The sequence below is a fragment of the Pongo abelii genome, chromosome 4, assembly GCF_028885655.2.
Source record: "Pongo abelii isolate AG06213 chromosome 4, NHGRI_mPonAbe1-v2.0_pri, whole genome shotgun sequence".
In the NCBI taxonomy this organism is placed as follows: domain Eukaryota; kingdom Metazoa; phylum Chordata; class Mammalia; order Primates; family Hominidae; genus Pongo; species Pongo abelii.
The window spans coordinates 31884647-32173004 of NC_071989.2; the positions used below are offsets into that span (position 1 = coordinate 31884647).

The 288358-nt window shown below is 40.8% G+C and overlaps 2 protein-coding genes and 1 non-coding gene across 15 annotated transcripts; 1 reads left to right on the forward strand and 2 right to left on the reverse strand.

Annotated features, from left to right (window-relative positions):
• Positions 1-69380: 69380 nt before the first annotated feature.
• DROSHA (drosha ribonuclease III) lies at positions 69381-200612 on the reverse strand. 13 transcript variants are annotated; one of them, XM_024247298.3, is made up of 35 exons: positions 200022-200207; positions 198828-198954; positions 197081-197146; positions 194124-194957; positions 189208-189300; positions 183225-183335; positions 182759-182990; positions 178851-178992; positions 176439-176593; positions 172345-172425; positions 163088-163174; positions 161038-161124; positions 154314-154385; positions 152691-152772; positions 151686-151760; positions 140114-140283; positions 135998-136122; positions 134222-134321; positions 132274-132381; positions 119585-119692; positions 117335-117473; positions 116588-116648; positions 105382-105441; positions 103923-104022; positions 99707-99809; positions 97629-97699; positions 92584-92628; positions 90951-91108; positions 89386-89491; positions 78848-78989; positions 77343-77425; positions 77149-77252; positions 74954-75046; positions 73794-73840; positions 69381-69642 (listed from the first exon to the last, which is right to left on the reverse strand). In XM_024247298.3, the coding sequence occupies exons 3-35, from the start codon at positions 197098-197100 to the stop codon at positions 69512-69514; spliced, it is 4125 nt and encodes a 1374-aa protein (XP_024103066.1). In that variant the 5' UTR covers positions 197101-197146; positions 198828-198954; positions 200022-200207; the 3' UTR covers positions 69381-69511. The 13 variants fall into 13 exon arrangements, with proteins under 13 accessions (XP_024103066.1, XP_024103068.1, XP_024103070.1 ...); XM_024247300.3 differs by having other exon boundaries at positions 136022-136122; positions 200022-200170; XM_024247302.3 differs by lacking the exon at positions 183225-183335.
• Positions 200336-225502, forward strand: C4H5orf22 (chromosome 4 C5orf22 homolog; the record flags this gene model as incomplete). The annotated part of the gene is given in 9 exon segments (NM_001133191.1): positions 200336-200505; positions 202292-202437; positions 203777-203926; positions 206234-206663; positions 208931-208993; positions 209243-209364; positions 213595-213661; positions 219239-219378; positions 223477-225502. Coding segments are annotated over 9 exon segments (1329 nt in total). The 3' UTR covers positions 223607-225502.
• Positions 225503-266956: 41454 nt separating this feature from the next.
• On the reverse strand, positions 266957-267061 carry LOC112133552 (U6 spliceosomal RNA). Its single transcript, XR_002915196.1, has one exon. It is a non-coding gene; the product is annotated as a U6 spliceosomal RNA (small nuclear RNA).
• Between the last annotated feature and the right edge of the window lie 21297 nt (positions 267062-288358).

Below are 288358 nucleotides of genomic sequence, written 5' to 3' on the forward strand. Positions count from 1 at the left end.
AGGATCAAAAGCTTAAGAAAGACACCTGATTCTTTCCTGACTTACGGTTTTGGCAGAGATTCAGACAGAGCTGATAGTTATCTCAGAATGCCACTATTTCCAATTTAATGCTAATTTATGACAATGTTTTCTTATGTTTTACTACCTCAAGCATTATTAAATGTATTTGGTTATAGTATTAAAATACATTAAATAGTATATTAAGGATTGAGCTCATTTTCACCAATTTTTGAACATCTCTTATGTGATAAGTACTTTACTATCTACTTTATGTGAAAAATATATTCCATCTTTATCATAAATCAAGAAGAAAATGACAAACTATTTTTTATTTATGAATACATTTATGTAAAAATCCTGCAAAGTTACAAAAGTTAAATCACGATTAAATATGAATTTAGTAAGTAATTTATACTGAAAACAATAAATGTGTTAAATCCAGGTTGTTCAGCTCCCTTTTGGTCTGATACGGTTTGACTGTGTCCACGCCCCAATCTCATCTTGAATTGTAGTTTCCATCTTCCCCACATGTGGTGGGAGGGACCTGGTGGGAGGTAATTGAATCGTGTGAGCAGTTACCACCATGCTGTTCTCATGATAGTGAGTTCTCATGAGATCTGATGGTTTTATAAGGAGTTTTCCCCCTCACCTTCACTCTGCACTTGCTCCTTGCTGCCACCGTGTAAAGAAGGATATGTTTGCTTCCCCTTCCACCATAATTATAAGTTTCCTGAGGCCTCCCCAGCCATGCTGAACTGCGAGTCAATTAAACCTCTTTCCTTTATAAATTACCCAGTATCTGGTATGTCTTTATTGGCAGCATGAGAACAAGGTCCAAAGCATTTACCGTAAAAGAATTTGGCAAAGTAAAATTATACAAATGATAGCTATCAAGTGAGAAAAGGTTGAGGGACAGATTGGTTTGGGCATTAGACCTGAGCTGGGCCTCCAAAGAGCACAAGAACCTATAGCAAAATCACCAGAATGCTTCTCTAAAGTGCAAATTCCCCAGTCCAACTCCAGAAATAATCGGGGCTGTTTTATGCACTCCACAGGCCTTAGGCATTCCTAAGGGATGAGGAGGGAAGTTCTAATATTTTTAATATGTTAATATTTTATATTGTATTTAAATTGTATTTATTTATTCATTTAAATATTTAATATTTTAATATCTGCATATACTTTACAACTTACCTGTACCTGTTGGATGCAAAGCATGGGCTTGTCTTGTAAATAATAAAGAGATTAAAACAGGTGCCCTTTCTGGAAAAGGTTGCAGGTTTCTAATTAAAATACCAGGAGTAGTTCACACGCATTTATTTAAAACCTGAGATGAAGCTTCCCACAACCCCACATTTTTTTTTTCAGAACTTTTCTGGCTACTTTCCCTGCATATGTCAGTCAATAAGTAGACAGAAATCCCTCTACAGTTGATTCACCAGTCTTCCTAAGCATTTGCTTCTATTTTTCTCTTTTTAGAGTCAGCTGTTATTCTATGAGCCTTGGCTGGGGAACTCCTCTCTCACAGGACCCAATCAGAATTCCACTTCAATTAGCTTAATTGGAGGAAGACACAACCACATTTTCAATTAAAGTTCTAAACAGGCTATTAGAACAGACTATTTTTGTCTTCCAGATTAAGCTCTCCTAATAGTCATTTTTTAAAAGGTAAAAATCTTAAAGGAGAAAAAGTGGTCACAATTAAATCAATTACTGCTATTAATCATTTCTCCTAGTAACGTTGGGTCTTTTCACTTAGGTGATTTGGAAGTAAGACACTCATTTTTTATTAACTTTAATTTTATTAAATTAATATATTGTTTAAAATGCCAAATAGTTCTTCAAAGCTTATGGCAAAAACTTTCCACTCCACTTCCAACTTGTTACCCACAGATACCCACTTTGACTCTTCAAGATAGCGCTTCTATTATTGACATCCTTGTTTCTAAATAACAGGAATCATTAGAAGCTACCATTTTTGTAGGCGAAAGGGGGTTAATATCAACAATTTTAGGTGGTTCGACTTAACACTACTAGTTCTGGGGTTTATAGTTTTGACTATTGTCTACTGACTTCTCACTATGGAGAGTAAGGATTTAGACTACCTACAATATTCCCAACACCCCTCCCCGCCACTGCCCACCTCTCTCTCTCTCAAATACACACACACACAAACACACAAACACACACACTCACTCTTCCCTCATCATTCCAATATAGATAGCACAATTGGTAGTTCAGCATTCAAAGTTTCTATAATGACTCCTATGTAAATATTGTTCACAGCTGAGCCTTACACTGCACTATAATTTCACTTTCTTCCTTGTTCCACTTTATTTTTTCCTGAAATTAACTGCCTCTTTTTTTAATTGCTTACTTTTCTATAAACCTGTCATAATTCAGACATAAACTTCCTGACATGATCCTTAAATCCCTCTCAACCATGTAAGGGAATCTCAGATTGGTTTTTATAATTGTTTTTGTTTGCAATATCACTCTCCATCTCTTTGAAGTCATAAAAATGTTTAATGTTTTCGTCTGCTCCCTGCTGCTTATCTGTTTTGTTTTATTGGGTTGGTTTTTTGTTGTTGTTGTTTCCTGAGTTTCTTTTCTCTGTTTGCTTTGGTCTTTGTATTCTAGATAAGAAGTCTTCCTCCACTGTCTGGTGATCTTTAGCTGTCTTTTCGTAGTTGATAGTGAGGTACCAAAAAGCTAATTAAAAGCTCTATATGTCAGCTGGCAGGCCTCACCACAGAGTGATTGAAGGAAACTGATGGTTTCATTGGGACACCTAATTGCCAGCATTTGTAAATCTTTCGTTTTGGATCCATTGGTTTCCCCTGAGAAGATTCCTTCAATCTCCTTTCTAAGGGTGTAATTCTGGCTACCATAACTCAGAGAGCTTTGCAGGGGATCCCAATGTTCAAAACATAGATTTTCACTTAATCTACCTTTGGAGAGCAGCTCTTTCCCCAACTCACAACTGCCTGATGTTCCTGCATGTGGGTCCTCTTTTGATTCTGCTTTTCTGGAGAGTAAATCGCCTGCCTTCTGCTGGGATGGGGAAAGAGTAGTGAATAAAGTCATCCAGCTGTGCAGGGTAGGGAAGAGGATCTGAGATCTAACTGTTCCTTATACAGATTTGTAGTCAATCTGTTCAAGCCACACTCCACATCCTGGCAATCAGAGGCACTTGGCATCTCTGATTCCTGACCTTGTCTGAGTTTTGCATTATGAATCGACTTGCTTCTTATTGGATTCCCATTCCTGTGCTAGCAATTAGGCCTCAGTTTCTCCATTCTGCTAGGTAAGTTGCCATTCATTTATCCTTCTTTCATCGTTTAAACTTTTAGAGACATAAGAAGAGGCCAGTGCAGTAATTGAGACAAGAGGTGAGAATGGCCAGCAGTAGCACAGTGGTAACAGCAATTTGAGTTTTACATTCATGGATTAACAAGAGACTTTAAATGAGCTTGTGGTTTGACTACATTGTGGACCATCCCTGCATGTTTCTGAAGTGAGCATTTATGTAGCTTGTGATGCTATTATACAGAGGGTCTAGGAAAAAGAAAATATTTGAGGGAAAGATAATGTGTTCAATTTGAGCATACTAAGTTTGAGACATTTATGCGACACTCAAGAGAAGTCAAGCAGCAGTTGAATACATAGATTTGAAGTTTATGGTAACCAATTTGGAATGTAGATGAAGCTTTGAGAATCAGCAACATAGGGATGATAATTTCAGGCAGAAGAGTGGATGAGATTGTACAGGGAGGGTCCTTAGGGCATGAAGGGAAGAGGGACAAGACAAAACCTACCAGAACATCCATATTTAAGGAATAGACAAAACCAAAAGAACTTGCTATGTAGACTGAGAAATATTTACTCAAGAATTAGAAGAAATGCAGGGAGACTTGGTGTTTCCAACTTTAGAAAGAGTTATAATAAAGATGGAGAGTTAGCCCAGAGGTCAACTAAGCTAAGGACTGAAAAGTTTCCAGTGGATGTAAAGAAAGGAGGTAACTGAAGAGCTTGGCTACAGCAATTGCAGTGGGAGATGATAGGACCTCAGCCAAGTTGCCATGGGTAAGGGTGAGAAGTCGGTGAGCTTTTCCAACTGTCTCTGGCAGTTAAGAAGCGGTGAAAGGAAGTGTGCTGGAGAAGATGTAAGCTACACATCCTCTAAGATGATAGATTTGGAGTCAGGAAGTTTTGGTATTCTGTGGAAAAGCAGGCATAGTTACCCCTATGGAGAAGAAAAGAGATGACTGAGAAAGAGAAGGCTTTCCAGATAGTATTAAGGACCAAGTTGGTGTTCAAGACCATGAATTTGTAGTAACCCTTATCTCTATCCTAATGTGATTAAGACTTGAATCATCTCCTTTTCTCCAAAAATGTGAAAGATGTAATGTGATATAAAACCATTCACCTTTCCATTAAACTTGTAAGCTACATAAAAAATGTAGGGAAATAGTAATAACGTATTTTTATAGAAAAATTCAGTGACATATTCGACAATGTTAAAAATTCAGTCTCTTGACAATCTAGTTCACAGTTTGGAAGATCATGTTTCTTCTCAGAAAAAGCCTATAAATGCTTCTCTTAGACAACCTATCTGATTATTCCTGCTTCCTTAGTTTCAAGGGTTCTTAGAGAATAAGTAGGTTGCAATATGTGCAAAATCCACTCTTCTAATCATGAGATCCCAATGTTGCTTTGCATCGACATCTTTTGATTTAAATCTGTATTATTATCTTAGGAAACAGAGGACCTCTTTAAGTAAGTCAGACTTATCTTGTTTCACTTGGAAACTTTTTAAAGCATCAGTTCTTGGGGTCCTCTATTCACAATCAAATTTGCCTAGGTCTACATTCTCCATACAAGAGTGTCCTTAAAATTCTCCCTGGTCGGGCCGGGCATGGTGGCTCACGCCTGTAATCCCAGCACTTTGGGAGGCCGAGGCAGGCGATCACGAGGTCAGGAGATCGAGACCATCCTGGCTAACATGGTGAAACCCCGTCTCTACTAAAAAAAAAAAAAAAAAAAAAAAAAAAAATTAAAAAAAAATTCTCCCTGGTTATCAGTGAGTAATATATAATATGTCCTTTGGGGAACTAAGTTATTAAAGGGATGCCTAGTGTCATGTTATTACTGTATATAAGGAACAGCTTTCATCACCATTTACAATAATCAGGCTCCTTTATTTCTGCTTTGTTGGTAAAGCCTTCTAGGAAATGATACATATATGGTCAATATGATACCGCATACATCTTTGTTATCCATCAATGTATCTGCTATGTTACATGCACAGTACGCTTCCAATGAATATTTATTGAATACCTGAATAAGCGAATTTTTCTCTTTGAAGAATACTCTTTAATAACTATTCTTCAGGAATGTCATGCTGTGTCTAAAACTAATCAAGTGTGACAATTGTAATATTTCCCTAAGCTTTTATACCTTAAATTTTGCATGCTTTCACATTCACTTTCAGGTAGCAAGTGTGTTGAGCATCTTTTTCATGTTTGCAATGATTCCACATATTACAGATTCTCAATGTCGAGTGATAGCATGCATTGACCTTGAAATCCCCAGATACATTATTGGATAGTGACTCAGGAAAAGACATTAAATTTTGCTGTGTGTTGAATATTGCAGCTGGGCTTCTTAATCAGGAGAAAAAAGGTTGAGTACCTGGGGGACAAATGTTATAAACACACTGAAAGACAGTGTTCATCTCTTCTGAATACATGACAACGGAGAGGACAGTGGTGCTGAGCAAACGTAACGTCAAGGGATTAGTGTGGACCATGAAAAGGCACTGCACAATCAGTGCTGAAGGGGAAAGTCTCATCCAGAAGCTTTGAAAATATTGTTTAAATTTGTCAAAAGTTAGGTTAATTTTTTAAAGGATTTGGAATTAAATGCTTTCTGAATTTGTAGCTCTTTGTAAAAAGAAAACATTGTGGGCCGGGCACAGTGGCTCACACTTGTAATCCCAGCACTTTGGGAGGTGGAGATGGCCAGGTCACCTGAGGTCAGGAATTCGAGACCAGCCTAGCCAACATGGTGATACCCTGTCTCTACTAAAATACAAAAATTAGCCAGGTGTGGTGGCAGGTGCCTGTAATCCTAGCTACTCCGGAGGCCGAGGCACAAGAATCACCTGAACCTGGGAGGTGAAGGTTGAAGTGAACGGAGATTGTGCCACTGCACTCCAGCCTGGGCGACAGAGCAAGACTGTCTCAAAAAAAAAAAAAAAGAAAAAAAAGAAAAAGAAAACATTGTTCCGAGCACAGCGGTGGCTCAAGCCTGTAATCCCAGCACTTTGGGAGGCAGAGGAGGGAGGAGCGCTTGAGGCCAGGAGTCTGAGACCAGCCCAGGCAACACAGCTAGACCTCAGGACGATCTATTGTTGGGGTGAGGGTGTGACAAAGAGTGACAGTTGAGAATCAGCAGCTAAAAGTTCCCACCTAGAAAAAAAATTCTTTAATCACTGGTTTAGGTGAAAATAATGATTTTCCAAATGACAGCTAATGGAATGTAACACATTTTACACATACAAACTGTTTTGTTTTCAACTTACTCTCAACCTCCCAAACACCCCAGACATTTAATGTAGGGTTTGCCTTCAGTGTATTTTGGCACTAACTTCTCTTTGTTTCTGGATCCATTTATTCAATTGTTTCTGAAAGCATTTGTTGTGCACCTGCTCCATGTATCCTTCTTTGCAAAGCTCTGTCAGAGATAAAAAGAAAGCAGCGTTCTTGCTTATCCTAGAAGAGTTGTTAAATATTTTCATGCTGGGAATGGCTCAGCATTGCTCATTAAAAATGGCTGTATATACTCTCACCAGTGAGAAGAAGAAATTACTTGATTCCTATACCTATTTTACCCATAATGAATGCTTTGCTAACTAGCCTGTTAGGTGGCTTGAGTTAATAAACCCCCAAGGAGAAATTAGTAGGCTACCTTTCCATTTATGGAATTGGATACATTGAATGATGCTTCTAAGTATTTCAAGGTATTTAACTTTACATAATTTTGCACGGAGTGAGGAAAGAAAAACAGCTAAACAAAAAGTATTGCTTCCCATTTGTAGTAAAATTTTTAAAATTAGAATAATAGTCCAAATTGCTAGTGTTCTTCCTTTATCATATGAATTACCAGTTCTTTCATATTATTAGAGGAAAATTGTTTAAAAATTAAATTTTTAAGTATTTTATTGATACAAAAATAGTACTTGATGAAGCTAAAAGTATAATCTTTTGACATATCTTTTGATTATTAACTTCTTGTTTCTATATTTTCTATAGGAGAAACCTTTGTATTTTTAGATAATTTTCAAATTCGGAGGAAAACAATATACCCTAAGTGTATTGTTAGAGCAGTGGGTTTTGTTTGTTTCTGAGACAGGGTCTCGCTCTGCCACCCAGGCAAGAGTGCAGTGGCATGATCACAGCTCACTGCAGTCTCGACTTCCCAGGCTCAGGTGATTCTCCAGCTCTAGCCTCCCAAGTAACTGGGACTACAGGCGCACGCCACCACACATGGCTAATCTTTTATTTTTTTGTAGAGACAGGGTCTCACTATGTTGCCCAGGCTGATCTCAAACTACTGAACTCAAGTGATCCTCCCACCGAGGCCTCCCAAAGTGCTGGGATTACAGGCATGAGCCACCATGTCCAGCCTTAGAGCAGGGTTTTTATTATAACTTTCACAGTGTTCATTTGATTAGAACACTAAATGATATTACTAACAAATCTGCATCAAATATTTTTCTCGAGTATCAAAATAACTGGTAATTAAGCAGCATACTTAATGAACAGAGTTCATCATCCTTTGAAAATGTAAAACCAAATATAATTAAATACACAATTAAAAGGACATAAAACCCTACATTTTTAAATTTTGTTTAATGTTTGTTTGATTGCTTATTGCAAGCAAAGTACTCACTAGAAATAGAAAAAAATTAATAAGACTTAAAAATGTTTATAAGCTGGTTGGAGAACCAAACAGGTAAACCAGTGAATACAATTCAGTGTTATTGTAGTCACCTGGTGAGGTATCTGTCAAGTCGTGGTTCCCCAATAAATGACAATCCCACCCCAGCATGATTCAGTTCATTTATCCACACCTGGTTAGACAAATGCTTTAGGTAGGCCAAGTTTGTTTCCCTTAATTACACCCAAACAAAAGTTGACTAAGAAAATGATGATGAGTAGTGGTTTGGGGTGCAAACAACAAGCAACAGGCAGATCCCAGAGCACCATGCTCCAACACCAATATGCTGGTAGCTGAGGGAAGTGCATCCTATCCTCCCATCTCCAACATGCAGAAGCTGCTCTAGCTGAGTAGAAGTTGGTGACAGCAGATCAAGTCCAAAGCACCACAGGTGGGACAAAGTCCCGCCTCACTAGCTACTAAAGAAGTGAAGGCTCCATAGGGAGGCCACCCACTCCCCAGTGTTCCCTCTGTCTGGACTCAAACTAGCATTATGTGAACTGCATTGCTGTCTTTCCTGCCATTAGACTGCTGTTGGGTCAAACCTATAAACCTCAGCATCTCCACAAACTCAAATTTCAAAGAAAGGAGATAGAGGGGTAATTGGACCACCTTTCCCAGACAGCTCTGTGTTTCCTATGCAAATTGCCCTATCTTTGCTTCAAAGCTGGTTATCCCCTAAGACAACGACAAAGACTGAGTTATACTTTGGGTCCTGGGCTGGACCCTGTCTGATACAAATCTGCATGACCCTGGTCTAAATCAGGGGTCTCTCTGCCTGTTGGGAAAGTGGTTGCCAGGGTCTCTGAGTAACGAAGGGGAAAGAAGCCCTAGGGTACTCAACTTTCTAAAAATGAAGGGGATTGTGAGGGAGAAGTGTCAGTGTCTCACCCATAAAACCCTTTTGAGAAGAGACGACATTCAAATTGAGTCTTCAGGTTGAATAGCAACGTTTCAGATGGAGTTGGCAGAGTAGTCTTCCAAGCACAGAGTAGTGAAGAAAGAGTTTCATTGTAGTAAAGGCAAGTCATTTAGTGTAACTAGAGCCAATGATAAGTGTGGAAACGTTGAGCTGGAAGCACAATGCCAGGGTGTTTGAATTTTCTTCCGCAGGCTGTAGGACGTCCTTGAAGGAGGTAGAGCAGAAGAGTGACATAATCAAATTAGGGATCTACAAAGTTTAAAACAAGAGCAATTTAGAGAATTAAAGTAAAGCTCTGAGTTAGAAGGCTGTTATAGTAATTTAATCAAAATGTAATGAGGGTTTCTAAATAAGACCACTCAGTGAGAATAAAAAATAGGGGAGGCATTTTGGAAGGATATATGCCAGAACTTATTGACTAACTGAGGGTGAGGAAGAGGGAGAAGAGAAGGCTAGGATGACCACTGGCTCTAGTGACTGTGAGAACAATGAGCAGGTGTGAAGAAAAAATATGTTCTATATCGGTTTTACCACTTGTTTGCCAAGGTGTTGTAATGTTCCCTGATTTCTTTCCATCCAAAATTCATCATCAGCTTTTTCTGTGGAGTATATTAAGCTACTGAGTGATGTGTATGCATTAGTTTTCCATTGCTGTGTAAAAACTGCCATGGACTTAGTGACTTAAAACAATATCCGCTTATTAGCTCACACTTCTCTAGGTCAGAAGTCTGGCACGTCATGCCTAGGTTCCCTGCTCAGGGTCCCACAGTCATGGGATCAGCTGGGCAGGGCTCTTCTCTGGAGGTTCGGGGAAAGAATCTGCTTCAAAGTTCATTCAGATCTTTGTCAAAATCTTGCAGCTGTGGGACTGAAGTGCCCATTTACATGCTGGCTGTCAGCCAAGGAGGAGTGTCAGCTTTCAGAGGCTACCTGCATTCCTGGGCATGTGGCCCCCTCCATCTTCAAAGCTAGCAGTGGTGTGCTGAATCCTCATGATGCAAATCTCTCTGACTTTCTATTCTCCCACCAATCAGAGAAAACTCTGCTTTTAAAGGGCTTGCGTGATAAGATGAGGCGCACCCAGGTTCTCTCTCTTTTGGTCTTATGTACCATGACATCACGGGCGTAACACAATGAAACAAAGGCCACAGGGGCCATCTTAAAACTCAGCCTGTCACACCTTCTAAACACAAAGCTAAAAGAAGTGATTCTCCTCCAAGGCCTGGTGGTATGAAGAGGTACATTAAGATCAGAGTAGAGAGTTCAATTAAAAAATAGAATCAGAGAGCCAGATGGAGAAGTCAATGTGTCTCTGAAGAGAAGATCCAAAAGCAGAGGCTGCAAGAGCGATGAACAAGAGCCAAGAATCTGAGTCCAATAAGTCAGGATAAAAGAGAAAGAGGTAAGCTTGAGGTAAGATGGCAACTTGAACAAAGTATCTCACCTCCTGCCCGGCCCCTTGTGATAGTGACACAATGATTTTGAAAATGGTGAAAAAGTTCTGTCAAGACTTGAACAAGGGAAAATTCCCCCACATGTCATAACTTCAAAGAGTTACAGTTGAGGTGGAACAAGATGATAATAAGTACAGGAGGTCTTGGGGAAACCTCAGCAACATCCTCCAAGTTTGAAGGCCACATATCAAAGAAAAGGATGGACGGTGGAGCAAGCAGGAAGCATGTCCCAGGGAAGCACGATTACTTGGAAGCAACTATGCCATGACCCCAAGAGTGCAGGCTGACCTTCCTAGTGGAGAGTTGGTGGCTGCTAGGCTGGATGATGTGACGGGCGGAAGAAACTAGAAAGAATGGCCACTGCTTGTGCCCAGAGTAGAAGGTTGAGCCACATCAAAATCTTGGACATAGATATTTGGCCCCTGGAAAACAGTCAGCAGAGATTCAACATGTAGATAAATGCTTAGCACTGCACTCATATCATTGCTACCTATACTCCTTTCATTAGTCCCGGGGACAATCACAACCTTGACAGGGACTCATCCAACACTCTGTCTCCTCAGCTCATAGCCAGTTCACTTCTCAGAGCTCCAGGCCATATTCCAACTGTTTCCTCAGCATCTGTACTTTTGCTGCGCCTAACCCTCTCAAACACAGCATGTCCAAACTTGCCATATCCCCCAGGACACTCCTGGTCTCCCTCAGGGTTTTATATATCAGGAAAACCATCCTCCAGCCTTTCTGTTTGTGAACACTCAAAACCTAGGTGTCATCTGTAGTATATCCTTTGCTCTCATTTTCATAGCCTAGGTGTCACCGAAGTCCAGATATATTGATCTCTTAAATATCTTCCTGATCCATGCTCTCCGCTACACGCTGATCCAGATAACACCATTTCTAGCTTGGAGTAACTTCCCAACTGGTCTTCCTATATCTGCTTTCATCCTGCCAGTCCATTCTCTATAATACATCCAAAGAGATCTTTTCAAATCATAAAGCTGAGTGCTTCACTCCTGCCTAAAAGTATTCGGCGTTTTCCCATTGCCCTTAGGATGGAGTAGCAGTTTCCCAACATGGGCTACAAAACTCTGCCTGGTGAGGCATGTGCCGTGCACTCTGCCCTCTCTCACTGCACTGGCCTCTCTTTTCCTCCAACACACTTCGCCCCAAAAGTTCTCTGTACATGCTGTTCCCATTCTTGGGATGTTCTTTTCCATCCCAACTTAATTTAATTCTTACTCATCCTTCAGATCTCAGCTGTGTTCACCCAGTTCCCTTCATTTTATTCACACACTATACCACATAACTTTCCTTCATCTATCATTTGTCACATTGCAATTACACATTTCCTCTGTGCTGATTTAACATCTGACCACAGTAGACTGGAAGTTCCATGGAGGCAGGAAGTTTTTCCCGTTGTGTTCCCCTTTTACTGCCATCACCTAGCACAGCACCTGGTAGGGATTAGATGCTCAGTTAAGTATGTATTGGTCCAATGAATGAACGATTTACTGAATGAATGTGTTTCATCTAATTCTAGAAGAGGGCCAGACAGGCTCTACCATACTTGGGTTTTTGTGTATTTGTCTTCCATTTCATACAGCTTTATGTTAGGATTTTGATCTAATTGTTTTTAGCATTTATGTCAATGACAGACCATTATGGATTGTAAACGTTGTAGGCTTTTTCATTACAAGTGCCTTTTTCTCATTTATTAGTTTCTGCCCTCATTTCAGTCTTGGATCTTGGATAATATTAACATTACAACCCCTGATTCCTTTTTGTTTCCATTTGCCTTGGTTTGTTGTGGGACTTTTTTTGCAGGGGTACAAGAGTTCACCTACCTTTGATTTTCAACCTTGCTGAGTCGTTTTTCTTCCTTTCTCTCAAAATCTCAACAGATTGTTTCCTCCACTTGCATCTATTAATCTGATCATATCTTTGGTCTTAGTGCTAAACTTCACTGTTGTTTTATGTTTTTAATACCTACATTGTCTTGTATTTTCCTGTGTGATCTGATTTCTCTATTTTGTTTTTGTATGGCTTTCTGTTTATAATCAATTTTTAGTTTTTAAATGTTGTACTTTTGAATAATACATTTAAACAACCTGAAACAGTATCCATACAAAATTCCTCAAAAGGAGATGAAGAAATTCGCATGCACACCTCTCCTCCCAAATTTATACACCCCTCCGTATACTGATTTGGCCAGTTATATTGTTGTTTTCAATTATTCTGGTGTTATCTTTATGCATTAAAATAATGCACTTAAACCTTCATCATCTGAATTATCAGTATTAGAATTTCTCAAGCTCCATAATGAAATATTGAATAAGAGGAAATGAAGAAATGGACACTTCCTCCCATCTCTACTTCCTTCTTACCTCTTGACTATTGTACTGACATCATTATTTCTAGCCTCTTGACTACTGAACTAAGATTATTATTTCTATTCGGTTACAATTTTTAACATTCATTCTTTTCTAATGCCCTAATTCCCAATTGTTTAGACTTGGTGCTATATCTAAATAGTTTCAGTACTCACATCAGTATTCTTATTTCCTATTCCTGAGCTCATCATTTTCATTAATCTCTTATCTCTTGGTTAGCTGGATTTCAGAGTTAAGTAGATTATTTTTTTGCCAAAAAAGAAAGCTAGTGTGTACCATATTTCCTGAGTGCTTTTGTGTGTCAAATTAATCTGTTTTCTATATACTTGAATGACATTTAACCGAGTATAGAAGTCTCAGAGCACATTTGCTTTCCCCCAAAGACTTTGTGATGATTGCTTCACCATTTTCTAGTATTGTTGCTATGAAATTTAATACCAACTTGGTTTTCCCTCAATATGGGTGAATTACCTTATTGTCTGGTTTGGTTGTATTCATTTATTCAACAAATATTAGTTGAGTGTCTATTATGTAATAGGTACTATCCCAACTGCTAGGTTTATATCAGGTTCTGTATTCTTGACGCCCAACAACTTTCCCATTATCAATTGTCCCAAGACAGGAGGCCATGGTATGCACCTTCAATCCACAGAATCAAGTCTTCTTTTATAGCAGCAATTTTTATAGCATTAAAATCTTTTCGAGGGGGTCTATTAATTCTGTTCTCTTCTTCATGCAAAAGTATTTAAACTTGTATTCACTTCATGATTAAATTCACCTTTTGATGTGTATTATCTATTTGCCTTTATTTTGTTTTTTCCTCCACTCACCCTACTTGCTTTTGTGGTCTTTCTTTTTTGCTTTATAGCTGTCAAATATCTGTACATGAGTCTATGCTAGATTCTTTCTCATTATGACTTTTTTTTTTTTTTTTTGAGACAGGGTCTCACTCTGTTGCCCAGGCTGGAGTGCAGTGGGGCAATCTCAGTTCACTGCAACCTCTACCTCCCAGGTTCAAACGATTCTTGTGCCTCAAGCCTTCCAAGTAGCTGGTACTACAGGTGCATGCCACCACCCCCAGCTAATTTTTTTACTTTTTGGTAGATACAGGATTTCACCATGTTGGCCAGGCTGGTCTCAAACTCCTGACCTCAAGTGATCCACCCTGGGATTACAGGCATGAGCCACCATGCCCAGTCACATTATGACTCATTTTTAAACAAGGGAAGCTCCATCTTGTTCAGTTTTTTGCTCAAGAGTTGTATGAGGAAGGAAAAGGGAAGACAGAGCCAGGTCTACGGGAGTAATATTGTCTTGGATGACTTTCTCATCAACTCTGCTGTGCCTCTGCTGCAAGGACATTTCTCCTCCCAGTGACCCACATTCCTTCTAAGAATAAGCAGAAGGTTTCTGTGGCTCACAGTGAAGCCCCATAAGGTTCTAGTTCTCTGTACAGTGACTTGGCATTTATTTTCATTCTCCTCAGCTGACATGGATTTACTGATCAAAGGTGACTCCATATCCAGAGCAGAAATGCCCCAGGGCATGGAGGTTAAGAGGACAGGCTTGGCATTTGAATCCGGGCTCTGTAACTGACTTGTAAAATTGGGATAATAATAGTATCATCCTCATAGAAATTATCTTTGAAGATTAACTAAGTTGATACATGTAAACTACTTAAATCAGTGCCTAGCGCACAGTAAGCGCTCACTAAATACCAGAAATTGTTATGTGATACTGTTAACAGTGGTATTATTATTCCATCATGTGCCACCAGCACATTTCCTGCAAGGTTCATGAATTTTTCTCCTTCCAGTCCCATCTGGTCTGCAGTTCCTCAGGGTAGGATGTAGAATTAGTGATTCCCAGTAATGGATAACTGGAAAAGCCCTTTGAAGCTGTGCCACCTACTGTTGGAGAACTCTGCAGTGTGAATGGACTATCCAACGTGAATCTAAGTTTGGCATCTTCTGGAATTGGGGCCGAATGCCCCTATATTTATAAGCAATTCTTCATAGCTTGGGGTTGTGTCTACTAGTTTTGTTAAAGATGGACTCTTTGGTTAGAATTTGTGTTGCTTTCAGTTGATATTAAAGAGTAGAGCTTAGTGCAATTATCTTTATGCTGTCGTCTTCAAGCAGAAGCTCTTAATATTCTTAAATCCAGAAATATTTTTAAATAAGCGAGAGAATGGCAAACTCCTTTTTCTCCACTGAAGCTTAAATATGAAGACATTATAAGAAGGATTTAAGAGTTCTTAATGTGGTGTTCATAAAAGCACACTTTAAACCTCAAAATCAGTTCCTAAAGAAGATTATTAAATCTTATTCCTATTTTGCACTTGTGACTAAATATTTTTTTATTTAGAAAATGGATTTGCATAAGAAATGGAAGTATAGTTTAAATATAAAATCTTGGTAAATTTCAAATTATTTAAAATTTTCATGAAATTTTAACTGAGTATAGATATCTTATTACCTTTTTATATATAAGTATATATTTTATATTATACATAGTGTGTATATATGTAAATATAGATATTCAAAAGAAATCTATCTATATAAAAGATACATTATTCTTCAAATAATATAAACCTGGTTTCAACCTGTCTTGCACAGATCAGTTTGAATTTTACGGATTTCACTTTTTTTGAGTCCATGTCTGTCTTAGTCGATTAAGAAAAGCTGAATAATTAAACCAGTTAATGGTTATTTGTGATTTTCATGGTAATGGTGGTGGTGACAATCATGATGGTAATGATCTCACATTTATAGTGGGTGGGTACTATGTTTATAAGTTATTCCATTCTCTTGTCAAAACAACCACGTGAGGTAAGATCAATTATGCCTACTTCACAGATAAGAAAACCAAGACCTAGGGAGTTCAGTCATGTTCCCAGCATCATGCAACCAGCAAGTGACAGATTTGCCAAGCCAGACTGGCTCAAAATCCATGCTCTTAAATAATGAGTGAAGCCATTCCCCCATCCTCTAATACTACCTCTCCAGTAATATGGGCACCACAATCCTCATTTTATAGGAGGAAAGAAAGTAAATTTTCATCTCAAAATGTGGCTCAAGTTCACCTAACTCAAAAGAGAGAATCTTAACATACACTAATGCTCTTTTCACTACAGCTCTTGAACATTAGAAAACTGAAGTTATATGTCCCAGAATAAGTGAGAAACTTTTAAGCAATGTTTTTTAAATTCACTTATAATTCTTTTAAGACCTATTTTCCCTGTCCTAAGAAAGAAGCAGGGGGAAATGCTCTCAAAAATGTTCTTTTCCATGGGTGGCCAGATCTTCTAAAGCATGAATGAATCTCCAAAACAAATGATCACTTGGCCATTCAATGTAGGGAGAAAGAAATTGCTCTGAACAATGATGCATATAAACTGAATTTTTGGGTGTAATAAATATGATTCTCCTTGAAGGAGATTTTTTTAAATCAGGTTGCTGAAGTAAGTCAAAAGAGACAAATATAACTCTTTGCTTGTGGAGGTTAATCATAAAATGCATCTTTGTTTTAAAATCCCATGAATGTTGGAACGGAAGACCATCCAATGTCAGTTCATAAATGAACCATTCCCTTTGAAACTTTGACAAATGACTCCCTGATGTTGCTTCTGTTTGCTGAGGAGGGAAGCAGTGGCCTTCTGGGGCAGCACGTTAAAGATATTTCTATGAGATTTATGTGGCACAAAGCACTCTCAAAGACAAATCAATGTATCCAAGTAGAGCATTCTAATATAATCACACTGATCAAGAAAAGTGTTTCATCAACACAGATCTGTCATTTCTTCCTTTCATTGTGTGGAGCTGCCTAAATGTTTTATGTCCCTGAAACAAGGCTCTGAATGGCAGTCTTCAGTCACATTTGATATTAACAGAATTCCATAAAATCAGTCATCACTCTGGATGCATACTTTCCCTTAGGAAAACCATTTAAGTTCAAACTTGGTGGGAGAAGTATCAGAACAAAACTACTAAAGAAACCTGGGGGCCGGGCACAGTGGCTCATGCCTGTAATCCCAGCACTTTGGGAGGCTGAGACAGGCAGACTACTTGAGGTCAGGAGTTTGAGACCAGCCTGACCAACATATTGAAATCCTGTCTCTACTAAAAATACAAAAATTGGCCAGGTGTGGTGACACACACCTGTAGTCCCAGCTACTCAGGAAGCTGAGGCAAGAGAATCACTTGAACCTGGGAGGCAGAGGTTGTGGTGAGCCCAGATTGTGCCACTGCACTCCAGCCTGGGCCACAGAGCAAGACTCTGTCTCAAAAAGAAGAAAAAGAAAAAAACATGGGAACTGGGCATGGTGGCTCACATCTGTAATCCCAGCATTTTGGGAGGCCAAGGTAGGAGGATCCTTTGAACTCAGGAGTTTGAGACCAGCCGGGGCAACATAGTGAGACCTCATCTACAAAAAAAAAGAAAATTAGCTGGGCATGGTGGCATGTACCCATGGTCCCAGCTGCTGAAGTGGCTGAGGTGGGAGGATTGCTTGAGCACAGGAGGTTCAGGCTGCACTGAGCCAAGGTCGCACCACTGCACTTCAGCCTGAGGGACAGAGCAAGACCATCTCTGGGGAAAAAAAAAAAAGGAAAGAAAAAAACATGGGCCTGGATTACGGCCTCAGAATTTGTTGTGAACCCATATTTACACACAATGTTAACCTCAAATACTTTGGCAAATCATAAAGTCTGTAGGGGTGCAGGAATGATGATGTCATTCATTGATCCACACCACTTCTGAGAGAAGATTTACAGGTATCTTGATTATGGTGGGATTCTCACCAGGCCTCATCTTCAGCACTCTCCAGTTCCAGCTGATGCACAGCCTAGCAACCCTCCCCCTGCTGAGATCCAGCCTTTGAGCATCACTGCCCTGGTTTTTCTTTAATGAAGCTAAACAGTGCCCCGATTAAAATTTTCCAAGCTCTTGACATTGAAACAAATGGAGTGAGGGAGAAAAAAAAAAAAAAACTGCCTCAAAATTGTGTATGAGAATGTATTTAAGAAGGAAAATAGGCTGTTGATGGAATTTTGGAGGGTCAGTAAATATCCTTCTCCCTGTTGTGAACTGAACTGTGAACCCTACCTCCACCCAAAATTTATAAGTTGATGTTGTAACCCCCAGTGCCTCAGAATGTGACTGTATTTGGAGACAGGGGTCTTTAAAGAGGTAATTAAGTTAAAATGAGGTCAGTCGGGTGGACCCTCATAAGAAAAAGTTAAGAAAGAGGCCAGGCGCAGTGGCTCACACCTGTAATCCCAACACTTTGGGAGGCCGAGGCGAGTGGATCACCTGAGGTTGGGAGTTCGAGACCAGCCTGACCAACATGGAGAAAACCTGTCTCTACTAAAAATACACATACGCACACACACAAAAAAAAATTAGCCGGGCCTGGTGGTGCATGCCTGTAGTCCCAGCTACTCGGGAGGCTGAGGCAGGAGAATCGCTTGAACCCAGGAGGCGGAGGTTGCGGTGAGCCAAGATCGCGCCATTGCACTCCAGCCTGGGCAACAGGAGCGAAACTCCATCCCAAAAATAAAAAGAAAAAGAAATTAAGACAAAGAATCACACAGCAGGAAGACCCCATGAAGATACCAGGAGAAGGTGGCCCTCTACAAAGGAGAAAAGTCTCAGTAGAAACCAACTCTATCAACACTTTGATCTCAGATTTCTGGCCTCCAGAACTGTGAGAAAATAAATTTCTGTTATTTAAGCCACCCAGTCTGTGTCATACTTTGTTATGACAGCCCCAGTAAACAAACAGGCTCTATTCCAGAGTTCAGGACCACTGGTAAATAAGGCTGGACACAGAGCCATGGCGCCAAAGAGTCAGCCATATTATTGATAAAATCCATTTGAGAACATGGCTTTAAATCAGCAGTCATAGGATTTGCATGGAATGTATCACCTCCAAACAGGCAGCCTGCCCTGGAAACATGTCATATGGAAGAGCTGAGGAAGTGCTCCATGGATGAGCAGACAGATATGAAAGAAAGAGGACTCTCTGGGGGGAGTAAGCGGATGGGGAGGAGCTGGGAGTGTTCCTCCTGTCCTTTTTCCTCTGGGTGGGCAGCAGAAATCCCTCCTCTCTCTGGAAGTATGAGAAATAGGAAATGAGTGTCTCCATGCTCCCACCCCCAGTGGATCTCAAGCTTTATTCTGCCATGTGCTTCCTAGAGAGGTGAGGTCAACTCTGGTCATCTTCACTTGGAAAGGCCATATTCAGCTAAAATGTCACAAAAGGAAATCTCACCTTCCCCCTTCAATGTGCTGATCTTTCTATAGTTCTTTCCCAGGAGGAACAACATCATCTTCCAACCCTGGGCTAGTTTTCTCTTTCTTCCTGTTCTATGGATTCTTCCTCTTAAATAGCTTACAAACCTGTCTGCCCCACTTCAGCCCATGGCCAGCGCTTTAGACAATCCCCTCATTACCCTCCCTGCTGAATTCCAGCCCCATCTTCCCTACTGGCTTCTCTGCCATGTGCGTTCTTCACATTGTCACCAAAGTGAAATGCCTAAAAGCCCAGTCGGACCACAACATCCCATAAATTAAAATCCTCTAGTTCCTGAGAAGTCTGCATGAACTGGCTTCCTGTACCACTGGGTCTAGCCAGAGCCAGGGGGAGCCAGAGTCCAAGGGTCCTCAGACATCAGAGATACCAGGCTTTGATGATGAACAATGGGAAGACAAGTTCTGAACAAGGTCTTGGAGGAATCTCCACTGACAGTGAGGAAGATTTATCTCTCACACCATGTGGAGGGACATCCTGGAGGCGAAACCTCAGCCTCCCTCCTTCCCTCTACTCCTTCCTCCCAACCAGAGCAAGAAATGAAAGAATTGAACCAATATATCCCTCTCTTTTCTGGCATCTGCCTGCCCATAGAGAAGGTGTCATACTCTTAGGACTAAGGGTAAATTTTCATGTAGAGGCTTTGTGCCTGCAGGAGAAAGTGTGCATCCCAAACACCAGCTTAAAGAAGTGAGTTGTTTTAATTCTCGGGGGCAACCTACGGAAGTCCATTTGACTCTAAGACTAAGCCTCGGCCTCTTTAAAGTTTTGTCAGCACTAAAGATAATTTGTTGATCTCCATCTACCTGACTCTGGAGTTTCCATTCTGAACCTGCTTAAGGAAAAATGATGTCTTTCAAACTCACTCAACCCTAGCAGTTTTTGAAGGCTTGTGATTCTGCCCCTGGGTTATGGGTCTGTGATGTTAAGAGATTATAAATGGACATGGTAGGAAATGTCACAGTTAACGACATTTGCTTATAAAAGGGGTGAATTATAGCAGAGAGGCCCCTTTGATTGTCATGTAGTTAAGGATAGTCTAGGAGAGGGGCTTTCAGTCTTTATCACTCACTGTTTGTAGAGCCTGTTGCTCTCAAAAACCTCTTCCTTTTGAGTTCTCCATTTTCATCAATAATACCACTTTCTTGATAATCATCTGACATCAAAGCTCTGTCACTATATTCCTCCTTTAATTCTTTCCAACAAATTTATTAGCAAGCTATGAAGATTCTACATCATTGCGTCAGCTCCTTCCACTTAACCGTCATCTGTCATTGTTGCTTCTCATTGGAATATTACAATAGCTTCCTAACCCGTCTCTCTGAATTTTGTCTCCCTCTTCTGCAATTCGGCCAATTCATTGCTAGCAGATTAATATTTCTGAAGGGCATATTTGGTTATGTCTTTCTCCTATTCAAAAACAGTCAAGGAGTCCCCACTGGCTTCTACGTTAAATCTGATTTCTTCTGCTGGAATTCAAGGAAAGCCCTTCACAGTAAGGTTCCAACTTCCCCTTTCAGCTCTGTTTCCCAACATTTTTGTATCATAGACTGGCATCACCATCACACAGCTCTACACTTGTCTGCCCTTTTGCTTTTGCTGATATGTTCCTATGTTTGAGGATATCTTTTTTTCCCCCTGAGATGGAGCTTCAAAAATAAGTAAAAATAATAGGCAAACCACAACTATTTTGTAAAATCTCTTATCCTCCCAACCCTGACAAAAGGTTGAGCTTTTCTCCCTTTTGACAACATAGCATCAGAGTACTTTGTGCTTTTCTTACCCCATTTATTTTACTCTACTACTGTAGACATATATTGATTCGCCTCTTCTGTCCAACAGCTCCAAAATTTTCTTTGGACAATTGTTCCTTTCCTATTCTCAGGCATGTGGTTTGGGTGGAATTTGCTTTCCCATAGTTTTCAAGCAAAACATACTGCTTCCTATCTCCTCCTCTCTTCTGTTTCAGAGTCTTGATAATTTGTTTAGGGAAGAAGATAAGACTTGATTAAGAACCACAAGGCCTAAGAGATATTGGCTGGGACTTTGAGAATAACAGCCTCCATTATCTTCCAAAAGAACTCCAAGAAGACACATCCTCACTATCTCAGATGTTGTAGTGAGGGCGTGAGGTCTAGAATTGCACAAGTCATTTTGGTAGCATGAAGGGGGGCCAGCCCAGAGATAAATCGGGCACATAGAGGAGGGGACATGAGCTAAAACAATTATGGAGAAATTGTGATATTTTGAACCTCTGGGTAAAACAGCACTTGCAGTCAGGCCTAATTTTGTACTTTTCAATTAAGTTGATAAATTTCTAATTTTGTGTAAGCCCATCTGATTTTGGTGTTCTGACTCCAGCAACAAATCTTCTGTCTTCATACTAGACATATAGTATCTTTTTGTTGGGATAGTTTAAATCTACTGTAATGGATCTCACAGTGCCTTACGTAGCAGCTTTTTAATAGACCTCTTTTAATGGGATTGATTTGTGCAGTGGGAAAAAAAAATGTTTTCATGAACTTACTCAGGCAACATTTTTGAAAAGAAAATAGAATATTCACTGTTTGCTGAATTGAATTGGATACACTGATACTTACTAAAAACACATTTTATCAAACAGATGGATTGTGGAAAATAGCTTGCAAACCCCATCTTTAAAATTTCTGGTTGTTTAGGAAAGTAGTCAGAAGGTTCTTTTCCTTATAGTAGAGATTTTGTAAAATGAAAGGTAATTCTCATACATCATCTACAATAATAAACAACTCCTGAAATTTGATTATCTAGGCCATTTCTATATTTAAAATGGCCTAGCCCATGAATAGAAATGGAGCCACATATATTTTTAATAACAAAAAATAAAGGTTCTGAGTTTATATGCTTAACTGCATAGAAAACAATCTATTATAAATTTTAAAGGCCCCAAGGCCCATTTCCAAGGCTTCCAAAATTTATTCTAGGTGTGTTTTATCTTAGAAGCTGGACAGAGATGGACTCTCTGATAAATGTGTGGCTCCAAGTAAAAGTCTCACTGTTTAACTGAGTCTCATTCCTAGAAAGCTGGAGTTGATGCACAGAGGTGGAGAAACCAGAAAAGTGCAGACTGCTATATGGGTTTTCTATTGCTGAGTAGCAAATTACTATACATTTAGCAGCTTAAAAAACAATGCCTGTTTATTAGCTCACAGTTCTGTAGGTTTGGAGTTTGGCACAGCATGGCTGTGTTCTCTGCATAGGGTCTCACAAGGCTGACATCAAAGTGCTGACTGGGCTGAGTCCTTCTCCGGAGGCTCTAAGCCATTCATTCTGCCTCCGAACTATTCACGCTGTTCACAGAATTCAGTTCCTTGCAGTTGTAGAATTAAGGTTCCTGTTTCCTTGCTGGCTGTCAGCCAGGACTGCTTTCAGCAGCTCAAGGCCACCCACATTCCTTAGCATGTGGCCTCCTCCATCTTCAAGCCAGCAATGGTGTGTCAAGTTGGGTTTTTTCTCTTTCTTTCTTTCTTTCTTTCTTTCTTTCTTTTTAAAGACAGGATCTCACTCTGTTGTACAAGCTGGACTGCAGTGACAGGACCACAGCTCACTGTAGCTTCACCCTCCCAGATTCAAGCAGTCCTCCCCACCTCAGCCTCCTGAGTAGCTGAGACCACAGGTATGAGCCACCACACCTAGCTAATTTTTTTTTAGTTTTTTTAATACAGGTCTTGCTATGTTGCTGGGGCTGGTCTTGAACTCCTGGCTCAAGCCATTCTCCCACCTCAGCCTCCCAAAGGGCTAGGATTACCGGTGTGAGCCAGTGCTCCTGGCCTCAAGTCCTTCTTGTGCTTTGAATTATTGACTTCCTGTCTCTGACCTCTAGATCCAAATTTGAAGGGCTCATGTGATTAGGTCAGGCCCACCCACATACTCGCCCTATCTAATGTCAACTGATTTGGGAGCTCAATCACATCTGCAAAGCTTCCTAGATCTGCAAAACTTCCACAGCAGCACCTAGATTAGTGTTTGATTAAATAATTGGAAGAAAGTATGTGTACATCAGGACCAGGAGTCTTGAGGGGCATCTTAAAACTGCCTATTATAGCTGCAGTAATCAAACATCAGCCCCCTCCACAAGGGGCCACCAGATCTCTTCAGGAAATAACAACTCTCCTGTACCTTGGGTTTTCTTCTCAATCTGGACTAGCCTGGGCCTTTCTATTTCCCCTCCCATCCAAGTGTTATGGAAATCAAGCCTTACACCCTTCTCTTCATTTCCTCTCAGATCTGTCTTTGTTAGCTCAGGCTGCCATAAGAAAATGCCACAGGTACATTTATTTTCTCACAGTTTTGGAGGCTGGAAGTCTGTGATGAGGGGCCAGCATGGCTGAGTTCAGGAGAGTGCCCTCTTCCTAGTTTGCAGATGGCCCATCTTCTTGCTAGGTTCCTCATGTGGCAGAGAGACTGAGCAAGTTCTCTGCCATCTCTTCTTATAAGGACACTAATTGTATCATGAGGGCCCCACCCTCATGACCTCATTTTAACCTGATTACCTTTCAAAGGTCCCATCTCCAAACACCACCACATTGGAGGTTAGAGCTGCAACATATGAATTTTGGGGGGACAAAATTCAATACATAGCAGTACCAAAATAAAAATTTCACTCATCGCACCAGAGATAATGAACACTTTGAGTACAAGGCCATCCCAAACCATACAGAACAAATAAAACATTTTTTTCCTACCACTTCTTCCAGCCTGTTCTCACAGTCTACGCTATTCCCCACAAACAGCAACAGCAAAATGTGTCTGGAGACATATTTCTGTCTAAGCTGGATTCAGAAATCTGTACTCCTAAAATAGGCTTTTAATGCTTCAGTCTCAAACATCTACATCCAGGTAGAGTTGACTTCAGCCTAGTCCTCGAGAACAGTGCTCCCCAGATGTTTTGGCACCAGGAACCAGTTTCATGGAAGACAATTTTGCCGTGGACTGAAGGTGGAGGATGGTTTCCAGATGAAACTGTTCCACCTCCGATCATCAGGCATTAGTTAGCTTCTCATAAGGAGTGCACAACCTAGATCCCTCGCATGTGCAGTTCGCACTAGGGTTCGCACTCCTATGAGAATCTAACTCCCCCGGCTGATCCAACAGGAGGCAAAGCTCAGTCAGTAATGCTCACTCACCTGCTGTTCACCTCCTGCTGTGTGGCCCAGTTCCTAACAGGCCATGGACCAGTACCACTCTGCAGGTGGAGAGCTGGGGACCCCTGCTATAGAATGAAGGGTGGGCAAAGATTTACATCTCATACAGACTGTCAAAGTAATAAGTTTACCATAATGGCTCTTGAAAATTACACTACTTTGCAAACAATGATTCTTTGCATTAGTTTCCTATTTCTGCTGTCACACATATCCACAAATTTAGTGCCTTAAAAACAACATATTATCTTCCAATTTCCAGGATGAAAAGTCTAAAATAGAATAGCAAAGACTACATTCCTTCTGGAATCTCCAGGGGGAATCCATTTCCTTGCCTCTTCCAGCTTCTAGAGATCCCCTGTCTGTATCCTCATCTAGTGGTTCCTTGCTTGCAACTGCTTCCGTCGTCACTTTGCTTTCTCTGACCCCCTGCCCTTCCTCTACTCATAAGGACACTAGCAATGACAATGGCCCACCTGGATAATCCACAATAATCCCTCCATCCCAAGATCTTTAACATAATCACATCTGCAAAGTCTCCTTTGCCACATAAGGTAACATATTCATGAGTTACGAGAATTTTGACGTGGACATCATTAGGCGGAGGCCATTATTCTGCCTATCATGTGCCTTGTTTCAGTATAATGACTTTTGTATCCCAAAACATACTAAATAAATGAGATATACGAAATCATATTCTGAAATTATATGTTCAGGCAAAGCCACATTCAACAATTTACTCAGTCCAATGGTTTCTAGTTAGAGAATATCAACTGGAAAAAATCTGAATTGTGCACATTTAAATGTTTAGCTTTCTGTATATATACACAGAGAAAAAGAAATGAAAAAGTGGCCTCTTCCACTATCTTCAGTCTATTGCACTCTTGCACTATTTCCACATCTTCCAAAGTGCTGTCATGTTTAGCTCTATTTTGCCCTGAAGATATTTGTGCTTAAACTTAATTTCAAATGCAGTTTGAGTGCAACATAAACAGAAGTCCAAAATGGTTGAAAAACTGGTGAAGAAAGTGGTGCAGGGAAAAAATATATATACTAAACCTCCATTACATTACATTTTATGTGCAAATTCTATGTGCTTTACAATTGGTGTTTATTAACTATTTAATCTTGTTTTCATTATCCAAATGATGTATTTATCTCTCTGAGAAAATTGTTTGTGAGAATTTCAGGTGAGGACAGAATTAATTACAATTAATGGAAATATTTTTCATGTAATAGCTTTTCACTTAATGCCAGGAAAGAATTTAAGCTGACAGAAGGGTGTTAAGGGTATTTGCTCTGAAGCGGTTCACCCAGAACAAAAGAACCAAGTTCTTTCTCTTTCTTCCTTCTTTCTTTTCTCCTTGCTTTCTTTCCTTCCTTCCTCCCTCCCTCCCTTCCTTCCTTCCTTCCTCTCTTGACAGAGTCTTGCTCTGTCACCCAGGCTGGAGGGTAATAGCACGATCTTGGCACACTGCAACCTCTGCCTCCTGGATTCAAGTGATTCTCCTGCCTCAGCCACCCAAGTAGCTAGAATTACAGGCATGCGCCACCATGGCCGGCTAATTTTTATATTTTTAGTAGAGAGGGGGGTTTCACCATGTTGGCCAGGCTGGTCTCGAACTCCTGACCTCAGGCGATCCACCACCTCGACCTTCCAAAGTGTTGGGATTACAGGCGTGAGCCACCCCACCCAGTTGAACTATCTTCTTTAGAAAGGAACTCTGAGGCCTCCACTGAAGTAGACAACTGCTGGCAGTTTTTAAATGGCAGGTTTTCCAACTCCTTCCCAGACTTCAAAAACCCTAGGGCTGAATTTCAACCACAGCACCTGTTAGAGGTATAAATATGTGAATGGAATTTGATTTTGATTAATCCTCATTCCATAATGTTGGCTCTGAAGAAGCTTGCTCCTGGGTGGCCAGATGAATGGCCAGAAAGCAGAGGTGGTTTTCAGGTATTGCATTCTAGCAAACAATCTACCCCCAATGCTTCCAGGGTGCTGTTATTGAGAAAGCAAAATTGCACTGTAGAGGTCAGAAGCTCCTATTCACCTCTTCCTCTTCCTAGCCACATGAAGAGAATTCTTCTTTGGTAGAACCATGATATCATTGTGGAACAGCATGATTATAACTGTATAACTTCAACCATGGGTTGAAGACATTTTTAGAAAATAAATCTCAGCTCATTCTGTAACTTTTTTGAGTTCCGTAAATACTTTCAAGGGATGTCAGGCTGAAATATTTAATCACACTAATTGTTCCTACCAGTCCTAAACCACTGTGGGATATATACATAGCCCTTACTCACCTCTCTAACCTCTAAGAATGAGCTCGGCAGCATGTTGAAAGTGGTACTGCATGTACTGCCTGAAGCACTGATTGGGGGATATCATGCATATCACTCATTCATCTGTCCCAGAATGTGTCTCTACTCTTTGGTTCCATTCGCCCAAGACAATAATGAAGGATGTTGGCCAGAGTTGTAGGTACAAAGAACGCCCAGACAAAGAAGTGATCTCAGTGCACAAAGGGGCATTTGCTTGACAACACTACAAGGGTTTGCTGAGCTGTCTCCTAGACCTGCATAATTCACAGTTCTTCATTCCAGCGCCATCATTTGTTTAAGCACAGGTCACATGATTTCAGGTTTCACTCATAACTTTCTATACTCTGTCAGTCTCCTGCCTCTGAGAGGACATGGGTTTGTCACAGACCATGATTTTCGAGTCCTCTAACTCTGCTTCCAAAAGCCAAGGGTTGAGTGAGAAAAAGATAGTGATTGATGGGCTACAGCTCAAGCTAAACCTAGGGTGGTGTGTGTGTGTGTGTGTGTGTGTGTGTGTGTAAGCCCTGAGAACCACTCCCACTATATTTCACAGAAGACAATCCAAATTCCAAATATATCATCCCAAGGCTCCAATTGCCATGGCACAACCTTTGATACAATCCCAATAACTATTTTTGAAAAGCCTGCCTATCTAAGCGTTGCATGTTGTTTGTCCTTCTCCTATCTCTTGTCCATCATGTCTATTTCCTATTGTCTGGTGGTTGCCGTCTTTGCCCATAGAGTCTGGGAATTCTCGCAGAGCTCTGCAAAGCCTCTTTGTGATGCACAGTATTTCATATTCTTAGAACATTTATCAGAGGTATTTTTATCTTTAGTATGCATATTCTATTAGCATAGACCACTGCAGCATATAGCACAAACAAATCACACACAGGCTCATGATTATTTCTTTCTAGTTTAATTAATATAAAAGTAACATGGATATATTGTAAGAAAAAAATCAAATAGGAAAAAACAATTTATGATGGAAAGAAATAGTATCCTACCTTCCCCCCAGTTCCTCTCCCAAGAAACAACATCTTAACTGTTTCAGTTCTTTAATTCTTATACTTGTTACTTTCAAAATACTAAATAACATGCATATGAGATTTCTGAATGTATCAAATTTATATTTAGCCTATTGTCTCCCAGAAATGAAAGATGAGGATTTAATTAACTTATACAACCATCCTCTCTTCTCCCACCTTTTCCTCCTTCTAATATTTGATGTATTATCATTTTTACTTCTTTGCTTGTTTATCTTTAATTACTTTAAATAATATACTTATGCCTCAATTTCTTTTGTAGCAGGTTCAATTTTCTCCAGCCATGTTCTTGGGCATTAAAAAAAAAAAAAAGATTAACTTTGTTTTCTGTAACTAAAAGACCACATTTTACCAGCTGACATAAACCTTAATCATTGTCGATTCCAAGCAAGTGCAGTCATTTTACATTTAAACTCTATACAGTCCAACTGAATTCCTCCCTTACCTCCCACTTTTCTGGGAGGGCAGGTCTTTTCTGGGGGATTTATGTGGTGCCAAAGCACTTTGGGGAGGTATCCTAGGTAGGTACTCCCTAAATAGATATGGTTGACCTCTGTCCTACTTGGCATCTCCTGATGTTTGGTCATTAACATCTCTGTTGACATCTGCTGAGCTGTTCCAGGCACCGCCATGAACTCTGGTTATTAGTTCACATGGTTTGAATCATCCATGTTCTCATAAAAGATTTCCTTCAGATCCACTCACCATCTTAACCCTTCTGTGACCCTTTAAGGGACGTGAACAGTTCTCCAACTGTCTTCTGTGACTATGGGGACACAGGAATCTCAGCAGGGCTGTCTCAGGCCCTCCCCTGAGCCTTGGCCCTCCCCACTACAATTCCCATCGTACGGCTACGGCACACTCTGTTAGGAGGTGGAGGCACTTTCGTGAGTCTTGTGTTTAGCTTGCTGCCTCTCAGAAAGGGGTGTACTGCTCCTTTCTTCTCTTACTCTTTTCCAAACTACCCCCTCCCATTACTGGAAAGCAGTCCCTGTTCAGATGCCAAGAGAGGGTTCTTAGACCTCTCACAAGAAAGAATTCAGGGCAAGTCCATAGAGTAAAGCAAAAGCAAGTTTATTAAGAAAGTGAAGGAATAAATAATGGCTACTCCATAGGCAGAGCGGTGGTATATACGGCTGCTCAACTGAGTATACTTAGAGTTATTTCTTGATTATATGCAAAACAAGGGGTAGATTATTCATGAGTTTTCTGGGAAAGGGGCAAGCAATTACCAGAACTGAGGAATCCTCCCCTTTTTAGACCATATAGGGTAACTTCCTGACATCGCCATGGCATTTGTAAACTGTCATGGCACTGGTGGGAGTGTCTTTTAGCAAGCTAATACATTATAATTAGCATATAATGAGCAGTGAGGACAACCAGAGATCACTTTCATCCTCATCTTGGTTGTGGTGGGTTTTGGCCGGCTTCTTTACCACATCCCGTTTTATTAGCAGGGTCTTTGTGACCTGTATCTTGTGCTGACCTCCAATCTCATCCTGTCACTAAGAATGCCTAACCTCCTGGGAATGCAGCCCAGTAGGTCTCAGCCTTATGTTACTTAGGCACTATTCAAGATGGAGTCACTCTGGTTCAAACACCTCTGACACTCCCACTCCAGGATTGGGGTTGGGGGCCGAGCGTGGCCAGGACACAAGCACGCCCCAAGCACTTGCTTTCCCCCTGACTCTCTAAACCTCTGTCCTCCTTCCTCACTTCAGGCAAACTAATCTTTAGGCCCTAATTCCTTCGGAGATTTTTCCTTGGCTACCTAAAACCAAGCTTTTGGAATTCAATGACATATTTCTTTCTCTTGCAAAGCCAAAGCCTTTGGATTTCAAGAAAATACATTTCAAAAGCACACTTAGAATTTCAAAAGCCAAGAACTTGATCAATGCATGTAGCCTCGTCGGCCCTCCTCTGGAATGCCTAGAATGCCTCAGCCTAAAATATTTTATCAAATAGGGAGAAGATCTCAGGATTAAAAAACAAAAAAAAGTGTGGAGGTAGATAAGCAATGATTAAATATTAAAACAGGCAAGATTCCAATGACAGAAGTCAGTTTCTCAATCCCACCCTATGTAAGACAAGGCTATTAGCATCACTGTCCTTCATTCCTTCCTTCCTCCTCACTCCACTTCCTTCTTTTATGTTATTAGCCAGTTGCTGTTCAGTCTCAAGTAACGGAATATTTAATTTATAATGTCCTAAATAGACATGGTTTAATTTACTCGAATATCAGTAAGTTCAGGCAATCCAGAACTGATACAGTGGCTAATGATGTCATGAGAAACCTAGACTCTCTTTCTCACTATACCCTCTTCGCACATTGGCTTGTTGTCCCATGGTTGCAAGATGACTGCAGTTCTAGGAATTACATCTGTAATCCGGCAGCAAGAAGTGGAAAAGGGAAGAGAGGGCCAGGGGCAGCTGCATCAGTTACCTTTATCAACCAAGCAAATCTTTTTCCTAGAGCAGTTTCCTCCATAAATTTGTGTCTTACTGGCCAGAATTGTGTTGTATTGCTACCACTAGCTGTGTAGGTGACTGGGTGAGTATTTATAGTTACTCCCTCTACTACAAAAGCAAATAACAGCAAAGGAGGTTGCAAGCAGGTGTTGAGTAATCCAATTTATAGTGTCTGCCAAAGTCCTCCATTTGGCTCCTCAATATTCATGTATACTCATAGAACATTCCTTACCCCACCACCAAGGGAGACAATCACAGTCTCATTCAGTTGCTGCATCAAGCTTGAAGTCCACAAATTACAGAAAAGGGGTCCCAATCCAGACCCCAAGAGAGGGCGTTTGGATCTCACACAAGAAAGAATTCAGGGTGAGTCCATAGAGTAAAGTGAAAGCAAGTTTATTAGAAAAGTAAAGGAATAAAAGAATGGCTACTCCATAGACCGAGCAGCCCCAAGGCATCTTGGTTGATAGAGATTACCTTGGACTTTCTTTTCCATGTGGCTGGTTTTTGCCTACGACTGAAGGTTCTTCCTATTTTTTCCCATGACTGATGATGTTCATTCATATTTAACAACAAAAACCTGGGTGATTGGTGTAGCTTTCTTCTGCCATTGTGTAAGTAGATCTATATTCCAAAAGGCTCTCTCTTTGAGGGAATTCTGACTGGGAAGTCTATTCAAATGACTGAAGCATATCAGTGACAGTTTTGCTTTAGCCTGCTTTAGAATAAATGAAGGGCCAGCCTCTGTTAGGCGGTAGGTCTACCACAGGCAATAGCACACAGCTAGGACCTTAAATTTTTCTTTGAGTTCATTTTTGTTTTACAAAATACCCCCTCTGTTTTTGCTGATTGTTTGGATGGTAGGTTGGTGGATTGGTGGGTTGGTTGGTTGGTTGGTTGGTTGGTTGGTTGGTTGGTTGGTGGGTTGGTTGGTGGGTTGGTGGGTTTGTTGGTTGGTGAGTTGGTTGGTTGGTTGGTGGGTTGGTTGGTTTGTTGGTTGGTGAGTTGGTTGGTTGGTTGGTGGGTTGGTTGGTGGGTTGATGGATTGGTTGGTTGGTGGGTTGGTTGGTTGTTTGGTGAGTTGGTTGGTTGCTTGGTTGGTTGGTTGGTTGGTTGGTTGGTTGGTTGGTGAGTTGGTTGTTTGCTTGGTTGGTTGGTGGGTTGGTTGGTTGCCTGGTTAGTTGGTTTACAGATAAGTCTCAGGCATTTTTCCATTCTGCATACAGAGCTGTGAGAGATAGCTGTACTTTGTACCCTGCATGAAATATGCCCAATGGGAAAACCAGTTCATGTTCACTTTCTTGATTCCATAAACACCCACATGTATTCATAGTAAGTAGAGTTTTAACATAATTCCTATGAGAATTGTACCCACCTATGTAGTTGTTCCATAAGTTGTTCTTTAATTAGTGCCCCTTACTCCTGTCCTATCCTATGGTTTGATGTAGAACCTAAAGTCTCTTGAAGGTTCTTGGCTCTTACTTGCTCTGCTATCTCCCATAGCATGTTCTGGGCTTCCGTCATTCAACACATTTCTGTTCTTTTTCTATCTTCCAGAAATTTATTAAACTGATTAAACTTTCTTATCTATTGGCTGCCCAACTCTCCTTGTCCTTATCCTGGCCTTCTCACTATGGGTTAGCAACTTGCATCCTTTTTTGTCCCCAATGGGCTTTGATGACTCAAAAGGCAAACATGTGCTCAACCTGCCATCTTCTAACCAAAGCACGTATTTTAGAGTATATCGTGTTACACTCCTGCAGAACCTTTCTGAAAAAATGCATCACACACTAATAATGATATCAATATCAAAGTCAAATATCTGTGGAGTCAAAGTCAATATCTGAGATTGGAATCCAGTTTTCCACAGCTCCAAAAGTTTGAGTGTATCATTTTTTTCTGGTTTGCAGGAAGTTTGATGGCATGTCTTTATATCATGGCCATGGGCAGGACTTGGAAAAAGTTTTACCACTAAAGCGTCTGTGAACTCAAGAAAGAAAACACTGGCTATGTACAATGATGACTGTGATCTTTTAAATTTATCCCAGATAGCGAACCTACCAGTCATAGTAAGTATTTCATTACTTTTTAATCCAGTTACATAGTTTTAATGCCTAACTGTAAAATAATACATGACTCTGTAGAGGAAAAATGAAGTTGAAGTAGTCTATGGAATTTATAAATCCAGCCCTTGTGATTGGAATAGAGTTTGACAAATGGGTCTCCTGGAAACTCTTTCTTTTTTTTTTTTTCTGGTTGAATGATTTTCTTTTTTTTTTTATTATAATTATTATTATACTTTAAGTTTTAGGGTACATGTGCACAATGTGCAGGTTAGTTACATATGTATACATGTGCCATGCTGGTGTGCTGCACCAATTAACTCGCCATTTAGCATTAGGTATATCTCCTAATGCTATCCCTCCCCCCTCCCCCCACCCAACAACAGTCCCCAGAGTGTGATGTTCCCCTTCCTGTGTCCATGTGTTCTCATTGTTCAGTTCCCATCTGTAAGTGAGAACATGCGGTGAAACTCTTTCTTTCATTAGCAATGTTACTACAGCAACATGAACAGCAGTCCTGATTTTAGGAGAAACTAATCTCTAAATTTGAATTCCCATGATACTCAGATGGAGAGAGGAGATAGAAGAGATTTTCTGAATAATTATTTTTAAGATTACAGAACTATCATCTGTGTATTGTCCCAGCTTCCAACCTCCATTTCACAAATTGAAGTAGGACAGAGTCTAAGGGTTTGACACAAATCCTGGTGCATCAGAGAATACCAAAAACTATGTGGCAAAACTCCATAGGACACTTCAGCAGAGAAACAAAGGGTGGGGTCTTGTTTTGTAGGTGAATTGTTTAACATCCTGCTCTAATGAAGTACCTAGCAACAGGAGAGGATAGTGAAGGCCCAGAGGGCAAGTAGCCTGCTTCCTCATACTAAACACTGCACGGTGAGCCTCAGAGTCATTCCTCTTGCCCTGGGGAGCCAGGCCATCAGGTGCGGACTTACGGTCCCTCTTTGCTTGCAATGAAAGTCCAGAATTAACTGTTGCCATTTCTGGCAGCAGCTGCCAGCTATTCTGGTCATACTACCTCTACCATCCACCACCTTTCCCCAAGGCTCTGACCTTAGTGGCTGCCTTTTCCACAGAAATCAAGCATTTCTGATCACTGCTATACTTTCTACCCTGCATGAAACATGCCCAATGGGAAAACCAGTTCATGTCCACTTTCTTGATTCCATAAACACCCACATGTACTCATGATAAGGAGAGTTTTAACAAAACTCCTGTAAGAACTGCATAGATGCAATACTAGGTAAAAATTTTTTTTAACCTGTTCCTTAAAATGTTTCCAGTGTGGACATATTTTAAAGCTCTCCAGGTGAGAGAGCAACTACTTATTTGCAAGGTGGTGCTGGGCACTTATTCCCCTACAGTCACTCGATGGCACATATTTATCTCATTACACTTAAATGGATAATGAGATGTATTCAAAAGAGAAAAGACCACACGGGAGGAAATTCTGCATGAGACTGTCACAAAGCAACCTAGGCGGAAAATAACACATTATTATGAAATGCTAAACTGGAAAATAAGTACCTGAACACCACATTTGCAGTGTAACAGAGATAGAGAGTGGCACTGAACGTTTAAGCTCTAATCAATCTAAAAAAAACGCCCAAACTATTCAAAGCAAGGCTGGAGACCCGTTTGAGTCGGCAGAGAGTTTGCTCTCAGTGAGTTGGAGTATTTTCTGCTCAGGCTTAGATTTCTTGTCTTTTTGCAGATGTTCATTGTAAGTCCATTTTCACAGAGACTGATACTTATTCTTAAACAAATAGTGAGTTTGTGTGTGTGTTTTCTGCAAAGGGATGAAAGAGCCAATTGTAGTTCATGACCCCGCTTACACATGGTCAAGATGGCAATAGCACATTCCTGGAAGGGCTTTGCCAACTATTGCTTTGGTTGCCTTTTCACACCCGTGATTTAAACTGTTCAGTCAGCTAAAATGGATAACAAGTGACCTGGTGCAAATTCCAGGAATTGGCAGGACAAGCTCCAGAAAGCACTCAGCCAAATGCCCCCCGCAGTTCTATCAGACAACCCACAAATTCTTCTGGGAATGGGCCAAAGACCCCTTTGACAATGAGCATTTCTGATTCAGGGCGTCTTAAAGCCCATCTTCAAGTGAAGTAAGAGCATTACTTGAGAAGTGAGTCATTTCCAGGGCTGAGGAGTAGCTGTGCTTTTAATTTATCTATTGAGCTTCAGTCATGATGAGTAATAATCATATAGAAAATATCAGTTCTTCACTAGGATGTCCATACCCTGAAGCAGAGTGAGTGGTTTGCGGGCTTCCTCACAGGACTCAGGAACGCCTGATTTTAAAGTGCTAACTAAGAATGCCCACAGACTTTTTATAGTCATTCTAATACAAAAGAACAGTGAGACTTGGTACCTAGTTTTTGAGTTTGTTGATCTTGTTTTCTCTGGTAAGCACACTAAACTATAACTCATAAATGTGTTATTGATTTATAAGAGTGAGGAAAATTGAGTGTTTTTTGAATGCCTTTCATCTCCCATAATTAAATTTCTGAGTGTGTTGATGCTCACAGGAAAGGAAGGAAGGGAATGGAAGTTTTCTGAACAATTAGCAACATCTGATCATGTGTCCTGGGCTTCACACACTTTATCACATTTAATTCATACACTGCTCTAGGAGATATTTGGCATTATTACTTCAATTTTATGGACAAGTTTAGCTCTCTAAGGTCACAACATTAGTAAGTTTTGTATAAACTTTCTGAGAAGACCATACTTCTCCCGTGATCTTTTTCCTTCAACCAATTCAAAACTATTATCTAAAAATAAAGTGGTAATTTTTCTTCTTGAACCACCTTAAACATGAAAACACCATTCGTTGTACTCTCGTAGATTGCATTATGTTACATTAAGCCATGAAAGATCAGAGAAACTCATTGTCGTATTCTTTGTTTTATTTTTTATGGGTGCAGCTTGCTTCTTTGTTTTATAGATTGAATTCAGGATTAATACTCAGTCTACTTCCAAGGTAACCCAAAATAATTGACAAACTAATGCACCATATTACATTTACATCATAAATAGAACTGAGCTGGTCAAAAGGAACTAATTCATTCAGTCAGTCAGTCATTCAACAAATAAATATTAACTAAGCACTTCTCTGGGAGTCATCTTACCAGGACCAAGATTAACCTATTACTATACCTAAGTATGCAGTAATATCCTGGTAATAAAGGGGAAAGGGAAATATGATATATTACAAAATTTGCATATTCTAATAAGTTAAAACTATATGGAGGCCTGGTGTGGTGGCTCACATCTGTATTCCCAGCACTTTGGTAGACCAAGGCAGACAGATTGCTTGAGCTCAAGAGTTCAAGACCAGCCTGGGCAACGTGGCAAAACCCAGTCTCTACCAAAAATACAAAAAAAAAAAAAAATAGCCGGGCATGGTCACATGTACCTATAGTTCCAGCTACTCAGGGGGCTGAGGTGGGAGGATCACTTGAGCCCGGGAAGTCAAGGTTACAGTGAACTGTGATCATGCCACTGCACTCCAGCCTGCATGACACACTGTCTCAAAAAAAAAAATCAATAAATTTCACATAAGAAATAAATGATTCCCAGAATAAAAATCAAGTAAATTAGTCATATGGATCTTTATAGAAGGGACATTGAGTAACCCAGTGGATAAAACCAAAACTGTCGTTTTGAAAAGGACAAGATATGCTGTCCAAATAGATAGTTCTTAAATCGATCCTCCATACACTTACGGTTTATAGGAATTAAACTCTTGGTCATCAAACAACATGGATCAATAACTGGCACAGAGAAGCATTTCTGTACCATCAGACAACAGTACAAGCTTTCAATCCCCACATTACAAGGGAAAAGGATCTTCCCCCCACAAATTTGTTTTTTCAAAAGTGAATTCAGTAAATGATAATACCAATCATCTATTTTTTAAATGCTATGGTATGCTATCAAAAGCCAGATATGCCTTACTTCTGAAATATTTGACATAAAGCACATGCATTAGGGATTGTTTAGATTTTGCATCGTGGGGTTTGAGTGACAATCCAAGATACAGAAAAGGGGGAAAAAATGCCTTAGATATTTATAAAGAGCACCATTCATTTCTTTGCAATAGAAATGATTCTTCCAACCTCCAACAAGACCCTACCTACTTTTTCCTAATTTGGAATTGAGAAGGGATAGAATGTAGTGAACAATTCTTCCAAAAATGCAAGAAAATACTATAATACAAATGTAATAACACGGTAAGATGAGGTCTGTGGGCATACCTGGAAAAGTCTGTTTCCTGGTTCTTTTCTTCTTAAAACATGACTACTTTTCTCAGACCTCTCCCTACTTGACATTCTGCAAGCATTGGGCCTTTTTGAAAACCCCGCTCTTTTTTAGCCTCTGTCCTCCTTGCTTTTAAGATGCGAGTGCTCTAGTGATTATCTGCTGCTCTTTTGGACCACGCCTCTCACTCTTATCCTGGTTTCTCTCGACAACATACCTGGACTGTTATGCCCCAGCGCCCCCATCTAAAACAACGTCATCTAACCCTCTGCTCTGCTCAATCTAAACTCTTTTGAGGAAAACTTATTCATTCCTATTGTTTCCATTGTCACCTCAATTTCTCTGTGAAAACACTCTTTCACAGAGCTGCAGCTCAAACTGTGTCATCTGAGCTTCTGGCATCTCAAACACAACATGGCAGAAACAAAACACACTCCCTGGCACAGTGCCTCGTGCTACATGTCATAGAACAGGTAACATCATCACCATTCTCCTAGATACGCAGATAAGTTATTTACACGTTGTTAGTTTTGCCTCAACAGTTTCTAGAAAGGTTTTAACCCCTTTTGGCCATGGACTTCTTTGAGAATCCAATAAAAGCCATGTGTCCTTGTAGTGATCATGAACAGGAGCCTCTCTGCTCTCCCGACTGCTGTGCTGAGACATAGAGCGGCTGCATTGAACCTAGCCTCTGCGTCTGACAGCCCGTTCCCAATTACTAAACACAGCAGGAATACTAAGCACAGCCATTCCTGGAAAAGTAGAGGCTCCTCCGATGGGTAATTTGGCTGGAGGATTCCCCCTTAACCCTCCTTCCTTCCTTCCCTCTCTGAGAGCTCTCTCAGCCCCTCCCAGAATCCTCTCTGTTTTCTCCCACAGGCATTTCTCCTGTGAAATGTCTTGAATGTTTAATCCCATCTTGGCATCTTCGCTGGGGCATGCTAGCTAGCAGAATCCTCTCCCCAGTTACATTCATATGTGACTCTCACAAAATTTGACACGTAACCTTTGAGATCTCTGCAGCCCCTCAGTCCACCCATGGGCCTTGTCGGGATCGCTGAGCCAACGTGTTAAGAGCCTTGTGCTGGGACTGAGCATGGTAGCTCCCACCTGTAATCCCAGCACTTTGGGAAGCCGAGGTGGGCAGATCACCTGAGGACAGGAGTTCGAGACCAGCCTGGCCAACAAGGTAAAATCCCATCTCCACTAAATATAAAATTAGCCAGCCATGTTGGTGCGTGCCTGTAATCCCAGCTACTTGGGAGGCTGAGGTACGGGAATCACTTGAACCTGGGAGGGGGCGGTTGCAGTGAGCTGAGATCGTGCCATTGCACTCTAGCCTGGGCAAAAAGAGTGAAACTCTGTCTCAAGAAAAAAAAAAAGAGAGAGAGAGAGAGAGAAACTTGTGCTGGAATCTGCCCTTTTCTTTCCACCTGTACCACCTCTCCATTACATTTCTGGTTCAGGCTTTTACTTGGTACTTAGCACAGTCTTAGAATTTATCTTTCACCTCCAACATATCTCCTTTCTAATCCATTCATCATGATCCTTCCAGAACTTTTTTTCTAAAGAGAAACAAAATCATTTTAATTACACTCCTGTTCACCAACCACCAACTGCTTGTCATTACTTACAAGACGGCCCTAACAAGGTTGTCTCTGCTTTACCCAACCTTCTCCTTTCCTTACCAACACCCCTCTACAGCCACAAGGAGATTCTTCTCATCCATTAGGTTGCTCCCATGCCCTAAAATGGACTTTCCCATGGTTTTACCAATGAAAAATTCTTCTCTTTCTTTTAGACCCAATTTGACTGCTACCTCTTCCCTGAAGCCTATTTTCTACCTTTCTCTCAACACTCATCACAAATGGTTCCATGAGAAGCTGCCTTCCTCAGTACCCTGTAGATTCCACAGACGATTTAGTCATCATTTCCTCCCACACAGAGCAGTGCCTTTCCCAGAGCAAGTGTTCAGTAAGTATTCATTGACCTGACCTCCACACAAATGCATGGAGAATAAACTCAAGGCCCATCACACGGATGTATAAGACTTTCCACAATCCTGTTCCACATAGCACCCTCCCAACCCATGGCAAGGCTGTCCTCAAGAAGCCTCACACAATGATTTTTGTGCTGGCAAATTGACCACCATCCAGTGTCTGATATTCAATCTCAGAAACCAAAAATGGATCTTTCCCATTAGCCAAACTCATTGGTATGATGTAGAATACCAGAAAGACAGTTTACCGTGTCATACTAAGCAATTCCTGTTGAGGAGACTAGAATTCTTGAAATGTCTCTGATCAGCACTTTTCTCTCCATAAGCAAATCTAGAAGGAAGGCTAAGTTACAATCAAAAGAATGCATGATGAGTATAAAAAGAGAAGAAGAATTGGATTAATGGAGTATTTAATAACATCATTTATTTGCTCCTTTGTTCATCTAATTGAGCATCTACTCAGGCTCTCTGATGCTGCCTGTCCTGATGCCATGCTCTTCTTGCCAATGAAACCAAAAAATTAGAAATCATTTGGTTAAAACTCCCTCTTGGAGAGCATTAGGACAAATGCCTAATGCATGTCAGACATAAAACCCAGATGACAGGTTTATAGGTGCAGCAAACCACCATAGCACATGTATACCTATGTAACAAACCTGCACGTTCAGCACATGTATCCCAGAACTTAAAGTAAAATAAAAATTAAATAAAATTTTAAAAAACTCCCTCTTCCCTGACGGAGTTGGATGGGGACAGCCAAATTTCATTTGCTAGGCTCCTTAGACTGACTAACCCTTCTTCTTCTAATTGTTTTTTTGCTATGTGTTAATTTTATAGATTGTATCTTGTTACAGTGCAATCCCCTGGGCCAGGGAACAGCAAGGATTTTAGGGTGGCCTTGTGTATCTATGCTCTGACAGATTATGCACTGGCAGGCTTCTTTCCTCCAGTTCTTGGGGGAGTGCATCACTGTGGCCTCCTTGCTATCCTCCTTGCTATCCTCCACTTGTCCGCTTCATGGAGTTTGCATCCCAGCCAGCCTGCTAGGTTTGTCCTGAAAACACACCTCACTCGACTCTGCCATAGTACATTCTTCTTACCTGGACCCCACTTCCCTCCCCCTCTAGCTCTTCAAAGCCTGCTCCATACTTCAAGAATCAAGTCAGACTGCAGTTCCTTCATCTGCTCCCTCCAGTTATTCCATCCCATTTGCAAATCCTCCCTTCGTAGAAGGTCCATACGTACTGAATGCCGTGTATTGGTCATTTTACCCTGTGCTGCCAGAGCTTTTAACCCTCTATTGAGTGACTATAATGCACCGTCAGCTAAATCATAAACTGTTTAAAAACATGGATATTGCCTTATAAAGTCACCATTCAGAGAGCCATCATGCACTTGCAGAGACAGAGAATGCCTTTCCCAGTATCCCCTTCCTGGAGCCCTCTGCCATCATGATACTCTTCCTCCTAGAAGATTCCTCATGGCTAAGCCCCACTCCAACCCTGTCATTCTTCCCACTCACTATGTGCCCTTCTGCCCAAGTCTAGGCTTAAACTTTACTGGCCCCAGAGATCGAGACCATCCTGGCTAACACAGTGAAACCCCGTCTCTACTAAAAATACAAAAACATTAGCCGGGCGTGGTGGCGGGTGCCTGTAGTCTCAGCTACTGGGGAGGCCGAGGCAGAAGAATGGAGTGAACTCGGGAGGTGGAGCTTGCAGTGAGCCAAGACTGCACTCTAGCCTGGGGGACAGAGCAAGACTTCATTTGAAAAACAAATAAAAACAAAAAAACAAAAAACTTTACTGGCCCCATCCCCTGCATCCTGTCCCCAGCTTCTGTCTTGCCCCCACCCTTTATTCTTTCTTATTACCTTGGAAGCAATCTATTTCCTGCCCCCAACCAGCTCCGTGGAGCACTCTGGCCTCCAGCCTGGGAACTGTAACCCCAGGGTCCTCATCTTCCACCCCACCTGTGCCTCTACCCCCCCCAAAAAACTGTGTTCTTGCTGAATGTGCTGCCCATGAAGTAACTATTCCCCACCCTCCCTCCACAACCCTAGCTGAGAGGAAATCACTACTGGAGAACCCAGAAGCATAACAACAATTGCCCCCTCCAAGTAGCAAGAAGTTACTCAGTCTTCTCATCAGGGCAAGGTTTCCAACTCTGTTGCCTCTGCAGGGGTGGATTTGTGGATCCTGGATTCTGGCAGCCATGTGATCAGCACCTTGGCTAGCACCAGAGGTCTCTGGCTAAGTGCTATGACAGCAGGGATTCTCCGAGGCCAAGCCCATGGGGTTCAGGCCAGGGATGATCAAGCATCAGGCGAAGGTTCCAGGACATGAAATGCATCACAGGTGCTCTCCAGGAACAGGTACCCGGCCATGCAGGACTAGGAGAGGCCCAGGGCAGCCCTGATTCTCACATGTCCACCCACTGGCAGGAGCTGACAGCTGTGCATGACTAGCTCTCAAAGGCCCAGCTGCATCCTGCCTCCTCCTGCTTCTGTTGAGTCTGGCAGCTACAAGCAAGAGTACGGGAAAGCCGAAGACAGGAAGACAGGTGAACTCATGGAAGACGGAGGCAGAGGGGAAAGTAGAGGCTCTGCAGACCCCATCATGGAGAACAAGAAACCGAGTGGGAGCTTGTCGACTTCAGCCTTACCCCAGGATGCACTCTCAACCAAGTTTACTCTCTGAACAGCTCTGAAACTTTTGGTTCAGTCGTGGCTGAACCAACAGGAAATCAAGGGAAATGGCACTTATTTATTATGCAGCTGTGGGCCAGTTCCCCAGATGTTATTATTGCACTTCCAGGCCTTTTGCTTAGAGAAAGAAACAGAGACCGAAAGAGACTTCTGAGAAAACAGCCAGCAAAGAAGCTCACTGCCTTTTGAAGGAGTTCTCCCCTCCATGGGAGAATAGCTGCTCTGGTCACTTCTATAAGTTCTAGCCGGCCAGGCAGGGCCCTGGCTGAGATCTTATTTGGGGACTGATCCTCTACCCTCTTCTCTCCACAAATCAGTGAGCTTTGAGGGGAACTTGACTCCCACCAAACATGAGGCTTTAGGACTGGAGAAGCTGGCAGACAATGGGGTCCCCAGTGATGCCCCTCAGATGGGGCACAGATATTCTCAACTACACCTCTGTCAATGGTATTAATGGTTTTTAAATGGTCTGTCCATTTTCTCATTAAAAAAAGACACAGTATTAAAAACTTGCCTGGAGTCAAACAGCTAGTAAGAGGCAAAGCCAGGTCTTGAGCTTGGTTTGTCAGGCACATAACCGCTCTACATTATCTTGTAAAGGTCAAAGAAATTTTTTTCTTTTTATTGCCTTAAATCTATTTTAATGGGAATCTTTCAGAAATGGAGCATTATTTCCATAGATCTGAAAATAGAAAACACTGAAGATGTTGACACCCCCTCGTTTCTATTCCCTAGCCACTGAACAAAAACAGTGGTTTCCTTCCAGCAGCCGCTGTTTTGGTGTAATCCCAATTTGAGTCACTAAGCTTCAAAAATGCATCCCTCTGTCCTGCAGGCCTTGATGAGAGGTGAAGATGAGGAGATGAAGGACTCAGTCAGCCTGCACTGCTTTCTTTTTTTCTTTTTCTTTTTTTTTTTTTTTTGGAGACAGAGTCTCACTCTGACACCCAGATTGGAGTGCAGTAGTACAATCTCGGCTCACTGCCACCTCCATTACCCCAGTTCAAGTGATTCTCATGCCTCAGCCTCCTGAGTAGCTGGAACTATAGGTGTGTGTCACCACGCCTGGCTAATTTTTGTATTTTTAGTAGAGTCGGGGTTTTGCCATGTTGGCCAGGCTGGTCTTGAACTCCTGACCTCAGGTGATCCACCCGCCTCGGCCTCCCAAAGTGCTGGGATTACAGGCGGGAGCCACTGCATCCAGCTTAAAACATTATTTAATCTTGAGCTTACAAATAAATTTATGATCAATTTTAATGTGTATCATGCATACCCTAGAAAACAGCATTTAGCCAGGCCTTGATTCAGAGTTCTTATCATGAATACACAGTATTTTTTTTTCAATCAAAATATGGTTCTAGGTCTAGAATTTTTTTTATTGTTATAACTCTGGACCTAACATGTCACTGGCTCCAGCTATGTCTCTAGCTATTCTGAGACATTCCTTTTCTTTTTCTGTCTTAGTACATACACTGCTTCCCATCTGAAGAGCAAGAGAACTCAGACTCGCACACTTGTTGAAAAGACTGGACAAGAAGAGTTAGTGAGTCTGAGAGAGAAACTAAGGAATTACATACCTGGCTTTATTTGAGGCAGGGTTTTTTTTGTTTTGTTTTTTTTTTTTTTTGAAATGGAGTCTCGCTCTGTCACTCAGGCAGGCTGGAGTGCAGTGGCGCGATCTCGACTCACTGCAAACTCCACCTCCCGGGTTCATGCCATTCTCCTGCCTCAGCCTCCAGAGTAGCTGGGACTACAGGTGCCCGCCACCACGCCCGGCTAATTTTTTGTATTTTTAGTAGAGACGGGGTTTCACTGTGTTAGCTAGGATGGCTTCGATCTCCTGACCTCGTGATCTGCCCGCCTCGGCCTCTCAAAGTGCTGGAATTACAGGCATGAGCCACCACGCCCGGCCTGAGGCAGGGTTTCTTAAGTGAGGCGCTTTAAAACTCACTTCTTTGGCAGGGCTGTATTTTGGAGAGTTGAAGATGTAAAGCCGGTAAGTGAGAGTCTCCCCTCTTTAGGTAATCCCAGAGCATCCCAAAGGAACAGAGGTGAACTTTTGTTTATTGACAACCGACTTGGACTCCTAAAAGCCACCATCTACTTGAGGCCTTTCCTTGAAAAGACCTCACCTTTCTAGTTATGCTAGTGGTATTTTAGCTGAGCAAAAAATATGTGAACAAAAAGGACAGAGATAAAATATACAGCCATTACAACTTTACTCCCGAAACTACATTTCAGTCAGCAGAGTGTAAATGACTTATCTGTGAAACCCAGACACATCTGCTAATGTAGCATTCCAATTCATTTGGATAATGTTGGACCTAGGAGATGTTCCTTCGTATTTCTTTTGTGTCAATCATCTCTCATATCTTGACTTTCTTTTGCTAGTCCTGTCCACAGATGCCTTGTATCCAAACTAGAGGCAAAGATGCCATTCAGAGTCCTCTTCCAAACACTGTAGCTTCCACTCTAAAATACCATGACTAGAGTTGAATAATCCTCACAGCCAGCGATTCATGGCCCAAATCCTTCCAAATTACATTCGATAACAAGTAAACCCTTCTGATTCAGAGGCCCTCTGGTTAATTAATTATAGGACCCAACTAAAATAATTTTTGGCAGATGTTGTACAAAACGTAACTGGTACATATCCAATTACATAAAACAGGTACATTTATTTAGAAACTAAAATAAGGACATCTTTCAATTAATGCATCCTGGCAGTATCAAACTGCTTTGATCAAAACTATGTTATCTTTGGGAACATTATCCAGGTTTTATATGGTCACTGAGGAGAACTAGTACCAACTGCTCTAACAGTTTACGGGCCCAAAGCTTCTTCTCATGCTCTATAGAGTAAAATTTTCAGGGCTTCATTAATCATTTCTTCAATCACCAGAAAAGCCCCAGAGCTATTTCCCAACAACAATTCTAGCTTTCTGCATCTTGTCTCCATGAAGTGGTCAAATAGCTATCCATCCAAGTACATGCCATACTTTGCCTACTCACATTTCATTAAAAAGTATCAAATTTCCATGTTTTCTTTTTATTTCCAAAGGATATGGTTCCATCCTCAACGGACACACTGTCTCTCTAAAATATAAAACCGTGTCTGAAAATAGAGCCAAACTATCAACTGGCCAATTCTTATCAAAACCACAGGTTAGGAAAAATGATGTCAATGAACAATTATTTAAAATATATGATAGGTTGAGTGTGGTGGCTTATGCCTGTAATCCCAGCACTTTGGGGGCCTAGGAGTTTAAGACCAGCCTAGGAAACATAGTGAAATCCTGCCTCTATTTAAAAAAAAAAAAATGACCCGATGCCAATGCCATATAGTCTATCCCTTGATCCAATTTGACATCAACACAGTTCAGCACAGAACTGAACCAAGCCCTCTGCAGAATTCCCTTCTCTGAGCTGTCTTGTAGGTGCTAAGGCCCTGGCATTAATCAAGAGACACTAGAAGAAAAGCCTTATGATGCTAAATGCTATGTTTATTATAGGAATATTGCTTGAAGACATTGCCTTCTTGGTCACTCAGTGCCTCCTTTATGAACCTACTGTGAAATGAACTTTGGAATCCATGCTAACATAATCTATAGCCACCCAGAGAGATATAAGCCTTGTTAAAATCATAGGTGTCACTTACTCCGGTTTGCAATAATGGGGAGATTCTTCCAGTCTAGATATCAATACGATGGTGCCTGGAGGAGCTCCTTAACGCAGGACTTTATGGATCTATTAAAAAGACCAGTGGGGACTGTATACTTTATACGATATAGTAAATTGGAACCTTGGTTATGATGACTTGTAATTCTGCACAACAGAGTTGTGGTATCAGTTACCAGACCTGAATGAAAGGCTGGTTGGGGATGTATTTTCTTCTTCCTCTTGCTTTGTTTCATTCTCACTCAAGTGTGTGTTCTTTCCACACCATTCCGGCTCCACCATGTCTGAATTGGAATTTTCTTTCTGGTTTCAGAGCACCTTTCCCTGATATTCTATTTGCTTTTGGTCCAGTTTACTTCACCTGCAGCCTTTGGCAATTGTTGGCCAGGAGGGACCTCTGCACGTGCCTTCTGCTAAGTTCCTTTACAAGCCCAGGAACAGCAAACCATCCCTTTCTTTCTTTGGTGTCCCCAGTCCGTGCCCTCCATTAAGGATTGTTCTTCTTGGGCAACACTGAGATAATAGGAAGGTTTTATTCTGCTTCTTTTACCTTGAAAAGTAATGTTCTGCTGATTCACACTCTGGGCAGAATTTGGGGGCACTAAGACAGTCTTTGGCTAACTCTCTGGTGAAGCCTCCCTGGCTGGCACAGTTCAGGAAGGCCCCGGCTGAGCAATTTTACTCAGTGTGGTGGGAAAGAAGTGAGGGCTTTGGTGCCTTCAGACTTGGCTCTGAATCCTGGCTTTGCCTCATACTGCTGTGTGATCTCAAGCAGGCTAAGTAACCTCTCTGAGCCTTGGTTTCTTCATCTACAAATAGTACTCACCTTGGCAAGGTTGTAGTAATGATTGCAAATTACTGCCTCTCTGGAACAAAGGAAAGGGGAGAAGATAAAGATAGGGGTGGAGGGGAGAAAGGGAGGGGAGAAAGGGAGGGGAGAAAGGGAGGTGAGGTGGGGAAGATAGAGATGTATGCATTTATTTTCAATAAGAATGAAAAACCACATCTCCCCATTTTCCTTTTGACTCTCAGGAAACTTACAGATAAATCTGATATCCAATTTGAACAGTAAAGTAGACAAAGTCTTCTGACTTGTAATTTTAAATTGTTTATTTCTCCTGGATCTTTTGTTCCTACTTTCACCTATTCCTGGATGCTCATTTTTAAATCATTTTTTTATGGTTCGTTATTTTGTGTGGCTTTTTTATGTGAGTTTTGAGCTTTGCCTGGGGCTTGACAAATGTCTGGAATCTTTTCCAGGATGAGATGTAGCATATATAAATATGTACATTTAGAGGTGTTGCTGTGAACATTTTTGTGGCACTATATAATAATCTAATCTATAAAGCAAGCTCACACCCGGTCTTTCTTAATCCTCCCAATGAACTCCAGGGCTGAGATGAGGCAACTCAGCCTCTGTGAGTCGCTTTCCTCAGATCACTGAACTCTCCCAAGGGTCAGAATTTGACGTGCAATCCAGGTCTTTTGAATCCCAACCCAAAGCCTTTTCTTCTGCTACTGAACTGACTCTCTGCGGTCATAACCCATTCAGGTTTGCTACTGGGCCTAATAAATAACACTGATAACAATAGCACACATGTATCATGCACCTGCTATGCAGTGGACATTTTACATGCATTATCGTATTTAGTGCTCCCCACAAGCCAGTGGCGTAGCTACTGTATTTTCCTCTTTTATAAACCATCAGCCATCCAAAAGCAGGTTCCCCAAGGTCACACATCCAGAAGGGGAGGACGGGGGACTTGAACCCAGGTTAGCTCAATTCCAGAGGCCTTGCTGTTACCCACTACCCTCCAAGGGCATCAGTTCTGTCACTGAGTGACACTTCCTGGGGGTAGTGTTCAAAGAACGCTGGGCCTGTGTGATGTCACCGCATGGCTGTGATAGAAGCAGACAGCAGCAGCAGGCTGTCCCTGCTTCCCTGACCTCTACCCAGTGGGCAGCGGGATCACCTTTGCCACTAACCTGCCGTGGCTCATTAAAGCCTTAGGCCTCTGTGATCTCCTTCGGATCTGTGCAAAAGGGTCACAATCTCAAGCTTTGTTGAAGCTTTCCTTTGCCGCCTCTTTTAAGACTTTGACATATATGATAATAATAAAACACGCATACGAGGTACTGGCCCTTAGAAGCATCCTGGGACTGGTTTTGGAAGTCTAATTGTTACCTTGAAGTCTATTCTTTTTATCTTTTGGATTTATTCAGCTTTTAGAGTCTTTTACCTTAAGATATGCTTTTAGGTTACGATAAACAAGGCTAAATATTTCTGGAAATATTCAAAGAAGGACACGTTTCTTTTTCATCTTGATATGTGTGCCACTTCTTTTAATGTTAATAGGATTATTTTGTTTTCTTGGTTGGCTGTCTACCCTCTCGACCGAAGCCCCAGATCTGTCTTCTTTCTGGCTGTATCCACAGTTCCTGGCAGCACCCGTGGTCCCGTCTCTACCCATTCCCAGATGTCTCATCTTAGGCTGTTCCACAACTTCTTGAAGACTTGATTTTGTTTAGTTCTTTTTGTTTGTTTGTTTGTTTGTTTCTTCAATCATGAAATGAGGATAACAATGACTCTTTCTACCTCTCAGGTTGTTATGAGGCTAAAGTGAGATATTATATGTTAAAGTGCTTTGGAACCACACATTACCATAAAAAGGTAAGATCGCCACATGGTCCCTGGTGCAAACTTCTGATAAAGAGCATGTGCTTAAGGAACATGCCAACATTAGTTACAAAGGCACCTGGGCCTGCAGCCTAACTACCTGGAAGAAAAGCAGAAAATTCTATAACTCTATCGTGTTGACTACCCATCATGAATCACAGGCATTGATTGTGGAACTGAGGTTTTGATGACCAGCATTTTAATCCAGATCATCATGATCAAGTCTGCAGAGACAATGGGCAGAACACAGTGTTTTAGTGCAGTTTCCTTTATGGTGGCAGTTTTCAATCTTCTCAGAGCAGGTGTCAGCAAACTATAGCCCCTGGGCCAAAGCCAGCCCGCCATCTGTTTTTATATATTCTGCAAGCTAAGAATTGCTTTTACATTTTTAAATAGTTGAAAAAAAATCAGAAGGATATTTTATGGCATGTAAAAATGAAATGGAATTCAAATGCCAGTGTGTATAAAATTCTGAATGTTATCAATAAAAATTGGTGAATATTTGTCGTCTTCTTATAAGTGCCTACATAATAGTCTCGATTTTGCCTGTTGGCCCACAAAGGCTAAAATAAGTACTATTCAGGCCAGGTGCAATGGCTCACGCCTGTAATCCCAGCACTTTGGGAGGCTGAGATGGGCAGATCACAAGGTCAGGAGATCGAGACCATCCTGGCTAACACAGTGAAACCCCGTCTCTACTAAAAACACAAAAACATTAGCCAGGTGTGGTGGTGGGCGCCTGTAGTCCCAGCTACTGGGGAGGCCGAGGCAGAAGAATGGAGTGAACTCGGGAGGTGGAGCTTGCAGTGAGCCGAGATTGCGCCACTGCACTCCAGCCTGGGCGACAGAGCAAGACTCTACCTCAAAAAAAAAAACTATTCAGTACTTTATACAAACCATTTATGGCCACTGTCTTAAAGCATTCATTCGGTACTCTGAATCCAAGGCATTCAAAATCCTCATCTATTTGAGCATCACCATGCCTCTTGAGGGACTTAATGTGCTGAGACTCTAACAGAGAGATGAGATCTATTCAGAGAAGGCTGAGACTTGGGGACTGAAAGAGCAGAGCGGTCCATTTGGGACCCAATCAGGATGGAAATAACCAAAAAGGGAAACAGGACAGAGAGGAGAAGAGAGATGGAAAAAGCTAGCAGGGGAAGAAACCAGCTCCCCAGCCCCCTTGGCGATGTGACTCAGATATGGCTAGACCATGTGTGTGCTCTCAGGTCACTTGGTCAGTCTGGATGTTGGACTCAGTGCCTCTTTATTCTATTGCTCACTTCCATGATTGAGCAATAGGTGTTTTACTGATGCTCTCTCCAAGGAGACAGAGGGGGTCTGCCATGCTAAACATGTAGCATTTCGTGCCCCTGCCATCGCTGCCTAGGCTTTTCTCTGCCCTGCCCCTACCCCATCCCTCCTCTGCCTGGATGGCACTCTCATTATCTGGCTCGCAGCCTCTGAGAACTAGTGGGCACCATTCTCACTCTCTTGTTCTCATGCCTTCCCCCCAGGCTTTTGGTTTCTCTTTTCCCTCCTGTGCCATTTAGCGTTGTCCTCCCAAAAAGAATCCTATGTTCCCTACCTTCATTGCTTAACTCTGCCTTGAGGTTTACCAGCAATTTTTCTCCCTGGGGAGTGGGCTATAAATGACGCATGAGGTTTCCCAGACCCAGCGGACACTGAGGGGTGAGGTGGTGTTTGTGGGCACCTCTGGTAGCAGTTGGGCAGCATTGGCAAGGGCTGCTGAAGACAAAGAGTGTGGCTGAGAGAAATGGAGACGGCCCCATTCTAGAGGAGAGGAGAGACCAAAGCAAAAAGAATAATTTCCCTGGCACCCGCCAAGACCCAGGGCACAGAGTTGAGTTCTGAAAAAAACTAAAAAGGTGACCCTAGACGCAACTGTGATTGTGCCAGGCCAGGACAAAAACAAAAGTGCCGTGGCTCCAGGGGTTGTGTGCACACCGAGGCTGTCCTGTCACTGTCAGGCCTTTATGGAGTCTGCAGTCTACATGTGCTCTGTGTGTTGTGCAATATTGCAACATCAATTAAGCTTCTTCATGTAGCTTTACTAAGAGCGATGGACCCAGGAGGGCTGAAAAAGTGGAGGGAGGTGTATAGATCACCACTGTTCCGTGCAGTGGGTAAATTCACCGAGCAACTTTTTGATGAGGAAGGATGCATTCCCAAGGGAAAGGGGAGAACAACTGAGCAAGATGAAGTTGGCTGAGCAACGGCCACCTGTGGCACCAAGGACAGAATGTCACTGATGACTTCCCGACAAGTGCCCTTTCCTGGGAATAATCTATTGTGAGAGAATGAAAGCTTATTCTGCCACCAACTCCTTTAAGCAGAAATGAAGTCTTAGGGAGTAAAATAACACTGATTAGCACGGCACTGCAGAGAAGCCTCAAGGGTCGGATTTCATATCCCCTTCGGACTTTCTCTTCAGGCAGTTAAGCATTCACAAGAAAATCCCTTCTCTTTATGTGGCTTCTTCAGCCGCATCATTCGTGAAACAATTTTCAAGAGAGGAAACACAATAAACCACCACACTTGGATTTCTCTTATCTGAGATGCCTCTTGAAATTTCCAACTAATCTTGAACATGGTTAATTTCTCCCCACCTTCACGCCTCAACCATTAATTTTTTTTTAAAGGGAGAGAAAAAAAAATCAAAACACAGGTCCCTTGTGTTACTCAGCAAGAGTATGTGATTTGTAAGTTTCTAAAAATCCTTCCAGCCCTGCTTATTTTGACAAAACTACTTAACACTTCAAGCAATGAACTACAGGGCATAAAAGTATAATCTGCAGAGAAAACCTTAATCCTCTATAGTAACCTATTTGAATCTCCTCAAACACATTTCCATGTGTAGGCCCGGAGAATTAAGTCAATTGTTTGATCTGAGAAGAAAGGCAATTAGGGCTCTCTCTTGATCTTTCTGGTTGAATTCTAGTCAGGGGCAGCCACTGTTCTCCACCGCTCCATTTGAGACCCCTATTATTATAGTAATAGAGGTGAGCATTAGAATCGCTACAGTTGAGAGTGTCCCTGCATTTTCATTATAACTTGTTTTATCCGGGAGTTTCAAATCGTGATGGGCTAATATTCAGCATACAAATGATTAGCTAGCGCAGGTCTGGTTGTTTTTTTTTTTATAACTTCATTTAAAATTTCTTCTTTAACCTGACAAATATTTCAGCAGAAATGAATGAAAACTTCCAGAAGCAGCTACTAGGTGATGGGACAGGAGTGCCCATTCACTGCTGAGTTCCTGGCAGAGATGAGGCAGGGGTCTCTTCAAAGGGATGTCTCTGGGGCCACTGACAGTGCAAGAGAGAGACTGAGAATCTAGCTGGGGCAGTCTCGAGGAAAAACTGGGAGTTCTGCCCTCATTTGCTTACTCAGAGCAGCTCCCAAATATCTACATAGGAACAGCACAATGACAACAATCTAGCTGGAAATGAAAACTGGAGATGTGTTTATATAGTTTCATTATATAAGATTGAATAGAGATCATTTGTCCATAGCAAAGAATATTAGAGAGGGAGTTGTTCCTGGAGATTATGGGAGTCGGTGACTGAAGCCTGTCCCAAGCCACCCAATAGTGCTGTCGCTGATGACTAAGCCTTTCCTGGGGTTTCTGGAGCTCTATCTTATCATCTAAAATAATGCTACAGGAGCTGTTATTCAGCTGCTTTGTCCATTTTATATGAGCTCCCTGCCTCGAAGAAGTGGAAAAGCCAGAAGACAAGAGAAGACAAGCTCCCCTGCTTCCTGCCAGATTCCACCGGGCTGGTGGGGTCTGTTTTAGCATTTAGCTCACAGCCAAATCCAAGTGCAGAAATCCAGAGATGGTGAACCTGCTCCTGTCTCCAGGGAGTCATTCTCTGCCTTAGCCTGAGTCCCTGCAGGAGGGTTGCATCCAGGTAGTGGCAGTTTTGCTGTAGGGCAATTGAGGCTTGCGGAAGAATGGCAAGGAATGCCTGGCTATTTTTCCTCAGCAAACAGTAATGCAGGGCTCATGAAGAGCCAGGCACTGTGCTAGGAGCCCATGGTTCCAAGGCGGGTCAGTGATGATCTTGTCTGCCAGTGGCTTGTGGCATAGTTGGGGAAGATGGGTAAGTCAAGAGACGGCGACAACTCAGTGTGAAAAACGTGATTCAGGAAAGAGCCCGTGAATGTACACTGAACCTGGCTTTAAGGTCCAGCGGAAGGTTTGCAGGAGACAGTGCCTGAGCTGAGGCCCAAAAGACAAGTAAAACTCATCAGCAAGGAGGTGGCCTATTTCAGGCACTGCAAAGTCCTATAGGGGAGAGATGCAGAATGCATTTAAATGTCTGCAACTGTCCAGGTACAGTGGCTTACGTCTGTAATTCCAGCACTTCGGGAGGCCGAGGTGGGAGGATCACTTGAGCCCAGGAGTTCGAGACCACCCTGGACAACATGATAAGATCCTGTCTCTACAAGAAATAGAATAATTCGCTGGGTGTGGTAACACACACCTGTGGTTTCAGCTACTCGGCAGGCTGACATGGGAGGATCAACTGAGCCCAAGAGGTCAAGGCTGCAGTGAGACGTGATCGTGCCAATGCACTCCAGCCTGGGCGACAGAGTAAGACCCTGTCTCAAAAACAAAAACAAAAAATCTGCAACTAGTTCTGTAAGGCTGGGTTGAATACCTGCTCATGAGGCAATTAATGCCATCACAAGGAATTTGGGCTTTATTCTACAGGCTATGGGAAACTCTGGGTGGTTGTTGTTTTGTTTTTTGCTTATTTGTTTGTTTTTGTTTTTTTGGAGACAGGGTCTTGCCCTGTTGCCCAGGCTGGAGTGTGGTGGTATGATTATGGCTTACTGAAGCCTCAACCTCCAGAGCTCAAGTAATCCTCTTGCTTCAGCCTCCCAAGTAGCTGGGACTATAATTATGTGCCACCACACACGGCTAATTTTTTTTTTTTTAGTAGTAGAGAAGGGGTCTCACTTTGTTGCCTAGGCTAGTCTCAAACTCCTGAGCTCAAGCGATCCACCAGCCTCGGCTTCCCAAAGTTCTGGGATTACAGGCGTGAGCCACCATGCCCAGCTGATAAAATATTTTAAACAGAATAGTAACATGAAGAGATTAGCTATTTAGAAAGAGAACTGGAGTGTATTAGGTGTTTTGGGGGGAGTTCTGAGACAAGGTCTCGCTCTGTTGCCCAGGCTGGAGGGCAGTGGTGCTATCGTGGCTCACTGCAGCCTCGACCTCCAAGCCTCAAGCAATCCTCCCATCTCAATTTCCCCAGTAGCTGGGACTACAGGAGCATGCCACCACACCCCGATAACTTTTGTATTTTTTTATAGAGACGGGGTTTCACCATGTTGCCCAGGCTGGTCTCGAACTCCTGGGCTCAAGCAATCTACCTGCTAAGCCTGAGCCACCATGCCTGGCTGGAATGCATTAGTTTTCTATTACTGTGTAACAAATTTCCTCAAACTTAGGTGCTTAAAGCAACATCTCTAGCCAAGCTGACATATAAAATTAGCCATCACAATCATCTATTACCCCAAAGAATTTGAGAGCTGGGACTATTAAAATAATTATTTTGGGGGGCATGGAGGGGGAGAGAATCATGAAATACACATTTGCCACAAATTTTGAACCTAAGCCTTAAAATCAAGCCTTTATATCGAATACAGATGATAAAGGGAAGAAAAAGTAAATGACACCACAAGAAAGCAATGCATCAAATGCAGAGTGTGGGAAAGACTGTGGGACAACTGACCCAGTTTCTTCAACTAGTCATGAAAAAAAAAGGGAGTGGAGAACTGTTCTAGATTTAAATGACCTAAGAGACAAAAACCAAATGCCATGTGTGGATTTCTCTGTTTTGCAAAGTGCAAGACAGAGATCAAGAATCTAGTTAGGGTGGTCTCAAAGAAAAACTGGAATTTCTGCCCTTATTTACCTCCTCAGGGCAGTTCCCAAATATCTACATGAGAATAGCTCAGCAACAACAATCTACTGGGAAATGAACCTGGAGATGTGTTTACATGGCTCGACTATGTAGGATTGAATAAAGATCATTTGTCCATAGCAAAGAACACTGGACAGGAAGTCGCTCCTGTAGATCATGGGAGTCGGTGAGTCATTACTGGAACAAACTAGCTGTACATGTGAATATGGACTGTTTTTTTGTTGTTGTTGGTTTTTTTTTTTTTTTTTTTTTTTTTTGAGACAGAGTTTCGCTCTTGTTGCCCAGGCTGGAGTACAAGATTGCTGTGGCAATCTCGGCTCACGGCAATCTCCACCTCCTGGGTTCAAGCAATTCTTCTGTCTTAGCCTCCTGAGTAGCTGGGATTACAGGCATGCACCACCATACCTGGCTAATTTTTTGTATTTTTAATAGAGATGGGGTGTCTCCATGTTGGTCAGGCTGGTCTGGAACTCCCAACCTCAGGTGATCCACCCGCCTTGGCCTCCCAAAGTGCTAGGATTATGGGCATGAGCCACCACACCCAGTATGGACTGGTCATTGTAAGTTATTAAGGAGTTTTTGATAATTTTGTTAGGTGTCATAATGGGAATGTAATTAAAAATAAATATATAAAATGTTTGGCCTGAAAAAAAGCTTTGTGTCCTGGGGAGTATGGTAAGGTAGAGTCAACAGCATGGCAGACTAAAGTCACCCCTGAAGATTAAACTGATCTCTACCCTTCCAGAAGGAATGAGTCACTCTCTCTTCTCTGATCCTCTGTATGGCACCTTATATTCATGGATGTATGTGTTTCCTTTTCCAACTAGAGAGCTCCTTGAGGACAAGGACTCTGCTTTTAACCTTCCACACCCAGGATATATTAGATGTTACAAATACTGATAAAATAAATCTCGGAATGCAACACATCCTCAAAACCCCTAATTCATAAGAATTTATATCACAGTTGTTATATTTTAAATTTTCTTTTTAATCTAAGAGTAGGGGCATTTCTGAACCACAGGTGAACAAGTCAACATTAAGGAACTGTATTAGCCCATTCTCACACTGCTATAGAGAAATACCTGAAACTGGGTAATTTATAACGAAAAGAGGTTTAATTGGCTCACAGTTCCTCAGGCTGTACAGGAAGCATGATGCTGGCATCTGCTCAGCTTCTGGGGAGGCCTCAGGAAAACTTACAATCATGGTAGAAGGTAAACGGGGAGCAAGGTTTCTCACATGGAGAAAACAGGAGGATGGAGGAGGTGCTGCATAAATGATATCTCATGAGAACTCACTATCATGAGAACAGCATCAAGAGGATGGTGTTACAGCATTCATGAGAAATCCACCCTGCATTAGTCCATTCTTGCACTGCTATAAACAAATACCAGAGACTGGGTAATTTATCAAGAAAAGAGGTTCAATCAGCTCACAGTCTGCAGGCTGTACAGGAAGCATGGCAGCATCCACTTCTGGAAAGGCCTCAGGGAGCTTTTACTCATGGTAGAAGGCAAAGCAGAAGCCAGAGCTTCACATGGTGGGAGCAGGAGGAAGAGAGGGCGGGGAGGTGCTACACACTTTCAACCAAATGTAGAAAGAACTCACTATCACGAGAACAGTACCAAGAGCATGGTGCTAAACCATTCATGAGAACTCCACCCTCATGATTCAATCACCTCCCATCAGGCCCCACCTCCAACACTGAGGATTACAATTCAACATGAGATTTGGTGGGAGACACAGATCCAAACCATATCACAACCCCATGATCCAACCACTTCCCAACAGGCCCCATCTCCAACACTGGGGACACAGATCCAACCATACAATTCCACCCTGGACCTTCAAATCCCATGTCCTTCTCAAATTGCAAAATACAATCATACCTTCTCAACAGTCCCCCAAAGTCTTAACTCATTTCAGCATTAACTAAAAAGTCCAAAGTCCAAAGTCTCATCTGAGACAAGGCTAGTCTTTTCCACCTATGACCCTGTAAAATAAAAAACAAGTTAGTTACTCTATGATACAATGGGGGTATAGGCATTGGGTAAATACTCCCATTCCAAAAGGCAGAAATTGGCCAAAAGAAAGGTCTACAGGCCCCATGCAAGGCAGCAGGGAAGTCATTAAATCTTAAAGCTCCAAAATAATCTCCTTTGATTCTATGTCTCACATCCAGGGTGCACTGGTGCAAGGGCAAGGGATGGGGTCCCAAGGCCTTGGGCAGCTCCGTCCCTGTGGCTTCTCAGTGTTCGGCCCCTGCAGCTGCTCTCACAGATTGTAGTTGAGTGCCTTTAGCTTTTCTATGTGCAGGATGCAAGCTGCTGGTGGCTCTAACATACTGGGGTCTGGAGGATGGTGGCCCTCTTCTTATAGCTCCACTAGGCAGTTCTCCAGTGAGGACTGTGTGTGGGGCCTCCAACCCTACATTTCCCCTCCACACTGCCCTAGTAGAGGTTCTCCATCATGGCTCTGCCCTTGGAACAGGCTTCTGCCTGAACATCCAGCCTTTTCTATCCATCCTCTAAAATCTGGGTGGAGGTTCTCAACACTCAACTCTTGCACTCAGTGCATCTGCAGGCTTAACACCACGTGGAAACTGCCAAGGCTTATAGCCTGCACCCTCTGAAGCAGCAGCCCAAGGCATACCTGGGCCCCTTTTAGCCACCAGTGGAGCTGGAGCAATTGGACTGGGGAAAGCAGTGTCCCAAAGCTGTGCAGGGCAGTAGGGCCCCGGGCCTGGCACATGAAACCATTTTTCCCTCCTAGACTTCTGAGCTGTGATGGGAGAGGCTGCCAGGAAGTTCTCTGAAATGTCTTTGAGGCCTTTTCCCCATTGTCTTGCCTATTAGCACTTGGCTCTTTTTCACTTATGCAAATTTCTGCAGCCTGCCTGAATCGCTCCCCTGATAATGGGCTTTTCTTTTCTACCACACAGTCAGACTGTCAAATTTTCCAAACTTTTACACTCTGAATCCCTTTTAAGTGTAAGTTCCAACTTCAGGTCATTTCTTTGCTCATATATATGAGCATAAGCCATCAGAAGTAGCCAGGCCACATCTTGAATGCTTTGCTGCTTAGAAATTTCTTCCTGGCTGGGTGTGGTGGCTCATGCCTGTAATCCCAGCACTTTGGGAGGCCAACGTAGGCAGATCACCTGAGGTCAGGAGTTCGAGACCAGCCTGGCCAACATGGCGAAACCCCATCTCTACTAAAAGTACAAAAATTAGCTGGGCATGGTGGTGGGCACCTATAATCCCAGCTACTCATGAGGCTGAGGCAGAAGAAGCCTGAACCCATGAGGCGGAGGTTGCAGTGAGCTCAGATCATGCCACTGCACTCCAGCCTGGGTGACAAGAGCAAGACTCCATCTAAAAAAAAGAAAGAAAGAAATTTCTTCCACCAGATGCCCTAAATCATCACCTCAAGTTCAAAGTTCCACAGGTCCCTAGGGTAGCAGCACAATGCAGCAAAATTTTTTTCCCAGGGCATAACAAAAGTGACCTTTGCTCTGGTTCCCAATAAGTTCCTCATTTTCATCTGAGACTTCCTCAGCCTGGCCTTCGCTGTCCCATATCACTATGAGCATTTTGGTCAGAACCATTCGACTAGTCTCTAGGAATGTTCCAAACTTTCCCTCATCTTCCTATCTTTTTCTGAGACCTCCAAATTCTTCCAACCTCTGCCTGTTACCTAGTTCCATAGTCGCTTCCACATTTTCAGGTATTTTTACAGCAATACCCCACGTTTGGTACCAATTTTCTTTAATTTCTTCTGTTCTTGCACTGCTATAAAGAAATACCTGAGACTGGGTATTAAAAAAAAAAAAGAGGTTTAATTGGCTCACAGTTCCACGGGCTGTACAGGAAGCATGATGCTGGCATCTGCTTGGCTTCTGGGGAGGCCTCAGGAAAACTTACAGTCACAGTGGAAGGCAAAGGGGAAGTGAGGCATCTGACATGTCGGGGGCAGGAGCAAGACAGCATGAGAGGTGAGGTACTGCACTCCTTTAAACAACTACATCTTGCAAGAACTCACTATCACGAGAACAGCACCAAGGATATGGTGCTAAACCATTCATAAGAAATCCACCCCAATAATCAAACCACCTCTCACCAGGCCCCACCTCCAACACTGGGGACTATGATTCAATATGAGATTTGGTGAGGACACAGATCCAAACCATATCAGTAACACATTAGCATTGGTTTGGAATAGCATTCAGTAACAGCTGAGAAAACATATTCATCTGGTTGGACTGGCAAAAATTTAGTTAGTGTTGTTAAGTACCTGCCTCAAATGGTGGTATCAGTTAGGGTAACACTAGCTACTCTAACAGAGAAATCCCCAGACTGAAGTGGCTTAACATATAGGTACTTGTTTCTCACTTACACAGTCTAAGCAGGATCCCCCTATCAACAGAGGGGAAGGGGTGGGGTGGGGTATAAGTGAGAGACTGCTCCATGCAGCCATTCATGTGCTCACTGATGGTGGCTATAAAAGTCATCCTCCCCGGGTATCAAGATCTAGCCAGCAAATTAGGACAAGAGGAGGAAGAAATAGCAAACCTGCTTCCTAACACCACAGCCTTAGTTCTCTACATTCCTTGGGTGGGAGCTAGCCACTCTGCCTCAATGAAATGCAAAGATACTGAAATGTGGTCTCCAGTTGGGCAGTCATGTTCTAACAATAATTCTACAAGGGGAAGAGAAATTTTTGGGGGTCAAGTAACCATCTTTTGTGTAGGTTGTTCTTTTTTTTTGAGACAGAGTTTCCCTCTTGTTGCCCAGGCTGGAGTGCAATGGCACCATCTTGGCTCACTGCAACCTTTGCCTCCCCAGTTCAAGCAATTCTCCTGCTTCAGCCTCCTAAGTAGCTGGGATTACAGGGATGCACCACCACGCCTGGCTAATTTTGTATTTTTAGTAGAGACAGGGTTTCTCCATGTTGGTCAGGCTGGTCTCAAACTCCCAACCTCAGGTGATCCGCCCACCTTGGCCTCCCAAAGTGCTGGCATTATAGGCATGAGCCATTGCACTTGGCCTAGGTTGTTCTCTTAAATGTTCTGATATTTATAAGTAATATAATAATATCTAATATGCTTATCTTTATTTCATCTTTCATGAGATAATAAACAAGTAATAAGTCTGGTGAAGAATTTTTGAGCTGGTAGCTATAAGGAATATTTCTGCAAGGCTTCTGTAAATATGTCTTTACTCCCAGTTCAGAACAATTACCTGGGGAATTCACAAGGGGTCTTCATTTTGTACAAGGTAGTTGTAGAGAAATTTCACAAAAACTTCACAAACTTATGAAAGAAGATAGAAATAATTCTTTAAAAGACTACTGGTTTAAGAAAATCTCATCTAGTGATGAAATAATTCAAAGGAGAGTTGAGTTCCTTCACCAGTATAAATTTATCGAATGTATTAAACCTAGTTTCAAAGCAATACATCATTGAAATGGTTTTCTGTCTTCAGCCTGGAAAAACAATGCCCTCCCTTGTAGAAGTACATATGCCACTGATCTTTCTGTGTCTGTTTCTAATCTGTACTTCAGCCCATGCATCTTTGTTGGGTTATAAAACCATATATGTAACTGCTTATTAAACATCTCCATGGAGGCATTCTACAGGACCCTCGAGTTCAACAGAGACAATTAAACACCTTACTTTCTAATCCTGCTTCTTTGAGATGGAGTTTCGCTCTTGTTGCCCAGGCTGAAGTACAGTGGTGCAATCTCAGCTCACTGCAACCTCCGCCTCCCGTGTTCAAGCGATTCTCCTGCCTCAGCCTCCCGAGTAGCTGGGATTACAGGCATGCATCACCACGCCCAGCTAATTTTATATTTTTAGTAGAGATGGAGTTTCACCATGTTAGCCAGGCTGGTCTCGAACTCGTGACCTCTGGTAATCCACCTGCCTTGGCCTCCCAAAGTGCTGGGATTACAGGCATGTAATCGCAGCGCCCGGCCTAATCCTGCTTTTCTAAAAATAGTTTGCATCTTGATTGCACAAAAACTGGCCTGGTGCTCTCTCGCTTCCTTTCTCCTACCCTAGTCGTTCTTGACCAGGGGTGATTTTGTCCCCAGGGGATATTTGGCAATGTAGAAAGACATTTTCAGTTGTCACAACTAGGGGAAGGGGTGTTACTAGCACCTTGTGGGCAGACGCCAGGGATTCAGCTAAACCCCTTACAATGCACAAGAGAGTCCCCTGCCCCAACAAAGAATTATTGGGCCCCAAATATCAACAGTATTAAAATTGAGATACCTTGCCATACCCCATGACCGGTAGATTTTTCTCTTACGTGTCTCAAATCTGTTCCATTCCAGCATCCATATTTCCAATGCCTTGTTTCAGACCTTCATCACATCTTTCATGGAACATAATAGGTTTGCTACAATCTGAATGTTGGTATCCCTCCACACTCCAAATTCATGTCGGAAACCTAATCACCAATGTGGCATTAGGTGAGGCCTTTTGGTATGTGATTAGGTCAAGAGGACAGAGCCCTTACAGAGATTAATGCCCTTATAAAAGGCCCAGAGGGCGACCTTGCCCCTTCTACCAGGTGAGGACACTGCAAAAAGTGAGCCTTCACCAGACAACACATCTTCAGGGACTTTCATCTTGGACTTCTCAGCCTCCAGAACTGTGAGAAATACATTTCCCGTTTATAAGTCATCAAGTTTATGGTGCTAGTATTTGGTTACAGCAGCACGAATGGACTAAGGCTCCTAACCCATTTTCTTGCCTCTCAATCCTGTTGCTTCCTTGGAAAGGCATGTCTTCCCCCACCTTGCAAACTCCCTCTCATCAAGTTTCAGTGAATTCCTCAAGTATTAACTCCTCTGTGAAGCCTTCCCTGCCTGGGCTATTTTCCCTTCTTTCCTTCCCCATTTAGAAGCCCTTTGTCTGCACACACACCATCATTTGTCTCCCCAGCCAGACCGTAAGTGACTTGTAAGAAGAAACCTTCATATTCAGCCTCTGTGACCAATAGCACTTAACACTCAGCTGAGTGAATATTTGAACATACTCTTGCTGACTCTAATCAAACTGGAACATGTGAGAACATCAGGTTGGGTAGGAGGCAGGGCTGGAATCTGTGGTCACAGGGGCCTCCTGAGTCGGCCTATGTGGCTAGCTAGTTATAGAATTTAGTGTCGGCCTCACTGTTGCTCTATAGAACCCTGGGAGCTAAGTTGCGCTGATGTGTGTGGCAGGTTCCACTACAAGAGGTGCTCTAGTGTTTTATGGACTTGACTTCTCCAGGTTCCAAGAGCCATTAATATGGACAGAAAACTTGAAAAGGGCCAAAGTGCTAGACAGAGTAAAAGTCAAGGTCCAACAGAAATCCCTGAAAAGCCTGTTGGCTTTGACATTATTTTTATGCAATTCAAGAGTAGTAAAAGTGCTTATTTTTTTAAAAATTCATAACATTTTCAAGGCTTTTTTGCTTTTGCTCATAACATTTTCAAGGCCATCAGCATCCTTTTCCTTCCAGTCCTGCTGTCTGCTGCTCATATAACCTAAATAAAATGCTCAGAAAGAGCGCACCAAATAGGGTGGTAGATGTACCGAAACCAGTGTAGCTCAGAAATGAGCTCTCTTGGCCATGCGCGGTGACTCATGCCTGTAATCCCAGCACCGTGGGAGGCTGAGGAGGGTGGATCGCTTGAGGCCAGGAGTTCAACGTCGGGGTGAAGAGACCCAACACCGGGTCGTGGGGGCAATGAAGTCCAGCAGAGTCAAAGGATTGAGAAAAAGAGTTTAAGAGAGAAAGGTGGGACACCGAAGGCCATCGCTATTGTGGAGGCTGTGAAGGCCCTGAGCTCTGGGAGCCCACGGTATTTATTGGCAATCCAACAAACAGGTGGTGAGAATGTGGCGGTCAAAAGGACACATTGCATTAAGCACATGATTTACAGCTGTGATGGTTTAGCATTTATATGGAACATGGTCTGCTACTTGAGATAATGGGAATAGGAGCCTAGGAGGGCTAGAAGCAAGGAGCCAGCAAGTCTAGACACATTCCAGAGGACATTATGCAAGCCCTGCCTCAGTTTCCCTCCCAACACTCGGCTTTTTCCCAACATGCCCCCCTTCTCTTTTTTGTAAAAGAGAAGGTATCATTATTACTATCATTAGTAGCTATCATTATTACTAGCATAAGAGGTGGCCTCTTAATTGAGCAAGGCAATTGCAGGCTGTGCAGCCCTTAATTGCCAATTGGTGATCCAGCTTCATTTTTCTTAGTTAGCCCTTATTCAAACTGGACTTGCTCTGGTTTGAATGCTTCCCACATATCTCCCCTTTCCCTTTTACAAGAAGACCCTTAATCCTAGGGGTTGCAGAAGGATGAAGGTCCGTCTTCTGTAACTTCTTCATGCTGAATAGGGGCGATGATATTCCTGCCTAACTATTAGGGTCTCTTGTATTCAGGGTACAGAGGAGCTGAGTCAGAAAGCATTGGTCTGTTAAGCATCGTGACTCTGGTCGGTCTTCGTTCCATCTTCACATTCAGATTCAACTGGCTCATGGCTCGTACTGGGGAACCCGATCCATGGTTGGGATTCATGGGTCCCTGCAGTCTCCTATTCCATGGTCGTACACATCTTGAGGGCATCCGCATGGTTCGTTCATCTCCTGCAAAAACACAAGTATACCCTCACACACACCCCCACCCCCGTTAGTACATCTACTGAAACAGAAGCAAAAACTTTTGTGGCTGTAGCCGGGAGGTCACTGATAATGAGAAACAGGCTCCTTCTAACAGAAGGCACAGGGAAAGCAAATTGAGGCTTAAAAGCAATCCTTAAACCTTCAATTCACACCATACAGGTGGGTCCACTAGATGCGGTGGCTCACAATAGATCTTCAGATGTTTGGTGGGCACCCACATAGGCACCTGATTGTCACCTGGAGAGACACAAGCAAATCTTCTTCCCCGTAAAATTATCTTTAGGCAGGGATCGGAGGAAGTAGACTCAGAGGTAAGGAGAATTTTGGGGCCTAATGGCTTCCTGATGTTTGATAGGTGCTCCCTCGGAAGTTAGGAATTCCCTTTCTCTCCATATTGCTACATGGGCATGGAGGACTAGGTAAGCATACTTAGAGTCTGTATATATATTTACCCTTTTTCCTTCTCCCAATTCTAGTGTATAATGGCCCCTGCTTTTGTTAGGACGTCTCTCCCTAACAAAGGAGTGGGGCTTTCAGGCATAATTAGAAAGGCACGTGAATACAGTAAGGTTCCCCAGTAACAACTTAGTGGCTGGGAGAAGTATCTAGTGACTGGCTGTCCTAGGACACGTCGGATAGTGACAGATCTGGAGGACAGTTGTCCAGGACAGAAGAGTAAGACTGAGAAGGCCGCGCCAGTGTCCAGGAGACAGTTAACCTCCTGGCCCTCAATATTCAAGCATACCTGGGGCTCTGTGAGGGTGATGGCATGGGCTAGCGCTTGCCCCAGGCACCGAGTCCTGCTGCTGAATCATCTGGTTAGTGGCTTCTGACTCAGAGGACCTACATCCCCTGGGGGCAGTGGGCCTTCCAGTGATTCCCTTGACATAAGGGGCATGGACGAGGGGGCGGCTTATTTCTATTTGGACAATCTTTTTTAAAGTACCCTTGTAGACCTCACTGGAAGCAAGCCCTATTAGGTATTCAATTTGCCCAGGCTTTCCCTTTTCCAGAGCCTCCAAAGTCGGCTTGCCTGAGGGCCATGACTAAAGAGGTGGCTTTTTTTTAAATCCCGTTTGTCCCATTTCACCTGCTCCTCCCGATCTCTATTATAAAAAACCGAGGTTGCCAAGTTCAATAGGGTTTCTAAGTTTTGCTCTGGGTCTAAGGCAGACTTTTGAAGTTTTTTCTAATGTCTGCAGCTGAGTGAGTGAGTGATAAACTTATCCTTTAAGATTAGTTGGCCTTCAATAGAGTCAGGTGACAGAGAGATAATGCTTCCTCAATGCCTCTCTTAGTCTCTCCAGAAAGGCTGTAGTAGGATTTTCTTCCTTTCCCCGTTGTAGTGGACATCACTGAATAATTTATAGACTTCTTCCCAGTTTTCCTTAGTCCTTCTAGCATGCCAGTTAGCAAATGTCTGCGGCACCAACCTCCATGTTCTGATTCTACGTCTCAATGAGGGTCTACACTGGGAACTGCCTGCTGGCCTGTGGGGAATTGTTCTTTCTTCTGGTTGTCATCCTATCATTGACCTGACTGATACCAGAGATTGCCAAACTCTCGGGCTGCAGTTATGGCGGCACTTCTCTCATTTGGGGTTAGTGTCTGATTTAGCAGTAACATTATATCTCTCCATGTCAGATCAAAGGATTGTCCTAACCCTTGTAAAACATCAATATAGCCATCAGGGTTATCTGAGAATTTACCTAGGTCTATTTTAATTTGCTTCAAGTCTGAGAGGGAAAAAGGTACATGCAGTCTGACTGGGCCCAATTCTCCAGAATACATCTTTGGGGCGTTTTTGCCTTGGGGGGAACGTTTCCCATCTGAAAAAAAGCACATAGGGACGCCAGCACCCCTAGTCATTTTCCGATGAGCATTAGTCCTAGAGCATCCTCTGTGGTCCTAATGCTTATTCCTTTCCAGGGTGCGTAACCACCCATGGACCTCTGCTTCTCGGATTAGTTACACTCACCAATGTAGCAGTCCTGCACCTGTTTTCCCGCCTTTCTTGACCACAAAGAAAGGGGTCCGACCTGCTGGATTCTCGTGGTCCTTTACCAGCATACCCAACATTGCCTTTGCGCTCAGGGGTGAGTTCTAGAGCTGGGCTGGGTTCCTGAGTATTTCATAATAACCCGGCTGCCCCATCAGGATGCATTCCCATAAACAACAGTTCTTCGCAAATTCATTTCAGAGGGTGTAGGTAACCTTTTGAGTCAGGATTGAGATAATTTTTTGATTCTGTAAGTACTTTAAGACTTGGCTGAGTGCAAACAGCTCGCATGTTTGAGCGGACCAATTATTAGGCAATTTTCCTAACTCTGCTTCTACAAGAGTTTCCCTATCAATTACTGAATACCCATTGTGGGTTTTGTTTATTCAGTCACCTGGAAGGAACCATCTATTGTCCTGTCCTGAAGGGAGTTCCTCCTAGGTCTGGTCAGACCTTTGTATGGTAATTAAGATTTAAATCCCTCGTTAGGAAACCTGCTGGGTTAAGGGAATTTTCAGTGGTTAATGTTAAATCACCTTTTTCTAACAGAATAGCCCCATACTTTAAGATTTTTGAGTTAGTAAGCTACCTTTTTGCCTTTTTTTTTTTTTTTTTTTTTTTTAACTTAGGATAGCTCTGAACTGGTGAGCTGTGCTCACAATGAGGTTTCCTCCAAAGGTTATTTTTCTACTTTGTTCTGCTAGCAAAGCAGTTGCCGCTACCGATGGAATGTATTTGGGCCATCCGCGGGTTACTGGGTTAAGGATTTTTGATAGGAAGGCTACGGGTTGTCAGTGGTCTCAGTGCTTTCGGGCTACGCCCTTGTTTACACTGACAAGGTAGTATTGGAGTGTTATAGGTTCACGGAGAAGACCTTCAATTATCAATTATAGGTTTTAAATTTACCCTGGCTTTTAAAGCAACAGGGTACACTGTTTTTTCTTTAGCTACTTGTATATGTCTTTGTCCTTTGTAGATGGATTTTAGAAACACAGCAGAGGGACGTTTGCTGTCCTCCCTGCTGGATTATAGTTACGGGAAATTGCCATGCTTCAATGTCTCCCTCGGCTCTAGCCTTTTGAATAGAATTTTGTATAGCACCACCAATTGCTCCAGGTTTTAGTGTTGCAACTACAGGAGCAGTAAGTTTTGTAGCTAATTCATCTTCTCGCCCATTAAGGGGAGAGAGAGGAGGTGGCCTTCACTTAATTCAGCAGGTGGAGCCGACGGGCAAGTAAAACATACTTTTCTCAGTTTCCCTTTCTTTTAATTTCCTGTTTCCTGTTCCTCACATTCAGAATCTGAAGTTAGTTTTTTACACTTGTCCTCTTCCTCATCTGAATCTATCTCATCTGTTTGAAATGGCTCAAGAGCTGCTTTTATTAGTGCCCACATTGACCAAACTGAGACTGGAATTTTTGCTCCATCTTTATACTTTTTAAATATCTGCTAATTCTCTTCCATTCCTCCAACTCCATAGTCCCTTGTTCCGGGAACCACAGGCAAAACTGCTTTACTGCACTAAAGAGTGAGTGATAACAAATTCTGAGTACTAACGTTCACTCCCCCTCTCCGTAATAAATGCCTTAAGAAATTTAAATAAGCAGAATGTCTGCTTTTACTTTGTCCCATTGTTAGCCTGGTTCTTCCGAGCGTGCTCAGCTTTCCTGCCAAGCTTCTTTTAGACGTCCTCGGGTGTCCTTTGACGATGCGTCCTCCGCTTTCATAGGTTCTGGCGTTCGTTCCTTCACCGGGGTCTTTGTCGCCCCACATTGAGCAGCCAGGAATGTTGGGGTGGCCAGACCCCAACACCAGGTCGTGGGGGTGACAAAGTCCAGAGGAGTCAAAGCGAGAGACAGGACTAGCTGGATTTCCCTAAGCCTAGCTGGGAAGGTGACTGCATCCACCTTTAAACACGGGGCTTGCAACTTAGCTCACAGCCAACCAATCAGAGAGCTCACTAAAATGCTAATTAGGCAGAAACAGGAGGTAAATAGCCAATCATCTATTGCCTGAGAGCACAGCAGGAGGGACAAGTATCAGGATATAAACCCAGGCATTTGCGCAAGCAACGGAAACCCCCTTTGGGTCCCTCACCTTTGTATGAGAGCTCTGTTTTTACTTTATTTCACTCTATTAAATCTTGTAACTGCACCCTTCTGGTCCGTGTTTGTTACGGTTTGAGCTGAGCCTTCACTCGCCCTCCACGGCTGCTGTTTGTCGCTGTCACAGACCCGCCGCTGACTTCCATCCCTCTGGATCCAGCAGGGTGTCCGCTGTGCTGATCCAGCAAGGCGCCCATTGCCGCTCCCAATCAGGCTAAAGGCTTGCCATTGTTCCTGCATGGCTGAGTGCCCAGGTTCGTCCTAATCGAGCTGAACACTAGTCACTGGGTTCCACGGTTCTCTTCCGCGACCCACGGCTTCTAATAGAACTATAACACTCACTGCATGGCCCAAGATTCCATTCTTTAGAATCCATGAAGTCAAGAACCCCAGGTCAGAGAACACGAGGCTTGCCACCATCTTGGAAGTGGCCCGCCAACATCTTGGGAGTTCTGTGAGCAAGGATCCCCGGTAACAAAAGGATTGAGGAAAAAGTTTGAGAGAAATGTGTGCACCGGAGGGGGGGGCGGCCATCATTATCTTGGAGGCTGCAAAGGCCCTGAGCTCTGGGAGCCCACGGGATTTATTGGTAATCCAACAAGGAAACAGGTGGGGAGAATGTGGAGGTCAAAAGAACATGTTGCATTAAGCACATGATTTACAGCTGTGATGGTTTAGCATTTATATGGAACATGGTCTGCTACCTGAGATAATGGGAATAGGAGCCTAGGAGGGCTAGAAGCAAGGAGCCAGCAAGTCTACACACATTCCAAAGGACATTATGCAAGCCCTGCCTCAGTTTCCCTCCCAACACTCGGCTTTTTCCCAACAGTTCGAGACCAGCCTGGCCAATATGGTGAAACCCCATCTCCACTAAAAATACAAAAATTAGCCAGGCGTGGTGGTGCACACTTGTAATCCCAGCTACTTGGGAGGTTGAGGCAGAAGAATCACTTGAAACTGGGAGGTGAATGTTGCAGTGAGCTGAGATCATGCCACCGCACTCCAGCCTGGGTGACAAAGCAAGACTCTGTCTCAAAAAAAAAAAGAAAAAGAAATGAGCTCTCTTATCCCTCCCCAGTTGTCTCCTGGCATCACTGGTGGGGAGGAAGGGCACCAGGACAAGCTGTTTTTTAAAGGCACCACCTTACATTTTTATGATTAGCAAATGAAGACATACATCCTAGAGAGGTATCTTTCTCTCCGGTGTGTATGTGTGTGTGTCCACACCCTCAAAAAGGTATGTGGCAGCACTATGACAATAAATTGCTTACAATCTACACATCTTTGATGAGATTGGTTAATATAGTATATCTACAACTGGCATATAAGATGTGCATTACTATGTAGCCGTCAACAACTATATTATGTAAATGTGAAATCGATGCTCAAAGGTATTCATATTATTTTAAAAAGTTAGAAAGGCTATGGAAACCATATGTATGGTATCCTGTTGTTAAAACACGAGTGCATGTGTGTATTTAAATACAAAGACATTCCAACAGGACACAAAAATTCTCTGGGTGATGGAATCATGAGTGAGTTATCTTTCTGCTTATGCTTTCTACTTTTTCCATAATAGTTTCTAAGCAACATTTGTTTCTCCTGCTAATAAAAGTAATATATTTTTCAATTTTTCAATTTTTTTTTTTTTTTTTTGAGACTGAGTCTTGCTCTATCACCCAGGCTGGAGTGCAGTGGCGCAACCTTGGCTCACTGCAACCTCCGCCTCCCGGGTTCAAGCAATTCTCGTGTCTCAGCCTCCAGAGTAGCTGGGATTACAGGTGCCCACCACCACACCTGGCTAATTTTTGTACTTTTAGTAGAGATGGGGTTCCACCATGTTGGCCAGGCTGGTCTCGAACTCCTGACCTAAAGTGATCTGCCTGCCTCGGCCTCCCAAAGGGCTGGGATTACAGGCGTAAGCCACCATGCCCGGCCCATTTTTCAAATTTTTGACAATACGTAAGTAACATTTAATAGTTATTTATATAAGAAAGACTCCCAGATACCTGAAGGGTTCACTTCGTCTCCTCTTTCCCATCTTAAATGATACCCTTTTAGGGAGAACTCCTCAAACACCTCATTGAAAACTGCACCCACAAATCCCTGCTTTATTTCTTGCCATTAGGCTCTTGGTCTGTTGTGGGTATTCCTGCACTAGCATCCAAGCTCCTCGAGGACCGGGGGTTTTGTTTGTTCTGTTCACTGCTATAGCCCCAAAGGCTAGAACAGTGTCTGATACATAGGAAGCACTCACTATATATTTGCTGAAATGATGAATGAAACAGATTTGTTTTACAAAGAAGTTTTGCCTTTATTAATAAGAAACCAGTGATGTTTAGTTTTAAATAACTTTTTTAAAAATGTCATGTCTTTTAATGTCATGTTAGCCTTTCACTGCAGAGCCCACTTAGAGAGGCCGATAAAAGCTATAAACCCTTCTCCTTCCTGCTCCCCATGCCCTCTCAAATCTCAAACACACACAGAAAATTGAATATAGTATTGGGAGGTTTTGACTTCCCTGAAGTCTGTTCATTAACTTCTTAAAGGTTCCACTAACCCCAGGGTGAGAGCACTTGGTTTAAAGTGTGGCCTGGCTTAGAATCATGATTTCTCTCCTATTCTAATGATTCAAAGAATCTATGTGACTTGAATATCAGTCTTTCCCCTTCTCCCATTAGCCAATTAATTGTTAAATGGATTCCTTCTACAAAACACTCACTGCTTAGAGAAAGGTAAGTTCAATATTTGCAGCTGATAACTTGATGAACAGCCACCAGATGAAAGCTGAACAATCTACTTAAAAATCCAGAGATTTGAAAAAGGATAGATGTTACTAGAACATAGTCAAAATGTCTAGTAAAGTCAATTTTTTACTTGTCAATTGAAAGTCTAGGGTCACAATCTGTGACAGAGATGGAAAAACAGGATCTAGTCCACATAGAATTTGCTTCTTGAATTTTATTATTTAAAGAGCAAAATAAAAGGAAGTAATGCATATTCACCAAAGTCAAGTTTTCCATTAAATAGAAGAAAAATCTAATACTTTGTAATAAAGACCATCTAGCTAAAAACAGATCATTAAAACAACAATAGAGATTTGACTCTGTATTTTATTTCAATGAGCACACTTCATTCATTGTCTGTAGGAAAACTAGGCTAGGTCTCAATAGACAACAGTCACAGTTACTGAGCAAGTAAATACTCCACACTTGCATGCCTTCCTTTATTTCTTGATGTCTTCAGTCTCATCTGGCTCTCTCTCTTGATGCTCTCTTTCCCACCTCATTTCTTTTAACTCTTGTCTGTACTTCCGTTCGATGAACCGCTTCTGATGGGCCATCTGGGGAAAATTATCTGACACAAGGAAATATATTTTATATTTAATAAAGGATAGCCACTAGTGCAAAGAATGATGCAACTAAACATATACACATACAAATATACGTGCATATGAAATGTGTATAATTGTATTTTATAAGGCACAAGATAGAAAACTGTTTTCTTCCCTTATTCTTTCATCACTCAAAAACATATTGGAAGTCTGGATGAGTGTCCCTGATTGTAAATTTCAGTATCTGATGTGAACTTGGGTATAGCAGGCACCGAACACACAGAAATGTCAAAACACAGACGTGTGGCTTGGGAATGATACCAAGCAGGTGCTTTAGCATCACTCTCCTAGCAACAGGTGACTTTCTGGGAGAGATGAAAGGATACAGTAAAATGGAGTCATAGTTTTTGAAAAGCTCAAACTAAAAACTTCAAACAAATGATATTATCACACCATTATTTACCAAGAATTAAAGATTCAGAAAAGAGCAAAGAAAGATCAGGTGGACAAAAAGGGGCCACGTTCTAAGTCATTATGTCTGATAATTAATTTTTAAGTTTACGATGACAGGCCCAAAGCTGTATCTGCAAAAGTAACTCAAGTAGAAAACTTATTGGGTTAAAGCGGACACATAACCTCATGTTTCAAATACATGAAGAATCCAAGATGTGGGCAAGCATGGCATGCTTGGGGGCAAGTTCATTTATTTGCTTTAAGGATGATGCGTAATGAAGTGGATCTACATATACAGCAGGCCCCTCATCAGTGATCTCGCTCTCTATGGTTTCATTTACACATGATCAACCATGGACCAAAAATAGGTGAGTAAAATGTACAATAAGATATTCTGAGGGAGAGAGAGAGAAGGCACAGCATACCATCAAGGGTACATTTACACAACTTTCATTACAGTATATTATTGTTCAATTTTATTTAATTATTGTTAATCTCTTTCTGTGCCTGATTTGTAAATTAAATTTCCTCTTTCAATTAAATTTTGCATGTGTAGGAAAAAATATAGTCTATATAATGTTCAGTTTTATCTGCAGTTCTAGGCATCCACTGGGGTCAGGTAACCCCATGGATAAAGGGAGATGACCGTATAATAGATCCTAAATTCTTTTCTCCCTCTTAATTTTATAGTATACCATCCTTACACCAGGTTGAAGAAGGGACAGGGTGGTGGGAAAGCATCTGAAAGACAGGTGGGGAATCAGCAAAGACCTGGTATGTCTGGGGGTCAGAGATTGATTTTATTTATTTATTATTTATTTATTTATTTAGAGATGGAGTCTCGCTGGAGCACAATCTCTCAGCTCACTGCAGCCTCCACCTCCCAGGTTCAAGCAGTTCTCTGCCTCTGCCTCCCCAATAGCTAGGATTACAGGCGTGTGCCACCACAACCGGCTAATTTTTGTATTTTTAGTCGAGATGGGGTTTCACCATGTTGGCCAGGCTGGTCTCAAACTCCTGGCCTCCTGCCTCGGCCTCCCAAAGTGCTGGGATTAAAGGCATGAGCCACTGTGCCCGGCCCAGAGATTGATTTTAAACAAAAAAAGAACATGACATCTGTATTTTGGAATTAAAACAGTAATAAAATCCTATTCCTGAACTGATCAAATTGATTCCTTATGTAGGTTTCAAATATAACTACTTTTTTCAAAAATAAACAAATCCCACTAAGTTAGCTGTAAAGCAAGTTTCTACAAAATGAACTCTATTTCCAGAATAAACTCTACTGTTAAATCAAATTTGCATTTGAAAAACACAATTCACATTTAACTATTGATAAAACTTTTAAAATATACCCTTATAGCCCTTTTCCTATGAAGTTGCACTACCTATATATGCAATGTAAATGTGTATATACATACATATATACATATATATACACACACACACATATACCTAGACACTTGAACATTTAAAATCATTACTCATTGGGAAAGTACAATATAGGTATGTATATATGGGTACACTTTTTTTCACTTATTCTAGCATAAGTGTTTTCCCATATCATTAGTTTTTAAAACCATTACTGTAATGGATACAACATTTGGGTATAGCAAGGGTTGGTAAACTACTACCCACAGGCCAAATACAGCTATCTATCTGTTTTTATAAATAAAATTTTATTGGCAGACAGACACACCCATTAAATAGACACATCCATTAGTGTGCACACTATCCAGGCCAGTGGGCTACAATGGCAGAGTTGGAGAATTGCGACAGAGATTGTATGGTCTGGGAAGTCTAAAATGCCTACTATCCAGCCCTTTACAAAAAATGTTTCCTAACCCCTGGGATATACCACAATTTATTAAACATTTTCCTACTCTAAAACACATAGGTTTTTTTTATCTGCTATTATAAATCAAGTTGTCATGATTCTCATGGTATGAACTTTTTTTGGCGGGGAGGGGAAGAGACAGGGTCTCACTCAGTTGCCCAGGCCGGAGTTCAGTGGCATGACCATAGCTCACTGCAGCCTCGAACCCCTGGGCTCAAGTGATCCTCTGGCCTCAGCCTTCCAAGTAGCTAGCACTACAAGTGCATGCCACCAAGCCTGGCTAATGTTTTCTTGTTTGTTTTTTTTAAAATTTTTTGTCTTCCACCTTGGCCTACCAAGGCTATGAACTTCTTTAAGGAACTGCTTACATACTGCCAAATTGCTTTCCAGTAGTTTAAACAACTCACTCCTACCACTATGGATATGCAGGCCTGTCTCAGAATAGGTGATCTCTCCAGTACTGTTTTATAGCTGAAAACAAACAAAAAATGGAATCTCACTTTTATTTCACTCTGATTGCAAATTTATATGTACAACGGATAAAGTTCCTAATAGCCAGCTTAAAACTCTCAGTGAAGAATCCATGGATGCTGGACGCTGGCAGTATCAGCGTCTGCTCCCACTAAACTCCCTGCCCCTGAACAGGAAACTTTGCTGATTTCCACTTGGCTCTTGGCCTGCTTGCCTTTCCTGGAATCTCTCCCATGCCTGAGGATTCTGGGCCTCTTCACTTTTAGCTTCCCGCACTTTGCTGTCTCCTACCTCATTTAGCAGGGTACTTGAAGCATAATAGAATTGCACTGTCATGTTGTGCCCACAGGTTCTGCTGTGCAGCACAATAGACCTCAGAAGAAAAATCCCTTGCACTTAAACCTTCAGTTTACAAAAGACTATGCAGTTTCCTACAAGGTCAATCATGTAATTGAAGTTTCTTCAACCCACGCATCCTACTCCTGGGAACCTATTCCTCAGAACTAAAAAGCACCAATATATAACATTTATTGGTGATAATGATTTAAAAAAAAATGTCCACCAATAATAAAAAGGCTGAATAAAATATAGCACACCTATAGCAGGAAATATTATGCAGCCACTAAGAATGAACTGGAGCTGTTTTCTATAATCTGCAGGGCTGCTCATGATACATTATTGAGCAAAAAAGAAAGGTGCAGAGAAGTATGTAATAACAACCCATTTAATAAAACAATGGCCAAAACAAAAAAGAAAAAACCTTCACACGTATACTTTTCTGTTACAAGATTTTAAAGAATAGAGAAATGTATGAAAGAAAACACAGGCCGGGCGCAATGGCTCATGCCTGTAATCCCAGCACTTTGGGAGGCCGAGGTGGGTGGATCATCTGAGGTTAGGAGTTCGAGACCAGCCTGGCCAATATGGTGAAACCCCATCTCTACTAAAAATACAGAAAAATTAGCTGGGTGTGGTAGGAGGCACCTGTAATCCCAGCTACGGGGGAGGCTGAGGCAGGAGAATCACCTGACACCTGGACCTGGGAGGCAGAGGTTGCAGTGAGCCGAGATCACGCCACTGCACTCCAGCCTGGGCAACAAGAGCGAAACTCCATCTCAAAAAAAAAAAGAAAGAAAACACAGTAGGCTGTTCATACAGGTCACCCGCGCTGAGATTAGGACTCTAAGCAAAAAAGGAAAATGCAAATCAAAAAGCACTCAGGAATACTTTTATTTTTAAATATAAGCCCATTTTAGAATGTCTCACATTCTACTATATTCTCTGTGTAAAGAATAATTCTGAAGAAAACAAGATCACATTTTATCAGTACTTACCATTTTTCTCCTTCCTCATTTCCTTTCCATAAAACACTCATTACATTACGAACATAATTATAGGAAAAAAAAGGCTTACATTTTTCAAGCGCATCCATTGCTGCTCCCATTTCTGCCTGCTGAATACTATTAAATAAAATAAAAGTAAGATATACTTTAATTTCAAGATTTTTTTTTTTTTCAAAAATGCAAGGTATGGCTACAAATTTTTCAGGCTGATTTTCACGTTCAGTGCATAATATCTCCTCTGATTACTTACACTGTCACACACTGAATCGCACAGATAGGAATATACACGAGAGCATGCAGAAATGTCATTGATTTGCACAAAGCCTCCTTAAGTTATTCACTCCACACTTTAATACTGCAATAAAATGCCTTCCATTTATGTTAGGTCTGAAGTATTTCATACTTAAGTTTGAATACCCTCACTGTAAAGTTTAAAGAGGAAAAGAATAAAAAAAAATATAGACAGGTTTCAAATCATTTCTCAGTTTAAGATACAGACTGGAGAGTTCAAAGAAAGGTGATAATATACATAATTCTTTTCACCTAAAGATGCTAGCATTTCCATACAGCTCAGGTGAGCAGTAGTAAATCAAATATCTAACAGAGCTGGACACAGTGAACTCATACCTAAAATCCCAGCACTTTGGGAGGCTGAGGCAGGGTGGGGACCACTTGAGGTCAGAAGTTCGAGACCAGCTTGGCCAACATGGTGAAACCCTGTCTCTACTAAAAATACAAAAATTAGCGGGCATGGTGGCATGTGCCTGTAATCCTAGCTTCTCAGGTGGCCGAGGCACAAGCAGAGGTTGCAGTGAATGGAGATCATGCCACTGAACCCCAGAATGGATGACAAAGTGAGACTCTATCTCCAAAAAATAAAAAAGTCTAATGGTCGTGTCATGTGCAACATGACACATCTTACACGCACAGCTTGCATCAAAGTGTGGGTAACTAAAACCAGGCAGACCTTCTTAACAGGTAATGTGGTTTTCTCAAGATAGCTAAAGCCCCTTACACAATGGTATTCCCATGGTCCAGGGCTGATTCAGGGCTTGGCTTTGAGACAATTAATGTGGGGACATTAATCTCTGGAATTCACTTTGCTACGACTCTTGAACATTTTATTCTCTGAGTTAAAAAAGACAGATGATTGAGTTTGGAGATACCAGCTAGGGAATTAGACACACAGGATGTTCATTCAAAGCAATTCCAGGTATTCTCTTCTCATACCTTGGTCCTTTCCCACAGCCTATTCTTTCTCCCTTGAAATAAACAGCCACAGTGTAGGTTCGGGCATGGGATGGGCCCACTGTCTGCAGAGTCCTGAAAGGGAAAGGAAAGAACATTTATCATTTATTAAGGTAAAGTGTTATTTGTCATGGTTACTATGTAACTATGAGGAAAATCACGTACTTATTGCCTAGACAGAGTTCAGTAAAATAACAGGAAATGTGAAAATGGCAGAAAGGTAAAAAGAGTTAAGTTTTTGATTTGCTAATCTGACAAATATCGAGAGCGTTTGAAATAGAAATTTTTAAAAATTCTGCATTGCATTTTAATATTTCTTCCCAAAGTAATATAAATAACATCAAAAGGCTAACAGTGAAGTGTAAAATATTTTTAAAGAATTTCTAAGTGTGCATATTCATAAACTTTCATCATGAAAAGTTAAGAGCTCCTGTCTATTGGTTTTCAGTGCTAATCACAGCCTAAGACAATAAATATTGGGGTAATACATTTCAGGCCACATCTGAATGCTTTCACCTCCTTTATGGATTCTTTCTAATGTCTGTATCTTATCTAAAAGATCAGAAAATGTATTTAATTTCTGAAACATCTGAGATCACTTCAAAGGTACGCTATAATGCCAAGTACACAACACAATCGCCAAAAAAACACAGCTCCAGGTACTTGGGATTTTAATGACATGGTGCAGATTTCAAATGCAGTAAAACTGATAACTTCATGGAAAAGGGAAATTAAAAGTAGCCAACAAAGATAATGGAATGAACATAGTAATCTTAAAAAAAAAACATGTAAAACAACCCCATGATCTTGATAAAATGAGCAAACTCATCTTGTACTTTCATTTGGGGGATTTATGAGAAGGGAGCATAGCAATTTCCTTTGTGTTCATACGCTCCATGGGATGAAAGTGCACGAGTGGCTTCTTGAAGGTAGTACTTATTACAGTAATCATGCCTGTGCTATGGAAAGTTTAGCATCCTCATTTTATTTATTGAACCTCAATTATCACTCTGATGAGGAAATGCTATGAGCCTTTCATAAAATACAGTTTGGATATTCATTATGCTTATTAGGCACATAATAAAGTGCTATTTCTAAACATTTGGGGCCTTTTTCCCCCAATAAATAAAGGAACTATTGTTTAGCAGTGACAGCTTCTTGGCGTAATTTATAGTAGCTTGCTGTGGGGTGACTCAACCTCTTCTCCTGGCCTTAGTTTTTCTTTAGCAAAAAGGCCTATAAAGTGTTGTGACTGTTAAATAAAAATATGCGAAAGGATTGAAAATTCCCAACTGCCAGTCTAATGTTTTTCCTTGTGTATTTTGAAATTTGACAGTCCAAAGGGGAGTTTTACTCCATACAGAACACACACACAGATGTGTGCGCTTGCAACCGTGTATGCATCCACACGGGGTGAAACAGTTTTGAAACAACCTTTAAACATCCTTAAAATCATGTACCCAGACAATACCTTGAGATGCAACCCACCTATTTCAATAATCATTTCATTTTGTAATTCCACTTTGAAAGCATCTTCTTAATCAACCTATGTGTGTCTCAAGATAATTACTCTACTTCAGAGCTGAACCTCCTGTTTTCATCAGAGCGGGTATTAAGTGGTGTAGTGACCCATTAGTCACCTACATTCCTTTTTAATGACTTTTGGCTACCACTCAAAGGATAAAGATATTCAAGGTACATGATGGCTTCTGAGAAGAAAAGTTCCAAGTTGAAGCCAATAGGGGTTCAGGGAAAGTGCAGAGAGGTACCCAAATATTGCTACAAATAATCATACATGATCTTCTCATCTGGAGGCACAGCCCAGCAGAAGTTACAAGCAAGAAGACAAATATAAAAATGTACATAAAAACCACTGAATCCAAATTTTCTTTTTGATCTCATAATCTTAGTTTGTCTCCCTCCCAGGCAGTAGTTCACAGAGATTTTTAGAAATGGGAGAGAACAGAGATAATGGAGTGGGACCCACTTATTACAGCTAAGACTGACAGCCCCAATGAGTTTCCCTGTGGGGCCCAAAGTCACACTAACAGCCAAGAAGTCTCAATCCTGGGCTCCTGTCATGATCACCCCACAATGCCTCATTCTTCAAGGCACATGGAAAGTCAATTCTAGGCATGCTGGATCCAACCAATGGCCTGCAGGCAGCAACTACTTACTTGTACAGAGGAATGTCTGGCTCTTTTCCTTCTGTCCTAAGTGTCAAGCAACACTGCTGAAGCTGGGATTTGGGGTCATTCCAATCCTGATTCAAAATGAACTCCTGTGGAAGTCCCCAAAAACTATTTAGTAACGGGTTCTGGAATCACCAAACATAAAGCAGACCACTAATTCAAAGTTTATATGAGCTTACTTTCAATCGTGGAAAGAAGCAGACATTCATGAAAGTATGAACATATTCCAAATCCTTATCAATGTACAGCGCTGCAATAAATGCTGGGGAAAAAAGAATACTTTAAAATAAACCACAAACACTGCCATCTATCAGACAGAGTAAGAGACCTAGACTTTTAAGCAAAATTTTAGTAATAGTTTCAACTTCCAGGCCCTCTTTATTTTTTAGCGCTACCATTTCATCTTCCCCCACTTTTTATCATTAATATCAAAAGCAGCAAGAGATGTGTAAGATGCAAATCATAGAGTACAAAGACCAAACTGCATTTAGCTAAGGGCTAAATGAATAGCTTAAAAGGTACACAGAATGCCGCTGTATATCAGGGAAAAAATGCTATCTGAGCACCCAACCCTGTTAACATCAAATAAGTCAAAATACTACTTGAAGATTAGATACGATGCCAGAATATGCACATTCTTGGGTCTTGCCATTTTCAACACCAATCCTGAGATCCCCTGTTTTTAAGGATTCTATGTTAAATTTAATGAACAGAAATGGGGTAATTTATAGATTCAATCTGCCCAAAAAGAGAAAAACCTCATACTGATCTTAATGAGAACAATATGTCAAATTTTGCATTAATAAATGGTGACCCCCTAGGATGACTTCATTTAAAGGTACCTTGACAAAGCAAACAAATGGTGCATTTTCAAAAGAAGGAATAAAAATAGCTTTCATTGAGCTAAAAAAAAAAAGTGAGAATGATCTCTCAGTTTAATTTTTATGTGATTTTCATCTTTAAATTACTTTTCTTTCATTGAAAAAGAAGTTCTTTTAAGTTCCTTAGTCAGAATGCTTTTGCACTTTGTAAATAAGCTGGTTTTGCATGGTAGACTTTGATACTTGAATATAATTCCCATTGTCAAAAATACCGTAACATTAAAAAAAAAAGTTCTAAGGCTCAGTGAATGGCCCACTTATTTTGAAGTCATACAAACAATACAACTATGTGTATAATCCTTTCGTTAACTATAATAGGATTATTTACAATGCTACCAGACCATATCGGAAACTGCAAAAGATGACATTTGTCCGCAGAGCTTTGCACTCATTCAAAACAATGAATAATAGTTTTAGTATTTAGTGAATAAATTACCCTTCTTTCTTCTGTGCCCCTATATGAATGCTGCTGGGTGGCAAAAAGGCTCTGATTTACAACAACTGATCTTCATATTCTATTACTGTTTCACACAAAGGGATGTGGTAGCTGAGTGTTAGGATGGAGGGGTATGTGTTGGGGGTACCACTGAACATAGATGGAACATAAAAATTCATTATTCACATGTCTTAGTTTCAAATTATTTTCCTTCAGAAAAGCTTTGGTAAAAAGCATAAATAAAAATTAAAATAGCAAACAAGGTTTCTTTAGCCAGAACATAATAATAATGAGGAGGAGGACAAATACGGTTACTTGGACTTAAACTCTGAACCTGAAGGTTGACAGAAAAGTGTGTGGCACTCACATTCCAAAAGGTCCGCCAAGGTCTTGGTGCGAAGCGCCACGGGCCTCTTGGTCTTGTCGTTGGTTATGGCATACTCCTGCATGCCCAGCTCCTCCGCTACCTTGGCCTGAGTTCTATTATTCACCAAAGAGCTTCGCAACAACTGCCCAAAAGGAATGGGGGTACATTGAGAACACATTTCACTTTTGACCTCTCTTATTCCTGGGTTGGACCCAACCAGCCTGAGAGGCTCTTACTGACAGGGACACCAAAATAAGTGAGGTCTAGGTCCTCAACCATCACCCAGATGACAGTGATATGCTCCATGCCCGTCTACCTTCTCCTTAATAACGTACTCCACTCTACTATCCTGGATTTTTACCTTACTGACATAAATGGCTCGTTTACTTCCTTAGGAGCATTGTGGCAGGGCTGTGGTGGAGGAGGGGGGATGTATAATATGATTTCAGGTCATAGCTTCTAATAAGTTTAATGCTAATAAATAAGGAAGCATTAAGAGTTTTAAAAATCAATTTTATTAAAGTGTAACTTACATTCAATAAAATGCACCCATTTTCAGTGCACAGTTAGAAGAGTTTTGAAAAACATGTACATTTTTATCACGCCAAACAAATTCCCAGCATCTCCATGCACTGCATCCTTCCCAACCCCTGACCAGGCAAACTCGGCCTGCTTTCTGTCACTGTACATTAATTTTAAAGGATTTTTTTTTTAAGTCTAAAATAAGCTTCAAGTTTCATGGCACTGATGCTAATTTTGATATTATAGGACTTAAGTGAGGTTTAAGTAAATATTATGAAAAGATTTAAATTATTTATTTACATTTTTATTTTTATTATTATTTTAAAGATCTATGGTATCTAGCTTGAGTCTCAGTTTTTCATACTGATACCCTTTTTTTTTGAGACAGGCTCTTGCTCTGTTGCCTAGGCTGGAGTGCAGTGGCACACCATCTTGGCTCACTGCAACCTCCACCTTCTGGACTCAAGCTATCCTCCCACCTCAGCCTCCTGAGTAGCTGTTACTATAGGCGCCTGCCATCATACCCAGCTAATTTTTGTATTTTTTGTAGAGACAGGGTTTCACCATGTTGCCTAGGCTGGTCTCGAACTCCAGAGCTCAAGTGATCCACCCACCTTGACCTTCCAAAGTGTTGCGATTACAGGCGTGAGCCACTGCGCCCAGCCCATACTGGTACCCTTTGTCTCTAATCAAATTAAAATATAATTTTCATATTTCAACTTTACGAATTCAAAACAAAAATTTCTACTAGGAATTTCATCAGACAGCTAAGAGTCCTCCAAGAATTTCCAACTAGTAACACTATACACTGCATGAAAATTATGCAACGAATCCATTATAGAAGTGTCCATAAAACAAGTATGGTTTAGGCATTTAACACTCATTAGCCACTCACTAGGGAAGAGGAGAGGAGGACAGCCGGGAGCAAGTAGGTGCATACAAAGATGGGAACTCACCAAACAAAAATGGAACATGATCATCCCTGATCTCTAAGATTTGGGAGAATAATGCATCTACAACTGCAACTTTTCTTAGAATACATATAACAAATTAATGGTCTATTAAAAAACTTCCTGCTAAGAAACATTCCTGAAAACAGGGACGAGGAGCAGGAAGCAGCTGTGAGTTGTGCTGGTATTCCACTCCCTGCTGTTCCATGTCGCACTTTCTTTATTAGATGCAAGTTTTATGCTCTGTGGCTCCACGGTGTCAACAGAGCTTATGAAAATCAAGATTTATTCTTAGTGTCTGATAGTGAATCCTTGACAATAGATAAATAAGAAACAATATGTCCTTAATTTGTCTGACAATGATTCATGAAGCAGAAATATAACTTGATCTTCATAAGCCATGCTTGCTGTTGAATTTCAGACTATTATTCTTTGCCTGTCTCTGCTTTCTTTCCTCCTCCTATCTCACCCTTAGCCCCATCTTTTCTTCAATATAGAGTTTCACCAAAATTAACATCCATAGAGGAGCTCAAAATTAAAAGGCTAGCATATAACATTAATGTAAGACCCAACCAATAAAGAGCCCACTAGCCTCATATCTTGTAATTATGGAATAATTGAGCTGAAAGTGATATATCTTTTTTGGTTTGGATTTCAAATGGGGACAGGGAGCTTTCCTAAAGTAGAGGCTGTGGGAGAATAGGATGGCTACTATGGGAACAAGGCTATGCTGAATAAGTTGGGTCCTCTCCGAATATATGCTTTCGGTATGGGAAGAAAACTCTTTAAGCCATGTATATGGAATGTTCATGCCTCAGATACAACAAGCCCAACGCACACATGAGCCCACACAAATGATGATACATCACTGGCGGCCAGGCCGCACCTGCCACCTTCCAGTGTCAGGGCCCCTCACTCAGTGCTATACAGTAATGCTGTCTGACGGGAAAGGAGGAAAGCAGTGAGGATGGAATCAGAAGTGCTTCCAGTTTTATTTCAGACAAGCCCTGACAGGTCTTAAAGCAGAAGGGTGGTCAATAATAAGTGAGATCTGTAAGTTCTTGCCAAAAACCCAGAGCCTGAACCAAAAATCAGTGGGGGAGAAGGAAGCTATACATCATCCATATTCTCATCGTCAGTTTAAACTTGGAAAATGAGTTGAAAAGAGAGAAGACGTTGCTCTTTACCTAGGCAATAAAGTCTGAATGGCAGTTCTCTAAATGACAACTTTCATCCTTGTCCTTTGCTGAACTCTACTTCATAAGAATCATGTTATTTGCCAAAGAACACACCCCAGGGGTATCAGCAAGAAAGAAAACCTGAGGTTACAGCAGTTCAGTGCACCAGTGGGTGCAGACCAATTACATGCCAGGCCCTGTGCTGACAGCTGAAGATCCTGAGAGGAGCAACGTGCTGCTGCTGCCCTCAGGAACTGACACCCTCCTCGGAAGCCACGTGCAGACCGGCTGTTGCAATGCACTGTGGTGACTGCAGTGCCGGCACAGAGACTGCAGATACACGCAGGTGCTCCTCTAGACCGCAGCCTTCCAGGGAGGCCTCCTGGAGGAGGGCTGACATTTGAGTAAAAGCATTTCAGGGCCTCATTTACCTGGCTGTAACATCAGAATCATAAGGTGCTTCTGAGAACCTGGTGCCCAGGCTTCTTTCAAGAACCAATGAATCAACATTTCTAAAGATCTAACTTTTGAAAAGATTCATGTAGGTGGACTCTGATGAACACAGAATCAGAACTGAAAAAGACTGAGTCAGCCAGTGAGAGAAGGGTGGGAAAGGGTTTCCAAGGAAGACAGAGCAGCTATGGCAAATGCAAGGGGCTATTACACAGCAAGGTGACCGCTGGGTGGACCTGGAGGGGGAATCAGAGCCAAGGGAGGAGAGCTGATGCAGTGAGGCTGGCAGGTGATGTAAAGAAGGCTGCACTTTCCTGTAGGTGAAGAGGAATCCCAAAAGGTATCAAATGGGGGCAGTCGTGAGGTAAATTTTTTTTATTTTAGAAAGATTGCTTTGGCGGAAGGATTTAAATGGGGGCAAGACATGAAGTTGAAAAGCCTGTAGATGGTGATGTTATAAATTACTATTTTACAAAGAGGAAATATCTATTTATATATTTTAGTGGAAATCTAGAAAATAAACATTAAGCACACAATTGAGCAGAAGACAGTTATCAGACTATTTTGCAAACAATGCCTTGCGTTAGAGATAGCAAAAAGCAAAAGATTTCGCACCAAGTTACCTGGGTTCAAATTGTGGCTCTGGCACTTCCTAGTTAAGTGACCCTGTCTAAGTTATTAAATCTCTCTGAGCCTCAGTTTCCTCATCTATAAAATGGAGAATGTAGTACCTACCTCTCAGGATTGTTTTGAGAATTAGAGTGAATGACACATAATCTAACTACAATGACTGGCATATGATAAACACAACAGAAATGTTAGCTGTTGCTGTGTTATTCACAACAGCATCATCATAATTCGACAAAATATGTTTGCTCTTCAGTTATGGGAAAAGGTTCTAGAAAATTCTAAGAATTCCTCTGAATTTGTTTTCAATGTAAAATGTTTTGGATACCTGTCCTGTCCACTCACTGTCCTCAAAATTCTCCATTTTACCAGGTGCCAACCTGTCATCAACAACTTTAAAAAAAATACTTCCAAAAAGACAAAGTTTAATTTGAAATCACCAGAAATGACTAAGAAGACTATAATTAAAGCTCTCTGTAAACCTGAGGAAAGGACTGCTGAATTCCTGGTGCAATGTCATAGACCAATGTAAATATCCCAGATCTCAAACTCTGGTATTGAGAATCCAGGATGTTTTCTATTATCCCAGCATAGCAGTCTTTCATCATTACTTTAAACTTTCATAAGAAAAAGATTTATTCGTTTAAATAAAACATACATATTGACAATCTTCCTTCAAGTTCCCTATTTCACTCTTGAATCTAAAGAGAAAAACCACAGCTGGGGGATGAGCTACCAAAGAGGGCCACCTAGTGTAAAATAAGCAGACTGTGATTTATTATTTTGAGGGCTTAATATAAGAACATGAGGTGAAAGCAGAATATACTATTGAAAGTGACAGTGATATGCCACACAGGTCTATTATACCAAGAGTGGTCGCCAGATGGTCTCCATTTCCCGTGATAATTAAAGAAAAGGTACATAAATGCTAGCAGGCAAATACAGGTCAGATACAAAGAGCCAAATTATGTCAGTGACAGAAATCCTCAGACAGGAGACTGTGGAATCTATCTTCTCAACGAGATCTTTTAGATAAAATACCTGTTTGTCTGAATGATTTATGCTCAGTGCTGTGTGGAAGCAGCAGGGCAGGATTAGATCACCAGTTCTTGAGCTTTTTATCTGTAATCCTTGCTCTCTTTCCCATTATCCCAAATCATTAAAAACAAACAAAAACATGCACCACTATAGTGCATGTCACCATTGGGTACAGTGCCTTGAACACAGTAGGCATGGAGATTAGCAACTATTTTTAGCAAAGAGTAAAGGCTAAGAAAGAAGAATGATACAGAGGAGAAAACTCCTATGGCTTAAGATTTCCAAGGGTTACATGACAGGCATCCTGGCCTGTGTAAACACTTTCTTTGAGGCGTTCTCACAATTTATACCTTGACCCTACTGCATACACCAACCTAAAAACTAAAAACTTCAGCATATGAAACAGAACTTCTTCCCTCTATAGCCCAATGCAAACTTGGTTATCCTAGAACAATTGGATAAGCCTAACACTCCTTCCCGAGTAGGCCTTTTTGAATAGCCAAATTACAGAACAGAATGTTTTTCCCCATCAGCATTCAAAACTTGAAAGCCATATTACATTTGCTCAATTGTCCTTATTCCCTTTAAGTGTGCAAGGGAATGGCTCAAAGCTAATGAATGCCTCCCAATGTGAATTACTGTAGCTGTGTGCTCTTTAATCACAATAATGAATCATTTGCCATCCCCCAACCAATGCGACTGCAATAAGTAATCCTCTCCAAATTTTAAATTAATTTTAATCCTTAGACACTCATAAGTAAGCCTTCCACTTCTTCCCTTATATATAAAGCAACAGTCCACTTCCCTCCAGTGCCACTGCCTCTTCCCTCTTGACTTAGCTGACTGCACAATTGTCACTCTTCTATTTATTTAGCAAAGATGTACTGAGGGCATATCATATGCCAGGCACTGCTGAGCATACAGTGATGAACAAAAACATGCTCTCAAAGAACTTCTAGTCTATTGGGGTAGGCAAACTGAGGTAGAGGCCAGGAAGGAAAACAACACAGAATTTTGATGGGGTGGGGGGATGGGTAAGGGTGGTCAGGGAAAGTTTCCCCCGCATCCAGAAGTCACACCAGAAACGACATCTAAAGGAAGAGTAGAAGATATCAGGCACATAAAAGTAAGGGCTAACAGAACAGCTTCCAGGGGGAGGAAGAGCATACACAAAGGCCTGCTGGCAGGAGGAGGCCTGGAGAAATGCAAATAGCAGCTCAGTGCAGAGGTGCAGAGCGAGAAGAAGAGCCTGTGGTATGAGGCTGGGCAGGCGGGCAAGGCCAGACCACCCAGGGCTTTGCCTGTTCTTTAGAAACTATCTGAAGAGCAACTGTAGAGAGTTAAGCTGGGATAGGATGATCATTCGGTCAAAGCATACTTGCTGAGCACTGATATGCCAGGTACTTCCCAGGGACCAAGGAATCAGGAATGGAGAAAACAAACAAAAACCCTGGACTTCATGGAGTTTACACTCTGATCGGAGAAGACAGATAGTAAACAAGTACATTACATACTATATGCTAAGGAGGAAAAAGACATGAGAGGTTCCAGGCTGAGGAGGTGTGCTAGGGACAAGGGGAAGTGGTTGCCTATTTATTCAGGGTAGGTTAAGGAAGGCCTTATTGATAAGATGACATCTGAACAGAGACCTGAAGGAGGTGAGCGATTTGGCCATATAGATTACCAGGAGAACAATACTGCAGCCAGATAAAATGTACCGCAAAGGTCCTGAGGCAAGGGCTTGCTTAGTGTCCTGCAGGAACTGGCATACAGGCCAATGTTAAGAGTCTTATGAAAAACAGTCAGAGACAGGGAGCCAGTTCATATAAGGTGACTGTAACAACATTGTCTTTTACTCTTGAGATGGGAAGGTTTGGGAGGTTTTGTGCAGAAGAGGAATGTAATCTGGCTTCTCTTTAAAAATGATCCCTCTAGATGTGCTGAAAATTGACTAGGGTGCGGGGTATGAATCAGTTGGGAGGTTATGGCTAATAATCTGGACTACAGTGGCTCAGACCGGGTGATAACCGTAAAAGTGGTCAGAATCTACACAGAACTTAAACAAATGTACAAGAAAAAGGAAAGGGGAAAAGGCCAAAGACACAAATTAGGAAGTAGTGTAAAGATGCATTCAAAGCCATGAGACAGACAGAATGAGATCACTTACGGAGCAGAAGTTGACAGAGAGGAGGTCTGACGACTGAGAACCGGGCCACTCCAATGTTAAGAGGTGGGGAGAGGAAGAGAAACAACCAAAGGGGACTGAAGATGAATGGCTGGTGTCGTCACAGTGTAGTCACGGTAGATGAAAGGCCAGTGTAGATTTGTTGTGAAGAGACTCCTTTGACTGCAGCATGTAAAATGGATTGGGCAGGGGCATGAGTTGACATAGGAAGACCAGGCTAGGAAGCTGCAAAAATGACTTCACAAAGGCCTGAGATCTGGGCCTCTTGAAGGATTTCTGCCTGAGAGGCTGTCCATCTCTCAGATAGAGTTCAAAAATGCCCGTAAGAACAGCAAAGGCAGGCTTTTCAAATATTAGGATACATCCAGGAGACACCTGGGGACTCCAGGAGCCCACTCCTCTCACGGGAAGATGCTGCATTGCCTTATGTTTTGCATGAACACAACCTTCAGATTCCTATCCTTTGCAATTTAATAAATGCCACTTCTTTTAACTGGGTCTCTATCAGTCACACTGTAACTCTGTGTGCGTGTGGGGTGGGTGGGTGTGTGTGTGTCACAGAGAGAGAGAGGGAGACAGAGAGACAGAGACACAGAGAGAAAGAGAGAGAGACAGAGAGAGGAGAGTCTTGCTCTGTTGCCCACCCTGGAGTGCAGTGGTGCAACCACAGCTCCTGGGCTCAAGTGATCCTCCCACTTCAGCCTCCCAAGTAACTGGGGCTACAAATGCATGCCACTCTACCAAGCTAGTTTTTTATTTTATTGTAGAGATGGAGTCTCATTATGTTGTACAGGCTGGTCTTAAACTCCTGGGCTCAAGCAATCCTCCCAGGTTGGCCTCCCAAAGTGCTGGGATTACAGACATGAGCCACCATACCTGGCTCTTGTAACGTTTTGATAGTTATGCAGAAATTAAACTGCAGTGGTCCAGGTGAATAAGGCAGGTAGGGAGGATGTGGGTGACAGAAAAAAGGTCATAAGGAAGAGGATAAATTCAAGAAATACTCGAGGAGTAACACAGTCAGGGCTTGTGAATGGACTGGGATATACAAAAGGGAGATAGAGAGAGGCATTCAACATGTCTCCTAGGTTTCTGACATGCAACACTGAATGGGTGGTGCCGCCATTCAATTACTCAGGGAATACTGGACGAGGACCCAGGCAGGAGACTACAAATTCAGTCTTACATATGTTGAGACGTTGAGAAGGCAGCTAGGGCTGGAACTCAGAAGTGAGATAGGACTGAAGAGATCAGTTTAGAAGTCATCTGCCGGTAAGATGAAACTGATGACACACATTGAAAAGACCGGTAGGAGAGACTCTATTAAAAAGAGAACATGGCCTAAGAGAGAGCATTTTAGATATGGACTGTTTATTAGCTGTGAGACTAAGATGTGTCTGGCAAAACAGGCTGAGAAAGAGTAGCTAAAGAGGTAAGAGGAAAACCAGGAAAGTGCACCGTGACAGAAGCCAACAAAGGTTGCGTTTCAAGAAGGAGGAGGGAGCAGCCATGTTAATGCTAATGGGAGTTGGTATCTGTTAGAATCTGCATTTAGCTTATTCTTTGTCTTTGTCTTGCCCGCAGATCTGCTGGTCCTGCTGATTTCTACCAAAGCATTCTCTGAATATAATTCAAAAAGCCTTCACATAATTTTATCATTTGTCAACATCATTGTAATAAGCTAGTGAAAAACTTTCTAATATTAAGATAGCAGGGCTGTTAAATACATTTTGGATAAAACTACACTTCTGGCATTGAAGTGACTTTGGAAAGAACACAGAACTACAGTCTCTCATCTAGTCCTAGTTGTACCTTTCTCTAGATCATGGGCAGGACTCATGCCTTTCTGAGTTTTGGTTTCCTTACTGTTCAATGCTGGGGTGGGGGAGTGTGGTGGGAGGGAAAATATACGCGGTGAGCAGGTGGGAAACAATAAACTTCCCATCTCTATAAGATCCTAGCGTTCACGATTAATTTTGTAGGAATACCAGGGGAAATGTGTGTATTTAAAGCAAACACTTTCAAAAGTGGCCTCTATAGGGCCCTAAGATGAATTACTACTTCAAACTATTTAGTTGGTTTGGCCATTTCTCGGGCCAACCAGATACTCTGACATGTATGAAGTGTCAGAGGATATTGAACATGCAATTTATTGTTTTTCTAATGAACAGTGAGATACTAGACAATAGTTCATTTCTCAAAAATGTTTATATTTTATGAATTTAATATTAAGTCACGAAAGACACTTTCTTGTCCACCTAAAAACAGTTAACTTTAAATGGTAATCAAACTGTTAATATAAAAAAGAGTACTGCTGATTCCTCAGCACTTATGATGGAACTCAAGAGATACTCACTGAGTGAATGAATGCTAGGCTTAGAAATCCCACTGAAAAATGACGTCTAAACAGCCAAGTCACCATATTCCCTCTAGTTCCAATATTTATGTCTCGCATAAACTATTTCGAGGGCTCACAGTTACAAAGATAAAATCCAATTCTATTCAAAGCAGAACACACATAAAAACTGTAGAGATGCAAAGTTTGAAAGACCTGTTATTTGTTTCAACATAATAAAGACAGACTGCACTAAGTATCTTGTAGTGTACCAGTATTTTTCTTTGCCCAGTAAAGTATTTGCTTTCTCAATGTCCAATCCTCAAGGGACTTCTCAAAGGTTACTCATTGTGCCTTAAGAGATCATCATGACCTCCTTCTGGATGTTTTGTTCACCATTTCAGGATATTATTGATTGGTTTCACAGAGTAAAAACAGTACGCAGCAAATAAAAAAGCTCACAAAAGTTTTATAAAATGAAACCAAAATAAGAGGCATAGGGACCATTTCACTTTGTTTATAAATCAAACCTGTCTCTGTAACTCTCCTTCAACTCTGCCATGGTCTAACCAAACTAAGTCCCTACTGCCTCTCAGTCTTCTCATTTTTTTATGCCATGCCTTTTTGTTCTGCAGTCCCAGTGTGTGTACTGCCCTTGCATAGACATTTCTTCCCGCCAAATCCCAATGGCCAAATCCTAACCATCTTTAAAGGCTCAAACATCATTATACCCATGAAGCCTTCTTTGAACTCCACAGATAGAAGAAACCTTGTATTTTCCTAAACTGCACAAGTGCAGCAATTTACATAGGCTTCTTTATAATATTTAACATGTTCTACCTTGCATTTAGTTATAGTAACTTATGCTTTCTATAGTGTGTATCTACATGTATAAACTCATGATATATATATATAGTGTTTATTTTGTGGTTATTTATTTAAGCTTTAATCTCCTCTAATAATTTTTAAGCTCCTTGTAAACAGACTTGGTGTCAACTTATCTTTGTTCCTTCCATGAGGCCTAGCTCAATATTTTGCACAGAGTAGGCAGTCAGTAAGTAAAGGTATAAAATGAGCTCTCATTGCATATGTGCTTTGTATACAATTTGCACAATGAAATGAACAAAGCCATATGATAAGCTAAAGTCACTAAGAGTAAGAAATCAATTACATAGATATATATTTGACCTCTCTAATCTTCACTCTGCTTTACAGCAATCTTATTGGAGGAAGTGATTTAACAAACTCACAGTTAAATGTCCTTCATGATGATCTGGGAAATGAATGAATAAGTACTCTGTGGCTACCAGTTGCATTATGGAGTCACCTAGGAATTCCATTCTCTGATTGTGGCCTCTGGAAAAAGAAACATCAAAGTAAAGAAATCAATAACCATTTATGGATTTCCAAAAAAACACCCAGAATTTTAAAAAAGGCATGACTTAAAAAGACAATGTGTTCATTTTGTTTTAAAGCACAAAACCAAATACAATTCCCTAAGACCCCTCGATTGAGAAGAGATCTGAGTTAATATATAGGTTGAGTTTTAAAGAAGAATAAAGTGAATATTATCTAAGGATTAAACGATTGCCAAAATAAAGACTGGTAAACACTGCCTGGTCAGAAGCTGAAGAGCATAAATTGAAAAATCAAGCATAATACAAACAACAATCTTGAAAGAAAGCGAACAGGTCCAAGAATTTTCTTTGCTAAATTTATTGAAATATATACTCTGGCCGGGTGCAGTGGCTCATGCCTCTAATCCCAGTGCTTTGTGAGGCTGAGGCAGGTGGATCACTTGAGCCCAGGAGTTTGAGACCAGCCTGGCAACATGAAGAAACCCCATCTCCACAAAAAAAAAAAAAAAAAAAAAAAAAAAAAAATATATATATATATATATATATATGCCATATATATAAAAATTAGCCGTGTGTGTGTGTGTGTGTATATATATATATATATAAATTAGCCAGGCATGGTAGCACACGCCTATAGTCCCCAGCTACTCAGGAGGCTGAGGCAGGAAGAATGCTTGAGCCCAGGAGGCCAAGGGCTGCAGTGAGCCGTAATCATGCCACTACATTCCAGCCTTGGCAACAGAGTGAGATCTGTCAGAAAAAAAAAAAAAAAGAAAGAAAGAAAGAAAAAGAAAAAGAAATAACATACTCCATTATTCAAAGCTGGAATCCAAATTTAAAAACAAAAAAAATCTATGATAAGAATCTTTCATCTTTACAGTTTAAAGAGAGTTGGGAATGTTTGGTTTGGAAGAGGGGAGTAAAAAAATGAATAAAAAACAACCCCAAGGAAGTAAAATTTTGCTTATTTTGGTAATTGTTTCACTAGCTCACCTTCAAATCATTCATCTAGAGCAGGGGTCAGAGAGCCAAATCCAGCCCACGGACTGCTTCTAAGAATAAAGTTTTACTGGAACACAGCCATGTTCACTCATTTCCATTTCATCGATGGCTGCTTTGATGCTACTAGGGCAGAGTCGAATCACTGCACACAGGCCTCATGGCCCACAAAACCTAAAATATTTAGTATCTGTCCTGCTGGGAAAAAGTTTATACTTCCTTCACACTTCTCCTAAAACTTCACAGAGAAACCAAGATGCATGACAATGGAACCAACAACACTGGATTGGAGCATAACCCCAGGTCCACACTGAGGTCTGTCTGCTCACCCATCTCACAATGTGACTTTCCTGGAAATATATTTGAAATCCCAATTCCTTTGAAGGGCATGCTCCAAAGGTCTGGGACTGCCTCGTCTAAATGGTCACATTGGGACTACATGAGAACTTTTAACTCACAGGGTCAGATGGTTAAATCCCACAGTTCTCAATGTGAATGCCCTTGCCAGAAGTCGAACATGAGTAAAAATTACTCCAATTGCTTCTTCAAACTCAGTAAGTTTTTGTAGAACCGGAGAAGTTTCAATAAGTTGTCGATCAGTATTTGGCTCTTGTAGCTACAGGAAAATAGAAATAAATAAAAATCATTTTTTCATTTTTGGTTATAAGTGTAATGATCAATTCTAGGATGGTGTTTTGTAAAATTCCTTCTCCCATGAGCAGAAATTTCTGAAATGCCAATAAAGCATGGAAGCTCGTTTCTCATCTCTTTGAATGGCAAACAAATCTAATATTTAAAGAAGGTTCAAATAATATTTTTCAATCTTCTATCAAATTTCAAGGCCAAGTACTGTACACAGATAGTTCAAAATCCCAAGTATTATACTAACTCTCCAAGGAGATGCAAGCTGAAGAACAGCTGGTAGAAAATATATATATCTAGTAAAACAATGGTTCTCAAACTCCAGCATGCGTGTTAAACGCAGTCAGCTGGGCCCTGCCCCCAAGATTACTGATTTCCTATGTCTGGAATCAAGACTGGGAATCCATCTTTCTGACATGTTCCCAGGTGATGCAGATGCTGCTGGTCTGTCCTTTAAAAACTACTGCATGAAAGTAATTTACTACTGTGTTTTCTAGGGACCAACCTATTTTGGCAATGAGCATCATTAAAACAGAGTTCAATGTACATTGGAGATTATTATACCACTAGACAGGTGGCGCTCCAACAATGAGCCTTTAATAACTGGCAGAGAGCAAATATGAAAAGTGTGATTAAAATGAACATTTGCAACAACTTTGGGCATTCATGTATTAATAAAATATTTTTAAAGTACTCTGAATTAATGTCATTTCTTACTGTAAAGCCTCTTATGAGAGTTCAACCACTTCTTACATTTATTTCATATACATATATAAAAATAAGTATATGAGGATACATATGCATGTTTACATATATGCATATATCCCAAAGTAAAACAGAAATAAAAGCAAAGAATAGTAAGAATTCTTAAACCATCTGGGGAAATAGGTGTCACCACCATATGTAGAGCTTTTAAATTCCAAAATCTTGAGTGAAAAGCTATCACAGTATACTAATTTTTTAATTTACAATAGGTTTTATACACTGAATTGAAGCTTTCAATTTCTAAGATCCAGATTAGATTATACGTTAACAATGTTAATTTAGTATTTGTTCTACTTTTTTAGTATGCTCAGACTCGCTTCCATACTATTAACACTTCCCCTGCAATAGCAAGTGTGTAGATATACTGGAGTCAACATTTTATGCTTTGAATATCACCTTGTGGTGGTGGTGGGGCATCCATAACTACACAGTAGCTCTTCCTTCCTCGTTGAGGGAAGATGGTTCCCAATACTCCCCCTACCCCATTCCAGACCACATAAACACAATGCATGGGTTCATTCTCCTATTGTTCCAAAGTTTTCCAGGTCTGACACCTCAGCTTAAAGGCATAGTGCCACTGAAGAGAATCAAAAGATAAAAGTGGGAAAGGAAAAAAAGGCAAAGGAAAGTAACATGAATAGCTGGAGTTATAAAGCTCACTGCAGACAGGGAGGTCATACTTACTTGGAGTGGGTGGAGAGGATAATTGAGCCAGACTTCGCGCAGGTCCTGGAAAATAGAGTGATGCCTTTAATGCTCAAGGGAGCCATTTAACGCACTCTAGAGTACTAAATAAAATGTCATTATTTGAAATACTGAACTATTTCAGACACTGACTCCACTTACAGCAAATTCAATAGTGCTGGCAAACTAATTTTTTTTTTTTAAGTGTATTCACCACTCAATCCGCCTGTAGCAACTCTAATTAGCCTATTAAGCTAGGGGGGAAAAGAGCCACGTCTAGTCCCAGAAGTCAGACACCTTTTAAAACTAAGTTACACATTTGGTTAACCTAATACACTGCACTAAGCTGCTCTTTTAATCGTATTTTTTTCTTACCATTATCCAGAAATGTGCATCAGCTGTGCCTTTTGTAATTAAAACTCATTTCAAATGTCCTTTATTTTAGGCACTAATTCATTACCATATGAGCTATTTTAAGATGGAGTGGAAAACGCCCCATGTCGTCTTCATAAGATCTTACGTTTATGAGATCATGCTTTTACAGTGGGTCACTACAAATGCTCACTTGAACTACTGGAATGAGTGAATTTTATGGAAACCCCTAGTACATTACTTTATCCACTGAGTTAAATCTGGAGGTTATAATGAGAACTTCCTCAGGATTAAAGTGTTTTTCCTTTAGTTTCAGACTCTAGGGAGCCTCTGACTGAATTTACTTCCTGACCTTGATGTTAGATTTCTGAAATAAATAAAAAAAATTCCTTAAGAGGAAAAAATATTTAAGTTTTTTTTTAGAGGAGAAGAAGTATAGGAAAATTTAGTACCACTTGTAACACACAGGGTGATAAAAGTAAAATACCTAATATTTCTTGCACAACTGATATCTTAATAAAATACACTCAGGGTTTTTTAAATAATATTTTTTAAAAGCATTTAAACATCAGACTTTCTTTGGGGCACTTTAAAGGACTTCTCTTAACCAATTCAGAAATCTTTCCCTTGAAATCTCCATAGTGCAAATTATATTGATTGTTCTTACCTTCTTACAACTTTCTCTCAATGCTTTTTTTCTTCCTCCTTTCACCCTAAGTGGACATTTATCAAACTTCAGCCCCTGCCTGACCTATTCATTACCATTTCCACTGGAGAATTCCACTATTTCCAATGCTTTACTACTTCAGTTTGGATTACTCATTCATTTCTGCTGCAGCACTGACCTCTTACCTAAGCTCCCAGTCCATAACTCTAAATATCACATGGGCACCTATTACCCCATATGGAACATGATCAAATGATAACTTTTCACCTTTCTCCTTAAACTAGAGCATCTGTTACAGAAGACGGCAGGCTTAGGAGTCAGGCTGCCTGGGTCCAATCCTGATTCCATCTTGGCAAGTGACTTAACCTAAGCTTCCATGTCCTCAGCTTAAGACAAAGATAATTGTAGGACTACTCAAGCTGTTCTATGACAAACACCCTGAGCAATGCACTCAAAGTATTAAACCCAGAGCTGGCCCATAGAAAATACTACTATTAATAATGATGACAACAACAACGATACACAGCTATTTCTTCCAACCAACCCCAGTCTCCAAGGCTCAAAATTCCCAAGGATCTTGATTCACCTTTCTTCTATCACCTTCATGTCTTACACCCAAACAAGACTGTGGTTTCTCCTTTCATGTCTGCTGCCACCCATCTTGGTGTAATAGCATAACACCCCATGACCAGACTAATGCACGTGTCCATTTCCTTTCATCTACCCCGTAGACACCGAGATAGAGTTCTGCTGCACCTTGGTGTCAGGGGGAATATACTGAAAAGATCTAGACTGGAACCCCAGTGCTACCATTTATTAGCTCAAGGACCTTAGGCAAGGTCTCTACCTTTAGTTGGCTCTTCTGGAAAATATTCTGATCAGGTCATTTGTTCATGCAACATGTTTTTACTGAATACCTAGCTCTGTCCTAAAGAGGCCTAGTGAGAAAGAATGAAGGTAAATAAGTGCAATTTAATACATTGTGGTAAGTCTCATAATAATGAGATATATACATAGAAGTATTAGGAAAACTGCCTGGAGGTGTCAGATAAAGCTTCAAAGAGGAGATGATTCTTCAGATGTGTCCTGAGAATATGAAGATTTTGGCAAATCAGTAGAGAGTGAGAATCAAAAACGGGGCACCAGAAACATACAAATAATAAGTCTTAAAGTACATAGGCATGAAAAGGTGATTCCTAGTGAATGGCACAAAGAGGGATTAAAAAAACATGAGAGTCAGATTATGAAAACTATTAAATGCTATGTTATGTAGTATATAGAGCCTGGGAGGCTGTAACCAAAGATTTTAAGCAAGAAAGGCCATAACCAAATCTGCATATTGAAAAGAAGAAATGTGGTATGAATGATGGACTGGAGCGGTGGGGCATGGCAGCCGGTTAGAGTTCAAGTGAGAAATGAGGAGGACAAAAAGGAAAGCAGTAGGGTAGCAATTCAAGAAATATTAGGGTCAGAATTGATAGAATCTCACAATTGATCAGATAAGAGGAGAAGAAAGCTTAGGGACAAAAATAAATCCTAAGGTTTCTGGTTTAGAAGATAAAAATAAGGAAGGAGGAACACGTTTGGGGGTTAAAAGTGATGGGTTCAATATTACACATGTTGAAATGAGGTATCTGTGAAACACCTGTGAGAAGGTGCCCAGAGGCAACTTGAAAAGACACTTTTTCCAATTTATGGAGCTCCAGAGAAAAGGCCTGAGTCAGAGGTACTGGGACAGATGTGCAAGGAGAAAAGGTGTGGAAAGCAGGGGCATAGCAAAAATCACATTAACACCACTCTATCTTTCTAAGCGGGCCATTAACATAATCAAAATGAAACAATGGATCTGAATGTACTGGGTCAAACATGAAGGGTTACACAAAGACCAAAATACAAAAACAGCAAAACTGGGCTGAAAGAGTAAAACTCAGTTGAGGATGAAAAAGAAAAAAAACAGCCCTGCTGTTTACAGGGCTGAGAAGACATAGATAAAGCCAGCAGCAAAGTGAGCAGGAAACAATGTTTCCCTCAAGGTCTTGCAGCTGCTGTAAAATGCCATTATGACCCTCTGACTAAGGATCACTGCAGACACTCAATCGCCAAGCTGCCCTTGCCTTGTGACGGCACCCAATCCCAAAGTAATCTCTTGATGCTCCTAAACTGGCCACAGCCAAGAACCTCTTGAGAATTACTCAGCACCAGCCCAGGCCTCACAAAGGATGTCTCTCTCCACCCCCACAGCACAGCCAATCAAGCTGACTTTGTTGCCTACAGGTTTGTCCCTGGCTGTCTCTGGCTAATTAGGCTTTCATGATGCCTTATTCAAAAAAGAAGTACATTGGTTCACTAACATCTCTCACATGTTACAACTAATAGGTGGAAACCAATATGGAGATGTCAAATGAGTCAGTGTCCAAGTTTGTGTACTTCAGAATGCTAAAGAGGAAAACCCATACATTGTGAGCCTTATACAGTTTCACAAAAGACACACTAAAAAAAATTCTGAATCTCAACCATCCCGTTTGTAAGATAATGTTCAGACTCTGCTTTTAATCCAGTCATTTATTCACTTCACTCTTCTAACAAATCTGTATTAAACGCTGCACATGCCAGCATTGCACTAGGTACTGGAAACACAAGATAAGCTCACTAAGTAGACAACTGGGAGAGAGGCACTTTGAAGAGAAAAGAATCTAAACACAGACTGATGCAATTAAAGAAGACAGGTAGAAAACTGCAGCAAAACAGAACAACAGAGCACAGTGGATTGGGGGATGCAGGTAAGATGGGAGAAGGGGACAGGGAGGAGGTGGGGGTGGGGGAAGGAGTCTAAAGGGTGCTGGGGGACACACAGACAAGATTGCAGGAAGGAAAGAGAGCAAAGAGGTTGCTGAAATGACCCACAAAAGGTGAAGGCCAGAACAAAGAAAATTTAAGATTTGAGAAAGGGTCTTAAAACACACACCATCTGGTACAGATGCAAATCAAGATGCACATGTGTTTATACGTGCAAGACAAAAATGGGGGGACACAGAACATCTGTAGATAATCTTCCCATAAGGAGGAAATTCACACATAAAAATTATCACATATCTCTAGAAAAACAAACACAAAAATCAGATTCTCAGATATGAACATTGTCCAGGTCATATTTTCCAAAACTATTGATCCTTTTTTAAAAAAACTACCCAAAGTAATACAGTAATAACGTCTGACAGCCATTTAAGCTGAAGGTTTCACAGAGGCTTAAAACTGGCTTCCTGTGTTCTTTATTGCTCCATGAGGGCTATTTCATTCAATTATAATGACATTTCAATTTGGAATACAGAGTTGCTTCTCCTTTTAAATGTTAAATTGACTTGTTTTGGTGCAGAAAGCATCCAGTGTGCTCTATTACATGCAGGATTAAAAAGGTATCTCTGGCAATATTAATAGCTTAATATTTAAGTAACAACAGAAACTATTTTAGAATCCATCATTTTTTCTTAAACTACAATTTGCTTTCAAAAAAGTACTTTCATACTCTTTATCCAGAGCCCCATCAGAAACTCCCTATGAACTGACTTTTAAAAATAAATAAACATTTATCTAGTCTACATAATTTACATAAAAACAAATCATACACAGAAAAGCCAAAAGGCTATCACTTCAACTAAGCCTGCATGAGGTAGATACCCAATGATTCTAAAATATAAAATCATAATTAGCTTCAAGACACTTCAAAATGAAGCGAAGTCCTATTACATTTGTATTCATATTTAATTGATAAGTGACCATGAGGAAAGACAGGTTCGGGCCAAAGAAAAACTCCTTGTGTAAAGGTCCATGGAACTTTCCATCTGCAAGAGTTGAATAAGCCATTTTGGTGTACTTGAAATGTCCCATCTATGGTAGATCTGACTATTTTGTTTCTCCTATATTCTCTTCAAATTACAAAGACCAGCTGAAATAAAATCTTCTGTAATAATATATAACAAAAAAAAATCAAATGATTCTATAGAAATACCGGATCATTAAAGAGCAAGCGTCCAAATAACTGCTTGGCTTCCTCCAGGCTTCCCTCCAAGTAAACAGCTCCTAGATGAAAAACAGAGAATGCCAAAAGAGAGTCTCCATCAACAGTCAAAGAAAATGACATATCTCTATAAAAAGCAAAAATGCAAGCCAAAAACTACTCACAGAAAACAAATCAACATGTTCAGAAGCAATTGTCTTAGAGGTGACATTTCCCCTCTTTTTGCTATGCTTTGTGTTACAAATTAGACTGAAATAATACGGAATTCAATTTACTAAAATCTAAATCTAATATTGTAAGTAAAAGAGGCCAAATATCAACTATCATGAAGGGTAAAAGTATAAACCTTACTAAGGGAACAATGCACAGATACTTGACTTTAGTAAAGCAAATGTTCTGTTTTATTTTATGCATTTATAGTTTATGTTTCTGATCAAATGTATATAGATACCTAAAGAAAAAAAAAAACCTGATAGACAAAACCTGAGTCTAGATCAATGAAGGCATCTGCAAATAAAATATCAGGGGAAGCTTTACCTTTAATTTGGAATAATTAAGCATTAGGCACACACACTCATGAATCATAACCAGGAAGTACTATGGTAACATTTTAACTGGGTATCAATTACAATGGAGTAGTCATATTTTCTTGAAATCAAATGTTTACACTTGTCTTCAGAAAGGCTACTTTTCCATGTAAAATGTTAAGGCACTTAGTTACCAGGGCTTTTGACAACTAAAGACATTAATTATTTATTGATAGTTGTAACAATGATAGTCAGAGTAACAGTGGTGGTAGCTGTTGTGGTTTGGGAAACACTTATGTCCTGGGTACCATGCAAAGCATTTCCACATTCTTATCTTCACTTTCATGGGGTACCTCAGTAGGAGGATGTTAGAAAAGACTTAGAGGATTTAGGCTTATATTAGTTGATTAGCGAGGACAGCTTAAGGAAGTAGAGCTTTGCTCTGGATTGGATGCTGCCAGAATCAGATATTAAGATCATTATAACTCTGCAAGGTAAGTGATACTATCTCCATCTCACAGTCTCACAGATGGGGAAACTGAGGATCAAAGAGATTAGGTAGATTGCCAAAGACACAGATCTGATAAATGATGGAACAGGAAATTGAATCATGTCTGGCTGGTTCTGGAGGCAATGGTAACACCAACTGTCAAAAATATTATGTGTACAGAGCAAAGTAATTCCATGCGACAAATTCTTTGAAAATAGACATATTTGTGAAAAACAGACATAGCTGTGAAAAGACTGTGGATAATTATTAAACATTCTCTTCCCACTATCATCAGCATGAAACTACAATGGGAAGATTTTATATTCATTTTCAAAGGAAGAGGGCAAAAATGATAAGAACAAAGCCCTTTGAAAGCTAAAATGTACTTGATCATTTACTTTAAAAAAAAATCAAGTTGTCAATCTACTGTAACATTTCATTGTAAAGCATAAAACTTGCAATCGCCAGCTAATTAACTCTTCATAACTTTCCTGTACCAATGGCTAATTGTATTCTGGTTACAGTCAAAAAGAAGCCAAGGAAGTGCCTGAGTGAGGAGTGGAATGTCAACATCAGTCTTGCTTCAAGTGAATCAATAACAGTTATACAAACTCAAACCTGGGTGGGGTTTAAAAAATGTGGTGTTCTCAAGATGTTTAAAACAGAAATCTTACAAATAGTTTAATCAAAAGCAACACTGGAGTCTCTCAGCAACCTAATCCGTTTGTTTATGTATGTGATCCTGAATCAAATCTGGAAAGTAATCCATCTTCATATTCACCTCATTTCAATTCATTAAATACTAAGCATCTACATGACATCAGACACCAATTCAGGCAGTAAGAATGCAAAAAAAAAAAAAAAAAGAGGCACGTTCACTGCTCTGAAGGAACTGAAATAACTATAATATAAGGTGGTAGGTTTCGTCCTAGGAACCTCATGTGCTTTGGGAACAAGTAATTCTGTCCCAAGTTTCCACACTAAATTTTATGTGCTCTCCAGACTGTTTAGACATGCAAGAAAGTAGACTTCTTGAAGAAGAGAGAAATTACCTATTAATGCTTCAAAACAATTGGCCATTGCATGTCGAAGGTCCGATTCTCTACAAAGGTCAGGCCCGTGAGCATACAGCATAAATCGATCCAGTTCAAGTTTCTACAAAATTCACAATGACAAAACGTAAGAAAGTTTGCCAAAATCTTAACTATAGTAACTCAGCATCTCTTGCAAAGAGTTGGTGTGGAGACGAGATGAGGGCAGCATAATGGTTACAAATCCATGAATATATTAAAACAGAGTTTAGTTTAACATTCATTAGAAGTCCTATACATATAGCTCAGTTTTCACTAACTCAGTTCTTTCCCAAACAGGCTTCTACAAACTCCAATAATTCAAGTAGGGTTCAGAATTGATCAGATCTGAACTTTCCAATTCCAAGCTCAGACCAAGCACTAGCCTAGGCTGGAATAAGACTCTGCTACAAGCCCCTGGGTTCATCCAATATGCCTAGGCAGAGAATTACAAACCTAACACAAACTTCTGAAAGTCAATTTTATGTCTTTGACTCAAGTCATGTGGTACTGACAATGTCAGCACCATACAAAACAGATTTTTTTTTTTTTTTTTTTTGAGACAGAATCTGGCTCTGTTGCCCAGGCTGGAGAGCAGTGGTATGATCTTGGCTTACTGCAACCTCCACCTCTCGGGTTCAAGCGATTCTCCTGCCTCACCCACCCAAGCAGATGGGACTACAGGCACCCGCCACCACACCTAGCTAATTTTTGTATTTTTACTACAGACGGGGTTTCACCATGTTGGCCAGGCTGGTCTCAAACTCCTGACCTTAAGTGATCCAGCCACCTCAGCCTCCCAAAGTGCTGGGATTACAGGTGTGAGACACCACGCCTGGCCCAAAATAGATTTTTATGTGGTAGAGTAAGTGAGGACCCTCAGAAGACTTCAAAATGCCTTACACTTCTAAATCTTTATTTTTATTTGTTGTGAGGATTTGGGGACCCCTCTGCACTTGTGTCCCCCTTATGAGGTTTCCATACTCATCTCTCTGTGGGTTCACTGAGACCTTCTGAGCAATGAATTGGATTGATCTTAAGGGCTCTGAAAATAGCACTCATAGTGAATTGTGTTTCCTTTTCTGATTTGGCCTCAGAAGAGTTTAGAGCCAAATTTGTAGCCCAGTTGTAGGTGTAGGGCTGATGAATACATCAGTGTATACTAACTTTACCTCTGGATTCATTTCACTATCTTACTCATAGTTTTCCTTTACTTTGATCTCGGCAGCTGCTTATTTCTTATCCCATGGCATTACAACACACAAATCAACTCCAGCCTTTTAGAACTAGACACAACGTGAAAGAATATTTTTTATACAACTCCTGAGATTGAATAAATGGAAATCATAATTCTTTCCATAAAAAAGAAAGATACAAACATTGCATAAATATGCAATAAATCCATTTCCATTACCATGTAATTCAATTCAATAAATACTAAGCAATAACATGCCACATAACATGGAACAAATCACAAGTCAATGAACAGCCTAGGACAATATGAGTTCCACCAGTCCTCAGACAAAAGACATAGATTCTGTGTGTCTCAGTATGTATCTTAAATATCCATATTTATTCATATTGGAAAAAGACAAAGACAATAAAAATAAGACATATATGCTGTAGTATTTTATACTGTTTGAAATTCGTGATTATAAAATATACTCAAATGAGTTTTGACTACCGCAAATGCAACAGCAGAAAATATCTCTTTTTAAAAATTGATCCCAAAGTGCAAGAGTTTATACTAGAATATGTAAATTTCATCTGTTTCACAACTTCACTGGGAAAATTTAATTGTTTGCTATCTCTGGAGCCCTGCTTGCGAGCAAACTGCAAGCCATATTTTATCTTATAAACATCTACTGTATTCTGGAGTGCTGTGATGTGAATTTCCTGACTTCTTCTAGTCTCTACTCTATATTCTTATTTTTCCATGCAGGCATTAGTACAACTTTTTTTTTTTCTTTGAGAAGGAGTCTTGCTCTGTTGCCCAGGCTGGAGTGCAGTGGCGCAATCTAGGCTCACTGCAAGCTCTGCCTCCAGGGTTCACGCCATTCTCCTGCGTCAGCCTCCCGAGTAGCTGGGACTACAGGTGCCTGCCACCACACCCGGCTAATTTTTTTGTATTTTTTAGTAGAGGCAGGGTTTCACCATGTTAGCCAGGATGGTCTTGATCTCCTGACCTCGTGATCCGCCTGCCTCGGCTTACCTCCTGTAATCATGCTGGGATTACAGGCATGAGCCACCGTGCCCGGCATTAGTACAACTTTTAAAAAGGATAGAGTGGTGTGCTACTGTTTATGTGTTAAAATGTTCATTAGTCTGGAAGGTGACCTAGAGCTTTCATTAGATTCTCAAAGGGGTCAACAATTCTCCATCAATTCCCTTCCCTTCCAAATGGTTAAGGACTACTGGTCTAGACAGAAGAAAGGTGGGACTGCCACAGCCTTCTGCTGCAGCCAATGGGTGTTGAGTACTATGGGAATGGCAAGCCTTGGGCTTGGTGGAAGAAGACCACATAGAAATCCCTGAAGGGAGAAACTAGCCACCTCTGCCATTAGTCATGGCTTTGTACAGCACCCAGTGGGTTATATGATAGCTTCTGTTTTCATGCTATGGCAATTCCCCACACTTTGTAAATATCCTCCCTAAAAGTGTTTGAAAAATAATTATGCCATTCCATTACATCCTAAACTAAAAACAATAAGGAACGGAGTGACTACCTACTTATTAATACGTATTTCCAGTGGCATTTATGTGAATGATCAGGAAGCATTGTGACAATTAAATCAACCAAACACTTAAGCAGTTTTACATAGAGTTGTGAAATTTCATTCATTGTGAGCCTGCTAAAACCAAGTTAGCTTACCTGGTTGCTTACAGGTTTTCATTAAGACATCAATATTTACTTTCTCAAATGCCACTAAAACCAGTTCAAAGCCTACCACTGTAGCTACAATGACGATGTTATCACATAAAATAAAACAATGTGTTATTGCTAACACATAAGCTAAAATTAACCACATTTTGAATATAATTAATGCCTTGGCAAGATCAAATTAAGAAACCAGTCATAAAGCTAGGATGGGCTTTATCTACTCTTTCTATCAAAATCAAACTTTTATATCAAAATGAAGAAAAGATACAAATTACTTTAGGCATAACCCACAAAAGTTTTTCCAGTGGATCCTCAGTGCTTGGGGATTTAAGAGCCACCATTCTACCTACTACTAAATAAACCCAAAGGTCTATAAAAATGTAAGGATTTATCACAAGAACATGGGTAGCATCAATAAAAACAGCCCCTACAAAATTATTAACATCTTTGTGTAATTACTATAAACAAGTATTATGCCTAGCACTTTATAAATGACATCATTAAAACTCATAATCTCATTTAATTCTCACAACCAGGCTGTGTGCCAAGGGCTAATGTCATTTCCATTTTACAGACGAGAAAGCAGAGGCTTGGAGAAGAGAACAACAATTTGTCAATTTGTCCATGGCCACCTGTTTGTAAGAGGAGGAGTGTGGACTGGAACCCTGATGAGTCAGTGCAAGTGTCCATGTTCTTATCAGCCATGATTTATTATAATAAGACATAATATGGAGATGGAAACATCAAATCAGATCACATTTATCTGAATTCTGAAAAGGTTCTGTTAGTCACTGAGCTAAGTCAATGAGGCTAGGGGAACAGCCTAAACCCTAAATCTTAATAAGATTTGTGATTTGGGGGATTCTCAAAGGTGTAGAAAGTACCCCTAGTGGATAAAAAATGGTCTGTAATATTCTGTTCAAAGCTATCATTGGGCTTGTTAACGTAAATTAAAAATAAATGTACTACAGAAATACTACACAAAGGGAAAATACAGTATATTTCATTTCTTTTGCTTTGTTCCCATGTTCCTTTTCCCCAAATGTTTAACTCTGTTCATACACGTCTGTCAAATTTTTCTTCATCTGTTCTCAAGTTACCTCACTGTGGAGTTCATTAGCTGCTGGTGAAACTCACAAAGGTAACAGAACTAATAAGACTGGATCCTTAAAACCCAACAAAAAAAACTTCCTGGTCTGTAAAATATTAACACCCCTAATATATCCTAAAGAGTTACTTATTCAAATGCAAAATTATGCAAGGACCGCAGAAGAGCATGTCAGACGTAACTACAAATGCTGCAGATGTCTTCTATACCTTTGCTAGCATGGCAAGGTGCTGATTCTGAACAATGGCAGTCCGATAGGTTGCTAATCCTCCTTCTTCCAGACTAGGAAACAAATAGTACAAATGGACGCTACAAAAAAAAAAGAAGTACATGAATAAATATGCATCACAACATTCTGTCTGTGGCTCTGAGTCACAGAAACAGGGCTGGCACACAGTATCTGTGCAATGGATATCAGCTGAATCAAACTAAACTGGATCTGATTAAAGTCTTTGAAAGTTAAATGGTAAGAACAGTATATCTGAATGTGCTAAAACCTAGACAGCACCATTCACTCGTATTCTCACATTTATTTCTGTTAAAAGACTTCTCTGAAATCTGATGACAACAAAGAGCGGAATAATCAGTTACACACTCTAAGAGCAAACACATTAATACTAAAAATTGGGAAACAAATGTTTTTCCTTGGGCTGTGTTACGTGTGGCCTCTGGAGAGAGGAGTCCCTTCTCCTGATTATGTCCAGCTTGTCAAAAGAAATAACCTAAAGAGAATAAAAACAGCTCAAGAGAGTTCCAAGAGAAGCATGTATTGTCTCCCTTTAAAAGAGAAATTGTGTCAGTATAGAAAAGCAAAACACACTTTCCTGCCCCTATTCCTTTTTTTTTTTTTTTTTTTTTTTTTTTTGAGACGGAGTCTCACTCTGTCACCCAGGCTAAAGTGTTGTGGCATAATCTCAGCTCAGTGCAACCTCCACCTCCCAGGTTCAAGTGATTCTCCTGCCTCAGCCTCCCAGGTAGCTGGGACTACAGGCGTGCACCACCACACCTGACTAATTTTTGTATTTTTAGTAGAGATGGGGTTTCACCATGTTGGCCAGGCTGGTCTTGAACTCCTGACCTCAGGTGATCCACCCACCTTGGCCTCCCAAAGTGCTGGGATTACAGGTGTGAGCCACCGTGCCTAGCATCCTACCCCTACTTTCAAATTAAGGATCCTAAAACACTTCTGGAGAGACACACACACACACACACACACACACACACACACACAAATCTGGTCATTAAAATTACTTGTAAGCTTTACTTCCCTTGAGATCAGAAAGAATAAGAAAGGGATCAAAGACAAATCCTAGAAGATGAAATGACATTTTAAAATATCATCCCTTTCTTTACAAATTGAATATAAGCTCTGAAGCATCTAGACCAAGACAAGCTGATCTCTTGTGGTTGTAAGCAACTTTAACATATACTTGACAGGACAGAGACACAAGCCTTTCATCTTGTAATCTCACTCATTACAGCATCAGTGAGTGCGAGTTGTCAGGGCAAGAGCCACAGACATGTGGCTTCTGAGCTCTACAGAAGAGATAAAAATACACAGTGTATCAATGCCTTATTTGGCTAATTACAAAGAAAGCAATGTAATAAGTATGTTACCTATAAAATGTAATTATTGAGGAGTTGTAAAAAACAAAAAAGCCTAATTACCTGGTCAGAAATTCAACAACAGCATCACCCAGGAATTCCAACCGTTCATTGTGGTTAATCCTACAATGGGAATTAAAAAGATTACTTAATACAGCATACTAACACTCCCCCCCACCCATCCCCACCCCCACAAGAAAAGAGCACATGAAGGTTAGCTCCTTTAGTAATCAAACCACCTTCCCTATTCCTCATAATTAACAGCACAGACCACTATCTTAGCCCAGAGGCATCTGGCACCTGCCTAATGGGAAGGAGGGGTGCATTCCTTCACATCACGTGGGTCAGGCTTTCTACCAGGGGGCTTCCTTCCCCTGGGAACCAGAGCCTTCAAGGTGATATCTCACTAACAATCATGAATATTTCCATACTACTATCAGGTAGAAGACAGAAAGAAGAATGCCTTCAGTGGATTTTCTGACCACTGAAAAATCCCTTTTGATACAATGTCCTAAAGACAGTTCTCCATCACTTCAACTCTAAACTCAACTCAGCATCTGAAGTCCTTCGAAATAAGTGTAATCTACGTTTTCAGTCTCATTACCCACTCCTACCCTATCCTATCTACTCACTGGGCCCTGCTCCAAAACTGCCTGGCATTCTCTGAAACAGGCATCACTTAAGACACTCAGTGTGCCTCTTCAGGCCAAGCTTCCTGCCACCCTAGAGCCTTCCACTCTCTCCCATACAATGAGCCACACTGAAAATCTACTCACCCGTCAAGGCCCAGCAAAAATGTTATCTTCTTTATGAAGCCCTGCCCGATGCCCCTCATCAAAATTAATACTTCTCCCTCAGTGCACAGATCACACTTTATTTAGACTTTAATTATATGATGAAGTCATATCCCACAGGCTGTTATTTTCTCATGTTCACATACAAGGCTGAAATGACCAAGAAGGTGGCCCACGGAAAACCTCCTCCTGTGTCTCAGTGAAGCCAATGGAGCACCTTCTCTCAGTACTAATTAATGTGTTTCTCTCACTGCCCCTTTGGTTGAGCACAGACATGGTATGAAGTGATTTAGGTTTTCAACAGGCCACACTGGCTGCTGTGTAGACACTGAGTGGAGGACAGAGAAGCACTGAGGAGAGGCTGCAGCAGATGCAAGGAGACTTTCCCGCGTGGGAGGCTTAGGCTGGGGAGGTCACAGTGGAGAGGAGGGGAACAGTCACATTTGGGATGCATTTTGGAGACACAGCTGAAAAGAAGTGTTGATAGCTGGAGTTGGGATTTGGAAGCTAAGTGAAAGAAAAGAATGAAAGTCAATGGCTAGGCTTTAGCTTAAGTAGCTTGTGAGGAGTGGTGCCATTTACTGTGGAGGGGAGGACCAAAAGGAAAGCAGGTTTGGGGGAAACGCAAGAGGTGCATTTTGGACATGTTAACTTCAAAGTGCCCATCAAATATCCAAATGGAGAGATCCAGTAGAGTGCTACATATTAACCTACTGCTCATGGGCTAGGACACAGTTGCTAATGAATCTTTAGGGTTGGTCAATGTTAGACAGAATTTCAGGTGATTAATCATATGACACCACTTGAGAGGATGCAGCCAGAGGGAAAAAACGGTCCCAGGAACGAACCCAGGGAGTGCCGAAGTTGAGAAGTCAAGCAGGAGGGAAGCCAGAAAAGGAGACCTGGCCGGGGAGGCAGGAGGAAAAGGAAGCCAGTATGCTCTCCTCAAGGACAGCATGGTATCCTCCAGCCATTGGAAGAATGTGTTTCAAGAGAGAAGTGGTAAGCCATGCCCAATGTTTCTTAGATTCAAGTCAGATGAGAACAGACCACTGATTCAGTCCTGTGAAGTCACTGAGGCCCTTGATAGGCTATCTGTGAAGTGGTGGAGACAGACCTGCTTGGGAGTACAGTAGGCTGGAGAAATAATAAGTTGTGTGGAATTGTACAACAGCCCTCCCATACCCATGGTTTCACCTTCCACAGTTTCAGTTACCCCTGGCCAACCACAATCTAAAAATATTAAGTGGAAAATTTCAGAAATAAACAAGTCATAAGTTTTAAATTGCATGCTGTTCTTCACCACATGGTAAAATCTTGTGCTGTCCCACCCTATTCCACCAGGGATAATCCCTTTTTCTAGTATCTCTATGCTGTCACTTAGTAGCTATGTGGGCTACCAGATCGACTGTCATAGTATCTCAGTGCCTATGTTCAAGTCATCCTTATTTTACTTAATAATGGTCCCAAAGCACAAGAGTCATGATGCTGGCATACTGTTATTTATTTACTTTTTACTTTTATTTTAGGTTCAGGGGTACCGGTGCAGGTGTGTTACATAGGTAAGCTGCATATCATGGGGTTTGGTGTACAGAAGGCATGTTGTTATAACTGTTCTATTATTGTTGTTGTTAATCTCTTACTGTGCGTAATTTGTAACTTAAACTTCATTATAGGTATGTATGTGTAGGAAAAAACATAGTACGTAAAGGATTATGTACTATCTTTGGTTTCATGCATTCACTAGAGGTGCTGGAAGGATGGGGGGGATGACTAAATATGAAAAGAACCTGAAAGTCTATTTCAAGGCCGGCTGCTGAAAGAGAAAATATGACTTTGGGGATGTACAAGGGGAGAAAAACCAAAGGGATGCACTGAGGAGGGAAGGAGGACACGCAGAGCCCATGGGGCCTGAGCAAAGACAGCAAAGGACAGGCTTGGGCATGAGCAGAAGCTGGCCTCACTAACTACAGGGGCTTTCTGAAATCTCTCTGACACCAACCCACATCTCCCCAAATAATTCAACAGCTGCCTGTCGAGTCTCAACCCATCTGGCTTTCAAGGCCATTCTTTATCTAGTTTCATCATACCCACCCCTTTTATCTACTTTAAATAGCAACTTTCAACTCCATGTTGATCAACCTGCACAACTGTACCATGCACACACCATCCCCTCTCCCTTCCCTGCTACCTCTCCCAAATTACACTCATTCCTACAGTCAATTGGGAGGCCGACCCTAAGTACTGGAGCTTCCAGGGGTGCGGGCTAACTCCTACCATCCCACCCCCATTCCCACAAAACGTCAACACTTATCACTTCATTTACAACAAAATTAGATCATATCTGTATTATTCTGTTTCATGTGTGCCACTTTAATGTCCATATTTAAAGTATCCCTATAGTTTCCATATATAGTAGAAAATTTAAAATATTTGTAAATTATTCTTAGCTACAAAATCATCTACTTAGAAATTTAAGCATAACTGCTATCATTTCACTTATCGCATTAGTAAGTTTATTCTTCTACCCTACTATTCCTCCACATTTTGGAATTTTACAGGAAACAAAAGGTAATAGGAAAAATCTGGTAAGTTGTGAACAATGAATAAGTGATTCTGAACCCTCCTTTCAATTTATGGCCTTTAATTTATGTGAAAACATCACTCTGGAAAGCAATTACAGATTAAGCATCCATAACCCAAAATCCAAAGTGTTGCAAAATTTGAAACTCTTCAGTGTCAATATGATGCCACAAGTGGAAAGTTCCACACCTGACCTTATGTGACAGCTTGAGATCAAAACTTTGTCTATACAAAAGTATTAATAATATTGTATAAAATTACCTTCAGGCTATGTGAGTCTAAACCCATCTGGTTTTCAAGGCCATTTCAAGGCCATCTTATATATATTTCTTATATATGAGATATATATGAAATATAAATGAATTTCAGTTAGAATTGGGTCCTATCCCCAAGATATCTCACTATATGCAAATATTCCAAAATCCAAAAATAATCTGAAACACTGCTGGTCCCAAGCATTTCGGATAAAGGATACTCAACTGCAGTAGCCAATAATGGGAAATGAAAAAAAGAAAGAAAGAGAAAATACATTCATGTCTAGCTGACAAATTCATAATCTCATAATTCAGTTTAAAAAAAAAAAAGGGCAGGCCAGGTGTGGCTCATGCCTGTAATCCTTTGGGAGACTGAGGTGGGAGACAGCTTGGGTCAGACGTTCAAGACCAGCCTAGGCAACAAAGTAAGACCTTGTCTGTACAAAAAATTAAAAAAATTAGCCGGGTGTGGTGGCACGTGCCTGTAGTCTCAGCTACTCTGGAGGCTGAGGTGGGAGGATCACTTGAGCCTGGGAGGTCAAAGCTGTGGTGAGTTATGATTGTACCATTGCACTCCAGCCTGGGTGACAGTGGGAGACCATGTCTCAAAAAAAAAAAAGCAGTAGGTCCTAAGACAAACTTTTCTTATTTTTACCAAATATATGCTAGACTTTAAAGGACTTTTTTTTTGTCGCTACTCCACTAGCCAAGAGTGACTCAAAAGTTCCACAGTGGAGTATGACACATTATATTAACAAAAAAAATTTTCAAAACTTTTCAATACTGAGAATTTTGCTTTCTGTCAAATACACCAGAACTTCAAAAGCATCTGCCATCATTCTTGGAGAAAGCATCAAGGAATAGAGGCATGATTTAATGGTAAGACCATGTTAACTCCTAAGTCCTCCTGCAATTTCAAGAAACCTATTAAGCTGCTGTCCTGGGTAAGGACAGAAATAAGAAAGAAATAATGAGTTTTAAAAAATAAATTCTTTTTCATGAGCCAGTAAAATAAAAATGCATTTTCTGTGGCACAGGCTCTATCTTCTTCCTAATAGTGCAAAGTACTATACAGAAAAATCTTCACATGGAAAGCAAGAAACTGGGGACAAAGGAGCTGGGGACAAACGATATTTGGATGTCTAATGCATTTTTAAATAATAATAAGACATTTAGTCAAATATGACAATAAGTCACATTTAGTATATGCTTGAAGTCATATACTATTTTAACTGAAGTCATACTGGCATAAGTTTTACCTTAATTTCTTTTATAAACTTTCATGGAGACAAAAACTACATCTAGGATTTTAATAACCACAAAGTTGGATTATTATTCATTTTGTTGAAATACAAGGTCATGGTTCTAAACAGATTTATTCAACAGAGAGTCTGCCATTTATTAAATAATTTGCCCAAATCCAACATATGTTTTTCTGTATCTACATTATGACTAAACTCTGGCAATAAGCCAGAAATAGGAATGGGTATTAAATACCACTTAATTATTATACTGTACAATTCCTAAGCCAACAGTTTATCCAGAAAAATGGGAAGAGTGGGCTGCTAGTCCTCACAGCAGTAGCAAATCTTTTGTTCCTTCTTTCATTGTTTAGACTTTCTTTAATCACCCTTTTTATAAATACTATGAGGTTCCAAGATGAGATGTTTACTGAGCAGTAAACACTCCATTTGTTTTTAAGAAGTGAATCAACAGAGGCATTATGAAATCTAGATTAACTGTAACATTTATACAGCACATTTTGTCTGAGGAATTCAATGCACTTGATAAAACACAACCATCTCCCTGTAACAGTAAGTACTGTAAGGTGCCATTCACTCCAAGGAAAGCCATCTCAGGATAGGCCAGATCAGTGAGGGTACGCAGAATCTTTCGCACTCTGGCATCCCAAGCCTCAAGCAGTGACTCGCAGAGTCCTCTCAGATCTACTGGACTTGGGAATTTAACTCGAAGCATTTAGGGTGGTAAATCCACTAGGTGGAATTTACGTACATTTAATATATATTATTGTGCTTTTAATGCAAAATATACTTGCAACTGCCATTTCCTTAAATATAGAGACATTAACAAATAGTCCATATCTGTCTCTGCTGGTCCGATAGACTTTTTTTTTTTTTTTTTTTTGAGACAGAGTCTCACTCTGTCACATGATCTTGGCTCACTGCAACCTCCACCTCCTGGGTTCAAGTGATTCTCCTGCCTCAGCCACCCGAGTAGCTGGGATTACAGGAGGCCACCACCATGTCTCACTGATTTTTGTGTTTTTAGTAGAGACAGGGTTTCATCATGTTGGCCAGGCTGGACTTGAACTCCTGACCTCAGGTGATCCACCCACCTCGGCCTCCCAAAGTGCTGGGATTACAGGTGTGAGCCACCGTACCTGGCCGAGATTTTTATGCATTATATGTAGCAATGACTCTCCAAAAGAAAAAAAAAATCAAATCAAACCAAGGCAGCTTGGTTTTCCCCCTTTTTCCATTGCTACTCTTCTGGTCCCTCCTTCCCAAGGGTCTTACTGATAATACGTGGATTACTTGAATGCCACCAAATGCCTAATCCTTCAGACACCCTTTTTGTGCTAAGTTCATCACAATTTGCATGAATGAATTAAATATAACTATTCAGCTCAGATTTAGGTGGTTAAACAGTGACATTTTTAAAATTATGGGTGGCATATTTGCTTGAGATAACAGCATCATAAAAGTTAATTATTTTGTACTTTTCATGGGCAGCCAGGCTATCAAGAATTATTTATTAATTTTAAGGCTTCATGCCTTTTTTGTAAACCCTAGCCCATCCCAAATGAGATTAAGAAAGATACTACCCAGCCATTTAAACTGCTGACCGTAACCCTTCTTGATCCCCCAACTGCCCTATTTCTAGTCAATAAGTAAATAGCCTGGGATAAAAGTAGTACGACGAATGGCATTCCTTCCTTTAATACTTATTTACTGAGTACCTGTTCTTTGAAAGGCACTAGTTACAAAGAACAGGGAGAAAAAACATGGGTAGGACCATAGACCTTCAAAATCCTTACAGTCCAGTAAAGAAAAATAGCCCCATAACACAATTATGGGTGCACAGAAGAACAAGAATATGTTCCATAAAACAAATACCAGCAGGATCTGAGCAGGATATTACAAGGTTACATGGGCATGACAGAGGAAGTTTTACAATGACGATCAGCACACAGGGAAGGGACAGGGTATGCTTGACAACCCAGGTAAGTAGCTCTGTCTTACTTGGGTCAGTCTCTGTGAGAAGCTGTGCCCAGCTGTGGACTGCTAGCTGATAGCAGGCAACTAGCAGCAGATCCTGGCAGCCAAGGCCAAGAGGCTCTTTCTGAACAGACACTTGGGGTCAACTCTGCATCAGCAAAAAGATCATATTCAGGGCAAGAGGCTATCAACACAAGCAGCAAAGGCCAAATGTCAAAGGACAAGAGAGATTATTTGTTTATTCTCTGTCAATAATATCATTTTCAAAATGGTAAATTCAAACATCACACAGTTTCTCAGGTATCATCCCTTCTGCCACGGTAAGAAAGCCACTTCTTTGTAACAGAGCAAAAGAAAACATAAATCATGGGGGTCGAATGACATTATCAAAAGACATAATTTACATACCAACAACTGCAGTAAGGGAAGATGAGACAAAGATGATTTAAACCTAGATTTTCATCATTGAAAAGTACATGTCTATGGTGTTCATGCAGCCATGTTAGAGGGCTATGGGTATATAGGATTCCACTTATTAAAATACAGACTTTACAATGTAGCAGGGTAAAATAAAACCATGGTCACACCATCCCCGAGGGTGTGATTAAGGGCTGTTTTAATTCATTCTTTTCTGATCTTAGACTCTCACAGAACATCATAGCGAGGTATATGGGCATATGATCATTTTCAAACAAGAATTTTAAAGCTCTGTCCTGCTTTGTTTTTACCTCTTGATTGAAGAGGTTTGGTTTCTGATAACCTCAAAAGAGAACAACTCAAGGCAAGTCAATTTTTTAAAAACCTGATATACGAAGGAGATATTGGAAAAGGAAGCCATGTCAGCCATTGCTGGCAATTTCTGTGGAGGCCAGTGGGCAGCTGAAGTAATTGCCTCAATTTCCTGTCACTTCCAACCCTACTCTGCCCACCTTTAATCCATCTCAGTCTGGATCCCCAGAATGATAAGCATAGCTATTCCACTTTCCAACTCCCCACCTTAAAAAGAAAGCCACCCTCAAGCAGTTTCCTCTACTGGCTTTCCAAATAGAACCTGCTGTACCTCATACACAAAGATAATCCTCCTTGCAAGCAACCCCAGAGCCTCATCAGCCATTAAGCATTTGCTTCCATTCAGTTGTCAAACTGTGTTAATGAGTTTATACAGACCTAGGTCATTCCATTCCCAGATTCTTCAAAGGCTTCAACACCACACATAAATGAGAATATCAATATGGGAAGGTATCTTATAAAACCAGGAAATTAAATAAGAAGAGTTAACGTACAAAACTTTCCAACTCGTTATATGAGGCCAGTATTACCATTATAATGAAACTAGACAAAACATCACGGGAAAAGAAAACTACAAACTAGTATCTCTTGTAAATATAGACACACAAATCTTAAGCAAAATACTACCAAACTGAATACAGCAGCACATGATAAGAATGAGACACCACAATCAAGTGGGAGGCATCCCAGGAAAGCCAGGTTGGTTTAACACCCCAAATCAATTAGAATAAAAGAATAAAATGACATGATTATGTTAATAGCTACAGTAAAAGCATGTGACAAAATTCAACACCACTTCATGATAAAAACACTCAGCAAACTAAGAATAGAAGAGACCTTCTTTACTCTGATAAAAAGCATCTATAAAAACCCAACAGCTAACATCATCCTCAATAGTGAAAGACTGAATGCTTCCTACTGAGATTAGGAAGACAAAGATCTGCTCTCAATACTTCTATTCAGTATTGTACTGGAGGCTCTAGCCAGGGCAATTAAGTTAAGAAAATGAAATTAAAAGGATTACATGGGAAGAAGTAAAACTATTGCTATTTGTAGATGATATTATTTCAAAAATAACAAAATCCTAAGGAATCCACTAAAAGACTATTAGACCTAATAAACAGGAGCAACAAGATTGGAGGTCATAAGACCAATACACAAAAATTAACCGTATTTCCAAACACTTGCAATGAACAACCTGAAAATGAAATTAAGAAAATAATTCCAGGCCGGGCGTGGTGGCTCACGCCTGTAATCCCAGCACTTTGGGAGGCCAAGGCAGGCGGATCACAAGGTCAGGACATCAAGACCATCCTGGTTAACACAGTAAGACCCCGTCTCTACTAAAAATACAAAAAAATTAGCCGGGTGTGGTGGTGGGTGCCTGTAGTCCCAGCTACTCGGGAGGCTGAGGCAGGAGAATGATGTGAACCCGGGAGGTGGAGCGTGCAGTGAGCCGAGATCGTACCACTGCACTCCAGCCTGGGCGACAGAGCAAGACTCTGTCACCAAAAAAAAAAAAAAAGATTCCATTTATAACAGCACAAAAAAGAATAACATACTTCAGAATAAATTTTGCAAAAGATGTGTAAAATGTATACTCTGAAAACTATAAAACATTATTGAAAAAATTTAAAAAGACATAAATGGAAAGACATCCAAGTTCATGAATCAGAAAACTTAAGATTAAGATGGTAAGCCTGGGCAACATAGCAAGAGCCCTGTCTCTATTTAAAAAAAAAAAATGTTAAGATGGTAATCATCAACCTAAATGCCCTTCAATGATAGACTACATAAAGAAAATGTGGGGCCAGGCACGGTGACTCAGGCCTGTAATCCCAGCACTTTGGGAGCCCAAGGCAGATGGATAACTTGAGGCCAGGAGTTAGAGACCAGCCTGGCCAACAGGGCGAAACCTCGTCTCTACCAAAAATATAAAAATTAGCCAGGCATGCTGGCGCACACCTGTAATCCCAGCTACTCAGGTGGCTGAGGCGTGAGAATCGCTTGAACCCAGGAGGCGGAGGTTGCAGTGAGCTGAGATCGTGCCACTGCACCGCAGCCTGGGCAACAGAATGAGACACTGTCTCAAAAAAAAAAAAAAAGAAAAAAAATGTGGTACATATACACCATGGAATACTATGCAGCCATAAAAACGAATGAGATCATGTCCTTTGCAGGGACATGGATTGAGCTGGAGGCCATTATCCTTAGCAAACTAACACAGGAACAGAAAACCAAATACCACAGGTTACATTGACACATAGAAGAGAACAACACACACTAGGGCCTTTCAGAAGGTGGAGAACAAAAGGAGGGAGAGGATAAGGAATAATAACTAATAGCTATTAGGCTTAATACCTGGGTGATAAAAAATCTGTACAACAAACCCCCATGACACAAGTTTACCTATGTAACAAACTACACTTTAAATAAACATTTTTTAAACAGATGGTAATGATTCCCAAATTGATCTACAGAATCAACATAATGCCTATCAAAATCCCCACTGACTTCTTTGCAGAAATTGACAAGCTAATCCAAAAATTCATGTGGAAATGCAATAAACTCAGAATAGCTAAAACTTCATCAAAAGTTTAGTACTGCAAAGGACATCATCAAGAGAGAGAAAAGACAATTCACAGAACGATAAAATTTTTTGCAAATCTGATAAGGAATTTGTATCTGAGAATATATTTAAAAACTATTATAAGTCAATAATTTAGAATAACCTAATTAAAAATGGGAAAAGGATCTGAATAGGTATTTCTCCGAAGACGATAAACGAATAGTCAATAAGCACATGAAAAGATGCTCAATTTCATGAGCCCTGGGGGAAATGGAAATCAAAACCACAATGAGATAATACTTCATATTCACTAGAATAGAAGGGCTAGAATAAAAAAGACAAACAATAACAAGTGTTGACAAAAATGTGAAGACATTGGATCCCTGCTGTATTGCTGCTGGGAATATAAAATGGTACAGGCACTTTGGAAATCAGTCTGGCAGTTCCTTAAAAGGTTAAACAGAGATACCATATGACCCAGCAATTCTACTCCTAAGTATATACCCAAGGGAAATCAAAACATATGTCCAAACAAAATCTGTACACAAATATTCAAAGCAGCATTATTCACCAGCCAAAAAGTGGAAACAATCCAAATGCCCATTAACTGATGAACAGATACATAAAATATGGTATGCTCATATCATGGAATATTATTTAGCAATAAAAACAATGAAGTATTGACACATACTGTACTAGGGACAAATCCTGAAAACATGCTAAGTAAAAGAAGACAATCGCAAAGAACTGACTTATATGATACCTTTCATATAAAATGTTCAGAAGAGACAAATCCATAGAGGTTGAAAATAAATTGGTGGTTGCCTAGGATTGGGCAGGCTAAGGAACATGGGGAGGGATCACTAATGAATACAGGGTTTCTCTTTGGGGTAATGTCAATGTTGCAAAATTAGATGATGGCCATGGATACACAATTTTGTGAACATACTAAAAACCACTGAATCGTATGCTTTAAATGAGTAAATTGTATAGTACATGAATTATATATCCATCAAGTTGTTTTTTAAAAATCAACTTTACCTCGAGGGAGTTGGGTCATCTTGGCCAAGGCGTGACATAATATTTATCAAGGTGTTAATCCCTATTTAAAATAAAAAACAAATACACAAGTAAATAAATACGGATAGAAGAATTATAGGACCATCATATTACAGTAGAGAAAAAATTATCTCATCTCAATGTGATTTTAAAAGGTTTGGAATCTACCTGTCTAAAAGTGTAATAAACAATTATTTAAAACACTGGATAGGAAAAAGAAATTTTTCTAAAAAACTCATCAACCCTTCTTATATTTCTTGCTCAAAGTAAATATTATAAAAGAGTCCGTGGGGCCAGGCACGGTGGCTCAGGTCTATAACTTCAGCACTTTGGGAGGCAGAGGCGGGTAGATCACTTGAGATCAAGAGTTCAAGACCAGCCTGGCCAACATGGCAAAAACCTGTCTCTAATAAAAATACAAAAAAACTAGCCAAGTATGGTGGCACATGCCTGTAATCCCAGCTATTTGGGAGGTTAAGGCAGGAGAATCGCTTGAACCCAGGAGGCAAAGTTTGCAGTGAGCTGAGATCGTGCCACTGCACTCCAGCCTGGGTGTCAGAGTGAGACACTGTCTCAAAAAAAAAAAAAAAAAAAAAAAGAGTCAGTAAGCACTAGAATATGAGATGGTGAAAGAGTCACCCAGGGCACCATTCCTAGAGGTGAAATAATTTACAACAGAAAACACAGGCCAAAATAGGAGATTCACATCTTAAAATCATCCAGACACACCTTTCTTCCGCATGTGCATGTGATGAACTTTTCTGTCTCCGTATTTGGGCTGCCGAATTCCACAGTTAGACAACGAATTCCTGGCATGATCAGGATTCATTCCAAAATTTAAATGATGACTTGGATGAGTCATGGCCAGCTAAAATTTCAATGAAATAAGTTCAGTCTTTAAAACAGCATAAACTGGGTGCAGTGGCTCACGCCTGTAATCCTAAGGTGGAAGGACCACTTTAGCCCAGGAGATCAAGACCAGCCTGGGCAACACAGTAAGACGCCGCCTCTACAAAAAATAAAAAATTAGCCTGGTGTGGTGGCACGTGACTGGAGTCCCAGCTACTCAAGAGGCTGAGGTGGGAGGATCACTTGAGCCCAGGAGGTCGAGGTTGCAGTAAGCTATGATCATGCCACTGCACTCTAGCCTGGATGACAGAGGGAGACCCTGTCTCAAAAAACAAAAACAAAACAAAAACTCAGCATGGGAGCACCATCTTTCTATCATCCCAAATTAAGCAGGAAAGAGAACTGTCTATCCAGTTGAATTTTAAGCCCTGATCTTTCCATCTTACCTCCCCAAGTATCTGTAAACAGATAACCTACAGAATGGCAGAAAATATTTGCATACTATATATCCAACAAAGGACTAATATCCAGAATCTACAAGGAACTAAAACAAATCCGCAAGAAAAAATAATAATAATAATAACAATAATGATCCCATTAAAAAGTGGACAAATGACATGAACAAACATTTTTCAAAAGAAGATATACAAATGGCCAACAAATATGAAAGAATGTTCAACATCACTAATCATTAGGGAAATGCAAATTAAAACCACAAGGAGATACCACCTACCACTTTACCCCAGTCAGAATGGCCATTATTAAAAAATCAAAAAACAGCAGGTGTTGGTGTGATGCAGTGAAAAGGGAAGGCTTATAATACACTGAACTTTATATAAGCTACATAAATTAGTATAACCTCTACAAAAAACAGTATGGAGATTTCTCAAGAAACTAAAAGTGGATCTAACGCTTGATTCAGTCCTCCCACTATTGTGTATCTACCTAAAGAAAAAGAAGTCACTGTATCAAAAAGACACCTGCACTTCTATGCTTATTGCAGCACAATTCACAATTGCAAAGATATGGAATCAACCTAAGTGCCTATCAACAGATGAGTGGATAAAGAAAACGTGGTATACATATACCATGGAATACTACCCAGCAATAAAAAGAATGAAATAATGTATTTTGCAGCAACTCAGTTGGAACTACAGGCCATTATCCTAAGTTAATTAACTCAGAAATAGAAAACCAAATACCGCATATTCTCACTCACAAGTGGAAGCTAAGCTATGGGTACCCAGGGTCATACAGACTGGTATAATGGACACTGGAGACTCCGATGGGGAGGGTTGGGATGGGGGTGAGGGATGAAAAACTACCTATTCGGTGTAATGTACACTATTCAGGTGACAGGTACACTAAAAGCCCAGACTTCACCACTATACAATTCATCCATGTAGCCAAAAACCACTTATACCCCTAAATCTATTGAAAAAAATTTTTAAGTGGCCAAAGCAAACAAAAAACAAATTTCCAGATCTCTGACACAAGCCCTCTTCTGCAAACAAACATAAAAATCCACATCTTTAGGCCAGGCGCGGTGGCTCACACCTGTAATCTCAGCATTTTGGGAGGCCGAGGCGGCTGCATCACCTGAGGTCAGGAGTTCGAGACCAGCCTGGCCAACATGGCAAAAGCCCGTCTCTACTAAAAATACCAAAATTAGCCAGGCATGGTGGCAGGCGCCTGTAATCCCAGCTACTCAGGAGCCTGAGGCAGGAGAATCGCTTGAACCCGGGAGGCGGAGGTTGCAGTGAGCTGAGATCATGCCATTGCACTCCAGCCTGGGAAACAAGCAAAACTCTGTACCAGAAAAGAAAAAAAAAAAAATCTACATCTTTCAGAGAAGTTAGAATACTCAGCACCTGGAAAGGAGAGCCATAAAGGAGGAAAAGTTGGAAGAAGGTACTCAGAGTTGACATTTATTTGAGACTGTCTCAAATAAATGTAAGAGAATGGGCTGGAAAGCAGCAGAGGCAACCAGGGTAGACCAATGGAGAGAACTATGTTTCTAACAATCCTTGTCATTTCCCAGGATAAAGAACCCAACGTACCATTTGTGACCTGCAAGATGAATTACTCCTATCTTGTTATTACGTGAGTTTACAGGAGAATAATTCTTACCTGCAACAGACAACGATCTTGGAAAGTATATCCTATCAACTTGTCCAAATGCATTAGACATTGGTGGTAGCGGATATGATGGGTCAGAACAGGTAGCATCATTGCATGCTACGAAAAAAAAATATTCAATATGTTTAACTTTATAAAAACTTACAAAGTCACTTCATTTATTTTACAACAAGCCAGAACCATTTTCACATTCCAAATTCCATCTCACTAAGTCCTGAAACAGCTTATTGGCTGCATGGCATTCTGGAGAATCCTCTGTGAGAGACTGTAGCTGTTAAGAGTATATAGTCTCTAGAATCAGAATGCGTGGGTCCAAATCCTGCTCTGCCACTCATTCACTGTGTGACCTGGGGCAAGTTATCTTACCTCTCTGCCTCAGTCCCCTCACCTGCACAATGACAATAATAAATATACCTACTTCTGAGGATAGCTAAAAGGATTAAAAGAGGAAATACAAAAATCTTCTTAGAACAAGGCCTGTTAGCCCTCATTCCATTAGGAATAGCCCTGGTTCTATCAGTATTCAGCAGGGTAGCTTCGAGTAAGTCACATGCATTTCTGTGCCTCCTTGTCTATCTTTAATTAAAGGGGAATGGATTAGGATTCATTCATTCTGAAACTTTTTTAGGGTCAAGATATTTTTGAAAATCCAAGGAAAATGACTCTTTCCCCAGAAAAATGTCCCTGTGCACAAACATGCAAAAGTTGTACACAATTTTAATGGGTTCACAAACCCCTAAAGCCCACCACTATCCTTGAAGAGCTTCTCAACCAGATATGCCACCCTAGGTTTAACATTTAATGATCTAACATTCTGAAGACAATTTTTATAAAGCCACCAGTATAGTTAAGGTACCCAAGGACACAGAATTTAATTTTTTCCTTCAATCCCTTTCCATTTAGCTATAAATTCCTTATTGGGAGATAATTTCATGGAAGGCATATCTTTTTCTTTTCCTTAATACTATTTCCCAAGAACACAAGAGAATGTAAGGAGTCATTCTTATTCATCAGAACCTGGAGGATGGACCCAGCCCACAGAATGACTGACATACGCTTTATATTATTTCAGTCTTTGAAGTATTTTAAGCTGGCATTGTTTAAAAATACATGAAAATGGATTTGCTAGAAACTATAGAAATTAGTTATGTTATTAACTTATAAAGAAAGATTCATTCTACCAAATAGGATCCCTAACCAACAAAAAATCTTTCTTGCCAGTTCAATTCAGTAAGTATATAATTGAGCACCTCCACGTGTAAGGCCTTACAATATGTGTGGAAGACAGAAAAGGTAAAGACATTGTTTTTGCCATTAAAGCTAGAAATATGCCATTAGGATTTGAATTATCGGCACTTTATCCACTTTGTTTTTATAAGTGCTGTGCTGATAAACACAACAATATGGAAACAACATGCACAACCAAAGTCTAATAGTTTTCCAGCCATTTAAACTGCAGGAAGCTCAAGAGTTGATGCTAAAAACTCAAGGTGGATAGGACATGGGTTAGGACACGAAGACTATTCAGGGCAACTGCCTTTCTAAAGCATGAACTCAACCTGGTGAACTGTTTACTTTTTTAATATTTCCTATGAGAGATGAATCGCTGCCTGTTAGGAAAATAAAACCCTCTTTAGAGTTTGCTGATTATTAAAAAATTACCTTTTTTTTTGAGACAGGGTCTCGCTCTGTCACCCAGGCTAGAGTGCAGTGACACAATCACAACTCACTGCAGCCTCGACCTTCCAGGCTCAAGAGATCCTCCCACCTCAGCCACCAAACCCCAGTAGCTGGGACTACAGGCGTGCAGCACCACACTCTGCTAATTTCTGTGTTTTTTTGTAAAAATGAGGTTTCGCCATGTTGCCCAGGTTGGTCTTAAACTCCTGGGCTCGAGGGATCGGCCTGCCTCGGCCTCCCAAAGTGCTAAGATTACATAGGCGTGAGCCACTGCGCCGGGCCCCAAAATTACTATTAACTTTAAGCCCAAATCTGTATTTTTGGAAGTTTTATCCCTTTAATCCTAGTTCTACTCAGAAACAGAATCCATTTAATGGCAGGCTTCCACATCTTGTTTTAGCTAACCTACACTTTACTTCCTTACTTCCTTTAACCTTTTCTCATGTAAAACAGCTTTGAATCCCTTAACCACTTCCTCTAAATCTGCTCCAAACAAAGCCTGTTTCTCCTTCCAAATAAACCTTTTGTGAGTACCATGGAAGGGTATAGATGACCCATGTCCATCTTTAATCCCAGACATCAAGTCCCAATGTTACCTACAAGACTTTAAATTTCTAGCTCAGTTTTTAAAAGTATCAATCTTTGCAATATTAAAATACAATCATCTTTATGTCTGGCATCTTTATGTCTGCCAACTGCTTTAATTAAAAAAAAAAAAAAAACCTCAAATTCTCCCACAAAAATAGAGCAACTAGACTAGCAAAATGAAAGACCAATGAACATTATTTACATAAAAACTAAATGACAAGGTACCCTTTTGAGTCCCTAAATAAGAGTGGATGAGGAGAAAGAGCTATGTCTCAGCATCTGTGTGAAAGAAGAGAGGCACAGGTCCTGATAATGGAAGAAACTCAAAATTAACAACACATGTTCACCGGAAATAACCCAAACTGGAGAGAGCTCTGCCGAATCTAATTCATTGAGTGAATACAGGAGGACAGTCTAACTGTGCTTAAGACACCTGGGACTTACAAACACTCAAAACACAAAAAAACAAAAACTGAAGCTCCCTACAAGGTAAAAGCCCCACAATGAGGAGAAAGTGCTGGGAGTGAAAGCCACATTTCGCACGAGAGGGATAATGAAAGGCAAAAGAGAGCAGGTCCAGACAAAAGCAGAGGAGAGAAGCGGAGGGGGCAGATTTTAGTGTGAAGCCATATTATTTCTTTCGTCACTGCAAAAACAACAGGAGGAAGAGCTCCAGAACCATGAAAAACTATCCTGCCTTATACCCCCTTTCTAAAAGTACAGGAAACTATTTCATTTGGTTTACTTAATTTTTAAGTTTCTTAAAGAGCAACAGAAAAGAATCATGATCAAGTCCCATTCAAAGATTTTTCTAAGAAGAGGAGTAGAATAACATCCTTGCTGATAATAAAAACATTCCAGAGGCCCGGCACAGTGGCTTACACCTGTAATCCCAGCACTGTGGGAGGCCAAGACAGGCGGATCACGAGGTCAGGAGATCGAGATCATCCTGGCTAACATGGTGAGACCCCGTCTCTACTAAAAATACAAAAAATTAGCCGGGTGTGGTGACGGGCACCTGTAGTCCCAGCTATTCGGGAGGCTGAGGCAGGAGAATGATGTGAACCCAGGAGGCGGAGCTTGCAGTGGGCCGAGATCACACCACTGCACTCCAGCCTGGGCAACAGAGCGAGACTCTGTCTCAAAAAAAAAAAACATTCCAGAGAAACATACCAATAACCTTCGAAATAAGCAAAGAAATTACTAAAACAACAGGAGGATTAACAAAAATTACAAATAAATATTACATAAATTCAGAAATGAGATTAGAGGAAAGGAAGATTTGAAAAGAAGTGACAAAACTCAGGAAAAAGAAACATAAAAGGAGATTAGCATTTCAAGACTAAACAAAAAGGAACACAAAATCAGATCAGCCCAATGAATAGTGCTTTTGAAAAATAGAAATGAAGAATTCAAGAGAAAATGACAGATCCAGAAGAGAAGCAAAAAAGATATAAGATGCATATATCTTATAAGAAGATATAAGATGCAAGAAGTAATTACTACTTCTTGAATGAAGAATTCAAGAGAACATGACAGATCCAGAAGAGAAGCAAAGAAAATATAAGATGCATATAAATGGAGTACTTTAAAAATCAAAATAATAGAAAATAATGAAACATGTAATACAAGAAAAAGAAAACTTTCCTGAGATAAAAGACAACTTGAAAGTATATACAGAAAGTATATACAGCATACCTGAAAAAATTAACTGAAAAGAGCTGAGACAAGAGCTGAGACATATTCTAGTAAACTATTGGTTTCTAAAGAAAAAGAAAAAATCCTTTGGGCACTCAGACAAAAGGACCAAGTCACTTAAACTCATATTATTATCACACTTTTTTTTTTTTTTTTTTTTTGAGATGGGGTCTCACTCTGTTACCCAGTTTGGAGTGCAGTGGCACAATCTCAGTTCACTGCAACCTCCATCTCCCAGGCTCAAGTGATCCTCCCATCTCAGTCTCCTAAGTAGCTGGGACCACAGGTGTGCACCACCACACCCAGCTAATTTTTTGTATTTTTTGTAAAGACGGGGTTTCGCCATGTTGCCCAGGCTGGTCTTGAACTCCTGAGCTCAGGTGATACACTTGCCTTGGCCTCCCAAAGTGCTGGGATTACAGTTGTGAGTACCTGTACCTGACCATATTGTTATCATACTTTTGACAGCAATGTTTTATGCCAGAAAACAATGAGAATGTATTTAAAATATTAAAGAAAGAAAATGGGATCCACAGATTTTATATCCAGCCAAACTGACCGTTAAAGGCCACAGGCAAACTGTGAGGAACATGCAGAAACTCAAGGACCACTGTTTCTATAAGCCCTTCTTGAGGAATGTTTTAGAAAATGAGCTTCAGACAAATAAAAAAGGGGAGGTGGGAGACTGATAATGACATATGATCTGATGATTACTTGCAAATATATTTTTATTGGTAGATAATCACAAGTGAGTCAACATAAGAAATAATTAAACATTCTAACATTGATTAGTACAACCATCAGAAAACAAAGGGAGAATAAGAAATACATAAAGAGTAGGATGAGGTTGCTATCTGCCTTATTAACTCGCAACAAAAGGATATCACTTCAAATTAGGTGCCAAGTGAGAGAGAGGATTATGGGAAGAAGCAGACAGAAGTTATTTTTACTAAAAGACAACAAGATACACACACACACACAGACACACACACAGAGAGAGAAAGAGAAGTAAGGGAGAAATGTAATTATACTATAAAGTTGTCAGTATAGAGGTAACCATTAGAATAAAAATACAAGCATTCCCGAATACAAAGGCTATGAAAAGGTAAAACACAAAGCCAATATAATGGATTTCATAGTAACCACTAACATAAAACTGTTTGACAGACAGAAAGCCAAACATATCAATAAGCTCTATATATTACTATAGAGTGATCTCCCAGACACATTTTTGTTGTTGTTGTTGTTGTTGTTTTGTAGAGATGGGGTTTCACTCTGTCACCCATGCTGGAGTACAGTGGTACAATCATAGCTCACTGCAGCCCCAAACTCCTGGGCTCAAGTGATCCTTCCACATCAGCCTCCTTAGTGGCTAGGACAACAGGTGTGCACCACCACAACTGGCTAAGTTTGCAATCCTCCTGCCTTGACCTTCCAAAGCACTGGAATTTTAGGTCTGAGCCATCACACCTGGTCCAGACACATTGTTAAGTGAACAAAATCTAAGATACCACCGTTCATACAAGAAAGAGGAAAACAAACAAAAATACATATATATTTGCTTTTATAAAAATAAGAAATTAAGCCTTTTTTTTTTTTTTTTGATGGAGTCTCACTCTGTTTCCCAGGCTGAAGTTCAGTAGCATGATCTCGGCTCATTGCAACCTCTGTCTGCTTGGGTTCAAGCTAATCTCCTGCCTCAGCCTCCCAGGTAGCCGGGACTACAGGCACACACCACCACTCCCGGCTAATTTTTTGTATTTTTAGTAGAGGCAGCGTTTCACCATGTTGGCCAGGCTGGTCTCGAACTACTGACCTCAGGTGATCTGCCAGCCTCGGCCTCCCAAAATGCTGGGATTACAGGCATGAGCCACCACGTGCATAGCCAGATCAAGCCACTTTTAAAAGATAGTTACCTGTCGGGGGTGGGTGGCAAGAAAAGGATACAAGCAACAGAGACAGAAGTTAGACTTAAAAAGAGTACACTTGACTCTGTAAATCTGACTGCAGAGTCATGTAAACATTTTACATAATTATAAAACAATTTTTAATTTTAAAAAGGAACCTAGGCCAGGCACAGTGGCTCATGTCTGTAATCCCAGCACTCTGGGAGGCTGAGGCAAGAGGATCACTTGAACTTAGGAGTTTGAGATCAGCCTGGGCAACAAAGCAAGACCCTGTCTCTACAAAAAATAGAAAAATTAGCCAGGCATGGTGGCACATGCCTGTGGTCCCAGCTACTTGGGAGGCTGAGGTGGGAGGATGTGTTGGGCCTAGAAGTTCAAGGCTGTAGTGAGCCATGATCGCAGTGTCACTGTACTCCAGCCTAGGTGACACAGCAAGACCCTGACTCAATCAATCCATCAGTCAGTCAATGGAACTCTTAAAATCAAAAGTAAAATGAAACAAATGAATTCTGTGGATCCAGTTTGTGGCATAACCACGAGATACAGAAAGTTGAGTGTAAATCCCCAGTGAGATACAGCTATAGATAATCAAAGACAAAAAAGAACACAGACAGTCCCCAACTTACTATGGTAAGACTTACAATTTTTTGACTTTACACTGACATGTAAGCAATATTAATTCAGTATGCTCCTTGACTGATGACAGGCTGTGTCCCAATAAACCTATCATAAACTGAAAATTCAACTTATGATATTTTCAACTTACTCTGGGTTTATGGGTTTACTGGGATGTAACCCCATTGTAAGTCAAAGACCATCTGTGCTCCCAAACAAAAAAGCAACTATTTTCCACCACCATATTGGCGGTAGTGCTGTTAAACTGCTAATCTGGGACTACTTGTTGTGTATTATGGAATAAATCAAATGAGTAATTTTTGGTGCTGTCCCACAGGATCTTCATCTCAGGGTAATCAAATAGTTGATAAGGAAAAGATCCTTTTTTAAACGTATTTTAAGTAATAAATGAAGAAAGACAGAATTAGAATATCATTTTGGCAGACCCTGGGTCTATGTAACGATCCATCAGTGACCGATAATGTCACATACAAATAAAGAGAGTCCTCACCAGCAGCTATGAAAATATCTTGCAAAAAAACTGAACTTAAATCTGGTCACTGCTATTCAACAGAACACTCTATGGTGATGGAAATATTCTATTATCTGTGCTGTTGTAATGGGCAGTAGCCACATGTGTCTACTGAGCACTCAAAGTGTGGTGAGGGCAACTGAGAGGCAGAATTTTTAATTTCATTTAATTAATTTAAATTTCAGTAGCCACATGCAACCAGTGATACTGGGCAGTGCAGTTTTAGATCTAACTACCAATTTATAGGAAACACAAGGGGCAGAAGTACCTGGTAAATGACACCAGAAAGTTGCAATCAGCAAAACTCAGACTACACTGTAGGAACTCTACAGGACACATAATCCAATTTCTTCAACAACAAATATTTGCAAGGGAAAAAAAGGAGAAATGGAATGAGAACCTACAGATTAAAGAGACTTAAACAACATCAACTAATCACAATGTATAGATCTCACATGGACCCAAATTCAAACAGACTAAAATAAATTTAACAGACAACGAGAAAAATGTAAACATTGACTAGGTATTTGATGATATTACAGAAATGCTTTTGAAAACAGTTGAAGCTAAGTGATAGTTCACAGAATTCATTATACTTTTCTCTTTCATCTTGTATGTTTTAAATTATTCCTAATAAAATATAATACTAGCCAGATGAGGTGACATGCACCTGTAGTTCCAGCTATAGGAGGCTGAAGCAGTAGGGTTGCTTGAGCCCAGGAGTCCAAGGCAACAAGGCCAGAGTGCACTATTATTGCACCTGTGAATAGCCACTGCATTCCAGCCTGAGCAACACAGCAAGACTCCCATCTCTTAAAAAAAAAAAAAAAAAAAAAAAAAAAAACAAAAAACTCTATCAGGCCAGTTAGCCTTTAAACAAATCTTTCCTTTCTTCACAAGCAGCACTACACTCCAATTAAAAAATCAAGTATCTCATACAGACTAAAAATCAAAATTCCTTTGTTAACAATAACTATGAAGCCATTGCCCTCTCAGACATTCCTCCTTCCCCCTGCTACAAGATCTAATTTAGAAAATACATCCTTCAACTTGCTGTCCAAAGTCTCTGAATCCCTAGAGATGTTACTTTTCACTGTTGAGTCATTCCTTGACAAATCATTGAGCAAGAGAATCAGACAGTTTGATAATGCATGGCAGCCTTCCATTTCAGATGGCCACTCTAGGAAGTCAGCACATCCATTAATTAGTCCAAATACAGCTCTCTGTCCACTCAATACAAATACCAACCACCACAACTCAGCTTTCCTCAAAGGCCAACAGTTCTCCAGGCACCTGTGCTTCCTTTTTTTTTCCCTTAAGAAGTTACAATGTCTCCGCATTTGGCATGAATCTCCTACTGGTGATGTGACTGTGATGGTGCAAATTCTTTGCTCCTTTTTTCATGTCTTCTGAGTCAGTTTATTGATTTCCATGGACCACCTTTCTCAGTATAGCATAGGGTCCAGGCGCCTCCCTCTACAGAAGATACCAATTTAACCTCAGTGTGTGAAACCCTATTCTTAAAAAATACAAGTCCTATTGCAGCATGTTGCTTTTCTTCCTCTTCTGAGTCATTATGCTGAATTTTTTAGACTCAGATTCAGGTTTTGATTCCTTTTTCTTCCACATTACCCAGAATTCACTCTAACAAGCAGGAACACAGAAAAAATTCTTCAACAATTTATCTACAAACATAGTGACAGGTCTACATTCGGTTCACATATAATTACAAGTTATAGCACCCACCCCTAGGTTTTCAATCCTCTTAACATTGGCTGGGGCACCAGGTAGAATTTTCTAATCTCCTAACAATCCTTGGTAACTTCTCTGGTTGGGAAAAATGTACTTCCAGAGGGAGATGCTGGTACTGAGGTCACTCCATCTCAGATTTAACACAATGGTTTCGTCTCCTGCAGAAACCAGATGGCATCTCAAGGCTTTCACTAGCAACCTACTAGCAATTATTACTAAAAAACAGTAGGTTCTATATCAATGAACTACCAAATACAGAGGAAAAACTACGAAGGATTTTAAATAAATCCTTTTTTCTAAAAATTATGAGCCTATCTGTTCAAAGACTTTGAATAATCATAAAATTATTCAAAGTATTCAGTGTATAAGTGGTATTCAGTGTATAAGTTCACTTAACTGCTATTTCCCAGTCAATTAGATTTTTATTCTTCATTACCAAAAATACTAAATGCTTTCATTTTGGAGGTTTTAAACCGCATTATGATATGCCACCAGCTTATGTGAGGAAAACACAAAAGAAAACATTTATTCTAATATAAGAAATTAAATATCATTGTAAGCCACAGCCAATTCTACTTGTAAAAAAACAACAACAAAAACACTGTTGGTCCCTTTCTCGAAAAATTACAGGTTTTATTAAACATTCATTAAAATGTTTACATTAAGAACAAAGTAAAGGCCAAATAAACAATAAAAAATGTTAGCATATATGACTTGTGACTAGACAAACCTGCACTGGACTAAACATTTATTAAGGATGTAAAAAGACTACCCTATCCTAAAAATATGACCAAAACAGCTTCCAAAATATATTCATAGATGTTTGGTCATTAATGCTACATGATAAAACATTTTATTTGATTTCTTTACAACAAAACTAGAGGGAATGGCTTTGCTGCCTTCATTGTTCACTGAAGGAATTTCAAGGTTAAAAAAATTCAAACAAAATGTATGGCAAACATTGATAATTTAAGGGCAACTGTTCAGAACCTTTGTGTGATGCATGTAAAATACCTGAGAATTTTAAAACATAAAAATTCCAGGAAGAGCTAACATATTATCTGTGGCAAAAACTCTTAGTTAAAATGTACCCAGAAGTTCTCTACTTGTCAAAGATTTTCTGTAAGATGTATCCGTAGAAAGGAAGAGTTTCTGACCATTAATATGCAATAGGACAGACTAAGAGAAAGCTCAGTGAGAAGAGTCAAGGGAGTTTCAAATGACTAGCCCATGGCTTGCATAGTCAGTGGTTTATTTATTCCCACATTCATAACAACAGTTACCACTTCAAAACCATTCTGGAACAAGGAAAGGTATACATAAACATAATGAAAATATTTGTTGCAAAAATACTTATTTTGAGCCCAAAGTCAACTAACTGGTTTACTTTTGCCATTTTCCACTAAATCATTTTCCCCTAAACCTTACTGTAGGTTTTTTTTAAAGTTTGAACTAGGTTGCTCCCGTGTCATGAATGAGTTGATGAACACCTCCAAATTTCCATATGTTGATGTTTTAAGCTCAATGAAGGTAACAATTTACTTTCACAACCCCAAGAATATTCACTGATGGTGAAATAATACTTAGTACGTCAAAATAAATAAACAGATACTTCATCTGTTCATCTAACCTTGACAGCTACAGAATGCATCCAGGATAATTTGATTTTGGTGTGTAAGGAACTATTTCACCAAAGTACAGGGTTTTTTGGTTTTAATAGTTCACTCTCAGCCCCCATGTTGCCACTGTGTAAGTGGCATTTCCTTCTCTTCCGCTTCTATGGACTTCTCAGGTAGCTTGCTGGCTCATTTTCATTCATTTATATGCAGACATTTCTTTACAAACCATAAAGCAATTCCTTCTGTATTCAGTACATGAACTCATAGGCAACAATTTACATGTTTTACCAAGTCATTTACACATGAGAGTAATTTTATCAAAATCTTAAAAAGACTTCCATTCGGAGGACCAGAGAATGGAAGCATGGCTTCTAAACAGATGGCAGTTCTCTCTGGAAGAGTGAGAGTTCTACAGAGGGAGGAACAATTATTAGATCATAAAGCATTCACCTTTGCAGGGGTTTAATCAGGATCCCTTTTCTTCCACCAGTTAGGCAAGGAAACTGAGTGAGTCCTTTTGCCTACCAACCTCAAAACAGAATATAGCATATCACACAACAAGAGGCAAGATCACTTACTCCTCCAGCTGCTTCTCAACTAGCTGAGGGTAGAGGAAGGACATTTGTGATATAGCTGAAGAATACAAAACTGTACTGGAACAGATAATTCAGCACTCGTTTGCTTCACAAAAAGAAAAAAAAAAGGCTCAATGCTTCAGAAAAAAAAAAAAAAAAAAAGATACTGTATTCAGTGGCCTTAGGGACTGCTACAGGAGGTGGGGGAGAAATCAAGTAAAACAGGATACTCTCTCCACTCCCATCTCCCACTAGTCAATCAGGCAGTTATTCTTTATCTTTTTACAAATAATGGCTCTAGAAGGGTTTTGTATGAAAAAAATACTTTGAAGTTAACCAAAAACACAAGTTCAAAACTACTAACTAGAATGTCTGGAAGGCACCTTCTAGTTCTTAATGCTCAACAATTTCATGATCTCATAGCCAATCAAATCTGACCTATCACTGAGATCATCGGATTTGGAGCAAACAGTCTAGGATTCTGCTCACTGGTCTGATGACGTCCACCTTAGGATGACATTACATTGGTTTTGGGGAAACACTGACAAACAGAAAAACCGGGTGATATGGCTTCAAATGGCCCTGAGAGAGAATCAATGGAAGTAAAATATTCATCTGAAAGTACTGACAGTCATAAGATATTTGTCAATTGGTAAAATAATTGTAGACTTGGTGAAAATAGCTGGCTACCACTGTAGATGATTACCCTGAAAATATGGCAATATTACACCAATAGCAGTTTATCTTAATGCAAAAATAGTTAGCTTTGGACATCACTTAGTAAATAAATTGTGTAGCAATACTTTTAAATGCTGGTAGTCAATATAATAATTAAATGCCAACACTGATTTTTAAAAAAATTCATTATGATGAAATGAACACTAAGAAGAGCTAAGAGTAAACTGCTTGAACTTACTGCAACACATGCTACCATCAAAACAGATAAATGGAAGCCTGGAAGTATTCTTCCAAAACGCTGAACACAGGAAACTGCATTACCTAACCATAGCCTGCGTACTCATTTCCTTTACTGTAATTCTCATGGACTTCATCCAATATCAACTGTGACAAAAGAATCAAGTGAAAAAACAGAATATGTTGGTTTAGGGGATCTTTAATCACATATAAATTCCACCCATAGGAAAAACAAAAATGCTTATTAGTCAGTCAGTTACATACAGCAGAAATGTTACTCTATTGCATTCACCCAAGGAAAATATATTATCATTTGGTTCAAATATGAAGTATATACTGATTCTGTTCATTAATGCCTTCAGTTCTCTGCAATATAAATTACAATGTAAATTTGAGTCATCAGTCTAGAAAACATACACTTCAGGAGTCTGCTTGTACGGCTGCTGGATTATCTCTTTTGTATAAGCACCTATACATGTGCTGCGAACAGGCAGATGCATGAGCAGATGCATGAGGACAGACTTACCTTCATCCAAAGAGAAGAGACTGAACTGAACACTACTAAGTAAGCTTCTCCCCGCCCCAACACCCACAAGCACAACATACACACGCACACCAGCATCAAAACAGACAACAAAAACAAAATCCAAATAATAGAAAACAATTTATAGCTGATATTCCATTTAGTCTCAAGGTAGTATTTTCTAAAGAACATTCTCAACTAAGAAACCCTCAGTACCAGATTTGTTTTAAAGGAAGAAAAGTATGGGCATAACTGTGTCCTCAGAAGTGTCCCCACCTGACAGACATCAGAACGGATGCCAGTTTTCCAGAATCCTTGGCTACTTAGCTCCACTGTTACTTCTCGTCTCATTGTATTCTTCTGCCGTATTTTTTGGAGGGCTTCCTAGAAAAGAATTCATTATGATGCGTAACACAACTGCTATAAATCAATAGTAAGCCAAACATCAAGCGTTAGAAAATAAGTTGGATTCATTTAATACTACCCTTACATTCAGATACTCAAACCTCTTCATACAAAATTACAATATTTTCTTTAAAATGGAGGCTGGAATGCTCAAAGCTTGGGGTATAACACAGCCCAGCCTTTCTTGGCAACTAGATAAGAAAAAATCTAAACCAAATCTACCATTCTGGTATTTTTGAACAAAATATGCCCTTTCATTGATAAAGGAAGCAAAATGTGGTTTGGGATTTGAAATGAGCATGTAAAATTTTTATCAAGCCTCATGTTAAGTACTTACATCTAAGAAAGAAAGTAAATTAACCTGTGACCCACATAATTCTAACAGTTGCCTTCTAACTTGCAAACCCTTATAAAAACTCTTGCTACAATGGCATATTTTATATAAAAAAAGACTATGATCCAAAATATCACCTGTGAGACATGATTAGGAACTAACTCTTGCCTTTCATGGCCCTTCAAATAATTGTAAAAATAATTGTATATTTGTATGCATGCAATTGAATCAAAATCTCATAGGAATTCATAATAACAGGAACCACCCCCACCCCCACTATTGATTAAGTTCCTTTTACAGGCCAAATACCACAAGAGGCCCGTTAAATGGCGTATTTCAGAAGTTCATGGAACTACCTTTTTCCTTGAGTGCACCAACGGAGGAACACTTCAGTCGGCCTCTCAACCTTAGTTCCCTCCTTTAGAAACAGGCTGATTGGCCTAAATCATAGTAAGTGACAAAGCCAGAATTCAAACACTTTTTCCAGCTTCAAAGCCTTGCTCTTACACAACCCCAGCAGAATAAAATCTCCCCGAGACAATAATCTGTGTTGATACTGAAACCATTTATTCTTATAATTAAAACTAAAACATAAGTTATCCTGGATTACAGGGATAATACTACCCATTAGTAAGGAAATATGGAATTTGGGATATGAAATCTTACAAAATAAGTTTACCATACTAAACTGGCAGACCAATGGAAGACAATCTTTTCCAACTTTAAGACCAAGAAGTCTGAGTACGGCCCAATGTTGTATAATGTGCAACCAAATTAAAGATAAAAGGCTGATTCAACAAATTTAAGCTTTAATATCTATAAAAGATATATTTGATTCCCAGTGGTAATAATCCATTAAGAAACTGGCATTTTAGGGATTGATATAGTTAGGATGTTTTGGCCCCTCCAAATTTCACATTGAAATATGATACCCAGTGTGAGAGAGATGGGGCCTGGTGGGAGGTTTTTGGGTCATGGGTGGATCCCTCAAGAATAGCTTGGTGCTTTCCCCACGGTAATGAGTTCATGTGAGATCTGCTTGTTAAAGAGAGTCTGGGACCTCCCTCCTCCCTCTCTTCCTCCCTCTTCTGTCATATGATGTGCCTGCTCCCCATCCACCTTCTACCATGACTAAAAGCATCCCGAGGCCTCCCCAGAATCCAAGTAGATGCTGGTGCCATGCTTCTTGTACAGCCCACAGAAACGTGCACCAAATAAACCTCTTTTCTTTATAAATTACCCAGTCTCAGGTATTCCTTTAGAGGAATGCAAAACAGACTAATACGGGGATAAAAAGGCTCCCTTAATCACTAAAAGATTTTTTAAAATCAATTCGTATAATAATGTGGGGAGGAGGGTAAAGTATGATTTTTTAAAAAAAATATTTTTCCATCTTGTACCAGAAGTATAGTGTGATACAACAATCGTGAAATAAACCTGAAGCACATCATCGTTAATCACCAAGGAACGGAGTTTGATACAGACCTCCCTCTGTGCCAGCTTCTGTTTGTCAGTTTGTTTGACTTTGGGACTATTTGCTAGGAGGTGGCGAAGTTTCACATAACTCTTCCACAGTTTTTGGTACCTAAGGAAAAGTACAGGCAAACATCTCAGGTAAAGAGAAGGTAAACCTAAAGTGCAACAAAATCAGTTATTTTAAGAGGCCTCTTCAAATCATACATTACATTCTTTTGATTATTCTTTATGGCAGAAAGCCATCATTCTAAGGAAGGCTATGACTTTGAGATTGAGAGTCAGGATGGACAAGAGTCAACTGGAACCTGGTGATTAAGTTGATTATTGCTTATTTCGGTTGGAAATGAGGTGTGACTATATAAATGAATCTCTGGAAAGAATTCCAAAGACACAAAAATACCTCAACCAATGGAATCATCCTGTTTCTCACTGTTACCTCTTGAAAATAACAGATTTTATTTAAATATACACTTTCTGATATTTGTTGAAAGAAAGACCCCTTCCTTAATAGGGAGACTGTCAGTTGCTGAACTACTTATACCAAATATAAGAGTTGAAGAGTATTAGAATAGAGAACTCCATTTGTGCCAAAACCCAAGCTACATAGCTGTATCCATTTGTCCACTGGAGAGGGTAAAAGACTAATGGTGTATACCAATTTGTATTTACCATGACAATATAAGCATATTTGTTGCAGCCAAATAAGTTATAACATAGACCAGTCTAAAGGATACTGTCAAAGCATCCTGGAAATGAAGCGAATATGCAGACCTTTATCAATTCACAGTCCTGCCATCTGAGAGTCCACGAGAGCCTCATCACATTCTACTAACATTTTTCTGACAAGAAGGGATTTTCCAAAGATTTTCTGTCATATTAAAACTGCTCCTTTCTTGGCCTTAGCTGGGCCTCTCCTTTTTTGAAAACTTTTTTTTTTTTTTTTTTTTAAGAGAATGGAGGAAAGAAAGAAGTACTTACACAGTGCCTGGTTCACTGCTTCATACTTTTATCCAAAGGGGGAAAAAAAAGAACAAAACCCTTTAGCCTCTTCTAATATATGTCAGCCCAGCCAGAACTGTATTTATGAATTGAAAATCTCCCATGCGCTTTTCTCCCACTATGAATCCTTTTTTTTAAAAAAAAAAAAAAAAAAAATTAAGTCAGGAAGCTGTTTGTATGTTTAGCAAGGTAGGAAATCCAAACAGTCCCAAAGAATCTAATGGTACTATCTCCATTCCCACACATCCTAAATCTTCTCCCAGAAAACACTAACATGCCAGTTGGAAAAATCAAAATGTGGAAAGTTACGTCAATCCTAAGAGTCAGAAGTCACGGCTCCTACTTCCAACACAACCTTGACTTTGCATGTGATCTTGAACTCTTAAGATGCCCCCAAAAAGAGAACTCTGCATAAATTCGGCAGTGCTAGGAACCAATATGTGCTACTTTCCTCTAGAGGGCACTGAAAAAATAAAAAATAATAATTATTATTATAAGGATGAATAAAGAAAAAGTTCCTTAAAGTTTAAAAACATACAAGGACTTATGTTGACCAAGTTTGCCAAAAATATTCTATTGAATAGTTTCTTGCACTCAAATATGTAGAGAAAATAATTCTTCAGGAGCTACCAAAATTGTTTCATTTGGATAATCTAAACTAGAAGTATGGCTCATTTCAGGTCTTAATTTTTAAAAAGGAAACATCCACTAAAAGGTATTTCTCTGCTAATTTGGCTGTTAGTAGAAGGTGAAATTGGCTAAGACAAACACTGAGAAATATCTTACTGTGGGTCTCCTGCATAACTCAACTGTGCAGGGCGTATCCCAAAGTGGACGATAATCGGAAAAGTAATCACATCGGGGTTGAACTGTTCACGATCCAGTTGATCGATACGGACAGAGCTTGGTTTCTAGAGAGAAAAATCAAAGCCATTTATTCCCATAAGAAGTCTTTACGTATTGACTTTAACCTAAGTAGGGAAGGAATAAATCGGACTTTTTTCCAGGAAAGCCTTGTCCCCAAAGGGAAAAGGTCATTTAAAACCCTTTAATTACAGCAGCTATACTATCTAAAAACTATAATGTCATCCTTGTAAATGAGCCTATGCCATTTGGCATAATGAACAATGATTTTGTCCTTTTTTGCAGTCCACATAGAAACCTTTAAAAATTAAACTTTTAAAAGGATACCTAGTCAGATATAACTTTTCCTTAACCTCTCCAAAGGCACAGGGGAAGGATTCCACATCACAGGCAGAGCCTGTTCTGCTTTAATTTGACATTTCAGAATGCACAGACAGATGCCTCTATTTAAGTTTTTTCCCTCACTTGTTCTCAGTGGATCTTATGTATTCCTTTAATTCTACATCTTTAAGTTAGAAAGTATAGTGGTGCAAAGGCCAAATAGTTAAGCTTCTCTTATTATGTCCATGTAGGACATTTGTGTATTTTAACAGAGAGCCTCATATTTTTTTCTTCATGTCTCATAAAGGAAGAAGTGAATGGCTCATTCCTTCTGGATCATTTGTGAAATGGCTTTCATCTTGAAAGCTTAAATTTATGAAAAGATGGTAAAATCACAGAGAATAGGTTTCAGCAACCTCCTTCCTTATAATCACCTCTCAGGACAGTCTCAATTAGAGATTCAGTTTTTACTAGCACACTGTAGAGTCTGCGGCTCAGTTGCTTTGGAGGCTAAGGCTGTAAAACTGATTCACACAGAGGCCAATCATCTTTATTCTGTCCCACAACAATGCCCAACAATTAGAGTCTGGCTGGCTGTCTGGTTTCTCTGGGACAGAGGAATTTCAATGCTAAAACCAGGAAATCTCTCAGCAACTGGGACAAACTGGTCACTCTACCTACAACTGTGATACCAGCCAGCCATCTGACAAATATTCAACGAGGTGACAAAGGGGATAAACTTGGGTGAATTCATCCACATTACTTAAAACACTCAAATCTTTGGGAGGCCAAGGTGGGTGGATCACGAGGTCAGGAGTTCGAGACCAGCCTGGCCAACATAGTGAAACCCATCTCTACTAAAAATACAAAAATTAGCCAGGCGTGGTGGCGCACACCTGTAGTCCCAGCTACTCAGGGGGCTGAGGCAGGAGAATCACTTGAACCCGGAAGGCGGAGGTTGTGGTGAGCTGAGACCGCACCACTGTGCTCCAGCCTGGGCAACAGAGTGAGACTCTGTCTCAAAAAACAAAACAAAACAAAAAAAAACCCTCAAACTTTTTAAGTGTCATTTAACAAACAAAATTTCACTAGCTTCTTGAAAAGTTGGTCTCTGCTCTCAAAATTTGAAAATGGAAAATATTTTGTTCACATGTAATCTAATATAAAATTATTTAAATGCCCATCAACAGTAGCAACGTGCTATTTAAGGTCAAAGAATTACTTTCATTATTTTGTACAACAAAACAGCAGGACACATTTTTAGAATGGGAACTGTGGAATAGAATGCTATTGAATTATTCATGTTTCTGTGATTTTAAACACCATGCCATGGTACCAACAGAGGAAACAGTGATTTAAAATATCTATAGTATCTCTAAATTTATGGCAGGGGTTGAGGGAGCAGGAAATGAAATATATTCTAGACTTTGGCCACACCCTGTAACATTTATCATACCATCTTTGTGTAAGAATAAAAAATGACAAAAGTCACTATGACAAAAGTCTTCCCTGGAAGATTAATTCTTTTAAGTTCTGCAGCAATAAAGTATTTAATGTGACCATAATGGCTTGAAAAATTTAATGAATTTCCCAATATTCTTGCCATTTTGCAATCTTTCAAAGCAAGTCCTACCGAGGATGAAATGTAGTGTGGTGTCTACCTTGTCGCATGAGTAACTTGCACACTTCTCAGCAGGATGTTTGCATAATACTGAATTCTCAGATTTTTTTCCTCCTTTAAGCATATCTTTAGATAAATAGTATAAAAGAATTAACTTCAACACATTCCTAAGCCTGACACCGAAACTTCCAATATAAATCTTTCATACTGACTAGGTCTGACTTCATGTTGTTAATACTGGCTTTACAGCATCTCAAGGATGCACAGTTAATCATGCCAATAATTTCTACAATTTCTCAATTCCTCAGACATCTTACTGTTTAGGAAGCACCCCTGGCAAGCCTATCCCAGTGATCTCTCCTAAAATGAGAGGCTTTCCTATGCGTCCATTGGCTCAACCATTCATCAAAGACTCCTTTCATATGTTAGTCGTCTTTGGGTTTTCACCTGGGCAAGCATCATACATTAGTTTGGTGCAAAAGTAGTTGCGGTATGGCAGACCCCACAACTACTTTTGTGCCAACCTAACATATAACTTCACTAGCACCTGGCTCATATAGTAGTCCCTCGACAAATTAGTTGAATGATGATCACGGTGATCATAAACTTCATCTATGCCACTGGCTCAAAAACAAGCAATGAGAAAATCAAACGTTTGAGGATTTTTTTTAACTACAGAAAACTGGGCCTCACTGCCTGGAGTATATAAGGTAGGTATATCCTTAAGCCAGGGTATCCTTAAGTTTTTTTTTTAATTCTCCAGCTGATTCTAGATTTCAGGAAAACGTAACTATACCATGGAAGGAAGCCCAGGGTGAACGTGCTCCCGCCGTGTCTACCACAGAACATGGAACTCTCCAAGTGGAACCACCCAGCTGAAACTGGACATCTCCCACCACCATCACCCCATCCTCTGACTCAGCATGAAAAGTGATGGAGGGAATATCAATATATGCAACTGTTTTAAGAATAAAAATAGAATTCAGTCTTACTCTGAGAGTGTTATTACTTACATATTTCTTTTAAAGTTACTTTAATAATTATGTGGCTTAACAGTATAACAGTAAAAATTATACGATCTTCTGGTTTTAAACAAGTTTTATGTTTAAAAATATTTTTATTAAACAATTTTACTTTCTGGATTTGTTTAAAAGAATCCATACTAGCCAGAATGTTTTATTTGTAAATAGCAACATTTTGTTTGTGCAGATGTTACTGTCATGCTACAAAAAGTTGATCCAGAGTTTTTAGTTTATGAATCAAAGCTATTAAACAATTGGCAGCTTTTTAGAAAACAACAGCTTTGTTAAGTAGATTATTCCATTTATTTTCATGGAAATATTTTAATTCTTCATTTCTATAAAATTTTATCCTTATAAGATGCCAATATGTAACTATTTTATGAAACAGTAACACTAATTTAGAAGAAAAAATTGATATAAAGAAAATGTTATGTCTTTATATAAGAACTAGTTTTCTTTTAATTATCTCCTTTAAATGTTTGCATTTTTTACTTCTAAAATTGAATATTAAAAGCTAATTTTAAAACAAAAAACTTAAGTAGCACCCAAAGAAATGGAAAATATTTATAATAATTATGGTGGAGGATCAATAAAAAAGAAGACTACAAAAAAGATCAAAGGATATTAACAGGCAATTATCAAAAGAAAACACGAATGGGCAATAAACATTTAGAAATCAAAATAAATACAAAACTGAACTAAGTCATTTCCCGCCCCCCAACTCTCATCAAATTCCCTTAGTATAACCAGCATGAAGATATGGTTGCTCTCATATGCTCCCAGAGTACAAATTTTACAGCCCTTCTGGAAAGCAATCTGCAACATCCATCAAAAGCCTTAAAAATGTCCCTATTTTCAGGTAGAATAAATTTACTAAATTAGGTGAATTTACTACCAAATATGCCTAAATTGTAATATTTTCTTATTTACTAAATATTTAAACGAAAAATTATCCAAGGACAAGAGCAGCAAGTACCTAAAACTTTTAAAATGTGCTGTTACTGTTTTCATGAAACATTCAGATCTGGAAAAGAAGGTCCTCCAGCCTCTGAATATACAGACACCAGAACATACCGTCCCAGGGTTGGTAACAATCATGCCTTTGCATTCTTCTGCATATTTCTGCCACTCCAGCTCCTCCCACTGAAGCATATTGGCAATCTCCTCCTCGGGCACCAGGGCTTTGCTGCACCTTAACAAGTACAGGAGAATCTGGTGCATGGACAGCACTTCCTTTCCTCCATCTTGGGTGGGAGTGGGAATGGAGAGAAGGGGAAAAATAAGGCTACTCAACTTACAGCAAATCAACAACTGAATAGGGAAAAAAACAAGACAATGGAGGAAAAAGAGCACATACAAAAAGGTAATGTAAAATTTACACTGTTTAACCAGGTGCCAAATAATATGAAAGCCATTTGTTTCATTGATGAACAGTGCTCATAAACCATCTCATTTACTAAATTGGCAACAACAACATTATAAATGATAAAAGGCTCCATTTGTGAGGTATGAATATAAAACAGGTGCCTATCTAAATAAATTTAAAGCCACCTAGCATAAAGAACCATAGTTTATAATATACAGAACCATGTTAGGTCTTAAATATTTTATCATTCTTTCTGAGGTAACAGATGAAAGCTCTTTAGAAGTGATGTTACTGTCTTAAGGAAATTCTAAGCTTTTGTGAGATATTTATGGATGTCTTCAATAAGCTGTTGTTGCATTATGGTCTAATTTTTTGGTGCTAATGTGCTGCACCTGCCATGATGAACAGAGCTAAAGAGCCAGTGCTAATATCATGGAAGATCGCTATGGAGTTAGTACATGGAAAAAATACCAAGTGTTCTGAGGCCTACAGAAGCATATAGCACCAAGAACAGGGGATAAAAATAACAAAGGGCATCATTCAAGTACCTTGGAAAAAGACAATTAATCTAGTACTTGATGAACTAAAGACATCCACTTCATTTGGGCATTAATGTGGGGTCCACAGGCTTCTGCCTTCTCTTTGGACTTAACTTCTAGACCAACATGGGCAACCATTTTATATCTCTTTTCTTTGCCTACACCCAACCAAACAAAGGACAAGAGCCCTGAAGAGGACAATCATTACCCTCTCCCAGGTCATGAGATAGGCTATAAACAGTAGTACAGGACCAACACTTCAGGAAGAAAGAAAGGGACCAAGCGCACAAGATGGCAGCAATGGGATGGCACAAAAGAGAGTGTCCTCCTTGGTCAGAGGAATTAGTGGCACCCAGTTTGAGTCTGGGGCACTAAACAAGTTTAATGTGAATTGCTGTGGGCTAAGAACTTAAACAAGACTGCATGTCTGAGAGAAAAGAGAGAAAATATCAACATTTCTGTGTGAGCTGTGTTCCTCCATCTGAGATGTTACTCTGGAACTAGACCACATTGCTGTTCTACAGCCAATATATATGTAGGCATGCATTCACTCATTCATCCAAATATTCATTCATTCAACAAATATTTATTGAGTGCCTTTTATGTAACAGCCACTGTTCTAGGCCCTGAGAACGCAGCAATGATGGAGACAGCCAAAGCCTTGCCTTCCTGAAGCTTCTACTGCAGTAGAAAGAGACAATATAAAAGAGCTACATAAAAGATCAGGTTGAGATGAGTACTACAAAGAAGAATCAAACAGGACAAGGAACTAGAGTTGTATCTAAAAGGATGGATAGGAAAGGAATCTTCTAAGAGGTTTCATGTAGGCAAAACTTGAAAGGAGCAAGGGAGGCTACCATGCAGCAGTCTGGAAGAGGAGAAGAAAGAGCAAATGCCCTAAGGTGGAGTGGAACTGTTGTGCCCAGGAACTGCAAAGAGGCCACTGTGGATGGTGTGAAGTGAGAAGAATGTGAGAGAGGCAGCAGGGAAGTCAGATCTTACAAAGCTTTACAGCTCGTTAAGAGCTCTGGAGTTGACTCTGAGATGGGAGCATGTTTTTCACCACATGTGCCATGCACTGTGAGTGGTCCCATGTCAGTATCACTAGGGAAAAAAATGCTACAAGCTCTAGGCGCTCAAGAAGCACATAGGCTAATAATGATTGATCACAACGGTTCCTAAATGAATCTTTGTAGATAATACTCAGAAAATAAAGTTCTTTTAATCAAAGTTCTAAAGACACTGTGCTTCTAAAAAGTAATAATAATTGTCCAAGAAGTGACAAAGTCACAAAATACATCAACCCACATTAAGATATGTTATATCTACTAATTCATAGCAGTGACTTTTTTTATGCCTTATTACAAAGCAACTGCCTTAACCGCAAGTCATCATTAATAAGCTAACGTCCATAGTGTTATGGACTCAATGTTTGTGTTCCCCCAAATTTCATATATTAAAATCCTTTTTTTTTCTTTTTTCTTTTCGATTCAGGGTCTCTGTCACCCAGGCTGGAGTGCAGTGATGCCATCACGGCTCATCGCAGCCTCAACCTCCTGGGCTCAGGCAATCCTCCCATCTCAGCATCCCAAGTAGCTGGGACTACAGGCTTGTGCCACCACGCCTGGCTACTTTTTTAATTTTTTTGTAGAGACAGGGTCTAATTATGTTGCCCAGGCTGTTCTCCAATTCCTGGGATCAAATGACCCTCCCACCTTAGCCTCCCAAAGTGCTGGGATTACGGTGTGAGCCACGGCACCCAGCCATATATTAAAATCTTAACCCCCAGTATGATGATATTAGGAGTTGGGGCCTTCAGAGGTAATAAGGTCATGAAGGTAGAGCCGTCATAAATGAGATTAGTGCCCTTATAAGAAACATGAAAGAACTTGCTTCCTCTCTCTTTTACCCACCAGGTGAGGATATAAGAAGATGGCTGGCTGTGAAACAGTAAGAGGACCTTCATCAACAACCCAACCACGATGACGCCCTGATCTCAGATTACCAGCCTCCAGGACTGTGAGAAATAAGTGTTTGTTGTCTAAGCCACCAATCTATAATGTTTTTGTTAGTACAGTTCAAACGAAGACACATGGCTAGGGGCATATTTCTCCAAGTCAGTCTCAAAACACATTTCCACCTGGGCATGGTGGCTCATGCCTGTAATCCCAGCACTTTGGGGGGCCAAGGTGAGCAGATTGCTTGAGCTCAGGAGTTCAAGGCTAGCCTGGGCAACATGGCAAAACCCCTCTCTACAAAAAAATACAAAAATTAGCCAGGCATGGTGGTACACGCTGGTGGTCCCAGCTGCTCAGGAGGCTGAGATGGGAGGATCACCTGATCCCTGAAGGTTGAGGCTGCAGTGAGCCATGACTGTGCCACTTCACTCCAACCTGGAGAACAAAGTAAGACTCTGTCTCAAAAAATAAAATAATAAAAACATATTCCAATCCACCTGCTTGTAACATGTGTTCCTCCATCAGTAATGTTCCTCTCTTTGCTAAGGAGCCCAGCAAACCCACAATACCTGTCTCTCAGTCTGAGTCCATGATAATCGCTAATCTTCTAAGGGGACTGAGGTGAACAGGTGAATGAGAAAATTCTAATGCCAGAATACGTTGCCTATACACTTCACGTGCATACACAGAACAGCAGGAATAAAGGAAACCCAGAGAACCTTGGAAAGAACTGCCACCCTAACTAGGTTCACTAGGAACTAAGGAAAAAATAAAATAATTTTTGGCTCATATTGCCTATACTTGGTGAGATTACTTAAGAGTACTAGGGACTTTAAGGACACAATAGGGGTCTAAAATACCCTAAGAAGGAGCAGAATGTTGCTTTGTGTAAGAATTAGAAAAAAGATTCATATTTTCATGGGGGAGAGGAGGATGACGGAGGGAGTAAATATACACAGGTCCAGGTATATAAAACAGCACTAGAACCTCCACACATACATTTACAGTTGCGTGACTCCATGGCACTTCAGATAAAAGGGAAATGGACTGGGGACAGCGAATTTAATGTGAAAAGACTTTTAAAAGAGCTAGTGAGAGAGAGGAATACTTAAGACTACAAACCAAGACTCCCTTAAAGTCTTCATTTCTGTAGAAAATGATTAGTATAGATACTGTCCAATTTAGGAAAGGCATAACTAGATTAAGAAATAAGGCCATTGGCTGGGTGGGGTGGCTCACACCTGTAATCCCAGCACTTTGGGAGGCCAAGGTGGGTGGATCACCTGAGGTCAGGAGTTCGAGACCAGCCTGGCCAACGTGGCAAAACCCTGTCTCTACTAAAAATACAAAAATCAGCCAGTCATGGTGGCAGAGTCCTGTAATCCCCACTACTCAGGAGGCTGAGGCAGGAGAATCGCTTGAACCTGGGAGGCAGGGGTTGCTGTAAGCCGAGACTGTGCCACTGCACTCCAGCCTGGGTGACAGGGTGAGACTCCCTATCAAAAAAAGAAAGAAAGAAAGAAAGAAGATCACAAGGTGCTTGTAAGAATGCCAGTTATCCACCTTCTTATTTAGGTGCAATGCTAATGATAAGGCAGGAGTGAGTCACATAGCAGTATAGAAAGTAGACATAATTAAAAATATGTCTAGTTAACTTTGCACATCAGGTGCAAAGTTAACAACACTGAAGGAAAAACCATAAAACCATATAGAAATCTGCTAAATATTTTAAATGGCAACTAAACCTTAAAGAGATTTTATTTACCACCGTAAAAAAGTAGAAACTCAGGGCAGATAACCTGAGGTGAAAGGTATCTCAAGGAAGGGGGATTGAGACTCTGCTCCCTGTCTGGTTTTGGGGTTCAATTTCCATGGAAAGGTAAGAGGAGATCCACAGATTAGAGACTCCTGCCAGAGCCCACAGGGCATGGGCTGTATCTCTCACACCGAGCCTGGCAAAAAGACACTCCATAAACATTTGTGGAATGACTTTCTAAAGCAGACTAATAACTTGGCCACTTGCACTCAGGCTGCCATGAATTCACTAATGTTAATGAATTGGCTCTTTTGGTTTGTCTGCCTTGCCACTTGTTTATGTTGGGGATTTATGGAGCCATGTCACTGAGGGCTAGGAATTAATTTTTATCTTGTTAGCTGAAATAAATAGGACATGATATAAATGAGAAATGAGAGCGGGTAAGCTAAGGTTAGCAGGAATTCCGCCAACTCTCGGACTGGAACTGTGACAACAGCTCATTATTCAGGAAGAACTGGAGTTTGTGTTTCAGGGAATGAATCTGGACAGTCATTAATGAACTGACGGACTTTATAAACTGTTTCTTAGAGACCCAATTCTCTCAGTTTATATTGCTTGATTATTTATATGGTTATTTGGGGAGGGGGGTAATTTGTTAGGGAATCTGTATTAAGAATATGGCTGCTTATAAGAGTATTTCTCAACTGTTAGTACTCAACTCTAAGAAACACAAAAATATTATCCCCTTTCTCTACACTGACAGTAACTGTATGACTGCGTTTCTGTGCCTTCTGGATATTCCTGCTGAGACATCCTAATAATCTTATTTTCTAAAATACGTATTAACAAGTCTTTTCTAAATTTTCCAAATGTATATTAAGTTGTGGTACTAATAGATGGTTTTGCAAACTACACTTGCCTCCTGGAAATTTTGCAATACTCTCCCATCTCCTGGCCCCCTGCCCGCCACACCTGAGAACTACTGCTCCAGATGGGGCAATTTCAAAGAATCAATTTTCTAGACAGTCAATTTGCAAAACTGATTCAGGATTTGCGATGCTTTACTAGGGCGGTAATATAAGCAATGAGTAGGCTTTCCCCTAAGTGTGATCTCACTATCTTGAATTATGACCTACCTTTGCCCCAGTTACACTCAGAATAAAACCTTATACTCAGTCTAGTTCATATCAACTATTTGCGACCAAAGGTAGAGAGTGGGAAAGGAAAGAAACAAAAATTTGAGAAAAAATTTTAAATCTCAATAAACTGATTGCTCTATGATTTGGTTTCTGGTAAACTGGTCAGCATTGAATAATCCTTGGTTTAAACTATCAAGCTTACTTTTGGGTAAAGTTGTATAAAGCAACTGGGACAGCTATCTTCAAAAGGGATAAACTGAAGAATTAGAGAAATATGATGATGACTTATAAAACTTGAATTTTCAGTTAGATATTATAATAAACTGACATAAATAAAAAGCAAGTAAGAATGAGAAGACCATAAAATACCTGAAAAATGTGGAAAGCTACTCATTCTCAAAGAAGTTCAAGAAACATGCAAATAGTAACATCAGACTTTTTGCTTATCAGATGGACTAAACCAGGAATGTCCAATCATTCAGCTTCCCTGGGCCACGATGGAAGAATTGCCTTGGGCCACACATAAAATACACTAACACTAACGACAACTGATGAGATTAAAAAGAATAATCCAAAAAAAACTCAAAATGTTTTAAGAAAGTTTACGAATTTGTGATGGGCCACATTCAAAGCCGTCCTGGGCCATATGTGGCCCATGGGTTGCGGGTTGGACAAGCTTGGACTAAACTATAAAAGACTAGTAACATCCTGGCCAGGTATGATGGCTCACGCCTTTAATCCCAGCACTTTAGGAGGCTGAGGCGGGCAGACCTGAGGTCAGGAGTTCGAGACCAGCCTGACCAACATGGCAAAACCCTGTCTCTATTAAAAATACAAAAATTAGCCAGGCATGGTGGCAGGTCCCTGTAATTTCAGCAACTTGGAAGGCTGAGGCAAGAGAATCACTTGAACCCGGGAGGCAGAGGTTGCAGTGAGCCGAGATGGCACCACTGCACTCCACTCTGGGTGAGAAGAGTGAGACTCTGTCTCAAAAAAAAGACTACATCCAGTATTGGCAGGTGTACAGAAAAAGAGTACTTTCTGTTGGTCAGAAAGAGTACTGTTGGTCAGAACTACAAATTGGTATGTCCTTTCTAGAGAAAACTTGGCCAACATCATTCTGAATTTAAAATGTGCATACTACCTTAACACATAATTTCACTACTAGAACTCTACCTTACAGAAACAAACAAATGCAACAGGATAGACACAGACTATTTCTGAAGCATTTATATGAAATGGGGAAAAAATGGAGAACTCCAAAATATTTGTCACCATAGGAATTATAAACAAATTAATGTCCATCCATACTATAAAATGCTAAGTATGCATCAAAGAATGAAGCAAAGCGTTTACAGTACAGAGAATGCCTGAAGTTATCTGAGTTAAGAAAAAAGGAAGTTGTGTAACATATTTAGTGCTATTCCACTTGAAGAAAAAAAGCATAATTCTCCTTACAGTGGTTAAAACAATACAAATCAAGCCATTTACAGCATTTACCCATTTTCACATGTTCAGTAGGAAGTGTTCACTGTTTTTACTTTACATACTTTTGTATTGTTTGTATACACACACATACACACATAATACACAGAGTCAACTCAATCAAAAGCAAAAGCAAGACTTCAATTTTCTAAAGAAAGAAATTGTTCTTTTCAATAAATGGTGCTGGGTCAACTGGATACCCACATTGAAAATACTGAGTTTTGACCCATATCTCATACCAATTGTGAAAACAAATTCAAGACTGATTACAGCTCTAAAAGTGAAGAAAATATAAGTGAGTATCTTGACTTTAGGGTAGGCGAAAATTTCATAAATATGATACAAAAAGCTCTAATCATAAAGGAATATATATCTATAAATTGGACTACATAAAAATTAAGAATTTCTATTCAACAAAAGTCATCAAGAATCTACAGAGCAAATCTACAGAGAAAAGCAATCTACAGAGAAGGTATTGGCTATATATATATATATATATATCTGTCAAAGAACTCATATACAGTATATATTTCTAAAAACCTAAAAAAAAAAAAAAAATCAATGAGAAAAAGGCTGACATTGCCCAATAGTAAAACGGGCAAAAGACTTGAATGAGCACTTTTAAAAAAACACACTATCTAGGTACCTAATAAATATATGAAATGGTGCTCCATTTTATTAGTCATTAGGAGAATGCAAATTAAAATCACAATGTGATACTTCTGAACACACATCAGAATGACTAAATTGACAAAGAAAAAATAAATGCCAAGTGGTGAGAATGTGAAATAAATTGAATTTTCATACACTGTTAATGAGAAGGTAAAACAGTACAGTCACTTTGGAGAACTGAAAGTGTCTACAAAGCTTAATATACACACACACAGAATTCCACTTGGTATGGTATATATGTAACAGAAAAATATATATATATGCTCACTAAACAACACGTACAGGTCTTTGGTGAACGTACATATGCTATTCAAATATACAGATACAGATATATAGTGAATATATGTTATATATAGTGAATATAGAACATGAATATAAATGTCATGAATATATATATATATACTGAAAATACTCAAATGTCCATTAATCATAGATAGGTTTATTTTAATTTAGTCATCCCATATAATACTATATAGTAGTGAGAATGAGCCAACTACAGTTAAGTACAACAGGATATGATTCTGAAATACATTAAACAAAAGACAGAAGCAAAAGAGAATATAAAATTTTAGTTTTTATAGTTCAAAAACAGGTAAAACTAATACATGGTGTTTCAAGTCAGAGTAGCAGTTACCCTTGAGGGTCTCGGCAGTGACTGGAAAGGGGTCCGAAGGGGGTTCTTGGAAGCTACTAATCTTGATCTGGGTGCTGGGTGGATGGTCATATTCACTTTGTAAAAACTCACTAAGGTCCTATATTCATGATCCATGCACTCTTCAGTATTTATGTTATAGTTCAATCAAAAGTTTACTTTATAAAAATGAGAGATAATACCAAAGACTATTTGAAAAGCACACCCACTAGTAACCAAAAACATCAATATTTAGATAAGGCATTATTATGACCAATTAAATAAAATCAGTAAACAAGTATTTACTGAGTCCCTGCTATGTGCCATGAAGTATGTTAGCACTAGTGACACAACAAGACAGACAAATGTTTACTCTTCAGTCTCATGGAACTCACCACTGAAATTTTTTAAAAGGAAGAAAGAAAGGAGAGAAGGAAGATGGGAAAGCCAAAATGCTAAAAATGAATAATAATGCATTTTTCATAGCAGCACAAACTGATGTTATTCTTTTGACAAGAAATTTGGCACTATATATCATGATCTTTAAAAATATCCATCTGCTCAATGAATTATTAAAAAATAGATGCAAATCATATACTAGTAGATGACAACTACGTAAAAAAAAGCTTATGCACAGAAAAAATGAAAATATATATCAAAATGTGTTTTTTTAATTCACCATTTTCTAAAAGATCTTTAACAAAGTCACATTATGAATAATAAATCAACCATAATTTCCTAATTAATACCAAAATGCATTTTATACATTAGGTATTTTTCTGTATCCTTCAGGGTCTTCTTAGTATGTATATTTTCAAAGGGGAGTCTAATGAAAGGTAAATCCTGTTTAAAAACAAATCAATAGATCTTTTTCTTTACGACAACCTAAATGTTACCCCCACAGAGTCACGTGAGAGTTGAAATCTCACAAAGTAAATATCCAACATCAGATTTTTCTTTAAGGTGATTTAAAAACTGCCCACTTTCTCTCAGACATCTGTTTGGTCATAAAATGCCTAGAGGAAAGTAGATATAGAAAGGAAAAGGCTTTTCAGCAAATTCACTCTAACACCATTTTCTAATAAGTTTATTGCTGAAGCGCCATTCTAAAATCAAAAGATTCATTCACCAGAAGAGAAGAAAGGGCATCTCAATAAAGCAAAACCAGATATAAAAAGGAGAAAAGCCTTTGAATGCATTTCTAAACAAAATAAACATGAACAGTAATACTAAAAATCTGAGTAATGCTAACCTAAAATAAACTAAGCCATTTTGACTGTCTGGACTGAGGAAAGAGTATCAGGAAAAACTCTTAAGAAAAATCTAAACCAGACAGAGTAGGCAAGAAACTAAAGACACACAACAGGAGTCAAAGAGACAGGAGGAAAGTAAGGAGCGCCCAGGCACCAGAGCAGGGGAGAGACTAACATTGAGGCACGTCCTCTGCACTTGGTCTATAGGAGGCTGCCTCTGGCATCGGCAGCTGCAGTGGGCTAGGGACAGTTAGAGAGGGTCTGGCACTGAAGCAAAACTTGGCTGTGAATGGACAAGGGCACTGGAGGAAGCCAGACTCCGACAGGCTCACTGCAGGGCTCTCAGGCATGAGGGAGACATGGGCTCCTGCCCGTGGGAAGACAGGAGGCATAAGGAGGACAGCACGAACACAGCATTGAAATTCTTTAACTGCTGATATTGGGTGGAAAGGTTACACGAAGAAAAGCTCCCCAACCAAGATTATAGACCACAGATTTATAGCAGCAGCTATGTTTTACTGGGTGGTATTACTGGGTGGCCCACATATAGAAAAAAAGGCAAGCAGTTGGATTGGTGACATTAACTCGGAGATGGTGGCCATACAAGCAGCTGAGACAGCTAGAACTGACAGGGTAAACATCAGAGCACAGGACCTGGTGGGGAAGGCAAATGAAAGTAGCCATACATAAGGAGAAGAGGGAAGATCCAAGCAGATGCAAAGGCAATAGGGACATGAGAGGCTAGACTGAAGGATGTCACCAGAAAGTGAGATACTGGAGTCAAATTCTAGGGAGAAATTAATGTAGGTTGGTGGCATGGTCCAAGGTTTTATCTTAAGATTAAGCAGCTGAGTGGTGACAATCCTTACAGTAGAAAAAGTCAAATAATTATATAGCTCAGTGTAGAATGGTAAGTGAAGTTCACCAGGCTGTTAACAGAACCTTGTGGAGAGAGGAAACTGTAAGCCAGGTTTCACAGCACTTGATAAAGCAGGTAATTGACTAGGAAATAAATAAAGAAGGAGTGGGAATAGGGTGCCAGAAGCCTCAAGGAGAAAGATTTTGCAAACAAGAAGGCAACCAAAAGATTTCATTAAAAATACATTTTTTTTTTTTTTAATTTTTAGAGATAGGGCCTTGCCACATTGCTCAAGCTGGTCTCAAACCTCCACTGGGCTCAAACGATCCTTCCTTCTCAGCCTCCCAAATAGCTGAGACTATAGGTACATGTCACTAAACTGACTCCAAGCATTTTTAAAAACACTAAATATAATGCCAAATATTATAGTTGGATTCTTTAAAAAAAAATTAGAAAACAGTTAAAATACTGCTTTAAAAAACTGTTATATATTTCCTTATATATTTTATTGGGAGAAAAAATTATTTTATACCTTTTTTACACTGTAAAATGAATTCAAGCACACGTCAAAAGATAAGAAAAAAATCACTATAATCCTACTACCTTAATGTAACTATTATTACAGTAATTTTTTCAGCAGTTATAATCATATTGCATTTAAAATTTTTTTATTGTTTTCCAATTAGCCATATGCATTTTTTAAGCCACAGTCATTTTTCCACATTAACACACCTGCATGATATTTTGTCAAGTAGATTTCTAAAATTTATAAATCTTTTCTTCCATTGTTCATCTAATTTGGACTACCATAATTTATGCAGGGATATAAATCTACATGTATAATTTTACATTTCCGTGCCTAACCTGAGTAGTAGATAATTAACAGTATTGAAGGTGGGAAAGTTGTCCCTGAAGACTGAAAGGAAAATGGCAAGCTTATTTTCAGATGCACTATCTCACCAGGTCACTGACAAGCCAGAAGATTTACCTGGAAGAAATCTTACAAAACGTGGCATGAAATGAAATCTTGGGCAGCAGGGAGGACTGTCTTCAAACAAAGGACCTGAAGCAAACAAATGAGAAAAAAAAAAAAAAAGAAAATTCAGTCTTAAAAAAACAAGCACTGCAACTTAATTTCTAAGATTTATGATAACCACAAAAACTACCACTAGAAGTAGAGGCATAAAAAATACCACCACCTCCTGCCACTCCTCCTCAGTGGCTAAATCAATCATTGGTAACTGCCACAAGCACCCAAGGAAGACTGCAATGAGGAGACTACAAGAAGGCAAGAAGAGGATGAAAGCCCCAAGTAGCAAATATATACAGTAAAACTATTTTTAAAATTCAAAACTATCAAGACTTACTATAATTGAATTATTGCATGATATAATGTAACTATGTGTTCATTCTTTCCCATTTTAATCACTACACTAAAAAAAGTTGAGAAATGCTATCAGTTTGAAAAGCCACTCATCAATAAATAAGTAACTGTTTGTTAGAATATGGATACTTCCAAAAGAGTAAGCTACTATCCAAGAACCAAGCATCAAGTCTTTGAATCTATCTAGTTCACTCTAAGTGTCTGCATGTGTGCGTGTGTGTGTATGTTTTAATGACTAACCAAAGTTTTGCATTTAAATAAACTTCCATCTTAGAAGATTTATTACAGCAAAGTTTACTAGATTTAAAATATTAACTAATGGTAATTTCCCAGGTACACATATATCAAGGTAGTTACACATAATAACTGGTACCATCTTCAAGCTGCTACCAGCTAATAATAAGCCCTATCAAACTGTATAAAGTAAAATCTATAGAAACTTATTCATGTCAAATGATAACAAGCATTCCTGTGAATAACACTTTTCTCTGGGTATTTAAAAAATAAGAGAAATTTCAACTATCTCCCTACAACTTTTATAAGAGTTTTCACATATACTATAATGTTCTTCTATAAACATTACTCTCTTCTTTAAATCCTATTACTTACCTTTAAGATTCCAGTCATATAATTCCAAAATATCTCTGAATAGGAACAGTGAAAAGAGTTCAAGCCCTTTCACACAAAAATTCTGAAAAATAAACCAAAATTAAATTACTATAGATTGGCAAATATATATTAACTGAAGGTTCAACTTGTTCTTGTCAAGTGTCTTTAAAAGTGTCTGTTAAAACTACACTAAGACCATATAGTTTCCTGAAAAGTTTGGCCACTGATCACTAGTTTCAGATGGAAATGAAATAGACAATAATGCCACTAGGATTCCTTAATGTCAACTTAGCCCTTCTCAGTATACAAATAAAATGAGAAATTTAAAAAGTAAAGTCTCACTTATATTAATATATTTTTCTAATTCAATTATAAACTGTGTCAGAATCTTCTGAGGATGTTTTGTTAATTCAGATTACACATATGCACCTGATAGGCTTGTCCCCCACCCCCACCCCACACATCCAGAATAACTGTCATGGAGTTACCAAAAAACAGAGGTCATGTGTACCCAAAAAGTTCAAATTCGTAATGAACGCAAATAAAGGGCTAAGAAAAACTATACAACTCTGCACCAAAATTTCTCCTGTAAACAAGCTAAACAGATGATATATTTGCCAGTGAGACTTATCTCATAATTCTTCCTCCTACTTGTTTTGCTCGGAGTTCATAAATCACCCTGCGTGAGATCACGCCAGAAGTCATAAACTTTTACAATAGCAAATGAAGGCATATGACCTTAAAAACCAAAAGGAAGTTAAAAAAAAAAAAAAAAAAAAAAGCCCTTCTAAAGCAGGAGAATGAAGGGGTGGTTCTTTTTCTTTAATTCTTTTTGAAAGTAAGGTACAATAAACAAGACTTGCTCAGAATGAAACAGGTGCCAACTAGGCACACATGTGATGCCGATCAATTTCCCCCTCCACGCTCCCTGCCCATGACAGAGCAGTCCCATTAAACAAGGTTTGCAAGCAGAGCCAGGGACTCCGGAAATGGACCCTGACTCCAACACAATGTTAAGTGCACAAGCTTGTTTGCTGTCTAGTTGTTATTTCTTAGTATGATTTGTTGACACCACTAAATTCAAGATCAGACTATGAATCATTCTGAGATTCACATTAATCTTCCTTTGGAATTTTAAATCTCTTGCATATATTGAGATAAATCTGCTGCTGAGCACCCGCAATGAAAAACAATTAGGAAAAATATGTAAATATATGGGAAGAAAAATGAACCAAGCATTGATCTTGTCATTGGAGATAACGAATAAGATTATTACAACAGCTATCAGATTGTTTCACTATTCCAATTTCCCCTCTGATAATGGCCAGTAACCAAAATCTGTCCCCTACGTAAAAGAAACTAGAAACAGATGTAAAGTTAATATCAGCAGATGTAACACAAGGAGAAAGGGGTTCAAAAACAGGTCAACAAGCTGAAAATTGGCCTGAATTTTAACCTTGATACTAGAGCTACATTTCACTGACTCTTTCAACAGTGAATATGATACTTTAGAGATATCCCTGGCAAAAGCCAGATCTGGCCAAGTTCAATGCTTTAAAATAGTAGTGTGGAACAAGCAAAAGAGCAAACTACATCAAACCACTACACAATCTTTTCCCTTACCTCCGGCATCATCTCTTCAATGAAATGAATCGTGTAGTCGATGTTGAATCTAATTACTTTACACAGTGGAATCTGCAATAAAAAGAAGTGAGGTTCAGTTCCCCAACATCTCCCTGCAGGCTCATATTATACACGTTTGTTACCTGACCCAAAAGGCCATGAACCAAATGAGAAGGCTTCACCTTCATCTCAGCGGCTAACAACACTGCACATGAAGCTTGACCACAACTGCTGGATTTTAATGACAAGAACCCAGCTGGCCTGGCCTCTCCAAGAAACCTGCATAATGTGGTGCTTAATTAACAGTATTAGCAGCAGCAACACGAACATGACAAGAACCCATTAAAACCACAAATATCACCTCTAAAGAATTAATAAAACCATAACCATAAACATTTCTGTTTCTCAAGTTTTTAAAATATTTTAGAATCTCTGGCTCCTTAAGCAGATCAGGGATAGTAGGGTGATAACCCATCAATTATGGATTCGTAGGTCCCTGAAAACACCCAATTCGTGCTGCCCATCTGGCTCTTGAGCAAAGGCAATTGTGGTAATAAATATAATAATAACAAATGATAATAAAAATAATAATAGCTAACATTTTTTGAGCCAGGCACTGTCCCAAATGCTTCACAATATTCATTCATGTAACATCCCTATAACATGGGTTTGGCTACCATGTCCACTGAACAGTGCAGGAAGCTAAAGCAGAAGAGTCATCAGGTACCATGCCTAAGATAACAGGTAGCTTGGTGAACTGCGAAGTCTTCCTCTAGACCCCAGCTCTTAGCCACTAGAGTATACCCCTCTCATTACCTGTTCTAGTACTCAAGATACATGTGAAAATGAAGGAAGGCTCAGCATAAAATAAATCCACATCTATCTTACTTTACCAATGTATCATCAGACAATTGCCTACTGCCTACACATAATAGGTTTTCCGTAAATCTATTTTTGAATAAATTAAAGAATGAAAAAGGGAGGGAGATTACTGCAGAGAATTGGCTGGCTAGCTGGGGAAAATAACAGAACCAGAAGTCCCGGAGATGCGTTAACTGAGTTTTTCTGGCTGCTTAATCTGTCCATAAGATGATTTTATATAGATGTAATCATTTTCATAAACCATAGCAATCAGAAAGAAACAAATTTTAATTCTATCAGTGAAAGGAATGGTAAGAAAAACAGAAAAATAGTCTTATAATGCCATCTACTGGAAATCCTTTTCTCAGATACGAAGTTTAGTTCTTGGGGGCTTTTCCTTTTTATTCTAAAGAATAGTGGTTAATTTGAGTGAAATTCGTAATAGCCATTATGATTTTTAAGTTCTACTTTGTTCTTATAATCATTTAAAAATATTTAAGAGTTACAAAATTTTGCATGATTCAATGTATTTTTAAAATACCTATTCTTTGCTAACAACTATATTAGGTTCATAGGTACTCTAAAATAAGCTACGGGTCCTATCTTAAGAGGTAAAGATGTATAAGAAGAAAGGCATGTAAGCAAATACAAACAGAATACAATGCAATGTAACTTCTAAGTTCAATTAAAAAACAAACAAGCAACCAAAAAAAGTATAAAGTACAAAAGAACCAAAGAGGAGGTAACATATGAGTTGTCTTCAAAGATGAGGAGGGGCTGGGCACGGTGGCTTACGCCTGTAATCCTAGAACTTTGGGAGGCTAAGCGGGGTGGATCAACTGAGTTCAGGAATTGAAGAACAGCCTGGCCAACATGGTGAAACCCCGTCTCTACTAAAAATACAAAAATTAGCTGGGCGTGGTGGCGTCTATAATCCCAGCTACTTGGGAGGCTGAGGCAGAAGAATCGCTTGAACCCGGGAGTCGGAGGTTGCAGTGAACCAAGATCATGCCACTTCACTCCAGCCTGGGCAAAAGAGCAAAACTCCATCACAAAAAAAAAAAAAAAAAAAAAAAAAAAAAAAAAAAAAAAAAAAAAAAGATGGGGAGGAATTTTCCAGGTCATCCAGAAAAGGTTGAGGCAGAGCAGGTGTTTAGCTTCTAGAAAAACGGAGGAAAGGCAGCTGAGGAAAGAAGTAGTAATTTCACAGTTCAGACAGAAGTGGGTGGAGAGAGAGAGATGCCAGATGATCTAGAGAGGAAAATATGAACTCTATTACGTAGCCCTTACAAACCATGTTAAGGTCAGGGCTTATGGATATATGGCAACAAGAAATCATTCAAGTACTTTAAGTTACAGATTATCATCATTTACATTTCAGATGAGACACTGTGGAAACAGTGTGGGAATGGCTTGTAAGGGAACAAAGAAGACCGGACTGAAGTCTAATGCAATAGTCCAGGAGCCAAATGAAGGGAAGACTGGAAAGGAATAGAAAAATTTTAAACACAGGAGATATTACTGAAATATACAGTGACCATTCTGATGTGGGAGGAAGAGTGAAGAAAGAATCGAGGATCATTTCTGGGTTTCGGGCTTAAGTGACCAACTAGGTCACTTAATTCAGGAGGGTGTCCCCTGAGTACCTCAAGTTCAATATGCAGGGAAGATGACGAGTCTAGTTTCACACAGGTTGAGGGTAAAGTATCTGAGGAAACATCGAGGAGGTTCATTTCAAAAGGCAATCTAAAATGTGAGAGTGGAGTATTAACACAGAGGTACATGTCACAGCTATTAATATTGATCTGGTGGGGATCAGAATATGCATGGGTGGAAATGAATTACTCAGAGAGTAAATAGTAGAGAAAACAGCCGGAGCTCTTGGGAATTCTCAAGAGATAGGCAGAAAGCGAATGTGCAAACTTTCTTCCTTGCTATCATAGGAAAAAGCACTCTGCTAGATGATTTATGCATGTACAGTCCTTTCTCCATTTCATTTTAAGTAAAATCACTTCTTGGAATTCCTTCTCTGACCTCTTCTCTTTGTATATACTTTATTTTCTTTTGGGCTTCCATCCATACCACCAGAGCCCTTCTCAGACACACAAATTTGGAAAGGCAGGATCTCCTCATCTATTCAAACTGTGGTATCTCTCTAAGTGTCAAGAAGAGCTTGTTATTTTGCTACACAATGGTCAACCAAGAAACTGTGTAACTTCAAAGATCACCAAAATACCTCCCAACAAATGCCATCAAATAATATAAATGACTACCATTGTGTTTGAATACTTAAAAGTAAAGAACATCCTATGCTGACTTATACTCCTATCTCACCCTAGCAAAAAAACTCAAAAAACTAAAAAACTCTCCAAACCTCCATCTTCTAACTCTACTACTTCCACATACTGATTGACCAAATCCAGGGGTCAGCGAGTCCACTGCAAATGGGAAGCCAACTAAAGTGGGAGGGAAATGATCCAGGCGTTCTCCTGTGCTTTTGAGAATATGACAAAATACAGTGTAACTCATACATATATCTTACATTTTTTTTCTTTTTCCTTTTCTTTTTTTGACAAGGAGTTTCGCTCTTGTCGCCCAGGCTGGAGTGTGGTGACGCGATCTCGACTCACTGCAAACTCTGCCTCCTGGGTTCAAGCAATTCTCCTGCCTCAGCCTCCCGAGTAGTTGGGATTACAGGTGCCCACCACCGCGCCCAGCTAATTTGTGTATTTTTGGTAGAGACAGGGTTTCACCATGTTGGCCAGGCTGGTCTCGAACTCCTGACCTCAGGTGATCTGCCCACCTCATCCTCCCAAAGTGCTGGGATTACAGGTGTAAGCCACTGCACCTGGCCCTTTTTCTTTTTTTTTTTTAAGAGACAGGGTCTAGCTCTGTCACCCAAGCTGGAGTTCAGTGGGGCAATCAGCTCACTGCAGCTTCAAACTCCTGGGCTGAAGCGATCCTCCCGCATTAGCTTCCAGAGTAGCTGGGACTACAGACAGGCATTATCACGCCCAGCTAATATTTTTATTTTTTTGTAGAGATGAGGTCCCCCTAAGTTGCCCAGGCCGTCTTGAACTCCTGGCCTCAAGCGATTCCCTTGCCTTAGTGCCAGGATTACAGGTGTGAGCCACTGCACCTGGCAAATACACATATCTTTAAAACTTCAGATAAGTTGTCAAAGCTCTTAACATCAGGTATTATAATAACAAATGTACTACATAAAAAGGTAAAATTCTCCCAGAAAGCTCTATACTCAGCCAACAAGGCTTTCAATCCACTTCAAGACCTTAAGAGAACTTGTAGAACTAGATTTGGTGGAGATTCTATCATTACCATCATTTGCATGACATGCTTGCTGACATTCTCTCTCTAGCAAGAAAAGGAATCAGATTGGTAAAGCAATTTAAAAATTCTTTTCCTTAGGAGGATATTTCAAATTCAAGAGGCCTTTGATGGATCTAATTCCTATGAACTGTACAACACTCAAAACCCTATTTTTATCAACATCTCTAATATAAATGATGGGGTTTGTCATAGAATGAAGTTCTCACCAAGAACTTGAACATTTACATAAAATATATGCTGAAGCCAGGAATTTTTTCTGTCCTTTTGTTTTATAATGACAGTAATGACTGTGACTAATTTACCATCAGTGGCCTCTCAGGCCAAACCTTGTGCTGGGGGACGTTTTTAAAAATGATGTTTTCTACTCACGTTTGCTGTAAACCTAAAACTACTATTTTTTTTAAAAAAGTCCATATTTTAAAAAAATTATGGCTGATTCTCACTAAAACCCCAAGCATTGCTATCATTAATGAAGTTCAAAGAATTCACTTGTCCAAGGTTAAAAAAAAAAAAGGATTAGAAGGAAGATTCAAACCCAGCTCTGTCTGAAATCCTTTCCAAAGAGAGAGGTACCAGTATTTATTATGTGCCAAACACCATGATAAACACTTTTCATGTGCCATCTTATTTATTTTTCACAAAAGCCAATGAGATTGTTCCCACTAATACCCTAATCTTACAGATGAGAAAGCCAAAGCTTATAAAGATTGAAATGTCAAATCACAGACCTATCACTAATTTTAAACCCTGGTCTCTCTAAAGCCACATTGCTATCCTTCTTTGTTTAAGGTGATCCTAAAAGTCAAAATAAGATCTATATTACTTCTAGGGAATCAAGAAATAAGATGAAGAATAGTTTTAAGTATTTTCATGCTAACTAAATTCTGTCTATTTATAAGCCCTCTGTGGGGAAAAAAGAGACAGGCAGTAGATGGTGGGGGGTGGAGAGTAATCAACTCTAAAGCTATGAGATTTGGTGTAACAAAGGGTTTGAAAGTTTGTGACACTTGAAAAAAAAAAGCAAAGAAATCATGAAAATTCAGAAACCTCTTAGTACCTTTCCATAAAGATTATTTAAGAATGGCCTAATATTATTGCTTTTCTACATATATTTATTTATTTGAGACATAGTTTCACTTTTCTGCCCAGGCTGGAGTGCAGCGGCATGATCTCGGCTCACTGAAACTTCTGCCTCCCAGGTTCAAATGATTCTTGTGCCTCAACCTCTCGAGTACCTGGGTTTACAGACGCACACCACCAAGCCCAGCTAACTTTGTATTTTTAGTAGAGATGGGGTTTCGCCATGTTGGCCAAGCTGGTCTTGAACTCCTGACCTCAAGTGATCTGCCTACCTCGACCTCCCAAAGTGCTGGGATTACAGGTGTGAGCCACCGCACCCAGCCCATATTATTGCTTTTCTACATTAGTGAACAGATGGTCCCCCCGAAGAAAAACATAATATATATTATGAAATGATTTTATTTTTACATTTACAATGTAATCATCTTCTCAAAGAAAATTCTCTAGGATAAAAAATACTGTGAAATAAATAAAATCTCATTAGGAAAACAATTTGTCTTAAATTAGCATCACTGCTATAGAATCATATCTACTTATATAGGAAAAAAGAATGACAAAAAGGGCTAAGGTAAGGCAAAGATTTGAGTCTTAACTGTACTCTCCAATGGAACAGAATTTCATCTGTGAAGTAAACAGTACTAAAATAATTTTTCAAATTGCAGATGTAATTTCACATAACCAAACCAGAAAAGGTTAAAGAACATTCTATTTGATGTGGATATACAATAGCTACAATTCAGTAAGTTCTACAACAGCAACTGTACTGGGTCAAGTACACTGCCACACATCTGTTCCTGTGCCACTGCCAGCCAATTCACTCTACATCCAACTGCAATATGAAGTAAGAAAGACAATTCCTGGGACTGCAAGCATGGAGATGGAAAGATTTTGACTCACGGATCAGGAACTTCCATTTGAACCAATTACCAACAAAGCAGACTTAATACCTGTATAAAAATATCATGAATCCATATGTCAAAGTCTCTTGAAGACATATTTCTGGGATTCAAAAGCAGAAAACGTATTTCATGAATTCAGGCTCCAAACATTCTGAATAAGCTCTGTTTCTTTTGCTCAGAGACTAAACAATGGCTTCTCCTTAAAACTTTCTTTTGAAGGACAACCAACCCAAAATAGCTTTAACACATTACTCCACAGTTTATCCTCCTTTTCCAATCTTTCGCACTCTCAAAATGTTACTCTGACACGTTTACTTACACCATTTAATGCAGACTGAACCTGTGACTCATTAGCACAGATGTCACACTGCCACCTGATACACTGCTGCAGACTTCCTGCAGCTCATTTACAATACAGAGGGATGCAGAGGAAATGTTTCTTAGGAGTCAGATGACAGGAAATGTTTTGACTTTTGGAAAGAAGGGATGAAGGAGGTACAAGGAAAGAGAAAAGCAGCCACCTGGCACATACTTACATTGGTCAGGGGGGCATGTGCAAACATAGAAAATCCTTCAAAGATATACTCGTGATCATCGTATTCTATAACAGTTGGCCTGTCAGTCTAAAAGCAAACAGAAACACGAACCCCAAATTAAATAAATGACATGATTTGCATGTGCAGAAATCCATCAGGACACAAAGTAACCAATAGAACATAAGGACTTCCTTTCAGACACCAGGGAGAACTTCATACAAAGTTTAATTTTACGTGAAATTATCTGGCTTCAGATAGTAAGTATAATATTTACGTACTTAGACAATGAATGATGTAATATTATGGGTGCCATAAATAAATAAAAGGCTATATTAAGCTTCATTTTCTAGGAACTTGTTTTATTTAATCTCACAATACCACCAGTTCTGTTCTTAATGAACTATGTTTCTGAACTAACAGAAGTCCTAACAGGAGCAAGGTAGTAACACAGCTGACTCAAATGCAAAGTGGAAAAAGACTCAGCATCATAAAGTGGAGACTAGCAACAGCCTAGAAGTCTCTGAAAGGCCTCTGGGTGCCAGAAGGTCAACCCCTCATAGCTCTATTCCCAGCTTCTCCAAGAAGTCAACCAACCAAACACCGCAACAAATCAATTCCCATACAAGTTCAAAGGCCTTAATTCCCTGAAAATTGGATTTGTAACTAAATAATACATATATCAATCTAAGCATGAGGGACTCTATTCCTTATGCCATTCTTTATAACCCAACATTTTGTGTGTGTGTGTGTTTGAGATGAAGTCTCACTCTGTTGCCCAGACTGGAGTGCAGTGGCATGATCTTGGCTCACTACAGACTCCGCCTCCCAGGTTCCAGCAATTATCGTGCCTCAGCCTCCTAAGTAGCTGGGATTACAGGCGTGCACCACTATGCCAGGCTAATTTTTGTATTTTAGTAGAGATGGGGTTTCACCATCTCTACTAGGCTGGTCTCAAACTCCTGACTTCAGGTGATCCACCCACCTCAGCCTCCCAAAGTGCTGGGATTACAGGCATGAGCCACCAGGCCCAGCCATTTTTAACCTTAAATGCTAAATATGGCAGTAATTATTAAGACTGATGACCTATAAGACATATTCCTAACACAGATATTAGATTTCATTCTTTTAAACATTATCTATTAAGAACAACTTGGAAAGAGGGGGAGCAAAAGAACATCGAAATATCTATTATTTGTTTTGCCAATATTACTGTTAATTTATATTTGAAAAACTTAACAAAGATGGTCTAAATTAAATAAAAGGAAAAGAGAGCCAGGCACAGTGGCACATGCCTGTAATCCCAGCTACTTGGGAGGCTGAGGCAAGAGGATCACTTGAGACCGGCGTTCCAATTCAGCCTGGGCAACAAAGTGAGATCTCACCTCTGAAAAAAGAAAAAAAATAATGAGCAAAAATGGTATAGCCACTTTGGAAACAGTTTGGCATTTCTTCAAAAAAACATTTTTTTTTTGAGACAGTCTCACACTGTCACCCAGGCTGGAGTAAAGCGGTGGGATCTCGGCTCTGCCTCCTGGATTCACGCCATTCTCCTGCCTCAGCCTCCCGAGTAACTGGGACTACAGGTGCCCGCCACCACGCCTGGCTAATTTTTTGTATTTTTAGTAGAGACGGGGTTTCACCGTGTTAGCCAGGATGGTCTCGATCTCCTGACCTTGTGATCCGCCCACCTCGGCCTCCCAAAGTGCTGGGATTACAGGCGTGAGCCACTGCGCCCGGCCGCTGTTCACTAATTTTTAAGAAATGTGGAAGTGTTCTATATTTTCTTCCCACTCCATAGCTCCAACATTGTTGGCTATTATGAATTTGGCTATTAAGTGATGCCAACAATATTTAATGAAAAAAAATATAGTAGTATAGTGAAGAGGAAGCTGAAAGAAACATCATCGTGAAAAAGGCCAATTTCTCAACATAAAAATTAATTATTTTTCAAAGTAAGAACATTTAAGAACAGAATCAATAACTTTAGCCTATTCACATTTTACTCTATTTACATTTTAAATGATATGCATGTGATTCTTTAGAAACTTACTAAAAAGTTCGTAGGCGGGGAGACTGTGATCCGGTAGTGGAAAAGTCGGCCAGCATTGTTGGTCATAGGACGACAGGGCTTGATGGCCTGAGGGGGAAAAAAACGAAAATCAGTTTACAAGTAAAGCAAGAGTATTTTTTACTTAAAAATATATTGTATTTCCTAGATTCACATCTAACAAAAGAGGTTTTATGTCTGTTCCTTAACAGACTGGTAGGAAAGAACAGTATTGGCTTTGCCATACCTAGACCAATAAAAAAGGGCTGGCCAGTCTCCAGCTCTCAGCCGCTTCCTCAGGTGCTGGTGAAGCAAGGATGACCAATAAGGCCGCAAATGTCTGAGGTTTTGGGGCCTCCAAAATACCGTGAACTTGGTAAATGAGCAATTATCATCCATGAGGGTACCAGGGGGACACCTGCTGGACTGCTAGTACACATAGGGGGCCTTGATGAAGACTTGGTATTCTTCCATCTGGGTCAGTGGGTGAGCAGGCCATGTCAGTTGTAAGGAGGGTCTGAAGGAACTCATGAGGCTTGCCGGAGATGGGCCCATTTGGGAGTCCCCTTTATTGCAGCTGCCAGTAGAAGTAGCTCTGCCCTTGTTGCAGACAGATGGACAGGGTCTTGTCCTGTGGGTGATGGGCCTGGGGAGGCCAAGGAGAGCGATGCCAGGTTTCTGAACCTCTGGCTACAAGGTGCCAAGTTGGGGCTGGGAGAGGTGTGAGCTGCAGCTGGAAACACTTGGTTGGGTGGTTGTGTCTTGGCATTTTCCAGCATGGCAAGGGCCCACAGAGCTTGATTAACTTTGGAGACCAAGAGAGCTCATTTGGCCTGTGATGGGGCTCACCTTAAAAACAACTGTAAAGTAGGGCCAGGCACAGTGGTTCATGCCTGTAATCATAGCACATTAGGAGGCCAAGGTGGGAGGACTGCTTAAGCCCAGGAGTTCAAGACCAGCCTGGGCAACAAGACAAAACCCTGTCTTTACAAAAATTAGCCTGGTGTGGTGGTGCATGCCTGTGGCCCCAGTTACTCAGGCGGTTGAGGCAGGAGATCACTTGAGCCCAGGAGGCAGAAGTTGCAGTGAGCCAATATTGCACAACTGCACTCCAGCCTGGGTGACAGAGGGAGACCTTGTCTCAAAACAAAAACAAAAAGAAAACCATAAACATCTGGCTGCAAGGTGGCCTATACAGGGCTCTCCCAGCGGTGCCCCAGTCCCATGGAGGTGGCAGCTGCATAAACCCACTGAAACATGCTTAAATGTTCCTTCCTGAACTTTACACCAGCTACTTTCAGCCCTTGATGGGGACGTTCATGCTGAGGTGTGCTATTCTCCAAGCCATAAACAGCCACTGCAGCAGAGGACAGGGACAGCTTATGACTGCCCGCTCTATGCCCACAGCCCCATCAAGTTGTGCTTCCTGGATAACCTTGACTGGGTGTTGAAGTCATAAGAGATCTTACCATCTTTGGAGATAGCTACCAACTGTTATATTTTTCAGTCTGTGAGTTACAGTCCACTTCCTGTGTGATACACACAGTACAGCCAGTGACAACTTTCTCACTGAGTCCCTGCATCAGGTCTTTGAGGAGGCTCTAAATTTCTGTCCTTGACAAAAGGTGAACCTCTTTGCAGACTTCCACAGTGTCTGGGGCATGCCTCCTCATCTGAGCAGGTTGTGGAGGTGACAGCCACTGTTCTAACCATGACCCAGGTGGTGACTGGTAATGCCTGTAGTGCATCCAATGGTAACCCCACGCACTCGGGATCATCATTCCATAGCTTGAAGGCCTATGGATCAGCCAGGCCAAGTGATGCGACTCTGAGCTGAGCCAATGTGACTGGGGTACGTGGCACCCAGCAGACATCTGAGGGTGGAGCACATCCCTGGAGAAGCTGTGCAGTCCCATCAGGAGTGCAGAGGGGATAATGTGCCCTTCAGTGATTACACAGACTTGCAGGGGATCATCTTCTAATTCCCCCACTGGCAGACAACAACAGAGAGGATTTCTGCAGATAAACCTGACCTAAGACTTCCTGGCCTATGGTGTCACAATCCCAGGATCCTTCAGGCCGAGATGCTCCTCTGGCACAGCAAGGGCTGGAGACACACCAGCCAGCAGTCAGCTCTTGAAGCCAAGGGCATCCCTGGCATCCAGACAGTCCTCCTCCACTTGGGAGCCTGTCCCCCCTTACTATGGGCCTGGAAGGATCTTAAGAATAATTTTGTCAGGTGCCTGGTGGCAATTTCCATAACAGAGGTACAAAGTGTACACAGAAGGTAGCAATTGGCCAGAAAGCAGAATAAAAACTGCTAGACCCACTGTGGAACAGTCCATAGGGCTCACCTGATAGCTGGATCAGAGATAGCTCCCATTCACTCTCTCATGATTCTCTCATAGAAATGAGTGCCATTACTCACCTGCTTATGCAAATCCCATCACCATCCCCAGCAGTCTGTTGGTGGCTGGGGTGTTTTGAGTGGACCTAATTAACCAGCTCTTTCAGGAGGGACTTCTCCCTTTCCATCTGATTCTCCTCAAAGATAAGTCTTAGTCACCAACCAATGCTCAAGCAGTTTATTCTGCTTATTTTCTTACAAGACGGACAGCAGACGCAGGCCAGATATAGCCAGAGAGTTAGATGACCAAGTCACCAGGAGGGTCTTCATCCGGAGACCATTCTCAAGTCTGGAAGATCCCTCTCCTTTGCTTATACCTGTATTCAGTCCAGGTCAGTTACCAGGTGTCTCTTTTCTAAAAGGAGTTTAAACTGTTCTTGTAAGGGGAAACTTTGTTTTAAGACTTATGAAAGCTGCATCTGTGCCTAGGTGGCCTTGTCTCCTGGAAATCTCCAGGCTAGGTTGTAGACTGCTGACACAGGCTGACACGGACAACACTGCTGACATGGAGTATCAGCCCTGTGAGACACCTGAATGAAGTTATGGCTACCCTTAATCTTACAGCCACAATATGCCACTTACAGCATACTCCAGAGGGGGTTCAGACTACAAGATTTAAGGATCTTTCTAGATCTAGAATCCTATGACCATCTTCCTTTTACTTGTAAAATAACACAATAACTGACCTTTGGTTATACTTATGAATACACTGAAAAAAAAAGTGGGGAAATTAATCTGAGAACTAACAGCAGTGAGCGTTAATAGGAAATTTAAAAAGCTAGAAGGAATAAATATGCTGAGTAAAAGGAAAAGGTCAGAAATGAAGAAAGCATGAGAGGTGGTGGAACAGTATATGCATGGATCTTAAGATGGGAAAAGGCTGGTCAGGCACGGTGGCTCATGCCTGTAATCCCAGCACTTTGGGAGGCCAAGGTGGACAGATCGCCTGAGGTCGGGAGTTCAAGACCAGCCTGACCAACATGGAGAAATCCCATCTCTACTAAAAATACAAAATTAGCCAGGCGTGGTGATACACGCCTGCAATCCCAGCTACTTGGGAGGCTGAGGCAGGAGAATCACTTGAACCCGGGAGGTGGAGGTTGCGGTGAGCCGAAATCACACCATTTCACTCCAGCCCGGGCAACAAGACAAAACTCCGTATCAAAAAAAAAAAAAGACAGGAAAAGGCAAACAAAGCCAGCACAAGAAGTGTGCTGTGACAGCATCAGTTGTGATGGCATCATTGGGTGCACCTGTGATAGACATGGGGCTGTGCCACGTAGACCCACGTTCAAGAAGGGACTTGCTGCCTGGCTGTGGAGGGCACAGACAGCAGGGAGCTTCCAGCTATAAGCTCCTTCAGGATCTCTCTCCACTGCAGATCTCCATCCTCTGACCTCAGGCATGGCCCATATCAGGTACTCAGCAAGGCAGAGGTATAAAGGCCCAGCCATTTCAGCCCAACTCAAACGGGCAATATGCATTCCACAGATCACCCCCAGGCTGAATGCAGCTTTGGTGGGCCTCACTCACAGTTCAGCCAATCCTTCTGTCCAATCCTGCTTCCACCCTCTTCCTTTCACACGTGTTGATTCCTAATAAACATCATGCACCCAAAACTCCGTCTTAGCATCCGCTTCTAGAGAACCCAAGATGAGGCTGTTGGTACTAGGAGTGACCCAAGAAAACAGCAAATAAGATGGTGTTTTGGAGCTCAATCACCTCCCAACAAGCAATGAAGACGCCATCACTGGTGGTAAGTGGAACACAGACAGCCCCTGGCACCAGATGGCAGGGCAACTAAGCTTTAAAAATGGTGAATTAGAAGCTATACACTGGAAGCAGGCCAAACACCCAGGTGTTTAAGACTGTGGAGAAAACGGTAGCTGTAAGAACAATGGCTATGATCCTTCAGGGATGGATGGCTGTCGCTAAGCACCAGTGATGCTCTACCATAGTCCCCAAACCTTAGTCTGCCCAGAAATCACCTGGAGGGCTGGTTAAATCTCAGACTGCTTGTTCCCCACTCCCAGTTTCTGATTCAGTCGCTGGGATGGGCTGAGAATCTGCCTTTCTAACAAGTTCCCAGGTGAAGCTAGTATGAGTCTCAGTTGGGAGCCTTCACTTAGAGAACCACTGCACTGCAGAAGTATAACAGCAGAGGAGGAGAAAAGACTATTAGAAACCAGATGTGAAAGGCAGAAGAAACTCTCACTACCTACAGTGGGAGGTCACAGCAAGGCAGGACCAAGCCTAAGGCTTACCTGTGAGAGCGGCCAAGCCTCAAAGAAAATTAGCCACAGTCAGGGCCCAGGAAACCTGAAATGGGGACATTTAGGTTTTGGCTCCCCAGATTCCTCTAAATCATCTGACTGCAGAGATGGCACATCCCTCCCAATTAAGAGCAACCACTCACTTGTGCCAGAAGACAATGGAAGAACCTGCAAGGCAACACTATCCTCCCTCACACACTCCTCAACCAGTATCCCCTCCTGGCCAATACCTATAATTGGGGTCATTTCAGGGCCCCAACTGGGGAGGTGCTGGAAGGAAACAGATTATATTTCAAAAGAATTGCAGGAACTAACTAGCATGTGGCAACAGCCAGAGAAGTCTGCAGAGGACCTGATGATGAGAGCGCTTGATCAACACGGCCAGAACATAAAATTGTTTAGGGAGGAGTATATTGACTTGGGAGCACTCAGGATACAACACCACCAGGGTATGTCGAGAACTCCCTACTAGCATGGCTCCTAAAAGCATGAAGAAGCAACGGCCCACACTGAGCAAAGCTGAAATACCAGAACTGCCATGGTAGACAGTGGAGGAACGAATTCAAGGACTCAAGGAAATTAGAATGGATAAAGTATCTACGGCTGAAAAATACGCCAAATAATCGTGTTGCATGGGAAGCCCCAGAGGACACATCAAAACGAATGTGCAGGTGACAGGAGCACAAACATCATCAGGAAGATCAGTGGTGGCCTCCTCTGCAGGCCAGGGCTGACCACAAAAGTGGTCAGAGAGCAGAGCTCGCTAGCAGTAATAGGGATGACAGAATCCTGAAACAAGAGATGCCAGGTGATAGGACTAAGTGCTGGAAGCCAGGCCAAAGTGGCAGCCAAGGGGGTCTGACCCACAAAGAGTCATGGAAATAGTTAATGGAACATGTCCTTAGGTACAAAATAAGTGGGTAACCAATAAGAGTACTACTTAGTTTGTACGAACATAAGAAACCAAGAGACTGAAGGCAGGTCATTCCAATAAATAGTCACACTATTCCTTGCCCAGTTCCAGACATGATCACATTTTTTGGACTGAAATCCACTGACTGAAGAGGTGGCCAGATCCCAGGAGGAAGGATCCTGTAACAAAATAACAACCCTGTCATTCCCCAAAGGGGCTTATGGCCATTTACCTGGGGAGCTGTACACTGGGAAAAGAGGAATAGCAGACAGTTCAAGCCATGTTAGATGCAGTATCTGAATCATCATTGATACCTGGAGACTGGATACATCACTGTGGTGCCCCAGTTAGAGTAGAGAATATGAGGCCAAGGTAATAAATGGATCTTGGTCAAGGTCTGACTTACAGTGGGTCTACTGAATCACAGATCTACCCAGTGGTCCTTTCCCTGGTCCTTGAATGTACCACTAGAATTGACATTCTTGGCAGACACAATATGCTACTCGACACTGGGTCCTTGACATGTGGAATAAGAACTATCCTAATGGGAAAGCCAAGTAGAAACGAAATTACCACCACTCCCGTCAACCCAGGCATCAAAACCAATATTGCACTGCGGGGATGGAGGAGGTCAGTGCCACCCTTAAGGATCTGAAGGATATAGGGGAGATGGTACTGGTCCTATCTCCAATTAATTCACCTGTCTGGCCCCTGAAGATCCTGAAGGATGACTGCAAACTACCACAAACTCAACCAAGCAGGAGCTCTGATTGTAGCTGCCAGGCTAGGTGTTGTAGTTTAGCTGGAGCAGATATAAAGTATATGGCAACTGATTTGGTGAATAGGTTATTTTCTATCCTAATCAGAAATGAGGATCAGAATGGTTCACAGACATTTATAGTTTTGCCCCAGGGCTGTGTTAATGCTCCTGCCCACTCATAATACCAAAGAGTTCTCGACCATCTAGGCATACTGCAGAACCTCACACTGCTCCATTACACCTCTGACATTACGAAAATCAGGCTAGAGACCTCGGTAAAACGCATGCACCACAGTGGATGTGAGATAAACCCTACAGATTCAGGGGCCTGCCGCAGCCACACAATTTTTAGGAGTCCAGTGGTCTGGGGAATGCCAAGACATCCCCTCCAAAGTAAAAGACAATTATTATATCTTCCATCTCCTACAACGAAGAAAGCACAACACCTGGTGGGCCTTTGCAGGCTCAGGAGGCAACAGAATGCACATTTAGAAACACTGATCCAACTCACTTACAGAGTGGTGCAAACAGCACCAACAGCTGCCCGCAATGAGGACAGCCCATGTGAGAGAGGGCCTCAGCTGTTCCAGGCTAGAGTACAAGCAGCCCTGCTGCTGGGGCCATATGTTTTGGCAGATCCTATAGTGTTGGTGGGAAAAGATGCCAAAAGGAATCTGTGGCAGGCCACATTGGGAGAATCACAATGCTGGTCCCTGACGTTCTGGAGCAAGACCTGCCATCTATAGTGAAGAATTATGTGACTTTGAAAAAATACTCCAGATGTGCTACTGGGCCCTGATAGATATGTAAGGCCTGGCTGAGAGATACCAGATATACATGTGGCCAGAACCACCCATCATAGGCTAAATTCTGTCAGTCCCACCAGGCAATACAACATCAGCAACAATCCATCATAAGGCAGGAGTGGTACTGCCAGACTCTAGCATACCCAGGAGCCAAGAGCACAAACAAGCTGCCTGGGCAGGTGGCCCGGATCCCCACAGCTCCACCACTGTTGCACCAGCTCCCCTCCCTCAGCTGATGACTAAGGATGTAAGGATGAAAGCAGAGGAAAAAGCCCAAGCTTGGTTTACAAATGGGTCAGTTGGCAAGAGTGGGTGAGCTGAAAACAGACGGCACTACAGCCTCACTCTGGGATGGCTCTGAGAGACAGCGCTGTGGGGAAATCTCTCCCAGTGGGTGGAGTTTCAGGCAGTGTACCTGGTCATCCACTTTGTGTGGAAAGAGAAGTGGCCTGAAGTTAGAATATAGATGGACTCCTGGGCAGAAGCAAGTGGCCATGCTGGCTGGTCAGGGGCCTAGAAGAAAGAAGATTGGAAGATGATGGATGAGAAGGTCTTGGGGTAGAGACTTGAAGGTGGACAAATGGAAGGGAGCATGACGAGCTCTATCTCACACATGGAGGTCTGTCAGACAGCACCACCGTGGAAGAGGTACCAAGGTACCAAGCAGGCAAAATGACTGGGGCAGATGGTGCCAGCCCCCTCTGTCCTTAGCCACCCCAGAGCGACAGCAGGGGCACATGAATGAAGTGACCACAGTAGCAGAGAGGAGGCTTCACATGAACCCAACAGCATGGACCCCGCTCATCAAGGCTAAGCTATATAATTAAGCTAACTTCCACTGCCAAACATCCAACTAGCCAGATACAATGACCCATGCTGAGCCCCCAAAATGGGACCACTCCTCCAGGAGACTAAACTTTCACCTGCCTTTCCTGCCTACAGGTCCCTAGCTGGCACCACTGCCCATCTAGTCTCCCTTCAAGGAAGGGCCTGCTGTCCAAATGTGCACTGTGTAGTCAGCACACAGCCTGTAGCTATTGGCTCCTTCAGGGTCAGCCTCAGCTGCAGAGCCCCCTTTCCCAAGGTTGTGCCCTTCCTGGGGTACTTTGCTCTGGGGACCGAGAGAGATGGCGGTATGACAGCCATTCCAGCACAACACACAAAAATTCTGACAAGCCAGGCGTGATCAGACCCACATCACAGGTGAATAGTTCCCACCTCTGCTCTTTTCCTGTCACAGGTGTTGATCCCTCATCAACATCTCATAGCTCCCAACCTGAGGCATGTGCACAAATGCTCACAAGATGCCAACTTGTCCCACAATTCCTCGCTACACTTGCCAGCTTTCAAAGACAAATGAACAGAAGCAATGCAAGTATTTCAAATTATCAGGCACCATCTCATAGTCTTTATTCCCATTATTGTTGAGCCCTCAAACAAGTTTTAAATAGAAATTAAGGTTTTACGTATACTATGTTTAAATATAATGCGCTGAATTATAAAGTGAGGAGCCTGGGATTAATAAAAATAGCTTATAAAATAAAAGATAAAGGGAACAAATGAGGGACAATAATTGAAAGGGATAGTTATATATGACTCTACAATATAAAAGTGTTCTACCTATTCAGTTAAACTTATTTAGAGGGTCCCTGATAAACCAAGGGTGGAGACGCAGGTAAAATAGTCAATATAGATTCAGTTTGGTGGAAAGGACACACTAACAGAGAGAGAAGACATGCGCTTCAGAGCACTTTAGTAAGAGCGTCGCTCCAGGGCCATTCATAGCCACTTACGATGAAACATAAAACTATAATATGTACAGCTGAAGAATACTTAAAATGAGAAACACATATCAAACACACCATGCCTATTTTAAATAATAAAACGACTAAAACTTTTGTTAAAGTTTCCTTGAGAACATTCCCCACTCCGCCCCCAAAACCCAAGTGCTTTCCTCTGCAATTATCAGTATCAGAGACTATTAGGGAATATGCAGAGAATTTTGATGGTATTATTTCATTTATGGGGGAAAGAACAGAAACAACATCTGTCTACTTCTGGCTTCTCGGCATTTACAAACATAATAACCCAAACCAGTTACCTCTTCTCCAGGATAAATGCTGTGCCTAATTCCCGTGCGTCTTGCCTTTGCGCTGCATTTGCAGAGTGGTCCATCATTCATCTGTCAGAAACACAATGTAATTCGTTTTTATTGGAGGGAAAAATCCACACTATGCATGGTGATGCCTCCGAAAATGTGTGGGTTTTAATGTCATGAGCACTGAAGCTCCGAGAGGCTGTCACGGTTAAAAGATTAAACGGATGTTCCAAAACCAATAAAGCTGCAAACTGTCTATATTGTCTGATAAAGGGAAACCGTGTGACAACACTGCATTCCCGAGTTATTTGTGCAGTCAAGCAGAAAATATCAATGTCAGCACACTGTTTGCCCCCATCTTCTTCTACCAATTCCCAGGACACTTTTGTTTCCCTATTTCTTATCTCAAGAAAAATGACTCTTTCACAAAAGCAAATTTTATATCCTGGAGGAACACATAGAGTGTTTTGAAGGTGACCTGTGGACTCAATGTTTTGAAAAGAGAAACTGTAAGGTACCTCACTAGCAGAGAGAAGAAAATGCTGCTAAAGCCAGAAAAACTTCCCACACTGCTCAAGTTAGATTACATCTCTTTCCCTGAATTTGTTTTAGTGACATGAACTCCGCCCACAAGGCTCCATAGGCAAGCAATTCTTCAAAACCTCTGGAACGGATGAGTGCTAAGCATGGGGATGATAAAGAGCACCGGGTCCGTGTGCTCAATGGATATCTGTTCTAGACAGGAGAACAACATATATAGGATGTGCTTCACAATTTAAAAGAAAAAAAAAATCACTCGAAAGTAGGTAATGCTGGGGCGTCAAACAGATGAGATGGACAAGAAAACAAAATGGCTGCTCCACAAGAGGCACCAGCACGCATGAGAAAAGGAGAGAAGGCAGAAAGTCCACATCATGCTCTGAGCCACAAGACCCATCTAAATAAAATGGACCATTTATGTGGGGGAGAAGACCAAAAGAAGCAGAACTAAGATCAAAATCTGAAGGGCCTCACAAGCCAGGTTCATGAGTTCCTCTGGTATAAATGGTAATACTGAATCAAAAACAAGACCAGAGCTCAGATAGGGAAAATGAAGAAGTGGAGTTCCATTTCCCTTTTTTTGTAATAATTTAAAAATATAGGTTGGTCAGAGTGTAATGGTTTTTACAAGTAATTGATCACAGCCAGTTAGATTTCTTTGTTTCTTCTCCACTCCCACTGCTTCTTCACTTGACTAGCCTTAAAAGAAAAAATATACGTATACATATATACACACACATATTTCTTTAAAGTTATTGAGATTTATAACTCATTATGTCCAATTAAAATATAAAAGTCAACAAGACTTTTTGAAAAAAAAGTATTAAAGTAAAAAGCTATACCTTTCTTTAGCCTCTTGGGAAATCTAAAGATCCAGGTGGTACAGCAGAGGAATAATATCGCTACCGAAAAGAAATATTATGTTAAGATATTATCTAAAGTAATAGCTGGCAAATAAGAGATGTAACAGGATTTCATCAAAAGTTATAACACAGCTGTGCGCAGTGGCACACGCCTGTAATCCCAGCACTTTGGGAGGCTGAGGTGGACGGATCACCTGAGGTCAAGAGTTCAATACCAGCCTGGCCAACATGGCAAAACCCCATCTCTACTAAAAAATACAAAAATTAACTGGGCGTGGTGGCGGGCACCTGTAATCCCAGCTACTCATGAGGCTGAGACAGGGAGAATTGCTTGAACCAGATATGTAGAGGTTGCAGCGAGCTGAGATTGTGCCACTGCACTCCAGCCTAGGTGACAGAGTGAGACTCCGTCTCAAAAAAAACGAACAAAAAAAAAAGCTATAACACACTCCTAAGGCCGGGTGCAATAGCTCATGCCTGTAATCCCAGCACTTTGGGAGGCCGAGGCAGGCAGATCCCTTGAGGTCAGGAGTTCAAGACCAGCCTAGCCAACATGGTGAAACCTCATCTCTACTAAAAATACAAAAATTAGCTGGGCGTGGTGGTGCAAGCCTGTAGTCACAGCCACTGGGGGGGCTAAGGCAGGAGAATCGCTTGAACCTGGGAGGTGGAAGTTGCAGTGAGCTGAGATTACACCACTGCACTCCAACTCCAGCCTGGGCAACAGAACAGGAGTTTTTTTGAGACTCCGTCTCAAAAAAAAAAAAAAGACAAAAAAAAAGTTATAACACACTCTTAATGCCAGTCACGACTTGTTGTGATGAAAAATATAAAAAATTAACTTAGTGCTCACGGATCTGCAGGGAAGCGGAGACATCCTACATGCTTGCCTTTTACCAAGGTCTGGGATCCTACATATTCAGCCCTTCACAAGGCTCAACTATACAGAGGACACAAAACCAATAACACTAAACAGCATTAGAGAGACTGTTTACAAAGCACTGTTGAATTTCTGATAGAAACAAGTATCCACAGAAATCAGTGTAGAGGCTTCTTGCGAAACAGGAAACAACAGTCAAGTAAAAAGACTAGAGGGCCAGGCGCTCACGCCCGTAATCCCAACACTTTGGGAGGCTGAGGCAGGAGGACTGCTTGAGCCTAGGACTTTGAGACCAGCCTGGGCAACATAGCAAGACCTCATCTCTACAAATAATTTTTTAAAACTAGCCAGGCAGGCCAGGCGCAGTGGCTCACGCCTGTAATCCCAGCACTTTGGAAGGCTGAGCCAGGTGGATCACCTGAGGTCGGGAGTTCGAGACCAGCCTGACCAACATGGAGAAACCTTATCTCTACTAAAAATACAAAATTGGCCAGGCATGGTGGCGCATGCCTATAATCCCAGCTACTCAGGAGGCTGAGGCAGGAGAATCACTTGAACCCGGGAGGCAGAGGTTGTGGTGAGCCAAGATCACGCCATTGCACTCAAGCCTAGGCAATAAGAGCAAAACTCTGTCTCAAAAAAAAAAAAAAAAAAAACAAAAAAACTAGCCAGGCATAGTGGGACGGCCCCTATAGTCCTAGATACTTGAGAGACTAAAGCAGGTTTGGCCTGGGAAGTCAAGGCTCCAGTGAGCCGTTATTGCGCCAGTGCACTCCAGCCGGGGCAACAGTGTGAGACCAGGTCTCAAAAAAAACAAAAAAACAAAAAAACCCATATATGGAGGAAGTTTATTTTACGGGGGACAAAAATGTTCTAAAATTCAATTGTAATGATAGTTGTGCAGCCCCATGAATATACTAAAAAATGCTGGATTATAAATTTGAAGTACAATTGTATCATATGTAAATTATAACTCAACAAAGCTGTTTAAAAAGAAAACCAAGTTTTAAAATGCATTGGCAGTTCTGCAAACATTTCTGCTCAATTCCAAGAGAGTAAAAGGAACACACAAAATACATTTCTGCCAGACGTTCTATAAAAAAAAGATGGATAGCTGTCATCTAACAAGAACCAGGAGAAAAGCATTTTAATTAATACAGAATGTTATAAAGTTACTCACAAAATATAAATTTTAAATTATCTTTTTATAGATATGCCTTATGCTTCCTAACTTTACATGCATTAAAGATACAATTTTTGTATGTATTATATATCTGTGTGACACAAATCTTTTTTAACAATGCTAATTTTATTATGTGTTACTTCATATTAAGACAGTAATTAAAAATAAAAATAATTACTGTCCACCTATTATGTCATTAGCTCAAACATGCTTAACAAGGAAGAGAACTTGTGACTGTTACCAACTAAAAAAAAAGAAATCTTATAGGACTTATTTACTATTTTGCAGCAAGATACCTTCCAGGTGAACTACTTCTAAAAAGACCTCCGAGTTCTCTCTCCTCATCCTACCATGTGTCTCCTTCCATCTACTGCAAATTTAATGAGGCAGGGCCATTACTCCTCTCCCCAACATGGAATTGACAAACATCATCAAAAATGATTCAAGGGACAGCTGCTCTGGTGCTTATGCGTTGGAACTAACCTGAAGCTGAAAAGAAATAGCTCTGAAGGACACAACCCTGAGAGTAAAATTCAGTTTCAATACTAGGCAACGTGCATCTTCTGAGCCCAGAGCAATAACCGTTATGTCTGGGTTTGCAACCTTCATGGCAAGGGCATAAAACACGCACCTGGCCTGGATCGTTGTACCAAAGTTCATCGTGAAGTCGGTCAGGGTGGGCCTTTTTGCGTTTGATTTCTGCAATAACGTCAAAAACTTCAGAGTCTGAGCTGCTAGAACAGGTGCTGTCCTCATCCGACTCACACTCGGATTCACTGGAACTCTCTAACAGGGGTTGGGAGAGAAACACAGAAATTGATGGAATTAACAAACTGGTTTGTTTGTTTGTTTTTCTGAGACGGAGTCTCGCTCTGTCACCCAGGCTGGAGTGCAGTGCGCGATCTCAGCTCACTGCAAACTCCGCCTCCCGAGTTCAAGTGATTCTCCTGCCTTAGCCTCCCGAATAGCTGGGATTACAGGCGCCTGCCACCACACCCAGCTAATTTTTGTATTTTTAGTAGAGACAGGATTTTGCCATGTTGGCCAGGCTGGTCTCGAACTCCTGACCTTAGGTGAAACGCCCGTCTCGGCCTCCTAAAGTGCTGGGATTATAGGCGTGAGCCACCGCACCTGGCTGACAAACTGGTTTTTGTGGAGACTTCCAAATGACCTAAACCTCTAAAGGTAAGAAGAGTTCTTTATTCTTCTAGAAAATACTTAAGGGCCTACTCTACACCAAATACTCTACTAAGCAACACCATAAAAAAAAATATAGCCCATAATGCTAAGTCACAATCTAGTTGGGGAAGCAAAGAAAATAAAGATCTTTAGAGAGAAAGTAACCCTTGATGAGCAATGTCAGATAAAATGAAAAACCATAGTAGTAGTACGTAGTTTAACACTTAAGCTATGTAATGATCCATAAAAGGGCAGTTTCACTGGGATCCAGAAAGGCTGGTGATAATTTCAAAGAAGGAGCACATGTGACCCAGACACTGCGACGGGATGGGAGAAGCATGATAAGGAGGAGGAAAGAAGAAAGGAATGAAGAGGGAGCATCGTAGGCAAAAGCGTGGAGCTAAGAACGCATTGGACTAGCTAGAGCATGGGCCACACAGAAAAACACTGGGAGGTTAGGGGCTGGGAGTGCTGGGAATGCCACAGTGAAGGCTGGGAATGCAAGACCAAAGACTTGACATTTTTTTCCCCTCAATAACAGCAAGAGAAGATGTTAGTCCTTAAAGTGACTGAATAAAAACAGACACAGACTTATGCTAACTGAAATAAACCAGTCACAAAAAGACAAATACTACATGATTCCACATATATGAGACACCTGAGAATCAAATTCATAGAGAAAGAAAGTAGCATAGTAGTAATAAGGGAACGGGGGAATTGGGGTCTGGGGAGTTATTCCTTAACAGGTCCAGAGTTTCAGTTTTATAAAAGGAAAACAGTTCTGGAGACTGGTTGCAAACAATGTCATGTTGAACCCTATTGAACTGTACACTTAAAAATAGTTAAGATGGTAAATTTCGTATTACGTGTATTTTACCACAATTTGAAAAAAAAAAAAAAAAGACCTAGAAGTTAGATTAATCCTACATAGTGAGATTCCATCTCTACAAAAAGAAAAATAATTAATTTTTAAAATAAATTAATCCTATAAGAGATTAACGTAGTAGTAGCATAATAAAATCCAACATGGAGTTGTATTTACGTGTACTGCATCAGACAGATGCTACTGTCATCCCTATTTTACAAATGGGAAAAATCTAAGATGGAGATGAACCTGTGGCCCAAGGTCACATATCAAGTAGGTGGTAGAGCAGGGATTCAAACCCAGGCCATCCAGCTCCCGACTCAGGTGCCTTTGCCCAGTATGGATAACTGCCTCTCAGCGTGGGGGATGTAATGGAGGTGGGCAGATGATAGCCAGAGAGAACATGTAGGTAAATGCACACTGAATGTCTCATCTGTGCATAGCATTCTGTTAGAGGCCAAGGATACAAAGTGATAAAAAGCAATTTCCATTCTCAAAGATCTCACAACCTACTTGGAACCTCAGAACATACACATGAAAAATAGACCACTTTATGAAAAAGCTATGCAAACTGTCTACACAAGTGGAGAGAAATCTTCAAACAGAGCTGGGCTACAGTCACTGTTTCCCTCATCAATCCAGGCGCGCCTGGCAAAGGAGAGGGCCAAGGAAGGACACCTGTCCTCATGAGAGGCAGGGGGCATGGGCTCCTGCTTCCGGAAAGATGCTGAACTCTTCTGACTGGACAACTCTCCAAGAGGCACCCTTGTTAGCATGCCTTGCAAATGAGATCGCTGCTGTATTCTGCCAAATGAACTAAGGAAAAATATGATCAAAAAGAAGGAAGTTCTACTGCTATGTATCTTACTGACTGTAATTAAGAAAAATAAAATGAAAAAGAAGAAATCTCAATGTGGAACTCTCAAGGGTATTTCCCCAAAATTTAGGAATGAAGCTATAATCGCAATGGTCTCAGACTAGTTACTGACTCTGACTCACCTAAATCTTCATCAAGCTTCGTCTTCGGAGGTTCCCACGGAGGCCGAGCAGCTTTGGCCTTTTCTTGCCTGCTCCCCAACTCCTCCTCAAATTTGTCATATAAGTCACGAAGCCTACTTGTTCCAACCACTGTAGAATCTCCCTTTTAAAAATAAAGGATCAATATTAGGAACTATATCAATAACGATCATATCAAAGATATGTAAGATCTCACAGGTAATCAAAGCATTTTTAACAGCAAGATGCTATTTTTCAATCCTCAATTTAACAAACATTTAAAAACAAAATGCTCAAGTACTGGCAATCATACTCTGAATCAAACACACACTTATCGCTGACACAGTCCTCAGGTAAATGTGCCTTGCCAACATTCAGAAACATTAGAACAGGGCAGGCGTGCTTGCTCACGTCTGTAATCCTAGCACACTTTGGGAGGCAGAGGCAGGAGGATTGCTCGAGGCCAGGAGTTCAAGACCAGCCTGGGCAACACAGCAAGACCCCACCTCTATGAAAAAGAAAAAAGTTAGCCAGGTGGTGTGTGCCTGTGCTACTTGGGAGGCTAAGGCAGGAGAACTGTTTGAGCCCAAGAGTTGGAGGATGCGGTGAGCTATGACTGTGCCACTATACTCTAGCCTGGGTGACACAGTGAGACCTCATCTCAAAAAAAAAAAAGAAAAGAAACATTAGAACAGTTCATCTATGCCCTCTTAATATGACATTTTTTAAAAAATCATGACCCTCAGAGAATAATGACAACTGACATCAAATACCATGTACACTTCCTACTGAAAATCACTGATAATCTATCTTCTCCTATATCAATCCAACGAGCAATAAGAAATATCCTAAATATCCTCTCTCTCTCTCTCTCTCTCTCTCACACACACACACACACACACACACACACTCTCATGCCTTAAACACAAGGACATAAACATACACACACTCTCTCCCACACACACACAAATACATACCACAAACATGGGACTCTGCAACCAATTCCTAGAGGAAATTTTCCACTTTTCCTCACTCAATTTCCAGGTTGAAAATCACTATACATGTCCACACTCTGACTTAGTAGCCTTAAAATGTAAAAACCAGACCTGTCAAATTTAAAATTAAGGCAAATCATAAAATCTGGTACCCAGAAGAGGGGATAATTCAGGCCCCATCTCATTGTTGGGAATGGCAATGCCGGTATAGCTTTAACATTCTCACCACCTTCTCTGCACCACAGACGACAAAACTCAAAGGCAAATGTCAGCCTTTTGAGTTTATCAGTCTTCCTCCTACACTGGAGTTTTAATATACTCATAACGATGTAATAAAAAACAACCAGCCCTGCCTGTTTAAACTCCCTGAACTTCAGTGTCTTCATCTTTATTGTTTTAAGAATAATAACACTTATGGCAGCCATTCTTCCCTTCTTCCTAATAGAAGCAGGATTCTATAAGATTTGGAGAAGAGAACTCCTGATCTCTGGGAAGGTAGGCTGAGCCACCAGCCCCTCCCAAAGATGTCCATGTCCTAATCCCCCAGAAACTAAATATATATGTTAACTTACATGGCAAAGAGGATTTGCAGCTGGGTGGACCCAATCTTAGTACAGGAATCCTTAAAATCAGGGAACCTTTGCCAACAGGGGTCAGAGATACAACAGAAAAAGAGGCAAGAGATATTCAAAACATGAGAAGGACTTGACCACCATTGCTGGCTTTGAAGACAGAGGCAGGGATCCACAAGTCAAGGAATGCACATGGCCTAGAGGAACCAAGAAGTGCCCACACCTGACAGCCAACAAGGACACAAGGTCCTCTGTCCTCCAGACACAAGGAACTGAACTCTGCCAGCAACCTAAATGAGCAAGAAAACAGATTTTCTCCAGAGCCTCCATAAAGGAGCACAGACCTGCTGACATCTTGATGGAGCCAGTGAGACCCAAGCTGGACTTCTGACCTCCCAAGCTGTGAGATGACAAATGTGTGTGGTTTCAAGCCATGCCGTTTGTGGAACTCTGTCATGGCAGTAAGGAAAAATGAATCCCTGGGGTAGGTATGTCACATGGCTCTGGTAAAGGGATGGAAGGGGAGTCAAGAGATGAAAGGAGAGCTCGGGCAAGACACTAGAAGAATGCTCACCCAACATGCCCTCTGCATCCTGCGTGTGGGGACACGGGTGTGTAAGGACCTGAGGCCTACTGGTCCTGCATCATCCTGCAACTGTGGAAGATGCTCAGGAAGACAGCAGGGCCTGCCATCACTGAGCCACTCAGTGAACACCAGCCATGGCCTCCCTCCAGGTACCTTATTATGAGAAGAACAAACCCAGCTTGTTTAAGTCCCACTTAGTCAGGTGTTATTACTCCTAGCAGCATTTCTAACTGACAGAACCACCTTCTTCCCAGGGGTGTTTTCAGGGTCAACTAAGACAACATGAGAAGCATGGAGTAACATTCAGGCACCATGAAAGTGCACAGTATGTGAGCTTTCCCTTCCCTGTACCACATCAACTATGACTTAAAAGCCTGCTCTAATTTATCAAATAAAATATCGCACCACTATGAGAGACTTCTCAAATCCTTTGTTTCCAAAAACACAGAAATCTCCTATCAAGTTCCCCACAGATGAGTCCAAATAGAAGCTATTTTCACAAAATTCCAAATAACACAACCCTCTCTTATCTCTTATCTAATCCCATCCACTAAATCTAACATCTGCAACTTTTCATGCCCTAAATCTGCACGAGTTCATTGATTAAATGAGATGTCCACTCATTCATTTAATCAGTGAACATCACTACATGCCTACTCTGTGGCAAATATGCCTAACAGGATGGAGGCATAACGCCTAGGGGGAAGAGGGGAAGAGAGAGCAAACAGGTGACAGTGACAGAAAATAAAATGGAGATGGAAGAAAGAAAAGAGAAGTGAGCATGTAGAAATAATGGTGGAGTCTGACACGGCAATGAGCACGCCGGCTGTAGCACCACAGGCGCCCCAGCCCTGGCAGCATGTGCTCTAGGAGTCCTCCCTCCAGCCCATTAAGGGTGACAATGGCTCTCCCTTTCTGCAAAACTAGCCAATATGCATGGGCAACTTCGTAGGGTTGGTGTTCTTTTGGTCAAGGATACACTTCGAAGAGACATACTCAAATTCTTCCTTATTTTTCATTTTGGAGAAAACACACACACATATACACATACACACCACAAACTGCATAAACTAGTTAGCTTATGAAACCACCAGTATTGAGACTATCAGTATCATTAAAAATGTAGAATAGGCTGGGCACAGTGGCTCACACCTGTAATCCCAGCACTTTGGGAGGCCAAGGCAGGAGGACTGCTTGAGCTCAGGAGTTCGAGACCAGAATGGGCAACATAGTATGACCTCATCTCTACTAAAAAATAAAAAAAAATTAGCAAGTCATGGTGGCACGTGCCCCCATAGTTCCAGCTACTCAGGAGGCTGAAGTGGGAGAATCGCCTGAGCCTGGAAGATCAAGGCTGCAGTGAGCCACGATGGTGCCACCGCACTCCAGCATGGGTGACAGAGCAAGACCCTGTCTCAAAAATAAATAAATAAAAATGCATTATAAAAAGATACTTTAATTAACCTACTGCACTCTTGGCTTTTAGCTTTTTAAAATGGCTTTTGTCTGTAACAGTGATCCTCAACTGGGAGTGATCTTTTCCTCCCAGGGGACATTTGGCAATATTTAAGACATTTTCGGTAATCACAACTGGGGAGGGGTACTACTGGCATCTAACAGGTAGAGCCCAGAGATGCTGCTAAACATCCTACAATGCATAGGGCAGTCCCTACAATCAAGAATTATCCAGCCCCAAAGGCCAACAGTGACAAAGCCAAGAAACCCTGGTCTATAGCTTGTCTGCTACTTCAGACCTACCACCTGATCCATGGGGTCACTGGAGTAGTAGTTTTCTGAATGAGTGCATCGAATCCACACAGGCTTAAGAAGTTCTTCTTCCTCCTCCTCATTCTTGTCAGGCATGGTCTCCTCGGGCTCTTTTTCCTTGATTGAGGTATAGTTCTTGTCTTTGCCAGAGCTCTGGTTGTCACTCCATCGGTCTTTTTCTTCCTCCCAACGAGCTCTCTTCTTCTCCCTACTTGGGGAGCGACTTCAAAAGAGGGCAAAGGAGGTTAATTATTAAAAATACTCTTCCATTGTAAAAACTATTCTATTTCACCTATTTGGTGCATTTTTCACCTAAAATATGAATACCATGCCAAATCACCATGTGTACTTTTGTTAAACCAGTGATTCCCAAATACCAGTCTGGTGGCATCAGAATCACCTGAAGTTTACTTGTTTAAAAATACAAATTCCCAGGCCCCACCCCAGATCTACTTACTGATTCACAATCTCCAGGGGTGGGGCCCAAGAATCTGTATTTTTAATAATCTCCCCAGGTAATTCTGGTGTGCATCCAGCAGGTTCAGGAACAACCGATAAACCGTAACTCCTAAAAGAAAAAGATATTTGCGAAATGTTTGGAAATGTCCACATATGGACAACTTCAGCAACGAGAATACCAGTTTTGAATCCTCCACATCTGTCTTTGCTAGGAAAAAAAGACTTTAAGACTTCACAACACAGGGTCTCAATGTGGCCATAAATTTGGCCTGAGGACTATAATTATAATCCAAGAGTGAACCAGTTATGTCATCCCTAACTATGTCTCTGGAACCCCAGTCTTAGGCATTACTACTTGGTGAACCAACACTTTGCCTAATGTTGGTCCTCACAGATATTAATATTAACTCAGTCAATAAAGAAGGATGAAAAAACAACTCCATCTCCTTGACTTCCTGGGGCTTGAAATCTGCAAAGACCCATCCTATGGATGTACTTGGAGGGAAAAACCTATAGGGTCAGCTGAGCGTGGTGACTCACATCTGTAATCCCAGCACTTTGGAAGGCCGAGGCGGGAGGATCACTTAAGCCCAGGGGTTCCAGACCAGTCTGGGTAACATGGTGAAACCCTGTCTCTACAAGAAATACAAAAATTAGCCAGGCATGTTGGTGCACACCTGTAGTCCCAGCTACTCAGGAGGCTGAGGCGGGAGGATCACGTGAGCCTGGAAGGCTGAGGCTGCAGTGAGCTATGATTGCACCACGCACTCCAGCCTGGGCAACAGAGCAAAACGCTGTCTCAAAACAACAACAATAACAACAAAACCTATAGGGTAGATTTTAATTTAAGCCCAAGAAATTTAGGTAGAACACAGAGACCTTGAGAATCCAGCTAAGTAGAAAAACTGCTTTGTAAGATCAGCTGGTAGCCTTCACAGCTCCACTAACAAAGTTACTACTATCCATGAAAGTTTACATCCAGATCAAAGTAATAAGTATTCTCATTAACTCTATCACTAACTTGTAATTTTCTAACAGGGAAAGTCTGTATGTATATATGTGTGTGTAGGTATGTATACTTTGGGAGGATTAGAAAGATTATACATATTATTTATATAACTTCTAAACATTACAATATGCATCATTAGTTTTGTTACCAGAAAAATTACTGTCAATGTATGTTCGCTGTAGAAAAAAATAAAGCACAAACATAAAAACCACACATAACACCACTCAGAGAAAATCACTATATTTCACAAATGTTTTAATGTTATAGCCTGACCTTCTCATTCAGTAGTAAATCAGGAACACCTATTTCAATAATTATATATTTGGAGCATTTTTAATAGGTACATTATTATTCTATGTATATACCACAATTTAACAAAACTAATAATAGTCATTTAGGTTAACATTTACTTCTCTTCCACCATAAACAATGCTATCATGAACACATTTGTGTTCTTTGCACACTTGTCAGATTCTTTCCCAAATGCATACTTTTTAAGGCTTCTCTCTAGTTAAGTAGTACTCGTTTAGACTACCGTCAAAACCACATAAGAGTTCCCATTTCCACACATCCCGTCACTATGGTTATTTTTAATCTTTGCCATTCTGATGAAAAAGTATTTTCATATAATTTAATTTGAAGTATTTTATCAATACTGAAATGAATATGTTTCATGCTTAAGTCTTTTGTGAACATTCTGATCACAGGCTATGCAAATATTTTTAAAATTATGATTAGAGTCTTTAATTTGTTGAAACAGTTTTCATTAAGATAACTGTCCTCCCTCTGTCATATGCATTGTAACCGTTTCCAGTTTCTTGCTTTGAAATCTGTTTGTTTGTTGCTACATACAACTTTTATAAAGTCAAATCTAGAGATCTTTTTATGCTTCCTGCCTTAGTATGCTTGGAAGCCATTTCCTATCCCAAGGTTAAAAAAAGATTTTATATTTTCATCAGTTACTTTTAACACAATTTTTAATTCTCTCTCTCCAAGGTGTAAGGCAGAAATCTAATCTCAATTTTTCCTCCAAATGGCTCACCAATTGCCAGTTTCTCCTCTGATTTGAAAAAAACATATTCTTTATCACATGTAACTTTACATATTTATAGATGTACATAATATATATTCTTGAATGTTGCTCTGTAGTTGTTTCATTGATCTATTTAACCCGTATCAAATTTCTAAAATTATTATATATTTCCAGAACATTTAATACTTCCAGAGTAAGTATCCTTGCATTACTATTTTTCTTCATTATCCTAACTTCTATCCCAAAGAAAAATTAAAGAGTCATTATGAAGTCCTATAGCCAGTACTTAGGGTCAGCCGTGGTGGCTCATGCCTGTAATCCTAACACTTTGGGAGGCCGGGATAGGAGGATCACTTGAGGCCAGTAGTTCAAGACCAACCTGGGCAACATAGCGAGATCCCCATCTCTTTTTACATTTTTAAAAACTAAAAAAAAAAGAAGGCCGGGTGCGGTGGCTCACGCCTGTAATCCCAGCACTTTGGGAGGCCTAGGCAGGCGGATCACAAGGTCAGGAGATTGAGACCATCCTGGCTAACTCAGTGAAACCCCGTCTCTACTAAAAATACAAAGAATTAGCCGGGCATGGTGGCGGGCGCCTGTGGTCCCAGCTACTCGGGAGGTTGAGGCAGGAGAATGGCGTGAACCCGGAAGGCGGAGCTTGCAGTGAGCCGAGATCACGCCACTGCACTCCAGCCTGGGCAACAGAGCAAGACTCCGTCTCAAAAAAAAAAAAAGAAAAAGTACTTAAACTGAAGTTACATTAAAATTATAGATTACAGTCATGTGTCACTTAACAACAACAGAGATATTTTCTAAGAAATGAGTCCTTAGGTGATTTCATCACTGTACAAACATCACAGTGCGCCTACACAAACTTAGATGGTATAGCCTACTACATGCCTAGGACAGGCGGTATAGCCTGTTGCTACTAGGCTACCAACCTGTACAGCATGTGACTGTACTGAATACTGTGGGCAACTGTAACACAGTGGTAAATATTTATGTATTTAGACATATTTGAACACAAAAAAGGTCCAGCAAAAAAAATAAGGTATTATAATCTTTGGGACCAACGTTGTATACAGTCTGTCACTGACTGAAATGCCATGTGGTACGTGACTATATTGTGAAGAAAACTGGTATTTTTACAACATGGTCATCCACTACGGGAATAGGACATACCTTCCTTTTATTACATCACCTTCTTTGTCATCAGCTACATTTTATAGTTTTCTTCCCATTGGTCCTATGCATTACAAGATGCTTAAATAACTTATTAATAACTTTCCATAGTGAATTTTAATTTTTCTTTGCATTACATTTTCTAACCAGGTAGTCCTTTTTATTTAAAAGGCTGTTAAAATACTGTCAGGTAATAATGGCAACTCTTAGCTCCTAGGGACTCTTTCTGGTTTGTTTTGGCGCTTACTCTGAGGCTGGCACCCTGCTGAGCACTATACTGACATTTCACATTTAATCCTGACAGCAAGCCTAAGAGGCAGATATTAACATCCCCTACAAAGGAGGAAACAGCCTTGAAAATCAGTCACTTGCCTAATACGACAAAGCTAGGAAGTGGTAGTTAAATGCTAATATGGTTGATACAGATGTTTCAGCATGTTCTAAAAAGAAATCCCACCAAATGTTTTATTGCCAAGAAACACAGGCAAAAGACATCCTCACACATCCTTTTAAGCAGGCGCTGTGAATGATGTAATGAATGGTCAGTCAGGGTCAGTTGTTGTGAACATCAGTTAATATTTTTTTAACACTTTGAGAAGGGCATTTCAACCCAGAAACAAAAGATCTTTTTTAGGTAAGTGTCTCAGGCACTCCAAAATTCAAAATCCAAACTCCCAATGTTTCTTCTTACCAATATGCTACAGTGCAAACTGGTAACTTTTCCCCCTCACAGTATTTCCATCTCTAATTTTTATTTTCTGCTGCGTTAGTCAGAACTTATAGAATTCAAGTCTACCTTCTCTGCTACCAGGCATTAGAGAAGAAACCATTAAACCGAGGCTATTTCCAGCACTTATACATTAAAAATCATCCACCTCAAATAGGTCCTCAATGATGTCCACTGACACAATACCCTGGCTTTTCTCCTGTCTCCTCTCCTCCTCCTCAGGCCCTCTTTTCATCTTTCCTAATTACTCCCATCTAACCCATGGCATTTCATCCTTCCTAATTAATCTCATCTAATCCAGAGCAACATTTAAGTGTCCTATCAAACGCACTTACAGCACTTAACTTTCCTTCTCCTATTAAGTGGGGGCCTTTGTTAATGACTATATCACCCATACCAGTACAATACCCAGGACACACAAAAACACCATGTTTTTAATTACCATGTTGATTGTATCATAAGGATATTCAGTAACAATGATAAGCAATGGGGCCTCCTTGCCTTTTTTCAAATTTGTATGGGAAAGGCCTGCAGGTTTCAACACCACATTTGACTCTTTGGGGATGGTATCCATCAGGTTCATCATGAGCTAGCATTCTTCATCATGTTAAAGACAACTGTTAATATTTCTAGTTTACTAGTTTCTACTCACATATGGATGCTGGTTTTAGTTTAAATACCTAAAAGGCAAGTACTGAAATAACCCTACAGATTTTGACACATAGAATACAGATTTTCTAATATTAACTTTTCTAGCCATGAAGTCTTGGAATAAACTCTATCCATTATTTTAACAAACTACTGAAAACATTTGCTAATATCCTAATTCGTGTTTTTATATCCGTATTTGTAAGAGAGATTGCTGTGTCATTTTTGTGTCATTTTTTTCTCCCTTGGTTAGGTTTTGCCATCTGGTGTTTCCTGCTACTACAGAATGAGCTGAGCTTTCCTTCCATCTTTTTTTAGTGTTCAAGACCACTTTAAAACTTTTTTTAGAGGTGGTACAAAGTAAGCTTTTTCCATTTTTCCGGAGTTATTGACCTATTAAAGTTTTCTGCTTCTTATGTGAAATTATTTTTGTTTTCTTAGAAACCAACCCATCACATTCAAGTTAATTTTTTATACTGCTTTAAATTTTTTAATTTCTTTTCATTCCTGTAACAATACACTTTCTCAAACTTAATGTTATGTAGATTTTTCTTTTCTTTATTTCCCACTTTAAAAATTGTATTTGCATTTACTTACAATATAGTTATATCACTATAGTCCTGTTTCCATTTCATTAATTTATCTTTAAATCCCGTTTTCTGCTTTTCTTAAGCTCCACTAATTTCTATAGCCAAGTGCTCAGATAATAATTATATACATAGTTACCATTTATTTGGCACTTACTTCAGGCCCTGTTCTAAGTGTTTGACATGCATTATCTCAATGACCCCTTATCACTCAAGAAGGTACATATAACTGTCCTTATTTTACAAGCGATGACACTGATAACTTTGCCCAGTAATAAAATTGGGAGAGCTAATAACTGACCCCGAATCTGTCAGATTCTAGAGTGCTGTTCTTCATTACCATTACATTAATGTAAGACCACAAAATTTTACGTTGGGATATAGAATTGATTACACCCTTTAAGTTTTGGGTGATAGCAATCTCAATGTCATTTTCTAATGAAAATATGACTGCAGTTTTGCTCTTTTTTTCTGAAACATGTAAATTTAAGAGCATAATTATGAATTTCCAAGGTTTTTTAAAATGATTAATGTGTAGTTTTATAGCACTGTGGTCAGAAAAAGTGGTCTGGATAATTTCTGATTTTTGGAAATTTATCAAGATTTTCCTTGTGCATAATCAATGCATCTTGAAAGTAAAGTCTTTTAAATTACAGGCTGCTTTAGCTTTTCACAGGTCATCTTGGACAGACTCTGAGGCCATTATGAAGACTTGACTGTTTCTCCATACAAGCACAAAATCTGAATTCAAGGAGATAATCCTATGACTTCTTTCAGTGTCAACTCCTTGCTTACCTTCCAGATCTCTTATACTCTTTTTTGTAGGACCTTTCCAGAGATGGTGATCTTCGGTTGTCTCGATGCCTGTGTCTCTCCCGTTCTCGCTCTCTTAAAGGAATTAATACACAGAGCTGTTTTCAACAGAAAGACTCAAAAACACCATCTCTTTTCACTGAATTCATCTTCTAAATAAATGGACCACATCTAGGAATTTTTCAGGCACTATTCACTGGGGGACATTTTTATGCCTTCTTAATTTATTAGAGGATAAAGGAGCGTTTCACTTTACAGAAGTTAACTAACTTGGAGAATTTTTGCAGTTTTCTTTAAAGAAAGAAGTCATACATGATGCTATGCAATAATGGGAATTTTATCCTAATCTTCCCTTAAAACCTTGCAATCAGCCAATCCTTGGTTATTTAACCTAGAGGGAAAACTCTAAAGAACTCCACATCCTATTGATTTCTAAAAAATGCTCTATTTCACCTTTCAAATAAAGGTAAATTATAAAGCTTTTATAGTGAAAATTAGGACAAGTTCTATAATGAAAGAGCTCTTAATGCTTATAGCTTATAGGCTTGAGTTGTAGATCTAGCTATCACTAACCTGCCATGAGGCCATGACTAAGTCACCTGAATGCTATTTTTCATCTGGAAAAAACTAAATAGAGATGTTGGGCTTACTTAATGTAAAAAAAATAGATGAGGAATTTTTAAAACCTTCTAATGTAAAACTGGGGTTTAATAATATTAATAGCTTTTGAGCCTATTTAACAATGAGGATCTAGAAGAGAAATATGAACTCTAGTGTGTCTGAATCAGAACTACAAGTCTAAAGAAAGTAACCTTCCAATCTTAGAATAGGAAAAATAAAATGCTATATTAACCTGAGTCCAGAAAGAAGACCATAAAAATGTTTGAACTCAAAAATATCCCCCAACCTATCACCAAACAGAAATGTCAATACATTGAAAATAGAACTTACCAAACTGACAGAGATCAGTGAGTGCTTAGGTATTAAAATAGAAATTGCCTTCCACTTAAAGATTCCCCTGTTCTAAAGGAAGACTCCTTTGAATAATATTTCTGATATATACACAATCCTCAGATATATACCAGCTATCCCAAATACAGCAGCCGAGATTTGGATTCTACATTCTTCATCTCATACACTTCTAAAATCACAGTTTACATTTGGGCAGTAAATCTTAGTTATTGTACAGAAATTAGTGAACCATGCCACATGTCAAAGATATATGTAATTTGTAATGGCACGGCTGTTGAAAAGAATAATTGCCTACATTTCCAAATAAAAACTCTAATTAGAGGATATTTCTAATTTTTTTTTTTACCATATAGCCAATAGAATTTTGCATTTAAGAATAACACTTCTAATGATGACTGGTACCTCTGAGTGGGTAGGACTTGAAAAGACCAATTTGGATATAAATCACATTAGTAACACTATTAAGACAAATTCTTTTAAAGCAAGAAAAGCTATGTTTGTGTTACTTTTCCCAAGATTCTTCCTTGTTTGCAAACATTAAGATATTCCTTAGGTACATTAGGCTAGTTCTCCAATAGCTACACATTTACTGTCACAAGGACAGCCGTGAGAATTCTTGCGTGGTAGCACTCCCTAGCTAGGTGAAGCCCAGGGCACACATCCTTACCACTCTGCTCAACAGTGTGCTTGGTGCACTACATCTGCCTGTAGCGATTTCTTTCCTTATCCCCTGGAGTAACTTTCATTTTTCATGACAACAAATACATATATCCACTTTTTCACAGACCTTTTCTAAAAACAGTCCACTCTAAGATAATCTTGCAATTGTTATTCAACCACATTTTGGAGGCAGAGAAAAATAGGGAAGACAGAATTTGTAAAAGGATAGATTCACTTACCCCAAGAAGCAGGGGAGGGGCAACAAGAGAACAGACTATAGAATTTGCATAAACTTAACACAATCCAAATTTATGAAGTTTCAGCTTTCCAAATATACTTCTACAAGTTATATTAGGACTTCATGTGCTCCATGTTTGTTTCACAGAAGCATGCCATATAAGACAGATGACTGACATTCCACCGAATTAATATCCCAAAAGGAGCCAATTATAATGTAGCTATGCCACTAGGCAGCTCCAGAGCAAATGCCCCAAGCACATTATAAAACAACTCGAATATAAATAAAGACCGTTTTAGAAAGATATAGATCCTCATAGTAAAGGAGTGTGGTTTAGGATAAATCAGGTTAGAAGTAATTCTTATGACACTTGATTTTACTGAGATCCGCAATTCACAGGACATCTGAGTTTCTTCAAATACATAACTCAAAGTTGAAGCCTTGATGGAAAAATTTAGGATTTACAGCAGAGCCCTGACAACTCCTCTAATTATAGCATCTCAAAACAGAGGTGGAAATACAACACTATCTAGAATGTTTGCTGCAAAATGTTTTCCCAGAAACAAGATTATTAACAATTACTTTAGAGTCTGAAGAAAACTATTTACAAACTATTTACTCTTTCCAGTTAACATTTGCACTATAAAACTGTAACATTAACTATCACATGCCAGCCAGGAGCAGTGGCTCGCACCTGTAATCCCAGCACTTTAGGAGGCCGAGGCAGGCAGATCACCTGAGGTCAGGAGTTCGAGACCAGCCTGACCAACATGGTGAAACCCTGTCTCTACTAAAAATACAAAAATTAGCCGGGCGTAGTGGCAGGTGCCTGTAATCCCAACTACTCAGGAGGCTGAGACAGGAGAATCGCTTGAACCCGGGAGGCAGAGGTTGCAGTGAGCCGAGATCGCGCCATCACACTCCAGCCTGGGGGACAAGAGCAAGACTTTGTCTCCAAAAAAAAAAAAACTATCACATGCCTATGCCTCTGCCAACTGTCCATTACAGAATATTGACCAGAAACAGTAGTTCATGCTGAAAAGATTTTTAAAGTCTACCAACTCTCACTCAGCTTTGGCCCATCAGAAATCAGTCATCCCTACAAGAAACACATTCCCTTCTACCTTCTACCAGGCCACCAGGGAGAGGCAACAAAGCATTTTCCTTCTAAACCTTCTGAGCACTAATCCCTCTCTTCAGGGCAGAGAACGACCACTATCATTTAATTTACTGGCAAAATGTTCAGTCAGAACCAAATTGATAGAGCCATGAGAAAAATGTGGAAACAGATGTGAACCAGTTCCTGAAATCAGCTGCAGAGCAACAAGAGCCAACACCAGCTCTCTGCAAACCCAGAGTGAAGTGACTTGGTCTGGGGAGCTCAAACACTTTTAGCACAAAAGTTCCACAAGACAATGAAGGTAAGTACACTACTGGGGAAAGAAAGAGAAGCACCATTATTAGCTTGACAACAGAACACCTCAAATCTTCATCAACGTAAGAGTTCACTGAGGCATAAATAAACATTAGCACAATTGATATGTGTCTTTTATTTTTCCATATAAACCAATGGTTCTTAGGCTTTTGGGATAACAGACTCACACCCTCCTCTTTGAGAATCTGATGTAAGCTTCCTTACAGAAAAACACACACACAAAAAAGTTGCATATAACTTCAGAGTATTTCTGTAAGCCCAGCTAGAATGCCAGTTTTAGAAATGCCTCCTTGAAACATTACTTCTCTCATGTTTATACATATTTGGTCGTCTGAAAAAAGAAATGTAATACAGAATGAAACAGTATTTTTAAAATACTACTTTCTTCAGTAAGAATCCATTTCAATGCAACAAAATCAGATTAAAAGCAATTTTGGGCCAGGCATGGTGGCTCACATCTGTAATCTCAACACTTTAGGAGGCCGAGGTGAGTGGATCACTTGAGTTCAGGAGGTCAAGACCAGCCTGGCCAACATGGTAAAACCCCATCTCTACTAAAAATACAAAAATTAGGCCAGGCGCAGTGGCTCATGCCTGTAATCCCAGCACTTTGGGAGGCCGAGGGGGGCTGATCACCTGAGGTCAGGAGTTCGAAACCAGCCTGCCTAACGTGGCAAAACCCTGTCTCTACTAAAAATACAAAAAGTAGCTGGGCATGGTGGTGCATGCCTGTAATCCCAGCTACTCAGGAGGCTGAGGCAGGAGAATCACTTGAACCCAGAGGCAGAGGTTGCAGTGAGCCGAGATTGTGCCACTGCACTCCAGCCTAGGCGACAGAGCAAGACTCCGTCTCAAAAAAAAAAAAAAAAAAAAATTAGCCAAGTGTGGTCGCGTGCACCTGTAATCCCAGCTACTTAGGAGGCTGAGATGAGAGAATCGCTTGAACCTAGAAGGTGGAGGTTGCAGTGAGCTGAGATCTCGCCATTGAACTCCTGCCTGGGCAACACAGCGAGACTCCATCACAAAAAAAAAAAAAAAAAAAAGATATTTTGAAAACTAACTTTCATAATGTGTAAATAATCTTACTTCATTTTACAAAGAAACCAACCAAGAAGGCAACAATGTACAATAAATTTCCACTTATCCTAAAAATCAGAAAGTCCTGCCTGTTAACTAATTTGATTCTTTATTAACATGCAGATCGCCAGTTCCAAAAAAACTCAAATGCTATAACCTGATATGATGATCACACTGAACATAATCTAAACTATGATAACACAAAAAATAGAAGATCTTTCATCTCATGGGATCATCATTAAAATGTCAACTGCATAATGCAGAGTAAAAGTCTTATATTCACTGAAATGAATCTACACTGATATATTTGGAATGCTTTTTAAAAGCAATTTTTTTCTGACATCAACTTATTTGTCAGTTGTTTCTTCCTCTTGAAAACAGAGCCCAAAATGTGCTTCCTTTCCTTATATAAATCGAGATGCACTACTGGATCCTTTTGGTTTGGTTGTCATAAATGGAGAATGACTGTGCCTGGGCCTCTGAAGTTCATTAAAGAACTACACACAAGTGGTTTACCTGCTCCGCTCGTAGCTGCGGTGGCGAGATGGTGTTCTCCCTCGGTCATAATCAGATCTGTACCGGCTGTCTTGTCTTCTCCTGTCGGGACTGCGGCCTCGCTCCCGCCGATCCAGGGACCGATGCCTCTCACCTCGCCCATGACTGTGATCTCGGTGCCTGTGGTCATCATAGTGTTTCAGCCTTTCTGGGGACCTTCTCTCACTGGGAGCCTTTGGGAGTGGGTATGGAGGGAGATGTCTGAAATGAGGACTACTGCTGTTATTAGCACTGGGCAGGAAAGAACTAGGGTTGTTCTGGAAACTATTAAAACTGGGAGGTGGGAAGTTGTGGTGAGAATAGCCCGGAGGGTACTGATAATTAACCTGCTGCGGCATGACTGGAGGGGGCGGGGGATGAGGCATGGAGGGAGGGGGCATCATGAAGGGGAAAGTGCCTTGTCCAGGAGGTGCCCCAGGGACTGGGGGGTTATTAGGACAAGGCATTGGTGGTGGCATGGGAGGAAAACAAGGAGGAACTGGGAAGGGGTGCCTCATCTGGTGGTTGGGGAAAGGAGGCCTGATTGGGCAGGGGGGAAGAGGGCCTTGCGCTGACGGAGGCATGGGTGGGGGGAAGGGTACAAAGTCTGGTCGTGGAGGGAGAAAATTGGGGGCTGGAGAGTTTGAGAAAGTGGCAGAAGGGGCACTTGGAGGTTCATATTGATATTGCACAGGAGGCTGCTGAGGGTGAAGCAGCCTCAGATTTTGGGGCCTAAAGGATGGTGCTGAGGGTCTGGCTCCATGTCCTCCTCGTCCTCGGGGACACCCTCGTCCCGGGTGGAACGACATTCTGTGACTTCAAGGCAGAAAAGAAAAAGGGAAAAGTTTTTTTAAAAAATAATCCTCACTATGTAAACAGGGTTTCATAAATGCCTGACCATCTTGATGAGCAACTCAAAGACCCCCCAGTCAAGCCACTGGAATAGGCCACCCATTTAATACTGGGTTCCTGCTAATATCTGAAACCCTCATGCTCAATAAACTGCTCTTCCCCTTTCTTGGACACCCAGCCCACTGCCATGTTTAGTCCCTGGACCGACCATTCCTTAAAGCTGCTCCACTTCCAAAATGACCAATTCAACATCCCATTGTTCACCATTTGCTGTCATGCCTTTGCGCCAGTTCCCCTCTGATCTTGACCTCACAAGATCAAGAGGGCTTGCCTCCCCAGCCCCCACTCCCATCTGCAAATGCAGATTTGGGATTACCACCCCTCCTCTGTAATCCTCCACCTCTCCCTGCTACCAGACCCTTCACATCAGCATTTGGAAGTGCTCAGGTCTATTCCAGCATAAAGTACTTTCCTTGGCCTCCAGGTCTCCCTTGACTTTGCCCCTTCTTTGTCCTCCCCTTCACAGTCAAATGACCTGAAAAAGTTGCTACAGACCAAATGTTTGTGTCCACCCCAAAATTTATGCTGATGAAACCATAACGCCGATGTGATGCTATATGGAAGTGGGGACTCTGAGAGGTAATTATGATGGGATTAGTACCCTTATAAAGGGAGAAAGAGAAAAGAAATCCCCACCACCCACCCCTTACCAGGTGAGACTACAACAAGAAGGCAGCCACCTACAAGGCAGGAGGAGGGCGTGCATCAGAAACCTGGCTGTGCTGGTACCCTGATCTCAGACTGCCAGCCTCCAGAACTGTGAGAAATAAATGTTTACTGTTTAAGTTACCCAGTCTATAGCATTTAGTCATGGCAGCCCAAGCTAAGACAAAAGTGTGTATACTTCCAACTCACTCTAATCCAACTTCAGCTTCCACCACCACTCCAATAAGTGACATGATCAGTGCCCACCTTGTCTTGAAAACCAAAGGTCATTTTCAATCACCTTGCTTGATCTCTGTGCAGCAATCAGTCCAGTTGCCTCCCCAGCCCCCACCCCCATGGATGCGTTTCTTGGCTTCCTGACATGACGCCTTCACTGCGGCCTTCCTACTTCTCTGGCTGTTCCTCCTGACAGTCTCCCATACCAGCTTCTTCTCTGCTAGGAGGCCTTTAACCGTCTGGTATTCCTCAGGGGTCTAGCCCAGGCACTCTGCTCACTCTCTCTTCCAAAGTGACGCTACCCACCTGCACTGCTTCAATTAACATCAATCTGTCAGAAACTCCCAAGCTACACATTTAGCCCACAACTTCTGAGCTCCAGACCCACACTGCCAATTACCAACCCCATCTCTCTCCTTGAGTGTCTCACTGACTCTGCAAATTCAACATAACATATGTTAAAAGGAATTAATGACCTTCCCCTCCAAGACAAACATTTACTCTTTTTCTAGTATTTCCTATCTCAATAAATGACATTATTAATGGTCCTTAAGACATATACCAGGGAATCATCTGACTTGTCCTCCCTCACCCCCCATCCTTAGCTAAAAATTTACTTTAAAATTGCTGTCACTTATATGGCAACTATCCCTTAACAAAAAAATAAACAAAAAATCCAATTGTTTCTGCTTCATAAATATTTCCTGAATTCATCTACTTCGCACTATCACCTCTTACATGGCTATTACAATAATATCCTTGCTGGCCTTTCTACAACCACTGTCACTGACCCCAGGGCTTCGTTAGGTTCCTTGCTCTCACAACACTCTGTGCTGCTTCTTAGCAGGTCCTACAATAATTACAATCCACCTACTAAGGACCTAATTCCACCTTTAATGTCTGCCTGCACCTCGGAACTGCAAGCGCTGTCAGGGCAGCGCTCTGGGATTTCTATTAACTGTTCTGGTCTGGCTTCCTAGCCCTGGGCATGGCCCTCTGTTGTATTGTGCCCACTGTTGAAAGAATAAGCACATTATCCCCTCTCCCCATGTATCTAAATCCTTTCCACCCTCTATAGCCCAGCACCAATGTTTGCTTCTCTCTCGGTTCTCCCAAACTATTGCCATTCCCATCACAGCACTCACCATGTGTTGCCCTGCATCATGATGTACAGCCTGGATATGTCACATCTTCCACAGAGAATATAAGCTCTAAAAAACAGAAAGAATAAAACAGACATAAACATAAACATGTTTCCCAAACTGCCAAAGCTACAAAATATTTCTGCAATTACCATAACACTGATTTTGCAGTTTCCAATACACTTAGCCTACTAACAAAATTAAAAGCATGTTGAACTGTATTAAAGTTTCCAACTAAATTTTTAATGTCCTTAAATTTTAAAATGTCATTATTACTAGTTTTGCCAACTCAAAACTATCAGCAGCTAAAAAGACTTATAGGCCTAGATCATCTCTAATTTGTTAAAAGACTTAGGAAAAATATCATTTCCCCTCTCCCCCTTCATACTCTAGTTTCCTTCATGGTAAAAACATGTAGGCATAGGCCGGGCATGGTAGTTCACGCCTGTAATCCCAGCACTTTGGGAGGCCGAGGCAGGCGGATCACGAGGGCAGGAGGTGGAGACCATCCTGGCTAACACGGTGAAACCCCGTCTCTACTAAAAATACAAAAAATTAGCCGGGCGTGGTGGTGGGCACCTGTAGTCCCAGCTACTCGGGAGGCTGAGGCAGGAGAATGACGTGAATCCGGGAGGCAGAGCTTGCAGTGAGCCGAGATGGCGCCACTGTACTCCAGCCTGGGTGACAGTCTCAAAAAAAAAAAAAAAAAAAAACAACCCATGTAGGCATAGACCAAACACAAAAATCACAGTAGGACCAGCATTCAAATTCAAACATAACCACAATCTTGTTAACACACCAGTTAATGATTCTTGATTTTCATTCTCAGTTCCTCCCACAGAAAAACACTGTAAACATGAATGATTTTCCAAATACTTGAACTTCAGCAAAACATTTTTAAAAAACTCACATAAATATTGAGTACAAAAAGCTGTAACATAGAAACATTTTCCTAAAGTCTTTCTAAAAGTCTCATCAATAGAACTTTACTATGTAGACTTTCAAATGGCTCATGAAAATAAATTTCAGATTATGCTAGCAGTCAGTGTGCTTAATAAATAATAGGCACCAAATAATATCTGATTTTTTTTTTTTAAAGACACAGAGTCTACTCTGTCCCTAAGCTGGAGTGCACTGGTGCAATCATAGCTCACTGCTGTCTCTTACTCCTGGGCTCAAGCAATCCTCCCACCTCAGCCTCCAAAATAGCTGGAACTACAGGCGTGAGTCACTGTGCCTGACTCCTTATTACTATTATCCAGTCCAGTACCCTCATGATAAACCTGGGGCCCAGACAGGTGCTCCTGCCACCATAGGCTGCTCACTGCCAACAGAATCAAGTTCAAACTCTGTACTTGGCATTTAAGGCCCTATTGACTCTGGACCCAGGCTTGTTCTCCAGTACCTTCCCAAGAAAGACCCTACTACCCCATGTTTTCCCAATGGATTACCATTCAAGTACAAAGAACCAGCTAGTTCTTTGCTCCCGTTCTCCTCTCTAAAATCTCCCACCCTAGGCAGAGGTTGCAGCGAGTTCAGATCGTGCCATTGCACTCCAGCCTGGGCAACAAGAGCGAAACTCCATCTCAAAAAAAAAAAAAAAATCTCCCAACATATGAATCTGCCCAGTGATTTTCTATCCATCTACCAATCTTAAATGCCACCTCCTCTATGAAGCCCTTCCTGATTCCCTTAGGTAATCCCATTCCCTCTAGACTTAGTCTATACTTAATCCTTTTACAGCACTTACCAGAGACTGCCTCATATCATAGTGAAGTATGCACATGTCTAACTCCTCCACTAGATTATCAGCTCCTTGATGATATGGGTTGATTCACAGTCATTTCTGTATCCTTCACATCCCCGGGAAAAGCAACCTACACACAGTAGGTGGTCAATAAATGTTTACTGTTTCACCAATAGTATATGTTTCCATGTTGCTACTGTACATTTCCCTTCCATGTACCTCCGCAACAGAAAGCAGACCTTTTCACTGAGTCATGCAATATTTAATGAGCCCATAAGTGGGAAGCACTGTCCCAGGCCCTGTAGACTCAGAGATAATAAGACACATAGCCTGTAGGATTCAAGGAACTCAGAACCCACATACAAGTAAGTGTTTTAAAAATACAAAATAATGCAATAAACACACAAAAAAGAGGTATGTGCAGGGCTTAGGGGAACACAAAGGTGTGTGCCGCACCTAGAGGTGGGCAAAAGTCAGGGTCATGAACACTCTTGTACAGTGTGTAACAAGAGCTGAACATTCACTGCCAGATCCTCATGGATGTTTCTGTAGTTAGAAAATCTAAAAATACTAATCATGAAATTGCCCTATTGAAGGCATAGTCCGGCTGTGTTGTGGATGCAGACTTTAATTCAAAAGTCAAGGAATTCACTGCAACTGGAAAAGTAACTCTCTTTTCTCCGTCTGTCTCTTCTCGGTTGCGATTTGGAAGCAGAGACACTGAAGGAGCTGTCCTGAATAGTTAACACGGCCAGAACGTCAGTGCATGTAAAAAGAATTTTAAAGTGTGACTACATTTTTATTGAGAACTCCCTCTTTCCCCAGGTGGATCTGCAGGACAGTCACCTTCATCCTGATCCGTAACTGCACATTTACTGTTTGCATCTCCCGCCAGACGGTACGCCCCACGAGGCAGGCGCTGAGCTCAGGATCTCACTCCCCTCCGAGAGCCGGGCGGCCCCAGGCCTGGACCATAGTGTGTGCTCCACAAATGAATGAAAGGTCTCCTTTTTCACTTCCACTTATCTGCGGGATCCAGGCCTAGGGTCGCTCTTTTGCCCTTAGCTGCAGATCTGAAGTGGGGCTGCCCGACCCCAATTCCCGGATGCCCTTCACCCCAGCCCCGGAGACTCCAGCCCCGTTTAAATCCTGACACTCGGAAACTCTCTTCTAACACTTGCAAGGTACCCCTTTTACCTATAAAAGGCTCTCGGGCCGCGAGATCGCCGTCAGATCAAAGCCAGGCTACTACTGCGGGTACCAAGACAGTGGCGCCGCCCGCGCCTCCGGAACAGGAAACCGAGGGAATTAAAAAGCAAACCTGAGAAAGCTGGGCCAAGGGAGGGAAAACTCTTCAGCCCACCGCAGGGTCTTCTACGCGGTGATTGGCGCGTCAACGAAAGCGATGGACGTCTAGACCAATCGTCAGCAAAAGACCCTTTGGAGCCCGCTCCCCCTCCTTCTACGTCCTCCAATCCGAAAACGCAACCGGGTGAGGGAGCGCTTCCGCCAGGAGAGAGCTGGCGGAGTTGAGGCGCCGGCTTTCCCGGGTCTTCTCCAGCTGCCACCGCTTTGCTGCAAAGCTGACGGGCGCAAAGACATGAGTGACTCCGCGGGAGGGCGCGCTGGTCTCCGGCGTTATCCCAAGCTCCCAGTGTGGGTGGTGGAGGATCATCAGGAGGTGAGCGGACGGCAGCCGGGCTCTGGGGCAGAATCAGCGGAAGCCCTGACGCTCAGAGGGCCAAGCAGACGGCGCAACCTTAGCATCAGAGGCCAGAGAGTTAACCAGAGTTAAACTGCCCTATTCCGTTGCTGTGGAGAGGACCCCAAAACAGCTAACTAGGAAGAATGAGAACTGACATTTATGGGCGGTTCCTACCAGTCGGGGCAACTTATTTACCTCGGTTTGCCCCCAAATCCCAGAACCAAGCAACTGGTGGCGTCGGGATTCGAAACCGGACAGTCTGGCTGCAGAGCCCTGTGTCCTTAACCTGCAGTTAACTCTGGCTTCCAGGTGTCTCCTGGAATCGCCACCACAGCCCTGCTGTTTAGATGGGAGGCTTTGTGCTTGGAACGTGGGCTCTGATCTGAAATGGGAACAGTAATCGTAGGACTCAGAGGGCTGTTAGTATTATTGTGTAAATATTGTGTTAAAAAAAATTTTTTTTTTTCTTTTTTGAGACGGAGTCTCTCTCTGTTACCCAGACTGGAGTGCAGTGGCGCGATCTCGGCCCACTGCAACCTCCGCCTCCTGGGTTCGAGCGATTCTCCTGCCTCAGCCTCCTGAGTAGCTGGGACCACAGGCACCCATCACCGTGCCCAGCTAATTTTTGTATATTTAGTAGAGACGGGGCTTCGCCATGTTAGCCAGGATGGTCTGAACGTCTGACCTCACGTGATCGGCCCCCGCCGACCTCCCAAAGTGCTGGGATTACAGGCGTGAGCTACTGCGCACGGCCCATATTGTGTAAAAAAAAAAAAAAAAATTAACACGGTGCCCTGCATAGATAAACTCTAAAAAGGGTTTCCATGTTTATGGCCGTGCTGATTTACAGTAGCTAAATTGGTTTCTTAATCTAGACTTTTCCAAGTCAACAAAGGAGGCCCATGGATCTAATAAATATGTTTTAAAGTAGCATCAGTAGGCTTGGGATGGGAGGCGGTTCTCTGGATGTTAAAAAAGAAGAGGGATTTACTGGTGGTGACAGTTAATAGGAGAGGAAGATAGGTTTCTCAGGACCTGGATATAGTGTCTATGACCTTGAGAGAATGAGAAAGCCTAGGTTAGACGGTACTTTCAAATTAGGTATTAAACCTAGAATTAGAGAAGATGTAAGAGGAAAAATGGCCTTTACAGACCTCCTAGCCCAACTCCACCATTCTAAGGGTACCAGAAAGACCCTAACCAGCCTGGACAGCAGAGCGAAATCCCGTGTCTACAAAAATAGAAGTGAAAAAATTAGCTGGGCGTAGTGGTGCGTGCCTGTAATCCCAGCTACTCAGGAGACTGAGGTGGGAGGATCGCGTGAACCCAGGAGTCCAAGGCTGCAGTGAGCTATGATCACATCACTGCTCTCCAGGCTGGGCAACTGACAAGACCCTGTCCCTTTTTAAAGGAAAAAAAAAATACTTTGAGACCTAGGGTACCTTGAACACCTAGTTAATGTTAGAACAGGCATTAAGCGGTAGTTTGTTCCTGAGCCCCAGTCCTGGTCTTTTTCCCCACATGACCTGTTGAGTTCGAGGGGGCAGCAGGAAGGCAGCTGGAGATGCAGGTTGGAAGTTCTGAGGACAGAGTAATGCTTGAGATTATCATCTGCACTATCTACAATAAACAAATTTTATGTTTTTCTACTTTACAGCAACATAGTATGCTTTCAATTATGTGCATTGTTTTTCAGTCTGCAGTTGAGTGTGTGCTCATGGTTTCAGTGTTAATTCTTATTGTGTGCCTGTGTCTTTTACAGGTTCTACCCTTTATATACCGGGCCATAGGCTCAAAGCATCTTCCTGCCAGTAATATAAGTTTTTTACATTTCGACTCACATCCAGACCTCCTTATTCCTGTGAATATGCCAGCAGACACCGTGTTTGATAAGGAAACACTCTTTGGGTAATATGTGATTTTATTCGTGGTCTTTTGTGTTTGAAGTACAATTTGCAATAGATAATAAGCAATTATAGGAAATAGACTTTGCTAAACTCATGGGTTTGGGGGTTTTTGGTTTGTCTTTTTTTTTTTTTTTTTTTCATTTTATTTAGAACAAGTGTTGACAACTTTCTTAAAGAGCCAGATTAGTAAATATTTTAGGTTTGCTGGCTATATGGTCTCTGTTGCAACTATTAATCTTTGCCTTTGTAGTGTGAAAGCAATCACAGGCACTGTGTAAACGAATGACAGTAGCTGTGTTCCAATAAAACTTTATTTACAAGCTGGGCATGATTGATGAGCCGGTAGTCCCAGCTACTCAGGAGGCTAAGGTGGGAAGATCACTTGAGGCCAGCAGTTCCAGGCTGTGATCAAAGCCTGTGGATAGCTGCTGCACTCCAGACTGAGCAACATAACCAGACCCCATGTCTTAAAAGAAACAAACCAAAAAAACTTTGTTTACAAAAACTGCCTAGCCAATGTTTAATCCTTTTAATATTTGCCTTTATAGAGGCCATTGGATTCTCATGTCTATTTCTGCATTTAGTCCATTGCCATATGTCGTTTTGGTTGAAATATATGATGAAAATTCAGGCTTTCACAGACATGTAATTGGAAAAGGAAAGAGTATTTTGATAGCCTTTTCAGATAATTGTGAATATTCTTTGATAGTGCACCAAAACTTGAAAAGTAGTAGTTTATTAAAGCTTATTTGAAATGTAGAATTCAGCAATTCAGTATCAAGTGTGAATAACCATAGTTTATTGATCACTCCTTTCAAGATAAATGGTGTTCACCTCGAAGTTCAATCGCAACAAGTGCTTTTCCTTGAGACAACTGTTATGCTTCAAACTATGTAGCAGGAGAGCTTTCTGTGCATTTCTCATTTTGCCACACATAATATTTAAAGATGTATACTTAGGATGGAAATTTAATAAAACCAAGATGTTCTCGAATGAAACTTTTACATTTATTTGTTTACTTATTTTAGCAGTGGTTGGTAACGAAGAATATAGTAACTACTAACAGTTTGGTGCTGCTGCCTTAATTAATGTTGGAACATCAACCCACCAGTGCCTTTGCACCATCTTTGCAAATCTCAATAAATGAAAACAGGAAATAATACCTTAGTATTTTCATGAAAATAGTTTTGTAATAGCGATGTCCCTGAAAAAGTCTCAGGAACCACTCTAGGGACCACACTTTGAGACCTGTGGCCTTAAAATGTTGTGGATAAAATTACACTTGGGAAAAAAAAGAAAACATTAAAAGTTTTAATGTTGTCTCTATGTTTCTTTTCCAGAGAATTAAGTATTGAAAATTGGATTATGCCTGCGGTTTATGCTGGCCATTTTTCACATGTAATATGGTTTCATCCCGCATGGGCTCAGCAAATCAGAGAGGGCAGACACCACTTTCTAGTGGGCAAAGACACTTCTACCACAACAATCAGGTAATTTCCTCATATTTGTGAATATGGAAGTGACTGAATGTTTCTATCTTATTTTGGATTCCTATAATAACTTCATAAGTGTCTGCACACAATAGGGTCAGATTAAGCCTCAACTTCTCCAAAGAGTTCTCAAAACACGAAGAACAAACTTTTAAGTCTCTTGATGTTCTTCATGTACCATTTATATTTAGTTGCTAGTCAAATTAGATTTTGAATGTGATCATTATCCTCTGGAATTTGGGCTTCATTGGTGATTAACTCCTTAAGCCATTGAAGTATCTTACAGATTTATATATCCAGTAGTACATTTTACTGTTTCCTTTCAATATAACTGTTGTCTGCTGAATATGCCTCGGTGGCTCACGCCTGTAATCCCAGCACTTTGGGAGGCAGAGGTGGACAGAAGAGATCGAGATCATCCTGGCTAACGTGGTGAAACCCCGTCTCTACTAAAAATACAAAAACAAAGTAGCCAGGCGTGGTGGTGGGCGCCTGTAGTCCCAGCTACTCAGGAGGCTGAGGCAGGAGAATGGCGTGAACCCAGGAGACGGAGCTTGCAGTGAGCTGAGATTGTGCCACTGCACTCCAGCCTGGGCAACAGAGCGAGACTCTGTCTCAAAAACAAAACAAACAAACAAACAAAAAAACAATAATTAGCAGTGAAAGGGCAAAATTATCTCACTTTGATTTTTTTATAAATCCAACTGCTGAATAAGTAGATTTGGGGCTTTAATTTTCTTTATAATATAATTAGTTTCAGATAAGTACTGAATCTAAAGTAAATTACAGTATCCTCTGACTTGAGATAAATGTGCAACTGTTTTTATTGTATTATCTATTTAACCAATGTTTTGTGTATCTTGTGATACTATAATACTTTTAGAAATATCAATATGTTCTTGACTTTAAAATTCTCTTGTGATGGGATAAATATTTTAAGCAGTATAGCCATAACTTTCTAGAACCTTAAGGATAATGGAGTGAAATGGTAATACGTTGAAAATCAGATAGTCTTCCTCATTGAAAATGATACTTTATTTCTAATTTATTCTTGATACAATTAACTTTTGTAGTATATATTCTTGTCATGTGCACAAATAGCTTTGTTGTGATATATGAAAATTGTATTTATTTCAGATATAATTCAAAAGAAATAATTAAGACTCAGCATATAAATATTGTACATACTACTGGTATATTTCAGTGAGTAGGCCTGATTTAACCTACAAAATCAAATAATTTTCAGCAATCTGACACAGACATTTGAAACTCCATGTGTGATTAATAATTTTGGAAGATTTTGATTCATGACTTTGGTTAATCCTACAAGTAAAAATGTATGGAAGAGGCACATATACATGTTGGTGTGCAGTTTGACAAATACTTGTATGTTCGTATGATAGGAACACGGGAAAAGTGCTGTTATTAAAAAGAATATTAATTTAGGTTGGGGGATACAGCCTCATCTTAGGGTTGTACAGTTTTAATAAGCTTGGACATTAGTTTTACTATGTCATTAATCTATTTTTGGAAAATAGCTTTTACAGTTTATAGCTGTGTATGCTGGGAGAGGTCAAGTGGGAAATAAATATTAACCATGATTTTAGGTGGGTAAGGCATGCCTCTAGAAGAAGTATTTGGCTTCACTTTGAAGTATTTACCAAGTCACCTTTCATATTGAAAATATTATGGTTATATAGAAATTAACAAAGCTCTAAAATATGTCAGGGAGTTTCTATTAAGAGAAATTATTTCCAGATGAAATTTTTCTCTTCAATGATTTTTTGGATAAAGACTCAGCTGGTATGAGAGAGAACAAAGGAACACTGGCTTAAACAAGAGAGTTTATTCTTGTATTAGAATTCACTGTACACAGTCCAGGCCTATGTGGCAGCTCTAGAGTTTGGGGAGCCCTAGTTCCTTCTACCTTTTTGCACCACCATCTGTAGAATATTGCCCTTGTCCTTACAGTCCAAGGTGGCTTGCCACCTCTGTGTTCATATGCCAGTCAGCAGGGAACAGGAGAGCAAAGCTCTGTACGCTTTTCTTCCATTCACTACCACTGGCCTGAATTTAATCACATGGCCACACCAGGCTGCAAGGCAGACTGAAATGCATGTGGGGCAGCTGTGTGTCCAGCTAAGAATTTGAGGAATGCTATTTCTACAGAAGAGCAGGAAGTACAAATACTAGAGACTGCTCTCAGTTTTTGTCAAATGGATCCGTTCTTATATTTCTGCCATGCCGTAGTGAAATGTCAACTGATTTGCGCATTCTTCTTAAAAATTGTTTTTTCCTCTGATTCAGGGTTACAAGTACAGATCATTACTTCCTAAGTGATGGTCTGTATGTACCTGAAGACCAGCTAGAGAACCAAAAACCTTTACAATTGGATGTAATTATGGTGAAACCTTATAAACTCTGTAACAATCAAGAAGAAAATGATGCAGTGTCTTCTGCTAAGAAACCAAAGCTAGCCCTGGAAGATTCGAGAAACACTGCCTCTACTAACTGTGACTCCTCTTCAGAAGGACTGGAAAAGGACACAGCAACACAGAGAAGTGACCAGACTTGCCTAGAAGCATCATGTTCATGTTCTTCTGAAAACCAGGAATGCCAGACTGCTGCCAGCACTGGGGAAATTCTGGAAACTTTGAAGAAAGGGAAGGCATTTGTTTTAGATATTGACTTGGATTTTTTTTCAGTCAAGAATCCCTTCAAAGAAATGTTCACTCAGGTAAATATTGTATTTTTAATACATAGATCTTGAGAATTGTATGGCTTTTCTCTAGATGAGGAACCAGCAAACTCTTTAAAACAGCCAGCTAGCAATTATTTTAGGTTTTGGGGTTCACATTCTCTACTAATACCCTTTTCTGTTGTTTTCTAAACCTTTTAAAGTTGTATATACCATTCTTAACTTGAGGGCCATACACAAACAGGCTCTAGGCTGTGGATTGCCAACTCCTGCTCTAGATAGTATTCATTATTTTGCATTTATTAATTGGGGTAATGTATACATGGGTGATGGATAAAAATTAAATCATACAGTACAGGTATATACAGTCAGCCCTCTGTATCCATGGGTTCTGTATCCCTGAATTTAACCAGCCACAGATAGGAAATATTCAGAAAAAATAAAAAACAATGAGAAATAACAATACAAGAGTAAAAATAATACAAATAAAAAACAATACAGTATAACAACTATTTACATAGGATTTACCCTGTATTAGATACCACAAGTAATTTAGAGATGACTTAAAGTATATGAGAGGGTATGCATAGGTTATATGCAAATACTACACTATTATATATCAGGGACTTCAGCATCCACAGATTTTGGTATCCACAGGAGGTCCCAGAACCAATCCCCCAAGGATACCAAGGGACAAGTGTACATTGAAAAACAGCACTCTCTTATCCCCATTCCCTCAGTTCTTTGCTTCAGAAACAAATACTGTGGTCAGTTCCTGGTGTATCTTTCCAGCAATATTCTATATATAAATCCTGTGTAACAGATTATTCCTTAAACAGTAATGTGCCTGATTACTCACCTAAATATTTGTAATAAATATTTGTAATGAAAGTTTCTAGAAAGTTACATAAGAAATTCAGTGGCAGTTATTCTTTTTAGAGTGCTATCAGGAAACCTGGGAACAGAGGGATTTTTATAGCCTAAATACCCTTTGGTACAATGGACTTTTTAAAAAGCATATATTACACTTTATTATTTAGTAGCAATTTTTTAAATATCATTAGGAAAGACAGATGTCCATCTTTTTTTTTTTTTTTTTTTAAGAGCATGTTCAGGCTGGGCATGGTGGCTCATGCGTATAATCCCAGCACTTTGGGAGGCCAAAGCAGGAGGACCACTTGAGCCAAGGAGTTTGAGAACAGCGTAGGCAACGTAGCAAGACCCCATCTCTATAAAAAAAAAATTTTTTTTTTTAATCTAGCCAGGCATAGTGGCACGTGCCTGTGGTCCAACTACTCGGGAGGCTGAGATGGGAGGATCACTTGAGCCTGGGAGGTCAAGGCTGCAGTGAGTCGTGATCGCACCCCTGCACTCCAGCCTGGGTGACAGAGCGAGACCCCATCTCATAAAAAAGAAGCATGTTCAAAAGTTAGGGGAGTTAAGTTCTGTTGTTACCTCTACTGCTTATTAGTTATATGATCTTAGGAAAATTACTTAACCTTTCTGACCCATAGTTTCTTCAAGTATCGAATCAGAATAATAATCATACCCAACTCAGGATTGTTACAATGAATAAAGCACTGAAGATATGCCACAACATTGTGCTTAATGAATTTTAGCTCTTGGGTATAACCTCTTCCTGAGAATATTCCTAAATAGGATTACTGGGGCCAGGTGTACCCACCTATATAATGGATCCATGTAGCTGTGCTAAACAAGGGGAAACATTATCCTACAAAGTTTGTATAGCAAGCCTCTTTCTCCCCTTGTGTGGTGCCTTCTGACCGAGGTTCTATGTCTTTGACATTCTACCTCCAGTATTGCCTTTGTACTTCAGAGTTCTCTTCTGTTGTTAAGAGAAATGGCTGCAAAGTGAACATAGAGAGTTCTTTGTTGTTGTTATTAAAAATATGTATATTTCCTGTAAACAGCTAAGTCTGTTTAGATCCTAGGACATGCCATTTATATAGCAGAATATTATTTAAAATATTTTCATCTCATGATCCATTAGCCACCAAGTATGCTTCCTTAGGTAATTTTTACATAGTATTGTCATGCCCAGCTGGATAGAGTTGCCTTGAAGAAGTGATATTTACAATAAAATAAAATTTTACAATATTTACAATAAAATTATTACAATAAAAATCTAAAGTATACATTTTGCCTGATTCTCCCATACATACCTTTAAATAATTATCTAAGATGTTCTTGTATCACAAGGAAGGTTGTCTCTTCCTTAAAGCATATCATTAAAAAATTTTAGCTTTTTTTTTTCTGGTATGTGGATTTTTTGTTTTGTTTTCCAGGAAGAATACAAAATCTTACAAGAGTTGTACCAATTTAAGAAACCTGGCACCAACCTGACAGAGGTATCCTCCATTTGTTTCTTTGGGGTTTTATTCATTTATCATATAACTAATAATATCTTGCAAATTACCACAGTGATCTCAAAGACTGCTCAAAGTGTGTGGGGGCGGGGGGGAGTGTATTGGCGAAGCCCATGGTTAGTACTTGAAAATTATGTTTTAACTAATAAAGCCAAGTTTTTTTTGTAATGGGATGTTGCTTGTTTTTTGAAAGAATAACTGTATAATCTCAGCTTTTCAATGTATTTAAAGGAAGATTTAGTAGATATTGTTGATACTCGAATTCATCAATTAGAGGATTTAGAAGCCACTTTCGCTGATTTGTGTGATGGTGATGATGAAGAAACGGTACAGAGATGGGCTTCAAACCCTGGGTAAGACTCTCAAACATTTTTTTCCCCCAACTCTACTAACTTTCAGTCCTAGATATGTTCCTAAATTTGCAAGATACATTGCTTTTAAAAAATTAGTATTCAGCTACTTGGGACGCTGAGGCAGAAGAGGATCACTTGAGGCCAGGAGTTCAGACCAGCCTGGATACTGTAACAAGACCCTGTCTCTAAAAAAAAGTTTTTTAATTAGCCAGATATGGTGGCACCTACCTGTAGCCACTACAGCCAGTGCTCCCAGCTACTTGGGAGGCTAAAGTGGGAGGATTGCTTGGGCCAAGGAGTTTGAGGCTGCAGTGAGCTGTGATCATGCCACTGCACTCTACCCTGGGTGACAAAGACTTGTCTCAAAAAAGAAAGAGAGAAAGAAAAAAGAATTAGTATTAAATTTCAACACATTTACTAACAATAGTAGACATTATTGAGTGTTTTCTGTGTACCTTTTATCTAAGATTTTTCCTTTCCTTATCTCATGTACTCCTTACAACAGTCTTACGGTTTTATTCTTATGTCAATTTTATAGATGAGGAAACCAAGGTTAAGTAAATTGCCCCAAGTCACATAGTAAGTGGGTATGTTTTTAGTCTTTGTACGGTAGCTGCCCCTAAATATGAGATACTGTACAAGGTCTTAAAGAGAATTAAAGATGAGTAGTACATAGGCATTCCCTGTTCTAAGTAGAATAAGAAAAAAATACTAACCCAACAACAGAAAAGTAAATTACTTGACAAGTAAATTACAATGCAAAAACTTGGCTGGGCGTGGTGGCTCTCGCCTGTAATCCCAGCACTTTGGGAGGCCGAGGCGGGCGGATCACGAGGTGAGGAGATCGAGACCATCCTGGCCAACACGGAGAAACCCAGTCTCTACTAAAAATACAAAAAAAAAAAAAAAAATTAGCCGGGCATGGTCGCGGGCTCCTGTGGTCCCAGCTACTCGGGAGACTGAGGCAGGAGAATGGCATGAATCCGGGAGGCGGAGCTTGCAGTGAGCCGAGATTGTGCCACTGCATAATTTTGAGACTCCGTCTCAAAAAAAAAGCGAAAACTTAGCTTCTTTTAAGGAAATCCCAAATACAAGTGGAAGGGTATTTTCAATCTCCTGACGTGAAGGAGCAGTATTTGAAGGCTAGATTCTCCATCAGATCATTTATTTGACTGACTGTTCATATTACCTTGAAAGAATGGAGAGAGAAGTTCTTTTTGAGGGAAAGCCTTTGGTATTGAAGCTGGAGTAAAAGAATATTGACATAAATATTACAGTGATTTTTCTCTAAAATAATTCTTAAATCATGTAATCTCAAATGGCCAGAAAGCTAAAATAAAACCATCAGACAAACTTTTTGTCCCCATGAGCATAGGAAAACCAGAACTAGCTTATTTTAAAACTAATCTCCCACAAACTGTCATATTATTCCCTCTGGTGTAAACAAAAGAAAATCAGTTGTAAGGTAGCAAGATAAAACGGGAAATTAGAATCAATAGTACTTTAGGCCAGAACATGAACAGCCACTAAGATTGTCATGTTTTGGTTATTAAAAATAATTCAGCAGATCTCTAGAAGAATATGGAAGAAGCTGAAACAGTGGTTGCCTCTGGGGAGAAGAATTCTATGGCTAAATGATGAAGTATATGAGTGAGAAATTATTTCTTTTGCTATGTACACGTATTATCTATTCAAAATACTCATTGTAATTTTTACTTAAAATACTCAAAAACATCCCTAAGATGTAAACATCATAAAGCTTTAATTATTGACACTAACAAAGCAGTGATGTGGAAGAATAATTCACAGTAATATTAATCACTTCAGTGAGTATTGATTAGGCACTTTAACATCAATTAATGGCCAGGCGTGGTGGCTCACTTCTGTAGTCTGAGCACTTTGGGAGGCCAAGGTGGGCAGATCGCCTGAGCTCAGGAGTTCGAGACCAGCCTGGGTGACATGATGAAATCCTGTACAAAAAAATACAAAATTTAGCCAGGCATGGTGGCATGCGCCTGTGGCCCCAGCTACTTGGGAGGCTGAGGTGGGAGGATCACTTGAGCCTGGGAGGTCAAGGCTGCAGTGAGCTGAGATCGCACCACTGCACTCCAGCCTGGGTGACAGAGGGAGACCCTGTCTCAAAAAAAGAAAGAAAAAAAATCAGTTAATGCTTTTTCCTCTTCAGTATAGGGTTCTAAAATGATTCCCTGTTTTTTGAAATGATAGAAGAGGGAGATAGAAAAATAAGTCACAGGACAGGAGTCTTCCTAGAAATACTGAAAAATACCTATTATTTTGTTATTTCATGAAGTCTCAAGCTAAGTTTAAAACTTAAACAACATCAACAAAATAGGCCTGGAAACCTTGGAATCCTAAGTCCAGCCCACAGACTTCCACTGAAACCCACTCTGCCTACTGAGCATGCCCAGTTAGCTCCTCATCACCAGCAGAGAGTTCTATCACAGACTTGAAGATATGATGAGACTGCAACAGTAGTGAGTTTAGACTGTGCTTGGTATAGAAGGGAGAAAAAATAGCATAAAGGAAAAGTAGATAACACTGAAAGAAAAGTCTCCCCAAACTAACCATGACCCTAAAGAGCCAGACCCTTGGCATGGAGGCTTCACTATGTCTAGGGAAGTGAGGAGGGTGGTTAGGGTCCAGAAGCCTAGAAAATGTCATTAATTAAAAGGAAAAAGTAACAGGACAAGTGGGCAAGCAGGCAGGCCTCCATGCCTCCTTTTTTCTTTCTTTTTTTACTCCCAGCAAATTAGTGAATATTTGTGGAGGAGGAATTAAAACACTAGAAGCATTAGCCAATCAGAGCTTCCAAAAGGTCCACCTAAACTTAATACCTTAAAAGCATCAATGTGGCCGGACGCGATGGCTCACACCTGTAATCCCAGCACTTTGGGAGGCTGAGGCGGGCGGATCATGAGGTCAGGAGATCGAAACCATCCTGGCTAACATGGTGAAACCCCGTCTCTACTAAAAAATACAAAAAATTAGCCGGGCGTGGTGGCGGGTGCCTGTAGTCCCAGCTACTTGGGAGGCTGAGGCAGGAGAATGGCGTGAACCTGGAAGGCAGAGCTTGCAGTGAGCCGAGATCGCACCACTGCACTCTAGCCTGGGCAACAGAGCGAGACTCTGTCTCAAAAAAAAAAAATGCATCAATGTTGTATCAGATGATGTAGGATTTTTCCGATTATGATTGTATTTACTGGCTAGGCCTGAGTTCACACCTGTAAAATCCCAACACTTGGGAGGCTAAGATGGAAGGATTACTTGAGGCCAAGAGTTTAAGACCAGTCTAGGCAACATAGCAAGACCCTATTTCTACAAAAAGATTTTAAAATTAGTTGGGTGTGGTGGTGTTCACTTATAGCCCCAGCTACTTGGGAGGCTGAAGTGGGAGATTCCTTAAGCCCAGAAGTTCGAGGCTACAGTGAGCCATGATCACACCACTGCCCTGTAGCCTGGGTGGTAGCAAGATCCTGTCTCAACAGTAATAATAATTGTATACACGAATAAACGTGTCCTTAATTTTTTTTTTTTTTTTTTTTTTTTTAGCTTTCAGGAAACAGCCTCTTTTCATCACAGCATGCTAAGGATACTTAGTTTTCTTGCTAATCAAAATAATTTTTTTTTTTTTTTTTTTTTTTGAGACAGTTTCACTCTTGTCACCCCGGCTGGAGTGCAATGGTGCGGACTCAGCTCACTGCAACCTCCGCCTCCCGGGTTCATGCAATTCTCCTGCCTCAGCCTCCCGAATAGCTGGGATTACAGGCATGCACCACCACACCCGGCTAATTTTGTATTTTTAGTAGAGACAGGGTTTTACCATGTTGGCCAGGCTGGTCTCGAACTCCTGACTTCAAGTGATCCGCCCATCTTGGCCTCCCAAAGTGCTGGGATTACAGGCATGAGCCACCGCACCTGGCCTCAAAATAATTTTTAAAGTCAGTAGAACTTCCCATTTTTGAAGAAGAAATCTCATTTTCTTGAATGCTCACTTTTAGTCTTTAACACAATCTGTAATCTTTTGGGTAAGAAAACAGGAAACATTTATTTCTTAATATTTTAAGATATTTGAACAGCTTTATCTTTTATTTCCCAAGTGCCATATGAAGCATGTTATTATGGTAAATGTTAGTATAATGTATCATTTGCTATGGTCATTTTAGTTGTGGTGGTTGTGATGTTTAATTGAGTGGGATGGCTTTTTTCCAGAATGGAATCACTAGTTCCCCTTGTACAGAGTTTGAAAAAACGGATGGAAGTACCAGACTATGAAATGGTAAATATTTTATATTAATGTGTAAAATTGACCCTTTGTAAAGACAATTTTCTGGGTAGACGAATTTGCTTTTTGTTAAAGTGGTTCGTTTTTGTTTGTGTTCCTGTGAAGTCTGAAACAATTATTAAGAAAAGAAATGAGTGAAAAAAATACATACATTGAAACAGAATACTGTTTTCCTGGAAAAGTCTTCCAGGAAAAACTTTTTTTTCTCAATTTTACGTATGGAGCAAAAGTCCTGTGTATTTTTTTTAATTTTGTCTGTGGTCAGATCTCTCTTCACCAGACAAAAGAAAAGTACACAATTTCTAAAACGGTCCATTTTTTATTGATGAGTATTTATACCGCCTTCCTCCTTCCTTCTTTTCCTCCCTATTTAAAAACTTTTCCGTTTGTAAAAACCCCAAGACAAAGAAAAAAGAGAGAGCTGTGACTAGCACATTTTAAATGTGTTAGCTGTTTGTCAACAGGGATCTGAATGCTATGGCGAAAGATACTTTTAGTCATAATTTATTTGTATATCATTTTGCAGTCTTTGAAGCATATATTTTCCCTTTTGACCTGGTACTTGAGATGAGAAAGCTATAGCTTAAAATGTTCAAGTGACTTTTCTCAGATTTGATGCCAGGGCTAAGACTTCCAAGTCTCCTTCCTCTTAGTGTGGTCTTTCTCTTAGTTTGCATATTTTATTTACTTACGGAATACAGTCAGACCACTGTGTTTGACTAAAGTTGAAGTATTGATTTAAGTATTGATTGAATTTATAAGAATTTGCTGGTATTCTTTAAAATAAGAGATGTCTATTTTCACACTGCTGATAAAGACATACCCGAGACTGGGCAATTTACAAAGGAGATTTAATGGACTTACAGTTCCATATGATTGGGGAGGCCTCACAGTCATGGCGGAAGGTGAAAGGTGTGTCTCACATGGTGGCAGACAAGAGAAGAGAGAGCTTGTGCAGGGAGACTCCCGTTTTTAAAACCGTGAGATCTTATGAGACTCATTCACTATCATGAGAACAGCACAGGAAAGACCCACCCCCACAATTCAGTCACCTCCCATCAGGTGCCTGCCACAACATGTGGGAATTGTGGGGGTTACAATTCAAGATGAGATTTGGATGGGGACACAGCCAAACCATATCATTCCACCCTTGGCCCTTCCCAAATCTCCTGTCCTCGAATTTCAAAACCAATCCTGCCTTCCCAACAGTCCCTCAAAGTCTTAACTCATTTCAGCATTAACTCAAAAGTCCACAGTCCAACATCTCATCTGAGACAAGGCAAGTCCCTTCCACCTATGAGCCTGTAAAATCAAAAGAAAGTTAGTTACTTCCTAGATACAATGGGTGTACAAGAATTGGGTAAATACAGCTGTTCCAAATGGGAGGAATTGGCCCAAAGGGGCAATGCAAGTCTGAAGTCCATCGGGGCAGTCAAATCTTAAAGCTCCAAAACGATGGTCTTTGACTCCACGTCTCACATCCAGGTCACGCTGATGCAAGAGGTGGGTTCGCATTGCCTTGGGCAGTTCTGCCCCTGTGGCTTTGCAGGATACAACCTCCCTCCTGGCTTCTTTCATGAGCTGGTGTTAAGTGTCTGCAGCTTTTCCAGGCACACGGTACAAGCTGTCAATGGATCTACCATTCTGGGATCTGGAGGACGGACAGTGGCCCTCTTCTCACAGCTCCGCTAGGCAGTGCCCCTAGGGACTCTGGGTGGGGATCCGACCCCACATTTCCCTTCCACACTGCCCTAGCAGAGGTTCTCCATGAGGGCCCTGCCCCTGCAGCAAACTTCTGCCTGGGCATCCAGGTGTTGCCACACATCTTCTGAAATCTGGGCAGAGGTTCCCAAACCTCAGTTCTTGACTTCTGTGCACTCACAGGCTTGATCAACACCATACAGAAGCTGCCAAGGCCATCCTCTGAAACCACAGCCCGAGCTGTATGTTGGCCCCTTTTAGCCATGGCTGGAGCGGCTGAGACACAGGACACCAAGTCCCTAGGCTGTACACAGCACTGGAACCCTGGGCTCTGCCCATGAAACAATTTTTTCCTCCTAAACCTTCAGGCCTGTGATGGGAGGGGCTACCGCAAAGGTCTCTGACATGCCCTGGATACATTTTTCCCTATTGTCTTGGGGATTAACATTTGGCTTCTCATTACTTATGCAAATTTCTGTAGCCAGCTTGAATTTCTCCTCAAAAAATGGAATTTTCTTTTCTTTAACATTGTCAGGCTGCAAATTTTCCAAACTTTTATGCCCTGTTTCCCTCTTAAAACTGAATGCCTTGGCCAGGCACAGTGGTTCATGCCTCTAATCCCAGCATTTTGGGAGGCCAAGGTTGGCAGATCATTTGAGGCCAGGAGTTCAAGACCAACCTGGCCAACATGTCGAAACCCCGTCTCTACTAAAAATACAAAACTTAGCTGGGTGTGGCAGTGCACACCTGTAATCCTAGCTACTCAGGAGGATAAGGCAGAGAATCGCTTGAACCTGAGAGGCAAAGGCTGCAGTGAGCCAAGATGGTACCACTGCACTCCAGCTTGGGTGACAGAGCAAGACTCCATTTCAAAAAAAAAAAAAAAAACTGGATGCCTTTAACAGCACCCAGGTCATCTCTTGAATGCTTTGCTGCTTGGAAATTTCTTCCACCAGATACACTAAATCATCTCTCAACTTCAAAGTTCCACACATCTCTAGGGCAGGGGCAAAATGCCACCAGTCTCTTTGCTAAAATATAACAAGAGTCACCTTTGTTCCAGTTCCCAGCAAGTTCTTCATCTCCATCTGAGACCACCTCTGCCTGGATTTCATTGTCCATGTCATTATCAGCATTTTGGTCCAAGCCATTCAACAAGTCTCTAGGAAGTTCCAAACTGTCCACCATTTCCCTGCCTTCTTCTGAGCCCTCCAAACTGTTCTAACCTCTGCCAGTTCCAAAGTTGCTTCCACATTTTCAGGTATCTTTTCAATAGTGCCCCACTCTACTGGTACCAATTTACTGTATTAGTCTGTTTTCACACTGCTGATAAAGACATACCCGAGACTGGCAATTTACAAAAGAAAGAGATTTAATGGACTTAGTGTTCCACATGGCTGGAGAGGCCTCACAATCATGGCAGAAGGTGAGAGGCACATCTTACATGGCAGCAGACAAGAAGAGAGAGCTTATGTAGGGAGACTTGTTTTTTTAAAACCATCAGATCTCCAGCCGGGCATGGTGGCTCACATTTGTAATCCCAGCACTTGGGAGGCCAAAGTGAGCAGATCACCTGAGGTCGGGAGTTCGAGACCAGCCTGACCAACATGGAGCAACCCCATCTCTATGAAAAACACAAAATTAGCCGGGCATGGTGGCGCATCCCTGTAATCCCAGCTACTCGGGAGGCTGAGGCAAGAGAATTGCTTGAACCCAGGAGGTGGAGTTTGTGGTGAGCCAAGATCATGCCATTGTACTCCAGCCTGGGCAACAAGAGGGAAACTCTGTCTGAAAATAAATAAATAAATAAAACCATCAGATCTGATACTCATTCACTATCATGAGAAAAATGCAGGAAAGACCCACCCCCACAATCACCTCCCACTATGTTTCTCCCATGACACGTGGAAATTGTGGGAGTTACAATTCAAGATGAGATGTGGGTAGAGATACAGCCAAACCATATAATGAGCAGAGCAAAAGAATATTTTGGTGAAACCTGAGCAAATCCAAGACTTACACTTTTTTGTTTAACTTTTTTTTTTTTCCGGGAGCATACATTCAAGTTGCCCTGAATAAACACTTCCAAGACTTAACACTTTTTAAAAATGGTAATTAAGAAGATCGTTATAAGATACTTAAGGTTTGAAAATGTTTTGAGGCCAGGAGCGGTGGTTCATACCTGTAATCCCAGCACTTTGGGAGGCCAAGGCGGGTAAATCGCTTGAGCCCAGGAATTTGAGACCAGCCTGGACAACATGGCAAAACCCCGTCTCTACAAAAAATACAAAAATTAGCCAGGTGTGGTGGCACACGCCTGTAGTCCCAGCTACTTGAGAGGCTGAGGCAGGAAGATCACTCGAGCCCTGGTGGTTACAATGAGTTGAGATTGTGCCATTGGACTCCAGCCTGGGCAACAGAGTGAAACTTTGTGTTAAATTTAAAAAGAAAGGAAATGCTTTGAGTTCATACAATATTATCAAATATGTCTGCAGGCAGGTCTGCTTTAATCATTACATTGCATCTGGGTTTTTTTCGTTGGGTGGGTTTGATGTTTTTTAGGGGGCAGGGAATGGCTAGGGCTCAGTCACAGATTATGTAATCCATTATGATGTGCCTACAGCTGCAGAGATAGAACGCTAAATAGTTTTATCATTTTGGCAAAGTGAACATCCAGAATTCATCCTTTTATCACACTGACTGATCATTGCCAGTTAAATTGTTGATGTGTATCCAAAGCCTCCAATAAAATAGTTGATTAGTGTGTTTTTTCATCCTTTGCACTTGTGTACTCTAGGCAAAACTATGACATAGTTAAGTTCCAGTTTTCAAAACTTTAGGTTGCAGAATGGTAGCATGTGAGCCACTTCTAACTTTCAGGCAAGTTTAATTTAGTGCTAAGACTAGAACATCATTCCATTCAAATTTAAAACACACATGTAGATAGCAGTAGCTTATGGTTATACATAAAGGATACACAAGAAAACAGTTTGGTTAAATAAGGTAGGATAAATATTTTCTCGTATCCTCTCAAAGCTTTGAATGTAGTACTAGGTGCATGTATTGATATTTAAAAAGTAAGTAAAATAGTGTGTTAAAAATGAGATGAGAATATGTACAGTTTTGTATCAACTTTTTTTTTTTTTTTTTTTTTGAGATGGAGTTTCGCTCTTGTTGCCCAGGCTAGAGTGCAATGGCACAATCTCTGCCTCCAGGGTTCAAGTGATTCTCCTGCCTTAGCAGGAGAAGCTGGGATTATAGGCATGTGCCACCATGCCCGGTTAATTTTGTATTTTTAGTAGAGACAGGGTTTCTCCATGTTGGTCAGGCTGGTCTCGAACTCCTGACCTCAGGTGATACACCTGCCTCAGCCTCCCAAAGTGCTGGGATTACAGGCATGAGCTACCACGCCTGGCCTCAACTTTTTAGTATATAGATGAAATGGATAATTCGATAGAAAATGTGAATTACCAAAATTGACCCAAGACCAATAATCATAAAATAAAGAAGTAGTTAAAGAATTATTCTAAAAAGAGGCATCTGGCCAGACAGGTGTATAGGCGAGTTCTACCAACACTTCAGAGAGCAGATAACTTTTATGACATAGAAACTGTTAGGGAAAAAATCCCAATGCATAAAAATATTAAAAATTAAAAGTTTTTCATATTTAAGGTGTTGGATATCCCAGTCACCCTGATTTGATCTTTATATGCTATTATGAATGTATTAAATTATCACATGTACCCTGAAAATATGCACACCTTTTATGTATCAATAAAAGTAAAGATTTGTCAATAAGGCCATTAATGATTAAAGAAGCTTATAAAAACAACTGTCATACAGTGTAATTTTTAATTGTATTATTTTCAGGTTCACCAGGCTGGTTTAACCTGCGATTATTCAGAACTTCCTCACCATATCAGCACAGAACAAGAAATAGAGTATCTTATTCAATCTGTGCATTATTTACTGAAAAATTTACCAAATCCTACTCTTGTGACAATTGCAAGGTAAGTGTGTTCAGCAGAATAATGGCAAATCAGAGATGTGCACATCCTAATCTCTGTAACCTGTGAATATGTTACATTATATGGCAAAAGGAAATTCGCAGTGTGATTAACTCAAGGATTTTGAGATGAGGAGATTATCCTGGATTCACCAAGTGGGCCCAATGTAATCACAAGGGTCCTTAGAAGAGAAAGGCAGGAGGGTCAGAATCAGAGTGATTCGAAAATTCTACACTTCGGGCTTTGAAGGTAGAGGCCACAAGCTAAGGAACACAGGCAGCCCTTAGAAGCTAGAAAAGGCCAGGGGACAGATTATCCCTGGGATCTTACAAAAAGAATGCAGCTCTGTCAGCACCTTTATTTTAGGACTTCTGACCTCCAAAACTATATAATAAATTAGTGTTGCTTTAAGTTACTAAGTTTGTGGTAATTTTTTATAGCAGCAGTAGGAAACTAATACAATCTCTGTAAGTAAATATAATGATTACTAATAAAATAATACAAATTTTTTTTAACCTACTCAGCTCAAAATTTAGATGTTGTATTTTCTCTTCCCTGTGTTTTTTTTTTTTCTTTTCTTTTTTTTTTTTTTTTTTTTTGAGATGGAGTTTCGCTCTTGTTGCCCAGGTTGGAGTGCAATGGCGCGATTTTGGCTCGGCGCGATTTTGGCTCGGCGCGATCTCGGCTCACTGCACCCTCTGCCTCCCAGGTTCAAGCAGTTCTCCTGCCTCAGTCTCCAGAGTAGCTGGGATTACCAGGATGTGCCACCACGCCTGGCTAATTTTGTATTTTTCATAGAGATGGGGTTTCTCCATGTTGGTCAGGCTGGTCTCAAACTCCCGACCTCAGGTGATCTGCTCGCCTCGGCCTCCCAAAATGCTGAGCTTACAGGCGTGAGCCACTGTGCCTGGCCCTTTCTCTTCCTTGTTAGTGATGATACGCAAACAATGTAGTTATTGTTATCTTGTCTTTGAGGTTGGTAATATTCAGACGAACACAAGAATTCTCATTTCTGTGTCCTACCAATTATTTAGCTGCTGCCATATTTTAAATTTGAATATAATTGCTGAATAGTTATTATAACAATTTAATAATGCTTTCCTGGGTTAATTTTTGGGCTGGTTTTGTATGGAAGTATGAGATTCTAAAATAAGTACTTTAAGTACTCAGGCTAATAATATGTAATTCGTGACAAACATTTTGTAACATCCTTTTATCATTCTGAAACCTCATATAATGTAACCTACCTATATATAATTTAAATATATATAGATAATATAATATACATAGATAATATACATTATATATAGGTAATGTAACCTACTATACACATAATACCTCTACACATAAGAGGAATTAAAGTAATTGATAATAAAATATATTAAAATGCCAAACTAGACTCACATATTTAAGAGATGCAGTTAAAAATGTACTGTAGCAGTTACACTGCGTGATGTAAATGTAGCAGTTACACATGCAAACAGATACCATGTGTTGACCAGATGCCATGAACAGCACTGCCATAATGACATTTTTTCAGTCACTGAACAGCTTCTTCATAAGGATCTGCAGTTAAAGTCCAGTCTTTCCCCAATTGACAGAGTAGTTGCATTCCTGGAAAATTTAGTTCCTATTTAATGCATTTTTTAAAAATACTTTTGTATATAAACAAGTGTTCAGTTCTAGGCTGTATTAGTCTGTTTTCACGCTGCTGATAAAGACATACCTGAGACTGGGCAATATACAAAAGAAAGAGGTTTAATTGGACTTATAGTTCCACGTGACTGGGGAAGCCTCACAATCATGGCGGAAGACAAGGAGGAGCAAGTCATGTCTTCCATGGATGGCAGCAGGCAAAGACAATGAGAACCAAGCAAAAGAGGTTCTCCTTATAAAACCCTCAGATCTCATGAGACTTACTACCACAAGAACAGTATGGGGGAAACCACTGCCATGATTCAATTATCTCCCACCAGGTCCCTCCCACTGCAATGGGAGTTATGGGAGATACAATTCAAGATGAGATTTGGGTGGGGACACAGCCAAACTATATCATAGGCTCAAAAAATTAAAAATCACTTTTTCACTTACATGAGTACTCAGTAGACTTCGAAAATATTCAAGACACAGGACAGCTATTCATGCTGCAGGATGATCCTGCCTGTTGCAAGCCCTGTAGCAGCCCAGCCCTCTTATCCCAGTCCCCTAAATGTCAATAGCATCCCCTATTCATTGTGTCAATCAAAAATGTACTAAGAGATTTTCAAAACACCCTCATGGGAGTAGCTCCCATCAAGAACCACTCTAATAGTGTTTAAAGAAGTCAAAAATTGGCCAGGTGCAGTGGCCTCACACCTGTAATCCTGGCATTTTGGGAGTTGGAGGTGGGTGGATCGCTTGAGCTCAGGAGTTTGAGACCAGCCTGGGCAACATGGCAAAACCCTGTCTCTACAAAAAAAAAACACAAAAAATTAGCCTAGGCATGATGGCATGTGCCTATAGTCCCAGCTACTTGTGGAGCTGAGGCTGCAGTGAGCCAAGATCACACCACTGCACTCCAGCCTGAGTGATAAAATGAGACCCTGTCTCAAAAAAAAAAGTCAAAAATCTTTCCAAAAGTATTGCAGTACCCTTTATTTGTTAAGACTTATAAATTGAGTTTTTACATATGACATTTTAAAGTAAGTCTTGCTGAGCATAGTGGCTTACACCTGTAACCCCAGCACTTTGGGATGCCAAGGTGGGTGGATTGCTTGAGCCCAGGAGGTTGAGGCTGCAATCAGCCATGACCATGCCACTGAACAACAAAGGAAGCTCTTGTCTTAAAAAATAAAATAGGCCTTTGTCCATATGTATATGTTACTATTTAATAAAGTTTCTCAAGCTAGACATGGTGGCTCACCCCTGTAATCCCAGCATTTTGGGAGGCCAAGGTGGGTGGATCACCTGAGTTCAGGAGTTCAAGACCAGCCTGGCTAACATGGTGAAACCCCGTGTCTACTAAAAATATATAAATTAGCCAGGCACGGTGGCAGGCATCTGTAATCCCAGCTACTCAGGAGGCTGAGGCAGAAGAATCGCTTGAACCCAGAAGGCGGAGATTGCAGTGAGCCAAGATTGCGCCACTGCACTCCAGCCTGGGCAACAGAGCGAGACTCTGTCTCAAAAAAAATAAAAAATAAAGTTTCTCTTTATTATTTATTGTGTCTTAAATTTTTGCATCAAGCCACAAAAATAACCTGGTCACTAGAGCATAAAATGAGTTTATCAGTGGTCTTACAGATTATCTCTTTAGGTTTTAAATACTTGTACTAAGGAGTAGGCCAGATAACTAATTCCAGTTCCTCTATAAAGATTTCTGTGCGGCTCTTCTCACTGTGTCCTCTAGAAGGCTTTATTCACCCTTATCCAGAACCAGGAGACACTGGTTAATCCAGTTGTAACTGGCAGCAGCATTGTAAATGCCCAGTGCAACTCAGGTTGCAGTTGGTAAGTTCTGGAAAGACTCCCAAAATACAGATATCTGTCCCAACCTACTTTGCTCTTTTCTGCTTCCTACTGCCTAGGAAAGTAAATCCAACACCAGCACATCACCACATTTCATTTTGGACCAAGCCATGGATCCTTTATAATTTTGTAGTTAACAAATCATTTTTAGAAATAGAATCCTTTTATCAGTTGGAAAACCTCGACCCTCATCATTTCTAGCCCTAGCACACATATAATAAAAGATGTCCCATCGCTAAGATAATAAGCCCCTGTATTCCCAAGCAACATCTCACTTTCAGGCAAACAGTGGTCTAGCAATCAAGCACTAAGGTGCACACCGCATGTCACCTTGCACAGGTTAATCTCTTTCAGATTTCTTTAAAGGGATAGTCATTGTGCCTATTTCATAGAGTTGCTGTGAAAATTAAAGAACATAATTTATGTAAGGTGCCTAACATGGGGTAAACCTTTACTAGCTTTCAGTTGATATTAATCCAAAATTCAGCACACCTTAATTTCTGTTTTACATTGAAATGAACACATGCAGCTTTTCCTCACAGTATGATTTTATCCTATGTGTATTTTTCTTCTTTCTCTTTCTCTTGGTTCTAGGTCAAGTCTGGATGATTACTGTCCTTCTGACCAAGTTGACACTATTCAAGAAAAGGTCCTCAATATGCTACGTGCCCTCTATGGAAATCTAGACCTCCAAGTGTATGCCGCAGAGTCTCCTCCATCTTGAAACAAACAAAACATTAGGCTCCTGTTGTATCTTGGTTTAGTAACAGGCCTTTAATTAACTTATTTGTAAATGAGTCTTCCAGAGAACACTGTTTTATATTAACTTTCAGTGGAAATCTTTCAGATATTTTGAATCTCTAAACAACTATTATCAGTTGTGGAATGATGGTAAATTTTTTGGCATCAAGTCTAATAACCCCAGCTGATAGAACTGTTGCTTATCTGTCTTCCTTAAGTATTTTTTAGGGTTTTTTGGGGTTTTTTTTCCACTTTTCCCCCAGATCTATTGGACTGTATGAGATTCATTCATACTTCCATTTATTCATTCAACTAATATTTATTGAACACTTACATGTACCAGACATTATTAAGTGCTGGGTATATGGTAATGAACAGAATAGACAAGGCCCCTGCCCTTTTAAGGGAGACAGATAAGAAGGAAATTATGGGTTGTGAGAAATGTTATGAAGGAGAGGACAACAACAGACATGTCTTAGTACTTAGGGTACCATGGCCTTATAGGAAAGTAACATTCTCTTTTTTAATTTTATAAAAATAGAGATGGGGTCTCACCATGTTACCCAGGCTGGTCTCAAACTCCTGGGCACAAGCAATCCACCTGCCTTCGCCTCCCGAAGTGCTGGGATTACAGGTGTGAGTCACTGTCCCAGCCAGAAACTAACATTCTCAAAAGCTACTACCGAAAAAAACCCACAAATTTGCCAATCCATGAAAGTATCATAGGAAGTCTACCTTTCCAAGGAATTTGGCATTGTGGCCCTGCTCTTGCCAAGTGCTGTCCAGCATTGTTGGTATCAAGGTGATCTGGTTGAGTAAACTTGACCAAACAAAAATTAACTGTTTTTTGCTTTTCTGTTTTTGTTTTGCTGATCAAAAAAGCCCTTCAGGGTCTTTTGTGCCTCCAGGAGGTCGTTGTAGATATGAATAATATAGTGCCTAAGTGCCACTTTATTGGCAAGTCTGGATTGATACTTTTTTCAGATAAAGCAGCTTTTCATGTAAATAGTAAGGGAAATAGTAAATAGTAAGGGAAAAAGTTAAATCTTTAATTCTGACCTGCCATAAATTCCCAAAGATATAAACTGTCTTCCACCACCCCCCTCATAACTAAGACATCCTTCCTGAGTCACTCTTAATCATGAAACTTGATTTTCTCAATTGGCCAGTCTTCTGATCTTTAGTATCTCTTTAGTTCAGTGATTTTTACCTACCTACTTGATTGATTTTCCTTTAAAAGGTGAAATGACATTTAAAGAAAAACTAACACCCATCATTCCTCAGTCCCAACACAGCAGTTCTTTTCACTCTTGCATGTAACTTTCAGGCCTTACCCACATGTGTTCCTATAGAGTTGCATGTAGCTAAAATTATAGTGTGCTGCCTAACTTTGTGCTAATAACCAAGGACACACATTATCATTGCCTCTCAGTGGATGGCACCTGACCCCATTTTTCCAAGGATTCTATTTTCCAGTGAATTTTTGTCACCAAGTTAATTTCCCAAGTCTGATAGCATGAATGCTTATTTGTGTTGTGAAAAGCAGAACAGCCTGACTCAGCTTTCCATTTTCATAGAACAATATGTGCCAAAAAAGGTTTATTTTCTTGGTAAAATCAGAACTGTAGAATTGTGCTATTTTTAATTTTTAAAATTTTTGGTCAGAGCTTATAGACATTACTTTTATGATTATTTTGCGTGCTAAATAAGTTAAAGGGTATGTTTTGAACTATAGCACTAATTAATGTGTGTGATCTTAGTATGTTGATAGCTTTGATTTTGTGAGTGGTTTACTAGTCATTTGTTATGATCCCCATGAACTCCAATATGATTCACTGTGGTTTTAACTCAGGTTGAATAAAAGCATCCATTTCTTTTATAAGAAGGTTTGTTTAATTCTCATGTTCTGTGATCATCTCTTTGAGAATAAAATTCAGTCCCTAATAGTTGAAAAGAATCAGCTTAGTAAATTATGTCCTGCACATTCCAAATAGGAAGATATTTACTTTATCAAGATGTGTTTCATTTGTGTTCTGAGTACCAGTGAGGGGATACCATGGTACAGTGTTTTGAATTGTGTACTAATATCATTAAAGCATGGGATTTTAGTAGCTTTTTAAAAAATGTGACTTAAGTGTAAGCATAGACTTTAACTTAATAAGTTGTGTATTTCCTAGTATCTAAGGGTAAAAAAATTTAAGTCCAGCCTTTCATAATAACCTTTTGACTGTCAATTTTAGATCTCTTTAGAAATATTTCCTATAGTTGGCCAGGCGCGGTGGCTCACGCCTGTAATCCCAGCACTTTGGGAGACCGAGGCGGGCGGATCACAAGGTCAGGAGATTGAGACCATCCTGGCTAACACGGTGAAACCCCGTCTCCACTAAAAATACAAAAAAAAATTCTCTGGGCATGTTGGTGGGCGCCTGTAGTCCCAGCTACTCCAGAGGCTGAGGCAGGAGAACGGCGTAAGCCCGGGAGGCGGAGCTTGCAGTGAGCCGAGATCGCGCCACTGCACTCCAGCCTGGGTGACAGAGCCAGACTCTGTCTCAAAAAGAAAAAAAAATATTTCCTATAGGCATGTATGTGTTCTAGCTTCTCGAGGAGCTCTTAGTCAATGTCCTTCACACATTTTTTTTTTTTTTGAGGTAGGGTCTCACTCTGTTGCCCAGGCTGGAATGCAGTAATATGATCTTGGCTCACTGCAGCCTCAACCTCCTGGGCTCAAGCGATCCTCCTACCTCAGCTTCCCGAGTAGCTGGGACTATAGGTGTGTGCCACCATGCTAGGCTTTTTATTATTATTATTTTGTAGACACGAAGTCTCACTATGTTGCTCAGGCTGGTCTCAAATTTCTGGGCTCAAGCAATCCTCCTGCCTCAGCCTCCCAAAGTTCTGGGATAACAGGCGTGAGCCACCATGCCCGGCCTCCTTCACTCTTTTTATGATAATCTCTCCTAGTCTTGACTTTGTTTTCGCAGCAGTGGCCCTGGATTGCTAGCAGTAAATTCATCATACTGCCAGTAGTTTATAATCAGTGGTGTGTTTCTCAGTACAAGATTCTCTCATTCACTGTACATCTCAAGAGAGAGCACTTTAGTGAAACTTCAGTTTTTGTTTGACATCTTTCAGAAATGCTTGACATACAGTCTTGCCTTCTCAAAGTATACTGATACTTTGATGAGGATCAGCATTTTTTATTGTATTTGTTTTGTTTTGTTTTGTTTTTGAGACAGAGTCTCGCTCTGTCACCAGGCTGGAGTGAAGTGGTGTGATCTTGGCTCACTGCAAGCTCCGCCTCCTGGGTTCATGCAATCCTTCTGCCTCAGCCTCCCAAGTAGCTGGGACTACAGGCACATGCCATCACGCCTGGCTAATTTTTGGATTTTTAGTAGAGACGAGGTTTCACCATGTTGGCCAGGATGGTCTCGATCCCTTGACTTCATGATCCACCCGCCTCAGCCTCCCAAAGTGCTGAGATTACAGGCGTGAGCTACCGTGCCCCGCCTATTGTAAACATTTAAGGTGTACAACGTGATGTTTTGATATACACAGTAAAAAGGTTACTATAGTCAAGTAAATCAACATACCCACTTCTCACGTAGTTGTCCTTTGTGTTTATGTATGTGTGGGTATGTGTGTGTGTGTGTGTGACAAGAGCACCTAAAATCCCTTTCAGTAAAATCTGAGTCAAATGCAGCATCATTAACTGTAGTCTTTGTGTGTACATTAGATCTCTAGGCTTGCTCATCCTGTGTATCAGCCACTTTGCATCCTTTGACCTACATTCCCCATTTCCTCCTCTCCACTGCCTGTTGGAACCACTGTTTTATTCGCTATCTCTGTACGTTTGACTCTTTTTTTAGGCTTCGCATGAAAGTGAGGGTCAGTTTTATAAACACTCATTGTCCTGCTCTGCTGTGTCGACTTCAGTGGTAGCACTTTTGTTGCAGTTGCAGTGCTTGCAGTTGCAGTCTGCACTAATTGGTCTTGTACTGCCTCTTGCTTTTGCAGTTCTAGCTGCACCTGGGATTCCAGACATCAGCACCATCCTTTCCCTTTATTTTCATTTGCATTCACAAATAACTAAGGAGGTTCCCACAAACCTTGGTTCTTAGAATAGAGTTCTCTGAACAGTGAACATTCTGGTCACTCACTAGGAGGGTCTATCTTAACATTTCAAATTAGTAAATTGGCATTCTGTACATTAATATCTTGTCAGTTTGATTCCTGTAATTCAGAAACAAGAGTTCTGTGATGGAGGCTAAAACAAGGCTGAGATGGCACATTTTTACTTTCTTGGAGGGCCTTCATTGAATAGTCAGCCAACCTCCAACAACAGCATCTCTACCATTTTGCTAACTTCAAAACGCTCCTTTTTGAAGCGTTTGAAGTCAGTCAGCCATTAGCACTATTTAGAAGCCCCTGTGGCCGGGCTCGGTGGCTCACGCCTGTAATCCCAGCACTTTGGGAAACCGAGGCGGGCGGATCACGAGGTCAGGAGATCCAGACCTTCCTGGCTAACATGGTGAAACCCCATCTCTACTAAAAATACAAAAAAATTAGCCGGGCGTGGTGGTGGGTGCCTGTAGTCCCAGCTACTCGGGAGGCTGAGGCAGGAGAATGGCGCGAACCGGGGAGGCGGATCTTGCACTGAGATCGCGCCACTGCACTCCAGCCTGGGCGACAGAGCAAGACTCCGTCTCAAAAAAAAAAAAAAAAAAAAAAAAAAGAAGCCCCTGCACCCCATTCGAGATGACTCATGCCAAAACTGAGCTGAGAGTGAGAAGTTCCATGACTGAATGCAGGAGAACATGGTAAGAATGTGGGCTCCAGGGGCCAACCACCTGACTCCAGTGTTCCCTTCCCCATGTGTGAGCTCTGTGACCTCTCTAAGCCTCAGCTCCCCTTTTGCAAGAAGAGAATTTAACTCAGCCAGGCGCGGTGTCTCACACCTGTAATCCCAGCACTTTGGGAGGCCGAGGTGGGCAGATCACAAGGTCAGGAGTTCGAGAACAGCCTGGCCAACATAGTGAAACCCCATCTCTACTAAAAATACAAAAAATTAGCCGGGCATGGTAGCAGGCACCTGTAATCCTAGCTACTCAGGAGGCTGAGGCAGGAGAATCACTTGAACCCAGGAGGCAGAGGTTGCAGTGAGCCGAGATCGCGCCATTGCACTCCGGCGTGGGTAACAAAGCGAGACTCCGTCTCAAAAAAAAAAAAAAAAAAAAAGAACTAAACTCCTCAGGACATTATGAAGAAAAATACATATAAAGCCCTCGGCACTGGAATCATTCAGTAAACATTGGCTGTTGTTTCCAAACTCAGCCCAAATGAGAATATCCTGTGGTGGCTGCTCCAGTCTCAGTTGCTCTTCTCATAATTCTCCAAATACTGATTATTTTCAACCACCTATCAGCCCCCATCATATATCTGTGAATAACAGAATTTCAAGGTTAGAGGTCTATTCAAAAAAGGTAGGTTCTTGCCCATAAGGAAAGAAGTAAGAGATCACTTTAGGCAGAGTTACTGATAATTTAAAACTTTTGTCTTTCAGTTGGTGCAAGCATTCATTTATTCACAATTTTAAATCTTATACTCTCGTGCAGTTACAGAGGGTCAGAGAAGTCAAAGCTTGCTCCAGCTTGATTTAGGCACGATTCAAGGCCCAGCTTGCATTCCTACAGGACAACTGTGCTCTGTCAGTGCACTTCAGTGAGCTATTTCTGCCCTCCCCATCTGTCCGTGAGCTCCTTGAGTGCATCCTTATATATTTTTGTTGCTCCAGTCTCTGGCATGGTCCCTGTCACATCATAAGGCCTCTAAACATGTATAATGAATTAATAAATACTGAAAAATTGTGATGGTCACTGGAGGCTCGGTGGTGATAAGCCTTGTGATCTGCCCTATATTATACATCCTATTATGAACATGCCGTCTTTGAGAGCACATTAAACAAATGCATTAATGCAAGGATGAACACTTACCAAGGATTAAGTGTATTGAATACAAGAATCCAGAACAGCTAAAAGAAAAATACTTGTAACATAATGATTGTGTCCATGGAACAACTGTGTTATAAACAAAAGAAGGCCAAGGCAAATTGTGTTATTTCCCCAATAGTTTTGTGATCTGTTTTGTGTTCTTACGGTAAGGCCTGATAAGACCCAGGTTCCACGATGCATGTGTAAGCATGACCTAAAAATACATATAGTTTAAATTCCTGCCTAACATTCAAAATCTAACATTTGATATATCCAAAAACTGTATGAACTTTTGATCCCTAAAAATATATTGTTTTGCCATTAAAGGAGTGACAATTATTCTCACTTCTGATACTTACTTCCATTTTGAGGTAACTTCTGTTACAGTCCTGCCTTGCTCTGCCCTTTTACTCCTTCCTGAGTGAGGAAAAATGAAAGAAGAGAATTACAAGATGCCTTCTTATAGAAATATATGTTCTGTTTTGCCTTTCCACACCGTTAGTTTGTAAGGACGGGCTCCGTGGGAAAGGCTTACAGTTGTCCCGTGCTGCCAGTGGATGACAAAGTCTGTCTTGATGCAGTATTAAGAAGCTAGCTGTTGCCACAGACATAAGCCATGTTCTCTAATATCAGTTTCATGAGTAATAGTGATATATCCATCTGCCTGAAGGCTTGCACCTATTTCTGAGTTATTAGAAACAGGGCAGAATGGTGATGTTTCTTGTGCTTCCTCAAACCCCAGCTCAACAGTGCTTGCTCGTTAAATAGTATGGACAGTTTATAAAATAGCAGCTCTTTGGAATTCTAATCAAAAAGGAGGGCAACTCTGACCATTGTGAATTAACCTAGAACAACATGCCTTCTCTGAATGCAGTCTGTTTTTCTGCTATACAGTGTAAACATTTTTAAGCTTAAGATTTATTTTGCTTTTAGACGTTTTTCTTGGATGTCCGACGGGTCATTTCATTTTTATTTGACGTCATGCTAAAACAGGTGACACAGCATCCTTGTAGGCTTCCTGTATAAGCAACAGCCTGTTATAAAACATTATAGAAAAAATATCCTATTTACAATACCATAACTTCAAAACAAACTATGAGTAAACAAAATAAAAAATTATTACCACCTATACAAATAAAACTTTATAATACTACTAAAGAATAAAAATGAAGATATGACCATCTATGAAGAGAATAATAGTGCTTATATAAGACAATTCAATATTATAAAGGTGTCACTGCTTCTTATATCAAATTCTAATGTTTATAATTTCCATAAACATACCAAAGGAGGTTTTATTTTAACTAGTGAAACTGATTCTAACATTCATACGGAAAAATGATCATGCAAGGAGAACCCAAAAAAATTGTGAAAAATTAATGAAGTTATTAACTCCTACTAAGTACTAAAATACATTATGAAACTATGTAAATTAAAACAGCATAGTATGGGCATATGAGCAGAGAAACTGATGAATGAAACAGAATAAGGTCCAGAAATAGACCTATATTAGAGTAAGGACATCTGATTTAATAAAAAGTAACTAATGTCTCATACAAAGTGCAAGTTTATTTCTCATTTTCATAAAGTCCAGAATGTGTTTCTGCTCGGCAGACTTTCCTCTTCACAAGGATTCTGGACTCAGGCTCTTTGCATCTTTGGCTTTGCCATCCTTAACATGTGGTTTTCAAAGTTTTCTTAGAGAATATCTCTAATCCACCTAGCAAGAAGGCAAAGAGGATGGGGCATCTTTTGGGAGGCTTTTATCTGCCAGGCCTATCAGTTCCTAACTGCAGGAAACCTGGGAAACGTACCCTGTTGTATGCCCAGGTAGAAGAAAAAGCAGGTTTGGGGAACACCTAGCTTTCTCTCCCACAAGACCCAAGTACATATGGAATTTGGTATACAATCCAGGTGGCATTTTATATCAGTGGGGAAAGATGAGTTAAGAAGTTGCATTCCCAATTTACTCCTTACAACAAATTAATTACAATTGAATCAAATTTTAATAAAGTGAAACAGAAAAGAAGGAAGGAAAATTTCTAGATCACAGGAGAAAAGGAAAGATTCTTAATAAATAAGCATGCTTGGTTTTTTGTTTGTTTGAGGCAAGATTTCACTCTGTCACCCAGGCTGGAGTGGTGTCATGATCACAGCTCACTGCAGCCTCCACCTCCCAGGCTCAAGCAATCCTTGCATCTCGGCCTCCCAAGTAGCTGGAATCGCAGGTGCGTGCCACCACACCCAGCTAATTTTTTTTTTTTGTAGAGATGGGGTCTCACTATGTTCACCAAGCTGGTCTCTAACTACTGGGCTCAACTGAACCTCCCACCTTAGCCTCCTAAAATACTGGGATTACAGGCATGAACCACCAGAGCCAGCATGTTTTTTTCTTTTCTTTTTTGAAGATTCAAAGGAATGTGGGATTCAAGACTGTGTACCATGACCATTCCAGGTTTCACAGTCCTACTGCTTCCCTTTCTGGGCCCTGAAGTTAACATAGGACATCTGCCCTGGCTGTGAATTTGGCATCCGTTGCAGTGCTGACATTTTTATAATTATATTCTGAGTCTAATATGCAGCATACTCTGCACTCCTGCAGCAAGAGATGAGGATCTAATTAAAGTTGGCCATGAAAGCCTTTGGCTTTCATAGCATGCCCTGAGTTGATAATTGGCTTACCTGCTGTTCTCTGTGCTATTCTCTTCAAGGACTCCAGAAAAGTTCACAAAAGTCAGCCACCTCCACAATCCTTCCCTAGCCGAGTGCTTCCCCTTCTGCCTGTACCTCATCCTAAACAATCATTGGTGAAATTCTTAGTAAACATGCTAAGCCACGGGCTATCACTTCCCGCACTTAGACCAGCAGTGAGGTTCTTGTTGCTCCTGACCGGGGCATGAGCAAATTCTCATATCCTGTTCTGAGGGTCTCCTTTCTAGGACCAGCTCTAGTACCATCCATCTTAGTTTGGGTCTCCCCAAAAGCAGACATTGAGGCAAGGATCTGAGTGAATGTAGTTTATTTGAGAGGTGATAGCAAGAAGTGAGGGAGTGGGGAAATGAGATAAGGAAGGTAGCAAAGTGATTAAAGGATGTACTAACGAGATTACTGCTTTAGCCAACAAGAGCTCAATTTCACTAGGGTCCCCAGAAGAACTGGCAGGAACATGCTTCAGAATTGCCTGCTGAGACATGGGAATTTTGCACATTTATCCATTGGTTCTCTTCCTCTTTGGTTGAGGGTTGCCCCTGAGAAGCTGATAGGCTGTTAATTCCCAGACACCCTGGGAAGCCCACCCTTGGATGGGCTGAGCAAGTTCCTGTGACACCTCAAAATGACTCAGGAAAAGAAGCAGAAAGATACAGACACACGTTGGATGCTGTCAGGATGGGCAGGAACCATCCTCTGCAGGTAAACTTGGAAGGGAGATGGAAATACTGGATGGGACATCCGCAGCATCTGCTATAGCAAGAATTGAGAGGCCATTGCTGTATTCCTTTCGGGCAGTTTTAAACCGAGTGTGTTCCTGAAGGTGTGGGAAAACAAGCATGCTGATATATTATTGTTAAAAATACATATTGGTACAGCCTCCGGAGGGCACTTTGGTGGTAGCTGTTAACACCGAAGTATATTGCGTACACTTTTAAATTCAGATTTTAGGAATTTCACTTCCAGGAATTTATCCTGCAGATACTTGTGCAAAGACTGACACCACGTTTGCAAAGATTCTGACGATGAGAGAAACCTGACATGGCTGGCTCCATCTTGCTTCTAGCCTCACAGGCTAACTGTTTTTGCTCATTCTTGAGTGTAGGCCAAGCTAACCATGAGAGGAATTTAGTTTACAGTTTAACTTGGAAGCAAGGATGATCATAGTCCCTCCCTACAACTAACCTCCTCCTTGCTCAGGGACCAAAAATTAATGAAAGTCCACGAAATTAGCATTATGGGAGGGGCCGGAATTCTGCTAAAATGTGGGCAAAGTTTTTATAATCCCCTACTGCTCAGGAGTCGTGTGGCCAGAGGTCACAACATTTATGACTTCCTCAATTGCTCCTACAGATAACAACACTATTGTAGAACCAAAGACTGGCTTTTTTTTTTTTTTTTTTTGGCGATGGAGCGAGTACTGTCGCCTAGGCTGAAGTACAGTGGCACAATCTCAGCTCACTGCAATCCCCACCTCCCAGATTCAAGCGATTCTCCTGCCTTAGCCTCCCAAGTAGCTGGGATTACAGGTACCTGCCACCACACCCAACTAATTTTTATATTTTTAGTAGAAATGGAGTTTCATCATATTGGCCAGGCTGGTCTCGAACTCCTGACCTCAGGTGATCCACCTGCCTCAGCCTCCCAAAGTGCTAGGATTACAGGCATGAGCCACCACACCTGGCCCCAAGACTGGTCTTTTGAGATGCTTTTCAGACTTTTGCATTCTGGCAACTGACTGACCCCATCTACACTCATGACCCATGACAACCAGTCCTGTGGCCCCACACCCAGAGGAAGACTCAGTGCAAAAGGACCATTTTCCACACCCCAATGATTGCATCCCCAACCAATCAGCAGCATCCATTCCCTAGTTCCCTGCCCATCAAACTATCCCTGAAAAACCCTAATCTTCAAGCCTTTGAGGACACTGATTTGAGTGATAACTCCAGTTCTTCTGCTTGGCTGTATTAATCTGGTCTCACACTGCTATGAAGAAATACCCAAGACTGGGTAGTTTATAAAGAAAAGAGGTTTAATTGGCTCACAGTTCTGCATGACTGGGAAGGCTTCAGTAAACTTACAATCATAGTGGAAGACAAAGGGGAAGAAAGTCACCTTTTTCAAAGGGCAGCAGGAAGAAGTACCAAGATAAGGGGCAAAAGCCCCTTATAAAACCATCAGGTCTTGTGAGAACTCACTCACTATCACAAGAACAGCATGGGGGTAACAGCCCCCATGATTCAATTACCTCCCACTGGGTCCCTCCCACAACATGTAGGGATGATGGGAACTACAATTCAAGATGAGATTTGGGTGGGGACACAGCCAATCCATGTAATTCTGCCCCTAGCCCCTCCTAAATCTCATCTCCTCACATTTCAAAACACAATTATGCAGCCGGGCACAGTGGCTCATATCTGTAATCCCAGTACTTTGGGAGGCCAAGGCAGGTGGATCACCTGAGGTCAGGAGTTCAAGACCAGCCTGGCTAACATGGTGAAACCCCATTTCTACTAAAAATACAAAAATCAGCTGGGTGTGCTGGCACGTGCCTGTAATCCCAGCTACTCAGGAGGCTGAGGCAGGAGAATTGCTTGAACCCAAGAGGTGGAGCTTGCAGTGAGCCAAGATTGCACCACTGCACTCCAGCCTGGGTGACAGAGGGAAACTCTGTCTCACACACACACACACACACACACACACACACACACACACACACACAATTATGCCTTTCCAACAGTCCCCCAAAGTCTTAGCTCATTCTAGCATTAACCCAAAAGTCCAAGTTCAAAGTCTCACCTGAGACAAGGCAAGTCCCTTCCACCTTTGAGCCTGTAAAATTGAAAACAAGTTAATTACTTCCTAGATACAATGGGAGTACAGGCATTGGGTAAATATACCCATTCCAAATGGGATAAATTGTCCAAAACAAAGAGGCTACAGGCCCCATGTAAGTCTGAAATCCAACGAGGCAGTAATTAAAGCTCTGAAATAATCTCCTTTGACTCCATGTCTCCTATCCAGGTCACGCTGATGCAAGAGGTGGGCTCCCATGGCCTTGGGCAGCTCTGTCCCTGTGGCTTTGCAGGGTACAGCTCCCCTCCTGGCTGCTTTCATCAGCTGGCATTGATTATCTGTGGCTTTTCCAGGTGCTCAGTACAAGCTGTTGGTGGATCTACCACTCCGGGGTCTGGAAGACAGTGGCCATCTTCTCTCAGCTCCAGTAGGCAGTGCTCCAGTGGGGACTCTGTGTCGGGGAGCCAACCCCACATTTCCCTTCTGCACTGCCGTAGCAGAGGTGCTCCATGAAAGCTCCATCCCTGCAGCAAACTTCTGCCTGGATATCCAGGCATTTCCATACATCCTCTGAAATCTAGGCAGAGGTTCCTAAACCTCAATTTTTGACTTCTGTGCACCCGCAGGCCCAACACTGCATGTAAGCCACCAAGGCTTGGGGCTTGCACCCTCCAAAGCAACAGCATGAGCTGTACATTGGCCCCTTTTAGCCCCAGCTGGAGCTAAAGCAGCTGGGACGCAGGGCACCATGTCCTGAGGCTGCATAGAGCAGGGGGGCCCTGGCCAAGGCCTACAAAACCATTTTTCCCTCCTAGGCCTCTGGGCCTGTGATGAGAGGGGCTGCCACAAAGATCTGTGACATGCCCTGGAGACATTTCCTGCATTGTCTTTGATATTAACATTCAGCTCCTCATTACTTATGCAAATTTCTGCAGCCTGCTTGAATTTCTCCCCAGAAAATGGGTTTTTCTTTTCTATCACATCTTCAGGCTGCAAATTTTCCAAACTTTTATGCTCTGTTTCCTCTTGAATGTTTTGCTGCTTAGAAATTTCTTCTATCAGATACCCTAAATTATCTCTCTCAAGTTCAAAGTTCCACAGATTTCTAGGGCAGGGGCAAAATGCCACTAGTCTCTTTGCCAAAGCATAGCAAGAGTCACCTTTGCTCCAGTTCCCAATAAGTTCATCATCTCTATCTGAGACCACCTCAGCCTGGACTTCATTGTCCATATCACTATCAACATTTTGATCAAAACCATTCAACAAGTCTAGGAAGTTCCAAACTTACCCACATTTTTCTGTCTTCTTCTGAGCCCTCCAAACTGTTCCAACCTCTGCCTGTTACCCAGTTCCAAATTCGCTTCCCCATTTTTGAGTATCTTTATAGCAGCACCCTACTCTCTGCTGTATTAGTCCATTCTCACACTGCTATGAAGAAATACCTGAGACTGGGTAGTTTATAAAGAAAAAAAGTTTAATTGGCTCACAGTTCCACATGGCCGGGAAGGCCTCAGGAAACTTACAACCATGGTGGAAGACAATAGAGGAGAAGGCACCTTCTTCACAGGGCAGCAGGAAGGAGAAGTGCTGAGCAAAAGGGGAAAAGCCCCTTGTAAAACCATCAGATTTCATGAGAACTCACTCACTATCATGAGAACAGCATGGGGGTAACCACCTCCATGTTTCAATACCTCCCACTGGGTCCCTCCCATGATATGTGGGGATTATGGGAACTACAATTCAAGATGAGATTTGCATGGAGACATAGGCAAACCATATCATTGGCCTTGTGTTAAACTTTCTTTACTGCAGTACTACATTCTCAGTGAACTGCATTTGTGTGTGCAGCAGGCAGGAAGAACCCATCGGGCAATTGCAAGACTTTTATACAAGGATTGTCATTGTGACAGTAAAAGACTGGGGAGGAAGGTCTTTCAACAGGGACTGGTTAAGTTATCAGACATCCATACAGTGGTACCCTTACATAGAAGGGGGCTCCTGTCTGTGTATTGATATTGAAAATTCCACTAGGAGGAAGAGAAAATATAAAATGATTAATAGTATATACAGGACACCACTATGTATTTTCTTTTTCTTTTTTTTTTCTTTTTTGTGTGTTCTAGGAGGCAGGGATGTATTTTATTTTTCTTATTACTTTTCTGTCATTCCTAGGGATTTGAGATAAGAGGGGGAGGCTCCAGGGTATGATTAATCTACCACGATAGATTATGAAACTAATATGATGAAAACTTACAAATAACAACAAAGTTCAACAAGGTGGCTTAGATAGCAGATGGACATTCATAAATTAGTAGTTTTGTGATACACCAGTGATATGGTTTGGCTGTGTCCCCACCCAAATTGCATCTTGAATTGTAGTTCCCATAATCTCCATGTGTCATAGGAGGGACCCAGGTAGTTGTCATAGGAGGTAATTGAATCATGCGGATGGTTATCCTCATGCTGTTCTTATGATAGTGAGTTCTCATGAGATCTGATGGTAAGGGGCTTAAGAGTGCCCTTTGCTCAGCACTCACTCTGTCCTGTCATCCTGTAAAGAATGTGACTGCTTCTCCTTTGCTTTCTGCCATGATTGTAAGTTTCCCAAGGCCTCCCCAACAATGTGAGACCGTGAGTCAATTAAACCTCTTTCTTTTATAAAATACCCAGTCTCAGGTATTTCTCCATGGCAGTGTGAAAACAGACTAATACAAACAGCAATAGATGGAAAATGTGATGGAGAAGAATTCACAACAGAACCTAAATAATAAATATAGAAGATCTTTACAAGGAAAAAAGTAAACTTTATGAGATGTAGAAGAAATCCAAAATTGAGAACATTATTGGTTATAGACAATAAATTTCAGTATTTTAACATGCCAAGCTGGGTGCAGGGGCTCATGCCTATAATCCCAGCACTTTGGGAGGCCAAGGCAGAAGAATCACTTGCGCCCAGGAGTTTGAGACCAGCTTGGGTAACATGGTGAGACCCTTTCTCTACAAAAAATACAAAAATTAGGCCGGGAGTGGTGGCTCACGCCTGTGATCCCAGCACTTTGGGAGGCCGAGGCAGGTGGATCGCTTTGAGGTCAGGAGTTCAAGACCAGCCTGGCCAACATGGTGAAACCCCATCTCTAATAAAAATACAAAATTAGCTGGGCATGGTGACACACACCTGTAATCCCAGCTATTCAGGAGGCTGAGGCAAGAGAATCATTTGAAACTGGGAGGCAGAGGTTGCAGTGAGCCAAGATCATGCCATTGCACTCCAGCCTGGGCAACAAGAGTGAAACTCCATCTCAAAAAAAAAAAAAAAATTAGTTGGGTGTGGTGGTGCATGCTTGTAGTCTCAGCTACTGGAGAGCTTGAGGTGGGAGGATCACTTGAACCTGGGAGGTGGAAGTTGCATTGAGCAGAGATCATGCCACTGTACTCCAGCCTAAGCAAAAGAGTGAGACTGTCTCAAAAAAAAAAAGCCAGCTCTCTGCAAGTTGATATGTAAAATGCAATCCCCAAAATAACCCAACAGTCTTTAGCATACAATTTGGCTAGCTAATTCAAGAATTCATAAGTAAGGCTAGAAGTGTATGCGTGTATGCATAGCTTAGACAATTTTAGGAGGAAAAAATGGGAGAAACTTGCCCTGGCAGATATCAAAGCATGTGTTTAATATTGTTTAAAATGTCATATTGATGCATGAATAAACAGACAAAATTAATGAAACACAATGAAGACTTCAGAAAAAGGTTTCCACATACATAGGAATTTAATATCTAATAAAAGTTGAAATTTATCAGTGGTGAAAGGCTGGACTACTCAAGAAATAGTATTGGGAGAATTGGCCATGCATTTAGAGAAAAAAAGGTTGGTCTCTAACTCACACTTAATAAAAATCAATTGCATATGGATTATATATCTCAGTAAGATTATAAAAGTATTATATAAAAACATAGGAGACTGTGTTTATGACTCTGGGGCAGAAAAGCCTGAATTAAGGAAAGTTGCAAGGGAAGAGATTTGCATAACCATGTCTAAATTTAAACCTTCTGTAAAAACCTAAAGGCATAAGCAAACTTAAAATATAAGTATAAAAAAAAGTACAAACTAGAAATAAATATAACATATAACAAAAAATTTTAATTTGGATATATATAAGAATAAGACAACTCAGCAGAAAAACGAACAGACAATGTGAACTGTCAAGTCACAGAAGAGAAAGTATAAATGATCAGTAAACAAAGAAATAAATTTTATTCTCCCTAGTCATGTACAGACATGTAAATTAAAGTAAGATGTAACTTTTCACCATATAACTGGCAAGGCAATAAAAAATGTTGGTAATACTAATCAAGAATGTGGAGAAATGGTACTTTCCTACTAAAACTGGAATAAATTACTTCAGCTTCTCTGAAAAGCAACTTGGCAGTAACTCAAAATAGTAACTATTCTCAGTGACCCAGTGATTCCATTTCTCAGTATTTATCCTATGGAAATACAAAAACATGTATTTGAGATGGCATGCACAAAGATTTTTTTCTGTATAGTTTGTAGTTGAAAAAAAGTGGACAACAACCTGAACATTTATCAATACATAATATAGCAAAGTTTAGAATGTGTTCAATAGCATTGCATTTATGAAAATATAAAGACCTCAAAAACTATATTATATGTTTGTACAGGTACTTACATACACAAGTGTTGGGGCTCAGAAATTGATGCCCCAAAGTATGGTGCTTTGGCATGCTGAGTGCTTTTCACTAAAGGAAAATCAAGGTCTGTCTCCCCTCCTTCCCTCCCGAAGCACCAGAGTATGGCTTTCTCTGAAGTTGCTCTAGAAGGAATGCAATTGTGAGCCCCTCCCTATAATCTCATTGAACAGGGAAGATTAACTCACAGGAAAGGAGCCTAAACACAGGCCTAAAGTATTCTTTTGAAGACTGCTACCTGGAAAACTATCTGCATTACAAGAAAACCTCTGTTTGCCAAACATTTTCAACCTTAACCTTCCATAATTTGATGCCACCTCCCCACCCCTGGAAACCCCAAGCTACTATTTCTTTCTGTAGCCCAAAATGCTATTTAAGCTTCAGCCATCTGGTCCTTCTTTGAGTCTCATAGTCTGTGGGACTCCCATGCATATGCATATAATCAATCTGTACGCCTTTTCTCCTGTTGATCTGTCTACTGTCCAATTTATTCCAGAGACTAAAATTATCAAAACTTCAGAGGGTGCAAGTAAAGTTCTCTTTGCCCTCAACATAATTTTATGTATATATATATATATATATATATATATATATATACACACACACACACATATATACACACACACACATATATATTATTTAATTTAATTTAACTTTATTTTATTTTATTTTATTTTTTGAGATAGGGTCTTACTCTGTCACCCAGGCTGGAGAGCAGTGGCATGACCTACAGCCTCAACCTCTCTGGGCTCAAGTGATCCTCCCACCTCAGCCTCCCAGATTGCTGGGACTGCAGGGGCAGGCCCCCATCCCTGGCTAATTTTTTATTTCTGTATTTTGTAGAGACGGGGTCTTGAAATCTCGGGCTCAAGCATCTGCACACCTCAGTCTCTGAAAGTGCTGGGGTTACAGGCATGAGCCACGGGACCCGTCCTATATATATGTATATATTTTTTTTAAAGGATATTCACTGTTTAGGGTGATAGCCACCAACTGTATGTAGCTATTCTCATTTACATTCAAATTAATTTAAATTTAATTTAAAATTCAGCTCCTGGTCTCACTAGCCATAATTCAAGTGCTCAGTATCCACACATCTGTGGCCACTGTATTGGGCAGCACAGACATAAAGCACTTCCAATATTTCAGAATATTCTATTGAATGCTGATCTCAATTCTTAGTAAATATCTATAATCTTCCTTATCAAAGAGGGCTCCATAAACCTGGAGCATCAGCATCAGCATCACCTGAGCACTGGTTAGAAAGACAGAATTGCAAGCCCCTCCCAAACTTACTGAAACCAAAGTCTACATTTCAACAAGATCCTTGGGTAATCTGTATGCACATTAAGGTTTAAAAGCACTGCACTAGCATCATCCTCACGAGCTTTGAGAAGCTCCTTTAGCGGTCAACCCTCTTTTGCACCTGGCAAAGACTTTCCAGAGACAAAGAGTCTGGCCATCACCCACTGCTTATCAAGCAGTAGCATCCTAGTTTGAATTTCCTCAATTATATGAGTTTGAACAACTTTGCATGCTTTGTAGGATGGAATTGATAAAAAGGAGGTAAAGAAATTTACACAGATTTACTAATTATTCCTAGAAGATGGCTTCACAGTTGCAAGATATTATAAATAAGGCATTCACAGAGATAGTTGAAAAGAGATACAGTAAGTGGTTGTTTTGTAGATAATGAACAATATATGAGTACTTGGCTCAGAACAAAATTTCCAGCAATATCATCACATACAAATTTGTACTCTCTTGAAAATTTAGATGGAATTGAAGATGATGGCCTCTTGAAATGTGTTAAAACACTCAAAAAGTGATGATACTGATAACAGGCATTTCTGCTACTAAACAGCTTTCTATAAAAGCCTTATCTTCTGCAAACTTGCACACTAAAAATAACAGGGCTTATGGGGGAAAAGTGTTGAAGCAGGCCACTCAAAGCCTATGCAATTTTATAATAAGAATTTTTTTAAAGCAGAACCCTATAAGAAATACTAACATAATAATAATCGACACATTAAACTCTTAACAGAAAAATACTACAGTAAGTATAGAATCTTACCTTAAAAAAAAAGAGCTGAAAGTAGCTTGATGGAAGAATGTGTAGTAAGGAATTGGGGTTTCTGGGATGTAACAACAAAGACAAAATGCCCAAAGATGGTGGAAACAGTATTTTGCACAGCCAAGACAGAGCATGTGACAGAAATGAGCAAACAGGAAGAAGAGGGTGTGAAAAAATGCAAAGTACGAAAGAGTTAACTATGCCGGGCGCGGTGGCTCACGCCTGTAATCCCAGGCACTTTGGGAGGCCGAGGCGGGCGGATTGCGTGAGCTCAGGAGTTCGAGATCAGCCTGGGCAACACAGTGAAACCCCCGTCTCTACTAAAATACAAAAAATTAGCTGGGCGTGGTAGCGGGTGCCTGTAATCCCAGCTATTCGGGAGGCTGAGGCAGGAGAATCGCTTGAACCTGGGAGGTGGAGGCTGTGGTGAGCCAAGATCGTGCCATTGCACTATAGCCTGGGCAACAAAAGTGAACTCAGTCTCAAGAAGAAAAAAAGAGTCACTATAGCATGCTACACTTCATGTAAAAAAGAAGTGGGGGTGGGGGTGGGAGGAGCCAGGCACGGTGGCTCAGGCCTGTAATCCTAGAGAATTGGGAGCCCAGGCAGGAGGATTGCTTGAGCCCGGGAGTTCAAGGCCAACTTGGGCAATGTAGTAAGACCCCATCTCTAAAAAAAAAAAGGAAAACAGAAATTAAGAAGGGAGTATAAGAGAACAGATTTCTTATTTGTGCAAAAAATATACAGAAAGATAAACAAGAAGCTAAAGAGATTGGTTACCTACAGGGTATGAGTAGCAAAGGGGTGAAAAATGGAGAAATTCGAAAGGAGTTATAGAGAAGGGAAGGAAGTAGTAATGACTGAACAAATTAAATATACTACAAATGACTAATGACCATACAGAAGGGGATGGGGAAGAAAATAATTAAGTAACTTTGAAAAACAGTATTTTGCCTGGATACTGAAAAGCTAATGGCAAAATGAACTATTTACAAATACTGTACTTGGCTGGCCGTGGTGGTTTACACCTGTAATCCCAGCACTTTGGGAGGCCGAAGTGGGTGGATCACCTGAGGTCAGGAGTTTGAGACCAGCCTGGCCAACATAGTGAAACCCTGTCTCTACTAAAAACACAAAAATTAGCCAGGTGTGGTGGCACACGGCTATAGTCCCAGTTATTTGGGAGGCTGAGGAAGGAGAATTGCTTGAATCCAGGAGGTGAAGGTTGCAGTGAGCCAAGATTGCGCCACTGCACTCCAGCCTGGGCGACAGAGCAAGACTCCGTATCAAAAAAAAAAAAAAAAAATACTGTACACTAGTTAGTAAATTAATTTATCATAGGGCTATGGATTAGCAATTCAATAAATACTTTGTGTATATACTAGCGTTGAATAAACAAATGAACATTATATATAAAAGCCATGTGTCTCTCAAACAAATAAGTTACAAGGAGGGAAAGGGAGATGGCTAGAATGAGACTTGTGTTAAACCGGAATCAGATACATCAGTATTACGATCTTTTTTTTTACATTTTGTATTTATTATTTTTATAGAGATGGAGTCTTGCTATGTGGCCCAAGCTGGTCTTGAACTCCTGGCCTCAAGCAATCCTCCCACTGAGGCAGGACTGGTAGTCAAGGAATTGACCATGTTCTCGGGACAAACAACCATGGTGAGCATACAGTCAACACAGTAAGCCTCAGCATTTGCACTGGGCTCACTCAAGCAAAGCTGTCTTCAGCAGGGACTTTCCCTTCTAGAGCACATGCATATTTGGATTTTACCCATCCTCAAACTGACCCTTTGCTCATTATAATAGTAAAAAACACACCCCGGGTGGAGATTTAAGATGCTAATGAGACATGCAACATATGAACAAGCATGTACAGTTACTGCGCACGTGCACCCAGAGGACCCCCCAGTACATGCTTACTAGCAACACCTCTTTCCAACTCCTTATGAATAAATTATGGGAGACTCCCATAAAGGAGTCTCCCTAGCGCCAGTCTCTGCTGTCTCATCCTTACGAGCAGCCCGCCCTGAATCCTCTCTCTCGGTGCACTGTGTATTCTGTACCTAACTTTCAAAATATTCTTTTTCTTTTGCAATAAATGACTCTATGCTGCACTTCTTTTGCTGTGTGTCTCTTGTTTAAATTCTTTTAAACTAAGAAGACAAGAACCAACGTATCACATCAGCTATCAACACCACTTCGGCCTCCTAAAGTGCTGGGATTATAGGCATGAATCATTGTGCCCAGTCCAAAATAATTGTTTTTAATATATCAAATATACACATACACACACCTTTACATTTAGATGTGTGTATATGTATGAGTTAGTATACATACATAAATGTCCTAGCTCTGTCTGCTAAGAGTGCCTAAAGGCAATGATACTCCAATGGTTATAAGCATACCTAGATCCTAGGTCATGAGTTCCAAACACCATTCTCCTGTGAGAGGAACCAAGTCTCCTTTGCAAAATGCAAAATGAGCCTGGAATAGATTATTGCACTAGAAAATAAGGAGGTGCTTGAAAGGATGGACGCATGTTGAGAAGACACAGGAACTAATGTGAAGGAGAGCTCTCAGTGGACAAAGCTGGAACAACTGGAGCAACCAAATTAAAATAGTATTGGATTTTAGCTCAGAATAAAATAAATTTCCATGAGTCCACACTGATACAAATAAGTGATTGAAGAAATAAATAAATGGGAGAAACAGGGTATCTATTCCTTACAAATAATTCTAATTTAAAAACATAGAAGGAATAATAGAAATACAAAATTACTAGGCAAACACCACCATAATTGTTGCAGGCATGATTCGTCTGATGGATGCTAAAATCGGTCATGAATATTGGAGAAGAAACAGGATATTTCACAGTATCAAAGTATCTCTCTGAGATATTTATCAATTACAGAAGATATTTCATGCAGAACTTTATTGAGAAACCACAGTAGCCAAATTATCAAGGTTAACATCACCAGTAATAAGTCTCATTGATGTCATTATGTATGGACATGGACACAACATCACTTCTGGGTAATCTTACCAAAAATGCATAATCTCAATCTAATCATGAGAAATCATCAGAGGAATCCAAATTGAGACATTCTGCAAAGTAATCATTAGGTCATGAAAGACAAGGAAAGACTGAGGAACTCTCATAGATTGGAGGAGACTAAGGAGACACATGATTTAGCAACATGGGATCCTGGATTGGATGCTGAAACAGACAAGGGGCTTTAAGGGAGGAAACTGGTGATATGTAAAGTCTGTAGTTTGGTTAATAGTATGGTACCAATGTTATTTTCTGGTTTTGATAATTGTGTAAGTTAAAATTGGAAGAAGCTGGGAGAAAGGCATATGTGAACTCTTTGTGCTATTTTTGCAATAATTCGGAAAATTATTTCAAAAGGAAAAAGGAGGGCATGGAGAGAAAGTGCACTGGTTTCAATACTGTACTCCTTTATATTTGGGGTATTCAGCTGTGCTCATGTGCTTGCATCCTGCTGCTCTTTCTTGGCAGCACAAAATATTACATGCTGGGCAATTTTGCAGATGAACCAATATAGTTTCCACAGCATACTGACCTAATTTCTCTACTTTCAATCTCATAGGAGCTAATCTCATAGGTGCTAATCCACCTTAAATAATTGTAGCAGAATAAGCCATATTAAAATTGCATGTGATATGTTTAAAATGGCATCATTGGCCGCGCACATCCTAGCACTTTGGGAGGCTGAGGCAGGTGGGTCACTTGAGGCCAGGAGTTAGAGACCAGACTGGACAACATGGTGAAACCCCGTCTCTACTAAAAAAATACAAAAATAAGCCAGGCATGGTGGCATGCGCCTGTGATCCCAGCTACTCAGGAGGCTGAGGCATGAGAATCACTTGAACTCAGCAGGGAGAGGTTGCAGTGAGCTGAGATCGCACCACTGCACTCCAGCCTGGGTAACAGAGTGAAACTGTGTCTCAAATACATAAATAAATAAATAAAAATAAAATGACATCATGAAGAATAAGTGGAGGGAAATCAGTATTTTAAAGTTAATATATGAGCACAAATAGCCAAAACAATCTTGAAAAGAAGAACAAATTTGGAGGACTCACACTTCCTAATTTCAAAACTTGCTACAAAGCTAAAGTAATCCTAACAGTGTGGTACTGGCATGAGGGCAGACATGCAGACCAAAGGAATAGACTAGAGCTCAGAAATAAACTCTCACATATTGGTCAATTGATGAAAACCAGCCACATGTAGGTGGGTGCTAAGATCATTCGATGAGGAAGGAACAGTTTTTTTTTTAACAAAAAGTGCTGAGAAAACTGTATATACATACGGAAAAAAATGACATGGAATCCTTACCTTACACCATATGCAAAAATTAACTGAAAATAGATCAAAGACTTAATCTTAAGAATTAAAACTATAAAACTCTTAGAAGAAAATATAGGGGAAAATCTTCATGGCATTAGCATTTGCTAATAATTTCTTGAATATGACAACAAAAGCATGACCAACAAAGAAAAAATTGGACTTCATCAAAAACTTTCGTGCGTCAAAGGACATCTGCATTAGGGTTCTCCAGAGAACCAGAACCAATAGGAGAGAGATACACAAACACACACACTCATGTGCAGAGAGAGGGTGAGAGACGGTAAGGAATTGGCCCATATGGTTATGGAGGCTGAGAAGTCCCACAATGCACTACCTGCAAACTAGAGACCCAGTGCTGTAGTTCTAGTCCAAGTCTGAAGGCCTGAAAACCAGAAGAACCGATGGTGTAAGTCCCAAGGACAGGAAAAGAGCAATATCCCAACTCAAGCACTCAGACAAAGAGAGCAAATTCTCCCTTTCTCCACCTTTTTGTTCTATTCAGTCCCTCAACAGATTACATTATGCCCACCCACATTGGGCAGAGCATTCTGTTTTACTCAGTCTATCCATTCAAGTGCTAATCTCCTCCAGAAACACACTCACAGACACACCAAGAACTATCTGGACACCCTGTGACCCAGTCAGGTTGACACATACGCAATCAAGAGAGCGGAAAGAGAATCCATAGAATGGAAGAAAATATTTACAAATGATATATGCGATAAAGGATTAATATCAAGAATATATAAATAGGGCCGGTTCAGTGACTCACGCCTGTAATCCCAGCACTTTGGGAGGCCGAGGCGGGCAGATCACGAGGTCAAGAGATCGAGACCATCCTGGCTAACATGGTGAAACCCCGTCTCTACTAAATATACAAAAAAGTTAGCTGGGCCTGGTGGTGGGTTCCTGTAGTCCCAGGTACTCGGGAGGCTGAGGTGGGAGAATGGCATGAACCCGGGAGGCAGAAGTTGCAGTGAGCCGAGATCACACCACTGCACTCCAGCCTGGGCAACAGAGCAAGACTCCATCTCAAAAATAAATAAATAAATAAATAAAAGAATATATAAATAGCTCCTACAACTCAACAACAAAAAAGAAACAATTCAAAAGTGGGCAAATGTCTTGAATAGACGTCTCTGTATAACTGGCCAATAAATACACGAAAATATGCTCAGCCTCATAAATCATTAGGGAAATGCAAATCAAAACTACAATGAGGTATAACTTCAAACACATTAGGATGGCTATTATCAAAAAAGCAGAAAATAACGAGTGTTGGCAAGAATATGAAGAAACTGGAACTTTCATGAATTACTGATGGGAATGTAAAATGGTACAGCTGCTGTGCAGAAAAGTCTGGCAGCTTCTCAAAAAGTTAAACATGGAATTACCATATGGTCCAGCAATTCTACTCTTACATATATACCCGAAAGAATTGAAGGCAGGCACTCAAACATATACTTGTACACCAGTGCTTATGGCAGCATTATTCACAATATTCAGAACGTGGAAACAAACCAAGTGTCCATCACAGATGAATGAATGAATAAAATGTGATGCGTGTGTGTATATATATATATATATACACACATAAATTGGGATATTATTCAGCCACAAAAAGGAATTAAATTCTGATAGGCTGCAACATGGATGAACTTTAAAAGCATATGCGAAGTGAAATAAGCCAAACACAAAAGGACAAATATTGTATGAAGTACCTATAATATGAGGTACCTATAATAGGTATATGATATGGTCTTGCTGTGTCCCTACCCAAATCTGATCTTGAATTGTAGCTCCCATAATTCCCACGTATCACGGGAGGGACCCAGTGGGAGGTAATGGAATCTTGGATGTAGGTTTTTACTGCTGTTCTCATGATAATGAGTAAGTCTTATGAAATCTGATGGTTTTATAAATGGGAGTTCCCATGCACACTCTCTCTCACCTGCTGCCATGTCTTTGCTCCTCCTTTGCCTTCCGCCATGATTGTGAGGCCTCCCCAGCCATGTGGAACTGCAAGCCAATTAAACCTCTTTCCTTTGTAAATTACCCAGTCTCGGGTATGTCTTTATTAGCAGCATGAAAACACTAATAAGGTACCTATAGTAGGCAAATTGATAGAATCAGAAAGTAGATAAAGGCTAGCAGGGGCTGTGGGGAGGGAGCAATGGGAAGTTATTGTTTAATGAGTATAGAATTTCTGTTTGGAATGATTTAAAAGTTCCAGAAATATACCAGGCACAGTGGCCCATGCCTGTAATCCTGGCACTTTGGAAGGCAGAGATGGGTGGGTCACCTGAGGTCAGGAGTTCAGGATCAGCCTGGCCAACATGGTATAACCCCATCTCTACTGAAAACACAAAAATTAGCCAGGTGTGGTGGCGCACGCCTGTAATCCCAGCTATTCCGGAGGCTGAGACAGGAGAATCACTTGAACCCGGGAGGTGGAGGCTGCAGTGAGCAGAGATCGCACCACTGCACTCCAGCCTGGGTGACAAAGCAAGACTCTGTCTCAAAGAAAAAAAACAAGTTCCAGAAATAGGGAGTGGCGATGGTTGCATGGCATTGTGAATGTACTTAATGCCACTGAATTGTACACTTAAAAATGGCTAAAATGGTAAATATGTGTGTGTTTATATAGAGTATAAATGTATGTGTGTTTTTATATAGTAACACAACTAAAAAACTCAATATATAATTTGATTTAAAGAGCATATGTATAATCATGGTAATAGTCATTATAAGTTGATATTTGTCTGTTTTGTCCACATCCCCCAAAGTCTATACATTCTCATGTCCAAAAAACATTTTGGGGAACCCATTATGGGGAAAACGAGGGATCTCCCAGATAGTGTCTGTCTTATCTATGAGCGTGCAGGGGTTTGTGGATGATGAGAAACAGAAGAAAGGGGAAGAGGGTACTGGCCTCTCCATAACTGAAAGAAGATCATCCTTTTTGCCCTGCCTAGGAAAAAGGACACTGCCATGGGAGACGTTGAGAATGCTCCAGAAAAGAGGGAAAGCACACATTCCCAACCTCAAACAGAAGGAGGGGAGATCACCACAAAGCCTGCAGGCAGTAACTTTATGCTGATAAACATGACAAATCAGATGAAAGGAGTTTCTTGAAAAACACAACTTACCAAACTGATGCACAAAAAAAAAAAATTGAAAATCTGAATATATTAATTTTAAAAGTTGAATTGAGAATTGAAAGCCATCCCTCAAAGAAAACTGCAGACCCAGATGGTTTCCCTTGGGAATTCTCCCAAACATTTAAGGAAGAAATAATACTAATCTTACACAAACTCCTTTTTTTTTTTTTTTTTTTTTTGAGAGAGAGTCTCCTTCTGTCACCCAGGCTGGAATGCAGTGGCGTGATCTTGGCTCACTACAATCTCCACTTCCCGGGTTCAAGCAATTCTCCTGCCTCAATCTCCTTACAGGCATAAGCCATGCTCCCAGCCACAAACTCCTTTAGAAAATAGTTTCTTGGCCAGGCCCAGTGGCTCACACCTGTAATCCCAGCACTTTGGGAAGCTGAAGTGGGAGGATTGCTGAGCCCAGGAGGTCAAGGCTGCAGTGAGCCATGATCACGCTACTGCACTCCAGCCTGGGCAACAGAGTGAGACCCTGTCTGAAAACAGAAAGAGAGAGGAAGAAGAAGAAGAAGGAGAAGGAGAAGAAGGAGAGAGAAAGAAAGAGAGAAAGGGGAGGAAGGAAGGAAGAAAGGAAGGAAGGAGAAAGAAAGAGAAGGAAAGAAAGAAAGAAAGAAAGAAAGAAAGAAAGAAAGAAAGAAAGAAAGAAAGAAAGAAAGAAAGAAAGGGAGAGAGAGAAAGAAAGAAAGAAAGAAAGAGAAAGGGGGAGAGAGAGAAAGAAAGAAAGAAAAAGAAAAGGGTGGGACAGAGGAAGGAAGGGAGGGAGGGAGGGGAAGGGAAGGGAAAATAAGAGTGTTGAAAGGAGCAATACATGAAAAGGAAGGATAATACATTGTGACTAAGTGGGGTTTATTTTAGGGATGCAAAGTTGCTTTAACATTTGAAAATCAATTGTTGCTATTTGTCACACTAACAGAATAAAGGAGAAAAATCATACGATCATCTCAATAAATGCAACAAAATGCCTGTGACAAAATTCAATAATAGCCATCATGATTTAAAAATGAAAATCTCTTAGTAAACTAAGACCAAAAGGGAACTTCTTGATAAAAGTCATCTAGGAAAAAACCTAAAGATAATAGCATACTTAATGGTGAAATATTGACTACCTCTCCCTTATGGCTGTGAACAAAGCAAGAATGTTCACTTTCCCCACCGTTATTCAATATTATATACTGGAGGTCTTACCAGTGTAAAAAGGTAAGAAAAATAAAGTCATAGATATTGGAAAGGAATAAATAAAACCATTACCATTTTTTCTTTTCTTTTTTTAATTTTCCAAAGGGCCAGGTAGGCATTATCTTTTTTTTTTTTTTTTTTTTTGAGATGGAGTTTCGTTCTGTCGCCCAGGCTGGAGTGCAATGGCGCGATCTCGGCTCACTGCAAGCTCCGGCTCCCGGGTTCACGCCATCCTCCTGCCTCAACCTGCGGAGTAGCTGGGACTACAGGCGCCCGCCACCACTCCCGGCTAATTTTTTTGTATTTTTTAGTAGAGACGGGGTTTCACCGTGTTAGCCAGGATGGTCTCGATCTCCTGACCTTGTGATCCACCCGCTTCAGCCTCCCAAAGTGCTGGGATTACAGGTGTAAGCCACCACGCCCGGCCGGCATTACCATTTTTAAAAGCATTAAAATTTACAGAATACTTAGGAACAACTTTAACAAAAGACATGTAAAACCTCCACAATGAAAACTATATAACACATACTGCCAAGACTTATGCTAGCAATTTAATGACTGCTATTTATTAAAATACTTTAATAATTTAATAATTAAATATTTAATTAAATTATTTAAAATAATTATTGGTATATTTATTGTTAATTACTAAACTTATTAATTAAAATTATTAAATTTTAATTAATACATAACTTTAATTAAGGAGGTTCTTGGAGGCATTTTAATGTTTTCATGAAGGTTTCCTCAAACTAGAGAAAAGCCTTACATAGGTCCTGGAAAGACTCTCTTTACTACTCTCAGCACTATTAACAGTTGCTAAAGCATTTTTATAACAGAAATAATTGAATACTCAATTATTATTAATAGTTGAATATTCTAAAATGATTCAATTACTTTGAATAATTCAATTCTCTTTTTTCTCATTCTACCTAGATAATACTGATGTCCCCTTACCACAGCCCCCTATATATGACATTCCAGAAAAGGCAGGTCAGCACTATTGAAAATCCAAGCACTTTTTCTGGCTGATTTTCCATTGAGGTTAGATGAGCATACACTGCCTACATTCATAGAAAAGAGAAGGACGGTGTTTATCATCCTCACTCTGAAGGCCACTTCAGGAGCAACCCATTCAAATCTCCTGGGTATGGAGGGTCACTCTTGCTCTTGCTGGCCAATGACCAATATATGCAGGGTGTTCACCTGCTACTGTGATGAAGAGGTACAGGTGAAAAACAGACCCCCGTTACCTTCCTCTTTTCTCCTCCTTTATCCCTTTCAGAGGTCCCTATTTTTCCATTTTTGTGAGCTTCATTCTAACTAGTTTGCAGATAAAACCATTTTGCCCAGTAAACAAACAAACAAACAAAACCTTCTACTTGTATGTTTCATGTACTATCAAGCAGTATTTGGGCTTACACCTGTCTTTGCCACCTTGAATTAATTTTAAGATTAACATTTTTTAATATTTAGTTTGGGTTTTTCTAGCTAAGATTAGTAAAGAAAGCATAAATAAAAATTCACTGTGGGGATTTTTAAGCCCTTGGTTAATTTTACAGGCATTGGCAGAAGCAATGTTTCTCTTCCTGTTCATCGATTCCAAGTTACAAATAGGGACAGAGAAACAGTTTAATGTCTTTCCCATTTAACTGAAACTTAAAAAGTAGCATATTTGCCTCCAGAAAAAACTAATAGACTCTATGATAGGCAAAATAATGTCTTTTCCCCAAAGAGGGCCTCATCCAAATCTCCAAAACCTGTAAATAGGTTATGTTATAGGGCAAGGGAGAATTAAGTTTGCAGATGCAACTAAGAAATCCACTGACGACCAGGTGCAGTGGCTCATGCCTATAATCCCAGCACTCTGGGAGGCCAAGGAGGGAGGATTGCTTGAGCTCAGGAGTTCGAGACCAACCTGGCAACACAGCAAGACCCCATCTCTGTTAAAAGAAAAAAATCCACTGACTTTGAGATGGGGAGAGTAGCCTGGATCATCCAGGTGGGCCCAGAGGTGGCGTCAGAGGGGTGCATCATGGAAAAGACTCAACAGTCATCACTGGCTCTGAAGACAGTAGGGGACTGCCCGCCAAAGAATTCAGGCAGCCTCTAGATAGTAGAAAGGGGAAAGCATGGATCCTCCTCTAGGGCCTTTAGAAGGAACAGAGCCCTGCTGACACCTTGATTTTAGAGACCCATTATGAACATACGACCCTAGAATTATAAAATAATAAACTTGTATTGCATTAAACCACCAAGTTAGTGATAATTTTTTACAGCAGCAATAGGAAACTAATACAGAATCTTTGTTCATTAACAGGTGCGTGCCACCACACCTGGCTAATATATTTTAAGTTTTAATCTTTAATTGTGGGGAATATCTTCTTTTAATTAGGGAATTTCAAGTTTAAAAGAGTAAAGCACTGTCCTGCTTTCTGTTTCTATGGATTTGCCTGTCTGGACATCCCATAAGTGGAATCATACCAGAAAAAAAAAAAGTATCCTTTTTTCTTTGTTAAATAACGTAATTAAATAGTTTGGACACCAGGTGGCCCTAGACTACCAGATTTATCAAAGGAGCGCTTTTCAGTTTTATGATCTTAACATATTACTATAAAGGCAATGATGCAATTTTCTTTTAATAAGAAGAATGTTAAAAAACATCCCATTACGTTTGCATCTAAGTTTTTTGACTATTGTTGGTCAGTCACTTAAATTAGTCTTGACAAATCTTTAAGTTGGTTTCTGACAATTGTTGTGTGTGTGTTTCTTTTTTAATCTAGAAAGATGAACTAAAATTGAATAGGTGTCACTAGAATATGACACAAGGATAAGAACTTTTTTGGTTCCCAGTGCCTTGAATACTGACAGCATCCCATAGCCTGCACCCGATAAATAACAGTTGAATGAAAGAATATCTCATGTCCAATTTGCACATATAAATTTGTTTCTGAATAATCTGGAACTTGAAGAAAATCCTTTTGTCCAAGAATTTTTAATGTAGCACTATTCATAGAGCACTCGTTTCTTTAAATGTGCTTGCAATGCATTCTCCTTTATGCTAGAAATGAACAGCCATTCCTCATTACATGATTACGTGCAGTCCGCCCTGCCCCCGACCCAGGTGTTTCCAGTTCTAACCCAACACCCCTAGGCTTCCTACTCTCCTCCCAGTGTCTGTGAGTGATCTTGGCAGAGAGTGTGGTCAGGTCCACAGTGGACCAGAAGTCACCCACCTCCCTGGATGCAGGGGCTTGCACGGTACCTACCTGTGCCCTTGGACACTTTGTGCCCCTCTGCATTAAGCCGTCTCCTGTTGCCTGTCACACCCTCCAAGTCAAAGTGAAAAAGTGCCCGCTTCAGAGACTTCTTCCTAGTTGCAGGGATGGAAAAATGATTTTCTCTCTACCCTTAATAGGTCTTAATTGGGACTACCTCTAACAAAAGAGAGATTAACATGAGAAAAACAGTGTATTACCGTATATGCCTCATGTATATTTGGGAGAAAACTCTGAGAAATGTGTCAATATTTAGAGTGGATCTCAAAAGAAGCATTTAAACTTCAAGCTTAAATATCATCACTCCGGGAAAAAAAGAAAGAAGGGTATGGGGAAAGGTCTGGAAAACACCATAAAACAAAGGTAAGGATTTTTTTGCAGATTTAAATGTAAGCCTTCTCCATTGGTTATGAGTCTCTGCTGATTTACTCTTCCATTTTCCCTGGCACAGAGAGAGAGACACCCTTACAAATGGAGACTGCCTTTAAAGATGTAAATTTCTTTTTTAAAGGGTAACTTTTCAGAAATACTCCTGTGTCTGCAGTTTCTCAAAATAACCAGCTCAAAATAAGCAACATGCCAAGGAGGCATATTTTGGGGTGGCATATTCTGGTCTCTTACAGTCATATTTGGTGTGGTATGTTCTGAGCCCCAACACAATGTACTCTGTCCCCAGACATCTTGTAAATTCTGATTCCTTCATAGTACTTTGTTCTCACTGTGTTCAAATTGTTTTATATTTAGCTGTGTACAGTGGCACCAGATTATAATTTCTGTAGATAAAGGGTAATACTTTATCCTTTTTTATATTCCCAGTACCCAGCCAATATTGGGAATAAATAGGAGGAAAAGAGAGGAGAGGAGAAAGGAAAAAGGAAAGGAAGGGAAAGGGAAAGGGAAGGGAGAGAAGGCTGTCCTATCATCAGGCTCAGACTGCAGATGGGTAAAATAACTGTTGCTGATTTCTTAACATTTAAATATGGGTGTGTGGCCAGGTGTGATGGCTCACACCTGAAATCCCAGCACTTTGGGAGGCCGAGGCAGGCAGACCACCTGAGGTCAGGAGTTCGAGACCAGCCTGGCCAATGTGGAGAAGCCCCGTTTCTACTAAAAATACAAAAATTGTAATTCCAGCTTCTCAGGAGGCTGAGGCACAAGAATTGCTTGAACCCAGGAGGTGGAGGTTGCAGTGAGCCAAGATCGCGCCACTGCACTCCAGCCTGGGCACCAGAGCAAGACTCCATCTCAAAGAAATAAAAAATATATATATGTGTATGTGCATATATGTTTAATCCAGGAAAAGCATAAACAGAATTACATTTATCATTTCGATATAATTTCCATTTGCAAACTCTTGGATGATAAATATAACGAGACCTAAAATTAATGCTATCTTTCCTCTTTAAAAAAGATAAGGAAGGAATTTGAATGCAAATTGTAATATTTTTCTTCAAAGGGGAATGATTTGCCATTCTTTAATTTGATAAAGTTCTTTATGCTTCAAATACATATCCAGGCTTTAAATATTAATAAACCTCAGAAAGCAGAAACAAAATCCTTAACCCTTCATGAATTAATTATCACAATTTAAAAACTCCAGTTTTACAAAGCATTATCACAAAGTGCAAAATGGCTTTGCCAAATCATGTCTTCTTTGTGGTAATAACTCCTATGATTAAATAAAATTTTACATGTGTTAAACTGAACATTAATACTATAATTCAAAATTCTGATTTTGTGATATTGTATAATTTCAACTATAAAGTTTTGCATTATATAAAATAACTATAATTATTATTTTTAATCAACTTTTATTTTTTATCAAAGTGCTATACTTGAATAGTATGAAAAATCAAAGATTGATCAGTGCGGTGGTTCACGCCTGTAATCCCAGCACTTTGGGAGGCCAAGGTGGGCAGATCACCTGAAGTCAGGAGTTCAAGTCCAGCCTGGCCAATATAACGAAACCCCATCTCTACTAAAGATACAAAAATTAGCCGGGCGTGGTGGCATGCACCTGTAATCCCAGCTACTCTGGAAGCTGAAGCAGAAAAATCGCTTGAACCCAGGAGGTGGAGGTTGCAGTGAGCCAAGATCGTGCCACTGCACTCCAGCCTGGGTCACAGAGTGAGACTCTGTCTCAAAAAAAATCAAAGATTACGAACTTGATTTTTACAAAATAGCCCCTTCTCTTCACTATCCTACTGCCACCATTCACCAAGTAACTAATTTCAATGTTTGTAAGTTGTTTTCACTGATTTTACTTTTCTATTTCTAAGTAATGTGTACATACTGCTGCTCTTGGTTCATCTCAGGAGACATATCCATTGATTTCCAGTTAGGAGTAATAAGGATTTTAGCTTACTTATATCTTTTCTTTTCCTTTCACCACCTTCCCCAAAAAATAAAATCTCAAATATCTATTTATTTATTTGTATTTTATTTACTTATTTTTTGAGACAGAGTCTTGCTCTGTTACCCAGGCTGGAGTGCAGTGGCACAATCTCGGCTCACTGCAACCTCTGCCTCCCAGGTTCAAGTGATTCTTATGCTTCAGCCTCCTGAGTAGCTGAGATTACAGACATGTGCCATCATGCCCAGCTAATTTTTGTATTTTTAGTAAAGACAGGGTTTTGCCATAATGGTCAGGCTGGTCTCGAACTCCTGACCTCAAGTGATCCACCTGCCTCAGCCTCCCAAAGTGCTGGGATTACAAGCATAAGCCATTGTGCCTTGCCAAAATCTCAAATATCTGTAAAATTTATATTCAGTGTTTTTATAATTTTGTCTATGTATATGTAGTATGCAGTTTACTTCTGAGCCTAGTAGCATGATTATATATCCTTCCTCATGCAACTTGGTTTTTTCTAGGGTTAATGATTGCCTAATTTAAAGACAGTTTCTTAATTTTCTTTGGACAGCTGACTATTTCCACACCCTCAACAGCTCTGTAAAATGACTTTCAATTAAACTTTATACAAAACATGTCAGATAATTAAAGAATTACATCACTGTCTGCCCTGCTTCAGTTCCAGACTCTTCCTAGTGCCCCGATGTTCCTATTCCAATCTGGATGGTTCCAATGTGGGCCTGTTGCTTAATTGTTGTATTGGAACTTCCATTTCCCATCACCCGGGAAATTCTTTTTGCCTCTCTTGGATCCTCTGTTTCTTCAATCCCATGTATTCCAAAATCCCAATATCTTCCTCTTAATTTAGTTTTTTTAATGGGTGAGAGAGAGTGTGTGTGTGTGTGTGAGTGTATGTGCGTATATGTGAATGCTTGGACACATCCTTAAACAGCTTTCTAAGAAAGGCGATTGGGAGTGTCAACCTTAAATAATGAGATTCAGAAAATATGATGAAGAACAGAGTTTGTTTGAATGCAAAGCTTGAGGGTGACCACCCGGAAACACTGACTCCAAACTAACAGGATCGTCATTCCGGAGTGGAGAAGTTAAGGTTTCACTAATACATGCAGAGACAGAGAAATTTTAGCAGATTACATTTTCCTTAAAAGACCAGTGCATGCACTACAGTGATTTGATTGGTTATGGATTGTTACATTCCAAGGCAGATTACTTTATACTCTGTGAGAAGGAGTAGTGAGAGAGTCTTTTCTCTGGTGATATTTAATCTTCCTAATTATTTACAGAAGAAAAAAGGCAGAAGTTGCAGCTGCATATGGCATGACTCAGGCCACATAGCCACATTCCTCTCAAGGCTCAGAATAATTAAAAGTTCCAACAGCCTTAAGTTTGAATTATTCAATTTCACATTTCCCTCTTTTCATCAACCTTTTGAAGAAACCATCATAGATGAACTCAAATAGTTTTGGTTCCTTTTAAGTTCAGGAGCTTAGTCCTGTGTTGCTAGGTGGGCTCATTCCTAGAGTGTCCTATCCCATGGCAGGAGGAATTTGTTAGGCAATAAAACTGTTGGGGTGGCAGGGCAGTGGCTCAGGCCTGTAATCCCAGCACTGTGGGAGGCTGAAGTGGGGAGATCACCTGAGGTCAGGAGTTCGAGACTGGCCTGGCCAACATGGCAAAACCTTGTCTCTACTAAAAATATAAAAATTAGCTAGGCATGGTGGCGTGTGCCTGTAATCCCAGGTACTCAGGAGGCTGAGGCAGGAGAATCGCTTGAACTGGGGGGGCAGAGGTTGCAGTGAGCCGAGATTGCGCCACTGCACTCCAACCCATGAGACAGAGTGAGATGAGACTCTATCTCAAAAACAACAACAACAACAACAAAACTGTTGGGGTGTAGGCTGAATTTAAAGCAACATGAAGGAAGTGATTTTGTGACCTGAGTCAGGCTACATAGTTGCATCTTCAATTAATGCAGTTCTTTGAGCAACCATTATTTTAGTTTTTTCAGTTGTATGTTGACTCCATCGCAAACAAATGCCACAGAAGTAATACAGACAAAAACAGGACAAAATACAACAAATGCTTATAATTCCAAGAACGCATAAGAGCTTCTGTAGCAAAGTTCCCCAAGATCTAAACCTGCTTCTTGGCCAATCATTTAGAGTGGGTGTAGGATCTTAAAGTTTAGTTATTTAGGTTTTCATGTCAGCCATTAATTTAGTGATGTTATCTGATTCTTCCAGAACAGAAACACAACACTTCAACTTTATGATAACATGGGTTCCCCGTGTATTATCACAGGGGATACAGTGAGTATGTTTAAAGCCATATGGTTCTGTAATGCAGCCTTTCTCTCTTTTTTTTTTGTTTGAAACAGTCTCATTCTCTTGCCCAGGCTGGAGTACAGTGGCGCAATCTCAGCTCACTGCAACCTCCACCTCCCAGGCTCAAACGAATCTCCTGCCTCAGCCTCCGGAGTAGCTGGGACTACAGGCGCACGCCATCACACCCAGCCAATTTTTGTATTTTTAGTAGAGACGCATGCCCAGCTAATTTTTGTATTTTTAGTAGAGACGGGGTTTCACCATGGTGGCCAGTCTGGTCTGGAACTCCTGGCCTCAAGTGACTCGCCCACCTCAGTCTCCCAAAGTGCTGGGATTTGAAGTGGTGTTGTTTTCCTGGGGTAATACGGGAGGTTTGTTGTCCGATGACCATGGAAAACTAGGACGCACACACACAAAGAGTGAAGTTAAGAGTGGAGGTTCAATAGTCGAAAGAGAGAATAGCTCTCTCTCCTGCAGACAGAGGGGTCCCAAATGGGTTTCCGCTACCACCATGAAATGCAGAAGGTTTTATAGATGGGTTTGAGGAGGCGGTGTCTGATTTACATAGGGCACGAAAAATAGGCCAGACCATTGCGCCATTTGCATAGCACACAAAGAACTGGTTAGGACTAGGTGTGACGTTTGCACAGCACCCTGAGGAAGGTGGCCGCCCCACCCTAATCTTTTATGATGCAGATGGGTTCTCTACCCAGCCATTGCCATGTTGCCTACCTTTTTTTTTTCGAGACGGAATCTGGCTCTGTCACCCAGGCTGGAGAGCAGTGGCATGATCTCGGCTCACTGCAACCTCCACCTCCCGGGTTCACGCCATTCTCCTGCCTCAGCCTCCCAAGTAGCTGGGACTACAGGCGCCTGCCACCACGCCTGGCTAATTTTTTGCGTTTTTAGTAGAGACGGGGTTTCACCATGTTAGCCAGAATGGTCTCGATCTCCTGACCTTGTGATCCACCCACCTCGGCCTCCCAAAGTGCTGGGATTACAGGCGTGAGCCACCCCGCTGCACTTTGTTGCCTACCTTTTTACTATACACGTGGTGACGAAGAAAAGGAAAGATGGGGCCTCCATGTTGAACATACCTGGCTTCCAGGTAGCCCTTTTCTATTGGCACAGCTGGCCGGCATTCACCTGTGAAAGCTTCCAGCTTGCTTATCTGTGTCTGCAGCTTGATTTTTTCAGGCTGCTCTTTGTTAGAAAAGAAATAATTTTGCGGCTGCTTTTCGTTAAAAGGGAAATTCCACCACTCTGTTGCCCTTACTATCTAAATAATTTCTTTCTACCTCCTGTTTCGGGGTTACAGGCATGAGCCACTGCACCTGAACAATGCAGCCTTTCTCATAAGAGAAACTTTATTGTTTAATAACAAGATAATCGTGCAACTATCATTTAATGTCTTTTTTGTGTAATTGGTTAGGGCCTTTACATGCCAAAGGACCTCTTCAATACCCCATTGTGGCAGAAAGATGGAAGCTAATTGATCATACCAATGAAATACAGAACAAACCCAATAAGATTATAAATGAAGAAGATTTGCAGGCTTTGTAATTTACAAGATTGTAAATTATTCAATCTTGTGCCCAGGCATAATGCAAAGAACACTGCTCTAACCATCCTGGGAGTAACCATGGCCATAGTTTGATGCCACATAGTCAAGATGTCCAGTTTGGAGCTAGCCAGTGTTGGAAATAAATGCTCAGTGCCGCAAAGAATCAGCCCTCCGGCAAAAAGCTTTCTCAGTAAGTGAATTTACCTCTGCAGAAAGGTGTCACTTGCGCCTGGCATGGTCACAAGAGCACACTGAGTGGGATAGAGCAGGGGTTTTTATCTCTAACGCAGCAGCTCCTGTAGCTGTGTCCTTTCCCCACTGGCTGGAGTCAGACCACACTATCTAAGCTGACCCGGTTGGCTACTGTTTAGAATTGAATAGAGCTAATTAGGTGGGAAGGGAGAGGCTGTTTGTTACAGCACAAGGCATGTTTAGTCATGCTAGGGCACAGTAAAGGTGAAAGGATGTTTTGGTGTGAAGGACAATTGCAGAGTGGGTAGCTGAGGGGATAGATGTGATTTACAGATTAGGGCTGGCGGGAAGGTTATTTACCATAACTAGGGGCAAGGAGAGGTACAAAGAATGAGGAAATTAGGAGCAAGAAACAAGGAGCAAGGAAGCTGAACAAGCTGACTTTTTGAAGAGGAACTTACTGTACCTAACACCAGTAACTACCTGTGCCCCTTCAGTGGCATGTCAATCAATACTGTGTAATATAATGGTGTGGATGCACTGTTCCTTGAGTATCCATCCCATATCTCTTGTACTACTGGGCTGTGTATCCTTGGTGTAATTCTTTCATTCTCAACATTTAGGGGCAAGCTGACTGAGCTGACCGAATAGGGAGTAAGCCAGATAAAACCATCCCAAATTTGTGTTATACTATCTTGAAATTGAGTTGTCTTACCTCTCATTTTGGGCAGTACCAGCAATAAAGCTAATGAACTGGCCTCTTTTTCTGAAAAGCCTTCCTATGTCCCTATGTCCTTTGCTCCTTTGCTTTTAAAGTTTTGTCTTGTTTTGTTTTAAGACAGAGTCTGGCCCTGTCACCCAGGCTGGAGTGCAGTGGTGTAATCTCCTCTCATTGCAACCTCCACCTCCTGGGTTCAAGCAATTCTCCTACCTCAGCCTCTGGAGTAGCTGGGATTACAGGCATGCATGACCACACCTGGCTAATTTTTTTTTCTTTCTATATTTTCAGTGGAGTTGGGGTTTCACCATGTTGGCCAGGCTAGTCCCGAACTCCCGACTTCAAGTGATGTGCCTGCCTCGGCCTCCTATAAAATATTATTAAAAAGGCCCAGACATAGTGGCTCATGCCTGTAATCCCAGCACTTTGGGAGGCCAAGGCGGGCGGATCACTTGAGGTCAGGAGTTTGAGACCAGCCTGGCCAACATGGTGAAACCCTGTCTCTGCTAAAAATACAAAAATTAGCCGAGTGTGCTGGTGGCCACGTGTAGGTTGAGCCCGGGAGATAGAGGTTCCAGTGAGCCAAGATCATGCCACTGCACTCCAGCCTGGGCGACAGAGTGAGATTACTTCTCAAAAAAAAAAAAAAAAATTATTGGCCGGGCACGGTGGCTCACACCTGTAATCCCAGCACTTTGGGAGGCCGAGGCAGGCAGATCACCTGAGGTCAGGAGTTTGAGACCAGCCTGGCCAACCTGGTGAAACCCTGTCTCTACTAAAAATACAAAAATTAGCCAGGTGTGGTGGAGCATGCCCGTAATCCCGGCTACTCAGGAGGCTGAGGCACAAGAATCGCTTGAACCCGGGAGGCAGAGGTTGCAGTGAGACGAGATCGCGCCATTGCACTCCAGCCTGGGCGACAAGAACAAAACTGTCTCAAAAAAAAAAAATTATTAAAAGGCCAGTGATACTTATCATTTCTAGTCAGGCTAGTGTTAAGCACCGATGAGTATTCTTGAGAAATACAGATATATTTCTTTCTTTCTTTTTCTTGCTCTGTTGCCCAGGCTGGAGTGCATTGGCATGATCTTGGCTTACTGCAACCTCTGGTTCCCAGATTCAAGAAATTCTCCTGCCTCAGCCACCTGGGTAGTGGGGATTATAGGCACCTGCCACCATGCTCAGCTAATTTTTGTGGATATATTTCTGACATTCTATCCAATTTTGTTCTTGGAAAGGAGGTATCCACCATGTTAAGCCAAAACCACCAGAAAAGGGCATAAGACCACACACCCAACAAGTGGTTTCTGTAATCCATTTGCATTGTCTTGAGCCTACTCCAAGAAGAGGTTTGCTTCACGGACAATAGCTGGTGACAGTGGCAGCAAAACATAAGAACTAGGAATGAAAAGAAAGAAATTTGATAGGTGGGGCACAGTGGCTCACACCTGTAATCCTAGCACTTTGGGAGGCCAAGGCAGGGAGATTACGAGGTCAGGAGTTTGAGACCAGCCTGGCCAACATGGCGAAACCCTGTCTGTAATAATAATACAAAAATTAGCCGGGCATGGTGGTGGGCGCCTGTAGTCCCAGGTACTCGGGAGACTGAGGCAGGAGAATTGCTTGAACCTGGGAGGCAGAGGTTGCAGTGAGCCGAGATCATGCCACCACACTCCAGCCTGGGTGACAGAGTGAGACTCCATCTCAAAAAAAAAAAAAAAAAAAAAGAAAGAAAGAAATTTGGTGAGAACTTGCAAGTGAACACCTTCTCCATCTATTAGTCATCATTAACATTAAACATTTTCCGGCAGTAAATGAGTTTAATAAAATAAAATTAAATATTCATTTAGAGATACAGGCCTGGTCCAGTGTCTTGGGAAAGCTGACTACCTCAGATGTCATCTTTTTCTTGTTCTTGTTGGTTCTGGAGAACTTCCATTTTAGCTCACTGGTTTGAGATGAAGTCCAAATTGGCAAAATGGCTTTCTTTATATGGAGATGTATATCCAGGAATCACTGGTTGGCACAAGAATTTTTAGGGCACCTGATAAGATTCCTTCCACCTCGATTGGTAAGAGTCCTTTAAAAGTAGCGTTTCCTATCAACAGAATCTCCTGGTTGAAGTCTGTGGTCCTTGAGTTTTTTTGTCTCCTGGGAGCTCAGTGTGGAAAGAGTCTTTTACTAACTTACAGTTTTTAGTTAGCTGCCTTATAAGGCTACTGCAATAATAGAACATATCCCCTTTTAATATCATAGATTCACAGTTTCCTAGAGACAATTTAATAGGTGTGCCTGTAATAATTTCAAATGGAGACAACTGACATTTACCAAAAAGGGTCAATCTTAGGTTAAGCAAAGCCAATGGAAGAGCTTTTGGCCAAAGGAATTTCTCTTCTTTTTTTTTTTTTTTTTTTTTTAGATGGAGTTTCGCTCTTGTTGCCCAGGCTGGAGTGCAATGGCGCGAACTCGGCTCACCGCAACCTCTGCCTCCAAAGTTCAAGCAATTCTCCTGCCTCAGCCTCCCAAGTAGCTGGGATTACAGGCATGCGCTCCCACGCCCAGCTAATTTTGTATTTTTAGTAGAGATGGGGTTTCTCCATGTTGGTCAGGCTGGTCTCGAACTCCCGACTTCAGGTGATCCGCTCACCTCGGCCACCCAAAGTGCTGGGATTACAGGCGTGAACCACTGCACCCAACCTTGGCCAAAGGAATTTTTAAAACCTCGGTTAATTTTTGCCAGTTGAGTTTTGGTGATTCTGTTTGTGCATTTCCCTGTCCCAGGTGACTGGGGGTGATAGGCACAATGGAAACATCGGAGAATGAGCAAGATTTTACATACTGACTGGATTATTTGTCCAGTAAAATGAGCACATCTGTCCTCTGTCACTGTGAAGTTCTAGAGGGACTACCCACGTTGCAATAATTTTTTTCTAAAAGAATTTTACTTATCACTAAGGCTGTTGCTCTTCTGCATAGAAATACTTCCACCCTATTACAAAACATACAAACTGTTACTAGAACCTACTTATATTCTTGTAATGGTGATAGCTGAATAAAATCTAGCTGCCATACCTCTATTAGGCTTTCTGGTAAAGGAAAATGACCCGGAGAACTATGTAAAGGTTTCCCTGGATTATCTTTTGGACAGATGTGGCAGCAATTATACACCTTATGAGCAACAGTTGGAGATTTCCAATAATCTTGTTTTTCCCAAGCAATCATTTTATCAGGGTCCAATGAGTTAAATCATGCACGTGAGTTAAGAAAGATAACTAATTTGGTTGGAAGCATAAGTAGACCATTTGGTCCATATCATAGCCCAGTCTCAGAGAAGTACATTCCCCCTTTACTTTCCCAATTTTCTTGTTCTGTTTTTGGAGATTTGGATTGAGCTAATTTTATATCAAAATCAAGTGCTTTCTTAAAAGCTAAAGTGGGTTTTCTTGTTCAGATGCGCTTAGTACAGCCCTTTTTGCTGTACTATCTGCTAATTGATTTCCTTTGCTTTCTGAAATATTTGACTTTGAATGGCTTGGAATCTTGATAAAGGATAATGATTTGGGCAATAATATAGTTTCCAATAATTCTGAAATAAGGTGTCTATTTTTTGTAGACTGACCAGAAGAGGTTAAAAATCATCTTTATTTCCACAGCATTCCAAAGTAACGAGCTACTCTAAAAGCCTATCAGCTATTTGTATATATATATTAGCAATTGTTCCTTTTGCCAATTGTTCCTTTAGCTATTATCTTTGCTTTTTGAGTTGAGGTCTCTCCTGGAAGATAAGCATTTTCTATTTCCTCAGTCAAGGATACTATAGCATCACCTGCATGGTAAATTTCAGATCTACCCTTTAAGTAAGATCAATCTGCAAACCAAATAACATCAGCATTAGTAAGGAGGATTTCTTGCAGGTCCATCCTAGGAGAGGAGCTGGTTGGTTAAGATTATGCAATCATGTGGTGTTTCATCTGAAGGCAGGGGCAGTTGAATTTAGAAAAATGTAGACTTTTACATCTGGAGATTGATTGGGGAGCAGAAAGAAGAACTTTTTATGAGAAGCCAGTCTACTAACTGAATAGTGTTAAATGTGGTGCAAGTTGAGAAGTGCTTCCACAGAATGTGGAATGAAGACAGTGAGGGGAGATCCTATCACTGTTTGTTTGGTCGCTGTAGGGACAGTAGCAGTTATTGCTGTCATGCAAGGTTGCAGTTCTTTAGCTGCGGGGTCCAGTTGTTGACTGTAGTATCCTACAAGTCTATTTTGATCTCCCTGTTTTTGAGTCAGAATGCCTAAGGCAGTTCATGAACAAACAACGAAAATGAAATGCTACAATTCAGATACCCTAACACTGGGGTGTCTATAAGACTCTTAAATTTCTTCCAGTGTTAGCCAGGGGTGGTGACTCACCCCTGTAATCCCAGCACTCTGGGAGGCTGAGGAGGGCAGATTACCTGAGGTCAGGAGTTTGAGACCAGCCTGACCAACATGGCAAAACCCCATCTCTACTAAAAATACAAAAATTAGCCAGGTGTGGTGGCATGCACTTGTAATCCCAACTACTTGAGAGGCTGAAGCAAGAGAATCCCTTAAATCCAGACTCCATCTCAAAAAAACCCAAAAATTTCCAATGTTATCTGATTTTCCTCTGTTCATTCCAGGGGGTCTAGTTTACCTTATTTAAAAAGAGTATATAAAGGTTGAGTTTTTAAGGAGATGTTTAGAATTCAGTTTCCTCAGTATCCTGTTAACTCCCAAAATTCTCTCAGTTGTTTCTTAGTTTTGGGGGTAGGGAAGGCCAATATTCCTTTCATTCTTTTTTTTTTTTTTTTTTTTTTTTTTGAGACGGAGTCTCACTCTGTCACCTAGGCTGGAGTGCAGTGGTGCAATCTCAGCTCACTGCAACCTCCGCCCCCTGGGTGCAAGCCTCAGCCTCCCGAGTAGCTGGGATTACAGGCACCTGCCACCGCGCTCGGCTAATTTTTGTATTTTTAGTAGAGACAGGGTTTCACCATCTTGGCCAGGCTGAGTCTTGAACTCTGACCTCATGATCTGCCTGCCTCGGCCTCCCAAAGTGCTGGGATTACAGGTGTGAGCCACTGCACCCAGCCCAATATTCCTTTTATTCTAGCTGAATTGGTAAAGAGGCTTTCCTTTGATATTAGGTAACTTAAATATCTTACTTGTTTTTGACAGAATTGAAGTTTTTTCTTTGAGGCTTTGTGTTCCTTTGAAACTAATCATTGTAATAAATAAATTCCATCCTCTATGTAGGTTTGTTTATCTCCTGAGCACAGAAGTAAATTGTCTCCATACTGTATCAAGGTGTATTTCTTAAGGAAGTCAACATCTGAAAGGTCTGCTATTAATATTTGTGAAAAATAAGTTGTACTCTCAGTATATCCCTGAGGCATAACTGTTCATGTGTATTGTCTATCTTCCCAAGTGAAGGTAAAGAGAAATTGATTATCTTTATCCACAGGAATGCTGAAGAATGAGCCACATAGGTCTCTTACAGTAAAGAACACACCTTCAGTTAAGATGGCAGTCAACACGTATGCAGGTTTGGTAACCATTGGATGTGAGGAATGACTATGTTATTAATTGCCCTCAGATTCTGTGCAAATCTCCATCCTCTACTGTTTGGAGTATGAGCTTGTATAGAAAATAATCAAGCTTCTTTTCATATAATCCAATAGGTCTTATCCCTTCCTATGCCTCTGATCTTAGAGAATATTGTTTAAGGTTTGGAAAAGGTTTTGATGGATTTATTTGAATTTTAATTGGGGAAGCTAAGATAATTTTTCCAATATTGGTGGAGAATTTTGACCACAATTGATCAAGTACTAGTTTAAATCTTTAAAAAAAAACTTTTATTAATATAAAATATGGAACATTTCATGAATTTGCATATCATCTTCATGCAGGGGCCATGCTAATCTTCGCTGTCATCCCAATTTTATTATATGTGCTGCTGAAGGAAGCACTCAAGTACTATTTTTAACAGCTCTTGTTACATAATTCTTCATTATTTAACAATCTACTTTCCTTCATGACAATATTAATTGCTATTTGTGATTTAAAAGCATCAGAATTTGAGAAAATTTTGGACCTAATAATTCTATTTTATCTTCTAATTCTAAATACATCCCCCCCTTCTTTTCATTTGAGACGGAATCTTGCTCTGTCACCAGGCTGGAGTGCAGTGGCACAATAGCTCACTACAACCTCCCCTTCCCAGGTTCAAGCGATTCTTCTGCCTCAGCCTCCTGAGTAGCTGGGATTACAGGCACACACCACCATGCCTGGCTAATTTTTGTATTTTTAGTAGAGACAGGGTTTCACCATGTTGGCCAGGATTATCTCGATCTCTTGACCTCATGATCTGCTAGCCTCAGCCTCCCAAAGTGCTGGGATTATAGGCATGAGTCACTGCACCCAGCCTTCCCCCTTTTGAAAGAAAGATATGTGAGTATTATATAACTCTAGGAAATCTCTCCCTATCAGATGGTTGGAGGCTGAGGGGGCAAAGAGGAAGACATGTTAGGTTCCCTCTAGGGGAGCTAACTGAAAAACTATAGGTTGAGATTGATATAGTGATATAGGAGTATTTGTTTCACCCATGATTTATATTGGATTTTTACTCCGAGGAATGTAACCTCATAATAAGGTGAGATATATCACTGATAATGTAGCCCCAGTGTCATTAAGAGTTTGTGTTTGGTCTCCATTTAAATTAATTCTAACCTTCCCTAAGGTATTTATAAGGAGGTAAGAAAAGGTCCATTTGGTTTCCTCAGAGCATCCTTATTCTTTTTCTTTGACCTGTTGCTGTCATTTCCATTTTAGTTTTCTACAATCCATTTTGAAATATTCAGGCTTTTTGCAGTAATTGCAAAGCAGGGGATTGGGTCAGTTTGGGAACTTTTTAGGCTGTTTAGGGGTTACAAATTGGTTGGACAATTGTTTTAATTGTAAACTCATGATCTTATTTGCTTTTCCTCCCTGCTTAACTTCCCTTTCCTTTTATTTATGGGTTAGGGTGCAGGACATTTTGTCAGCAAAATTAACTAGATCATAAGTTTGAGAGGTACCCCAAATAGGGCGTTGTCTTTTTATTATAAAAAGACAATTCTTCACCTAATCCATTTACAAAGCTTGAGTTAAGGAGAATATCATTTTAGTGATTAGTATAACTTTCTTCTGATAAGCCTGAATATTATTTAAATGTTTTTCAAATTTTTCATAGTATGACATTATAGCCTTATCAATATTTTATTTGCATTGTTGTATTTTGTTCCAATCTTTAGAAACCAAAGGGAATAGTGGCTAGTAAAACTTTGGCAGTATTGCAGGCCCATTCATGATCCTCTAAAGGATTTCTCCAACTTGCCTTTGCTATCTAATATTTGGCTTTAATTTCTTTTTTTTTTTTTTTTTTGAGATGGAGTCTTGCTTTGTCGCCCAGGCTGGAGTGCAATGGCGCGATCTCGGCTCACTGCAAGCTCCGCCTCCCAGGTTCAGGCCATTCTCCTGCCTCAGCCTCCCGAGTAGCTGAGACTACAGGCGTCCACCACCACACCCAGCTAATTTTTTGTATTTTTAGTAGAGACGGGGTTTCATCGTGTTAGCCAGGATGGTCTGGATCTCCTGACCTCGTGATCCACCCACCTTGGTCTCCCAAAGTGCTGGGATTACAGGCATGAGCCACGTGCCCAGCCTGGCTTTACTTTGTAACACTAAATGTGAACCAATTCATATAAATCAGAAAATCTAAGATCATAAGTGTGAATGTTTAATTCAAATTCTCTAACAAATTGTGCTCATTTCGGCAGTACATATACAAATTCTCTAGCAAATTAACCAGGCATCGTGATGCATGCCTGTAATACCAGCTACTTGGTAGGTTGAGGTGGGAGGATCATTTGAGTCCAGGAGGTGGAGGTTGCAGTGAAGCGAGATTACACCACTGCACTCTAGCCTGAGTGACAGAGCAAGACCCTGTCTCCAAAACAAAACAAATTCTCTAGCAAATCCAGTAGGGTCCTGAAGAGGATCCAGGAATTCTTTAAACCAAGGCAGATTCTCCTCTACTGGACATAGGGTATTCCCAAAATGGAGAACAGCAGAAGGAGGAGGCAGAGGTGAAGGAAGGAAGGAAAGGAGGAAAGGAAGGGGGGAGGGATGGGTGAGGAGAGAGGGAAAGTAAGTCCAAACAAAGAAGTTTTGACAAAAGAGGAAGAAGACCTGAAGAAGGAGACATTTCAGCAGTCTTTTTCAACTTAAAAATTGTTTTAGGGCTGGGCGCGGTGGCTCACGCCTATAATACCAGCACTTTGGGAGGCCAAGGCGGGCGGATCACGAGGTCAGGAGATCGAGACCATCCTGGCTAACACGGTGAAACCCCGTCTCTACTAAAAAATATAAAAAATTTAGCCGAGTGCAGTGGCGGGCGCCCATAGTCCCAGCTACTCGGGAGGCTGAAGCAGGAGAATGGCGTGAATCCGGGAGGCGGAGTTTGCAGTGAGCAGAGATCGCGCCACTGCACTCCAGCCTAGGTGACAGAGCGAGACTCCGTCTCAAAAAAAATAAAAATTGTTTTAGACACTTTTGTTTTCTTCTTGCAAAGAAATGATTTTATCAGAACCTCTTTTAGAAGCTTCCAAGTACCACTGAAAATCAATCTGCCAGTTGTTTTATTTTATTTTAGTGCCAGCTTTTTCTAATTGAGTGTGCAAACTAGGTTAGGTACTTAAAAGGTACCCCCATTTGGCCATTATAATTTGGTCATTGTAAGTTATGTGAGACCATTTTTCTAAATATTTGCATATAAAGGTGCCATAAGTATTAAACATGAATCTAGCTGATGTTTCTAAGGGTGGATCTCTCCATAAGGAAGAAGACTCAGTTTTAGAAGTATGATTGCTCAGAATTTAGACTTTACTTTTCAATGACCAAAAAGACCTAGTGGGAGGTGTTTTGGATTGAGTGTGCTGATTGTAGGAATAGCTCTTCAAAGTATCACCCTTGAGTCAGTTCTTCTCGTTTATGTGTCTTGGTAGTCCCAACAGACTTGAGTGCTTAAGGCACTAGGTGATCAACTTGTATGTATGCTCACAGGATTAAGCAAAGTTCCCCGTATATTCTTCTGAAGGGATTCCCTTTAGAACAGTTTATGTCATGAGGGCTAAGATCCAATACTCCCTCAAGACCTTACTCACTAAAGGTGCCTTTTGGCTGGGAAAGACAATGTCTCTTATCTTCGGGACTTATCTTGTCCTCATAGAGAGCCTTTTGTAATATTGTCACTCAAAAAAAAAAAAAGTTTAGATTTGTCAATTGAACCAAGCTTCAGAATCTGACCAGCTCTAAAGTTTAGAAAATTTTCACTTAAGCCACAGAGATTCACTTCCTCTTTTCAAAGAGAAACTGTTTTCTCCCTAACCAAAATTTGGTACAAGAGAAAAGGTTGAAAAACTCCAAGCAGTAGTTCCAAATAAAACCTTAAGCTCAGAGAAAAGTGAAAATCACAAATCTGCAATTAGCAGAATCTCTAGAGAATAACAAACCAAACTCCTACCTTGTTGTAGAACTTCAGTTCCAAATAAAGTCTGAATCCTCAACCAATCCAGGAGAGCTCAAACTTGAAAGAGGCCTTACCAGAGATTTGCATAGCCTGTGAAGTCAGGAAAATGAAAATCATTTGTGCTGGTACCAAGGCTCAAGTTGTTGACAAAGCGATGAGGATGGCTGAAGTTCTGCTTCAAGTCCCATCGTGGTCGCCAAAATGTCAACCTTAAGTAATGAGATACAGAAAATATAAATTTGTACAGAGTCTATTCAAACACAAGCCTTGAGGATGGCCGCTGGGGAACCAGTGACTACAAACAAACAAGGTCAGTATTCCAAAGTGGAGAAGTTAAGGTTTCAGGCCAGGCGCGGTGGCTCACACCTGTAATGCCAGCACTTTGGGAGGCCGAGGCGGGTGGATCACAAGGTCAAGAGATTGAGACCATCCTGGCCAGCATGGTGAAAGCCTGTCTCTACTAAAAATACGAAAATTAGCCTGGCGTGGTGGCACACACCAGTAGTCCCAGCTACTCGGGAGGCTGAGGCAGGAAAATCACTTGAACCTGGGAGGTGGAGGTTGCAGTGAGCTAAGATCATGCCGCTGAACTCCAGCCTGGTGACAGAGCAAGACTCTGTCTCAAAAAAAAAAAAAAAAAAAAAAAAAGTTAAGGTTTCACTTATATAGGCAGAAACAGAGAAATTTTAGCAGATTACAGCATTTTCCTTACAAGACCATTCCCTATATGAGAGCAATTTGATTGGTTACAGATTGCTATATCCCAAGGAAGATTACTTTATTGCTCCATGAGGGAGGTAGTGATCTGAGGGGGTCTCATGTCTGAGGCCATTTGGTCTTCTTAGTTATTTACAAGAAAAAAAGGCAGAAGTTGCAGCTGCATGCTGCGTGACTCAGACTACATAGCCACCCTCCACTTGAAGCTCAGAATAATTCAAATGTCCAACAGCTTTAAGTTTGAATTATTTAATTTCACAGGAGGTACATTTTTTGAAGACCTGTATGTGTAAAAATGTCTCTTTTCTACCCTTTTACTTGATAGCAAATTTGGCTAAATATATAATTCTTGGTTAAACAAAAAATAACTTTCCCTTGGAAATTTGAAGGTATAGCTCCATTATCTTCTACCTTCCATTTCCATGAGAAGTTTGATGCCATTCTTACTCACAATCTTCTATTCATTAATTTTCTGTCTCCACCCTATTTCTCAACCCCTACCAGAGCTTTTAGAGACTTCTGTTTATCCCTAGGGTTTGAAATTTCATAATAATAAGTACTTCGTTGTCACTGGTTTATATTATTTGATGGGAATGTTTTTGGTTTTTTTTTTTTTTGAGACAGAGTCTCACTCTGTCACCAAGGCTGGAGTGCAGTGGCATGAGGATGGCCCATTGCAGCTTCGATCTCTTGGGCTCAGGTGATTCTACCACCTCAGCCTCCCAGGTAGCTGGGACTACAGGTATGTGCCACCACGCCCAGCTAAGTTTTTGTATTTTTTGTAGAGACAGAGTTTCACTATGTTGCCCAGGCTGGTCTCGAACTCCTGGGCTCAAGCAATCCTCCTGCCTTGGCTTCCCAAAGTGCTGGGATTACAGGCGTGAGCCATCATGCCTGGCCTTGTGGGATATTTGTTTGTTTGTTCATTTGTCTTTTACCCATTGGGCTAGATACCAAAAAGGTCTTTTTGAGAAGAGGCTCATGTTCTTCAGCTCTGAAAAATTCTCTTACATTATTTTATTAATACTTTTCTCCACCAGTCTTTTCTGTTCTCTTTCTGGCACTCCTATTAATTAGCTGTTAGGCTTCCTGGATTGAGCATCTAATTTCTTATGTTTTCTCTCTTATTGTCCAATTATTTGCCACTTCGCTCTGGTTTTGGATTCCCTAACTATACCCTCTACTTTGCTATTGAGATTTTCATTTCTGCCGTCTAATTTTTATTTTCCTGATGTTTTTGTTGTTGTTATCTGAATACTCTAAGTCCATTTATATTTGAGAATGGGACACAGAAAAGCTGAGAGCTGGCTGGGCGCGGTGGCTCACGCCTGTAATCCCAGCACCTTGGGAGGCCAAGGCGGGCGGATCACGAGGTCAGGAGATCAAGACCATCCTGGCTAACACGGTGAAGCCCCGTCTCTGCGGGAAGCTGAGGCGGGAGAGTGGCATGAACTCGGGAGGCGGAGCTTGCAGTGAGCCGAGATCGCGCCACTGCACTCCAGCCTGGGCGACAGAGAAAGACTCCGTCTCAAAAAAAAAAAAAAAAAAAAAAAAAAGCTGAGAGCTGTGTTTGTGAACAAGTGTGTCGAGAGTGATCAGGTGTGGGCAATGCCCATTATCTCAGGGAACTCCCAAAGGCCAAAATGTGGAGGTCTTTTCTCTATGACTATTTAATTTCTTTAGAGAAGGAACCTGTAATTTCTTGCCTACCTGGCAGATATCTTACTGCTGGCCTTCTGAGAGAGAGAGAGAGAGTTGGGGTAGAGATGGGAAGAATAATAGTCACGTTTCTTTTTGATCATCCTACAGCAAAGAAGAAAAAGTGACAAGCCACAATAACAAACCTAGACTTCCCAATTATCTGTTCAATACCTCACTTTAAAAAATCTAGATATCTGTTTTTACATCAGTTCTGTTTTCAGCCCCACTTCTTACTCTTGTCCACCAGTGTATGTCCACTCTTTGCTCCCAAAGTTCTTCAGGGTTCTATCAGTCAAATAATCTTCCTTTTTGCCCCTGATTTCCTCTGGAAACCCTTTAAGATATGCCTACCTCTCACTCTACATCAACAACCACTCCTTTGTCTGGTGTTCATCAACTGATGGTCCTTCTACCCTTTATATCATCATTTGGGCTTACATATTTTCCTTTCATTAGCTGTCATTACAGAGGAGTTGCAAAAGAGACAAAAAATAAACAAGTGGATCAACTATTTTTCATCAAAAATATTTAGAAACAATAAGATCTTTTTGCAGAGGATCATAGTGTTTTTTGTTGTTGTTGTTTTGTTTTGTTTTCGAGACAGATTCCTGTTCTGTCTCCCAGGCTGGAGTGCAGTGGCACAATCTTAGCTCACTGCCACCTCTGTCTCCTGGGTTCAAGCAATTCTCCTGCCTCATCCTCCCGAGTAGCTGGGACTACAGTCATGTGCTACCACACCCAGCTAATTTTTTTTGTATTTTTAGTAGAAACATGGTTTCACCATGTTGGTCAGGCTCGTCTCAGACTCCTGACCTCAAATGATCTGCCCGCCTCGGCCTCCCAAAGTGCTGGGATTATAAGCATGAGCCACCGAACCCATAGTGTCTTAAGTGTCTTAAGTGTCTTAAGCCCATAGTGTCTTAAGATTGCAGTCAAAGAAAAATACTTTAAAGAAAGCAATATTCTATATGAAAGCATATATGCTAAGTTATTCATTCTGGCTTTACTACCTGCTAGTTATATGAATTGGAGCAAATTATTGGATCTCTCAAGAGCCTCAGTTTCCTCCTCTTTAAAATGCAATTCATAATACCTCAAGTATTGTCAAGAGTTATGAGCACATACAATGTGTTCAGTCAATATAAGTTCCCTTTTTGCTTTGAAATGAACAAGTAAAAGATGACAAGGAGTGATAAAGCTCATCAAGACTGGACTTCTTTGGTAAAAGCAAAGCTCAAAAGAGTAGGTTGATGACCGCTTTACTTAGTGACATCTTACTAGGGGGTCCATTGCAAAGAAAAAGAGCATTTTCTTTTTGAGGGGTTTTACTCTAGTTGTTTTCTTGTTAAGTGTTTCCTTTTAAAACCACACTATTCCTTTCTCTTCCTTAAGCATTTTCTCCCTTCTTTTTTCTGCTTCACTCATCTTACTTGTTTGAAATAAAGAGAGATGAAGTGTGTCAGCCATGATCCCAGCAGGAAGCAGGCTTCACTTCAACTAGTTCCAAAGACGGGACTTTAGTAAGGGAATTTTTTTCAGAGATATGGATAAAGGAACCAACAAAGGTTATGGAGACACCCAGAGGCTAGCAAGCAAGGGTAGCCATGACCACATCAAGGGCAAAGGAGACAAGGGGGAGGAAATAGAATTCCTGGAGTCTGGTGAGAGCTGGAGATGGGAAGGTGCCATCCAGCAGAATCGATAGTTGTGGAGAGGTGTCACTACTATCAGAGGCCTAACACCAAAACAGAGAGGAAGAGGGGAACAAATAACCTATGTATTTCTCTTCTGCCACCTTCTGATCTCCTGCTAGGGTATCCCATTGGCTACTGGAAGCCAGTTGTCAAGAAAGCCTGGGATGCTGGGCACAGTGGCTCATGCCTGTAATCCCAGTACTTTTAGGAGGCTGAGGTGGGTGGATCACCTGAGGTCAGGAGTTCAAGACTAGCCTGGACAACATGGTGAAACCCTGTCTCTATTAAAAACACAAAAATTAGCCAGGCGTGGTTGTGGGCACCTGTAATCCCAGCTACTTGGGAGGCTGAGGCAGGAGAATCGTTTGAACCTGGCAGGCAGAGGTTGCAGTGAGCTGAGATCATACCACTGAACTCCAGCCTGGGTGACAGGAGCGAGACTCTGTCTCGAAAGAAAGAAAAGAAAGCCTGGGAGATATCCTCCCAGGGCCCTGAGCAGAGCTGAGAGAGCCTCTGCAGGGGACAAAAGGAGAATATCAGTACATGAAGATTCTAAAAATATCTGTTGCATTACTTGGGGGGGAATCAAGATGTGTGAAAAGCCTAAACATTCTCAATAATATAAAGTGGTTGAAATAGAAAACGTTAAGCCATCTTATGAAAAAAAAAATTCTTCACTTTACCTTTGATGCCTGTCATATGTAGAAATAGATTAGAACAGAAATGCAGGAATTTCTATTTCACAAATAAGATTGTTTCATATTGCATGTTTCATGCCTTGAGGTGACTCCTAATTTATCACCTCAGTGAGGGAACCAACTGCCACTCAGGGAAAAAAACTCAAGAGCAAAAGAGTCAGCTCTGAATTAGTGGAACAGACCAGGTTAAGGTGTCAAGCAACTGTTTCTATGAGTGCAATTTCAGGAAATGTCTCAGCCCTGTCGTGAATGTCTCTAAGGATTTGTTTAAAAATTCAAATGCCATTGATTTATCTATTGTATGCTGAGAAATCCACTGTGCCTTCAGTCATAAATTCTAGATGATGCTTAGTTTAACATGCTCCTGGAAGTGAGACAATTTATTCCTTGCATTTTACTTAAAGCCTAATGGTATGCCAGGCTGCTTTCCCCTTTATTGACACAAAAGCTCTATTATAATATTTTATCTAAAAAGTATGCCCCGCTTTAAAAAGCTGTGGCTAACATTTTGGTGCGTTGTATCCACTAAAACTATCTGTCAAGCAGTGTGTCCTCTTTCAAGCTGGTGGTGTTTTGTTTTTGTTTTTTAACCAGGAATCAATAGATGGGACACAGAGGCTGGGAAACTCCAAAAATTGATTGCAAAATGTTTGGCATGCATGCAGTTTTTCTGGGGAAAAAGCTATTGTTCCCATAAATACTCAAACGCTATGCCTTCCTCTGCTTCTAAATCAATTAGCATGCCTCTATCAAGTTTTCATCAACCGATGACCTGTGTACCTTTTATTTCATAATTTTGGCTTATATACTTTTCATTCATTAGCTGTCATTACAGAGGAGTCTCGAGAGAGAGGAAAGATACACAAATGTGATCAACTCTTTTTAATGTTAAGAACCATGGCTGAATATAAATATATTGAAAGGAAAACATGGGTGAAGGATGAGAAACTAGAAAAAGCTTTTTTTTTTCCCCAAAATGGGAATAAAATTTGTAACAAAGATACCCTTCCTGACAGTCTTATTGGCTGGCCTTACCGTACTTTATGTAAGAGAGTTTGGAGTATAAGAAAATAGCCAGGTGTGGTGGCTCACGCCTGTAATCCCAGGACTTTGGGAGGCTGAGGTGGGCGGATCACTTGAGGTCAAGAGTTCGAGACCAGTCTGGCCAACATGGTGAAACTCCGCCTCTACTAAAAATACAAAAATTAGCCAGGCATGGTAGCGTGCGCCTGTAATCTCAGCTACTCAGGAGGCTGAGGCAGGAGAATCACTTGAACCTGGGAGCTGGAGGTTGCAGTGAGCCGAGATCATGCCATTGCACTCCAGCCTGAGTGACAGGGCAAGACTCCGTCTCAAAAAAAATAAAGAAAATAAAAGGTGGCCCAGTGCAGTGGCTCACACCTGGTGCAGTGGATCCCAGCACTTTGGGAGGCTGAGGCAGGTGGATCACCTGAGGTCAGGGGTTTGAGACCAGCCTGGCCAACATGGTGAAACCCCATCTCTACTAAGAATACAAAAAATTAGCCAGGTGTGGTGGTGCATGCCTGTAATCCCAGCTACTCAGGAGGCTGAGGCAGGAGAATCACTTGAACCTGGGAGGTGGAGGTTGCAGTGAGCAGAAATCATGCCACTGCACTCCTTGGCAACAAGAGCAAAATTCCATCTCTAAGTAAATAAAAAGTGAGACAATATTTTTGCTGAAAATAATGATTTGTCCCTGAACAGGAGTGGTCTCATGATTCTGGATTATGACCCGTTCTCCTTTTGAGACTTCCATCATATTTGTTCAGGGGTTTTACATGATGGTTGGGTGATATTCCTCACCCTGACGAGATAACTCTAGGCAGTCCCATTGGTGAAACAGTTCATATACCTAGGAATAGTGCATTGATATAAAGTAATTGCTTTCTGCTTTGGCAGGTATTATATGGACATGGAATAAGAAAGGGATCTCAAACTCAAATGCCTATTGGGAAGTGGGGCCCTTATGAGGTAGGCAAGTAGTATTGAATTAAAGAATTTATGCTCCATCTGAAGGGGGCAGCCTTTACTCAACACCATTTTTTTTTTTTTGAATAAAAAATTACAATGTGCAGAAGTTGGCATCTAATTCAAAACGTTTTACAACACTGTGTGGGATGAACATATGTTTTGAGGGTGTGTTTGGCCCAAGGGCTGCTGGTTTGGGTCTCTGGTGTAAAGTAGTTGTTCCCAAGCCTGGCTGCAGATCAGAATCATCTGTGGAGCTTAAAAAACACAGATGCCCAGTCCCCTCCCCAGACTTGCTGAATAGAATCTCTGGGGGTGAGTCTGAGGCACAGCCAAGATTAAGACTCAGAAAAGCAAAGAACCGGTGGATGAAATAGCATTTACCATCATTAAAACTATAAAACTTAAAAATGATCTCAGTAAGGCCAGGCGCAGTGGCTCACACCTGTAATCCCAGCACTTTGGGAGGCTGAGGCGGGCGGATCACCTGAGGTTGGGAGTTTGAGACCAGCCTGACCAACATGGAGAAACCCCGTCTCTACTAAAAATACAGAGTTAACCGGGCATGGTGGTGCATGCCTGTAATCCCAGCTACTTGGGAGGGTGAGGCAGGAGAATTGCTTGAATCCAGGAGGCAGAGGTTGTGGTGAACCGAGATCATGCCATTGCACTCTAGCCCAGGCAACAAGAGCAAAACTCTGTCTCAAAAAAAAAAAAAAAAGATCTCAGTAAAGGAAGTTGGAAGACAAGTGAACAAACGGTCCCGTGGAAGAGAAAAAATGGTGAAGGACTATAGGAATGCCTTTAAACATTTTCCTGTTTCAAATTTTGTTTTTCTCACCCTATTTTTATAGAGCTATGCTTTCCAATATTGGAAGGCACTAGCCACGTGTGGCTACTTAAATTTAAATACAATTTAAAGTTCAGTCCTTAGTTACACTAGCCACATTTCAAGTGCTAAGTAGTCACATGTGGCTAGTGGCTCCTGTATTGGACACAGGTATAGAGATTATATATGAATATCAAGAGAACTTTATAGACTTTTTAAGCCGTTCTTGTGGGACTCTGATATTTCAAGGTCTGCTAATTTTTTTTGTTTTTTTGCTTTTTGTTCTTTGTGTGTGTGTGTTTTTTTTTGTCTGAGACAGGGTCTTGTTCTGTTGTCCAAGCCGCAGTGCAGTGGTGCCATCTCAGGTCACTGCAACCTCTGCCTTCTGGGTTCAAGCGATTCTTGTGCCTCAGCCACTCTAGTGTCTAGTAGCTGGGATTACAGGTGTGCACCACTACACCTGGCTAATTTTTGTATTTTTTTTTCAGTAGAGATAGGGTTTCACTGTGTTGGCCAGGCTGGTCTCGAACTCCTGGCCTCAAGCAATCTACCTGTCTCGGCCTCCAAAAGTGCTGGGATTACAGGCGTGAACAACTGCACTTGGCCAAGAACTGGTAATTATTAATACAGAATACAACATTTCTAAAGCTCACAAGGATTTTTCCCCTTAGAAGCAGTGATGCTGGCTGGGCACAGTGGCTCACATCTATAATCCCAGAACTTCGGAGGCTGAGGCAGGAGGATCGCTTGGGCCCAGGAGTTCTGGGCTGCGGTGAGCTATGATTGCACCACTGCACTCCAGAGTCAGCAACAGAGGGAGACCCTGTGTTTAAAAAAAAAAAAAAAAGAAGAATGCTTCATTTAATGCAAATTAATTAGTAGATGTGGAGATATTTTTAAAGTAAAAAAAGGATTTGTGCAATCACTGGATAAATATTTGCCCAGTGCTTTCTAAAAGTCAATCACTCTGCTCTTTGTATTTTGATTCATGGAATCAAGGTTAAAAATTGGCTTGGGCAGCTTCCAAGGGATATTCTCAGGTATGCATATTACCCTAGTTTTTGGTCTACATTTCCCCCTTAATTACATGGAATTTCCCTTAATACAATAGCTATCATTAGGTTAAAACATGTTGTTTAGGGTACGTAAAGTAACCTAATGGTTAAAAGGAAGGTGAGAAAAGCAGCAATGGCTAACAGCAAAGAAGTGTTCTCTTTGTCAAAAAGTGCACCTTTCCTAGTGATGAGTTTTGATCTGACCATGACTAGATGTAGATGTCACTCTCCTCTACCCAGCAGTGACCTTCTAACACCATCTAACTAGAGTAGCATTCCACATAGCCATTAGTCACAGCCAATGCATATATCTGACTCCTATTCAAACTATATTCTGGAGGATAACAATCTATAAAGATAGACAAGACAGGTAGAGCCCCAAAGTTAAGGGCTTCAGGCCTTGGGGTTAAGTGTACACTTTCAAATTTGTACAAAAATCTGGATTCTTGGGAAGCAGAGCATCTTAAATTTAAAAGCAGACTTTTAGGTACAAAAAGGAATCATAAAATGATATAGGAGAAAACACCGTTGGATAATAAGAATTGCTTAATATAATACATCTTTATGGAGATCCTGATTAAGGTAAGACCAAGGTGAGTGAGAAATAGCTGCAGGGTACAAGATAGGAGTAAGGGTGATGCTGCGTGGTGGCTCACACCTGTAATCCCAGCACTTTGGGAGGCCAAGGCAGGTGGATCACATGAGGCCAGGAGTTTGAGAGCAGCCTAGGCAACATGGCAAAACCTCGTCTCTACTAAAAATACAAAAATTAGCCAGGTGTGGTGGCATGCTCCTGTAATCCCAGCTACTCAGGAGGCTGAGGTAGGAGAATCGCTTGAACCTGGGAGGTGGAGATTGCAGTGAGCTGAGATCGTACCACTGTACTCCAGCCTGGGGGAAGGAGAGAGACTCTGTCTCAAAAAAAAAAAAGAAAGAAAGAAAGAAAAGAAAATGGAATGGCTTGGTGCCTGGGAGTCTTCTCTAGTCACAAACTATTAATAAATTCCTCAGGGACATATGGATTAAATTTTAAAATGGCCTAACAAGTTAATGTATTTTTTGTCAGTGGTATAAATTTCATTAGGTATTTTATAGTCTCCATGTGGCTGTTAGGATAATGATAAAGGCTGAGGCTGCTTCTGGGATGCAGTTAATACTGGAGTCCTTATGTTTGTCATGGTTATATGTCTCTGATGGTGTCAAGGTGTCATTACTAAGGAACTTAATTCTGGAGTTTTGCTGCTAGTCTCCTTTTATATTAGAAACTTTGGTTATCTAATCTTATTTGAAGTATGAGCTACTTTTTTTTTTTTTCTTTTGCGACAGAGTCTTGCTCTATCACCCAGGCTGGAGTGCAGTGGCGCAATCTCAGCTCACTGAAACTTCCACCTCCCAGGTTCAAGTGATTCTCCTGTCTCAGCATCCCGAGTAGCTGGAATTACAGGTGTGTGCCACCATGCCCTGCTAATTTTTTGTACTTTAGTAGAGACAGGGTTTCACCGTGTTGCCCAGACTGGTCTCAAACTCCTGACCTCAGGCAATCCACCCACCTCGGCCTCCCAAAGTGCTAGGATTACAGGCGTGAACCACTGTGCCTGGCTTTTTTTTAATTTATTTTTTGTAATGTCAGCCAGATCTATGGGTTCACCATCATCAATGAATGACTTGCACAAAATAAGTACCATCGTCACTTGCATCTCTCATAAACACATGCGCTTACATCTATCCGTATTTATAATTTATATGACACACCAGGCTCGGTGTTAGGTGATGGGGGAAAATATCCACAAAGTACAGACCCTCTCTTGAGGATTTCATATTCTTAAAGGGGAATCCTGTGTGTGAACAAATAATTACAATATGAGGAGGTACAACATTGAGGGGATGACATAAATACATATAGGTGGAGATTGGAGATTGTGGAAACTAAGTCCTCTTTGACTTGATGTTGAGTTTGCAACAGAGATGAAGAGCAACAAGGATAGGGGGTATTTTGGTGTATGTTCAATCTAAGGCTGTACAATCCTAGTTTAAATCTGGTCATTATCCTGGATTGAAATGGCCCTTAAACCTCCTGCACATAGACTGAAACCAGCTGAAGGAAGAACCTGAAATGAGGCCAAGAGAGAACTAAGTAGTGAATGGGAACTAAAGTCTTAAAACCCAGAAATGTCAGAGATATAAAACACCAAATAGGTGAGCCTATTATTTTGGCTGGACAAGAGAGGGTGATACTGGCAATGTGGAGTGGCACATGGCAAAGGAGGACTGTCAGGAGCAGTTCCATGGACTTGTCTTTCGAAATAGCAAGTGGGGAGCTGACTGGTTTATTTTGAGGAGCAGTGACATGGAATGGCACAAAATGCAGCTAGATCCATTGAGCAAGTTTACACAAATATGATTCAAGAAACAGAAGCAAAACCCTGGGTTTTGGCTAAATTGCTAAGCGACATTATTCATGTTAGGCAAACTTGGCCATGAGTGAATAGTCATGTTTGTATCCATAGTATGAAAACCAGTGCTACCAGCCAGGCGTGGTAGCTCACGCCTGTAATCCCAACACTTTGGGAGGCCAAGGCGGGTGGATCACAAGGTCAGGAGTCCATGACCAGGCTGGCCAAGATGGTGAAACCCCATCTCTACTAAAAATACAAAAAAATTAGCCAGGTGTGGTGGCTGGCGCCTGTAATCTCAGCTACTCGGGAGGCTGAGGCAGAGAATTGCTTGAACCCGGGAGGCGGAGGTTGCGGTGAGCCGAGATCACGCCACTGCACTCCAGCCTGGGTGACAAGGCGAGACTCCCTCTCAGAAACAAACAAATAAACAATAAACAAAACATAAAACCAGTGCTATCAGCTGTAATTATAAAATATGGGTGAGGTAAGAAGCTTAAATAAATCTTTTTTTTTTTTTTGAGATGGAATCTTTCTCTGTCGCCCAGGCTGGAGTGGAGTAGTGCGACCTCGACTCACTGCAACCTCTGCTTTCAGGGTTCAAGCGATTCTTCTGCCTCGGACTCCCGAGGAGCTGGGATTACAGGCACCCGCCACCACCCCTGGCTAATTTTTTAATTTTTAATAGAGACAGGGTTTTGCCATGTTAGCGAGGCTGGTCTCCAATTCCTGACCTCAGGTGATCCGCCTACCTCAGCCTCCCAAAGAGCTGGGATTACAGGTGTGAGCCACTGCACCCGGCCTTAAACAAATCTTTACTAACTGAGAATATCCTAAGTCCTTTACTTTTTCTCAGCTGGACAGCAAGAACTCTTGCTAGGAACTGTTCGTTCCCTGAGTGGTCTTGTCCCTGCCACAGTTCATCTAGTGTTATCACATTGTCTAAGATTGAGAGCTCTCGAAGGTAGAACTTGTCCTTCACATGTAGCACTAAGCTTTAAATATCCCCAGACAAGGCATGTGAATCCTGTTATCTGTTTTTCTGCCCAGTATTCAACCCTGGCACCACATTTAGGCTAGGTGTGTTCTGATGGCTGGGTGTACTCACTGTACCGATTGTATGGTAAGTCCTCACATAATATAGTTGCTAGGTTCTTAGAAACTGCAACTTTAAGTGAAACGATGAATAATGAAACTAATTTTACCCTAGGCTAATTGATATAAACAAGAATTAAGTTGCTACGACATATTTCTGGTAACAAAAACATTACCAAATTTCTTTTTTTAAGACGGGGTCTCATTCTGTTGCCCAGGCTGGAGTGCAGTGGCATGATCACGGCTCACTGCAGCCTCAACCTTCTGGGCTCAGGTGATCCTCCCACTTCAACCTCCAGAGTAGATAGGGCTACAGGCTCACACAACCACATCCGGCTAATTTTTTTAGTTTTTTGTAGAGATAGGGTCTCACTATGCTGCCCAGGTTGGTCTCAAACTCCTGCCCTCAAGCGATCCTCTCTCCTCTGCCTCCCAAAGTATTGGGATTACAAGAGTGAGCCACTGCACCAGGCCCAAACGTCTAAAAAAAGACCAAAACACTTCTAATTTTAAACACTGAAATAAATGTGAGCTATACATACATTTAAGAAAGATGATAAAAACAAGTAAGATCATCGCTTATTCCAGTTCGGGGTCACAGGTGGCTGGAGCATCTCCCGGCAGCTCAGGGTCCAAGAGGAGCACCAGCCTGGATAGGACACCATCCCGTCACAGGGCGCACTCACACCTACACCCTGACTGGGACCATCTAGACATGCCAGTTCACTCACTTTCAAACTTTCAGATGTGGGGGAAACTGGAGTACCCGGAGAAACTGGAGTACCCGGAGAAACTGGAGTACCCGGAGAAACTGGAGTACCCGGAGAAAAGCCACACAGACATGGGGAGAACGTGCAAACTCCAGACAGACAGTGGCCTCAACCAGGAATCCATTTTTCTTCTTATGTACATTATAATGAAACAACGTTGAATGAAATAACATTATTTGAGGACCTGCTGTATTCACCTCACTGTATTAAGAATAGGCAGGGATGTATATGATATGGAAGAATAAAATAAGGCAACTACTGTTTTGTTATGTGTTTTGTTTTTTTTTTTTTTTTGAGACAGAGTCTCACTCTGTCACCCAGGCTGGAGTGCAGTGGCACAATCTCAGCTCACTGCAACCTCTGCTTCCTGAGTTCAAGCGATTCACCTGCCTCAGCCTCCCAAGTAGCTGGAATTACAGCCGTGCACCACCATGCCTGGGTAATTTTTTGTATTTTTTGTACAGATGAGGTTTCACCATGTTGCCCAGACTGGTCTCAAACTCCTTACCCCAAGTGATCTGCCTGTCTTGGCCTCCCAATGTGCTGGGATTACAGGCCGTGAGCCACTGTGCCTGGCCAGCAACTGCTTTTAACAGACACACTTAAATTTGTACTTTCAACTTGACAAACTTGAGAATAATTTTCTTGGATGAGTTCTCTTCAGAATATTTTAAAAACAACTTTAAATTTTTTTCCTTCAGATATTTCTGGAAGGAAAAGATTCATTTGGATAAGTTGTGGCCTGATGGTTAAGAAGAAATGATTTATAGTATTTAAAGTTGTAGGGCCAGGAACTGTGGCTCATGCCTGTAATCCCAGCACTTTGGGAGGCCGAGGCGGGTGGATCACCTGAGGTTGGGAGTTCGAGACCAGGCTGACCAACATGGAGAAACCCCGTCTCTACTAAAAAATACAAAATTAGCCGGGCATGGTGGTGCACACCTGTAATCCCAGCTACTCAGGAGGCTGAGACAGGAGAATCGCTTGAACCCAGCGGGTGGAGGTTGCGGTGAGCCGAGATTGTGCCATCGCACTCCAGCCTGACGACAAGAGTGAAACTCCGTCTCAAAAAAAAATAAATAAATAAGGTTGTACTTGTATTAAATCTCATGTTGTTAGACCATGGCCAGATCATATTGTTAGGAACTGCAAACACCTTTCTTTTGAGCTGCACCCTATGCCCCAGAGATGGAAAATAGATCACACATTGTGACAGCGTTAAGTCGCACCTAAATATAAGCACTAAAACAAAACAAAACACTGGAAGAGCTAAAAATGTGTAATTTTTCATCTTTGTGCTGGGGCAAACATATTTGTGGCTGAGAGAAAACGTAAGAAGCTACCCTTATTCAGTCTGTAAGTTCGGCTCTCTGCTAACTCAGGTGAAAATCTACCATGAGGATCTGTACTCCTCATGCTTGCTATCTGAGGAAGCAAGCATGAGTTCCCATTACAAGAGGGGCAAGAAGAGAGATACTTTGGCACAGGTGTGGTGACTTAAAAGTCCCAGCAATTTTTGAGGCTGAAGCGGGAGGAGTACTTGAGCTTAGGCATTTGCGACCACCCTGGGCAATATAGCGAGACCTCGTCTTTACAAGAAATTTAAAAATTAGCTGAGTGTGGTGGTGCATGTCTGTCATCCCAGTGATTTGGGAGGGTGAGGTGGGAGGATCACTTAAGCCCAGGAGGTGGAGGCTGCAGTGAGCCATGACCCTACCACTGCACTCCAGCCTGGGCAATAGAGTGAGACACTGTCTCAAAAAAACAAACAAAAAACCACACATACACATAAAATAAAATAAAAATAAAAAACAAGAGAGATATTTAAGACCCTAGTAATGAGGCTCACAAATCTGACCACCCTCTGTATTTGTCTTTGTGGAAAATGTTATAAAAAGTACTTGTCCCAGAATCAGACACATATTAAGTGACAGGCTCCACTCAAGTGATGAATCTAGATCTGCATAGGTGTACAGCGCTTACAGTTTTCCAAAAATTTTTCCACCCACTATCTTGGTATGGGGTGCCCTCTTTTTTTTTGTGATGGAGTTTCGCTGTTATCGCCCAGGCTGGAGTGCAAAGGTGCAATCTTGGCTCACCGCAACCTCCACCTTCTGAGTTCAAGGGATTCTCCTGTCTCAGCCTCCTGAGTAGCTGGGATTACAGGTGCGCACTGCCACGCCAGCTAATTTTGTATTTTTAGTAGAGACAAGGTTTCTCCATGTTGGTCAGGATGGTCTCAAACTCTTGACCTCAGGTGATCTGCCCACCTCGGCCCCCCAAAGTGCTGGGATTACAGGTGTGAGCCACCATGCCCAGCCTTTTACCCTCTTTTTATAGATAAGGAACCTATGACTCATGGAGGCTGAGGGATTTTACTCATGGCCACACATTCAATGTGCAGCTGAGGACAGACCCAGGACCCCAGCTCTCCATAGTTCTACAATGTTCCATGGAAGTGAGCAATAAGGAAGTCCAACCCCAAGGTCCATTAGGTAACATGGCTGGTTCTGTACTGGATCTGTGGCTACTACCGTAGCAGCCAACTGAGCTACCCTTTGGTATGGAAGAGTTCTATGCTTGCACCTCAGGCTATTCCCTGCCCTCCTGCAGAGTCAGGACTTACACTGTCTTAGTATATGCCCCCTAGTTCCTAGCACAATGCCTGGCACATACGAGGCACCTGACAGGTGTTTGAATAAAGACCTTGAAATGTTGCCAGGGCATAAAAAGAGAGAGCTGGCCTTGCTACTGAGCTCACACAATCCAGGCCTCAGCTGTTAGCACTCTGTGGGTGGACCCATATTTTGCCAGCTCAAGACGTCTCCTTCCTTGGACATTGGGGCAGGAAGGAGAGTTGCTTTCCTTTTTAACCAGAGGAGAGTAATTGTGATTGGTCTCATCACTGCCCAAGTACTGGCAGCCACATGGGAAATGAAGGAAGTCCACTGAGTAAGTTTTAATTCATTTGGAAATTTGGCTTTGTTTACTCAGTCCCAAGGGCCTCACTGTAAATATAAGATGAGAGAGCAAGGTCTCCAGAAGTTCCTCCATTTACAGTGGGCTGCTTGTGTGTGCGTTTATGGATGGGCCTGGGAGTCAGACATCCCCCTCTGTCTTTTGGGAGAGCCCACTCCGGAGGCTGTGGGAGTGTCTGCAACACCAGCTCTGCCAAATGAACTCAGCGAGGAATACCTCATTCACGGAAGAGCTCGCAGAAGCAGGGAGAATTCTCCACCCTATTTCACATCAAACTTCACTTTTTAATTTGCTGCTCTACATTGCTACCTAGTCCTAGACCACTAACTGCCAAGCTGTCGCAATAAAATATGCCTGTACCATTAACCCAGTTTTGCCCTGTATAAGCCGGAAGTTACTCTGGGGAAAAAGTTGAAACATGGGCCAAATTCCAAGTTGCTAAGAGTGCTTAGACAGTCTCTAGCTTCAAGATGGTATCTTCAACACACACATCTTTTACATGACATCGATAACTCTTTTTAAAAACTGTTTTAAGTCTGCTGTGGTAGTGTGCGCCTGTAGGCAATCAAAGCTCACTGCACCCTTGAACTTTTGGGCTCAAGCGCTCCTGCCTCAGTCTCCCAAGTAGCTGGGACTAGGTGTGCACCACCACACCAAGCATTTTTTTTTTTTTTTTTTTTTTGAGACAGGGTCTCTCCATGTTGTTCAGGCTGATCTCAAACTCCTGGCCTCAAGCAATCCTTTCCAAAGTGGTCTCCCAAAGTGCTGGGATTATAGGCGTGAGCCATTGCAACCACCCAGTTTTTTTTTTTTTAAGGACTAAATGTTTATTTTATTTTACTTTTGATTTTTGATTTTTGATTTTTTTTATTATACTTTAAGTTCTGGGGTACATGTGCACAACGTGCAGGTTTGTTACATAGGTATACATGTGCCATGTTGGTATGCTATACCCATCAACTCATCATTTACATTAGGTATTTGTCCTAATTCCATCCCTCTGCCAGCCCCCCACCCCCCGACAGGCCTCAGTGTGTGATGTTCCCGGCCCTGTGTCCATGTGTTCTCATTGTTCAACTCCCACTTATGAGTGAGAACATGTGGTATTAGGTTTTTTCTTCTTGTGTTACTTTGCTGAGAATGATGGTTTCCAGTTTCATCCATGTCCCTGCAAAGGACATGAACTCATCCTTTTTATGGCTGCATAGTATTCCATGGTTTATATGTGCCACATTTTCTGTATCCAGTCCATCATTGATGGGGATTTGGGTTGGTTCCAAGACTTTGCTATTGTGAACAGTGCTGCAATAAACATATGTGTGTGTGCATGTGTCTTTATAGTAGAATGATTTATAATCCTTTGGATATATACCCAGTAATGGAATTGCTGGGTCAAATGGTATTTCTAGTTCTAGATCCTTGAAGAATCACTGTCTTCCACAATGGTGGAACTAGTTTACACTCCCACCAACAGTGTAAAAGTGTTCCTATTTCTCCACATCCTCTCCAGCATCTGTTGTTTCCTGACTTTTTAATGATCGCCATTCTAACTGGTATGAGACGGTATCTCATTGTGGTTTTGATTTGCATTGCTCTAATGACCAGTGATGATGAGCATTTTTTCATGTGTCTGTTGCCTGCATAAATGTCTTCTTTTGAGAAGTGTCTGTTCATATCCTTCACCCCTTTTTTGATGGGGTTTTTTTTTTTTCTTGTAAATTTGTTTAAGTTCTTTGTAGATTCTGGATATTAGCCCTTTGTCAGATGGATAGATTGCA

Coding starts and splice junctions, on each gene's coding strand:
- DROSHA (XM_024247298.3), bottom strand. CDS start 197,100: ATGATGCAGGGCAACACATG. Junction 151,761..152,690: donor ATATGACTGGAATCTTAAAG/GTAAGTAATAGG, acceptor TGTTTGCTTCAG/GTCCTTTGTTTGAAGACAGT. Junction 97,700..99,706: donor TTGTTTTGAAGCATTAATAG/GTAATTTCTCTC, acceptor TTTTTCATCTAG/GAGCTGTTTACTTGGAGGGA.